The following is a 287,427-nucleotide window of genomic DNA, read 5'->3' as shown; positions in this document are numbered from 1 at the left end:
GACATGTGTTATTTGGTCCTACATTAGTACTAGCTGCCACAAGGCCTGGTCTTGTAGTAGTGACTATAGTCAGGCTGCACTAGGAATAATCAAGGTCCTCTTCAGATGAAGTCTGGAAGCTTCCAGATCTCTAACCAAAAAGAAATCTGCACATCCATTAAGAGAAAATAAAAGAACTGGATGGTAGTGTGAACAGCATGAAGTGATGGTTAAAACAAGTGTTCAGTGTTCAAATACATTGTCCATGAAGACCTGCCTCCCTCGCTGTGAGACACACACCGTGCTCACTCGTCTAAGCGTGAACAGAAAGGAGGGAAGATTATGTCCTAGATTCCCACATAAAAGCTCCTGGTGAAATGTAAATGAAATAGCCCAAGGACCAAGAATGTTAATTAGCCAAAGTTCTTTGGGAATAATTGCTCTACTACACATAATACCAGAAGGGCAGGTAGAGTGAAAGAAAGAAGAATATACTACTGAGTTTCTAGATATTCTACACCAGGTATACTTTGATTTTCCAAAACAGCTCTAAAGACTTCTACTCAAAAAAAAAAAAAAAAAAAAAAAAAAAAAAGTCAACACCCACTTGCAAAAAAGATTAGTATGCCATCCAAACTCTGGAAATAACTGTGCTCCATTCCTCTCCTTTGAGGTAGTATTTTGCTACCTAATACAGATTGGGAAATCTGGTCAGTCCCCAGGACTTTCCGGCCCCACCACTGAAAAGTGATTTCGCTTTCCTTGGGAAAATTCAGATGTTCTCATCTATCCTTCTCACAAAACAGCACGTAGTTGATGCCACAACACACTCTGGGAGCTCAAGTTCAGTAACTTGAGTCAGTATTCCTTCATTCGTATCACAAAAACACTGATCTAAAGTACCCTGAAAAACAGCAATAAAAGTTTTCTATTTAAAGGGAAAAACAGTAACTTTACGGTGGAGAAACCTGGCAGATTCCACCTTAAATGATCAAGGTTACCATCACTAATAATGTCGGTATCAGCTGCAATATGAAGAACATGCCACCTCTCTGGCAGTCTTTTTTTTTTTTTTTTAATTTTTATTTATTTATGATAGTCAAAGAGAGAGAGAGAGGCAGAGACACAGGCAGAGGGAGAAGCAGGCTCCATGCACCGGGAGCCCGATGTGGGATTCGATCCCGGGTCTCCAGGATCGCGCCCTGGGCCAAAGGCAGGCGCCAAACCGCTGCGCCACCCAGGGATCCTCTGGCAGTCTTTACAAACATCCAAAACCAGTTCTATCACGAGATATCATGAAGCAAACTCAAACGGAGGAACGTTTATGAAACACGTGACCAGTACTCATCAAAAGTAGCTAAGTCATGAAAAATCAAGACTGAGAAACTGTCACAAATTAGAGGAGACTGTGGAGACCTGACAACTAACTGCAAGGCAGATTCCTAGTTTAGATCCTGAACACAAAAAGGAAGTTAGTTAGAAGACTGGTGAAATGTAAATATAAAGTCTGCAGTTAGTTGCACTGTAACAATGTTAATTTCTTAGCTTTGATAAATGTACCAGGTTTATGAAAGATATTTTAACATGAAAGCAAGTTGGATGAAGGGCTTATGGGAACTCTCTGTACTATCTTAACAACTCTTCAGTAAATCCAAAATTATTTAAAAATAAATTTAAAAATATGAAGAAAAATAAATAAATTTTAAGCCCAAAGCCTACAATTTCCTGACTTCTGCATTGACAGTCATTGTCTTGTCCTGAATGGGAAAGAAATGATGATTTGACATAAAAAACTGAAAAACCCCAGTAAACTGCAAGTTGTTTTCTTCTTTTCAGTTTACCTTAAACCAAAATAAGATAGTAATTTATTGCAAGCTTTTTTTTTTGATAGAGACATATTTGCACATCATAAAAATGCACTCTATTTTAAACTGCCCATTTCAGTGGTTATTAGTATTGTCACAAATTTGTGTAACCATCACTACCATCTAATTCCAGAACGTTTCCATTGGCTTTCCTCTTGCCAAAAAACCCCCTGTATCCATTAGTAGCCAGCTGCCCCCATTCCTTACCTTCTCCAGCCCTGACAACTATTAATCTATTTTCTCCACATGGATTTGCTTATTCTGGATATTCCACATAAGTGGAATTTAAAATATATGGCCTTCTGGCTTCTTTCACTTAGTATAAGGTTTCCAAGGTTTACCAACGTTGTAGCATGAAATCAGTACCTCATTTTTTGTGGCTAATATTGCATCATATGGATTTTATACCACATTTTATTTATCCATTCACCAGAGGATAGACATTTGGATTAGTTCCACCCTTCAGCTATTGTGAATAACGCTACTATAAACACTGTGTGGACAAAAGATAGCCACTTATCCCAGAACTGTTTGTTGAAAAGACTACATTACACCATCTCCATTTAATTGTCTTGACATCATGGTCAAAGATTAACTGATCACAGGGGCACCTGGGTGGCTCAGTCGAGTGTCCGATTCTTGGTTTCGGCTCACGTTATGATCTCAGGTTTGTGAGATTGAGCCCCCTATCAGGCTTCATGCTCAGTGAGGAGTATGCTTGAGATTCTCTCTCCCTCTCCCTTTGTCCCACTCCCATTCATGTTCTCTCAAAAAATCATCATTAAAAAAAAAATTATGGGAGGATCCCTGGGTGGCTCAGTGGTTTAGTGCCTGCCTTTGGCCCAGGGTGCAATCCTGGAGTCCTGGGATCGAGTCCCACGTCAGGCTCCTGGCATGGAGCCTGCTTCTCCCTCCTCCTGTGTCTCTGCCTCTCTCTCTCTGTCTATGATAAATAAATAAATAAATAAATCTTTAAAAAAAATTATGGGGTGCCTAGATGGCTTAGAATGGTTGCCTTTGGCTCAGTTCATGATCTCTAGGTCCTGGGATTGAGCCCCATTCACATTGAGTTCCCAGCTCAGCGGGGAGTCTGCTTCTCCTTTTCCCTCTTTCACTGCTTGTACCCTATGTCTCTTTCTCTCTCTCAAATGAATAAATAAAATATTTTTTAAAAATTTAGAAAAAATTGGGCAGCCTGGGTGGCTCAGTGGTTTAGCACTGCCTTCAGCCCAGGGTATGATCCTGGAGACCCGGACCGAGTCTCACGTAGAGCTCCCTGCATGGAGCCTGCTTCTCCCTCTGCCTATGTCTCTGTCTCTCGCGTGCTCTTTGTCTTTCTCATGAATGAATAAAAATCTTAAAAAAAAGATCTTTAAAAAAAATTTAGAAAAAATTAACTGACCATAAATGTGAGTGTACAGTAATCCCGCCACCTTATCCATGGAGGATACCCAAAACCAAGAATAGTACAGAACGCTATATATATTATATTTTTGCCTATACATGTATACCTATAATAAAGTTTAATTTATAAAATTAGGCACAATAAGAGATAACAATAGCTAATAACAGTTATAGAGGAGTGTGGTGTCTCTCTCTCAAAATACTTTATTGTCTGGTATTTACTCTTCTTGTGATGATGTGAGATGACAAAATGCCTACATGGTCAGGGGAAGTGAGGTGAATGATTCAGGCACCATGACACAGCACTAGGCTACCACTGACCTTCTGACCATCCATCAGGATCAACTATCTACTTCTGGACCATGAGTGACCACAGGTAACCGAAACCCTGGAAAGCAAAACCACAAATAAGGGGGGAAACTACTGTATCTCTGAATTCTCAGTTCAACTCCACTGCTCTGTATATGTTTTCTTAAGCTGTACCACACTGTCTTCATTACTGTAGCTTTGTAGTAAATTCTGAAATCTGAAAATGTAAATCCTCCAACTTTGGTCTTCTTTTCCAAGACTGTTTTGGCTATTCTGGATCCCTTAAGTTTCCATATGATTTTATTTTTAAAATATGTATATATATATGTAACTCTATACCCAATGTGGGGCTAAAACTCCAACCCTGAGATTAAGAGTCACATGCTCTTCCAACTTAGCCAGCCAGGTGGCCCTCCATGATTTTAGAATCAGTTTACCAATTCCTACAAAGAAGCCAGCTGGGATTCTGATAGGTACTGCATTGACTCTTACATCAACTTTGGCCATTTAAACCATATTAAGTCTTCCAACTCATGAACATGGATGTCTTTCCATTTATCTAGATTTCTCATTTCTTCTCCAGTATTTTAGAGATTTCAATGTACAGTCTTAAAGATCTTCTGTTAAATTTATTCCCAAGTATATCATTCTTAACGCTTTTTATTTTTTTTATTTTTATTTTTTTAAATTTTTATTTATTTATGATAGTCACACACAGAGAGAGAGAGAGGTAGAGACATAGGCAGAGGGAGAAGCAGGCTCCATGCACCGGGAGCCTGACGTGGGATTCGATCCCGGGTCTCCAGGATCGCGCCCTGGGCTAAAGGCAGGTGCTAAACCACTGCGCCACCCAGGGATCCCCTCTTAACGCTTTTTAAAGTAGAAATGTCTTAATTTCATCTTTAGATTGTTCATTACCAGCTTATCAACAATAACTGATTTTTGTATCATGGATATGGAGAACAAAGGCAAAAGAAATGTAGAAAAAAATTAAATCTCCTTACAATTTGAAGCCCACTGACAAGTACTTGAGACAGGCAAGGTGCCTCTTCTCTAGGACCTTAATTGCCTCAATGTTAATACTTTGCTGGCATGAAAGGCAACCCTAGCTTGATGATGGTCCAACCTCCAGGATACTTGTAAGTCTCTAACATCTAAAAATCCTTTTGGAAACTTCTTTTACCTCAATCCTTCCAAGATACGTGTTAGCAAATTACCCTTTAAACATATGGCCCAGTGGTATCTGTTGGAAGGGTCTCATGAACCAATCTGAACAGCAGCTAGCTCCTCAACGTCCTTAATTCCTTAAAGTCCCAAATTCCTTAGACTTACACTCTCCCTAATTCCCTCATAACTTAAAAGTACATAATCAGTCACTCCTCACAATCCCAGTGCAGTTCTTCCTGCCCACAGGTCCTGTCCCCGTGCTATAATAAAACCTTTTCCGCACAAAAATATCTCAAGAATTCTTTCTTGACCATTCACTGCCAGACTCCAACATTTCACATCAAAATGATCTTGTATCCTCCCTTGCTGAACACATTTATTAATTCACATAGTTTTTTGGAGGATTACTTAGACATTTCTCTATGTAATGTAAGATCATGTCATCTGTGAATATAGTTTAACTTCACCCTCTCCAGTCTGAATGCCTCTTATTTCATTTTCTTGTGTAGTTGCTGTGCCTCTAACACAGTGCTGAAGAAAAAGGCATGAGGGGACGCCCTTGTCTTATTTCTATCTTGGGAAAGCATCCAGTGTTTTGTGATTAAGTCAGATGCTGGCTGTGAGTTGGTTTTTCACAAATTGACCTTTATCAGTTTGAGGAAGTTCTCTTCTATTCCTAGTGTGTTGAATGTACTTCATTCCCTTTTTTTTTTTCCTTAAACAACTGAGTAAATTCTACTTCTAGTATATGGATGTGGTATAATAAGAAATATATTTGGTCTTTGTCCTTAGTTCCTAGGACAGAGCTCTGGAAACCCTCAGACTTTTCTTTCTTTTTCTTTTTTTTTTTTTTTTTAAAGATTTATTTATTTATTCATGAGAGAGAGAGAGAGAGAGGGAGAGAGAGAGAGGCAGAGACACAGGAGGAGGGAGAAGCAGGCTCCATGCTGGAAGCCCAACGCGGGACTCAATCCCAGGACTCCAGGATGGTGCCCTGGGCCAAAGGCAGGCGCTAAATCGCTGAGCCACCCAGGGATCCCCACCCTCAGACTTTTCTGAGCATAGGAGTGTCTTTTGTTCTTCTAAGGGCCCTTTCTGATAACTCGGGGAGTTTATGCTAACGAGGCAACTTAAAGTAGAGCCCCTAGATAGAGCCTCAGGACGGAGCTGGTCACCATAAAAACCAAGTAATTACAGTGTTGAAACTTTTAGTATTACCCACTGACCTCAGGAAAGGGGAATGGTTGCTGAAGAGAGAGATGTGATGAACTTCTAGGTTAGTAAATACATCCAGGTACTGGGAGGGTGTGTACCTGGAGATTAGCCTGGAAGCTCTGTTTGCACCCTCCTGAATACCATGCCCTAAGCATATCTTCCATCTGGCTGTTTCTAAGCTGTATCCTTTATAATAAACTGGTAAATTTAAGTAAAGGCCTTCCTGAGTTCTGGGAGCCATTCTAGGTGATTATAAAATCTTAGGAGGGGCTGTGATTTTAATTTACAGGTAACTGGCCAAAAGTATGGATGGCCCAAAACTTGTGACTAGGGTCTTAAGTGGGGAACATCTTATGGGACTAAGTCCTTGGGGACTTGGTGGGTATATGTTAACTCCCAAGTAGTTAATATCAGAACTGAATTCTTGAACCCCAGTTGATGTCTGGAGAATCAAAGAAATGGCTGTCTGTATTGGAAAACCCTTCAGAATAAATGTACATTTTATCTATTCTTCAGCTGACAGACATTGAGTTGTTTCTAGTTTTTGACTACTATGAATAATGTTGTTATGAACATTTGTGTAAAAGTTTTTGTGTGGATATCTGTCTTTACTTTTCTTGGGTATGTACCTAGGAGTAGAATTTTTGAGTCATATGGTAAATCTGTGTTTAACTATTTGAGGAACTGCCAAATTCTTTTCTTTTCTTTTTTTTTTTTTTTTTTCAAATTCTTTTCTAAGAAGAATACAGGTACACTATTTTACACCCTACCAGCAATGTATGAGGGTTTCGATTTTTCTATGTCCTCATCAACACTTGCTATTTCCATCTTTTTGTTTTCTTATTTTTTATTTTTTTAGGTAGGCTCCACCCTCAGCACAGAGCCCAGTGTGGGGTCTGAACTCATGATACTGAGATTAAGACCTGAGTTGAGATCAAGAGTGGGGTGCTGGGTAGCCCCGGTGGTGCAGCGGTTTAGCTCTGCCTGCAGCCCGGGGTGTGATCCTGGGGACTTGGGGTCGATCCCGTGTCGGGCTTCCTGCATGGAGCCTGCTTCTCCCTCTGCCTGTGTCTCTGCCTCTCTCTTCACTCTCTCTGAATGAATAAATAAATAAATCTTAAAAAAAAAAAAAAAAAAGAGTTGGGTGTTTAACCCACTGAGCCACCTAGGCACCCCACTGTGGTTTGATTTGCATTTCCCTAATGAATAATTATTTATTACAATCTCTTTTTAATTACATGTTATTTAAAATTATTGCAGGCATTTAATTGGACATAACCTAAATAAGGATAGCTTTAAATCACATTGAAATTCTGGCCAGAAACCACAAAAACATATAGGCATAAAGATTACTCATTTCAGGACTCTTCATAATAAACAAAAGACCAGAAACAACTTAAATGTTTATCAAAGAAAACTAACTGAATAAACTCTGGTATACTTATCAATGAAATAGTTTGCATGTTAAAAGAAATGAATGAGGGCAGCCCGGGTGGCTCAGTGGTTTAGCACTGCCTTCGGCCCAGGGCCTGATCCAGGGATCCAGTCCCCTGTCAGGCTCCCTGCATGGAGTCTGCTTCTCCCTCTGCCCCCCCCACCCCATGTCTCTCATGAATAAATAAATAATCTTAAAAAAAAAGAATGAGGAAACTCTAAGTATTACTTTCAGGTGATCTCCAGAATATATTATTAAGTATAAAAAAGCAAGGCAGAGAAAACTGTATATATCATACTATTGTTAATCTAAGTCAGGGGAGATAATTGTAATTTTTTTTTTAATGAAACGATAAACCAGGGATCCCTGGGTGGCGCAGCGGTTTGGCGCCTGCCTTTGGCCCAGGGCGCGATCCTGGAGACCCGGGATCGAATCCCATGTCGGGCTCCCGGTGCATGGAGCCTGCCTCTCCCTCTGCCTGTGTCTGCCTCTCTATCTCTCTGTGACTATCGTAAATAAATAAAAAATTAAAAAAAAAAATTAAAAAAACAAAAAAAAAAAAAGGAAAAAAATTAAAAAAAAAAAAAAAAGAAACGATAAACCATTAAAAAAAGATTACTTATGGTATAAAAAGAGAATAGGGATCCCTGGGTGGCGCAGCGGTTTGGCGCCTGCCTTTGGCCCAGGGCGCGATCCTGGAGACCCAGGATCGAATCCCACATCGGGCTCCCGGTGCATGGAGCCTGCTTCTCCCTCTGCCTGTGTCTCTGCCTCTCTCTCTCTCTGTGACTATCATAAAAAAAAAAAAGAGAGAGAGAGAATAAAGGAAACACAGAAGCTAAATTTATTTGAAAATGTTTTTATAAATTTTATATAAATACAAAATAAAATTTAAGTAGAAACAAAAGAAATCCCCTAAAAATAAAAAATAAAACATGAGGGCGCCTGGGTGGCTCAGTTGGTTAAGTGTCCTACTCCTGGTTTTGGTTCAGGTCATGATCTCAGGGTTGTGAGACTGAGTACTGAGTAGGCTCTGTGCTCAGCGTAGAGTTCTGAGCATGTAGAGTTCACTTGGGATTCTTTCTCCCTCTGCTCTCCCTACTCTTAAAAAAGTAAAAAACAAATTAATCTAATATGTATCCAGCTATTCCAAGAGAAACTTGGAAGCAAACAAAAAACTATTCCAAGGGACTTTAGAATTTGATTCTGCATTTCTAGTGAAAAATACCCCAGGACAAAAAGAACTGCAAAAACAAAACCCAACTTAATCCATTTGTACTAATCACACTTCATGATGGTACTGTTGGTACTGTCACTGAAGTTTTTATTGTATATTGTGAAATGAAGTAAATGGGCATTTATGTGATATTCTATCATTCCTTGTGTTTGATCTCAGTTTAGGAATGTAGAAGCCTCAGACGTAAAATAACTCAAGAGGAACCATCATACTGTTTTCCAGAACTGTTGAATCACTATACCGTACGTTTGAAACTAATATAACACTATATGTTAATCATACTGGAACAAAAAGAGTCCTTTTTTAAATTTTTTAATTAATAAGAGACACAGAGAGAGACAGACAGACAGACACAGGCAGAAACAGGTTCCACGCACAGAGCCTGATGTGGGACTTGATCCCAGGTCTCCAGGATCACACCCTGGACTGAAGGTGGCAGTAAACCGCTAAGCCACCCAGGCTGCCCCAAAGAAGAGTCTTTTTTTTTTTTTTTAAAGATTTTATTTTTTTATTCATAGAGACGCAGAGAGAGAGAGAGAGAGAGAGAGAGAGAGAGAGAGAGGCAGAGACACAGGCAGAGGGAGAAGCAGGCACCATGCAGAGAGCCCGACGTGGGACTCGATCCAGGGTCTCCAAGATCACGCGCTGGGCTGCAGGTGGCGCTAAAAAGAAGAGTCTTTTTTTTTTTTTTTTTAATTTTATTTATTTATTTATTTATGATAGTCATACAGAGAGAGAGAGCGAGAGGCAGAGACACAGGCAGAGGGAGAAGCAGGCTCCATGCACCGGGAGCCCGACGTGGGATTCGATCCCGGGTCTCCAGGATCGCGCCCTGGGCCAAAGGCAGGCGCCAAACCGCTGCGCCACCCAGGGATCCCCAAAAAGAAGAGTCTTAAATATGATTTGAAGTAGCAGTATTGTGTTGAGAGTAAGGAAATAAAAACAAAACAAAGTTCTTTGCTCTGTGTACTGAAAAGTCCTTGTGAGAATGACCTACTCAGTAGCAACTCCTTATCCCTAGTTGTGTTGAAATAGTGTTTCCCACTAAAAGGCCCCAGGACTCCTATATTAGATAGTAGATATCAGGTCTGGGGTAAGAAATGTATAAAATAGTCCTGGGATATTTTGTCATACCAGATAATTTGGAAGTGAGGGTCACTATCAAAAGGACTTATAAACTTACTTGAACAAGTACTTATTGACCAAATGAAACAATTTGACAATCAATAATAAGGACAGCAAGGGACTGAGACAGCATCAAATGTTTAACTTCATGAGTTCATAATAAGAAATACTAATTGGCTACTACTGAAACATGTTAGTGAACCAACTCATTTTGAAAATAGGTAAATAAAAAGAAAGAATAAAGCACTTATTCTGTCCTTCCTATATAAATTGGGAACCAAACAGAGGTTCGTACTTAGGGAAGTATAACAGCTAATAAATGAAGAAGGAATGACAGATTTAGATTGTCAGGGCATCTGGATCAGGTGGTGATCCGGGATGCTGGGATCCTAGGACTGAGTCCTGCACTGGGCTCCCTGCAGGGAATTTGCTTCTCCCTCTGCCTATGTCTGCCTCTCTCTATGTGTCTCTCATGAATAAATAATAAAATTAAAAAAAAAAAAAAAAGAATTAGATTGTCAAAGCTACAGATCGAATGTTCAGTATCTCCCCAAAATTCACGCTGTAATCTAATCACAATGTGATCATATCTGGAAGTGGGGTCTTTGGGTGGTATCCTCATAAATGCAACTAATATGCTTAAAAAAGAAACCCTAGAAAACTCCCTCACCCCTTCTGCCACCTAAGGACAATCAAAGGCAAAGAACCAGGAAGCAGGCTCTCACCAGACACCCATCTTGATCATGGTTGGGCTTTCTAGCCTCCAGAACTGAGAAATAAATTTCTGTTGTTTATAAACTGCCTAGTCTCTAGTAATCTGTTACATCAACTTGAAGAAACTAAGATAGTCACCACTTTGCAACCACAAATGGATCTAGGATCAATAGCTACTAATATCATAAAAAAAAAAACCTAGATATTATGAGTCCTACATAGCACTCTGATAGATTTGAAAATAAAAATTATATATATAATCGGAACCTCATCATATCTTTAGATATACCTACCAACTTACAGGAAACAGGTCAAAGGAACACGTTAAATTCTACTATGGGGATATAACCAGCAAAATCTAGGATGTGGGAAAATCCCCAGGACAAACAACTTAGTTTCTTTATCAAATACGTTTCAAGTAAAAATAAGAGATGGAATGGAAAATTTAAGATTAAAAGGGAACTAAGATATATCAACCAACTGCTAAGCCTAAGCCTTGTTGAATCCTGATTCAAATACACTATAGAAAAATAACCAAACATGAGACAAATCAGATAATTAAAACAATGACTGGATATTTGGCAATATTAAGAAAACAATTATTTTTCAGGTGTGATATGGTAACTGTGGTTATGTTTAAAAAAAGAAAAAAGAAAATATTTATAGGTAAATATTTTTCTTTTAGAAATATATATTAAAATATTTATAAGTAAAATTATATTATGGGATTTGCCTCAATATGGTAGGGTTGAGTATTAATATAGATGAAAATAAAACTGGACACTAATGCTTAATTATTGAAGGTGGGTAAAAAAAGAAAAAATAAATGGACCATGATATTAGAGAAATAACACTAAAAAAATTATTTATCAATATTACTAAACCCCTTTTTTTCCAATTTTAAAGTTTTAAATCATTCTACTGAATCTCTGGTCTCTGTCTCTCTCTGGGAACAAAAGAGACTATTCATAATTAAAGTGGAATAATTAACACTTTCTGCTGTAATTACTTTTTTGTGTTTATTGTTTATTTTTTTACTTTTTATGTTTAAAAGAAGAATTTCCACAGAAACTACCATAAACATCCATTCTAAGAATCTTAAGTATACAATCATGTCTCCAACGAAATAGTTGTTCACCTGATACCAATATTATAAAATACTTTTTTAAAAATTTTTTTTATTTATGATAGTCACAGAGAGAGAGAGAGAAAGAGAGAGAGAGAGAGAGAGGCAGAGACACAGGCAGAGGGAGAAGCAGGCTCCATGCACCGGGAGCCCAACATGGGACTCGATCCCGGGTCTCCAGGATTGCGCCCTGGGCCAAAGGCAGGCGCCAAACCGCTGCGCCACCCAGGGATCCCTATAAAAGATTTTTTAAGGTAACACAAAATGAACAGAAAAATAAGCTTGTTTGCTTTAATGAACTAAGTGGTTTTCACTGGGAGATACTAAATATAAAAAAAGTTAAATGTGAATCACAACCTTTATGTAAGTCCTGTTTCTCAAGGAATATTTAAAGTCCAGACAACACGAAAGCCATTCTTTTAGAAAACTGACAGGGTAAACGTCCAAGGGAAAATTATCACTTATAACAGGAATGGCAAATATCTAGCAACCATGTATTTGCTTCCTGGCTTTCCTTTCCTTGGAAAAGCATCGTAAGGGGCACCTGGGTGGCTCAGTCAGTTAAGCATCTGATTCTTGATTTCAGCGCAGGATCCTGAGATCGAGTCCTGTGTCAGGCTGCGTGCTGGGCATGGAGCTTGCTTAGGATTCTCTCTCTCTGGCCCCCACCCTTGCTCGCTCTCCCTCCTTCCATCTCTCTCTTCCTATAAAGGAAGGAAGGAAGGAAGGAAGGAAGGAAGGAAGGAAGGAAGGAAGGAAGGAAGGAAGGAAGGGAGGGAGAAAAAGCAGCATAAGATAGTGGAAGGATTTTGAGCTTTGTCATCAGACAAACCTGCATGTGAATCTGGATTCTGTCTCTTACTACTTTGAGCAAATTAACAAGCCTATCTAAACCTGTTTATCTATAATATTAAATAACTATATTATAATGCTCTCCTGAGGCTTGTTGAAGGAACGAGTGCCAAGCCATTATTGCTACCACTACCTGAAGGGTAGCAGAATATCCAGCAGAGTTGGGAGAAAGAAGATTCTGGCCCATAAAGAAATACTGGACTATATGCCTTCCAGATCCACGTCTATGGGAGAAGTAGTATGTGTAAGCCACATACTACAGTGAACTGTGGTGATATGTAAGGAAAGAGCTTATAGGGATGTACACAAGCCAATGATTCTTCTTCTTTTTTTATGTGCTATTATTATTATTTTTTAATTAGCTTTATGTCCAAAATGGGGCTTGAACTCTTGAACCCTGAGATCAAGAGTTGCATGCCCTATTGACTGAGGCCATCCAGGCACCCCTAGCCAAAAGATTCTTAATTTATTTGAGAGGATGCGAGAGAGCACAAGCAGGGGGAGAGGCAAAAGGAGAGGGAGAAGCAGAGTCCCCTTGAGCAGTGAGCCCAATGGGGGCTCGATCCTATGACCCTGGGATCATGACTTGAACCAATGGCAAATGCTTAACCAACTGAGCCACCTAAGTGCCCCAGGATTCTTAAAAAACAAACAAACAAACAAAAAACAAAACTATTTGCAAGAAAGAGTATGCATGTACAAGCCCATTGCCGTTGTGGGGAGGGGCAAAGGGAGAGGGAAAGAGTCCTCAAGCAGACTCCCCACTAAGCACAGAGCCCAGTGGAGCCCAACATGGGGCTCAATCCCAGGACCCTGAGATCATGACCTCAGCCAAGATTAAGAGCTGCCTAACCGACTAAGCCACCCAGGTGCCTCCGAATGATTTTTTTTTTTTTTTAAGATTTTATTTATTTATTCATGAGAGACACAGAGAGAGGCAGAGACACAGATAGAGGGAATAGCAGATTCCCTGTGGGGAGCCATATATGGAATTCGATCCCAGGACCCCGGGATCACAACCTGAGCCAAAGGCAGATGCTCAACCACTGAGCCACCCAGGTGTCCCCCGAATGATTATGTGGGCTAGAGATGACTGCTTCAGATCAACAATTAAGAATAACTTGTTTCAAAGTTAGCTGTAGAGATACTTCCCTTTCCCATTAGGATTTGAGTCCTTTGAGGACAGAGACTTTTTTCTTTCTTCTCTGTATGCCTAGGACAACACTTTGCCAAAAGTATTCTTACTGCCACACAGTCAAAGGAAGAAGGGAGAGATGGGGGGGAAGGTGGGAAAGAAGATAGTTTCACTTAAGAAGAAAGTAGCAGTTTCTTCCTGCCACCAAAACTGCATTTGCCCATTTGTAGAGGAGGCAGCTGAGGCTCAGGGAGGTCCCACAGGAGGACATGGCCAGATGAGATGCAAAGTCCTGGTCTGCCTGCCTGCAAGGCTCACAGATACAGAGATGCTGAAAAATCTATGACATATCTCCAGGAGAGGTGTCCTCATGAGGATATAAAAGCATGGTAGCCTCAGAGGTCTATTAGTTCAGACAAATGCATTGTGGTTAGGCAAGACATTCACATCAAGGGAAGCTAGATGAAGGGTACAAGGCACTCTGTTTTATCTTTGCAACTCTTCTATAAATCTAAAATTTATTTATGTTCTTAAATATGGTAGGGCAAAAGGAGAAAGTGCAGCTTAAAAATTAGCTGCCTAAATGCGATGGGGTATTCTGGATTGGATCCTGGAACAGCAAAAAAAGGTCATTTGTGGGAAAACTGGAATAAAGTCTAGAGTTTGGTTAACAGTTCTGTCTCACTATTAATCTCTTAATTTTACTAAATGTTCCTTGGTTGTGTAAGATGTTAACATTAGGAGAAGATGAGTGAAAAGTACATTGGAACTCTACATCATTTTAGCAACTTTTCTGAAATAACAATCTACTCAGATTATTCAATTAAAAAATTATTTTAAATAACTTTTTTTCAAAGTTAGCTTTATGCCTGATGTGGGGCTTGAATTTCATGACCCTGAGATCAAGAGTCACATGTTCTACCAACTAGGCAAGCCAGGCACCCCTAAAATAACTTTATTTTCTTATTATTTTTAAGGTTTTATTTATTTATTCATGAGAGACAGAGAGAGAGAGAGAGAGAGAGAGAAGCAGGCTCCATGCAGGGAGCCCGATGTGGGACTTGATCCCAGGCCTCCAGGATCACACCCTGAGCTGAAGGCAGGCGCTAAGCTGCTGAGCCACTCGGGCTTCCCAGATTGGCAGAATATTAATGAATGTAGCTTGTTAATGAAATTAACCAACATTATATCTATATAACTCAGTAAACTAGTATTTTCTAAGTGACTAATGCATGGTGTTATAAATCATGCAGATTGATTTAAAAAGTTCATTCAAAGTACAAGAGAAACCAAAGATTTTGATATAATAGTACAAATAGTTTATTGATGTGGTCTCAGATCCTATTTTGCCATCAAGCTTTAAGAAACTACCACCATTAGGGACAACTAGGTGGCACAGTTGATTAAGCGTACAACTCTTGGTTTTGGCTCAGGTTGTGATCTTAAGGTTGTGAAATCAAACCCTGCTCTGGGCTCCATACTCATGCAGAGTAGGCCTGAGATTCTCTCTCCCTCTCCCTCTGCCCCTACCCCACCCCCACATGCATGCACTCTCTCTCAAATAAAGACATCTTTTTTTTTTTTTTAAGATTTTATTTTTTTATTCATGAAAGACACACAGAGAGAGGCAGAGACACAGACAGAGGGAGAAGCAGGCTCCCTGCAAGGAGCTGATGCGGGACTAGATCCTGACTTGGGGATCACGCCCCAAGCCAAATGTAGATGCGCTCAACCACTGAGCCACCCAGGCATCCCTCAAATAAATACATCTTAAAACTACCACCATTCATATTTTGGTGTAGTATCACAGAGTGATGTCCAAAATTATCTAAACAACTATCAGAATACTCCTTCTGCAACTACATACCTGGGTGAGGCTAGATTTTTTTTCACACAATTCAACCAAAATAACATATCAAAACAGATTGAATAGAGAAGCAGATCTGAGATCCAGCTGTTTTCTCTTAAGCTTGACCCTGAAAATATAAAAAACCACAATATGGCAGCCCCTTTCAACTAGTTTTGATTTCTGTGATTTCAGTTACCCACAGCCAATCAGAGTCTAGCAACAGATCACCCTCCTCCTGCCCCAAAGCGAGGTCAATAGCAACCTGACACATCACAACACCTACATCATTCTGCTCACTTCTTCTCATCACATAGGCATTTTATCATCTCATATCATCACAAGAAGAAGGGAGGAACAATATAATAAGATAGTCTGGCAGAGAAACCACATTCATATAACTTTTATTACAGTGTATTGTTGTAATTGTTCTATTACTAGTTATTGTTCTTAATCTCTTACTGTGCCTAATTTATAAACTCAATTTTATCGTAGCTATGTTATGTAAAGGAAAAAACATGGTAAGTAGAGGGTTTTGGGCTTTCAGGTATCTACTGGGTATCTTGGACCCCCACAGATATAGGAGACTGCTGTACTACTCTCCTCACTAACTTATATTAACATGTAATAGGTTTATTATGATTTCAAAATGAATCAATAAATATTCCAAACTGCTCTCAATTTTAGACCCTACCTCATCTGTTTTGACTCTTTTCTTATTGCAGGTAAGTTAAGATTTTGTTTATTTTCTAGATTCTACCCTGCAATAATCATATCTTTGTTACCTAAAAAAAAAAGTTCTTAGTTTTAATTTATTATACTACAAACGACAGTTATAACCCACTCAATAATTTTAAGAGTTGCAAAAAGTCTGAGAATTGTTGGGTCATGTGCACACAAGCTTCTTTTCTGCAACTGGGGAAGAAAGGTCAGATTCTTATTAAGAGAATAACTCATACCACTGGCCCCAAACTAGCAAAGCTCTGCAAAGCTGATATGCAGTGAAGTGGATCAAGTTCTGATTGTTAGCGTGTACACTTATTCTTATTCTTAAATAGAGAGAGAGAGAGAGAGAGAGAGAGAGAAGGAGACAAAATAACAACAAAACTACCAAAATCTCATGCCCTGGGTTTGGAAAAACATTAAGGCAATCTATCCTGAGACTTCATGCTTCTGTGGCCTGTATGCAGTTTCATGGACCATCACCACCTCTTCCTAGCACTAATGGAGGTGGTCACTTTCTGTCAGATTTTCCTATCTCCTTCTCCAGGGATAAGAGCCCAAAGCAAATCTGGAGACATAGTCAGGACCAGTAAAAATAATTGGTTTTGGGGCACCTGGCTGGCTTAGTCAGTGGAGCATGCCAACTCTTGATCTCAGGGTCCTGAGTTCAAGCATCACGTTGGGCATGGAGCCTACTTAAAAAACAGAAACAAAAATAATACAACTGGTTTAAATTCAGAACAGAGGGATAACAACCTCTGGCCCAAAAGGGATGTGCTTTGCTGTCTACTTGACCAAAGTCAGTTTCTCTGAGTGCCAGTGTTTCGTAAGTACCATATAAAGTTTTCAATGTTTTGTTTATTGTGCTATCAATATCAAACCAAACCTCACATTTGCATTGTTAATGGCTACTCTCCAAAGAAAACTGAAAACAATCTCCTGAGAGACGAGTAGTTTCTACTTGGCTAAGGCTTGTATACTTTCTATCTTTTCAAATGTTCATCTCACAACAGAGCTTGGAATACCTGTTTTGTGACTTACCCATACATACTTCTTACCACACATCAGATAAAAGATAGCTTCTAGAAGGACACTGTTTGAGAAACTAAACACACAGGTCCTTATTCTACAATACAACTTTATTTCTTGGGGACTTTGGAGAAGTTGGAAGGCAGAGAAGAACTAGAGGAGTCTCCAAAGAGAATAATGGATCTAAATCAGCCTCAACCCCTGACTGGATGTTGAGTCAGACAGCTGGGTGGGGAATAAAGTTCCTTGGAGCCAAAGTAGTGGGATAAATTCTAAATCCTGGCATTAGATAAATAAGAGAAGCCTGAGGGGAAACAGAGCTGAAAAAATTTCTATGGTAAAGAAAGCATAAACCATTTTTCTTTTAAGATCAATTTACACATGTAGAGTTAGTTATACCCACCTACTCATTCCACCAATAATGTGAACAAATATGGTTGTGTCTAAGTGGGGTCCATGTAATTCTTATCAGTTACCAAGGTGTCACCAAGGCAGGGCCTCAAGGCTACTGGATGATCTTGTCTATTACGATTTAAATGAAATTGGTTTGATTATCTTATACCTAGGGAAAACATGCATCCTCCCACTCTCTTCTGGATATTCTTAGGATCTTTCATTTATTAGTTGCTTCTCTCTTCAATTCTTTTGGTCCATGTGGAATTTATAATCTCTGTCACTCTTCTTTAGCACACACTGTTTATATACACAATGTTCTACGTGTTGGGGCCCTATAATGGATTCCAACTCAATTCTGCCACCAATGCAAAGCTGTAGGCCATTTTAAACCTTTGCAGAAGGTTTCAGGATGCTGGGGTCCAACAGGAGAGGTGGGCATGGAGGAGGAGAGAAATCTCAACCCAGCAAAGTAAATGACTTTTGTAAGAGAATTAACCATCTCTCTTTTTGAGAATCCCTGGGAACTTCTCACCAGCTATCTGTTTGCTGAAGGTCCTGAATGGTCAAGAACCATGATCTAAGAAAAGTTAAGACCTACTTTATATTTAGATGAACATCAAAGCACAATCTAACTGCAGATTAAATCACTATCTCTCCACAAGATAATCTAGTTAGGAATATGGAATCGGGATATGCAAATTAAAATTACAGGACATACTATTTCACACCCAAGAGACTGGCAACACTGAGTGTGCCAAGGACCAGAGCAACAGGAACTCTCACTTACTGCTAAACTGATTAACTACTTTGAAAAACAAATCGCCACAATCTTTTTCTTTTTTTAAAGATTTTATTTTTAAGCAATCTCTTCATCCATCATAGGGCTCAAATCTACAACTCAGAGATCAAGAGTCGCATGCTCTACCAGCTGAGCCAGCCAGGTGCCCCCAAATCACCATAATTTTCTTAGGATCACATTTAAACATATTTTGTTCCCAGCAAATTCATTCTCAGAGCAATTTTTCTTTCTTTCTTTCTTTCTTTTTTTTTAAGATTTTATTTATTTATTTATGAGAGGCACAAAGAGAGAGAGAGAGAGAGAGAGAGAGAGAGAGAGAGAGAGGCAGAGACACAAGCAGAGGGAGAAGCAGGCTCCATGCAGGGAGCCCAATATGGGACTCAATCTTGGGTCTCCAGGATCATGCCCTGGGCTGAAGGCAGCACAAAACCACTGGCCACCGGAGCTGCCCTTAGAGCAATTTTTCAAACTGATTTTTGTAACCCAGTGGATCACTAATCAATTTAGTATGTCACAACCAGTATTTTATTTTAATGAAAGAGAATAAAATAGAATGTTATATTTTCACCTCACTAGAGACAAGTATTACAGTTTATCTTACTATACTAGTAAAATTTTTGTTTCAGTAGTGTGTGTAAATTAGTGTGTGCATGTGCACTGAGGTCACAATGAAAATGATTTCTTAATATAGGCTCATGGTTAAAAACATTTCCCAGGACAGTGACCTGGGCAAGCCCTTATGCATGTACACAAGGAAACATGTATGAGAATGTTCACAAGAGTTTTTTTCCAAAAGCAAAAAACTGGAAACAATGTAAAAAAAAAAAGTAAGAATTGTGGCATATTCATACAATGGAAAATATAGCAGTGAAGATGAGTGATCCGTGCATCAACACGGATCTCAAAATAATGTTAAGTAAAAAAAAAAGGGAAAAATACATATTGTATGACAGCATTTACTTCAAGTTTAAAAAGAAAGGAAAACTAATAATGATTGTTTAGAGGCACTAACACAAGTGATTAAAAACTATAAAGAAAAATAAGAGAATAACAAAAACAAAAATTAAGATGATGGTTATTCACCTCTCCAGAATGGAAAGGGGATGCAATATAAAGGATTCACAGGGAACTTCTGAAGTTGAGTAACAAACTCTTTCTTAAACTGGGTTGTGAACGTAAGGGTATGTATTTTGTGTATATCTCTTATAGGCACGTTACACATTCTTTGTACATAGGCAAGTATCTTCTAATGAAGTATTCATTATGAGAATTATATCCAATACTTCATTAGAAGATACTTTATTAGAACAAACCTGTCACTAAAATTAGTTTAATGGCAACAGTTTTCAAGGACTTTTGCTGGTGAACAACACTCATGACCTCCCTTGAATCCAGATTTGACTTCTAATATTATTCCCTACAAAAAAGGAATCAGGATTCCTGGGATGAGAGGTGATTCCAGGTCTTCAGGAAAAAAAAAAAAAATCAAGATTGTTCTGGCACCTTCGAGCACTGCCAGAAAGCAAGAATACTTAAATCTGCCCAAATCATGCGGAAAGAACAAAGGGATTGGCTTAAAGACAAAAGCTTTTAGACCAAGAGACAGCTATAGCAAAAAAAGAAAACAGCCATGGTTAATTGAAACAAACTAATTTTGTAAAAGTAATTGAGCATCACAAATGGGATGTCCAGAGGGTCTAAAAAGGGTTTTTGTATATGGCAAGAAAATAGGAGCTCTCTTTCTCCATCTCAGTAATGCCAAAAGAGAACATAAAGTAAAGACAAAAACAGCAAATATGACAATAACTTTTCTATAGCAGATTAAAATTCCCTCCATCCGACTTTTCCATTAGCTGCAAAAAATCGAGATAATTGGAAATTAGCACCAGTTTACCCACAAACCAAACAGTAATAAGTTGTATATTTTATCTGCTAAAGTGTTTAAAAGAACAAGCCATATTAATGTTTAATATTTAAACATTAATTTTCAGTAAACAAATTAAATATTAAACAAACTACAGATGTGATATAGGTAAATGTTTAAAAGTTGTATATAAGGGGGGGCCTAGGTGGCTTAGTTGGTTGGGCACCTGACTCTTGATTTCAGCTCAGGTCATGATCTCAGGGTGGTGAGATCAAGCCCCTAATCAGGTTCTGTGACTCAGCAGGAAGTCTGCTTGGGATTCTCTCTCCCTCTCCCCCAGCTCATGTGGGCTCTTTCTCTCTAAAATAAATAAATCTTTTTTTTTTTTTTTTTTTTTTTTAGGGGCACCTGGGTGGCTCAGTGGTTGAGTGTCTGCCTTTGGTTCAGGTTGTGATCCAGGGATCCTGGGATTGAGTTCTGCATCAGGCTCCCCACAGGAAGCCAGCCTGTTTCTTCCACTGCCTATGTCTCTGCCTCTCTGTGTCTCTCATGAATAAATTTTTTAAAAAATCTTAAAAAAAAAAAAAAAACGCTTTACTTAAAAAAATTTTTTTTTATTTATTTGAGAAAGAGAGAGAAAGCACAAGAGATTATAAGCAGGGGAAAGGCAGAGGGAGAAGAAGCAGGCTCCCTGCTGAGTAGGGAGCCCAACATGGAGCTCAATCCCAGGACCTTGGAATCATGACCTGAGCTGAGGGCAGATGCTTAACCAACTGAGCCATCCAGGCATCACTAAAATAAATAAATCTTAAAAAAAAAAAAAAAAAAAGTTGTATATAAGACTTCTTTTTTAAAAAAAATCAGTAATAAGAAATAGCAGTTGATTGTCAACATGGTCTCTAGCATTAATCCAACTTCTTGAATGTTAAGATACATTTCTGGCTATCTTTCAAATATATCCCCCCCATCCCCCAATTTTCTTCCTATAACCAACCATTAGTTAATTCAACAAGTATTTACTGAGTGCCTATTTTTAACATAAACTGTTCTAAGTGCTGCTGATACAGAGGTAAGTAAACAAAGCAGACTGGATTCTACTGCCTCGGGGCTTATGACTTCATCATATAAATATGGCCCTGTACACATTAACACTACCCAACCACAGTAATGGGAACTTATGTAGGTGAAATTCTGGGATTTAAGTCACAGATTCAAGTCCCCATAAATGTCTCCTAGAATGAAAATGGCTATATCAGTATTACGGTTTGCTGCTTTGGGATAAGAGGTCCAGCATGAACAATGGTTCTCATCTCAAAACAGAATCTTAGGTCTGATATTACAAAAGACTCAGAAAGGGATAATGATATAAAAAGCTCATAGAATAAAAAAACGTTTACAATACACAGTAGAACTTTCAAGGCACCTGTATCCTCCATAAATATACTGTAAAAAATAACTGAACACATGGCAATGCTCTCTACTTGTCTGGTTTCTTTCTGAATTTCTCATGTTTGTTTCCTTTTTGGTTCCCTCGGTTTCCTTGTATTTGTTTTCAGAACTTTTGTTATTTTTTTTTTTGCTCTCTTCCTTCTCCTATTCTGCAGTGTGTAGCTACAGCATGGCCCTAAAAAAAACAAGCAAAAGAGCCTGTCTTGATCAATAATTCCCCTATCTTCAGGAGGTTATTTGCATAAGATGAAGAAAGCTCAGAAAAACCAAAGTATTCAATGAAATTCTTCTCTCTCAGAGGTACTTTTACTAGCATCAAAGACTTGCATGTTCCTACAGCATACGACCTATACAGATTAGGTGATGAGAGTCACACAGGACAGTTCTGGGTCACTACTGTCTTGTCCTGTTGCCCCACTTGTCTGTCCTAAAGGTTTCAAAGCAAAAATGTCCTCAGACCAGAAACTGTATCTCCACACAGACCAATGGTTTGATCCTGTAGTCTAAGACGGGGCCAGGGTGCAGCTTTAGGAGTGCTGAGGTCAACACTGTGTTGAAAGACCAGCAAAGTAGAAATTAAAATAGAGCACACTGCTCTGATAAACAGTCAAACTCAAACTCTTGTCATCCTTCCAGACAAGGCAACCCTACCTGCTGGATTCTCCTGGACCCTCTCAACTTTTTAACTTTATATTCCTTAATGTATTAACTTGTTTAACATTAACATTTATTAACATTTAACTTATTTTTTATACTATTGTAATACCGTTCTGGTATATAAATCTGCAAATAAAAAAACCATGTAGCACAATAATAAAGCTAATCTCAATATACAACACAAGTTGTGAGCTCAAGCACCTTCCACAAGAGTACTCTCTGCTCTTCACTGCTACTCAAGAAGGAAAAGAATTGCTTCACTATGAAACTGTAGTTCACTGTGGGCCCTACTAATGAACGCAAACCTTCTGCTCCATGGATTGTTTTATTTATTTTATTTTATTATTATTTTTTTATTTATTCATGAGAGATACAGAGAGAGGTAGAGATGTAGTCAGAGAGAGAAACAGGCTCCCCTCAGAGAGCCAGATGTAGGACTAGATCCCAGGACCCCAACATCACATCCTGAGCTGAAGGCAGACACTCAACAACTGAGCCTCACCCAGGTGCCCCTGTATGGATTATTATTTTTTTTTTAAGATTTTACTTATTTATTCATGAGAGACACAGAGAGGCAGAGACATAGGCAGAGGGAGAAGCAGGCTAGGCTCCCTGCGAGGAGTCCAATGTGGGACTCGATCCCAGGACCCCAGGATCATGCCCTGAGCCAAAGGCAGATAGATGCTCAACCACTGAGCCACCCATGCGTCCCTATCCATGGATTGTTTTAAAGAGAAAACACATGGTATTACATGGAGCCATAGGCAAGGGCAGGGGCCTCCGAGTGGATCTCAACAACTGTAAGTAAGAGCTATAGCGGAGGTCTGCTGCTGTGACAGGGGGAGATCTTGTGGCAATGGAGAGTCTTGGACCCCTACAAGCAAACCACTGGCTCCGAAATCCAGGTGTTTGCCTCTAACTGCCCTGGTGGTGGATGAGCTGAGAAACTGAGTGAACAAACCACCACAAGGAAACAGATGACACATTTGGCCAACTTCATCCAAGTCTAAAATGTTTTGGTTGTTGTTTTTTAAGTAGGCTCCACACCCAGCGTACAGCCTAATGTTGGGCATGAACTCACAACCCTGAGATCAAGACCTGAGCTGAGATCAAGAGCTGGTCACTTAATCAACTGAGCCACCCAAATGCCCCAGGCACAAAATGTTTTGGTATAATGCTCTTTACCCTGGCACTAGAGTCAGGTTTGGGACAAATCCAAATGGGGTCTTTTTTTCTTTTAAAATTTATTTTAGGGGATCCCTGGGTGGCGCAGCAGTTTGGCGCCTGCCTTTGGCCCAGGGCGTGATCCTGGAGACCCGGGATCGAATCCCACGTCGGGCTTCCGGTGCATGGAGCCTGCTTCTCCCTCTGCCTTGTGTCTCTGCCTCTCTCTCTCTCTCTCTGTGACTATCATAAATAAATTTTAAAAAATTAAAAAAAAATAAAATTTATTTTATTTAGAGAAAGATATAACAAAAGAATGAGAAGGAAATCTTTAAACAGCAAGATGATGTCATGTACAAAAGTCTGAACACCAAAGAACCATTCTGTGGCCCCCTCTTCTGACACATGCTTCACCTTTTAAACTGCTTATAAAGACTTATTGCTCATCTCGTGTGACTAGGGAACTGCAACAGACGCAGAAAGCTGTTCCCCCACGCAAAAATGGTATTTAGGCACGTTAGCTATCTTCTGGCTACTGCCTAGAACTGCTCAGTGCTGACAAATGGGAAACTGGCGTGAGCACCTAAAGATCCTCACTTGTTCATTTAGTAACTCGGTCCTGACATACTACTATGAATCAAGTACTAGACTGAGAATAGTGTACAAATGGCCTTGCTCCATGCCCTCAGGGAGCTAATAGTCCAGTGGGGGAGAGGAGAGGTAAAAAAATAAGATATAGGGCAGCCTGGGTGGCTCAGTGGTTTACTGCCGCCTTCAGCCTAGGGTGTGATCCTGGAGACCCAAGATTGAGTCCCATATTGGGCTCCCTGCATGGAGCCTGCTTCTCCCTCTGCTTGTGTCTCTGCCTCTCTCTCTCTCTCTCTCTCTCTCTCTCTTTGTGCCTCTCATAAATAAATAAATAAAATCTTAAAAAAAAAAAAAAGATATACATGACAATCCCTGGAATTAAATGTGGAGCTGAGTGCCACAGAAAAACAAAGAGGGGCTCTGAGAGAGGATGACAGCTGGAACCAAGCAGACAGGAGAGGTTATCTCCTGAGGCTCTTCTTCCCTCTGACTACATGTATGTAAAAGGTCATTTTAAAAATCTACTACTTCAAGCACCTTCCTACCAAAAGGAACATATAAGCATTATTTAATAATTTCACCTTTAAAAATGCAAAATAAGTACAAGACCAAACGCAAAAGATATTTGAAAATAACCTTCCCTTCTCTCCTCTGTCTTCGGCTACCAAATTCCTCTGCCCCTGAGACAAATACTACTTGAGTCTCTTTCTGGAGAACTTGCAGTTCCTAAAGTGTGCCCTGGGATGCCTGAGATTTTTCAGGCAATTGAAAAGGTTAAAAGTAATTTCATGGCACCACTAAGATATTATCTGGCTTTTTCTCTTTCATTCTCATATAGCATCCAGTAGAGTATTTCAGAGATTACATGATAGGCAATGCTACCAACAGGGACAGCTGACGGAACATGTGAAGCAAGTATGGAAATGTGGCTATCTTTTATTAAGACATATTAAAGAAATTTGTATAAATGTAAAACAATTCCACTCTTCTCACAGAATTCCTTTTTGTTTTGGAAAATACATTTACATTTCATAAAGATGCTATTTATACTAATAGGTACTGAGTTTATTACTATTTGAAACAAATACTTTAGATTTCTTAGTTTAAAAAAAAAAAAAAAAAGATTTCTTAGTTTTAATTTCTAATACAGTAAATTCCAATAGATATCAAAAGCTCTTTGAAGTCCTCAATTATTTGTATGAATGTAGACAAGTCCTAAACCAAAGAGCTTGAGAACCATTAATGCAACTAAGCATTTATAAATGCTTATCAGTTGTTCATTTTTAACTCTAGGAAATACTGGTCATCTACTGCATTCTGGTGAATGTTTTGAGTGTATTTTAAGTAGCTGGGTGATGAAAAGGCAACCAATAACTTCTTCGTGGCTATAATGTATTGTTGGTTATTTGCCCACCAACACAATACAAATTTTATCATGATGAAAGGCTAGTTGTTTTTCCACACCATTTCAAACATTTAGTGTATTAATTTGTAGTTACTGTAAGCCTAAAAAGAGCTTACAAATCAGAAAGTAATTATAAAGTACATGTGATATCTAAAGTTGAATGGCAAGGTTAAATTCATAACTGTGGTAGGAGAGTAGAGAAAGAAGCTATTTTTTTTTTTTTTTTATGACAGTCACACAGAGAGAGAGAGAGAGGCAGAGACACAGGCAGAGAGAGAAGCAGGCTCCATGCACCGGGAGCCCGATGTGGGATTCGATCCCGGGTCTCCAGGATCACGCCCTGGGCCAAAGGCAGGCGCCAAACCGCTGCGCCACCCAGGGATCCCAAAAGAAGCTATTTTTAAATGGAATAACACAATAATGACGGAGTGGCTTTTTTGAACTAACTGTTTCAGATACAGGTAACAATTATAAACTCTGGACAAAACATAAAAAACCAGTTACATGAAGGCACCAGAGAGCAACCAATATCAGACAAGAAGAAGGAAAATGACCCTGAGAGCCAAATGACAGCATGCTGCCTGCAGGCACCTGCCAGTCCCTGTGACATGGAGTGGCTAGAAATCAAGCAGAAAGCTGCATTTTCATGGCTTGAAGAGATAGTACTGAGTTTGGGTGTCAGAGCAGCTGGAAAATAAGGGGGGAACCCCAATTTAATGAAAAGATATATTATCCATACCCAGTTAAAAAATGGCAAAAAAAAGTTTAAGATATCTCATCAAAGGAGGTATGTAAGGATCCCTGGGTGGTGCAGCGGTTTAGCGCCTGCCTTTGGCCCAGGGCGCGATCCTGGAGACCCGGGATCGCATCCCACGTCGGGCTCCCGGTGCATGGAGCCTGCTTCTCTCTCTGCCTATGTCTCTGCCTCTCTCTCTTTCTCTCTGTGTGACTATCATAAAAAAAAAAAAAAAAAAAAAAAAAAAAGGAGGTATGTAACTGGCTAGCGAAACAAGAGAAGATGCTCAACGTCATTAGTCATTAGGAAGTGCAAATGAAATAGAATGAGGTACTGATACATACCCACTAGATCAAAGAGAGTTACAATAATAATACCAGGTGTTGGTAAAGAAGTGAAGAAATGGGAACCCCCTTCTACTGATGATATGGATGTAATATGATGCAGCCAATTTGGAAAACAACTTGGCAATTTCTTTAAACAAATTTACCATACCACCCAGCAATTACACTCCTAGGTATCAACCCAAGAGAAATGACAACACATGTCCATGCAAAGACTTGTAACATGAATGTTCATTGCAGCATGATTCATAATAGCCAAAAGGTAGAAATGATCTAAATGAAGAGGAACAAAATATTGTTTATCCTTATAAAAGAACATTAGTCAGCTATAAAAAGAAAGAACTACTGATAGATCCTTATACCATGGATAAACCTCAAAAACATGACACCAAATAATAGAAGGCAAACATTAAAACACTAAAGACATGAAAAGTGTGACTCTAGTACAGGAAATTTCTAGAAAAGGAAAAGCTACAGGGACAGGGAGCAAACCTGTGTTGCCAGGGACTAAAGCCGGAGCAGAAACTGACTATAAATGAGTAAGAGGGAGCTTTTTAGGAGTTGAACGTGTCCTAACACCGAATTATACATGATGAAGGTCTCAACTCTAAACAATTTACTAAAAATCATTAAGCTGTAGGGGTGCCTGGGTAGTGCAGTCGGTTAAGCATTCAACTCTTGGTTTCAGTTCAGGTTGTGATTTCAGGGTCGTGGGATGGAGCTCCATGTCGGGCTCTGTGCTCAGTGAGCGGATTCTGCCTGAGTTTCTCTCTCCCTCTGCTCCTCCCCACTCCCCCGTGCTGGCTTGTTCTCTCTCCCTAAAATAAGTAAAAGTTTATTTTTTAAAAAAAGATTTTATTTATTTATTCATGAGAGATACAGAGAGAGAAAGAGAGAGGCAGAGACAGAGGCAGAGGGAGAAGCAGACTCCACACAGGGAGCTGGATGTGGGACTTGATCCCGGGTCTCCAGGATCACGTCCTGAGCCAAAGGTAAGCGCTAAACTGCTGAGCCAGCCAGGCTGCCCTAAAAAATAAGTCTTAAAAAAAAATAATAAACTATATACTTACATTGGGTGAATTTTATGGTACAATTAAAAAAGCTGTTAAAAAAATTGCTAGGAGACAGGGGCAGGGGAGAGGAGGTCCAATGAGACTTCAAAGACTCGAGTCAAATTTAATTTGCAGACTTGTTTGTGTCCTTCTTTGAGCAAATCAACAGTTAAAAATAAAACCCTTATGATAGAATTAAGGAATTATGAACAGCAAATGAATACTTGAAGATCTCAAGAAACTGGTGCTATCTTTCAGATGTAATAATGGTAACTGTGTCTAAAAGAATACTTCCTTTTTAGAGATACAAATTAAAATATTTACAGATAAAAAGACATGGTGTTAAAAGTTTTGCTTCAAAATGCTTGGTGGGGATTTTGGTGGAGTGGATGGGGTGATCACAGGAGATACAGATGAGAACTGGGCTGGTAAGTGTGGAAGTTGGGTGATGTGTATATCAAGATTCATACTATTTTCTCCATGTCTGGACTTTTCCATAGTAAAAAAATAAAAAGGAGACAATACATCTACCTCACAGATTTATTCTGAATATTCAATTTGATAATATAGATGAAGGGTTTAACATAAAACACAATTGGCAAAATATTGGTAACTGCTGAAGTCTGATCATAGGTATAGGGATTATATTTTCCTCTTTTGTGTATGCTTGAAGTTTTCCATAATAAAAAATATATTTTTTTAAAAAAAAGGAGCCGGCAGGGGGCGCCTCGGTGGTTCCGATGGTGAAAGATCTGCCTTCAGCTTAGGTCATGATATGAGAGTCCTGGGATCAAGCCTCATGTCAGGCTCCTTGTTCAGTGGGGAGTCTGCTTCTCCCTCTGCTTCGCCTCTCTGCTCGTGCTCGCTCTTTCTCAAATGAAAAAATAAATCTTTAAAAAAGAAAAAAAAAGGAGTCTGAGATCTAGATGTTTCACTGCCATCAGCACTTTCATTTTTCAATAATTTAAACAAAGTAAGAAAAAATGGAGTAAAATATTCCAATACTTGCACTATCATGTCTTGCTTTACAAAGACCAAGACACTTATGTGGCTAATGTATCAAATTTAAGGTTTGGGCAAAATAGGTAGATCAGAAATATAAATTAAAAAAATATATATAGGGCAGCCCGGGTGGCTCAGGGGTTTAGCGCCGCCTTCAGCCCAGGGCATGACCCTGGAGACCCGGGATCGAGCCCCGCGTTGGGCTCCCTACGTGGAGCCTGCTTCTCCCTCTGCCTGTGTCTCTGCCTCTCTTTCTCTGTCTCTCATGAATAAATAAAATCTAATAAATAAATAAATAAATAAATAAATAAATAAATAAATAAAATATGTATGATGTAAATAAAAATGAGTTGCTCAAAAGTCAAAAGTAAATATAGTTCTCCTTCATAGTTTTTTTAAAAAAAGATTTTATTTATTTATTCATGAGAGAGACACAGAGAGAGAAAGGCAGAGACACAGGCAGAGGGAGAAGCAGGCTCCATGCAGGGAGCCTAACGCGGGACTCCTCTCAGGTCTCCAGGATCACGCCCTGGGCTGAAGGTGGCGCTAAACTGCTGAGCTACCCAGGCATCCCTCCTTCATAGTTTTTAAAGGTAAATGAGACTGATTTCATTAGGCACGGGGAATTTTTTTTTTTAACTGGGGGAATAATAATAACAATAATAAAAGAATTAAGACACATATTGCTATGTAGGTTAGCTAGATGTGGGCTTCTGCTTTACTCTATAAATTTTGACTCCTAGCTTTGCAGTGAGTAGCTGACTATTCTGCAATCACCTAAACACAGACTACTGCTAGAAACATTATGTCCCAACTTGTTTCCTCTGATGAAACTGGAAAAGCAATGATTGCAAAGTGTCCACCAGATATGAAGGGGATTAAGAGGGGGAAATAGAATCAGTCTGTTTTCTATGCTAAGGCAATCTATTCTCTATGTATTATTTAGAGTCTCAAGAACTGGTTAAGAAGCCAAATCAGAGTTTCCAAACTGGCCTGCTTTTCTTTGACCACACATTGTTTTTCTTAAAACAGGAAAAAAAAATTCACACACAAATTCACATAAAATCCAGATCCCCAACATCTCTTAAAAAACTGTAAGATCTCATAATGTTTCATGCTCTAAGAGCTGACTGGTTGATAATGGAGTTTGAGACTCCTGTCCTAGAATAATATAGACAGACATAGACAGGATACTCCCTGCTCTTGTTTCAATCAGGTAGAATTAATTCAACCGTAATGAATGTGACAGTGCTGTATGTGTGTCAGAGGTTCCTCTTAAATTTTTTAAATTAAATTTTAAGTACAATCTATTTCCCCAATGTGGGGCTCGAACTCACAACCCCAAGTTTAAGAGTAGCAGGTTTTAGTGACAGCCAAGTGTCTCCCTTTAAAAAAAATTTTAAAATCTCCATTTAATGCTATATATTCTGGCACTCAGACACAGTCCATCTTATATTTTGGGAGGCTTCATGTAATAAATGTATCTTTAATATGAGGATTATATCAAACACTTCATATGTTCCTTGGGAGCCTTTAATTGGCACTAGACTCAAAGAAACAGTCCATAAATCTTATTAGACAACAATGAAGATCAGTTCGTAGAAATCAACTCATTTGCTAAAGGACTTGCCCCCCCCCAAATAAATAAATTAATTAATTAAATAAAGGACTTGCCCAAAACAAAATTCAAGACAGGGCTTGCTTAGTTTGTTTATTCATTTATCAAATATGTCCTATATGAGCATATACTGTACCAAGTTAAAAAAAAAAAGGGGGGGGGGCACATTTTAGAACTGTAAAAAAAAAGAAGCTAAATAATCACATAGGCTTCACTGCAGTGTTAATCAAGGTTTTTCAACCTGGGCACTGATCTATCAAACTGGACAGTTCTTTCTTGTGGGAGGCTATCCTTTATAATATCGCAGGATGTTTAGCAGCATCATTGGCTTCTAACCCCTGGATGCCAGTAGTACCCTTGCCTCCCCTGTATCTAGCCCAGATTATGATAGCCACAAATATCTGCAGACACTGCCAAATGTTCTCTGAGACAGGCTACAAATTAAAACATCTTAAATAGTATCACTAGAAACATATACAACTTCATAATTAGTGATTTCTGTGTGTGTATATATGTATAAAATGATCAAATATCAGCTAATTAATGATATCCTAAGTAAATGAAACTGAGGACTTAAAAAAATTGTGATACCAGAACAAACTAATAAACTTAAAAGATTTCTACAAACACAAATGAATTTTTTTAAGGTTAATATCTTCATAAATCCTATGGTTAGAAAAAAAAAAATCCTATGGTTAGGCTTCCCCTGTAGCTAAGTTTTTATTCTCAAGCTCTTTTCCAAAAATGCGTTTATATAGTCCAACACATACAAACATTAATATAGCCTAACATTCACAGGAAGAACCGATTTCTGAGTCTCTCTCCTCAGATGTTATCTTTTGTTGTTGTTTTTAAGATTTTACTTATTTATTCATCAGAGAAACAGAGAGAGAGTTGGAGACACAGGCAGAGGGAGAAACCAGGAGCCTATATGGGACTCGATCCCAGGACTCCAGGACCACGACCCAAGCCAAAGGCAGATGCTCAACTACTGAGCCACCCAGGAACCCCAGGTGTTTCTTTATACATTAGGATCAACAGAGGAAAGAACAGTCAGTGAAATTTCTGCCAGAAAGCGTTCTCTTCTAATTCAAAGTTTTCACTTAGAAGGAAGAGGCTGTAAATATTGGTTAAACCTACACAGTTTTTTCAACTAATTTAGTTTTATATATTTGTTAACTCTACCTATTTTTCCTAATCATTTTTAATTTCCTCGTCCAAATAGTAACTAATAAGTGAAGATTAACGTTTTTATTTAAGAAGGGGTAAAAGGGGTCAAGAACTAATTTTTATTGAGACGTTCTGTGCCATCATCTGTATCATGATACTTTATCTCATTTCATTCTCAAAACAGCTCTATGAGGTAGGAATGATCCCTATTTTACAGCTTGAAGAATTACATGAAGCTAAGGTCTGAAAAAGGCAGGACTATCCAAGTAAAGAGCACGTATAATTATACTGTACCTACTTCCAAAGAAGGAGCCAAGAGTAACATTAGTAACAGCTTTCTCTTCTCTTTACTGGTAAAATATCAGAGGCTCAAAATAGTTACAAGAGGGGTCTTAATCTGAAGAGTCTGACAAAGAGCTCAGAATCTCTAAATAAATAAAAATTATATGATATTTCATATCTTTTCACAAATAACAACACTGGGCAGCAAGAATACACCCACGATTTCAAGACTCCAGTCAGGAGTGCTGAGTCAATAAGATGTCAACTTCTGCCAAAGGATCCAGATTAGTGACACTGTCAGGTTCTCAAAGGAAGCAATATATAGTTGCCTAGAAAAATGGTTCCAAAACTCAATCAGAACTAGAAATGTTTAAAAACTCAAGACTAGGCTCAGTGTATCAATATCTCGTTCATGAAAACCTATGAGAGGTACTCTAGTTAGGCCTTAACTCAGTTTAAGGTCTAGAAGTCAGTCTGCTGTTTACGAGAGACTGCTCACTTTTTCTCCTGGCACCCATTTCCCACGTATTTAAAAGAACACACACACACACACACACGCATATACTGGCTTCGAATGCCTGGATGAATCTTAAGTCAACCAGAACACGGGTCAGGGAGAAGAAAATAAAAGCCTCACCAAGGAAATATTTCACTTCCAAAATTCTAAATGCAAACTGCTAACTGGAAAGAGAAATTAATTTTATTAACTGTAAGATAAAGAAAAAAAGTTCATGACCTCATTGTTTTAAAAGAATTCCCAGGGACAGAATCAGATCATAGACTTAATTCCCAGTTTAGGAACTGAAACAACTCCGGCCTGAGGATGAAATGCTGACATTTGTGCTGGATACACCTCTGCTGGAGCGGCTGCTTCCATCTGTCTACTTTCCTCCCTGCCTCTAAAAACTACTTCAAGCTTCGGATTTATCAGTTCCATGTGCTAACTGAAAAGAAGGCGTATTTCCCAGGCCACCTAATTTATGGAAATTAGATGATGACCCATTTTGGCACTCAAACAGATGTTAAACTGACCAAAGGATATTTAACTAATCTAATCTCATTCATTCTTGCTAATACTCACAGATTTGTTATTTTCTGGGTCTTTCCTCCCACAAAATGCTCATACAATGTTTTATAAGTATTAGGAAGGTTGCTTTGCTCTCAAAAAAAAAAAAAAAGAGAGAGAGAGAAGGAAGTAGTTCTATAGAATTTTCATACAGCAGGCATTAAAAACTCTGCTAAGTGAGGCGCTTGGGTGGCTCAGTCGGTTGAGTGTCCAACTCCTGGTGTTGGCTTGGGTGGTGGTCTCATGGGTCATGGAATCGGCCCTGAAGTTGGGCTACTCACTCAGTGGCAAGTCAGCTTGAGAATCTCTCTCCCTCGCCCTCTCTGCCCTGCCACCCACTTGTGCTCTCTAAAACAAATAAATGTCTTTAAAAACCAAAAAAAGGGCAGCCCCAGTGGCGCAGCGGTTTAGTGCCGCCTGCAGTCCAGGGCGTGATCCTGGAGACCCGGGATCGAGTCCCACGTCAGGCTCTCTGTATGGTCCTGCTTCTCCCTCTGCCTATGTCTCTGCCTCTCTCTCTCTCTCTCTGTGTCTCTATGAATAAATAAAAATCTTAAAAGTAATAAAAATAAAAAAATAAAACAAACAAATCCCGTATGCTGAGACAAAAAATGTTAGTTCTTTTCCTTGGTGACCCTCTATGCTGGCTAAACTCACTGAACAAGAGAGGCACAGTCTAAATTTCAGCAGGAGAAATACACTATATTGTATTTGTTCCCCTTCAGATTGTTCTGATTATAGTTGGTAAGTTATTCTGTCCTTTAGGAGGGTAGCCTTATTTCCTCAATACAACTCACTCATCCCAGAAGGAATAACTATTTCTATTTGAGAAGGAAATTCTAATATGAGTTTTATTGCCTTTCTAAATATGAAGCTGTCTCTACAAACACATTATCAGAGAGCAACTGGTAAATAATCTAAATGTCTTTATAGGAAAATGGCTTTATAAGTTACAGAACATTCAAAATAGAACACTACGCAGCTGTCAATAAGAATATCAGATAAACTGGGACACCTGGGTGGCTCAGCAGTTGAGCACTTGCCTTTGGCTTAGGTCATGATGATCCTGAGGTCCTGGGATCAAGTCCCACATCAGGCTTGCAGTAAGGAGCTTGCTTCTCCCTCTGCCTATGTCTCTGATTCTTTCTGTCTCTCATGAATAAATAAAATCTTAAAAAAAAAAAAAAGAATATCTGATAAATCTACAATGTACTAACATGAAATGTATTAGTGTCTATATATATTTTGTATTTTTAAGCAAAAAGGACAAATTCCGGGAAAACTGGCTTAGATGATACCATTAATGCAAATAAAAGCAATTTTGTATGTGGAAAAAAATTCCATACACAGATACAAAATGCTCAGGGAAAAGTCTAGAACTGTCCAAATGAAATATAATAAGAACTATAAATTGGAGCCACATATAGAATTTAAAACTTTACAGAAAGCACGTTAAAGAATGTAAAGGCAAAATGAATTTTAATCATTGATTCTATTTAATGTTACTTCAATAGAGTAACTGACATAAAAATTCCTGAGACGGTTTGCTTAAGCTTTTCTTACTAAGTTTTTAAAACTTAGTGTATATTTTATACTTACAGTGCACCTGAATCTGGACTACCCACATCGCAGGCGCTCCATAGCTACATGTGGCTACTACTTACAGTACTGGACAAAGGAGGCTAAGAAAGAGAAATGTCAAACTATTAATTCATCTTCTTCATCCTTTTGCATTATTTGGCCTTCTTAAATAACCAGGTATTACCTTTATGACACTTTAAAAAAATCTAAAATTGGGGATCCGTGGGTGGCTCAGCGGTTTAGCGCCTGCCTTTGGCCCAGGGCGTGATCCTGGAGTCCCGGGATTGAGTCCCATGTCGGGCTCTCAGCATGGAGCCTGCCTCTCCCTCTGCCTATGTCTCTGCTTCTCTCTCTGTGTGTCTCTCATGAATAAATAAAATCTTTAAAAAAAAAAAAAAAAAAACCTAAAATGGGGACACCTGGCTGGGTGGCTCAGGGCACGATCCCGGGTCCAAGGATTGAATCCTGCATCAGGCTTCCTGTAAGAAGCCTGCTTCTCCTTCTGTCTATGTCTCTGCCTCTCTCTATATATCTCTCATGAATAAATAAATAGAATCTTTTAGAAAAATATCTAAAATGTGTCCATATATAAAAATTAATCCAATATAGCAAAAATCTAAACTTTAGCCATTAGCTATAAGGTTTATTAAAAAAAAGAGAGACAGAAATCTTCTCAGCCTTAAGATCAGTGGGTTTCTTAGGACACAAATAGCACTTAGCATAAAAGGAAAAAACAGACAAACTGAACTTCAAAATTTTAAATTTCTGCTCATCAAAACACAGCAGAAAAAGGTGAACAGGCAAGACACAGACTGGGGAAAATACTCAATAACATTTATATCTGACAGCACATCCATATCCAGAATATATAAAGAACTTCTACAAATCAACGACAGACTGGTGAACAACCCAATTCAAAATGAACCTGGAACAGACACTAACCAAAAGAAGACACAAATGGCCAATAAGCACACAAAAAGATGTCATCATTATTAGTCTTCAGAATGATGTAATTTAAAACCACAGGAAGTAACATTTCACATCCACTAAAATAAAAAAGACTGACAACACCAAATGTGGGCAAGAAAATGGACCAAGTGGAACCCTCATACACTGCTGGCAGGGACATAAAATAGTACAATCATTTGGAAGATCTGTCTGGCACTTCGTTATAACATTAAACACACATCTACCTTGTGCCCTAGAAATCCCATTCCTAGGTTTTTGCTTACCCAAGAGAAAAAAAAAACATGTCTTAAAAAAAAAATCGGAAACCCAAATGTCTGTCACTAGGATGGATGGATATGGTATACTCTTATACTACGGAAATAAAAATGAATGAACTACTACTGATAGACAAAGCAACATGGATGAATCTCATATTCACTATGCTGAGTGAAAGAGGGCAGGCACAAAAGAGTTACACAACATATGATTTGATTTATATGAAGTTCTGGTACAGGCAAAACTAATCTAATAAAAATGAACAGTTGCTCAAGGCAGAGGGTGTTGAGGGGATGGGAGAGGAGAACCAACTGGAGGGTACACGAGGGAACTTTCCGAGATGATGGAATCACACTAGAGCATATTTTGGGTGGTGGCTACATGGATGTATACAACTGTCAAAACTCATTAAGTGAACGCTCCTGTGAAAACTAACCTATATGGAGAATTGTCACTAAAATGCTGTCCATCATTCTTTTTACCTCTACATTGTGAGTCATCACAAATCTCTTCAATGTACTTTCCTGTAGTTTTATAATTTATAAATGAGATGAAGGAATACTAATCACAACTAAAATGATATCTTTATCTTTCTGAAATTTTGCTTTATATCTCACCCCTTTCTTGAGTATTTTCAATGAATGTCCTAAAGGCATCTAGCTGAAATTACAACAACAATAAAGAAAGAGAGGGTGGGGGAAGGAAGGAAAGAAGGAAGGAAGGAAAAGGATGGCAAAGAAGATAAGAAACGAAGTATGAGAGAAGATCTAGAAAGGGCTTCCTGTGTTCAAGTGCAATCTAGTTGATTTAGTTTCAAAGGAGGAAAAACATGAAGCCACTAACTATGTTTATAAATGAAAGTCAGGGAAGTCACTCAAAAAGTCCAACAATTTATTTCCCTGTTGCCCCTCCTCAGGTTCACTCAGTTCTATTTTTTCTTGCAGTAAAATCCGTAAGAAAATCCCCCAAAGCACCAAAAAAAGCAGTCTCTCCAAACTGCCTTAGCAATAAATAGGACACTGTGCCAAGTGTCAGAATATTTAGCTCATATCCCCACGTCGCCTACATCTATCCCATCTCCTCCATGCAGCAATCTTACCAGCAGTCACCCCAGTCACAGCCTGGACACTTTTTTTTTTTTTTACAGCCTGGACACTTTAGTAATGGGACACTTTGTAGTTCAAAATCCCTCTGACACATTTTAACCCGACCTATGCTAAATGGGAGAAAACAAGGGAAAAGGTTATCCATAAGGAAACCCAAAGTTAAGTGCAGGAAAGGCTGAGGGAATACCATGTGCTTCCTGTGTGGGAAACAAGGCTTCCAGGCACGCATCAAAGCTTTTGCTCACTCTGACAAGAATGTGCACTGTGAAATGCACTGCTGTGGAAACCATAGTTCTGCAAGAGGACAGACAAGTCAACCTGAAATAAAGGAAACAGTAGGAGTTGCAAAATAAGTCTCGTGGAATGAGTAAGGAACTTCCCACATGTCTGTGCTTGAACTATGGTCATGATTAAGCTGAAATAAAATGTCATTCCAATCATATAATAAATATTACAGTCTGTTTCCGGGGTCAGTTACTTGCTGAACACAGCTGGAGGACCAAAAGCTCTCTACTTTTAAGATGAAGACTGATAGAAAAGATATAGCCAAAAGGATAATAATGAAATCTCCATAGATCAAAGTCTACCCAAGACATTTTAAAAAATAGTGATCATTAATAGAACCTATTCATTTATTTATTCTTTCATTCAACAAATATCTATAAATTATTTACCATGTGTCTGACTGGACATAGAAAAAAAAAGATACAAAGTCTATGCCCTTAAGCTCACAGAGCAGTGGTAGAGACTAATATGTAAACTGAGTGAGTACAGTAAGTGCTAAAATAAAAGCTATTAACAAATGCAGCTGGAGAAAGGTATTTGTTGGGATTTTTAGATGAATACACAGACATTGACTCTGGCTAAGACAGAAAAGGAATTTATTTAAAAGATATTGAGAGGGGATCCCTGGGTGGCTCAGCAGTTTGGTGCCTGCCTTTGGCCCAGGGTGCGATCCTGGAGTCCTGGGATCGAGTCCCATGTTGGGCTCCCTGCATGGAGCCTGCTTCTTCCTCCTCCTGTGTCTCTGCCTCTCTATCTCTATGTCTATCATAAATAAATAAATAAATAAATCTTTAAAATAAATAAATAAATAAAAAATAAAAGATATTGAGAGAGAGGTGCCTCAGTGGCATAGTCAGTTGAGCATCTGACTCTTGGTTTCAGCTCAGGTCATGATCTTGTTGTGAGACTGAATCCTGCATTGGGCTTTGTGCTCAGTAGGGAGTGCTTGAGGTTCTTTATCGGTCTCCCTCTGCCCTTCTCCCCACAAGCACATTCTCTCTTTCTCTAAAATAAAGAAATCGTTGGGGATCCCTGGGTGGCTCAGCGATTTAGTGCCTGTTTTTGGCCCAGGGCATGATCCTGGAGCCCTGGGATCGAGTCCCACGTCGGGCTTCTGGCATGGAGCCTGCTTCTCCTTCTGCCTGTGTCTCTGCCCCTCTCTCTCTTTCTATGTCTATCATGAATAAATAAATAAAATCTTAAAAAAAAAAAAGTAGTGAAATACACTACTACATGGATATAACTTGAAACATTATACTAACTGAAGAAATGACACACAAAGCCACATATTATATAACCCATTAAAATGAAATGTCCAGAATAGAGAAGTACATAGAGAAAGACTAGTGGTTGCCCAGGCTGGGAGTGGCGGGAGTGGAAGGAAATGGAAGAGTGACAGCTTGGGTGGCTCAACGGTTTAGCGCCACCTTCAGCCCAGGGCGTGATCCTGGAGACCCGGGATCGAGTCCCAAGTCAGGCTCCCTCCATGGAGCTTGCTTCTCCCTCTGCCTTGTGTCTCTGCCTCTAAAAAGAAAAAAAAAAAAAAAAAAAAAGGAAGAGGGACAGCTAAAGGGCTGAGTGGCTGCTAATAGGTGCAGGATTTCTTTTTAGGGTGATGAAAATGGTCTGAAATAGACTATGGTGATGTTTGCAAAGCTCTGTGAATATAATAAAAACCAATGGCTTGTACCATGTTTTATTTCTTTTTAAGATTTTATTTATTCATTCATGAGAGAGAGAGAGAGATCGAGTCCCACATCGGGCTCCCTGCGTGGAGCCTGCTTCTCCCTCTGCCTATGTCTCTGCCTCTCTCTGTGTCTCTCATGAACAACAACAAAAATTAATAAAGAAAAAGTACTTGACAAAATGTAATACCCACTCATGATAAAAAATTCTGAAACAATAAGGAGTAGAAGAGAACTTACTCAACTTGATTAAAAAGCACCTATAAAAAAACCAAAGCTAATCAAAAGACTGAATGCTTCTCCCTAAGCTGGGAACAGAGCAAGGATGTCTGCTTTCACTGTTTTTACTCAACATAGTGGCAGAAGTTTGAGCCAGTATAATACGGAATGAAAAGGAAAAAGTAATAATGATTACCTATATAGAAAATCCCACAAAGTTCCTAGTACTAATAAGTAAGTTCAGCAGGTTTTCAGGATATAAGATAAACAATCAATTATAGTTCTATATACTAGCAGTGAACCAGCGGCCACTGAAATTTTAAATATAGTACTATTTATAATCACTGAAGAGAAAAATATTACATAGAAATCTAACAAAACATATATAGCACTTGTAGGATCAAAACTACAAAACGGTGATAAAAGAAATCAAGGAAGATCTACATGAATGGAAGGACACGGACATACAGTGTTTATGGACTGGAAGACCCAACCTAGTAAAGATATCAATTCCCCCTCAGATTGATATATAGGTCTGTATTAGTCTACGAGGGCTGCCATAACAGAAAGCCATACACTGGGTGGCTTAAACAAGAGAAATTTATTTTTTCACAGTTCTGAAGGCTAGAAGTCCAAGATCAAGGTGCCTGGTGAGACCTCTCTTTCTGGCTTTCAGATAGCTGTCTTCTTGCTGTGTCTTCATATAGCCTCTCCTCTATGCATGCTTGGAGAGAGTATTCTCTGATATCTTGTCCTTTTTTTTTCTTTTTTAAGATTGTATTATTTTTTTGAGAGAGAGAGAGAAAGAGAGAGAGAGTGCAAGCACGAGCAGGAGGAGCAGAGGGAAAGGGAGAGGGAATCTCAAGCAGAATCCACACCAAGCGCAGAGCCTGACTCAGGGCTGGATCTCATGACCCTGAGCCAAAACCAAGAGTCAGACACTCAACCAACTCTGCTACCAGGCGCCCCTCTTCCTCTTTTTTATTCAGACATCAGTCCTCATAAATTAACACCTTACCCTTACAACCTCATTTAATGTTAAATACCTCCTTAAGGCCCTATCTCAAAATACACTCACATTGTGGGGTTAAGGCTTCAACCTACGAATTTGGGGAAGGGAGACACAATTCAGTCTGTAACAAGATTTAACACAATTCCTGCCAAATTCCCAGGATTTTTCTAGAGACAAAATTATTCTAAAATATATATGAAAAGGTAGGGACATCTGGATGGCTCAGTTGGTTTAGTGTCTGACTCTTGGTTTTGGCTCTTGGTTTTAGCTCAGGTCATGATCTTGGGTTCATGGGATCAGGCCCTGCGGTCAGGGCAGAGTCTGCTTGTCCCTCTCCCTCCTCTCTGCCTCTTCCCCTACTTGTGCCTGCCTGAGTATGTATGAAAAGGCAAAGGAAATAAAATAGTTAATTTTGAAAAGAATAAAGAGGGAGGAATCAGCTTATCAGATTTTGAGATTTATTATACAGGTTAGCAATCAAGACTGTGTGGTACTGGCAGAAGGATAGACATATGTAAATGGAAGGAACAGAGTACAGTACTAGACTCACATAAATATGCTTGACTAAATTTTTTTTTTTTTTTACCAAAGTGCAAAAGCAATTCAATAACAAAGGTACAAAAACAATTAAAAATGGTCTTTTCAAGAAATAGTGCTGGAAAATGGACAGACAGTATAGGCAAAAAGATTAACCTTGACCTAAACCTCAGAATTTATATAAAAATTAAATCAAAAATATATCATGAGTTTAAAGGTAGAACATAAAATTATAAAAGTTTTACAACAAAGCAAAGGGGATAATCTGGGGGACACCTTCGTAGCATTGAGCATCTGCCTTCAGCTCAGGGCGTGATCCAGGAATCCTAGATGGAGTCCCACATCGGGCTCCCTGCAAGAAGCCTGCTTCTCCCTCTGCCTATGCCTATACCTCTGCCTCTCTCTGTCTTTCATGAATAAATAAATAGAATCTTTTTAAAAAAACAAGGGGGTTGGGAATCTGGGATCTAAGACTAGGCAAAGAATTCTTAGACTTGACACAAAAAGTGCAATCCATAAAAGGAAAAATTGATAAACTGGACTTCATCAAAATTAAAAACATTTGCTCTGTAAAAGATGCTCTTGAAAGGATGAGAAGAGGGCAGACTGGGTGGCTCAGTGGTTTAGCGCTGCCTTCGGCCCAGGATGTGATCCTGGAGACCGGGGATAGAGTCCGGCATCAGGCTCCTTGTGGGGAGCCTGCTTCTCCCTCTCCCTATGTCTCTGCCTCTCATTCATTCATTCATTCATTAATAAATATTTTAATTAAAAAAATGTGCAGGGTGCCTGGCTGCAGGCAGGTAGAGCATGCAACATTTGATCTTGTGGTTTGTGTTTGAGTTCCACATATGGTATGGAGTTTACTTAAGATAAAAAATTTTAAAAAGCACTCAAAAAACCCTAAACATGCACCCACCATATGACCCAGCAACTGCACCCCTCTCAGAACATTTATCTCTGAGAAATGAAATTATAAGGGATACAACAGATGTCCACACCCTTTCTCACCTGCTACCAAAATCTGTGAATTAATTATCATATACAGCAAAATGGATGTGATTAAGAGTATGGACCTTAGGATGGGGTGGATTTATCCTAGGTTGTCTGTGTGGGCCCAATCTAATCACAGAGTTCTTAAAAGCAGAGAACCTTTCTCAGCTGGGTCAGAGAGATGAGCTGGATGGAAGGAGGAGTCATGATTCACAGCTTGAGAGGGAAAACAAGTTGTTGCTGGCTTTGAAAACAGAAGAAGGGGGCCATAAACCAAGAATGAGGATGGTTTCCAGAAGGTGGGCTGGTCCACAGATGACAAGACCCCAAGAAAATGAGAACCTAAGTCCTACGTTCACAAGAAACACAAACCTGCTTTGATTTTAATATAATGAGACCCATCTTAGACTTCTGTCTACAAAATTAAAAGAGAATTTGTGCTGTGTAAGCAGTCAAATTTGTAGTAATTAGTCATAGTGGCAATAGAAAATCTATATTCACACAAAAACATGTGCTCGAAGATTTGCAGCACTTTGTAACAGCCCATAACTGGAAACCACCCAGATGTCCTTCAGTGGAAGAATGGTGATACAAGCTGTGGTGCATCCATAGCACAGAATCCTAGTCAGCAATAAAAACAAACTACTGATACACACCACAACCTGAATGAATCTGTAAAGTGAAAAGGGCCAATTTCAAAAGTTTTATACTGTGTGTTTTTCATTCTTGAAATGACAAAATTATAGAAATGGAGAACAAATTTGCAGTTGCCAGAGGGGGCAGCAGGAAAGTGGGTGTGGAGTTTTTTAGTGGGTGTGATTATAAAAGTAACATTAGGGATCTTAATGGACTTAGAAATGTTTTCTTTCTTTTAAATATTTATTTATTTGAGAGAGAGAGAAAGAGAAAATGCACTTATACACACAAGTGGTGGCGGGGAGAGGGAGAAAAAAAAATTTTTTAATGTTTTATTTATTTATTTGAGAGAGAGAGAGAGAGGTAGAGATACAGGCAGAGGGAGAGAAGCAGGCTCCATGCAGGGAGCCCGACATGGGACTCGATCCTGGCTCTCCAGGATCACACCCCAGGATGCAGGTGGTACTAAACCACTGCGCCATCAGGGCTGCCCGGGAGAAAATCTTTAAGCAGACTCCCTGCTGAAGCCCCACATGAAGCTCGATCTTAGAACTCATGAGATCATGACCTGAGCTAAAACCAAGAGTTGGACACTTCACCAACTGAGCCACCCAGACAACCCAGAAATGTTTTCTATTTTGACTGTATCAAGGTCATTATTCTGGTTGTGATATTATAAGATATTGCCATAAGGTGATACTGGGTCAAGGGTTTAAGAATCTCTGTATTATTTTAACAACTGCATATAAAGCTACAATCTCCCAAAATAAAAAGTTTAATACTAATACTAATAATAATAATGCACTGAGTTACTCACAAAATCCAAGAGGGCTCAAAAACCACATTCAGAGGCTAGAAAGAATACCCCCAAATCACACCACAGATTATCCTGGTGAAGACACAGCTGTCACAGCTGCTATGCATATGCTGCAGCTGGTACTCCCAAGAGAGCCCAAGAGTTGCAGTGCTCCTTGCCTCTGTCTCACAAGCCCTAGATTCAAACCTTGGGCAGATGTCTGATTTACGAAGCCAAAGTTCCTAACTAAAAACTAGAAGCAAATGAGGGTGGGGAATCAAGGGTTTTGAATTTTCAGCTTCTTGCCTCCCACAAAAGGTGGCATCTACAAGTTTGAGGGAGTCAGACACTAGACAGACAAAAAGAACGTCCAAAATAATCAAGGATAATGATTTTCAAAACAGTAAGGTACAGCTGAAACCCCTTCTTGGTTACAAAGAAACTGATATGGATATAAGAGAATTTTACACAGGAAAATTCATGTTTTAGAGACTATATCAGAATGTATTCCCAGATATTGTTTCTAAACAGAATAGGGAAACCCAACAGATAGAACAATTTAAATAGCTCAGAAGAGAAAAAAAAGCACTGAACATTTAAGAGATGGCAGTCTTTTAACTAAGAAAATCAACATCTTGAGTAGGAGAAGCAGTGGCTCATAAGTAATATGAAAGATAAGTCACTAGATGTATTTTATTTTATTTATTTATTTTTTTCACTAGATGTATTTTAAAAGGTACTGGCTATTTCTTCCTCTGCTCAGAGTAGTCAAAATGTTTCCTTTAGGTCATTTCAAATTCATAAAATGGAATGAACATTTTGTACTAGTTGTAGGGAAACATGAAAAAAAGCAATATAGGGTATTCGCCGTTAAAGAGCTGACAGTGAACTTCTAGTTCAGGCAAAACTAAAGCTTAATACAACCCAAACGTTTTCCAGATAAAGACCAAAAATGTCAGATAAAATATACTCCAAATTATTTTAAATGTATAAATAGGGGATCCCTGGGTGGCAGAGCGGTTTAGCGCCTGCCTTTGGCCCAGGGCATGATCCTGGAGACCCGGGATCAAATCCCACGTCGGGCTCCCGGTGCATGGAGCCTGCTTCTCTCTCTATGTCTCTGCCTCTCTCTCTCTCTCTCTCTCTCTCTGTGACTATCATAAATAAATAAAAAAAATAAAAAAATAAATAAATGTATAGATAAATTCAAAGACAGAAAGGGAAATCCCAGAGCGCCAGTTCAAAGAAGGAACTGCAAACCACAGTAGCAGCACATGAGCAGACACAGCAGCTTTAGGGCAGTGCATGGGGAGGTGAAAGAAGTTTCAATAACTTCCACCTGGGTTTTGTTATACCTATATAACGAGACTGGTCTTGGGCTTATGGAAGGTGGAGAATTAGAATTAAAATCCTAAATAAAGTAGAAACTCTATGCAGCAGAGGACATATCAGGAAAGCTCACCTAACAGCCTGGGAGCAGACAAAAAAAGCCTTTCTGCCTGGGCTGCAAGGGATAGCGGAAAAAGCACCTCTTGAGAACTGAAACCGTGGGCCTAGAGTCATATGGACTTGGGGATCCCAATTCTAATTTCAATTATAGTACCTGAATGTTCCAGGAGCTCCAAAGCAAGAAATTAACACAAAAATTAGCCCAAGCAAGGGCATATAGAAAAAAAACAAATTCACTCCTATTTCTCTAAGAAATATAACTTCATTAAAGGCCATATGACATCACCTCATAGACAAAACCTTGTTAAAGATGAATAAAAAATACTAAACACAAAAGAAAATAATGCACAGAAGAGCCAACAAAAAATAAGAATAACTCTAGAACCCCAAGAACTTCTCATAAAAGAACTATCAGACAGGAACTATAAGTATATACTTAAAATGGTTACAAATATAAAAGAAAGCCTCAAAATCAAGATCCTATAGAAAAAGAACAAGCAGGGGATCCCTGGGTGGATCAGCGGTTTGGCGCCTGCCTTGGGCCTGGGGCGCGATCCTGGGGTCCCGGGGTCGTGTCCCGCGTCAGGCTCCCGGCATGGAGCCTGCTTCTCCCTCCTCCTGTGTCTCTGCCTCTCTCTCTCTCTCTCTCTCTCTCTGCCTATCATAAATAAATAAATAAATAAATAAATAAATAAATAAACAAACAAACAAATAAATAAATCTTAAAAAAAAAAGAAAAAGAACAAGCAGATTTCAAAACAAACCAAACAATTTTTAAAAATAAAGTGCTCAAAAAAAAAAATAAAGTGCTCAGTCACTGAAATTAAACCAAGTGGACAAAATAAAAGAGATTAGACACAGCTTAAGAAAAAGTAAAGCAGTGGAAAACAGGAAATAACTGGAACCAAAGAGAAGTGAAATAACATGGAAGACAGACTGAAAATCTGACATACACCTAATAGGAGTTGTAGAAGGAGACACAGTAGAATGCAAAAGAGGCAATATTCAAAGAGACAATGCTTGAGAATTTTTCAGAACCTGTAAAAGCCATAAATCCACATTGTATTAAAACTGCAGAAATCCAAAGTTACAGAGAAGAGCTTAAAAGGTAGGGCACGAATAAGAAAGAATAAAATAACTATACTTCAAGGTCAAACATTTTAGGTACCATTAGTGGAACAGGAATACAAGGAAGGCACATATGAGGGAAGAGTGTGGCAGGGCTGAGATGAGGCTTGAAAAGCAGGCAGGATTCCAATAGATGAAGGGGACAGATGAAGGCACCTAGGGGACAGTAGAACAAAGCTGAGGGAGAAGATGGGTAGAGGGAAGGTTTCCTTTATGACTGTCAGAGTAATTCAGAATAAGGTATGGCTGGCTATACAGCTACAGTATGGCATTCACTAATATCAGGCTAAAGAACGTGAACTTAACTGTAGATGAGTATCAAATTTTCGAGCAAGTGTCATAACCTAAACTGAATCTCTGCCAAATTATCCCAGCAGTGGCATACAGGGTGGTTACAGGAAGAGGGACTGCAGGCTGTTAAGTAAACTTAGGAAATGATTACAATAGTACAAACCTTTAGAAAATTCTCCAATCACACAGAGACAGATGCTTAAGACTCAGAAAAAAAGGCAAATGGGAATGGGGATGAAATACATAGAGAAAGAGGGGAGAGGGGATCCCTGGGTGGCCCAGCGGTTTGGCGCCTGCCTTTGGCCCAGGGCCCGATCCTGGGTCTCCAGGATCGAATCCCACATCGGGCTCCCGGTGCATGGAGCCTGCTTCTCCCTCTGCCTGTGTCTCTGCCTCTCTCTCTCTCTCTCTCTCTCTCTGTGACTATCATAAGTTAATAAAATAAAAAATTTAAAAAAAAATAAAAAGAGAAAGAGGGGAGAGAAAGGAGGAGAAGAATAGGAATGAATGTTTATAGACATTATGAATGTATAATTAAAAGCACTGAATGGACTGGGCAGTAAGGAAAAGAAAGGGAAATAACTGAACATACCCTAAGTGGTTGAGGGGAACAGCGGTAGCACATTGTTTTCCTCCAGAGACAGACAGGCAGTTTGGCCCAACAGAAGACCACACTGGACTGGAAAGAAGCCTTCGATTCTAGTCCAGGCTCTCTCTCTCAGATAAGCTACTTAACTTCACAGACTCCGTTTCTTCAGCTCTGTAAAATGGGAGGACTCAGAGACAATGAGTTGAATGTTGGACTGGTGTGGTGTCAAGGAAATTCAGAATCAATTTCTAGCAAACAGGAAGAAATATGGGTCTGGAGCTAAAAGAAAAAGGCAGTACTGGAAGGGCAGAACAGAGAATCATCAAATTAAAGAGATGGGTAAAACTTTAGAGTAGATGAATGATATTACTAAATGCACAAAGAGAAGAAGTCTGTGAATCTTGAGAAAACCTTAAACAAATATGGCAAAGGTGGCAGTAGGAAGCTCAGAGGCGTACCAGTCTTATCAGCAAGGGGTGGCCCGAGACAGTGTATCATAGGGAGAAAGGAGTTGTGTTTCATTTTCCATTGCCAACTAATTTCGTCAGCAACTGATAAACTATAAGGAAAATAAATACCTTTATCACAGACTGTCCCTACCCTGCCTAAGAAACATCAATGCTTTGCTTTCATTATGGTATTAACCAAAGTCCTACTTCAAATGAATTTAAAAAATATATATAACTCCAATTTCATAAAGCCAGATACTTTAAGCCTTCATTTAGCTGGAATTTGGCCTCTCTGGTTCTTATACAATAATGTCAAACACACAGCTGACCTAAGTTAGCCCAATAGGAAAGCTGGCTTCACCACATCAAGACTGAGAAATTGAAGTCCAGACTCGTCCAACAAAAGCTAAACTGGAATGACTTTCTGAAATAGTATAAAAAACTTGGAATTACTTCACCCACAGCACAACACAGAAACATGGCTGGAAAGCAGACATGATGCTTGTGGTTACTGTTCTAAAGGAAACTTCTCCTCAAATCTTTTTTTGAAGCTCGTTACATGAGACAAGAGACCAAGATCAAGAGTGTTTTGCACATGGTTATCCTTGGATCTGATTCTCCTTTCTGGTCTAAACAAGTTATGTCCATCTGACTGTAGAGAAAACTCTCCTTCTCCTTTGGTTTCTCCCTTGTATAGCTCACCATCTATGTCACAAGCAATTGGGCTAAAAGATCTCAGTTTAAAGCAGAAGCCAAGGCAACACATGGGTTTTTCCTGTTCATTCTCAAATTAGCAGCTATTGAAATTGTACCACATTTCAAATTCAAGAAAAAGCCAATAATCGAAAGGCTGTGACATTTTTATGGTCTTATGCATCCAGAATTACTAGATCTAAAAATCCTTGTTCAGAGTCTTTCATTTTCTCAGTGATACAGAAATATTAGCCTAGTTTAGAAGTTTTAACTTATTTCAGCTTAAATTTATCATAAGTTCCCTTGGGTAATGGTTTTGGCAAGAATCCAGAGCTAAGCAACTGAATATAGTAAGTGCTGGCCTTCAGATCAGACTGATTTTCAATCCTGACCAAAATAATTAGAACACAGCTGCTCGGCCTCTCCCATAAGAAAAATTCCTGGACCCAAATTATAATATTTACTTAATATGAATCTTTCTATATAATCATAACCTTCCATGAAATGGCAGCAAGATGCCTGTATCAGAACACATGAATCACTGATTGCTATGCTTAGGATAAGTAACATTCTTCACTGACTTTACAACATTTGGGAATAGTAACCTCCAACATTAAGAACCTACGGAAGAAACAGTACAGGGAGTAGAAATAGTACCTAGATGGCTCAGTTGGTTAAGTATCTGCCTTTGGCTCAGGTCATGATCTTAGCTCCTGGGATCGAGCCATGCATTGGAGAGTTTATCCCTCTCCCTCTCCATGTTCTCTCTCAAATGAATAAGTAATCTACATACCTGAGCCACCCAGGGATCCCTGATGGACCTATAATATACAGTTCCTAAATTGGCTCACAATTTCTCTCAGTGTTCATAAAACTCAGATTTTTACCTGAACTCTTCGGTAACTAAGAATTAGCTAACTTTAATGACTTGATACAGAATGGAGACTACCTATAGTGATACTCAAATCTTAATTACATTTGGCAAATACACAGAAATACAATATTAGTTTATCTTGAAAACAATCTATATTTGGTAAAGGTTTTCAGAGAGGAAACACAAATGAAGTCAGTAGGTTATGAGAATCCAGTTAATGTCATGACTGTGGAGAAAACCCTGACAGACATAGGTAATGGTGTCTGGAAAAAGCCTCTAATGTAACACCAGGGACACTTCAGATTGGTATTGCCTATGTAGCAGCATCTGTTAGGATTTAGGGTTCATATATCTGATGACTCAACAATCCCATTTCTAAGAATCCATCCCCCAGAAATAACAGCATAAGAAACATAAAAATGCATGTATAAGGATCATTAAAGAATTATTCCTAACTGTAAAATTTGGAAAACTAAATGCTCATCAATAAGGGAATAGTTACTCAAACTACAGACTATTTATATAATGGAGTACAATGCAGTCATTAAAATACATAGATGCTTATATTGAACCTGAAAAGATGCCCAAAATAGACTGTTAAGTAAAAGTACAAGTTGCAGACTAATATAGAGTCTGTTTATGTTTTAATGGGTTTTAACTGCACAGGTTCATTTATATGCATTGTTTTGTTTTGTTTTTTAAGTAGGCCGATGCCCAGAGTAGAGCCCACAACCTGAACTCACAACCCTGAAATCAAGACCTGAGCTAAGATCAAGAGTTAGATGCTTAACCAACTGAGCCACCAGCTTCCTCTACTGGGGTTTTTTTTTTTACAGTATAGAACTAAAATGTATTTTCTTTCCCTTATGATTTTAAGATTTTCTTTCTCTAGCTTATTTTATTGTAAGAATGTAGTACATAATACATGTAACATTTAAAATATGTGTCAGACAACTGTTTATGTTATTAGTAAGGCTTCTTTCTGGTCAACAACACATTACTAGTGGTTAAGTTTCTGGGGAGTCAAAAGTTATTGCACAGATTTTCTTTTTTTTTTTTTTCTTTTTAAGATTTTATTTATTTATTCGTGAGACAGAGAGAAAGAGAGAGAGGTAGAGACACAGGCAGAGGGAGAAGCAGGCTCTATGCAGGGAGTCCGATGTGGGACTCAATCCCCGGTCTCTGGAATCATGCCCTGAGCCAAAGCCAGATGCTCAACCACTGAGCCACCCAGGCATCCCTATACACAGATTTTTTACTGCTTGGGGAAGGGGAATCGGCAACTATAAAGACCACACTGTTTAAAGGTCAACTGTATTAGCCTCTAGGGTTGGGAATGAAGAAACAGGCAGGTGACAAGTAAATTTCACGGTTTTTTTTTTTTTTTTTTTTCTGAAAAAAATTAAGTGGTAGAACTATGGGTCATTTTTATTTTCTCATTTGTGATAAAAAAGCAAACAAACATAAAAAAAAGATTTTGCATCTCAAGGAAAGAAATGAGAGAAGAAAAACCACCGTTCAATTTGTAAACACAATGGTAAGAGTTGAAAATAAAACAAATTTTAATTAAAGAAAAATATAGAAACCTTATAGCAATATAGAAATCTCATGCCAAGAGACACTAATATAATTAGGCAAAGAAAAATGTATAATAGCACTCATATATGCCAAATGTAGGAAAGCTTCAAGTTCCTTGTAGCATGCCAAAGAAATATCTTTTCAGGAGAATTCTGCCCTCTAGTGTACACTAAAAGAAGCTAAAACGCAGAACAATGGACAAATTAGTGTTTTAGTATTAGTTAAATTAACCAAAATGGTTTAACTTCATTCCTAGAGCATCATAATTCTCTCCTTAAAGGAAGGTTTTCACAACTTTGCTTCCATTTCCAATGATTATACTAAGTAAACTGTGAATGTCATAATTTCAACTATCCTTTCTATTCCTCCCTATACTCCCAGAGAAGCACCCCGCCTTTTTTTTTTTTTTTAAGATTTTACTTATTTATTTGAGAGAGAGAGAACACAAGCAGATAGAGCAGCAGGCAAAGGGAGAGGAAGATACAGACTCCTCACTGAGCAGGGAGCCCAACTTGGGTTTAATCCCAGGACCCTGTGATCATGACCTGAGCCAAAGACAGATGCTTAACGTACTGAGTCACCCAGGTGCCCCCAAAGCATTTTCCTGACTCATATTTCGCACCAAGAGAAATCTGGCACAACCAAGGTTATAAGACTATAGCAAAATTAAGTTTTAAAAATTTATAACACATATAACCACTGGCTCTTAAACTCACAGACTTTTGAAACTTCTTTAAATTTTTTTTTTTTAATTTTTTATTTATTTATGATAGTCACAGAGAGAGAGAGAGAGGCAGAAACACAGGCGGAGGGAGAAGCAGGCTCCATGCACCGGGAGCCTGATGTGGGATTCGATCCCGGGTCTCCAGGATCGCGCCCTGGGCCAAAGGCAGGCGCCAAACCGCTGCGCCACCCAGGGATCCCTGAAACTTCTTTAAACTACACCACAATGATAAGAACAAAAGGAAGAAGGCTGCTCTGTGTAATAAAGTTCAAATTCCCTAAGGATTTTCTAAGAACACCAGAATTTGTTCTACTCTGGGCAACCTTGAAAACCATTAGGGACACTTCCTAGGCTCATAGTATTTGCTGTAGGTATTAAATCCTGTCATAAACTGACAGAGGTTATCCTCTCCTGGTGACCACAAATGAAAAATTTTCTTGCTTTGAAAGCTTTTCTGTGTTTGAGCTCTCATTTAGACCCTCACATTGGCCAGCACTTCAGTGTCTGACTCAAATGGTCAAATTTTCTATCACTCTCCCCCAACCAAACCAAACAAAACAAAACCACAAAGAATATTACTAGTCTCTCCATTCATAATTATTCCAGTTCCTAGCTTAGCATGGAACAATCTCCTCAAATTAAGAACATGAATGAGATAACCTTTAATAAATTCAAAATATTCCAACTATTCATGTGAAAATCTTTAGAGAATTAATTTAATTTCAATTTCAAACTCATTTACTCTGTAACTGCATTACTCATAGAGGTATATTTAAAAAGCCAGTTAAGAATAAGTGAAAACTGAATGAAGTTGAATATTTAGCATCCACTGAAGAACATGAAGGTAAAGTCCAGTACAGAGTTTTCTTGCCATAATACAAAATACAATCATTCTGGAGTTGACAAGTAAGATAACAGCAGGACCACCAACCCTGACAGAATCAATCATTTCCACTGTCATAGTAGGTCCTTGAAATAACATCTTGGGGTGCCTCAGTGGTACTGGTGGTTAAGCATCTGATTCTTGGTTTCAGCTCAGGTTGTGATCTCAGGGTCGTGAGATCAAGCCCTGAGTTGGGCTCCACAATCAGTGGGAGTCTGCTTGAGATTCTCTTCTCTCTCCCCACTTTGTCCCTCCTGCTTATGCTCACTCACTCTCTCAAGAAGATCTTTGAAAAAAAAAAAATCATTTTAAAAGCTACTTCTAAAAAAATAAATAAATAAAAAAAATAAAAAAATAAAAGCTACTTCTAGCTAGTCCTGCCCTGGAACAAATGATTGCCAGAAGAAACCCACTGAACTGGGCAAGGATTATCTCCTACCTGACTCCCTTGGCAACACCCTCACATAAGCTATCTGCAATGTAGGATTCAGTCAGTAGGAGCCAATTACACACAGAAGCAGCAATAACCATTAGTACTATTATCCCCAGGTGACTGAGTAGATCTTCACTGTGGACCGCTGACACATGATCAATGTACAAACACACCTGAAACTCATTTTTTAAAATGTGCTACCCCTTCAGTTTCATGAGATAGTAATGGGACTGAAATTCAGTATAGGAAACCTGGATTAGCTGTGGTTAATGGGGAAAAAGTCTACAAAGGAAATGGGAGGAAAGGGTCATCTAATTTCCTTAAAAAAAAAAAAAAACAGGGGTCCCTGGGTGGCGCAGCGGTTTGGCGCCTGCCTTTGGCCCAGGGCGCGGTCCTGGAGACCCGGGATCGAATCCCACGTCAGGCTCCCGGTGCATGGAGCCTGCTTCTCCCTCTGCCTGTGTCTCTGCCTCTCTCTCTCTCTGTGACTATCATAAATAAATAAAAATTTTAAAAAAAAAATTAAAAAAAAAAACACAACAGAATTCAAAATAGCTTTCTTTCTTTTTTTTTTTTAAGATTTTATTTATTTATTCATGAGAGACACACAGAGAGAGGCAGAGACCAGGCAGAGGGAGAAGCAGACTCCATGCAGGGAGACCGATATGGGACTCGATCCCAGGACTCCAGGACCATGCCCTGGGCCAAAGGCAGGTGCTAAACCACTGAGTCACCCAGGGATCCCTTCAAAATAGCTTTTAAAGAGTCCCTCATCAGTTATAAAGCTGAAGAGATACCAAAAAAAAAAAAAAAAAGTCAATTAGGAGGGTAAGACTGGTTGTACGACACTGTGGTTGAGAGCTCAGCCTCTGGTCTCAAATGATTCTGGACTGGAACCCTGCCTCCAACAACAACTACAGAATCTCCACAAATTAATAGCGCCTCCCTGAGCCTCAGTTTCCTGGTCTGTGAAATGGGCACAAAGTTAGCATCTACCTCTTAAAGTATTTATGTATAGATTCAAGAAAATAATACATGTGAAACACTTAGCACTGTGCCTTAAATTCAATAATCTATCAATAGGAGCCGTTTATCCTTTTGTAAAAGGTAAAGAACACTTAACATGCAGCATGCTTGAGAAGACAGTATGTCTGATATTTAATCCGAAGGACAAACTGGTCCTAAAAGAAAACTGACCTGGTCATTAAAGGGAAACATGTCATCCCAGCATTAGAAACACCTGACTACAGGAACCCAGCAGGTAACATAAAAGGGAGCAGCTAAGTTGGGGCCAGGAAAGGGCAAACCCCATCCACTCTGTTCCAACTCAATGCTGCTGTAAGGAAAGATGGAGGGCAATGACAATTCTCATTCTAAAGAAAACCAGGAATCCAGATTTTTATGTCAACTCTCCTGATTTTTAAACACTGGCCAAATAAGAACATCTAATGGAAGGCTTGGTTCGGAACTGCCAGTTTGTGAATGCCTGCCCTGGAGTGGGGTCTCAAACCAGAAACTGAAGAAAATCCCAGTGGTTATATAACTGAGGGAACCCCCCCCAACCAACTCCCCTAAAACAGTGTGTCTCAAAGGGGATTTTGGAAAAAAAAATTCTTCTCAGTATAAGCTGTCCTAGGTAATGCAGATATTTAGTATTCCCGAACCCCACGCACTAAGTACCAGTGGTCTCCTCAAGTCTTGTAACAACCAAAATATTTCCCCCACACATTTCTGAACACCTCCTATTGATAGCACCACAACCACTAAGAATAACAAAGTTAAATTCAAGAGTTAGTGGGAAGGTCAAGAACGTCTCTTTTCAACCAGCAATAAAATAAGAACACGGCCAGCCCTGAGTCAACTGAACTAAAATCCCAAATGATCATCAAACAGGAAATCTCACTCAGTAGAAAGATTAAAGCTGGTTGTGGGAAAAAAATCAAAAGGCTAACATCCCTCTATTTCTAGAATTAATTAAGACAGTAGAAAACTGCCTTCTCTTTTTTTCTAGCCATTGCTATAATAGTGTTACTGAACGTCATAGTTGTTGTTTGTTTGTTTTTTAAGATTTTATTATTCATGAGAGAGACAGAGAGAGAGAGGCAGAGATATAGGCAGAGGGAGAAACAGGCTCCATACAGGGAGCCCGATGCGGGATTTGATCCTGGGATCATGACCTGAGCCAAAGGCAGATGCTCAACTGCTGAGCCACCCAGGCGTCCCACATCATAGTTTTTCATAGTTTTTCATAGTTTTTCCTATAGCCAGAGCTTACAAACAGAACTGCACATGCTTCAGAGAAATCACAGTGGAAGAAATCTAGGCAACCAAAGCACCCACCCTTTGGTAACATTCCTGGATTTTTCTCTTACGGCTCATTCTCCTATTCAAGAGCATGACCAAATTGCCATATGACAGAGCAATTCCACAGCCATGTACATACCCAAGTGAAAACACATGTCCACATGAAAACCTGTACATCAATGTTCATAGACACCTTATTTATAATAGCCAAGAAATGAGAACAATTTCATGTCTATCGAAATGAATGGATCAACAAAACATGGTATATTCATATAGGGGATTACTATTTGGCCATAAAAAGGAATGCAGTACAGAAGCATGAATGAATCTTGAAAACATTATGCTAAGTCAAAGCCAGACAAAAAGGACAAATATCGTATGATGCAATTACATAAAATGTCCAAACAGGCAAACCCAGTAGACACAGAAGATCAATTAGCAGTTGCCTGCGAGTGTGGGAGATAGGTAGGGATGCAGAGCAACTGCATTTCTTTTCTGGAGTGATGGAAATCATCGTGTTTGCAGAGTTTTATGAACTCACAACTCTGTAAATATGCTAAAAACCAATGAATTGTGTATTTCAAATAAAAACAGCTCAATAAAACTGTTTCTAAAAAGAAAAAAAGCACATTCAATTTTAAATCATTAAACTAATACCATTTGTTCCCTTAAAGACTATATATTATTACAGGTCATTTCTGCTGGAAACCCACTTTCTCTCAATCATCTTAATTATTACCCATAAGCCCTTACTCATAATATTTACTTTTTTGAAACAAGCTGATTTTCCTCTTCCTTGGAGTGGCCATTCTCTAGGCATTAAAAGTAACCTCACCAGGTACATCTCTTCACCAGAACAGGGGCACATACCAACTATTCAGGCATCTCACCAGGGCCTCAGACCAAGAGATAAAGTCAGACTTCTGAGGGAGCTTGTCTTTGTTGTTGTTGATACGAATACATTTACTGTGAATAACTCGGGCGGTCCTTTCTTCTGTTAGTAAAGATACTCAAAATATTATTACAGCTTTTAAATGCTCTTCTCCACATGAGAGCAGCTCCTTTAAAAGTAAAAGGGCTTAAAAGCTGATCAAGATAGATCAGAACTCTGATCATTGTAACAAGAGATTCTGATAAAAAATTAGAAACCTTTCCACCTAACATTGTGGCTCTGCCTAATTTTTGTTACTTAAAGTGAAATGCTCAATGCTATCAGAAGGCTGTACACCGAAAAATGTAAAAATCTTAAAAGCCAACAAGGTCTTGTCAACTCCTGTCCAATGAGACTGGGAGGGATGAAATCACCTGCTCAGCCAGAAAGAATGCTGCACAGATGAATGGCTCCTGGAGACCATCTGGTCAAGCACACTGAGCACAGACAAACCACAGAGACAGTCGGGGGCTACTGTCCTCCCAGACCTTTCGTCTGGGTCTCCTACCTTCAGCAGTACACTATGCAGAATTCTAACTTTTCTTTTTTTTTTAAGAATTTATTTATTTATTAATGAGAGACACACAGAGAGGCAGAGACATAGAGGCAGAGAGAGAAGCAGGCCCCATGCAGGAAGCCTGATGCAGGACTCAATTGCGGGTCTTCAGGATCACGCCCTGGGCTGAAGGCAGACACCTAACCGCTGAGCCACCCAGGTGTCCCGAATTCTGACTTTTCTATATGGGAGGCAAATGTTGCTAACCTCTACTCACGATGTGTGAGACTCAACAGTAAGGTCTTTTCTCTCTCTCTCTTCTCTCAAGAGACCAAGAAGACAAGACAAAACTACATGGAAAAATGATGTTTTTCACTCTTATGTTTCATTGCTTCAGGTCATTTCCAATCTATAAGGAAGCGACTAAACAGCAAGCCCTTAAGTAAGTTGATGCCTGCGGCTAGGATTATAAACTTTAACAAGTCTCACCTGGAATCTCTGTGAAGCATAAAATCAAGCTTTTTAACCCTGAGTTACGGCTGGGCCCAGAGTAGTAGGACAGCTTTTGTGAAAGGAGCAGTCCTACAGGGTTAATGGGTTCTGTGTCCTAGGGGTTTACACTGTCACCACCTCGGTGGAAAACAAGAAGGCTCAGCTGGTAGTGATAGCCCATGATGTGGATCCCATTGAGATGGTTGTCTTCCTGCCTGCCCTGTGTTGTAAGATGGGGGTTCCCTACTGCATTATCAAGGAGAAAGCCAGGCTGGGGCATCTGGTCCACAGGAAGACCTGCGCCACTGTCGCCTTCACACAGGTTAACTCGGGAGACAAGGGAGTTCTGGCTAAGCTGGTAGAAGCCATCAGAACCAATTACAATGACAGATATGATGAGATCCACCATCACTGGGGAGGCAACGTCCTGGGTTTGAAGTCAGTGGCTCACATCGCCAAGCTGGAAAAAGCAAAAGCTAAAGAACTGGCCACCAAGCTGGGCTGAGTAGACGCTGTTGAATTTTCTGTACATAAAAATAGTAAAAGGTTCTCTTTCAAAAAAATAAAATAAATAAATAAACTTTAACAATAGCCTACTGCTGGAATAGGTGAGTAGTAAGTGTGAGGATAAAGGATGACCTACCCAAATACCCACGAAAGCTGGATTCAAATGGCTGTCGATGCTGGAGTGGGGACTGGCGGGGCTGTGGGCAGCCCTGGGGAGCATTCAGGGCAAGAAATGGATCAAGAGGGATCCCTGGGTGGCGCAGCGGTTTGGCGCCTGCCTTTGGCCCAGGGCGCGATCCTGGAGACCCGGGATGGAATTCCACATCGGGCTCCTGGTGCATGGAGCCTGCTTCTCCCTCTGCCTGTGTCTCTGCCTCTCTCTCTCTCTCTCTCTCTCTGTGTGTGACTATAATACATAAATAAAAATTAAGAAAAAAAAATGGATCAAGAGTTTAGAACAACAGGACTACAGGAATTCAGACACACTGAGCTATTGTGCTTTCTACAACTAAATGTAGAGAACGCTTCTTATTGTCTCTGATTTCTGCCTCTAATTAAAATCGGGTGTTTGGTTTACTTCATTCCCAAAGCATAAACTTTGGCTTTTTATAGCCCAAGCAGTGTGCTATTTTAAACATGTAAAGGAAATGCATTTTCAGTTACAAACATTTGCTCCTGTGAATCTGTTCTTATTTGCTAGCAAAGGATGTGGGACAGGATGTTTTACCCTCCTGCTCTGGTTTTCCTGTATTGCTTAAATCTGTTTAGAGAAAGAAAAATAAACAAATAGGAGTGTTTCTGCTGGACAATTTCTATAAACTGAAGCAACTCCAAAAATGAAAATGAAAAACATCTGTGGAAAAATATTACAATAATTTTATATTAATAAATTGTATTCTTACAGATTCTTCCCTTGAAAAGACATCCCATGCCAGGCATGTGCTTCCTGCAGCAGATACTAATGTTTGCACTGATAAAATGTGACCACTTGGACACCTCAGATCAGATGGATTCCTCTTGACCCCATCTTTTCCCACGCACAATTACAACTGGACAAGCTTTCTGAGATGCATTTCAGAAAAATGATCATGCCAACAACCTTGAAGGTCACCTTCTGGACTTATTAAAAAATTTATTCAGAAATTTTCAATGTACAACTCTGAGCACTTTTTTAACTCAACAGACATATCTTGTAATCTGTTATATTCCGTTACTGCATTTTATAAGACATTGGAGTGTCTGGGTGGCTCAGCTGATTAAGCATCCAACTCTCGGGGAATCCCTAAGTGGCTCAGTGGTTTAACGCCTGCCTTTGGCCCAGGGCATGATCTTGGAGTCCTGGGATCGAGTCCCACATCAGGCTCCCTGCATGGAGCCTGCTTCTCCCTCTGCCTGTGTCTCTGCCTCTCTCTCTCTTCTGTGTCTTTCATGAATGAATGAGCGAACGAACGAACGAACGAATGAATGAATAAATAAATAAATAAATAAATCTTTAAAAAAAAAAAGCATCCAACTCTTAGTTTTGGCTCACTCAGATCATGAGCTGAGGGTCATGAAATCAAGTCCCATGTTGGGCTCCATGCTTAAGATCCTCTCTCTCCCTCTCCCTCTGCACTCCTCCGGTGCACTCTAAATAAATAAATAAAATCTTTAGAAGAAACTGATTTTAATCAAATTTCACTTGACCCCCTTTTATAAGGGACTTGGCAGCCCATTCATCTATTGAAAAGGTATTTTACCAACCAGCCCCTCCAGATTCCACCTGTCTTTCAGCTCTCTGTCCTAGATGCTGTCCTGTATAAACACCTCAAGAAAGACACTCTTCTTTATCAAACCTTAATCAGGCTCCTTTGGGTCCTCTTCTCAATTCGGCCTCCATCTTGGCCTCCATGCTTGCTAGGCTTGCATTTTAGCAATTGAGCCCAATTTTAGCAAGAATCCTGCCAGATTAGTTTTAAGAAATTCCTCCAATCTTGATATATGATCACCCTTGATATGTAAGTTTCTCATTTCCCAGCCTTGATGTCTAAGTACTCAGCCTGCCTTCAGCAAGAATCCTGTTAAGTCTGTTTAACAAGAATCTCCCTATCCCTGGTGTCTCTTAGTAATGTTCATCCTCAGACACCCTCCTGGCTACCTTCATTCTGCTCCTTGACCATAAATCCCCAGCTGTTTTTGCTGTACTGAGAGCTGAGCCTGATCTCTCCCCCTTATTGTGATAGTCTTGCCACCTACTGTAATAATCTTGAGTCTTCCTTACCATTTTACTGTCAGAATGTAGTGTCACAGCAAGCAGTGGGAAAGAAGGAGGAATGGGAGATCTGGATATTAATCTGGTTTTTCATCACTTAGTGAGTTATTAAACTCTCCCGAAAGAATGCTAATTTGAGGATGCCATCTGTTTCCTGCTGGGTCTCCCTAATACAGATATCATCTCAGCAATTTATCCTTGAGAGCTATTCACTCTTTCCAAGAAAGGAAGACATGAATACAGAACAGTGACGCTTCCACAAGTGACACAATGACTGAAGCAAGCTGACCTTGGTAAGCTGCCTCTTCTCTAGTTATCTTCATCATTAGAGCAACAGAGTGTTTTCTGAAATAAACATGGTTTTCAACTAGAATCTCTAAGCATCAATAGGGGATTATTTAAAGAAATATTTATTTCTGGGACTCCTGGGTGGCTCAGCGGTTGAGCGTCTGCCTTTGGCTCAGGGCATGATCCTGGGGTCCTGGGACCGAGTCCCACATTGGGCTCTCCGCAGGGAGCCTGCTTCTCCCTCTGCCTCTCTCTTTGGGTCTCTCATGAATAAATAAATAAAATCTTTTTTTTTTTAAATTTTTTATTTATTTATGATAGTCACAGAGAGAGAGAGAGAGAGAGAGAGAGACGCAGAGACACAGGCAGAGGGAGAAGCAGGCTCCATGCACCGGGAGCCCGATGTGGGATTCGATCCCGGGCCTCCAGGATCGCGCCCTGGGCCAAAGGCAGGCGCCAAACCGCTGTACCACCCAGGGATCCCAATAAATAAAATCTTAAAAAAAAAAAAGAAATATTTATTTCTGTCTGGTACTTAATCCAGAGTTAATTTTTACAGTAGGATTTTTATTTTTAAAAAAATTTTTTAAATTTTTTTAAAATTTTTATTTATTTATGATAGTCACAGTGAGAGAGAGAGAGAAAGAGGCAGAGACACAGGCAGAGGGAGAAGCAGGCTCCATGCACCGGGAGCCCGACGTGGGATTCGATCCCAGGTCTCCAGGATCGCGCCCTGGGCCAAAGGCAGGCGCCAAACCGCTGCGCCACCCAGGGATCCCCTACAGTAGGATTTTTAATAAATGTAAGAGACACTGTTTAATAATACCACATACATGCCTGGTAACCCAAGTAAAACCTGCAGAATACTATTTATCAAATTCAGATTGTAGTAGATTGTGAAATCAATTCAGTGGACCAAAACATTCTTTTTTAATGACATATACTACACACAGTCATTAAAACAGCAAATGAGAATTCATCATGCGTAGTAAAGGTAAATATTACACCAAATTTTCTTTTACTTTTTTACATACCTATTATTTATAAATATACTAGGACATACTATAAAACATATTCCTTACTGTGAGTCAACCAAATCTGAAAGCTACTGGTTTGAAGAGAAAACCTTTCAAACAATATAATTATAAGGCTAAAAACATGCTGCTTCATCCTACAGATACATTTTTTTTTAATCCCAATCCTCACTAAAAATAGTTTATTTTGTCACTTGGTATAAAAATTTTATGAAATAATACCACATAGTATAGTGCACTATTTCTTCATTCCATTTTCTTTCTTTTCTTTTTTGTTTTTTTTTTTTTGTTTTTTTGTTTATTCATGAGAGACACACAGAGAGAGGCAGACATAGGTAGAGGGAGCCTGATGTAGGACTTGATCCAGGGATCACGATCTGCCAAAGGTAGACACTTGCCACTGAGTCACCCACGTGTCCCTATTTTCTTTTTTTTATTTATTTGAGGGAGAAAAGGCATGCACAACCAGGGGGGAGAGGCAGAGAAGCAGATTCCTCACAGAGCAGGGAGCCTGATGCAGGCTCGATTTCAGGACCCTGGGATCATGACCTGCGCTGAAGGCAGATGCTTAATCAACTAAGCCACCCAGGCACCCCCATTTTAAATGATGATCGCAAACCACAGCTTGAAAACTACTGTCTTAAAATATGATCAGGGCCAGTGTGGAAAGCCCTGTTCACATTATTCTGTTACTCCCATGGCTGCCCTCCTTGGTGTTTATGTCATTTCCACTGTGGTAGCAAGCTCTCAAATCCTTTTCCTTCTTAAGTTTCTATGTAACTGCTATGTGACTTCTGCCACCTACTAGCTCCAGTGGGATAGAAAGCCTTGGGGTAAAGAGCAGATGAAGAGCATGCGGCAGAAGCGGACATGGCCCAGCCACATTCCTGCACTTGCCACCACCACACATGCTGAGAGCAGCATCACACATGCTGAGAGCAGCATCTTACCACAAGTCCCTGCTGCTCACAGCTGGGGACTGAGGGCATGTAGAAGCAGTCCTGAGCCAGTGACAGGCGGGAGCTGGAAGAAAACAATCCCAGTCTCCTTGCCCTGGCCATGTTCTTCACCACCTCCCTGAGATACCAAGCAGAACCAAGGGAGCACCAGCCAATAATGGCAATAACCTGCTAGAATCTATACATCTTACCCAGGCTTCCTTCCTCACCTCTTCCACCTCCCTACTGGAGCTTCCTGAAGTCACCTCCCATGATAATGACTTGTACTCAAACCTTTGTCTTGGGGTCTGCTTTGGGTAAACACAAACTAGCTGAGCACACAAGCTTATATAGCACTGTTTGGAGCCAGGGCTACAAAGATGAGAAAGGCCTGTCCTAGAAAAGCTCATAATGTGATAGGAAAACCAAAGATTTTTTTTTAAAAAAATTTTGTTATGTAATGTAAAAAACAAAACTTCAGGGATCCCTGGGTGGCGCAGCGGTTTGGCGCCTGCCTTTGGCCCAGGGCGCGATCCTGGAGACCCGGAATCGAATCCCACGTTGGGCTCCCGGTGCATGGAGCCTGCTTCTCCCTCTGCCTGTGTCTCTGCTTCTCTCTCTATCTCTCTGTGACTATCATAAATAAATAAAAATTAAAAAAAAAAAAAAAAAAACTTCACTATCCATAGCAACGAGGTAGGTAGGTATGCTCAGGAAGAGAAGGAAGAAGTGACAAACTGTGTGACTGACAGGTCAGAGAAGCCCCCAGAGGTGATCTGCTCCACCCCCAACCCTCTAGGACACAGCCCTCCCCACAGGAGTCAGTGGCTGATGGGCGCTGCCGATGGGCCAGTCCATGTCACCATCACTGTAGGCTAGCGCGCCTTGGCTTCTCATATTTACTCTGATGCTTTACACCATACACACAGGTTATGAAGAAGGAAATTTGTATTTCCCCCAAAGGAAAAAAAGTCTAGTCTTCAGCTAAAAATAACTCAAGGAATATGGAAAACACAAAGAGAGGAAAACTATTAAGTTCCCTATAACGTGTTAATAGAATTATTTGTAAATCAGCTTTGACCTTCCTATGTTCCTTTGAGGTCCTTGTGGTCCCTGAGCGCTCAACCCTGTTATTTACTAGAAGTGCTAATAAACTGCTGATATTTTTATTCAAAAATTATTTTTAAGTGTAAAGTCTACTACATATTCGGCTCTGTGGTCAACACTGGAAATCAGGGGACGCCTGGGTGGCTCAGCGGTTGAGCATCTGCCTTTGGCTCAGGACATGATCCTGGGGTCCTGGGATCGAGACCCGCATCAGGCTCCCCATAGGGAGCCTGCTTCTCCCTCTGCCTGTGTCTCTGCCTCTCTCTCTCTCTGTGTATCTCACGAATAAATAAATAAAATCTTTAAAAACAACAACAACAACAACATTGTAAATCAGCACTTTTTTAAGGCTGGAATCAAATAAGAAATTTTTCTTTGCATCTCCATTTTGGTAACTATTTCAGCAAAGGCAAAGCAGCAGCATAATGCCTGCTCTCAGAAAACAAGTCAGGCCAGCTACAGTTAAAGTGAGCGCTTGTACTGAAAACAGCTTCTCAACATGCCAGGCATACCTGAGCCTGAGACCAGAACACTCACCCAGACCCAGCAGGGAGTGACGGCAGAGGTGCAGGGACAGTAGCCTGTGGCTTTTCTTTCTCATTTTGCTTGAAGAAAGATTTGGCTTCTTTAGATGTAGCATCCACTTCCTTAGTCACCCTGTGTCAAGGAAGGAGACATCAAGTTTACAAGAATAAAAAGAGAGAAACAAAATCTAAGCAAAGGGGGCGGCCTAGGTGGCTCAGCAGTTTAGCACTGCCTTTAGCCCAGGGCCTGATCCTGGAAGACCCGGGATAGAGTCCCACGTCGGGCTCCCTGCCCAGAGCCTGCTTCTTCCTCTGCCTGTGTCTCTGCCCCTCTCTCTCTGTGTCTCTCATTAATAAATAAATAAAATCTTAAAAAAAAAAAAGTATTTTCAAAATCTAAGGAAAGGGAATAAGTGACAATAAGGAAAACACACAATTGGCTCCCAATGAGTTCTGGCGGCTAAGGTTTCTGATTCAAGTCTACTACAACAGTTCTAAACAAAGGCATTTTCCTTTACTAAAAGAATTAACAACGTATGTACCTATCTCCCTAAAATCTCCCCATTACTTCTGTCAGCTTCTACATACTCCAGTGGTCACTGCTGAGTCATAGTCCCTGGGGGCTGTGGACAGGACGGCTGAGAGAGCTCTCCCACTCCACCTCACATGTAGATTAGGACTCACATTTAAAGGTCTGGGGAGGAATGGGGAGATGGAATATTTGGGAGAAAAATACTAACATTTCAAGAAGAGCAACAATATAAACTGGAAATATTCTGCAGAATACTCCTGTTTCACAGCTAAAATAACCCAAAGATGAAACAAAATGCCTTAAAACTGGCTAAACAACACTCATTTGGGAGTGAAAAAAGCTATAAAGAATCCTGTCTGATTTCAAATCTGGAAAAATGGTCCTCAATAAAACTGATTCCTAAAGGATCAAATAAGGTTACAGTGTCTGAGATTCCTGCTAACGAGAGGACAAGTGTCCAATGCCTGCTTAGTCTTGCCAAGTCAAAAAACATCTGAGGAATTCTGTAGAAATTCCAATCTATCTGTAGGAGTGTTCAAGATTAAGGTCATTGCACCATGAGCATTCAACCAGGTCCTCCAGATTAAACGGGCCAAGAATACTGACAGGTGAATTGGATAAATTCCATCTTTGCAGGAATGTAAGTCTCTGCCTCTTCTCTCCTTCCGACTAGGCCTCTTGGGAGCAGCAGTAAGTTTTCTTATTGAGAGCCATTTCACTCCTGCACTCAGTACGGTGTCACCGACTCCAGGAGCACAGAGTGAGTTTGAGAGTCCTGTATTGAGAACCTTCCCTGGGAAACACTGGCAAGTTAATCTTGAGGAGTGATTAAACACAACACCAGCTTCTGTTACTCCCCTGCCCATGTTCTTGCAATGGCTCGGTCTTACTCAGGATGAGACAGCAATTGCTGAACCTCCTGTTCGAGGCCCTCTAAAATCTGGTCCTACTCTTTACTAGGCTTATTTTGTGCATCTCTCACTCTCCCCAATGAACTTCTCAGTAACAAGAGCCAAGAGCCAAAAATAAGAGAGAGAATTTATACCAGAGATCAGACCATCATTCAGCAAATATACATTCCTTCCTGACTGACCAAGAAGAAACTTGTCTAATCCACTGATTCCTTGAACCTGGGTGCACGCTTTGATAGTCAATAAGATGTCAGCTGATCTGACAGGAAAAGCAGCTTTAATATTGTGCTATTTCATTAGTCCCTTGAGTTCCTCCTCTTAGCCCTGTATTCTTACACCTCAGGTACCAGCTAGTCCAAGATGGCTGAAGGACACACACTGAAGATATGAATCCACCCAGCAGCTTGGAGCTAAACCCAGATTGGCTGAACCCCAGACACCTAGAAACACACAGGCAATAAACAAATGCTTATTATTGTATACCACTGAGGTTTGGGATGGCTTGTCATACAGCATTTCTATAACAACAGCTGACACATTTATATTCATGAACAAGAAATCAGAAATCTAAGGAACTAAGTTACCTTCCCAGAACTATGGAGAGATTAAGTAGCAATACTAGAAAGAATCCTGTAGTAGATTCTATAACCCAAAGATGGTTGCCACAAGCCATTCTACATGCTCTTCCAAAACCGGATATCATCCCAGTGAGAAAGAATTATATATGTCACCCCTTCCACCTCCCCGCTTAAAACTAGGTGGGTCTTTGTGGCTGCCGATTCACAGAGTTCAGTGGGAGTGTCAGTACATGACTTTGAGGCTGGCTGGTAAGACGACACAGCTCTTACCTGGTGCTCTCTTGAGAATGCAACCTTGAAACCTCAAGTTAGCCTGGCTACTCTGGATCTCCCATGCTACACACAATACCTGGGAAGTCTACAGAGGAAGAAATGCCTGAGGAGACTGTCCCAGTCCAGGCCCAAGACATGGGAGCAAGGAAGTCTTCGAGATGGCTCCACATCCAGCCACTAACTCCAACTGCATGACAGATCCTGAGCAAGAGCTGCCAGAGCCCAGCTACCCTCCGCAACTATGGAAAATGACAAGAACACAATTGTTTTAAGCCACTAAACTTTGGAGTAACTTACAGTGTTACACAGACGATCAAAATAAACCCACATCCAGACCTAAAGCTTAATGCAGAATCCCAGCGTACTGAACTAGAAAAAAGGTGCTTTAAATCTCCTTGCCCTGGGTAGAATATGAGACAGCCATGAAAATAAGTGGACACTTGCACTTAGAAATCACGGTCTAAACACATGCTTTATTCTCTGCTCCCTACCAAAACCCTACTAAACAGTGGTAAATAAATTTACAAAGGCAAAATTATATAAGGATATGGAGAAAAGATGTAACAGAAAAAAGATGCTGATCAAATTTTCTGAAGGTAGGAAGTAAACAGACACGTAGAAATTGGGTTTGGTTTTTGTTTTCTCTGATCTAAGCCTGGAGCAATATGGAATGGCCAATAATAAGCCAATCTGTACTACAGTATCCTACAAAGGCTCAGTAAATTGAGATCCCAGGAACCTTTGAAGGGAAAGAAGGGCTAAAATCAGTTGAAAGTTTATCTCAGGAGCAACTAGGTCCACATCCCCTTCTCTAACTTCATATCATAAGCCACTGTCCCCTACTCAACCAGCAAAACCCATTACTCTTTAGAGAAATGAAAACTGTAGAAGGTCCGAGCTCACATGGCAGGACTGAAGTCTCATTCTGAAAACAAAATAAATGAAAATCTATTTATTCTTTCTTCCTCTTCCATAACAATCTCAAAAGCTGTATGTTCCAGATGGCTGAGTTGGTTACAAGATGGAATGCTGCCCAATCTGTATAGAACTTTGCATCAGTAATATGTAGAGCTGACCCTTGAAAAATGTGGGGGTGAAGGGTACCGACTCCCCACACAGTTGAAAATCCACATGTAAGCTTTGACTTCCTAAAAATTTTACTAATAGCCTACTGCTGACAAGAAGCCTTACCGAACATGAACAAATGATTTAACACATATTTTGCATATGTGTGACCACTGTATTCCTACAATAAAGACTAAGAAAAAAATATTAAGAAAATCATACAAGAGAAAATACATTTACAGCTCTGCAAAAAGAAATCCACATATAAGCAGACCCATGCAGGTGAAACCTGTGTTTCTCAGGGTCAACTGTACCATGCTATGCTACTGAATTTCTGGGTTTGTTATCACAGCATGGCCTAGCATAGCGTATTATATCTGTTAAGTAGGAATTTCAGAAAGACATATGAAAGAGGCTGTTAACAAAAAATTTCCTAGAAGGATGACTTTTCACAAAAAACAACCACAGAATACCTAATGTGGGAAATTTTAAGATCCATATCAAGGAACATCACTGTAAAATGTTAGAATGTTCATGATAAAATATGAAGACCAAGTGGTTCAAGGTATAAGAAAGGTAAAAGAAGCCTTTATGCAAAGCATGTTTTGTCTTGTTTTTATTTTTTTAAAGATTTATTTATTTATTTATTCATGAGAGAGAGAGAGAGGCAGAGGCATAGGCAGAGAGAGAAGCAGGCTCCTCACAGGGAGCCTGATGTGGGATTTGATCCCCGGACAGAGGATCATGACCTGAGCCAAAGGTAGACACTCAGCCGCTGAGCCACCCAGGTGTCCCATGTTTTGTTTTATTTACCTGTTTTACCACAGGACTCACAAAGCTCCTGCAGCAGCTACCTAAAGCAAATCGGTGAACATTTTCTGAAAAGCACCCCAGACCCCATTGTGTTAGATGTGGAACTTATATAGTCAACGGAAGTATCTCTTGTTAACTTCTTAATGCCAAAGTCCTATCCACAGTCACAAAAAATGACATCTATAAACTGCTATGTTTCTCTCAAGGACTTTGGGAATCAATACAAAGTAAAAAAGCAAAAAAAAAAAAAAAAAAAGTAAAAAAGCAGAATTTTACTCTTCATGAATAGTATGTCTGGAAGAACTCCATTTTTAACAAGTAATATGAAGGGATTAAGCTCTCAAAATATCTTCAAGGACAACAGTTCAATCATAGACCACTTCTAATATATAAGAGGGAAAGGCCTACAGGAAAGGCCCATTATTAGCTATAAAGTGCTATCAGCAGAAATGTCATTTTAACTTCATTTCACTTACTCAGAACTTCGTGAAAAGCCTTTATTTAGGCAAAAACTTTCCATGACTGGCCTTTTCCAAAAGGTGAATCACTTAGGAAAGTCTGAGCTAACTGGCTCAGCTGATTATGTGATACCAAAGGGTAAAAAATACTATTTTTCCTCATTCTCAAAAGTTAATAAGCTACACATTTTTCAAGGGGGAAGAAAACAAAACAAAAAGATAAAAGTCCAAAGCTTAACAATTAAAACAGAATTAGAAAAAACTAAAAGACTAACTTTGTGCTAACACTACTTTATGCTTATACTTATAAATTCTTCCCAGTCATCACTAGCCTTCTCACATTTCTTAAAGATGTAATAATGTGGGCAGCCCCGGTGGCGTAGCGGTTTAGCGCTGCCTGCAGCCCGGGGCGTGATCCTGGAGAACCGGGATCGAGTCCCGCATCAGGCTCCCTGCATGGTGCCTGCTTCTCCCTCTGCCTGTGTCTCTGCCTCTCTCTCTCTCTAGCTGTGTCTCTGTGAATAAATAAATAAAAATCTTTTAAAAAGATGTAATAATGCCCTTAACTTGATACAAAAGGAAAAATAAAAAGCAGAATAATGACATCAAGAGATTAAAAGATATGCTCAACAAAAAATAAACAAATAAATACATAAAAGATATGCTCAAATCCATATTATCAAGTTTGCATCTGGTTGTCAATTAAAATTCAGGCCTCTCAAGTTCCTATGTGAGGGTTCCTTTATCTAATTTTTTAAAGATTTTATTTATTAATGAGAGACAGAGAGAGAGAGAGAGAGAGAGAAAGAGGCAGAGACACAGGCAGAGGGAGAAGTAGGCTCCAGGCAGGGAGCCTGATGTGGGACTCCATCCTGGGGCTCCAGGATCACACTCTGGGCCGAAAGCAGGCGCTAAACCACTGAGCCAACTAGAGATCCCATATAATATCTAAATTTTAAGTAAAAGCAATTTAAGTGGAAAAAAAAATCTTGCCAACATGCCAATTAGCAGGGTTTTATTTTCTTTAGGAAGAAGGAATTAAAAAAAAAAAAGGAAGAAGGAATTACAGAGAACATTTGCTTATCATGTTATATAGCTCTGTAATGTATGGTTTTTAAAGTAATAAGCTTGTGTTTCTTTTGAATATAAAATATATGGGTGAGAATGTGTATATTTGTAGGGTGCTTCCCTGGATATATTTTTTTGTTTTTTTTTTAAAGACATGGGACCACCCCCTCTGACAAATGACAGAAATATCAGGCTCCCAAATACCCATGTAATACTTAAAATTATCATCCATTTGCTTTGTTTAAAATAAAATAGGAAATTTGTGTCATTGTTATAGATATTAATACATCCACAAAATGTATTCGATCAGGAAATTTAATGGTTTTTCATAACAGTTATTCTTTTTCTTACTATGTAGGGCCAATGGTAAAATTATAATAAATCTTTTTTGGGTATCTTTTATGACACATGGGAAGTAACACAAGTCAAGGAAGATTTCTAAACATTTTTACTAAACATTTTTAAATATATATTCCTAATGGTATATCAAACAACTTCTGCATTATTTTGTAGGATTTCCAAACTATTAAAGGCTTACTGTAGGTGTTCTGCTACCCTCTACTGGACAACTCAATAGTTTCCAGTGTGATTCTGGCAGTAAAATAACATCACTAATTTATATCATCAAGAATTACTTAATGAATCCCCAAAATGATTGACTATCAAGGAAATGGGTGTTTTTACAATGGAAAATTTTGACAGATATTGCCTAAACAATCTAATTTATCACCACCAATACTGTTACTGATGTGATGCACTTAAGGAAGACAAAACATCGCCAATATAGCATTTTTGTCTAAGTCACTAATTTGAAGCTAATCATGAGGAAACTGCAAAATTCCAAACTGAGCATCATCCTGCAAAACAAATCGATTTTTTTTTTAAGATTTTATTTATTCATGAATGACACAGAGAGAAAGGCAGAGACATGGGCAGAGGGAGAAGCAGGCTCCAGGCAGGGAACCCGATGCGGGACTAGATCCTGAGACTGAGGATCATGCCCTGAGCCAAGGGCAGGTGCCCAACCGCTGAGCCACCAAGGCATCCCCAATCAACTCTTAAAAACATACAGTTGACCCTTAAAAAAGCAACAGGGACGCTGCCACTTGCCCCTCCCCAAAGCCGGTTGAAAGTCCACGTGTAACTTTGACTCCCTCAAAACTTAACTGTTGACAAGATGCCTTACCAGTAACATAAGTAGTCAATTAACACATTTTGTATGTTATATATATATTACATGTTGTATTCCTGTAATAAAATAAGCTACATAAAAGAAAATGTAATTAAGATAAAGTTATAAGGAAAATACATTTACGATACTGTATTTATCAAAACAAAATCTACATATAAGTGGACCTGTGCAGTTGAAACCTGTATTGTTCAAGGTTTAACTATACATGTCAGTGTCATGAAATACTTTAAATGAAAGGCTTTTTATTTTTTTTTAATTTTTATTTATTTATGATAGTCACACAGAGAGAGAGAGGCAGAGACACAGGCAGAGAGAGAAGCAGGCTCCATGCACTGGGAGCCCGACGTGGGATTCGATCGCGGGTCTCCAGGATCGCGCCCCGGGCCAAAGGCAGGCGCCAAACCGCTGCGCCACCCAGGGATCCCAAATGAAAGGCTTTTAAAAAGTAGAGTGTCGGGCAACCCTGGTGGCTCAGCGGGTTTAGCGCTGTCTTCGGCCCAGGGTGTGATCCGAGGACCTGGAATCGAGTCCCACATTGGGCTCCCTGCATGGAGCCTGCTTCTCCCTCTGCCTGTGTCTCTATGAATAAATAAATAAAATGTTTAAAAAAAATAAAAAATAAAAACAAAAATAAAAAGAAAAAGTAGAGTGTCACCTTGCACTGGATGTTGGACTGAATAAGAAATACAGCTACATAAAGAATACTACTTAAAAAAAAAGAATATTACTGGAATAATTGGTAAAAAATTTGAGTAGAATCATATCTAGAGCTATTTAGAATTTGGGCTACAAAACTACCTGTTAGTGGTTCAAAACAAGATGGGTACAGACAATGTAAATACTTAGAAATCTGTTTAGCAATTTGACAATGTCACAATAGCCAAGACATGATAGGTAGACTCACTGTATTAACCAGAATGGAGACCAATTCTGGTACTGTCAAACTTGTAAGCTGGTCACATGTAACAGTAGCAGATTAGTCATCCACAGTGAGACATAATGCTTATGCATATGATAGTTTAGGGTTATTGTATCAAAACTCAAAACTGTGATAAAATCTAAGCATTTATCTTTATAAATTATTTTTACAATCGTTTTCACTGATAACCTAGTGTGACTTTTTAAATTTATAGCTTAAACTTAAGAAAGTATGGGCAGCCCGGGTGGCTCAGCGGTTTAGCACTGCCTTCAGCCCAGGGCCTGATCCTGGACACCCAGGATCGAGTCCCAGGTCGGGCTCCCTGCCTGAAGCCTGCTTTTCCCTCTGCCTGTGTCTGTGCCTCTCTCTCTCTCTCTCTCTCTCTGTGTCTCTCATGAATAAATAAAATCTTTAAAAAGAAAAATAGAAAGTAAAATTGGAGTGGTTGAGTCTCTTCCTTTGGTTCAGGTCGTGATCCTGGGGTCCTGGGATCAAGTTCTGCATCAGGATCCAGGGAGGGAGCCTGCTCCTCCCTCTGCCTATATCTCTGTCTCTCTCTCTGTCTCTCATGAATGAATAAATAAAATCTTAAAAGGAAAAAAAAAGAAGAGTAAAATTGGTATATTTTTCTTAATCCTAATTTACTGATGGCCAAACAAACCTCACTATATTTCTGTAAAGAAAACATACCTTTTTCTGAATGTGACAGTAGTAGTAAACCACACGATGATAATGGAAGTGATTCCAAAGAAACAAAGGCCAACTGAGGTCAAACTGCTTTGACTACATGAGCCCTCACACAGAATCTGGTTGTTGATCATGCAGTGCTAAAATCCTAGTGAGTTCTTTTTTTTTTTTTTTTTCCTAGTGAGTTCTTTACAAATGTTTTGGCTAATGAAGCAATGAATTCATCAAAACCTCAGTGGCATTTACATACAAAACATAAAGAAATGCAAAATCAAAAGAATTGATAGAAAGCATACTGAGGGGATCCCTGGGTGGCGCAGCGGTTTGGCGCCTGCCTTTGGCCCAGGGCGCAATCCTGGAGACCCGGGATCGAATCCCACATCGGGCTCCCAGTGCATGGAGCCTGCTTCTCCCTCTGCCTGTGTCTCTGACCCTCTCTCTCTCTCTCTCTCTCTGTGACTATCATAAATAAATAAAAATTTAAAAAAAAAAGCATACTGATCTAAAAAGTCAAATAGAAAGAGATGCAAAATTCCATACGTTAATGTTAATGCACTGCAGTCTTCCGAGAAAGAAGTGCTTTAGGTTGCTAACTAATTAAAAAGAATAAACCACTGCCAAGACATTAGAAAAAGACTGTATGGGGTAGCCCAGGTGGCTCAGCAGGTTAGCGCCGCCTTCAGCCCAGGGCCTGATCCTGGGGTCCCGGGATCGAGTCCCACGTCAGGCTCCCTGCATGGAGCCTGCTTCTCCCTCTGCCTGTGTCTCTGCCTCTCTTTCTCTCTGTGTCTCTCATGAATAAATAAATAAAATCTTAAAAAAAAGAAAAGAAAAAAAAGAAAGAAAAGAAAGAAAAGAAAAGAAAAGAAAAGAAAAGAAAAGAAAAGAAAAGAAAAGAAAAGAAAAAGAAAAAGAAAAAGACCGTATCAAAGATGTCTGCTTGGAAAGCTTGGTGAATCCCTGACGAAGGTGATTCAAGTGTAATGTTCCAGTGATGCCACAGCTTGAAGTCCTCAGAATCTGGCTTCTCATAGGGAGAACGATAATCAAGTTAGCAAAATGTTTTATCAATGCAATTTGAAGAATGCTAGGTTACTACTAACATTAAAATTATCATGCTATGTATGTGATTTAAACATGACCGTGATATAAAGGAGTCTGTGATCAGTTTCTGGCTGACAACATAACTGGCACTAATCGTAAAATAAAACTAGAATCACATTGTCAACAAATGTGATTTGAGGTTTAAGTGTATGGAAGAGTATGCTCTAATGGCACAGCTGCAAGACAGGAAAACATTAGATTAAGGAGCTTGTGCTAGAACATAAAATTAACATACTGCTTCCTTCATTGAGAATATTCTTGCTACCAAAACAAACTAACAACCCCACTGTTCTTAGTACAGTAGTAAAAATTTGAAATTATGTAAGACTGATGCATTACATTTTTCAATGATTGTCTTTATATGTGATAAGCTGAAAACTGACCATAAATGTGCACATATGCAAGGGAAAAATGCTGTTGAGAACAATGAGCTTTAGAATAAACTAAGTGCCTTTAAAAGAAAAAAAAAAAACAGTTGATCTCCAATTCTAAAGGTCTTAAATTTTTTTTTTTTTTTTTTTTATTTATGATAGTCACAGAGAGAGAGAGAGAGAGGCAGAGACACAGGCAGAGGGAGAAACAGGCTCCATGCACCGGGAGCCTGACGTGGGATTCGATCCTGGGTCTCCAGGATCGCGCCCTGGGTCAAAGGCAGGCGCCAAACCGCTGCGCCACCCAGGGATCCCCTAAAGGTCTTAATTAGACAGTAAAACTTGGCTTATTTGGGGATCCCTGTGTGTCTCAGCTGTTTAGCGCCTGCCTTCGGCCCAGGACGTGATCCTGGAGTCCCGGGATCGAGTCCCACATCAGGCTCCCTGCACAAAACCTGCTTCTCCCTCTGCCTGTGTCTCTGCTTCTCTCTCTCTCTGTTTCTCAGAATAAATAAATAAATAAAATCTTCAAAAAAAAAAAAAAACAAAACCTGGCTTATTTGTTTGATCTTAGGTATTTTTAATAATCTTCTATGCCCTAAAAAAAAAAAAAAGGGGGATCCCTGGGTGGCTCAGCAGTTTAGCGTCTGCCTTTGGCCCAGGGCGCGATCCTGGATCCCGGGATCAAGTCCCGCGTCAGGCTTCCGGCATGGAGCCTGCTTCTCCCTCCTCCTGTGTCTCTGCCTCTCTCTCTCTCTCATAAATAAATAAATAAATCTAAAAAAAATAATAATAATCTTCTATGCCAGAAAATGATTCAACATGATTTTCAGTAGCAAATAAGTTATAAGAGTAAAAATGAAAGCTAGAATCCTAGAGGAAAAGTTTCTACAAATTAACATGTTTCACTGAATGTTTTAAATTTCATTTTCTATCCTTTTTTTTTTTTCCCAGAGTCATAAGCAGACTCCCTGCAGGGAGCCCGATGTGGAACTTGATCCCTTCTTCTTCAGGACCAAGACCTGAGCCAAAGGCAGATGCTCAACCACTAAGCTACGCAGGTGCCTCTTCCATCCATTTTCTATTCTATCAGAAGAATATTCACACACAGGACACTCATGCATGCAGAATTCCTTGTTTCCACTGAAATATAACTTAATTATAATTTGATAGGATAAATTGCTGGAAATGGCTACTGATGAAACATTGAAGATGAACTTTGAAAATACGGTATCACTGGCTTCACTTTATATAAAAGTAAAAATAAAAATCTTGAACTTACTGAATAGCTTTAAAATCTATACTTCCATCCTCAGGAAAATACCTCTGTGAGATGACTTTCTTTATGATGAATGTTATAAAAGAAAGAAAAGAGAAAAGAAAGAAAAGAAAGAAAAGAAAGAAAGAAAGAAAGAAAGAAAGAAAGAAAGAAAGAAAGAAAAAGGAAGGAAGGAAGGAAGGAAGGAAGGAGAAAGGGAGAAAGGGAGAAAGGGAGAAAGAAAGAAAGAAAGAAAGAAAGAAAGAAAGAAAGAAAGAAAGAGAAAGAAAGAGAAAGGAAGAAAGAAAGAAAGAAAGAAAACCAACATAGAAATAATTTACATAGACCTCATCCTCCAGTAGGGCTGTCATGTATCCCAGAGACCCAATAAATTAATAAGAAGTGAGCTATTTTGTCACATTAAAAACTAAAAATACACACAGCATTTATTCAAAGTGTGCACCTAGATGTAAGTACTTAGAATTAATATTTTACTCTTATTTTTTGTTTCAATTATAGAATAAAGGTATAATTTTAAGTGATTTCCTGTACTAATTATTTATATTCACACTTTATTAAACAGCATGTACAGCTATATAAATCTTCCTATTTCTATGTGATATTCATTTTGACTATATTTGTTGAAATATCAGTTTATGTCTGCTGAATCTCACTGTTAAAAATTTAGGCTTGTATTTTCTACATCTTTTACATTTATTTTCCTAGCAATTCCTTTTCATTGTGTTTTACAAAAGTAGGGGCCTGCAATAAGGTTGAAAATTTGTAATCAACATCCTTCACCACAGAGGTAGGTAATAATCTGCATTAATATGAAATTTACTAGATGTAACCATTACATTGTATCATGATAAGAATGCCCTTGTTCTTAGGAAAACACTGAAATATTTAATAGTGAAGTATCATGATGTCTACAAGCAATTCTCATATGGTTCAGGCAAGAGAAAAAGAAATACAGATCTAGATGGTGGAAAGAGAGGCAAAAAACATTAATCACCAGTGAATGTGTATAACAGGTATATGTAATAGTTCGTTGTAATATCAACTATGGCAACATTTCTGGGTGAAATCTTTCAGAAGAAAAGGTTGAGGAGAAGAAAAAAAAAAGTTTTGTTCCATACCCTTTATAAAACTAATACCAAATTCTTTTTACTCCAACATCTATTTTTATTCGATGAAATAAATGAAATTGGAAACCAGATATTATTTCTAAAAATATAAATTTGAGGGCAAAATACATTTTCAGAGCATACAGGTCCACTTAATTACTGCCAAGTAAAATAAATGTGGCCACCTATAAAATTATCGACTGGTACTTTATCTGTTCCCTTTTAGCTCTAAACTATAGGTCTGCTGTTTTCACATAATAAAATCTAAATAAGGGGGAGAGGAAATTCTAGGCATGTGGCTCTTACCTAGAAGAGCCAGGAGGTTATTAAGTCTCTACTGTTGTTGTTGTTGTTTTAATAACAAACCTATGAATCAATTTTAAAAATTATACTAAGATCATAAAATAATATTGGAACCAAATTTCTCTCATAGTACTTTAAATTTTTACCTGATTTCAGGGGCCTCAGTGGGGCTTAGACTTCAGTTAAGGAAAGTGACAGAGGGAGAAATGACTCAAAGTCACAAAGCATGACAAGTGGAACCGAATACTTCACTCTTACATTTTCTTGTTTGTATTCAGCCAAATAGTTCCTAATACCCACAACTACATCACTGTATATGTATACTGCACTGCTGAAGCAAGCACTACATCACTGTATATGAAAGGACCTTTCCTCCCATGTTCCCTGATAATTCATGGAGCCATCGTTTCCCTGGAGTAATAGAGAACTGTTCCAAAATATTATATGATGATAGGGTGTAATGAGGAGAGATGTCCAACACCATTCAGAATGATGCTCATTTTTAAAAGAACTAGTTTTCAAATCTGTGAAGGCCACCTTACCTGACTTCTTCACCAGCAAAATCAAACACCTTGGTGATTTTAACTTTTTCAGTCTCTTTCGGTTTCTCAAGCTCTTCTGCTCTGACCAACAATTTACTCGAACTCGTCTCTTCAGGCTTCTCTCCTCTCTATGAAATGGTAAGAAATGCAATCAGTTTCACATTAGGATGAAACTAAAAGAACCATCCTAACATGCTGTTTAGGGCTGTTCTTAAATGTTTCATCTCTACACAATTAAAGAAAGACCCATCAGAAATTTATTCCCTACCATAGGGAATGCTTTGCTTTTCACTTGATAGAATTATTGTTAAAAGGCATCTAGTCTGATTTCTGCTGTAAGCATCAAATCTCATTATGGAAATAAAAAAATCTACCTGGGGAACTTGGGGTATTTCTGGGAAAGCCTATATTTCATTTGGCTATCGACTTACTTTAACCTGTGTATTTGGGGGCACTTTTGGTTTTGGTCCAACATCATTGAGGAAGCTGGCCCACAGTTCATCCTCCTTCTTCTTCCTTGCATCCTCTGACCCAATGCCTTTTTCCTGCTCTGCAGCTGCATCTTCCTCCTCACTGCTATTGCCCTCTGATTCTTCATTGGCATCCTCCTCTTCCTCTTCTTCTAATGAGAAGCCACCTTGTTTTCTCTTCCTAATCACCAACAGTCACAAGAAAAAGAAGAGACAAGACAGATAGTGCAAAATGATTTCTGCTATCCCTTCCTCAATTCCAAACATAATGTTGCAAACCTGAGAAAATCTTAAAATCTGGAACTACTGATTAACACCCACACTAGGGGGGGAAGGAGGGAGGTTAAGCTGAGATTTTGTGAAAGAAAAGAAGAACTGAGCTCTTACAGTTAGCAATTTCCCCAAAAACTTAGAATCAAAATATAGTGTTCTACTCCTAAATCAGGACCAGCTATTTTCACCAAGAAAACACCCAAAATCACCTCACTGAATCAATCTGAATACAATCCAGAAAGTGTATTCCAAGAATATACACTCCAATTGGAAAACATGTTCTATTGAGGAGCGCCTCAAATTCATTTGCACTGTTTTTTCCTAGCGTTCTTGGGGGTGGGGGGATGGACATCGGTTTCTCCCCACTTTCTTAAAATATGAAAGCTGGAATACAGAAAAATTCAAGCACAAAAGAACTGGGCCCAAGACCTAAAAGAGTAAATTGTTTCTTAGTCTATTCTGACTTCAAGTGAATCATCTAATACCTAAAATTCTTTTTTTTTTCTCATTTTTATAAACTATAATCTGCTTTTTTGCTTCAATGCCCAAAAAGACAGAAACACCAATGAAAGAGAGGTAAAAGATATCAATGGAAGCATTTCTTATTTGAGCTAAATAACCTGTTAGAATTTTCATAATTGGGGCAGAGGGAGTGTTATTCAATACCAGGCCCATGGAAGGTAATTCACTAGTATTTATGAAAAAAAATTTTTTTTACTGCATATAACTCTGGATCAAAAAATTCTACTTCTATAAATCTGATTTACAGAAATACCTGTACTTGTATACAAAGACATAACAAAGAATACTCACTGAAATCTTGTTGGTTATAGTAAAGGCAGGTATAATCTAAATGTCCCTTAATAAGGGAATACTTGAATAATGCAAGGTGTAGCCATATAATGTAACATTATGCAGTCACTGAAAAGAATAAAGTATAGCTAAATGTACTCCCATGGTACACATCTCTAAGATGAGAAACAGTGAACATGAGAAACTATAAGCAGAGTATGTCACTCTTTGTTTTGGGGGTGGGGGGGTGTCTTTTGTTTTTTTTAAAGAGTAGGAAATATACACCTACATACACAAACTATCTCTGACAACATAGTTCTTCTCAGAGCAACAAGTGATACTGAGGGTACACATTTTTGTAGTAACTGAGTTTTTAATTCTTAACGAGTGTACATGGTGTCTATTAAAAATAACTTTTTTAATTAAAGCTCAAAAACTTTTAAAGCTCACCTAAGACCTAGAATTTAATCCTAAAGTCACAAATGTTTCCCTTGAAAAGACAAAGGTAAGAAACCCTGGAAGGGAGAACTCCTGAAACCAATCCCAGCCATCTGGATACTGTGACAGTAGCCCGACTTCTAAGGACCTTGAGGGCAGCATCACCTGGCCGGAATGCTCTGAGCCTTTCTTTTTTTCCCTTTGGCTTTCTGTGTCTGCTCTTCACCATCCACTTCATCTTCCTTCACTAATTCATTTACATCATCTTCACTATACTCTCCACCTGAAATCACATAATAGAGTGGTCAGACATACAGGAATAAAGATTTTCACATCAAGACAAGACATTTTCATTAAAAATAAAGTCCAGTACTCTCCTCTATTCTTTATCTAACTAAAATATCATTTCCTTAGGAAAGACTTCCTGTTCCTGAAGACTAAGCTAAATTACCCTATTCCAGGCTTCCATGACAGTCCATATTTCCCTCGATAAGTGTATCCACTTATATTTAATGTTTGCAATTTCTTCTACGCTCTGCATATCTTGAGGACATGGATCTTGTTTGTTAAGTATGTGCTGAATGAATAAATGAGTAGAAATTCCAATTCTACTACTAAACTGTTCCAAGAAGAAATTGATGTTCCTACCGTATCTTGGATATCTTTCGAAAGTAATCAAAAGAAACCCTGACAAAAAAGAGGTCTAAGGACTTCCAGTTAGACACAGCAGAAAGATCAAACATGTCTAGTTCCCATCTTCAGACACTAACATTCAGGGGTCCCCAATAAGAGGGTGTTACTTGGATGCCCAGGATAACCATAGTCTGTAGGTATCAGTCAATAAATGCTGTCCACATGGAGATTCAGCCAGCTTTTTTTTTGTTTTTTGTTTTTAACTTCATGTAAACTTTTACTTGGAAGTAGGGACACCTGGGTGGCTCAGTGGTTGAGCATCTGCCTTCAGTCCAGGGCTTGATCCTGGGGACCCCGGATCAAGTCCTAAATCAGGCTCCCTGCATGGAGCCTGCTTCTCTGTGTGTGTCTCTGCCTCTCTCTGTGTGTGTCTCTCACGCATAAATAAATAAAATCTTAAAAAAAAAAAAAAAACCTTTTACTTGAAGTATAACACACACACTGAAGAACACACAAGTCTACTCTATAGCTTGATGAAATTACAAAGTGAACACACTTGTATAACCAGGCCCAGCTCAAGAACCAGAACACAAACCAGCATCCCAGAAGGTTCCTCATGCCTGTTCCAGGCATTAGCCACCACCCCATTCCAAGAGCCATCCTGACTCCTAATACCAAAGATTAAGTTTGCCTTTTTTTTTTTTTTTAAGGTTTTATTTATTTTTTCATGAGAAGCAGAGACATAGGCAAAGGGAGACTCAGGCTCCTCACAGGGAGCCTGATGCAGGACTCCATCCTGGAACCCCAGGATCACGCCCTGAGCGAAAGACAGACGCTTAACCACTGAGCCACCAAGGCATCCCATGTTTGCCTTCTTTTTTTTTTTTTTTTATTATTTATTTATGATAGTCACAGAGAGAGAGAGAGAGAGGCAGAGACACAGGCAGAGGGAGAAGCAGGCTCCATGCACCGGGAGCCCAATGTGGGATTCGATCCCGGGTCTCCAGGATCGCGCCCTGGGCCAAAGGCACGCGCCGAACCGCTGCGCCGAACCGCTGCGCCACTCAGGGATCCCCTGTTTGCTTTCTTTTTACCCTTAAACAGACGCCTACAATATGCACTCTCAAGCATCTGGCTTTTACTCAATATACTATGTGTTGGTCACCCATACTGTTCACTGTAGCTCTAATTTATTCACTCTCATTCCAAAATAGTATTTCACTGCACAACTGTACCACAATGTACTTATCCATTCTTGGGCTGACATTTAGGTTGTTTCCAATTTGGGGCTGTTACAAACAGTAATGTTTTGAATATTCTGGTACATCCAACAGCTTCTACGTATTTCACTCATAATGAACCAAGGACCACCAAACACTTGAGGAAAGCCTCCAATATGAAAGGTAAGACTGATGGGACGCCTGGGTGGCTCAGCGGTTAAGTGTCTCCCTTTGGCTCAGGGTGTGATCCTGGCGTCCCAGGATCAAGTCCCACATCGGGCTCCCTACATGGAGCCTGCTTTTCCCTCTACCTATGTCTCTGCTTCTCTCTCTGTGTGTGTCTCTCATGAATAAATAAAATCTTAAAAAAAAAAAAAAAAAGGTAAGACTAAAACAAGAAAGGAATTCAGAGGAAATTAAAACACACACTTCTTTATAGTTAATAGCCTCAAAGAGGTATGAGAAAGTATGGCATTCATGAAATAGTGACTTAAACATTTTTCAAAAAACTTTTAAAAAATGTTTTAAACTCTTGAAAACTACAAATATAATGGCAGAGATTTTAAAAAGAACAAAGCTGATGAGGAGCCATTCATGTGAAAATCTGCAGAATACACATTTGAGACTGAATACCACAGACCAATCGATAAGTAAAAATGTTTCCTGAACACAGGACTGAGTTCCAGACTAAGATGGCAGTCTAAATGCACAAATGTCATTTTGCTTCCTCTGAAACTCCAGTAAAATCACTTCAGCAAAAAGAGTTTTAAAAAACACAAACTACAAGCTAAGTATGTATGTAGCTGCAATGTTATTTTTTGTATTTGTAAAGGATAAACAAAATACTAATGAGAATACGTAGGGCAGCCCCAGTGGCTCAGCGGTTTAGCGCCTGCCTTCAGCCCAGGGAGTGATCCTGGAGACCCGGGATGGAGTCCCACGTCAGGCTCCCTGCAAAGAGCCTGCTTGTATATCTGCCTCTCTCTCTCTCTCTCTCTCTCTCTCTCTCTGTCTCTCATGAATAAATAAATAAAATCTTAAAAAAAAAAAAAAGTACCTATAAGGGTAAGGGTAGAACAGAGTGGGAGAATTCTCTGTGATTAACTTTCTGAAGAATTTTGAAAATCTCTTAAATTAAGAACAATTTGAACTAACAAATACTTGTTTGAATAAATAACTGTACCCAAGCATTAACATAACCGACAGGATTTATTCCAAGGACTTCAGAAACACAGTATTTTGACTGTTGCACCTTTAGCAAGACCCATTGTAAAAAAAAAAAAAAAGAAAAGAAAGAAAGAAAGAAAAAAGCCCTTATTCCATGTGGTAACATCAACATTGGTATTTTGAAACTACTTCCTTCATAATAGGCTAAAGCAAGTAATTATGTTAAACATTAGGGATCCAGATCTTCAGAGGAATGACACAGGATTATAAAGTCAAAGAAATCAAATGAAAATTCAAATGTTAAAACTGAATCAAAAATATCAATATGAGGGGCACCTGGCTGGCTCAGTAGGTAGATGATGCAACTCTTGTTCTAGGGGTTATAAGCCGAAATCCTACAATGGGTGTAAAGATTACTAAAAAATAAAATCTTTTTTAAAAAACCATGAATATGTACTCTCTAAAATAAATATTTTCTAGTTCTGTTCACTGAAATGGCACAGAAACAATGTCACTCTGGTAGCAATGAGCATCTCTTCAGAGTCCAGATTATATTACTTTATACGATTCATCATAAAAAGGGATCCTTGAAAAAAAAAAACATCTAATTTCAGGTCTGAGGGAGGGAAAGAACAAAGTAAAACTGGGACATCTTGCTGTGCAGAAAGCAAGGAAATTATTTAAGAATAATGGGTCGCATTAAAAGGATTTAAGATCCAGCTTGAAAGAACTGCTAGTGGCCAAATATGATGACTTGAGCACTAAAAGGAATACCTGCTAGTGGACTAAAACATATTGAATCAATAAATCCATAAGCCCTTTAAAAAAAGACAAAAGATAATTTATACTACTTAAAGCTACTATTAAAATTATTCTCTATTTTGAAAGTTAATAATTAAAGAAAATGAATCAAACATTTATCCTGTCCCAACTGATGAGGGAAAGCAATACTTTAGGGAATAATATCAACTAATAATTGTAGAAGAACCACAAAATTAGAAAAATATCACTTCTCACACTGTAATGATACTAATTTAAGCAGGGATTATCAAGTAATGTTTTCAAAAAATGAAGTGTTATATTATTACACAGAATACTTCAGTTCCAAGGGAAGAAACAATTACACAACACAGGGCTCAGATTCTCATCCCCTGAATCCAATAGTTGCAACTATGGGAACCAACCAAGGATTGTAGGTCTTTTTACGTTATGCATTATGAAACACACAGTCATCTATAATGCATTCTAACCAAAAATATTTCATTTGAACCCATCAAGTATTTTTTTTTAAGATTTTATTTATTAGAGAGGGAGAGCACAAGAGGGAGAAAAGAAGAAGCCTATTCCCCACTGAGCAGAGAGCCCAACATGGGGCTCAATCTGGGATGGTGACCTGAGCTGAAGGCAGATGCTGAACAGACTGAAAGCCACCCAGGCGCCCCCCCCCCCCCCCCATCAAGCATCTAGATAGAACTTCCAGGAATTTCAGAACTTCAGAATTCCAGAGAATTCAAAGAACAAAGGAACAACCTAAAATACCAGGAGGGGGTGACCAGACAAATCCAGAAGGTAAGACATTCTGCAGGACATAATGCCTGATCTCTTAGGCAAATCAATGTCATTACAGAACATGCCAGATTAAAATAAATTTAAAGGATGGGACAACCACACAATATGAGTAGTCCTGAACCTAACTGTGATTTGGATAAACAAGCTACAGTCTATTCTGAGTCCAGTGGGAATATCTTAATAAGGTCTGTATATAAGATGAATCAAAAGTTTACTGAAATGAACAGGGAGAGACTGTTCACTGAAAAGAGGTTACAAGATAACATGAAAAAGTATGATTTCATGTTGGGGTTAAAACACAAGTGTTGGGGCAGCCCCGGTGGTGCAGCAGTTTAGTGCCGCCTGCAGCCTGGGGTGTGATCCTGGAGACCCGGGATCGAGTCCCACGTCAGGCTTCCTGCATGGGGCCTGCTTCTCCCTCTGCCTGTGTCTCTGCCTCTCTCTCTATGATAAATAAATAAATAAATCTTTAAAAAAAATTTCTCAACAAATAGTAGCAAACAAAATTCAACAACATATAAAAAGACTGATTGATTGATTTAGGAGAGAGAGTAGAGAGAGCTCATGGGAGAGCAGTAGAAAGAGCAGAGGAGGGAGAGGGAGGGGGAAAGAATCTCAAGCAGATTCCATGCTGAGTGTGGAGCCCAATGCGGGGCTGGATCTTAGATCATGCATGACCTGAGCCAAAATCAAGAGTCAGACACTTAACAGACTGAACAACCCAAGAGCCCCAGCAATGTATAAAAAGAATAATACACTATGACCAAGAGAGTTTTATCCCAGAAATAAAAGGCTATTCAAAATTTAAAAATCACCTGCCAGAACACTGTGGGTGATTAATTGCCTTGAGTTGGAAAATGGTTTGCACTTAAAACTGTAAATTTATTCATCCTTTTATGTAAGGTTTTTGCACACAATTCTCAATTCTTTAAGAGATGACAACAAATTCTACTGTCATGTAAGAACATTAGGCCCCAGCAATGTGTCGTGTGAAGAAAATAAAGTGCTGCAGTGTAAAAAAAAAAAAATTTTTTTTAAATCAGTAACTGTAATTCACCATATTAACAGGAAGAAAATCAACCACACAGAATCCTATGGAGGAAAAGCATCTGACAAAATTGTCCTCTCAGCAAATCATGAGTAGAGGGAAGTTCTTTAACCTGATAAAATGCATCGGTGAAGAGCAGTATATGCAGACTGTCAGGGTTCAAATCCCAGTTCAGCTACTCTGTAGCTGAATGACTTTGATCAATTTGCTTAAATTCTCTGTGCCTCATTTTCTTCATCTGTAAAATGAGGAGAATAGCACATACTCTGTAGCAGAGTATTGCTAATAATGTATTATTCAATGTAAAGGACTTAAAACGTGCAGACTTAAAAGGCATCTGTATAGCTAACATACTAACTCGTGAAACACTGATAATTCCCTCTTAAAATTGAGAACAAGGCAAGTCCATTCACTCTCACTATTCCTATTTGACATCATGCTGGAAGTCTTTTTTTTTTTTTAATTTTTTAAAATTTATTTATGATAGTCACACACACACAGAGAGAGGCAGAGACATAGGCAGAGGGAGAAGCAGGCTCCATGCACCGGGAGCCCCAAGTGGGACTCGATCTCGGGTCTCGAGGATCGTGCCCTGGGCCAAAGGCAGGCGCTAAACCGCTGCGCCACCCAGGGATCCCATCTTTTTTTTTTTTTTTTTTTTTTTTTTATTTATTCATGAGAGACACAGAGAGAGCCAGAGAGAGAGGCAGAGACACAGGCAGAGGGAGAAGCAGGCTCCACGCAGGGAGCCCGATGTTGGACTCGATCCATGGACTGCAGGATCACGCCCTGGGCCAAAGGCGCGCTAAACCGCTGAGCCATCCAGGAATCCCCATGGAAGTCTTATTAAAAGCTGTAAAGCAAGGCAGCCCGGGTGGCTCAGCGGTTTAGCGCCGCCTGCAGCCCAGGCCGTGATCCTGGAGATCCGGGATTGAGTCCCGCACTGGGCTCCCAGCATGGAGTCTGCTTCTCTCTCTGCCTGTCTGTCGTGAATAAATAAATAAAATTAAAAAAAAAAAAAAAAAAAAGCAGTAAAGCAAGCAAAAGAAACAAGAAGCATACCTATTGGAAAAGAAGAAATAAAACTGTTTCTATTCAAACATCATGGTCTATGTTTTATTTGGGGGAGGGTGGCCTTGCAACCGTTAATTTTGGGGACTGTCATGCAACTCTTAAGCATCTATCAAAACACAGACCAGTACACTGAGATGGGGGAGGGGCAGAGAGACTCTTAAGCAGGTTCCACCCCTAGCACTGGAGCCCAACCCTGGCTCAATTTCACGACCCTGGGACCAGGACCCGAGCCAAAACCAAGAGTCCCACGTTAAAGGAACTGAGCCCCCAGGCACCCCTATTTTTAAGTATGAGTACTCACAACTTTTATTAAAATGAAAACTAGTTTTCATAGAACCACTCTGGCCATTACCGTAAGACCAACGTTGGTGGACGAGGACGGAAACGGAGTCAGGCAAACCAGTTGGGAAGCTACGGCTAATCCTAGGAAAGAATGGCGGTCCAGGGACAGGAAGATGGGCGGGGAGGCGGTCAGAAACCAGCTTCCCACATAGACACCACAGAACTTACTGCCTGAACCAGAAGACAGAAGCAAGCAAGGATGAGTGACTCCTGGGGTTTCTGTTTTTCACCAGCACGTGTGTGTGGATGGCTACTTTAGATGAGACGGGAAGTCTGGGGAAAGCAATAGAGCAGAAGGGGTAGGTCTGAGTGACAAGATTTATTTTGACAAGATTTAGTCTGAGAAGCCTATACCACCAAAAAGCGAGAGGAAGAGGGGCCTGGGAAAAAAAAAAAAAAAAAAGAGGAATAGGTATGCACCGCAGAGACAAAATGCCTCCTCGGGTGAACTTTCTAATAACCAGACCCCACGCGACGGCATAAAGCAGACAGGCTGATGCTGGACGTGGTGCTAGCAAGTCCCTCGGGACGCAAGGAGGGTCTGACGACAACCTACACGGCTCACGCCGCGTCCCATTAGACGTGAACACTGGTGCGGCCGCCCCGGCGCCTGCGCCGACCGACCCAGCCAGCGCCCCCGGGGCAGGCCAGCGTCCACGTGCGGGTTCCCGCGCTCCGAGGGGGGCGGCGGCTGCGCGAGCCTCCCCCGCGCGCGCGTCTCGGCCCGGGGCGGTCGCGCGGACGGGAAGGCGGCGGAGGAAGTGGGGCTCGCGCGGCGGGGCCGCGGAGCCACGCACGCCGGGCCCAGAGCGCCTCACGTGAAGCGGGGGGCGGGGCAAGCCTTCCCTCGCCTCCGGCCGAATCGCTCACCCGACGGCACGTAGTCTTCGTCCTCCTCCGAGGTGGAGAAGTCTTCAGAGTCGAATTCCTCCATGTCGCTGCCGCGCGGGGCGGGCGGAACCACACGACCTCAGCAGCTGCCCCAAACGGCAAAGCTCTAGGGAGAGAGCATAAGCTGCAGCGGGGGTGGCGGCGGCGGCGGCGGCTGGGGCGGGCCCCCCCACCCCGCTACGTGTGCGCACGCGCAGAGAGTGTTACGTAGTCCAAACGCGACACTTCCAGGCCAACGCCTCGTGCCCCTGACGGGACTGTAGTGCTTGACTAGAGTCCAGGCTCCGCGCTGAAGCGGTGCATGCCGGAACTTGTAGTCTTTGGCACTGTCGGGTCTCTTTGCTTTAATAAATGTGCTTAAACAGAATTACGTGTCCGTGGGGATATTGCTGACCTTCGTTACTCATGGGTTGGTATTTTCTAGTTCGCTTACTTGCTTACACTGACTGTAACCCCGAAAATCAATATTCGCGGTGCTTTCTGAGGTCATTCGCGGACATGCGCAGAGGGTGAAACTCGAGTCCAGCAGCGGTGCGGTAAACCAGCTGAGATTGAACGAGGCAGGCGCAGTGGGCTCTCTTGCTTCCGCTCTCTGGGTGTAAAGGATTGTCTTTTTCTCTGTATACTTAGGGCCGTGTGCGGTTATTTGCATTTTTGTGCTTTTTGGTGGTGATTTCGCGGTTTAAAATGACCGCCCAACGTAGTGGCGGTGCTGCCAGTGCTCCCTAAGCGCAAGAAGGCTGTGAGGTGCCTTATGGAGAAAATACGGTTGCTAGGTAAGCTTCGTGCAGGCGCGAGTTGTAGCGCTGCTGGCCGCGAGTTCGATGTTAATGAATCCACAATCCGGTACATCCAAAAAAAGAAAAAAAAAAAGGGAAAAGGAAATTCGCCGATCTGTCCGGGAGGCCGCCCCGCAAAGTGCGCAAGTGTCTATGGTACGTGAGGAAGCTATGGAAAAGATGGAAAAACGACTAAGTTTGTGGATTCACGAGATGACAACCGACAGAAAAGGCGTGGTGGACGGCATTGTCTTGAGGCTGAAAGCCAAAGAAATTTACGGTCATGAAACCCAGGGCCAGAAAAACGTGAAACCTTTCTCCGCCAGCGCTGGCTGCGTGGCGTGAACAATGTTAAACTAGCAGGTGAGGCAAGTTCTGCAGATCAGGAGGCTGCGGGAGAATTTAAAAAGCACTTGCTGAGTGTTATACAGGAGAAAGGATATGTGGAAGAGCAGGTTTTCAACGCTGATGAGACTGGCTTATTTTACAAGGACGTTGGCAGAAGAACCTATATGACACAAGTGGCCTGCAAAGCCCCTGGCTTTAAATCATTACAAGACTATGCAACCTTGCTCTTGTGCACCAATGCCAAGGGCGACTTCAAGTGCAAACCCCTAATGGTATACAGAGCCCAGAATCCACAAGCACTTACAGGGAAAAGCGTCAACCATATGCTGGTCCATTGGAGGAACAAAAAAGCCTGGATGACATCCGATTGTTTCACAACTGCTTCATACCAGAAGTTGAATGCTATCTCCAGGGCAGAAACCTTGCCTTCAAGGTTTTATTAATTTTGTTTTTGTTGTTTTTGTTTTTAATTTTTATTTATTTATGATAGTCACACACACACAGAGAGAGAGGCAGAGACACAGGCAGAGGGAGAAGCAGGCTCCATGCACCGGGAGCCCGATGCGGGATTCGATCCGGGGTCTCCAGGATCATGCCCTGGGCCAAAGGCAGGCGCCAAACTGCTGCGCCACCCAGGGATCCCGGTTTTATTAATTTTGGATAATGCCCCAGTCCGTTGCTTGAGGAACTCAGAAATGCCCATCCCAACGTAGAAGTTCTTTTCATGCCCCCAAACACTACATCTCTCATCCAACCCCTGGATCGGGTATAATAAAAGCTTTCAAGGCACACTATACCAGGGAGCTTTATAGCAAGGCTTTCGAGGCTCTCAAGTCCAACACAGAGACTACCATGTTGGACTACTGGAAGTCAGTTACTCTACACAGTGTTATTGATTATGTTGAGACAGCCTGGGACAGCATCAAACAAGCTACTCTCAACAGCTGTTGGGAAAATGGCCAGAGTGTGTGCAAAATTTTGAAGGCTTTGAAGGTGTTACAGAAAGTATAAAGAACAGTGTCAAAAAGATAACGCATATCACACAGCAAATAAGTGGAGGAGGCCTTGATGACATGAAGGAGGAAGATGTGGAGGAAATTTTGGCAGAGAAGGCAATAGAACCCACCAATGATGGGATCCCTGGGTGGCGCAGTGGTTTAGCACCTGCCTTTGGCCCAGGGCGCGATCGTGGGGACCCGGGACCGAATCCCACGTCGGGCTCCCGGTGCATGGAGCCTGCTTCTCCCTCTGCCTGTGTCTCTGCCTCTCTCTCTCTCTCTATCATAAATAAATTTAAAAAAATAAAAAAAAAGAACCCACCAATGAAGACCTGGACAAGGTGGCAAAACAAGGCATTGGAGTTGGCAATGACGAGGATGGTGATGAAAGTCAGTCAACCTAAGACTTCAAGACTTGACCCTCTTGGGCAGCCCGGGTGGCTCAGTGGTTTAGCACCGCCTTCGGCCCAGGGTGTGATCCTGGAGACCTGGGATCGAGTCCCACGTCGGGCTCCCTGCGTGGAGCCTGCTTCTCCCTCTCCCTGTGTCTCTGCCTCAGACATGTACCTGTGGAGTAGCTCTCTGTCTCTGTGTCTCTCATGAATAAATAAAATATTTTTTTAAAAAAAGAATTGACCCTCTTACAATGACTAATATATCAGAATGGAATTCTGCCTTGGAAAGAATTTACAATGACATGGAAGATAAATAAAAATTTAAAAAAAGGGGGGGGGGATCCCTGGGTGGCGCAGCGGTTTGGCGCCTGCCTTTGGCCCAGGGCACGATCCTGGAGACCCGGGATCGAATCCCACATCAGGCTTCCAGTGCATGAAGCCTGCTTCTCCCTCTGCCTATGTCTCTGCCTCTCTCTCTTTCTCTCTCTGTGACTATCATAAATAAATTAAAAAAATTTTAAAAATGACACGGAAGAGTGTGACCCTATGCTTGATCGCAGCCTTAAATTTAAATGCCTGACCTCACTGGCATTTGCCCCTTATGCCAAGATGCTTAAAGATTTGAGGCAAAAAGCCAAGCAGACAAGGCTGACCCAACTTTTTGAGCCAGTTTGGGAGGAAAAGTTGCCAGCTCTGTCAGCAAGTCATGAGAGGCAAACTTCTGAGGTTGAATTGCCAAACACTGACATGCTGCCCTGTTCCCCTTCTGCAGAATAAATTCCACCAACCTCTTCCTTGGTTTTTGGGGGCAAGCCAAGGTCAAGAGGTTTAACCACACTGTGTGCTGCAACACACATCCTGCTGTTCCATCAACAGTAAGATTTTAATTACCATTTTAATGAAATCTCTAATTTCTTTCAGGACCCTATTTGTATTACTGTGCAGTATATAGTATGTGTTCACAATACTCTGAATATCGTTACGTGTTTACTACATGTACTATATACGTGTACTGCATGTGTGCATAGACTGATGGAAAGAGTTAAGTAATACAGTGTCAGTGTTGTAGAGGACATCACACAAAAATGCTATAATTAAAATAGTTTTATTATAAAGAAATACTGCACGTAACTACTGTAAGAAAGATACGTTAAATAAGGTGTCTTTGAACAGAAACCTACATAAAACAAGATTACATATTGATCAGTTGACAAAAATATTGTGACCAGAGACTCGCAGGAACCCAACCCTGTATTTCCCCCAATAGTGGTTCAGTACTAATTGAGTGTGCGCAGTGACTTTGTAGACATAACTACTGTGGACAGGAATCAGCTGCATTTTAGAATTCAGACAACATCTCCATGAGTCCTTCAAGTATATCCATATAGAAGTATAGCCATATACAATCTTTATAACTTTACCAGACTAAAACTTTTAAAATTACAATCCAACTATGGGAGGCAGTAATCAGAAACAAATGCAGAGGAGACATCAACAATTAAAATCCTCTTTGTTCAGGTTTAGTTTTCCAAGGTTTAATTTTCAGCTGAAAATTGCTGCTTGTTGATACTCTGGATGACTGGGTCTGAGGCACCTAGTCCTACAGTTATCTCAATTAAAAAATAGCTGAACATCTGTGATTAAAAGGACATTACAATGGCAGTATGCCAGCAAACTTTAAAAAACAGCCTAATTGAAACATAATTCCCAGACCATAAAACGTACCCATTTATAGTACACGATTCAGTAGTTCTGGTAAGTTCACACACTTGTGCAACCATCACACCAAAAACGAGCCTCTTTCCCATTTCTTCCCAATCCCCAGCCTCAAGCTTAATCTTATTGTCTCTATAGATTTGCCTATTCTGGACTTTTCAGATAAATGGTATTATACAGTGTGTCTTGTCTTCTTTCACTTAGCACATCTTCAGAGCTAATTTCTCTTAGACGTGTACCTGTGGAGTTGCTTGATCACATAGTAATTCTGTGCTTTACCTTTTAAGGATCTGCCACATTGCTTCCCAAAGCAGCTGAGCCATTTTATATCCTCAGCAGCAATGTATGAAGAGTCCAGTTTCTGCACACCTTGCCAATACTCGTCTTTTTTATTAAAGTCATCTTAGTGGATGTGAAGTGGCATTTCATCGTAGTTTTGATTTGCATTTGCACACTTCCCTGATGACTAATGATGTTAAGCATCTTTTCACATCTTTTCATGTCTTTATTGGCCATGTTACATGTTCTTCTGAGGATGTCTATTCAGATCCTTTGCCCATTTTAAAATCAGGTTGTCTTTTTATTGTTGAGTTTCAAGATTTCTTTATGTATTTTAAATATCAATCTCATAAAACATAGGCCTTAAAAATATTTTCTATTGTGTGCCATCACTTCCTTAATGGCATTCATTGAAGCATAAAATTTTTTTTGGGCAGCCCAGGTGGCTCAGTGGTTTAGCACCGCGTTCAGCCCAGGGCCTGATCTTGGAGACCCAGGATCGAGTCCCATGTCGGACTCCCTGCATGGAGCCTGCTTCTCCCTCTGCCTGTCTCTCTGCCCCTCTCTGTCTCTCATGAATAAAATCTTTAAAGGAAATTTTTTTCTCATTTTGATGAAGTCCAATTTACCTATTTTTCTCTTGTCCTTGGTGCGTTTGGGGTTCTACCAAAGAAGCTTTTGCCTAGCTCAAGATCATGAAACTTAACTCTTGTTTTCAGTTTTATAGTTTTAGTTTGTGCATTTAGGTCTATGATCTTCCTTATGGGAGGAGAAAAGAATGGATGTGAAATTAGGACCTGGTGTTTGGGAGTTTAACATGCTCAGCCTTTTCCCTTGGATAGCATTAGTGAACCTGCAGTGACACACCAGGACATAGCCCTTTGCCCCATCAATGAGGTCCAAGTCTGGGGAAAAGGATGTGTTGGGGTTCTCTAGCGGACTCTCCTCCAGCATCATCTCATTTCTCCGTCTTTTTTTTTTCTCCCAGTCTCTTTACAGCTCACTAGCACCCCATACATTTGTTCAAGTTAACAAAATTTCTTTTAAGATTTTATTTATTCATCAGAAAGAGAGAGAGAAAAGCGCAGAGGCAGAAGCAGACTCCCTGAGGAGCAGGGAGCCTGATGCGGAACTCGATCCCAGGACCCCAGGATCACAACCTGAGCCAAAGGCAGACTTAATGGACTGAGACACTCAGGCACCCAAATTCACAGTTTCTAACCACTTTAATGGTAATCAGGGTAGGAGCTACTTTCCATTGTTTCAAATAAAGAGGCCAACTCCAGGCCAAAGGCATGTGTTGTTTGACCTGGAAAGCATTTTATGTGAAGTCAGATTAGTTGCAAGTGCTTAAAAATGGAAATTTCAAATAATCTTGATTTCCAACTTCTCTTGAAAAACTGGAAAATCTGGCTATTCTGGGCTCAAAATCTCACACAGTAAAAATAGGCTGGAAATAAGCAATGGTTGGCCCCTTTACACAGGGCTCTCCAGTTGGCCAGAGTACAAATTCCCTCAACTCCCTAGAAAATTCCTGGTTCATTATTACTGCGTTTTCTTAGCAATGATTTATGGGGTCCTCTCTACCATACTGCGCACGTTTAGCCCCTCATCTCACACAGTCTATTTCCATTGTCCAATCTTGGGTTATCACCTTTTGAAAATTGAAGAAAATTTCCTCCCACCTTGAGTCCTGGATACATATAATCCTGGGGGTTTCTGGTTGAACTCTGCATGTAGAGTTCTCCTGGGGTGCTAGAAATTGTTCTGTACCTTGTTGTGAATGGTAGTCACATAAATATGTGAATACATAAAAATTCATCAAGCTATACATTTAAGATTTGGGCACTTTTCTGTGTATTATACCTCAATAAAAAATAGAATGGGTGGACAGTCTCCTGCCAGACATTATATGTCTATCTACACCGCCTGTGACTGCAGTGGTCATCTATCTTGTGACCGTGACACCCAAATCGAACAATTTGCTGAAAACGGCAGAGCAGAGGAAGACTTCTATGATGTCACCAAGAGTGCCAAACTAACGTTGGAGCTGCTCTTCATGTGAGCCTACTGTTGGAATAATTTTTGTCATACACTATGTGAGCTTTCAGCCATCCCAGTGTGCAATCAGACAAAAAGCTTCTTGATGGTAGAGACAGCCCACAAAGTGCATTTAACAGGACTGAAGTACACATGGACATAGTTTAATCACTTCCTTGAACAAGAATTTTACCAAAATTAGTAAGAAGTTGGACATAAAAGAAATAGAGTTAAACATATGTAAAGCATTCAGTTACTGAAAAACTCAAAAATTTAAGTCGGACAACTTTACTGCAAAGGATTAAATTCATTGGCCACTGAAAAAAGAAAGAACTATTCCAGGTAACAGAATTGAAATTCTTTATTGATAAACATTTTACCAGAATTAGAAATGTCAGTAGAAAAATAAAATTTAAATAATTTCCATCGTACAAAGATTTGATCATTTTGACTGTGGCAGTTAGTGAAATAATCTCATACAAAAGTTAAGCTGATTTTCATCACAACCAGCCTAACAGTGCACAAAACAGAAACACACGGTCACAAAACTTTCTGCGTCTGTGTGGATAGCTGATGGCACCAAGGCTTCACATTCCAGGAAATGGTGTCTTAGGCAAGCTTGGTATGCACTGCAGTTGTATTAAGAATTTAATTCAAACCAGAGCAGTCAGAAAGGACACTGAAATCAGAAGCTAACATATAATTTAAGATTTAAAAAAACATAAGGAATGGTTTAGTTATTTGCATCAACTTCTCCCTGGTTTAAACATTTCCTAAGAAGCAATGTTTTGCTGCAAAATTAAAAAATGAGTTAAGAGCACAAATAGACATTCTTTTCTTGGAATATTTATTACACATTTGTATATGGACTTGTCTTCATGAAATGCCTTCATCCCAAACCCCCATATTAAAGACTGCAGCTTTAATGGTTGAGAGCTGCCTCCTTCTCTCCTGCATAAAAAACATTAAAAAAAATAATAAATAAAGGAAAAGTAGATGTCCAGCTGGGAACGGGTGGTTGCACAGGCCCTAAGAAAGCCAGCTGTTGGCAAAAATTCTTAAAAATTATATATGGTAAAGTAAAATGTTCAACACAAATGCAAATATTTTTCCACTTAAGTGACCACCCACAAATAATTGTGTATTTGAGAAATTAAAAAAAAAAAAAGCCCAAAGAAAACTAGACATTCTTTATATCATTCAAATAGTTTCTCCTTAAAAACATTTCAAGCTACAAAGCTCAATGCATATGAAGGTCTATATAAATTTATTCACAGGAGCATGTTAATATATTGGAGTGGATGAAATCCTCAATAATTTGAAGATACATCTTATATTTGAAGTTTTTAAAAAGTGGATAACCATAGTACAGCAAAGAAACAGATGGAAACAAAAACATCTTTCAAAATGCATTAATTTTTGTGTCTTAGCTCTAATAACCAAATATTTAAATCATCAATCAATACGTTCAAAAATTAGTATTCAGGGAGAGAGGCCTAACAACCACAGGTCTATATGTTCAATTCGAAAAATTCTATCCAAAAGAATATTTTAGGTGAGAATTCTAATAAGAGGCATACTTCAAGGGAGATGATTATAATCATTTGCTATAACAAAAGATAAGAATGTCTCAAATGTCTTAAAATGAAGAGCTACTTTGCAAAATCACAGCTCCTTGAACTGAAAAATGTTGAGTCTTATTTAGAGACTTAGGGGCGCCTAGCTGGCTCAGCCAGTGGAGTATCTGACACTTGATCTTAGAATCGTGAGTTCAAGCCCCACACTGGGCACAGAGAGAACTTAAAACTAAAATCTTGGGGCATCTGGGTGGCTCAGTTGGTTAAGTGTCTGCCTTTGGCTCAGGTTCCCGATCTCAGGGTCCTGGGATCCAGCCCCATGTCTCTGCCGCTCCTCCCTCTGCCCCTCCCCTTATGTATGTGCGTGTGCTCTCTTTCAAATAAATAAAGAAGATCTTATAAAATAAAATCTTTAAGAAAAGGACAAAGTTTGCTTGAAAGATTTTGAGCACTGAAGAGCATTCCTTGTTGGGGAATTTATAAAAACATTTGCTGGCATTCCAAGCCTACTTATAACTTTCCACCTGGTCTGAGCATATGTCACTATAATTTTGCTAAGTAGTCTAATGGCTTCTTAGTTAAAGAGAAAGTGTCCAATTAATTTTCTGTGATCTCTTTCCCCTTTGACTTTCCCTGGTTAGTTGGTCCTTCTGGCTATTTTTAATCAGAAGCCGGAGCACATGTTGCTTTAAATGGAATGGATGTGTTTGTGTGTTTGTGTGTACATGACCTCGTGGGCTGTTAGCCTCACTGTTACAATGAAAACTTTCCTTTAAAAACATCAGATTTGATGATCAGAAACTATTCTGAACCAGAGAACAAGGACTGTATTCCATTTAACACAGTTGAGGTGGTAAGGATCAAGGTAGACAATTTTTGCAATCATTTCTCTTTTGAAGGTCACAGTTTTCAGGCCTTTTAATGAAAAAGAAAGTTAGGCAGTAGAAGAAAAATTAAGATAGCTAAAATTGGGTTTAAGAAACTTGATGTTTAATTCTCTGTAAGGATATACATTCTCTTAAAGGGAAATATAAATGTGGAAGCATATCTGAAAATTAAACTTTAGGCACTTTCTGGGACTGACACCAATACTGTAAAAGTGGTAATCACAGTAAGACCAGGAAATTAATAACCACTAAGTCTAGTTTAAGCTGCATTTCTACAATTTCAACCAAAGTCACTAAGAAAAACTATAGCAGAATGTTTAAAAAAATTTTTTTTGGTACCTCAATGTCCAAAGAGCATTCTAGCCAACCTGGCTTAAAATTCTGAACTCAAGTTATTTAATAGGGTCTGTTCCCAATTTAACTAAACAAAGTCAATAGAATGAAAGTGATGAGAAAAGGGATACAGGAATTCTGGGGGGGAAAGTCTCAATTAGCTAGCTTATTCTGATAAAATATACAAAACAACAACATCTCTTAAAATATATTAAGTAATCAGAGGTCAAGATAGTTATCCATAAAATGTCACATCATCTTTTTCTTTCAACAGTGGATATGAAGCCACTACTTGTGTTGTAGGATTTTTTTTCCTATTACATTTTACCAAATTTGTTCTCAAAGCTCTACTCAACCAAAACCTACTTGGCACTTAATGTCATTCATATGTAATGAAAAAAGAGCCTGCCAAAGATTAATCAAGGTTAGATTTTAGTACAAGGTTAGATTTTGGATTTTACTATACTGTACAGTATAGTACAGTATACTCTGCTCAGAAAGAAACCAGTATTTTTCATAGCTTCTCTGAAATATGCAACACTACATTTTCTCACAGAATATTGTAAATTGCAGTGTGAAGGATGTCAACCCAGAAACACTGTTGACCTAGCATGGGTAAAGATGCACCTGTAAAACTGCTTAAATTAAACTTTAAAAAAGGACAAAAAAAGTGCTAAGAAACTCAATTTGTTTTGGTTGAGAACAATTGGAGTCCAGAAAGATCTTCAATTCCTGGAGCTTCAAACTGAAGAAAGGGCTGAGATGTCATTTTTCACATACTTCTTCATCCAAGTTTCTTCCATTTGAAGAATTAAGAAAACACTACATTCCATAATGTATTCTTTTTGAGGATTCCGTAAAACTTAGGTTCAGTATCATGACATAAGGCTATCCGCTATAGAGTAGCTAAAACCCGTAAAAAGGAGACCACCACTACACAAAACGTCTGTCCAGTGCCCAAGGTGAGGGCTTCAAATGGTATCATTTCCTTTCCTGCTGCTCGGTACACTCCAGCAATTGCAGCACCTGTTCAAAAATTCAAGAGGTGTTAAAAAAAAAAAATCAAGGTTAATATAGTCAGGAAAATATAGCATTTAAAATCCTATTGTACGTAGAATGTTCTAGATTGTTTTACATTAAAATTTAAATATTGTAGAAATGTTTTCTTTTCCTTATACTTTTTTTGCTGCCTACTCTAGGGTTTTAAGTATTCCCCATACAATTTGCAAATCTCTTAGTGCTTTTAGATGTTGAAAAGTGAGTTCTTAAAACTGAGACTCCTAGATTCACAGAATAAAATAATCTGGAAGTCATAACCAAAAGCACAAAGATATAGCAATTTCCACATGACCCAATTACAAATTCAGAAATATCTCTTCTTTGCCATGCTTAGCATTTAACAGGTACCTTAAAAAAATCCCGGTAATGAATGCCAACAAAGCTTCTATGTGAGACTAAGCAAGAAATATTTCAGAAGCCACAGGGAATCCTCAATCCACCCTCTACTGTACTCAGAATTTCCCTCTCAAAGTGGATAGAGGAGGGAGCAGAGGATGAGAAAAGGAGGGGATGGCTCTACACTTGTGAAGTTGTTATTAATGGCATGAGGGGAGAGTTCCTAAGGGGATCCTTTCTGTTCCAGATATCATTGTTTTTATTATGTTAGTCACCACAACTTCCAAGAAACTGAATAAACCAAACACAAACATCTTAATCTCCCTAGAAACCCATCTGAATTGCTATAGGGACTCAGCATTGTACCAAGAAAGCCAAGAATTCATTAGCTGGACAAAAAATAGACCCAAAGTTCCCAAAGGATCCTCCTCTTAAAAAACTGTTCCAAACAGATGCTCTTTGGTCAGTGTGTTCATTCACGTTAATATTTATTTACCTCTACGTCTGATAAGGGATGATCCCTATTCTCATCAATGTTCAGAACCAAGCCGAGACTCAGAAAGCATTAGCATGAACCAAACTTTGAATAATACAATATATAGCATCTCAAATCAAACGTCTGGGATATGAAAGTATAATAACACATTTGAAGAAAGAGAGCAAATTAACCATTATCTGTATCGTTGCCTGGAACACCTGTGACTTTGAACAGTCAGTCTCCAGTGGCTAGGCATATACATACTGTTATTAACATCTGCAACAAACCCATTTCATCAGACCCTTCTTAGTTCAGCTCCAAAGAGAGTGGGCTAGGTAGAAAGAAGTGTGAGAAATTTGAAGTAGGCCCTAAAGTGGGGTCTGGATGATGAGGCAGGGAAGAAAGGGAAAAGCTGGCCATGGGGAGCAGCAAAACGGGAAAAGAGACTCTATTCAAACTGGAGTCTTAAAAATAGAACGGACAGGCTTAGTGCAGTTTCTAAGTGTTCGGTATTATATTAAGTTCTTTAAACATTTCCTTTTATCATCACACAGCATCCAAAGTGGATGGTATTATTCTTATTTTACTGATGAGAAATCTGAGACAGGCCCTAGGAGCCAGGAGTCCAACAAGGAAACTGGAGCAGGTCTCTCAAGAGCAGCAGCAGGTGATATAGTTAAAAATACTATATAAAGCCAGTTATGGAAACCTTAATGCAGACCGGAGAAAACTGGCCTCTTCCTCTTTTTACCACAAACTTTTCATCACCTACAGAACACACAGAAATGAGGCCACTTTATCCCCCCCCAAAAACTCAAGTCAAAGAAAAGACAGAGGGACAGTTCTGTAGAACTCAAGACTTAAATTCATACATTACAAATTAGAAGGAACATTATGTTTCTATTTTTTAAGCACATATTTGTTTACATACATACTAAGAAAAACGTCTGAAAGCATATACCAAAATGCAAATTGTGGCTTTCACTAAGGGATGTGATAATGGAGTGTTTTTAGTTTTGCTTCCTTAAAATTTTTAAATTATATAAAACATAAATGATATTTATACTTAATTGAGCTTAAAAATGATTTAAACTTATTCTCATCTTTGTGACATGACTAAAAGTCAAATGATTTTTTAAAAAAGAAGTAAAAATAATGTATTTGTTATATCAATTTTTATTCAGAAAGTTCTGAGAGGGGTTTTGGAAAAATACTAGAAGACAAATCAGGTACTTGTCTAAACAAGAATTCTTGCCATTGCAATTAGTCTTCCATCCCTCAAGTGACCACTTGAATGAGAAGAAACTCATCAACAATCTTGGGATGCCATCAGTTAATTGATAGATAGCGGACAAGAAAGAAGCAGTAGCTTCCAAAAACATAAACAGCTTCTCTTACTAGTAACCTATCTCACAAAACCTCATCTGGCTTACATGAAAGATATGAGACAATATAACTTAGGAAATTAAAGATGTGAGCCAAATAATGGGCAGAGGTGGGATTAAAGGTAGGAAAAAAAACAAAGACACTAAAAAAAGGGCCCGTGGTTAAAAGCCACTTTTTTTTTTCATTTTACTCCGACATGTTTCTAAAATGGATCCAGAAATTAAGTGACTAGTCATATGAAACGTTTTGACTGGTATTTTAATGTCTAACATACTTGTCAAGATTCCAGCAGTAATTGGTCCCACGATGCCCATCAACAGGATGCTTACAGACATGAACCTACCATATTTGTGATGTCTGAGGGTGAAGAGGGCCAGTAATCCAGCAGGGACATGGAAGAAGAGAGAGGACACCAGTGCCCACAGGAACACACCATACCACATCTCTACAAGGGAAAGCAAAGAAAGGTTGTAAGCCACCGACCTTCCTAGCACACTGATTACCAGGGGCTAGTCATACCCGCTTATTTCATTTTCAAAGCCATCCAGGTGCAGTGTAGGTTCATCAGTCAAACATTCAAATATTGATGGTTCCAGAGGGATCAGCAAACTATGGCTCACATGCCACCAGCTTGTTTTGTGCATAAATTCTTACTGTAACACAGTTGTGCCCATTCATTTAAGTCTTGCCTATGGCCACTTTCAAGCTACAAGAGCAGAGCTGAAACAGAGCCCGAAATATTTACTATATGGCCGTTTCCAGAGTAAGTGGCTCAACCTCTAAAGTGGCTAATCATTTTAGTCTTTTAAAATGAAAAATGTATACAATTTTATTCATTCAACAATCATTTTCAAGACAAAGCAGTACGTATCAGTCCACTGCCTCTTAGAATAGCAAAGTTCCTTAAGATATGAAATAAACACCAGAAAATAGGAGTGTCTGGCTTAGAGACAAATGGCACATAGTGATGGAGGAGCCAGTTCCTATGGGGAATGTCTAATTAACTTTTAAGATGACTGCAATTCAGGCAATGTTAAAATATTTGATAACCAATGTGTGAGTCCCCTCGGAAAATAGAAAAAAGGAGGAGGTAACAACCATCCTGCCGTCATGACTTTGCAATCTGGAAAACAGCACACATAGCAATTTCCCCCACTGAGCCCAGGCAAAGCTTTAGAATTCTCAAAATAGCCCTTTGGTGCCCACATGGATACAATGAAGGTGCCACGTCAGATAAAATCTGTTATCCATCCTTGCTTTGGAAGCAGGTAAGTAACAGGCAATTTCAGAGATCAATAAACAGCCTAACTCAGCACTACGGTCATCTAGACCAGTTAACCCTTTATGGGGGGGGGGGGTGCAGTCCTGCGCATTGCAGGATATGGAGCAGCACCCCTGGCCTCTACCCTCTACTATATGTCAGTAGCACCGTCTCCCCAGTTGCAACAATCAAATATATTTCCAGACTTTGCCAAATGTCCTGGGGTGGGGATGGGGGTCAAAAATCACCCCGATTAAAAACCACTAGTCTGACTGAACTAGAGGGTCTATAAAATTAAAAGCAGTTAAAACATAGATGGGGGTGCCTGACTGGTTCAGTCAGTAGAGCATATGACTTTTGATCTCAGGATTGTGAGTTCAAGACCCACATTAAGGCATGGAGGCTACTTTATTTTTTTTTTTTACGATTTTATTTATTTATTCATGAAAGACATGGAGGAGAGAGGGAGGCAGAGACACAGGCAGAAGGAGAAGCAGGCTCCATGAAGGGAGCCCAATGCGGGACTCGATCCCAGGACTCTGGGATCACGCCCTGGGCTGAAGGCAGGCTAAACCACTGAGCCACCCAGGGATTCCCATGGAGCCTACTTTAAAAAAAAAAAAGCTAGAGACAGATGAGGTCATGTTATAGTGGGTTTTGAAGGCCAGACTAAAGACTTCAATGTGAGAGCCCTAGAAGCACCATTAAAGGTTCTTTTTATTTTTTTTTATTTTTTATGATAGTCACAGGGAGAGAGAGAGAGAGGCAGAGACACAGACAGAGGGAGAAGCAGGCTCCATGCGCCGGGAGCCTGACGTGGGATTCGATCCCGGGTCTCCAGGATCGCGCCCTGGGCCAAAGGCAGGCGCCAAACCGCTGCGCCACCCAGGGATCCCCACCATTAAAGGTTCTAAGCAGTAAAGAGTCATCAGGACATTATGTCACAGGTCCCACCTTACAGAATACAGACCAGAAAACCTTTCTGGAGGGTAATTTAGAAGTGTACATCCAAAAAATTCCAGTGTGCATGCCCTTTGCCACAGTGACTTTACTTCCAGGAATACCACCTGTAGGGATACACCTGCAGGTGAGGGCAGAGGTACGAGGTGTTCCAAGCAGCACGATCTCTCATGGCAAAGGCTAGACATCAACTGCTTGCACGTCAATGTAGGACTTGTCAAATACATTTTGGTGCACCCACATAATGTAACACTACACAATCACATGAAAATATGGGATAGATATTTATATACTGAAGGGATAAGATGCCCAAGACACAGTGGGAAGTAAAAAAAAAAAAAAAAGCAAGCTGCAGAATAGTATATAGAAAAAGATCCTGTTTTTGCAAAAACAAAACAAAAGAAACAAACAAACGTGTCTGTAAATAATTCTATGTACTCCAGAGAAGAGTCTGGACATAGGTGCATTTAATAAATATTTACACATGAGCTGGCCCTCTTCTAAGTGCTTTACAAATCTTAACACAAGCAATCCTGTCACAAATTTATGAGGCACAGATCCTGAATATCCCTGGCCCTAGACGAGGAAACAGAGGCAGAGGGGGGAAAGGAACTTCCTGGAGTCTATATACTGCTGGTGAGCCCACACTGCCAGCAGGAGGCAGAGCCCTGTTGTAGTCTAGTTGGAGCCCGGTTGGAGCCTGACACCCGAGGCCAGGCTCTCATTCTCTATGCTGTCTCGTGCTGTACAGCAAGCAACAGAAAAGTGTTATTTCTGGGGAGTGGGATAGGTTGGGGGAGTACTGATAACCGTTCTTTTACTTTGACCGTTTTTTCTCTTTTTTAATTGTGAGAAGTCCAATGCAGGGCTTGAACTCATGGCCCTGCAATCAAGACCTGAGCCAAGATCAAGTGCGGGCTGCTTAACTGACTGAGCCACCCAGGAGCCCCTACTTTCATTTTTTAAAAAAAGCTTTTCTAGCTGCTTATTGGCTTTTACAAAATTACTATAAAAAACACTAGAGAAAGAAAAAAAAGAGCCTTTGTTTCTAAAAGAGCTGTTCAGGAAGGCTGATCTGATCAGAATGAACAATTACAGAGACAATGAGGAGCACCACTGGACCTGGGGATGGTGGAGAGCAGGAAGGGGAGGATCACAGATTTTTCTCAAAGTTGTATCTGAAGCTGTACTTGAAGCAGTTGTAAGGATTACTGCTGTGCATGCTTTCTTTCCAGATTATTTCTGAATTGTTGGAGGTGAGAGATTAAGAGTGGAGGCCAAATCCCTTCAAGCCACCACTGACAGCGTTGTCACTGATGACTGTTTGATTCTCAGTGTTCATTCTGACTCACAAAGTTTCAACTAATACCATATTCTGTGGCACCTGGGGGGCTCAGTGGTTGTTGAACCCTTCAGCTCAGGGCATGATCCCAGGGTCCTGGGATAGAGCCCCGCATCAGGCTCGTTGCAGGGAGCCTGCTTCTCCCTCTGCCTATGTCTCTGCCCCTCTCTCTGTGTTTCTTATGAATAAATAAATAAACCTTAAAAAAAAAAACATATTCTACACATACCTAAATTAGGACACCTAGTCCAAGTTTGGATGAAAGGCTCCAAGTGAAAGTATCAGGCATGCCCCATCTAGGGCTCAAGGCTTATTAAAAATAACAGACGAGGGATCCCTGGGTGGCGCAACGGTTTGGCGCCTGCCTTTGGCCCAGGGCGCGATCCTGGAGACCCGGGATCGAGTCCCATGTTGGGCTCCCGGTGCATGGAGCCTGCTTCTCCCTCTGCCTGTGTCTCTGCCTCCCCCCCCACCCTGTGTGACTATCATAAATAACTAAAAATAAAAAAAATAAAAAAAAATAAAAAATAACAAACGGGGCAGCTCAAGTGGCTCAGTGGTTTAGTGCCACCTTCAGCCCAGGGTGTGATCCTGGAGACCCAGGATCGAGTTCCACGCCAGGCTCCCTGCGTGGAGCCTGCTTCTTTCTCCCTCTGCCTGTGTCTGTTCCTCTCTCTCTTGCTCTGTGTGTCTCTCATGAATAAATAAATAAAATCTTTTAAAAAATTTTTAAATAAAAAATAAAAATAAATAAAAATAACAAATGACTATGGGTACTTGGGTGGCTCAGTCGGTTAAGCATCTGCCTTCAGCTCAGGTCACGATCTCAGGGTCCTGGGATCGAGCCCCATGTAGGGCTCTCTGCTCAGCAGCAGGGAGCCTGTTTGTCCCTCTCCTGCCCCTTTCACCCTGCTCTCTCAAATAAATACATAAAATCTTAAAAAAAAAATGACTGAGGGTGTTTTGGCACTCTGGTAAAAAGCTATTAGCTAACTATAAAAAGTTTCAAACCATTTGTGAAACTTTTTTTTTTTTTTTTTGCTGAAGATAGATTTTCAGAATAATTTAATAATACTGTTGAAACTGGTTCTGTTTGATGGTTTGGGAAATTCTGCTAAACCAAGTTAGATGATGCAATATGGAGCATAAAGTGATTCAAATAGGTAAGGTCCCAAGCTTAAAAATTAAATATGCATAATGTAAGAAACTAATATGTTTAAAAATATATTATACACATACTAATTAACTACTGTCCCTCTGCCAAAGAAAAAAAAGACACCTTTCCAGTCAATAGTGTTGATCAGAAATTGTAGGCAGGGTTCTCAATTCTCAGGGTTTGAGCCCCGTTCTCCTTGGAAACAAACCTATACTACCGCAGCTTCCGTTCCAGCCTCAAGCCAGAGCTCCTCTCACTTCCACAACTTAGGAGACTCACCCTCTCTTCTTGGCAGCAGCTTGCAGAGGTTGCACTGCCTAGCATCCAGATACTGTCCCTCCAATAAATGTGTACCTGCCAGAGCTTTTGTACTCACAGATCCCTCCTGCCCGGGCAGCCAATGTGCACGCTGGCTCAGTGAGCTGTCTGGTCTTCCCAGCCTAACCGTCCCCCCCACTGCCCCACACTCCCCTCCCCCATCACCACCTACTGCCACCTTGACCCCAGGCCATGAACAGCACCATGCCGTACCCTTCCAGAGCAGTAACCCCATCTTCAATCCCACAGCCCTTACTAGCTACTCAGATCACTCACAGACTCACCTCCATTCCACCACCTAGTCTGCTAAACCTTATGGTGGCACCAGGAATATGACTGTTCCAGGGTGGACAGAGGGATGCAAATCTGCCTCTGAGCACTCAGAGCAGTTGCCATACTGGTTGCTGGCTGCCACAACTGACTTGAGACCCCACCAGTGACCTGACTCCGTTCTCAGGTCCTGCTGGAGGTCCCCAAGTTTTAGAGGTAAGAACTGCTTTCCATAGCAACTCAAGGCACTGCTAGAGACTGGCTTCACACTGGATGCCATCGAGCCATTAGGACAGTGAACTGGGAGGGTAGGCCTAGACCCACCAAGACACACCAACTCACAACTTCCATAAAAGTGGGTCTGATATGGGCAGCCTGGGTGGCTCAATGGTTGCTGCCTTCAGCCCAGGGTGTGATCTTGGAGACCCGGGATAGAGTCCCAGATGGGGCTCCCTGCATGGAGCCTGCTTCTCCTTCTGCCTGTCTCTGCCTCTCTCTCTCTCTCTGTCTGTCGTCTCTTATGAATAAATAAATAAAATCTTAAAAAAAAAAAAAGGTGGGTCCAATAGGATAAGGCCTTATAAGAAGAGAAAGATCTCTCTCTCTCTCTCTCTCTTCCCTGTCATCTCCCTCTCTCTCTCCCTGCCATGCGAGGACATCGAGGGCACTCAATACAACATGGCCATGCTGGCACCCTGATCTTGGACTTCCAGGATCCAGAACTGTGAGATAATAAGTTTCTGTTATTTAAACCACTCAACATAGGGCATTTTGTTACAGCAGCCTAAGCAGACTAAGAACCAACACTCACTTATTTCCAATCTCCCTGGAGAACAGCATCTGCCCAAGGAGGATTGCTAGGCCACCATCTACATCTCCAGTTTCCTATAAGCTGAAAGGCCTATTTGTAAACAAGGATGAGCATGGCAGGGCAGCACTTCCCTGAGTTTCTGAGAAGGGGACACACACTGCACCCTCCTACAACCTTGAGCTGCATCCATTAGCTACCTCAGTGCCTACATATTTTATATAGCGTCACTTAAGTCACATTAAATAGAAAAAAAAGGCTTTATTATGTTAGATGAGTAGTATAGTTTATAAAACACTTTTCAGATAGATGAGATTATTACGGGACTCTTAATAGCAAAGGCAAACCTCGATCAATAAAACACTTAAAAGAAAACTAAGTGATTTTCCTTTAACCTACTGTACCTTAATTTGCTATTTAATAGCTATTTATTGATCAACATATAGCACTTTTCATTTCTCTGGTTCAACACGCTGTCAAAAATCTGTGTCTACATATCTTACAGCGCTTCTTTGTTCACTATTTCAAATCAAGTGCATTATCTTCAGCTTTGCTTACTCTGACAGTTAAAGTCACATCACTTCCCCCTTTATGTTGAAGTATAAAGCAGATAAGTTATCTGTAACAAAAAAATTTTAAGGGGACACCTGGGTGGCTCAGTGGTTGAGCAGCTCAAGTCATGAACCTGGGGTCCTGGGATTGAGTCCTGCATCAGGCTCCCCATAGGGAGCCTGCTTCTCCCTCTGCCTATGTCTCTGCCTCTGTGTGTCTCCCATGAGTAAAGAAATAAAATCTTTAAAAAAAATTTATAAGGGGAAATCAGATTGAGCACTAGTGACAGAATGGGCTCCAAAGATGTCCACACTCATCCCCAGAGCCTGTGCATAGGTGGCAAAGGCAGTTTGCGAGTGTGATTAGATTAGGGGTCCTGGAACAAGTGAGTGGCCTTGCTTCTCTGGGTAGGGCTAACGTAATGACAAGGATGCTTGCAGGAGGGAGGCAGAAGGGTCAGAGAGATTTGAAGATGCTCTGCTGCTGGCTTTAAAGACAAGGGGAGGGGCCGTGAGCCAAAGAGTACAGGCAACTTCCCACAGCTAGACAAGGGATGGAAACCAATTCTTCCAAGAGCCTTCAGAAGGAAAGCAGAACTGCTGACCCATTTGGGATTTCTGACCTCCAGGACTCTAAGATGATAAATCTGTGTTGTTTTCAGCCACTGAATTGTGGTAAGATGTTACAGGAGCAACAGCAAACTAATACAAGCACTAAGAGTCAATTCATTTGACAATCAAGTATGTACTGAGCCCACCACATAGGATTCAGGCCCATCAATGAAATAAGACAAGACACAAGATGTGCCCACAAGGGGCTTATTATCTTTAAGAATCTGTTTTTCAGGAAGACATTTCAGTTAGATAAGCTACATAGGTTGCAGATTCTTCTAGGTGAGTTCTGTATTCTCAAAGGGGGTTAGCAATGGCTGGCTCCCCTGACCCTCTTACTTCCACAGCAGAGTCATCCAATTTCCAAGCAAGGCCTCAAGACCAACCTGGCCCCGATTAATAGCAGTGGAAGAAGCCTAAGCCAAGTGGGCAGGGTGAGGCTCAGCACTCAGCTATCCTTTTAGCTGGTCCCACTCTATTTTATGCTCCAGGTCAAACAACCATACGAACACAGTCAGCTCCTCTGAAGCCACGGTTCTAAGTAGACCACATCAGTCCTCCCAGGAACTGTAGTCCTACCTGGTCCTCAACTCAATGCTGAACTGCCTTGATACTAACTGCCCACTAGCCTACATCTCTCCATGCCACTCACTGTGAGACCCCTCCCTTACTGAACCCCCTACCTACCAGGGGGTCCATCTGTTCTCTTGCAAAATAATAAGAAATATATATATAGTTTTCTGCCCTAGTTCCTGACACAGGAACCTAAAACCCTTAAAATAGTGGTGCTGGGGGGGCACCTGGGCAGTTCAGCCAGTTAAACATTAGGTCATGATCTCAGGGTCGTGAGACTGAGCCCCATGTTAGGCCCCACGCTCAGCAGGATTCTGCTTAAGTCCCATTCTTCCTCTGCCCTTCCCCCCACATGCACACATGCTCTTTCTCTCTAAAATAAATCTTTAAAAAAAAATGTAGCACTAGAAAAATCTTTTGTTCTAATGTTTAGTCTTTGACCATGGTTTCTGTTACAGAACTCCTAAAATCCCTTGGAATTTCCAGGCACTTCTTTTGTTCTCAGGACGGAACTCTTTGTGGGCTGCAAGGTGGTCACCAGAAAAAAATAGGTATTATAAGCATGGAAATTTCAGGCCCACCCTCCATTCTCTAAAAAGGGGAGAAGGGCTGGAAGTAGATTTAATAATCAATCCTGGGTACACGATGAAGCCTCCATAAAATCCCAAAAGCAAGGGATTCAGAGAACTTCCAGGTTCAGAGAATACACCTATGTGCAGGAGGGTGGCAGTCTCCCAAATGCACAGGGACAGAAGGTCCTTTGTTCAGAATCCCCTATGAACCTCACCCTACATATCTCTTTATCTGATGTTCATTTATATCCTTTAATATCCTGTGTCCTAAACTGGTGATCTAGCAGCTTTCCTGAGTTGTGTGAGCTGCTCTAGAACTTAACCACGGAAGGGGGTCATAGCAATCTCCGGCTGAGAGCCAGCTGGTCAGAAGCACACAGGACAATCTGGACTTTTGGCTGGCATGTGAAGTGGGGAAATTGAGCCCTTAACCTGTGGGATCTGGTGCTAACTCCAGGGAGACAGCATACAAAATAAACTGAGCTGCAGGACACCCAACTAGTGTCACAGAACTGCTTGATGTGCAGAAAACCCATATAATTGCTGTCAGAATACTGCGAATGCGAGAATAGTGTAAGAATAAAAGAAAGCAGTGAGTTTTTCCTAGAGACCCTTCCACTCCTAACAGTGATGACCTGCCCACTGGGACTACCCACTGTGGGTTGCCACTTCTTTCCTGACACTACTGAGGGACTGCTTGCTCATCCCTGGTCGTGCCCATCTGGCCTGCCTCACCCCAGGGGTCTCTTGGTCCTAGCCTGGCTAGATATTGTCTGTCCTGATCTGGCCTTCCAACTATTCTCCACACAAAGCCAGAAAGTCAGTGCTAATGAGGATGAAGTTGATAAAGTATTCTAAAGTTGCTTGTGGTGATGGTTGCAAACTCTGTTGATGCTAAAAAATTGCTGAATTGTACACTTAAAAGAAAAAGTCCATCAGAGCATCCCTCCTCTGCTCAAAGCCCCCCAGCACGACTACCCTTCGGAATCTGACCTCACCTCCGCCTTCCCACTTTGCCCACACTGTTCCATTCTCAACGGCCTTCTTTATGTTTCCTAAACAAGCTCCTATTCCAGGGCTCTGAACCTACTGCGCCTTTGCTCAGAATGCTCTTTTCCCAATAGCTGTGTGTCTTGTCCCCCTTGTACTTCAGATTTCAGCTCCAATGGCATCATCATAGTGTCCCTGTGACCTTAAGACAGCATTCCACCCCTGACACACAAGACCCACCACTCATTGGCCCAACCGTCTTACACTCACCACTGACTGTTCCTTTCTGTTCTTTTAATTTTATTTTCTTTCTATCCCCGTCAGAATGAAAGCTCCTTTGTTTTGTTCCCTACATTTTTACTTGGTACCTAGAGAAGGCAGGCAACAGACCTGAATAAATATTTGTTGAGTGAATGAGTAAATAATTGGTCCAATTGTGACCCATTCTTTTTTGTTTTTTAAACTGTTGACCCATTCTTGACTCTAGCAATGGCACAACCAAAACACAAGTAGGTTTAACCATCACATACTTAATGTTCATATTAACAAAATTCATACCTTCAGAGAGTTAATACCATTCCTGTTAAAAGAAAAGGTCTGCCTTTCTTGGCATTCAGATTTGCCAAAAACTGATGACAACAACAAAAGAAATCTGAACAACTTGGAATAAGGAGGGTTAGGCAGAAATCTAAATGGCTAAATTGCAAGTGCAGGTAAAAAAAAAAAAAAAAAATCAATTCAAAGCTTCCTGATAGTGACAAACCAGAGCATTCTAGAGCGGTGATTTTACCATAGTGACTTAGCATAAAGTGCAAATAACCTTTTCTGTGAGGCCAAAATAGGAACTATTCCAGATTCAGGTCAATGAATGGAACTCACTGTAAGCAGGCTTTGATGCCTCTAAAAGGATCACACTCCATGTGCCCAGAACATCTATTAGTCCAGTTAAAGATGAGACATAGCAGGGAGGCTATGTGTTTACCCATCACATTCAGATCAACTTGAGGTCAAGGGTTCTGTCTCATGCATGTTTATACCCCCAGCCCAGAGTGTGCACTGGGCCAAATACATACTTCCTGAATGAATAATTCCTAGTGATCGACACCTCCAAATTATACATCCACTGAAGCACCCATAAAATCATGTACATATGGCAGTTTCTTATTTTCAGAATAATTTCTGAAAGCAAAACAATTCTCATTGTCATAGCTAATATAATGTTAAAACTACTGTCCCAAATCCACTTATCTCAATCTTAAAAAGGCAACAAAAGCCAGACAGACTAAAGAGAATATTCAGTTTCAAAGAAACCTTGCATATGACTTATCACAAAAGGCTTAAGGTACCCTTTCTGTGGAGATCTGATAAACACCACCTTAACCAAACGATTATTAATAGCATTACTGATACTCACTGATGTCCAATGTTTCCTGATGTAATGCAGTGGGAAATGGGCATCACCTATATAGATAGTATTCTTTTCAGATTTACTTATTTTACAAGCAAGGAAAGGGAAAGAGAGAATCTCAAGGAGACTCCTGAGCACGGAGCCAGCAGGAGGCTCCATCTCACAATCCCAGGACCATGACCTGAGTCAAAATCAACAGTCACCGGCTTAAACGAATGAGCCACCCAAGTGCCCCTTGTATTCTTTTTTTTTATTTATTTATGATAGTCACAGAGAGAGAGAGAGAGAGAGAGAGGCAGAGACATAGGCAGAGGGAGAAGCAGGCTCCATGCACTGGGAGCCCGACGTGGGATTCGATCTCGCGTCTCCAGGATCGCGCCCTGGGCCAAAGGCAGGCGCCAAACTGCTGCGCCACCCAGGGATCCCGCCCCTTGTATTCTAAACAAAAATGTTTATTTGAATGTAACCATGAAAAAGTAATCAGATAAACTTAGATTATGGGACTGTCTAGGAAATTAACAAAATTTCAAAAATATCAATCTCAAGAAACAAAGATGGAGCAACTGGTCTAGATTCAAGGAGACTAAAAAAGACAATAATTAAATGCAATGTGTAATAGTTGATTAGATCGGTTTTTTTTTAAAATAAAAAAGCTATAAAAGACAGTATTCAGACAATTGGAAAATTTAAATAAGGCCTATACATTAGACAGCATTATTATTATTTTTTTTAATTTTAAGTAGGCTCCACAACCAACACGGGGCTTGAACTCACAACCCTAAGAGTCGCATGCTCTATGGATTGAGTCAGCCAGGTGCCCTTAGACACCATTATTTTATTAATGTTAAATTTCTTGGGTGTGATATGGATTTTTTCGCTAAGACAGGAAGTGGACTTGTTGTAAAACATGCTTAAGTATTAGGTGTCAGGCACCATCACTTAATAACTTCTTTTCAAATGGTCTGTAGAAAGCAAAAATGTTTCTTCCTTTGAAATGGCTCTGTAGAAGGTAAAAGTATACACATATACATACACATACGTAATACATGCATATATGCATAGAGATGAAAAAACACTAAAAATATCAATAATGAGTCTAAGTGAAGAATATAGGTTCTTCATTACACTAGGACTTCACTTTTCCAGTATGTTTGGAAATTTCAAAGTAAGAGTTGGGTGGGAAAATAAGAAAACAAAAACAGGCTACTCTGGTCCAGCACTACCTCCGGACTGCATGAACATTTCATTTTTTAGACAGTGTCTCCAGAATGCCCTACATTTCTGTTGTCACTGTCAAATGTGATTTTAGGTTTTGAAACAAAGTTGCCAGATTATCATTTTAGGTATCGTTCCGAACTAACATCTGCATCTGCCCCAACACGGTTATCAACAGTTGTCCGGGAAAACACTAGGCAGGTAATACACAGTAAGTCCCCGGTGTCCACTGAATGGCGCCTGGCAGTCGCTTCCCAGCGGTGAGAAATCACAGGTGCCTTGTTTATGACCGCAGTCAGTAATCCGATCGTCCCTCCTTTGCGGGTCTCAGGCCCAGTTCTCGAATTGTTTACTAAGTCACGATACCAGTCAGCTTTGCTGGACAACTCACCCTCGCCCTTCCATCACCACGTCGTGTCTTCTTGCCTTTAAAGTCCAACATCGAACTGTGCCCTCCCCTCGAAGCTTTTATCATTTATCAGCCTTCCCCCAAGTAATTTCTCCTCCTCCTAGCTTTCTGAGCACGCTAGCTTTCCACCTCGTACTATAATCTTGAAAAACCCTTACACCAGGCCCAGCAGAAGCTCCAGTGGGCGTAAGAAGAAGGAAAAGGGATCTGTGTCAAAGATCTCAAACGCACGAGTGGGGGACTCGGCAACAGGTCTCGGAAAGTGATTCCTAGAAAGAGAAGCCGGCGGAGTGGGCGCCTCGGGACGCAGGTGCGAGCGGTCTGCAGACCGCCGGCGGGCGAGAGGCGAGACCGCACGCCGAGGGACGCTGCGCTCGGGCCCTCGGCCCGCCAGACGGTTCGGCGTCCGAGCAGACGGAGCAGCGCGGCCGGCACGCACCACAAGGGCCCAAACAGGAGGGGCGACCGCCTCCGGGGCTCCTTCGGGTCCCAGTGTGACCCGGGGGCGTCTGGAACCTCCAAAAGCAACATCAGTCCGGGCGGTGTCCGAGCTCCCTCCGCTGACCGGCCCCTCGCGGCCGCTCGCTCCGCTCAGGCTCCAGCGCCGCGTCGCAGTGACCCGCCCGCGGTGCCGGCGAGGAAGCGACCGCCGAAGGGCTGTCTCCGCCGGCTCTCCACGGAGCGAGCGGGAACCCCCTTCCCCGAGGGTGGGACCGCCCGGCGCAGGGCGCCCCCTCACCCGCCCGCCCCCTGAGGAAGGGGCGCCTCGCGGGCCGGCGGCGGCGCCGAGGCGCGCACTGCGCAAGCGCGGCACGGGGCGGGGCCGGTACCTGGGAAGGAGCAGAGAGAAGTGGAGTTGGGGCACAGGGTCCCGTTGCCCACCCGCGGCACGAGCTTCAGGCTGAGGATCTGCTGCAGGAGCCCGGCCGACCCGCCGCTGCCGCCGCTCGCCTCGTGCTCCATCCCGCCGCCATTCACCGCAGAGAGCCGAGGAGAGCGTCCGAGGTGCTGTCGAGGCTCGCTAGCACTCACGGACTAGAGCGCTCCGCGCCTCCGCCGCCTCAGCGTCACCCTCGAAGGGGGCCCTCTTCCTCCTAGCCCAACGGCGCGACCTAGTGAGGGGCCCTCCCTCCAATCACAGGGCGCCGCAGAGGGCCGGGGGCGGGGCGAGGGTTGTTCCCGCCCCTGACGTTGCGTGCGGCTCTCCGAGACCCGGCACCCGCGGGCTACGCCCCCTACCGGGCAAGTCTCTCCAGTCCATTAGGATGCGCTCTACTCTGCCCTTCTCTGCAGCGCCACCTAGAAGAAAGTGGAGGAATTGCATACCGACCCCAGACCTGACACGTAGATTTGAAATGGATCTGGCGATGAGAACCTGGAGGAGGCTGGAAGACAATACAGCAATACCTTCAGTATTTGGAGGGAAAGTGATTTTTTTGAAAGCTTAGCTTACTTTAAATTAAAAAGCATTGCGTGCAAAATTCATAGTATTTTACATAATATTAATTCAAGAATATTAGCAAGTTATTTATTAGAGTCCCCCGCTTGAAGACTTTGAGAACTAACGCCGGTGCCTCAACACCGCAACTGCAATTTTGCATTAACGAAGAAACATATCTAAAACAGCAACAGTAGGGGGATCCCTGGGTGGCTCAGTGGTTTGGCGCCTGTCTTCGGCCCAGGGCGTGATCCTGGAGACCCCGGATCAAGTCCCACATCGGGCTCCATGCATGGAGCCTACTTCTCCCTCTGCCTGTGTCTCTGCCTCTGTGTCTCTCATGAATAAATAAATAAAATCTTTAAAAATAAATAAATAAACAAAACAGCAACAATAGGCATATAAAAGCCATGAAATATTTAATAATGCTATCTTTGGTACATTTCCCAGACCACCAGAGTGTGTGAGAAATGGAAGAAACCAATTATTTTAGGGTTATACAACAATCAATTGTGTATCACATTAGGAAACATTATTTTGAATTTACAATTCTTTTTTTAAAGATTTTTATTTATTTATTCATGAGAGACCCACACACAGAGAGAGAGAGAGAGAGAGGGGCAGAGACACAGGCAGAGGGAGAAGCAGGCCCCATGCAGGGAGCCCAACGGGCCGGCCTCGATCCCGGGACCCCAGGATCACGCCCTGGGCTGAAGGCAAGTGCTGAACCGCTGAGCCACCCAGGGATCCCTGAATTTACAATTCTATCCCCAGTCAAATTCTGAATCAAGAGGTTTAAAAAAAGACATTTAAGTGCCTGGGTGGCTGAGTTGGTTAAGCATCTGCTTTGGCTCAGGTCATGGTCCCATTGTCCTGGGATCAAACCCAGCTTCAGCTCCCTGCTCAGTGGGGAGCCTCCTTTTCCCTCTACTGCTTCCCCTGCTTTGTGTTCTCTTTCTGTCAAATAAATAAAATCCTTTAAAAAAAAAAAGACTTTTTATACTAGCAGGACTCAGAATATATGTATTTTATATACGCTTTCTAAGAAAGCTGAGTAAGTCCTCCAATTAAGTTAGAAAGTGATAATCAAGAAAGAGATAGATGTGCAATACAAGAAATGATGGATTTACTTAGTCTAACTTCTGTGCACAAATTCTAGCAGCCATCTAAGCAGATTAGAACAGAAAGAAGAGTATCCTCAGAAAAAATAGTGGAATTGATTTCAAGCTATGGAAAAAATGGTTAAGCTCAAATTTTTAATGGCAGGGTGAAAAAGGTATCTATTTTTTCTCTTAATGGGAAAAAAACTGAAAGGCAATACGAAGTCCAGGAAAAACACAAGACTGCAAGAAAATTATGAAGCAACTAAGTTTTTTGTTTGCTTGCTTTTTACAACTCCACAACCTCACTTATTTCACTTATAGTGAGACGCAGAATTATAAAACTTTTAGAAGACAGGGTGCCTGGGTGGCTCAGTCTACATTCCCCTCAGGTCATGATCCCAGAATCCCAGGACTGAGTCCTGTATTAGGCTCCCTGCTCAGCGGGAAGTCTACTTCTCCCTCTACCCCACACCCCCCTTAAGTAAAAATTTTTAGAAGACAATGTTGAATATCATTATGACCTCACAATACTGAAGGTGCTCTTAAGATAGAAAAAGCAAAGATTATAAAGGAAAGACTTTATAAATCTAACTACTTTTAGACTTGCGTTATTCAAGTGTTACTATAAAAACAGCAAAAAGACAAGCCACAAACTGGGTAAAGATATTTGCAATACATGTAACTGGAATAGGAGTAGTATCCATAAAGCACTATAATCTATAAATCTATAAAGCACTCCTAAAACTCAATAAGAAAAATGATAAAATACCTGAATAGGTACTTCATCAAAGAAAGAATACAATTTGCCAACAAAAATAGGAAAAGATATGTAACATTATTATTAATCAGCGAAACACAAAATGAAATCACAATGAAATCATTTGTCAACCACTCGATAGCCAAGAATTTTAAAGTCTGAAAATGTCCGTTGTTGGTGAGATTGTAGAGCAACTGGAACTCTAGAGGAGTAAATTGACAACAACCATTTTGGAACAATGTTAAATGAAGATTCTCATGATCCAGCAAATCACTTCCAGGTAAATATCCTATAGCATTTGTAGCAGGAGATTCATACAAGATGGTTCCTAGTAGCATGTAACAGCAAGCAATTAAAAACAAGCCATGTCCATCAAGATGAGAATGGGTAAATGAAACTGTGATATGATTTTCAACAAAATACTATTCAGTAATAGAAATAAATGACTTAAACCTGGGGCTCCTGGGTGGCTCAGTCAGTTAAGTGTTTGTCTTCCACTCAGGCCATGATCCCAGGATCCCAGCTCTGTGTCCAGCTCCCTACTCTACAGGGAGTCTGCTTCTCCCTCTCTCATTGCCTGCCACTCCTTCTGCTTGTGCTTGCTCTCTGTCTCTCTCTCTGTTACATAAATAAATAATCTTTTTAAGAAATGACTTACACTTGCAACCAACATGATGAATCTCATGAATATAAAGGTGTGGGGAAAATCTAAATTGCAGAAGGCCACAGGGAGATTAACTTTTTAAGTTTTATTTTTTAGTTAAGTAATCTCTACACCCAATATGGGGTTTGAACTCACAACCCCCAGATCAAGAGTCCCATGATATTTTGACCAGCTAGGTGGCCCCACAGTGTGATTAATTTAAATCCAGTTAAAAAAACTTGCAGAACTAACAATACACTAATTCATATTAACATAAGCAGTGAAATGATAATGGAATTTTTATTTATTTTTTATTTATTCATGAGAAACACACAGAGAGTGGCAGAGACACAGGCAGAGGGAGAAGCAGGTTCCATGCAGGAAGCCCGATGTGGGACTCGATTCCAGGACTGTGGGATCATGCCCTGAGCCAAAGGCAGATACTCAACTCCTGAGCCACCCAGGCGTCCCAGATAATGAAATATTTATTTAACCGAGTACTTATTCTATTATTTTAAAAAATATCTGACATATTGCACACATTTTTTAATATTATGTGCGTATTTGTTTGACAAAGGAGTACCACAGAGCAAGAGTGGCCTTGGATGCCCTCTAATTCCAAGTAAAAGCCAAAGTCCTCTCCTCACGAAGGCCTAACAAGTCCTACATGATCTGACTTCCTCTCTCTCTCACTCTCTCGATTTTATTTATTTATTTGAGAGAGAGCACAAGTGGAGGGCAGAGGCAGAGAGGTAGAATCAGACCACCTGCTGAGCAGGGAACCCAGCCCAGGGCTCATCCCAGGACCCCAAGATCGTGACCTGAGCAGAAGGCAGACCCTTAACCCACTGAGACACCCAGGCACCCCTGACCTCCTCTCTCTTATTACTTTCTCATGTAGCACTCTCCTTTTGGCCCACCACACCAGACCCACCAGCCTCTTGCTGTTCTTCCAATATACCAAATTGTTTCCCTCCTTAGGATTTTTGTATTGCCTTTTTCCTCCTCTGGGACACTCTACCTGTAGCTACCCCTTAATTGACTCACTTCCTTTAATACTTTGCTCAAATATCACTTTTTTTTTTAATAAGACCTACCCTGATCACCTGATTAAAAATTGCAACTCATACCCCTATGTACATACATCCCTAATCCCAGTGATTCTTCCCTCCTTTTGCACTGATTTGTGCTTAATTCATAATGTGTGTTGAACAAATGAATGGAGATGTGGAAGATTTGAAGACTGGAATCAGAAGGGCACCAGAACTGTAGGCCAGGACTCCTGGGTGGCTCAGTGGTTGAGCATCTCCCTTCAGCTCAGGGCATGACCCCCGAGTTCCAGGATCAAGTCCTGCATCGAGCTCCCTGTGGAGAGTCTGCCTCTCCCTCTATCTATGCCTATGCCTCTCTCTCTCTGTCTCTCATGAATAAATAAATAAAATCTTAAAAAAAAAAAAAAAAACAAGAACTATAGGGAGTCTTAACCCCAAGTGAGAAAATACTTGATTGGCTGAAGAACCGCCCAACCCAGGAAAATTGAAAGTCCAGTCTGAGGTGGTTGCTTCAGTCTCTATGTAACTGGCCAAATCCTCTCATTTCAGCAGACTCTCACATCCTCCTGAGGCTACCAATACTTTTGCTCCAGTTTTTAAAAAAGATTTAAGTTTTTTAGAACAGTTTTAGGTTTATAACATAATTGAGAGAAAGGTACAGTGATGTCCCATACACCTCCTGCCCTCACACATTCATGGCCTCTCCCATTACCAATATCACTCACTAGAGGGGTACATTTGTTACCAAGGATAAGCCTACATGCACACATCATAATCACCCAAGGTCCATAGTGTACCTTGGAATTTGCTTTTGGTGTTGTACATTCTGTGGGTTTGAACAAATATCTAATAACATATTCCCATCATTTCCATCATTATAGTATCATAGAGAGTATTTTCATTACCCCCAAACCCTGGCTACATCTATTAATCCTTCCCCTCCCCATCTCCATTCCCTAGCAACCACTAATCCTTTTTACTGTCCTCCTAGTTTTGCCTTTTCTTTTCTTTCTTTTCTTTTTTTTAAAGATTTTATTTGTTTATTCATGAGAAACACACACAGAGAGAGAGGCAGAGACATAGGCAGAGGGAGAAGCAGGCTCCACGCAGGGAGCCCAACACAGGACTCGATCCCGGGTGTCCAGGATCAGTCCCGGGGCAGAAGGCGGTGCTAAACCGCCCAGCCACCTGGGCTGCCCTAATTTTGCCTTTTCAAGAATGTCATATAGTTGGAATTGTACAGCATGTAACCACTGACTTTTCTTTCACTTAATAATGGGCATTTCAATTTCCTCCATGTCTTTTCATGGCTTGTTAAGCTCATTTATTTTTAGCACATAATAATAGTAGTAAGGATGAAATGACTGGCTTACCTGTACAGGTGATAGTTGTGAGGTAGGGGTGGTTAGAAGAAGAGGGATGGGAAGATCTTTCTTCACCTCATTCTGGAGGGTATGAGTTGTTACTCCATTTTTAGAGTAGTTTGGCAGTTTCACATTTAAATACATTAATGGTCTTTGATCCAGTTGTTCTACTTCTAGGAATTTTTACTAGAGACAGACAAACTTGATCACGTCTTAGGGGCTTCTCTTACCTCATGAGCCTAGATTCAGTAGGTCATCCTCTCCCCATTCTTACTGTTTCTTCTTAGAGCACGATTGACATTTACATTTGCGTGTTTGTCTGTGGGACTGTTTATTTGGGGTCTGCATTCCCCACAAGAGCAAGGTCTGTTACTGGTCTCCCCCTACTTTGTCCCCAAGTTCTGAACTGCCCTGACTCATTGAAGCACTCAATTGGGCACTGCCTGTTCTTGTCCTGAAACCTGATCTGGGTTCACCCCCAGGCTTGCTTAGAATCCGATATGCCAGGGAACTTACCCAGAGGCCCAGGGTACATTAGATGCACGGAGCCAAGTCTGGGAGCCAGGCATCCCATTTGGGGGACCTTGGGTGTCCAGCCAGGATGAATGAATCACACAGTAAGAACCACTAATTGTGACCATCAATACAATCTGTGCCAGAGCAGGGGCAAATGAAATTTGTGTGATGCCACTATCAGGTTGGGCTTCAAGCTATCCCAAAAGCCTTCCTGGACTCCATAAGAGATCAGAGTCTCCCCGTTCATGGCTTCTGGCACCACAAACCTCTTGCTTATCCCTCTTTGCCTGAACATACCACATTGTCCAGGAACATTCCTAGGCTGACTCTTCCAGTTGACATTGCATTCCTTCCAGGCAGGCCGATTGGCTTTTATCCCCAGGGAGGGAGAAAAGAGGCCAACAACAGGGGCCCCAGTGCCGCAGCCCACTGCACACCATACGTTCCAACGTTCTGGTCCTTAAGATATCTGCAGCCCAATGCCAGGAGGACTCCCTCACCCCTAGAGAGCCATGTCAGTACTGGATGAAATGATGTGGCTTTCCAAACCTGTAGTGGGACCTTTTACTGCATCCAGTTCACTTTGTTAGAACTATAAGCACCGAAGTCAGAGATGTGAGTTTGAGGTCTGTCCTGTATTTTAAGCTCTGTGGCCTGAACCTTCCCAAGTTGCAGAGTCCCCATTAATAAATTCAGGGTTTTAAAAAAATGTTTATTTTTTAAAGATTTATTTATTTGAGAGAGAGCACCGGCAGGAGCAGGGGGCAGGGCAAGGAGAGAGGGAGAAGCAGACTCCTGCTGAGTGGGAAGCTCCATGTGGGGCTCCATCCCAGGACCCTGGGTTCACGACCTGAGCCAAATTAGGCATTTGACCAACTGAGCCACCCAGGTGCCCCAGTAAATTCAGAGTTCTAATTACCTTCCGATGTTATTGTGAAGGGGCAGATGGAGGTTTTATGGGGCCTGAAGCTTCTACAGCTTTACAGATCCTTAAGTGAGATGTCCTCAAGCTTCAGCTTCAAGGTCAGTATCTCTCTACTCCTTGCAAGAAAAGAAGTGCCAGATTCCCTGTTGCCCGCCTGCTTTGCAGCAAGGATGGGGGTGCACAACCGAGGTCCCACCAATCCAAGGCCACACTTGGGCTGAGAAAAAGAAACTGGCAACCTCCAGAACCCCTTCTGGCAACTGATGGCAAGTGAGGCAGCCCATTCATTTTCAGAGGTAACAGGCATGCAAGTTCTGGCAAATGTCAGTCCTAGCACTAACACCATGCCCCAAGTCTGTGCGCACTCAGATCTGCGTCCCTGTTCTTCTCAGGGGTTCTTTGAGCTTTTATTCCCCCTCCTCTTTTTCCCTTTTAAACACCTACTAGGCACTTGCTAACTCTCATTCTCATTTCCTGAACTCAGGACCAAGACCTCTACACATCCAACATCCCTTTATTAAGTCTCTGCTGCTGGAGCCAGGGCTTACAGGTAGGAAAGGGATTCTGCTCTCCTCTAGGGCCTGACCTGGGAGGACCAAGCGAAAACCACCACAGCAGAGCCATTTTTCTTTTGCCCTCCTGGCGAGATTTATCTAGTTACAATCATCCTGCCACCTGCCCTCCAGGCACTGATCCTGATGCCAACCTCTTGCTCTGTCACACGCTCTGTCTGGCTTGCTGTCCAGGCCTCTCTATCCTTTTCATCCTCTACCTTTCCCCTTCACTGCCTCCCTCCAGGCTTATCCAGGAGGCTCCCTAGGCTCTGCACTCTGGGCCCAGATACCTCATCACTTCCTGCATCCTGCACCTGCGGCCCCAGCTACGGCTGCTTACTCTTCCTAGTGCAGATAGATGGGAAAATCTGACCCTCCTTCACGAAGGAGACAGGTCTGTGCAAGCCTGATTCACCCTCTCCTTCCTACTATAGCATCAGAGCAAAACTCCCCTCCTCCCTTCATCCTCCTCATTGTGTGACCTTGGACAGGTCCCTTCAGTTTTGCATTTCACTTGTTCAACTTTACAGACTGTGAAGTCCAGTAAACAAAAATTACTGTTTATTTCTGTGGGTAGGATCCTTTGAGTCAAGACAAATCAAAGATTTACCCCAGGTAACTGGGCAGGTAACGGGGCAGAGAGAAGCCACAGGGAGATCACAAGATAAGAGGCATCTTGTCTGATTTCTTGCTGAAAGAAAGAAGTGAATATAAAGGCCAGTTGCTTTGCTAGAGTGTGGCGGTGGGACATGGGAGACCGAAGTCCAGAGTGTGTGTGTGTGTGCTGGGTGGGGGTGCTGTACAGATTTCAGAGCCGGCCTCACCACGATGCCCCTCTACTCTGAAACAGGGCTGGGGCCCCCTTCTCAGCTGCTGGACGATGCATCCAAAAGGAAAACAGACTTTGGAAGAAAGCACTTGAGTACAGCCAAGTCACTTGAACTCATTCCCTGTGCCCAGAAGTGTGGACACAGTTTTGCTTTCCATGAAGTGTGCGCCTGATGGGAATCCAGCTGCTAAGGAGCACTCAAAAGAAAATTCAGAAGCAAGAAGGAAGAAACTTGGAGCTCTGGGGACTCAGTCTGTTCCTATTACAGGGGAGGGCTCCCAAACTCCCGGCCCCTCCAATAGCAGCCCTGGACCTGTGCGCCCGGCTCCCTCCCCACCGCCACAACGCAGGGGTGTCCGCTAAGGTCCAGGGTGCGTGTCTGTGGATGAGGCCCAGCTGAAGCTGCTAGGGCCGCGCGGCAGCACCAGGTCCAGGGTGAGGTCGCGCTGCTCCCTCTCCGAGAACACGGGCCGGTAGCCCAGCAGCTGCAGCGCCCCGGCACACAGATCCTGCACCCGGCGGATCTTGGCGAAGGGCAGTGTGTGGCGCCAGGCCTGCGAGACGTTGACCGCGTCCCTCGACGAGGTCTTGAAGGCCTCGCGGCGCGCGCCAGGCCCAGACCCGTGCGTGATGTTGTGCATCCAGGCCTCGAGCTGCGGCGTGAGGCTCAGGCCCGCGAAGGCGTAGAGCGCGCGGATCTCAGGCAGCGGCGCCCGCGCCAGATCCTCGAAACGCACCAGGCGGTAGCGGCCCTGCAGGAAGGGCGGCGGCTTCTGCGTGGCGGCCTCGGCGATGCGCACGTGGCTGCGGCACACCTCGCGCACCACGCGCAGGCCGGGGTCGGCCTCCACCCACGTGCCGTTGGTGCCCAGCACGATGCCGTTGTCGCGCGCCAGCGCCTTGGCGGACTGCTCGCGCGAGCGCAGCACGGCCCGCGGGTCGCGCACCAGGTGCACGATGCGCAGGTTGAGCGCGGGGTCCCGCAGCAGCGAGTAGAGCACCTGCAGGTTGAAGAAGCGCACCTCCTTGAGCACCACGTGGCTGTAGGCGCGGCAGGCCTCCTGCGCCAGGCCGAAGGGCTGCCGCGCGCACAGCGGCTTGCACACCGCCTCGCTGCTGATGGCGCCGCGCGGGAAGGCGCTGCAGGCGGGCGGCGAGCACAGCGCGCGGCTCACGGCGTACTGGAAGAGGTCCGACAGGTTGCGGCGCCACGGCAGGTAGGCGTCGAACACGTCCATGTCGCACAGGAAGACGGAGCGCACCACGTCGCGCACGGCCATGTGCAGCGCCGGCGCGCTCGCCTGGGACAGCGTGGTCCACACGTGCCACCCCGGCTCCATCAGGTAGAAGACGTCGGGGTGCTGGCTGAAGAGCTGGCCCACGAAGGACGAGCCCGAGCGCCACGAGGACAGCACCAGCACGTGCACCCGCTCTTTGCCGCTCGCGGGCGACGGCGGCCTGGGCCAGGAGACCAGGAAGAGCAGGATGCCGGTCTGCGCCAGCAGGAGCACGGTCACCGCCCTGCTGGAGATGCGCGGCAGCCACATGTCGCCGGCCGGGCCTGCGCGGGAGAGAGCAGCCGGGCGGCGTTAGGGACCGCGCCGGGGCCCGCCGCACCCCAGCGCCAGCCTGCTGCTTGCCGGGAGCACCCCCGCCCCGACCGACCACCCGACCCGGGGGGGGGGGCTCCCCAGACCGCAGCTGTCTCAGGTGGCCCCGCGGGGCAGCATTAGGGACCGCGGCCCGGGGCCCGCCGCACCCCAGCGCCAGCCTGCTGCTTGCAGGGAGCACCCCCGCCCCGACCGACCACCCGACCCGGGGGGGGGGGGCTCCCCAGACCGCAGCTGTCTCAGGTGGCCCCGCGGGGCAGCATTAGGGACCGTGGCCCAGTGCCAGCCTGCTGCTTGCAGGGAGCACCCCTGCCCCAACCGACCACCCGACCTGGGGGGGGTGCTCCCCAGACCGCAGCCGTCTCAGGTGGACCCTCTCCCAGGAACAGGACTTTAAGAGGTCAGCCAAGATCTTGTCTATGCAGAGCAAGAGGCCAGTTGCAGATGCTATGGGAGATACATGCTCACCCCTAGTGCCTTCCTTCCTGTCTTTCCCATCTTTCCTTCTCTCACTGTCTCTGCCTTACTCTTTCTTCCTTTCTTTTTCTGGAGAGGGAAATACGATTTTTAAAACGGATTCCTTCCTTTTGCTTGAGAATTTCCTTTGTAGGGAGACCATTTTAGGTTGTTTAGCTAAACAGCTTTTATTTTTTTTTTTTTTTAAGATTTTTAATTTATTTATCCACGAGGGACACAGAGAGAGATAGAGAGGCAGAGACACAGGCAAAGAGAGAGGCAGGCTCCATGCAGGGAGCCCAATGCAGGACTCGATCCCAGGACTCCAGGACCACATCCTGGACCGAAGGCAGGCACTAAACTGCTGAGCCACCCAGGGATGCCCAGCAAAACAGCTTGATGGGTGATTTGACTCCTTCACTGGGCTCAGCCACTTCCTAGTCTGTGATCCTGGACCAAACGCTTAATAAATCTGTAACTCAGTTTATTCATCAGTAAAAAGAGGATTGATACTGGACTGGAGTCATGACAGGAGTCTGGGGGGCAGGGCATGTAGTAACTCCTGTAACTTGCCCTTTCTACACAGTGTGCTTCTGGGGTGGCCGGACTTCTTTTCACCAAGCAAATAATAGCTTTTATCATTAAAAGTAAATGATGACCTAGACAAAAAAACACCAACTGTTGCCATCTACAGGGAGGAAAGGGCTAGAGGATGCACGGACTCCAGGGGGAGGAGGGTACCCTTCTGGAGCCGTGTGAAGGTGCAGAAGAGAGCAATAAAGGGAGAGGTGACGGCAGGCAGGCTCCTGGCCTTTCTGCCCTTTCCATGCTGGGGTTACTCACTCTAGTCCAGGGCTGCCCGGAGAGCTGCACACTTCAGTCACAGATCCATGGAAGGTGCCCGCAGGTTTTTCAGAGCCTGAGAAAGCAGGAGGGAGGCTGGGTCAGTCTCACAGGAGGAAGGAGCCCTGCACCGTGGGAGGGCTTTGCATTCCCAGGCGGACAGAAAGTTCTCTGCAGGTGGGAACAGAGCGACCCAGCCCCTGACTGGAGCTGGGCACAGACCAGGGGCTGGGTACATTTTTCCAAGTGAGTGTGAATTGATGGTGTCTCCTGCTGGGTGGAGGAGAGAGGGCTGGCAGTGGGCCCTCTCATAGCCACTTACGAGCTATGAAACCTGGAGCAAATGACTTGACTTCTCCAAGGCTCAGTCTTGTCCTCTGTAAAATGAGGATGATAACATTTAGCCTCTCGGGCTTGTCGTGGGGAAGCTGCTACCAACACAGATGAGGAAGGGCTTGCCGATGCCGTACCTCCACCTCGTGCTACTGTTGATGATGCTGTGTTGGGAGAGAAGGAACCTTGGGAGGTCTCTACCCAGATGAGACACGCTGAGGTCACCTACATCTGGAATCCCAGAATCTCCTGTGACCACCTCTGGTCCCAACCATCCCTGTGGCCTTCAATGGATCTTAAGAATGTCACACGTGACCCACAGAGTGAAAGGAACACTGAGCCAGGTTCGCACACCCCAAGGTCCCAGGGCTTTTTCTTTGCACCTGTTGCTCTTGCCACGATCTCAGGGAAGAGCAGCTTTGGAAGGAAGGGGCCTTCTGTGCTTTCACAGCATTTACTCCCCACTAAGGCCCCTCCTTTGTCCACATCACCACCAGAAGCCAGATCTAAATCGTGAGCAGATTTCACTTATATGGAGGCTTCCGGAGTAGGTGGAGGACGGCCGGCAGCTTTGTGGTCTGCTACTGACTCCAGCACTGCGTCCTGAACCCCACACAAGTGTAGATGCTGTGATTTAACTCAATTGCTCCTTTGGTGGACATTATGATTTCCATTATTTCTGTGAAGGACCCAAAGTTTGGAAAGGCAGCAGGGCAAGTGGGACCCCCAACCCAGGACTTCCATCTCAAAGTTCCTAGCGCTTTCCCATTACAGTCATTTGGCCCACTCCTACGAAATCCCTGCAGAGCACTGGATCCTGAGTTTGGCCCAAACACAGCTGCCCTGGCCAGCCCAGCCCTTTCCTGGCTAGGGAGGATCTTGAATGCAGGCCAACGTGCTTGTTACCTGCCCTCCAGAGAAACCAGAGGTTTTCTTAGGTGACTCACACAATACAGAACTGATATCTGATCCTATTAATTGGAACTCAACAACTAGGAAGGGAATTAACACATCCTACCCCATGCAGAGTATCCAGAGACAGCAGGGTCCTGCGGATCCTACAGGAGAGTTTTCTGATAAGAAGCCTTAGGTGTAGCAAATTCAATTTGCCTCAGGGTTCAAAGTTAGGAAGAACAGGTCAGGAAGGCACTGGGATAAGTCCTTTCTCTTCATGATTGAACTGCATCCTCTCAACATTCCTGGGAAGTAGAAATTACCTCTAGCTGCTTTATTTATCTTTAAGATTTTGTCTATTTGAGGAATCCCTGGGTGGCTCAGTGGTTGAGCGTCTGCCTTTGGCTCAGGGCATGATCCTGGAGTCCTAGGATCGAGTCCCACATTGGGCTCCCTGCATGGAGCCTGCTTCTCCCTCTACCTGTGTCTCCGCCCCCCTCTCTCTCTCTCTCCCTCTCTGTGTCTCTCATGAATAAATAAATTAAACTCTTAAAAAAAAAGATTTTGTTTATTTGAGAGAGCAAGAGTGTGAGAGAGAGCAAGAGCATGATCAATCCAGGAGGTCCAATGTGTAACATCCTTATCACAGCAGACAATGTAGCTAGGCATCAGGGACACACCGATGAAGTGGCCAAAGGACCAGATGGTAGTCCGAGTGAGTGGCCCAACTATCCAGTGCCAGGGGAGGGTTGTGGTAGTCCTGGCTTGCGTACTTCTCTCTTGGTTTCTGGAAAAATCCCCCACTGTGTCTCTCGGCATTTCACATTGCACAGACCCACCAGAGCCGCCTATGCTGTATTTGATGCTGTCGTTCTCCTACTCAGCAACCTTCAGTTTTCCCACCTCACTTCCCAAAAGTCCCCACTCAGCATCCTGTGTGTCAGATCACCTGGAATCATTACACCCATGTTCTCCTCTACTCTGCTTTAAGTGCCCAGCCCTGAATCCCACCAAGAGTCATCTCAGCTTCCTTCCAAGACACCTCACCTGTGCCTTTCCTTCTTTCTTTCTTTCTTTCTTTCTTTCACATTTTATTTATTTATTCATGAGAGAGAGAGGCAGAGACACAGACAGAGGGAGAAGCAGGCTCCACGCAGGGAGCCCGACGTGGGACTCGATCCCGGGTCTCTGGGATCACACCCCGGGCTGAAGGCGGCGCTAAACCACTGAGCCACCCGGGCTGCCCACCTGTGCCTTTCTTAAGGCATGCATCACTCTGCCCTTCTTGCCTGTGAGCAACTTGAGAGTCAAGATTGTGGGCTTTTTTTGGTAAGAGAGTGTGTCTGTTCCCAGGCACCCAGTGTGGGGCTCACGCTACACAGGTGCACTAGACAGGCTTTGCTTGGGTCCACTCGGTACCTGTTCCTCCTTATTCTGCTAACAGCCTCAAGATTTTTCTTCGAGGAACCACCCTCACTCACACAAAGTGCATGTGGTTTGCATGGGGCTGACCGCCCACTTCCTGGTTCTTAAGGAATCATGTGTCTCAAGCCTGGTTCATCTATATATTCCACACACTATCCCCCGACCAAGTGATAGGCTTAGGAATGGACATCTGGGGCACGTGGGTGGCTCAGTGGTTCAGCATCTGCCTTCAGCACAGGTCATGATTCTGGGGTCCTGGGATCGAGTCCTGCATCAGGCTCCCTGCATGGAATCTGCCTCTCCCTCTGCCTATGTCTTGGTCTCTCTCTCTGTGTCCCTCATGAATAAATAAATGAAATCTTAAAAAAAAAAAAAAAAAGACATCTGCCCCAAGTCCAATCTCAGTATTTTTGTAGATTTGCAGAAAAGAGGGAAACTCCCTAGTTACAAAGCCAGCAGAGAAGAGAACTGAGCTAAAGAAAGAAAATCTGAGAGCGCATGGGCAGCTGGCAGCATCTGGATTCGGTTGGACTTCTCATGCTGGGGAAAAGGCTCCATTTTTAGTAAAGCCAGCATAAGTTCAATATCTGCCATTTACAACCAAGTGTTTTATTTAGAGAGTGGGTCCCCTTGGCGGGGTGGGGTGGGGAGAGGGCAGGACTGTAGTGAGCATGGATAGAACTTCTGAGGGCAGGTCACACTGTGTTTCTTGATGAGGTGCTAACTACCTGAGTGTGTTATCAAGCTATATTTTTATGACTTGTGTTCTTTTCTGCATGTTATGTTATATTTCAATAAAAAGTCAAGAATCCTGGCTGGATAAGACAGTATCATGTCTAAGAATGTCCCCGAAGACTGAATGAGTCGATGATATTAATGAATATTTGCCTGGGGCACGTGGGTGGTCCAGCTGTTGGGAGCCGCGTGCCAGGAAGGGGTTAATGGATCGAGCAAGGGCTCTCTGTTGACTCTTCCAACCTGTCTGGCCCACCTGTCTCACCCTTGTTGTTAAAGGCTTGTGGCTCAAGGACGCATACTATTGCTATCTAAGGGCGCATACCATTGCTATCTATTGTGAAAAGACATGTTTGGAGAACTAAGCTTAAGACATCCTGCTTGATATACAACCCTGCTCTATAAAAGAGTGAATAACACAAATAAAGTTGGCATTGTGGTTGAATCCAGCCTATGTCCCTCCTGCTCCCACTCTGTTTATGTCTCTTTTCTTTTCCTCATTTCCTTACCCTCATCCCTGGACGGTTGTCACCCCCAGCGCATGCGACAAGTGGCGCCTGAACAGGGACCTGAGCATAGAGCACATGAGAAGGATCCGGAATTGAATTATTCAGGTAAGGGAACCAGGCGGGGTCCTGGAACAGCGGGAGTAAAATCATGGGACAAGAGCAATCAGTGAATCAGGTTTTGTTTATAGCTGGATTACAAACCCTTCTCAAACAAGGAGGGCTCAAGGTACCTAATAAGGCCTTGAGAAGCTTTTTCGAAACTGTCAGGGATTTATGCCCGTGGTTTCCGACTGAAGGGTCCTTAGATTTAGAACATTGGAGAAGAATTGGACAGGAACTGAAAAATCAAATTTCCCTTAGAGGCGAGACAGCAGTCCCAGCCGGGACTATGAGATTGTTTGAGCAGTTGCGACAAGTCATTGACCCTTTGCATAAGATTGAGATTATTTCTTTGAAATCCGAAACCGAGAACAAAAATGATCAATTTGAAAGTGAGTTTGAGGGTGACTCTGAGGGAATTCAGCCTCCCTCGGCAGCTATAATGCAAATGGCCTTATCATCCTCTTTTTCTCCTGGTTCTCCCCGCTGCTCCAGCTGGGGATCACTCCTGTGAAGTTATTCCTGAGCCTCCTGGGGTCATCCCCCCTGCCCCACCACCCTATATCCGATCCAACAAAAACTTATGGGTCTCATAAGGCAGGCCTTAGGGGACCCCCTTTGTTGAGATTGGGAGGAGATGAATTCAGGGACGACAATGTATTTTTGGACAGTGATAATGAAAGTCCTCTGAAAGGATACATGCAAATGACAAAATTTTCTGGTAAAGGACAGAAAAAGGGGCCAGTCACCGGGTATAGGGATCAAGCTACTAGTCCCTTGCCTTTATATCTTACAAGCTCCAACCGCAGAGATATGGGAAGGAGCACCTGCTGTCCCCTGGCGGACTTTCCCCATAATGACTAACCAACAATCAGCCGGAGGGTTTGATATTAAAGGTGTGACCCCCTTACAAAGGGCACTGTATGAGGCCGGAAGGCGCGGAGAGGACACCACTGGATTTACTGCTTTCCCTGTCTCTTTAGATAATGCCAGTCGGCGCATGTATTCAGCCCTAAACTTCAAAGTGTTGAAAGAATTAAAAACTGCATGTGCCCAGTATGGGCCCACTACCCCTTTCACTTTGTCCATGCTGGACAATTTGAGTCGAGAGGCCCTGTGCCCTGGAGATTGGCATGTTGTAGCCAAAGCATGCCTTTCTGGGCGGGATTATTTGATTTGGAAATCTGATTATCATGACAGATGTAATGATCTTGCTAATTACAATAGGAGGACTGAAATTCCTGTCTCATATAAAATGCTTGCAGAAACAGGTGCAGTTGGGACATCTTGTTCCTTCCAACAGTCCTTGAAATACTCCTATCTTTGTCATTAAAAAGAAATCAGGAAAATGGAGATTACTGCAAGATCTCCGAGTGGTTAATGCCGTGATGAAGCCCATGGGAGCTCTGCAACCCGGGCTGCCGGCTCCTTCAGCCATTCCTTTGAATTATCAATTACTTATCTTAGATATAAAAGACTGTTTTTTTACCATCCCTCTATCTCCTGATGATTGTGAAAAATTTGCCTTTTCAATTCCTACTACTAATCTACAAGCCCCTTATGCCAGGTATCATTGGAAGGTTTTGCCTCAGGGCATGGCCAATAGTCCTACACTATGCCAGGAATTTGTAGGCAGAGCTTTGACCCCCTTTATTTTTTTTAATTTTTTTAAATTTTATTTATTTATTTATTTATTTATTTATTTATTTATTTATTTATTTATGATAGTCACAGAGAGAGAGAGAGAGGCAGAGACACAGGCAGAGGGAGAAGCAGGCTCCATGCCCGGAGCCCGACGTGGGATTCGATCCCAGGTCTCCAGGATCGCGCCCTGGGCCAAAGGCAGGCGCCAAACCGCTGCGCCACCCAGGGATCCCTTTGACCCCCTTTAGACTTGCTTTCCCATCTGTATATTGTATTCATTATATGGATGACATTTTACTAGCCGCTGATGAGGAAGGGACTCTCTTAAGAGCATTCGAAAGATTGCAGTCTTGCCTTCAAAAATTTAATTTGATAGTGGCCCCTGAAAAGGTTCAGAGAGCTGAACCTTATGAATATCTTGGATATATTATTGAACAAAAAACTATTAAGCCACAAAAAATTCAAATACGCACTGCCCCTCTTAAAACATTAAATGATTATCAAAAGTTGTTAGGAGATATCAACTGGATACGTTCAATGTTAACTTTAACTGCGGAACAGTTACGCCCCCTCTTTGATATACTAAAAGGAGACTCTAATCCGGCCTCTCCTAGAATGTTGACGGAGGGCGCCAAACAAACATTAGAATTGGTCAATAATAAACTCTTGGAAGCTCAGGTTACAAGAGTTTCTTTGGTGGATTCACTATACTTAATTTTATTAAACCCTGCCATCATGCCCTTGGCTGTCCTTTGGCAACCTCATGGCCCTTTAGAATGGATACATCTCCCCTTACATTCTCTGCATGTTATTAATTCTCTTCCTAGCATGCTGGCTCAACTTCTCACTCGGGGGAGGACGCGTTCCCTACAACTCCTAGGCAAGGAGCCTGACTTTTTAATCTGTGCTATGTTAACTAAAGAGAAGTTTGAAAATTTACAACAGTTTGACCTTAATTGGCAAATTGCCCTCGCCTCATACCCGGGCCAGGTCAAATTCCATTTGCCAGCAGATAAACTTCTGCAGTTTCTAAATAAGGTTTCAACAATCCCACAAGGTTCCCTATCTCACTCCCCAATTAAGGAAGCTGCAAACATTTTTGTGGACGCCAACAAGTATGGCAATATCGCAATTTATTACATCTCAAAAAGGGAGGAACATATAGAGAAATACCATTACTCAACTAAATCAGTGCAAAGAGCAGAATTAAAAGCTGTTGCTATTGCTTTACAAAAATATCCTGAGCCATTAAATCTTTTCACAGACAGTCTATATGTTGCTCAAGCTGTGCCCTTACTTCCCTCCGCCTTTTTATGTTGTAATGATGAAGAGTTATATATCCTCTTCTCGTCTATTCAACACAGTCTTCTTAAAAGACATAATCTGATTTACATTTTTCATATTCGAGCTCATTCAGGTCTGCCTGGCCCATTATCCTATGGAAATGCAATTGCTGATGAAATCACGCATATTAATTTTCTTTCTTCTTTTGATGCTGCTAAGGAAAGCCATAGCAAATTTCACCAAAATTCAGCAGCTCTTCGAAGACAATTTAAGATTTCACGCGAATCGGCCAAATAGTAAAAGAATGTCGGACTTGCCCCGAAACCCTCAACCTCCCTTCATTTACTGTTAATCCCTGAGGCCTCTTACGTAATCATCTATGGCAAATGGACGTTACATTATATCCTCCATTTGGTAAATTGAAATATATCCATGTTTCTGTTGATACCTTTTCAGGATATATTTTTGCCTCTGCCCACAGTGGAGAAGCCTTTACTGATGTACAAAATCATCTATTTGCTGCATTCTCCCAACTAGGCCTCCCCAAGGCTATTAAAACAGACAATGGGGATCCCTGGGTGGCGCAGCGGTTTGGCGCCTGCCTTTGGCCCAGGGTGCGATCCTGGAGACCTGGGATCGAGTCCCACATCGGGCTCCTGGTGCATGGAGCCTGCTTCTCCCTCTGCCTGTGTCTCTGCCTCTCTCTCTCTCTCACTGTGTGCCTATCATAAATAAATAAAAAATTAAAAAAAAAAGACAATGGATCTGCTTATACCTCGTCTTCTTTTCAGCAATTTTGCCTAACTTTCGGCATTTCACATTCCACTGGTATTCCATATAATTCACGGGGTCAGGCCATTGTTGAAAGAAGTCATTCCACCCTAAAAACTTATTTACATAAATTAAAAGAGGGGGAGATACTTAAGGGAAAGACTAAGTATTCACCACATATGCATTTGGCATTAACTTTATATGTTTTAAATTTTTTGAATGTTGATGCAGTAGGTAAGACTGCAGCTGAGAGGTTTTGGGCTCCAGAACCGGAGCCCTTCCTTTATGCACGATGGAAGGATCCGCTGACGGGACAGTGGTCTGGCCCAGATCCAGTCCTCTGGCGAGGACGAGGGTTTGCTTGTCTTTTCCCACAGAAGGAGGAAACGCCGCGGTGGCTGCCGTTCCGGTGCATCCGATTTACCAAAGAAAATGGCCCGTCTCTCCCTTCAACCACAAGTTCCTCAACGGGACCAGACGGTGAAACCCCGGAGGAGAAGGGAAAGGAGAGCCCCATTGCCTACTTGGGGACAAATAAAAAAGGTGGTTGGCGAGGCCAAACAAACCGTACGTAAAGCCCAGGCCCCCCTTACTCCTACTAACCTGTTTTTGGCTCTTTTAGCAGTCATCTTCGCCTCTGCTGAAACAGCCGAGGCGTCCTCTTATTGGGCTTTTATGGTGGACCCTCCTTTTGTACGGCCGTTACTTGGGATAATCCCACGCCTCATGTACGTACTAATCTAACAGATGTGCTGGGAGGGCTAGAGGCATATTCCATTGAGGCTGTCACAAGACCCATCAGCTGGACTGGGTTGGCAGATCAGGTTCCAATTTGTTTCCAGGCCGCTGAAAACGGTCAGTCCCCCTCCTATGGGTGTCTTTTTACTAAGCAGGTGACTCGCACCATCAAGCGTTGGTATTGGGATGACGAAAGACATAATGGAGATGGAAGGGAGGAGGAAATGGTTGATTATTGGGCGCTTAATGAACCATTCTTCGCACCGGGGGCTACTTCTAACCTTCGAGATTCTCCTCCTGGAATGAGCCCTTGGGACTATCCTGACTGCCCTACAGTGCCCAATTGAAAATCATCTCTCCCAGTTTGGAGAGAATGCAGAGTGCGAGACCCTGAGACTTTGCACCCAGTAATGACACCCTCTTTGCGTATAACGGAGTGGTCAAAATCAAAATCTGCAGCCTGGCAAGAAGTGCGAGTCAGAGTGGGATCTCCAGGACTCTGTGCTGCCTATGAACATTATGGATACGTGCCTCCCGGCACGCTTTCAACACCACGCATGATACATTCGGACCTTTGGAAGCTGGCTGCAGCTCTCCGTCCCCTTAAAACAAACTCTACTACGGGACCTATCTACCCCCATCATGTTGATCTGTATATTCAGGCTTGCGAACCACGTCCCTTCCTGTTGGTGGTGGGGAGAGGCAAAATTGATAAGCTTCAAGCCTCTCAGGACAAATACCAGGCTAGTTGCCAAAATTGTGTATTGACTAATTGTTTGCCTGTTCATCTGCCCCCTGAAGATGCTCGCCCTGTTACAGTTATGTTAGTACAGCAACCCCCGTATGTCATGCTCCCTGTTAATATTACAGGGCTGTGGTATACTAGTTACGGGTATTCCTTTGCTAAACAACTCACTGATATGGTGGTAAAAACAAAAAGGTTTTTGGGTCTATTGGTGGCAGGAATAGCTGCTTTTGTGTCTTTGGTAGCCTCTGCCACTGTTTCTTCTGTGGCACTCAGCCAAACCATCCACACCGCTCAACATGTTAATTCCTTGGCCCATAATGTATCTGTGGCTCTTGCCACACAAGGGACTATTGATCAAAAAAATGTTGCTCGTCTACAGGGGTTGGAAGAAGCTGTGGAGTACCTGGGAGGGCAATATGCTCGGCTCCAAGCTCAGATATCATTGCAATGTCATGCGGGCTTTCAGCATATCTGTGTCACCGCATTACCTTATAACGAGACAGAACATACATGGGAGCAAGTGCAGCAACATTTAAAGGGGATTTGGAACAATACAGATTTAAGCTTAGATTTGCTAAGCATGGAACAGCAAGTGGCTGCACTTAACAATGCTCATCTCTCTATTGAGAACCCTGCTGAATTGGCAGAAATTTTTTTTAAAAGGTATCCGAGGTATTAACCCCTTGCAATGGTTTGAATTTAATTCCCCTGGCATTTGGATTATAAATGCTGTCGCTACAACCTTGGTAATTGCTTTAACTATTGGAATATGCTTATATGCGTCCTTTAAAAGTTTCCAGCACAAAGCCCTTAAAAATCTCTATTTTCAGGATCTCAAATTAAAAACAATAGGGGGAGATGTTGGGAGCCGCGTGCCAGGAAGGGGTTAATGGATCGAGCAAGGGCTCTCTGTTGACTCTTCCAACCATGGCCCACCTGTCTCACCCTTGTTGTTAAAGGCTTGTGGCTCAAGGATGCATACTATTGCTATCTAAGAGCGCATACCATTGCTATCTATTGTGAAAAGACATGTTTGGAGAACTAAGCTTAAGACATCCTGCTTGATATACAATCCTGCTCTATAAAAGAGTGAATAACACAAATAAAGTTGGCATTGTGGTTGAATCCAGCCTATGTCCCTCCTGCTCCCACTCTGTTTATGTCTCTTTTCTTTTCCTCATTTCCTTACCCTCATCCCTGGACGGTTGTCGCCCCCAGCGCGCGCGACATCCAGCCAGTTAAGTGTCTGCCTTTGGCTCAGGTCATGATCCCAGAGGCCTGAGTTGAGCCCCACATTGTGCCCCTGCTCAGCAGAGAACACGCTTCTCCCTTTCCCCCGATCATGCTCTTGCTCTCTTGCTTTCACTCTCTCTCTCAAGTAAATAAAATTTATGAAGAATAAATATTTGCTCAATGGAAGTCAGATACTCTGTGATCCAAATCCAAAGGGGGGGGAATTCCCCATGTGCCCCATGTTTCTTCCTGCTAAGCATTTTACCTTTTTTTTTTTTTTAAGTAGGCTCCATGTGGAGCACAATGCAGGGCTCAAACCCACAACCCCAAGATCAAGACCTGAGCTGTGATCAAGAGATCACACATGCTGATGTGTGATCACAGATGCTCCACAGACTGATGCACTCAGGACTGCATCAGATTGATGCAAGCCCAGGCACCCAGCTCTCTGGGAAATCCTCACCTGCATCCCAGCTCTGCGTACCCCTCACTCAGCAGCATCTCCTGTGTGTAGCCTCTCCCGGCCCTGGCAGGGTATCTAAGGGAGTGAAATATAATACTAGGTACAAATTCATGGCTCAGATTTCTCTGTTTGGCATCAGCTGGAGGCCATCCCTGTTCAGGAATCCTAAGGACTAGAAAAAACAGATTCCAGATGAAGGATCAGTGGACTCTTGGCATCAAGGGCCACCCCTGGGGGCAAATCAGTTCTAATGGAGTCTAGGGCATCTGTTAGGGAAAAGGTTGAAAAGGAGGGAAACAGAAAAAATAAAAATGAGAGAGAGAGAGAGAGAGAGAGAGAGAGAGAAAAGCAAGGGAGGAGAGAAGGGTGCATGTTTATGGTGGACTGGAAACATGGAATTTAAGTCAGAATTTAAGTCCTAGCCGTCTAACTTTAGAGCTCTTAACTACATAGTGTTGAGTGGAAAACGCACAAGTACTAGAACATACAGTGTGTTAAAATGCCAAATATAAAAATATATACAAATATCAAAGGACATCATCAAAAAGGTGAAAGGACACCCCCAGGTGGGAGAGAATACTTGCAAATCATATGTGTAGCAAGGGATCCAGAATATATAAAGAGCTCTTACAATTCAACATAGAAACAAACACAACCCAATTGAAAAATGGGCAAGAGGTCTGAATAGACATTTCTCCAAAGATATACAAATTGTCTACAAGCTTATGAAACGATGCTTGACATTTTTAGTCATTAGGGAAATGCCAATCAAAACTATAATGGGGGGGATGCCTGTGGCTCAGTGGTTGAGGGTCTGCCTTTGGCTCAGGTCATGATCCCAAGGTCTTGGGATTAAGTCCCTCATCAGGTTCCCCACAGAGAGCCTGCTTCTCCCTCTGCCTATGTCTCTGCCTCTCTCTCTCTGTGTCTCTCATGAATAAATAAATAAAATCTTTTTTAAAAATTATAATGGAAAAAAATTATAATGGGAGGTGTCTGGGTAGTAGCTCAGTTGGTTAAGCGTTTGCCTTTGGCTCAGATCATGATCCCAAGGTCCTGATATGGAGCCCCACATCAAGCTCCCTGCTCAGCTGAGAGCCTGCTTCTCCCTCTTGCTCTCCCTACTCCTCCCTCTGCTTGTACTCTCTCTCTCTCAAATAAATAGAATCTTTAAAAAGAAAAAAAAAAACAAAACTATAATGACAGACCACTTGCCATCAACTAGGATGGTTATAATAAAAAAGGTAGATAATAACCAGTATTAGTGAGAAGGTGGGGAATCTTCATGCACTGCTGGGGGGGATGGAAATGGTGCAGTTCCTGCAGAAAACAGGTAGTTCCTCAAAAGTTTAAACATAGGGTTACTATGTGATGCAGCAATGCCACTCTAAAATATATATCCAAGGGACACCTGGGTGGTTCAGTTGGTTGAGCATCTGCCTTTGGCTCAGGTCATGATCCTGGGGTCCCATGTTGGAGCCCCACATGGGGCTCCCTGCTAAGTGAGGAGTCTGCTTCTCATTCCTTCTGTTCCTTGCCCCATTCATGCTCTCTCTCTCTCTCTCCCTCTTTCTCTCTCAATTAAATAAATACAATAGTAAAAAAAAAAAAAAACCCACAGGGACACCTGGGTGGCTCAGTGGTTGAGGGTCTTGCCTTTGGCTCAGGTCGTGATCCCAGGGTCCTGGGATCAAGTCCCACATCAGGCTCCCCACAAGGAGCCTGCTTCTCCCTCTGCCTATGTCTCTGCCTCTCTCTGTGTGTTTCTCATGAATAAATAAATAAAATCTTAAAAAAAAAAACCCCACAAAAATGTATAGAAGAAATCTGGAAGGATGCGTACTAAATATTGGTAGTTATCTTTCTATGGCCAGGTTACAGGTAATTTTTTTCTTCTTAGTGCTTTGCTGCCTTTTCCAGGTTCCAGTCTACGATAGACTTGTATTACCTTGGCAATTATAGAATCATAACATTGGTTACAGGAGGCATGGATAGAATTTGCCTGCTCCAGCTTTCATTGCAGAAGGAAAAGTGCCTGCAAATCCATCTCCCAGCTCACCTGGGTACCAGTGGGCCAGAGTAGGACAGAAGCATGGGCTGGAGAATTACTTCCTATGCACTGAAGGGTATCAAGATCCCCAAGCCCACTGTCACCTGGGAATCCGGCCTAAGCCCAGCCCGGGCCACATCTGCTATCTCTCTGCCAGTGCTAATGAGTGGCTCCGTGGCATTAGCCCGAGGCAGGGAAGCTGGAGTCACACAGGCCAGATGCTGCTGGAGGAAACAGATTTGCTTGCAGGAATCTATTGGGAAATGAAATCAAATTGTCCAGGAAAGGACTCTTAAGTCTCCTTGGCTCCGAGCCACCCTGGGGGCATTTGAGAGCAAGTGAGCAGATAACACAGAACACCTTTCCCTGGCTCTGAATTTTGGGGATCCTCAAAATGCCCTTTGCACAGGACCTAATCATAGAGCCTTACAGCTAGGGAGACTTGAAGCGCAGGGGCTTCCGCCCCCTTTCTGAAGTAACATATGCAGGGGATGGGGGTACGGAGTGCACATTTAGCACATCCTCCTGTGTTTCTCCAGGTGTTGACTGAGTCATCTAATGGGATAATCTGGAACTTCTCTGGTTTATTTTTTAACCTTTTGATTAATTTATTATTTTTTGAGAATTAAATAATTCTTAGAATTCGATTACATTAAAAAAAAAAAAAAAAAAGGAAGGGGCTGTCTTAGAAGATGACTCAAAACACATAACAGCCAGAAGCAGTGTGTGGACGTTGTTTGGATTCTGATTCAAACAAACCAAGGGCAAGAAGATATCTTTGAGGCAGTTGGAAATTTCAACATGGCACGAGTACTAGGTGATATTGAGAAATACCTGTCAGTGCTACTATCGCCATGTGGAATACTCTTATTCATGTATTTCTGTACTTATCTCCCCTTACTAGATTAGAAGCAGGATGCTGTCCCGTGACAGGGAGTAGGAATAGCCCAGTGGCTCATGAACTCCATTTGATCATTGACTGTGTGATCTTGGGCAAGGTACTTAATCTCTTGGCACCTGTTGTTTTATAAAAGGGGGAAATTTTGCCTGGCTGGCTGTCCATAGAGCTTTGTGACTCTTGATCTTGGAGTCATGAGTTCAAGCCTCACATTGGGCTTAGAGCTTACTTTAAAAAAAATAAAATAAAATAAAATAAGAGGAAGTAATATAACCCAAGTCAGGACCTGCTTTGAAGATTCAACGAGTTAATACTATTGCTCAAGCTTTTAGAACAATATCTTGCCACATACTATGCTTGTGTTTGTTCAATCTTTCAAATCCGGGGCTACAGCTATATTCTAGGGATCCCATCGAAAGCTTCTTCATAAGGAAAGCTCAAGAACAACAGCGTGGCCTGGCTGAAGTGACCCAGCATCCTAGCAACAGAATGTGGCAAGCCCGGGCAGGGACAGAACATGCACATGCAAAGTAGCAGCAAATAATGGCTGGAAGACTGGCTTCTGGAGCCAGACGGGTGCAATTTCTGCCTCTGCCCCACTGAGGTGTGACTTTGAGCAAGGCACCCGTCAGGTCTTGGCGCTTCAGCTGGCTCCTTTGTAAAGGCCGCGGTAAGGGCGCCTGCCCCGCGGGTGGGAGAGGGGTAGAAGGGCCGCAGAAGCCTCGGCTCGGCCAACGCTCTGGCGGCCGCACAGCCCCCCCAGCTCCGGTGCCCCGCACACTCCCTCTCGGCCCCCGGCCAAGCCCTTCCGCTCCGCAGGCCTCGGGCATCCCACCCGCAAGGCTCCCGCGCCAGACCGAGAGAGAAGGGAAAGTCACCGTGTGCTGAGGCCGAGAGAGCTCTTCCCTGCTGCCCAAGACCCAGCAGCCGAGACGGGCCCCCAGACTCCGGGCCAGCCGCCTGGCGTCCAAGTTCACTCACCGCGCTGCTCTCCGGATTTCCAGACTGATTCCCCGCCCTTGGAAGCTCGCGGCTCGGGAGTCTGGGATCCCCAGCGGCGACCTCAGGTGAGCAGAAGCCGCAGGAGCGCACCGTGCCCGGCGCCCGGAGCTGCAGGCTCCTTCCCTCGTCCGATCGAATCACCACCCTCCGCTCGCCGCCCAGCCCCGACGGCCCCGCTCCAGGTCGGTGCCCGGCTGGGGGCGCCCGGCGCCGGCAGAGCACCAGGGAACCTACCCCGCAGCGGCCCGGCCCGAGCTGGCGCGGCGCGGGGGCGGCACCTCTCTCCGAGCGCGGCAGGAGCCCCCGACCTCGCCGCCTCCCGGTTCCAGGCTTCGCCGGAGGGTCCGCGGGGGCCGACGTGCTCCGCGGGCTCCCGGGGCGGGTGAGGGGCTCCCGGTGACACCCGCGAGAAGGCTCCGGAGGACGCGCGCCGGGCGGCGGATACCGAGGTCGGAGGCGCCGGGAGCTCTCGGGCTCAGGGGCGGGCACCGGGGCGGGGGGGGGCTCGGCAAACGGGAGGCGTCGTGGGGAGGGCACGGGTGTGCGGCGGCTGGGGGTGCAGTCGCCGGGCAGCGGCCAGACGCACACTCGGGCGCCCCTGCCCGGGCCCCGGACCTCCAGCCCCGCGCGCCCCCGAGCCCCGCGCGCCCCCGGAGCCCCCGAGCCCCGCGCGCCCCCCGCGCCCCCGCGCCCCCCGCGCCCCGCGTGCTGGGTGCTGGGTGCTGGGCGCTGGGTGCCGCCGCCCCGCGCCGCCGCCGGAGGAGAGCGCGCACAATGAGGCGCTTTCAGACGTGGCTGCGGTCCCGGAGCCGGCGGGCGGGAGCCGGGGCGGGAGGGACGGAAGGAAGGAAGGAGCTGGCTGGCCCCCGGCTCCCGCCACCGTCCCCAGCTCGGGGGAGGGGCGCGCCGGGGGCGGGCGCCGGGGGGCCCGGGGAGGGCGGGCGCAGGTGGGCCCGGGCCGGGGAGGACGTCGAAGGGCTCGCGCTCCCTCCCAGCCTCCCGACCCGCCACGAAAGCGGCCTCCCGCGCGCCCCGGGGAAGGAGACCCCCTCCTTGGGCCGGCGTCCCCCGCGCCCTCGGTGCATCCTCGCAGCGAGGCGACTCGGGAGCCAGGCCGCGCCCCAGCCCCGGCCTCGGCGAACCTGCGCCCCGGTCCGAGGCCCTGGGTGCCAGGCGGACGCGCGCGGCCCCCCGCGCAGCAGCCGAGCTGGGACCTGGCGCCAGGCCCGTAGGAGCCGGGCCGGGGTGGCTGCCCCCCTCCGTCCTAGCCTGATGAGCAGGTCCGGATAAATACAGGGTGAGTTTCAGTAAGTAAAGCAGGCCCTCCCCCACCCAGATAGCAAGAGTCCAGGCATCTGAAGAAAGAGAATTCTGACCTCTTGCAGTTCGTGGTGGGATCTAAAAGAAGCCTCTGCTGCTGGGACTATAAATTAGTGCATTCTTTCCAGGATGCGGTTTGGCAACATGAACTTAAATGCTTAAGAACAGCCATAAGCTTTTTGAATTAGCAATTCCTTTCTAGGATTTATCTCTCTCTCTCTCTCTCTTTTTTTTTTTTAAATAGTAGGCTCCACACCCAGCAGGAGCCCATCATGGGGCTTGAACTTAGGACCCTGAGATTAAGACCTGGATGCTTAAACTACTGAGCCGCCCAGGCACCCCTCCAGAATCTATTTTAAGGAAAGAAACGGCAACAAGGATTTATACACAAAGTTCATAGAAGTGTTGTTATTACAGTGAGAAAATTAGAAACAGTACAATAGAAAGACATGTATCAGCATACCAATGGGACGTCTAAGGACAACTTATTTTCTTCAGGTTTCTGTAACTACATTTGCTGCCAATAGGCATTTAGAATTTATCTGGTCAGAAAGAAACAAGACATCTTTAAAAAAGCATGAACATGCTCAGGGGGCACCTGGGTGATTCTGCTTCCACTCAAGTGGTGATCCCTGCAGGGCTCCCTGCTCTAGGGGGCATCTGCTTCTCCCTTTCCCTCTAGCCCTCTCCTTCCTTTCCCTCCCCTCATACTCTCTTAAAAGAATAAATGAAACATTAAAAAAAAAGAAGAAGAAGAAGAAGAAGCATGAATAGGAGGAGAAAGAAAAAAAGAAGACCAAATTTTTAGATGATGGGACCGAAGCAGGGGCTCCGGAGCCTCACTTGAGTCACACAGAAACTGGATAATCATTGTGCAAAATCAGAGATCTCCCCCCATCCCAATCAACAAGTATTCAGTAATTGTTTCAAACCCTGACTTAGCTCTGAGTTACAGCTCTGTTGGTAAAATCCTGTGGATTTCTCACCTTTCTCCCTCTCGCAGGTACATTGTTTCATTCGGGTTCAGAAGCCACCAACATCTGATCTGTAAATAATTCGATATTCACCAGACACAGCTGTAATTTTCCAGCCTGTGTTTTCCACATGCTATGTGGATTCCACCAAAAACTCACATGTACTTGGGGCCAGACCAGGGGACGTTGCCAAAGAGCTAACAAAAGTTCCAAGGTCTTTGGGCAGAGACCTGGCAACACATGGCTGCCGGTGAGTAACGCGGAGAAGTGTGCGCAACCTCTGCCCTCCCCACCCCCTTTCCAAACTCTTCTTGAAAAAGCCACAAGAAACCTTCCGTTTTGAGTATTTTAATTAGAAAGGTAGAAAAAATATCATGGTTCTTTATACAAATTTTGCATTAAAATAATTTAACAAAATGCAAAGCAGTGTTCATCATGTCTTTAGCTCTTTTCCATATCTCATTACCTTTTTGTGATTCAATCCAGAAACCCTTTTTTTCATTTCTATCTTAAGAAAAAAAAAATGCTTAGGTATATAAACAGCCCTAGATATTACAAGAAAAGGCAGAGGGGCCAGTGTTAAGCTATTTTTTTGTGCTTGAATACTTCAAAACAGCTGTTTCCAAAACTTTTATTTTGGTCAGCCTGAAAGAAAAGGTGCTTTGGAAATGACAACTGAATCTCCAAGGTAAACTGCATCATTCACCGAGGAGTATGTTAGCATGGATCAGAGCAGGCATGTCTCGGTGTCAATGATATCTCAGGATCATAAAGTACATCCATTTATCCTTTGAGGACGGTTTGTTTCCTCAAGGCAAGAATGGAGAACTAGTCTTCATGCGCAACAGAGCCGCATTCAGTCGTCCCATCCTACAGACGCTCACTTAGGCAAGAGGGTGAACCTGCTGGACTACTTGACATTCTGCTAATGGCCAGGCCAGATTAAGTTGCCTGGGTGAGCATCCTCTTTATCCCCTTGCTGCACCTTGTGTGTCCGCCCCAAAGCTGCTCATTCTGATGGGCACCCTGTTCCTTCATCAAGGGAAATACAAGTGCTGGGTTTCCCGCTAGCCCTCCAAATAAACTCTGTGGTTGTTGGCAGTGGGAGCCAATACCAACAACAGCTCCTCTGTCACCCACGTCCTTTTCAAGAAAGGGGAGGGCTGTCAAGGAGGAGGAGTGGCAACTGTCCAGGCTGTTGGATGAGGGCCAGAGAAAGAAACTGCGGTTGCAATCCTTACTTCCCCCACTGTTGCCGAGGGGATTGTGAACGAAACAGCACTCTGGCTGAAGCCTGCTGTTCCAGGGGCACAGAAAGGGCGAAAGGCAGGGCAACAAGCCAGTCATGGCAGGGCAGGGATAAAGGGCCCCTCAGCTGAGCTAATAATGATAGACGACTGTCTGTTAGCCGGAGGGCAGGTGGATGGTCCTAGTGTCCTGGAGTCACCCACCCATACACGTGTTCGTGTATGTGCTCTCGGGCGCTTCCAATCTCCCCTTCATGGCCTCTCGGTGCTGGAAACCAAAGTTTTGAGTGGGAAATTCTGATGCTCAGTAGTGGAAAGTGCTACTTACTGATTTGCACATCTCTCACAAGAGAGACCTGAAAAGAGTAAAAAGGGGTTTACAATAGTGGGAAGAAATGCATAGCATGTTTCTCAGTTCAAGAGAGGAAAAGTCTTTGCTCGACTAGAGATGGGATTCTTTCCAAGAGTTCTAAAATGACTGTAGTTGTCTCCTGAAATTGAAGCCTAAGGCAAGGAAAAAAAAAAAAAAGCAAATTATAGCTTTCAGGAACCCTTAGATGTTTCTACAAACTAGTCCTGGGTGAGGTGCTTAGAAAATATGGAATTTGTATAGAGAAAAATGAGAAAGGATTGTGCTTTGTCTCTGATAGGAAAAGCATACACACTGGCACGTGTCCATGGGCTCTCTGCAAAAATTTCTTAAGATGGCAGTTCTCAGACAATAAGGAGGTAGCCAGGGTCCTGCTTAGTTCTCACAAGTGGTCTTCTTATGATAAGTGCTCCTTATATGTTTCTCCCTGGGGCATTACTGCGACAGGGATTGTGGTCACCACCTGATTTTGAAACACAAATCTTTTGATTCTTTCAAACACCCAGAGGAAGATAAGCAGGATACTGACATACTGGATCCAGGCAAACTTGATCATTTCCCAGAATCCTGGTAGATATGTACAGAGAGTTAAGGAGTCCCAGGTGATATTTTCTAAGTGGAAGTTAAACCAAAGGTTTAGTTTAGACGGGAAATGGCAAAAATGTTTCAAATACCCTTAAGATAAAAGGGATGATAAAAGAGGATTAAGATATAAATATGGATGATTTTGACCTGAAGAATTGCCCAGAGAGAAATATGAAGAGGAGGAAATGAGTATTATTCCCCCTGTATGAACGGCAGATGGAGTCATTTGAGCGGGGCCACAATACCATAGCAGTTTCCAATCAAAGGCTTCCCACATCTGTTGCTTTTGGGGATGACGGAGGAACCCTCCTTTTTGGAAACTGAGCTACTGTGGCTCTTTAACTGAAAGGATATGAAATTACTTCTACTGGGTATCGGATGACAGCATTAATGACAAATGGAGCTTCAGCAGCTCTTCCCACCAGCCAGATGGGGTGGGGGTCCATCAGGATGGTGGTTACTGTAATATAAGCAGAAGTTAATCCATGAATGCTCTCTCAATAAAATAATCAGGGCTATAAAAGTACTTTTTGACCTCTCAGGCAAATTCCACACGTTAGAACTTATTCCAAAGAAATGATTCAAAAGGAAAGAGAACTGAATATGCAAAGTTGCTCACAAATTTGTTAAAATACTTGTCAAAATATTTATATTAAAAGGCCCCTGGGTGGCTCAGTCAGTTGAACATCTGACCCTTAATCTCAGCTCAGGTCTTGATCTCAGTGTCATGAGTTCAGGCCCTGTGTACTGGGCTCCATGCTGGGTGTAGAACCTACTTAAAATTTTTTTTGTTAAAAACAGAATGGTGAGGGTGCCTGGGTGGCTCAGTCAATTAAGCATCAAGCATCAACTCTTGGTTTCGGCTCAGGTCATGATCTTAGGGTCGTGGGATCAAACCCTGCATGGACTCTGTGCTCAGCCGGGAGTCCGCTTGAGGATTTCTGTTCCTCTCCCTCTGCCCCTCCACCCACACTCTCTCTCTCTCTCAAATAGATAAATCTTAAAACAAACAAACAAACTTGGAACCGTCTATATATTCTTCTACAATTGCTGAATGGCTAAGTAAAGGAATCCTATACTACCACTAAAAATAATACCAATTAAAACTTTGTAGCAGCATGGGGAAATATTTATATTATGAAGTTCAAAAAAAATTGGATCCTAAAATGTTTCTAAATTACGATAAGAGCTGTATAAAAAAATCTGCTATGGACAAAGACTGGAAGAAATAAACAAAGAAAAGTTGTAGATGAGTGGTTTTGTTTTAAAATTCCTTTAGTCAAAAAAAATAAAAATAAAAAAAAAATAAAATTCCTTTAGTCTTGGAATAATGCCATCAATGCATTACGAAAAAATCAGGAAGAAATACTGGAACTGCAGTCTCCAAACTTGATAAGTATGTGTGTACACATACTTATTCATGATATCATGAATCAAGTATTCATGATATCTTGTTGCCAAGTAATGCTTCAGATGCCTTCAGAGAAAAACCTCAGACCACCAACCAGCCAAACATGCTGAGTCAAACACCTGGGCTGGCCTGAGAGCCTTTCCTCTGTAAGGGATGGACACACTCTGCCTTCCAGCCTAGGCCTTCTGCTCTACCTCCACTGCTTACATGGGGTAAATCACTCACATTCCTTCATTCTATCTGAAAACTAGGGATAACAATTTGTCTTTGGCTTCTTTTGTAGGTATGGTGGGGAGCAACTCAATTATATAAAAAAGGAAACACATCAAGCCAGTGGTGAGATAAATGTGGCACTTAATAAATAAATACGGCACATAAATCAGCACTTACCTGCTAGACTCTTAAGAGTAGTGTGGTGGGGGTAGGGTTGTGGGTCTTTAGATCAGGAGGCAAAGGATAAATCTGGGTAGCTTGTTCCCCTCCCATCACTGAGTATTCACCAGTATTGACACTTTCATCATGACAAGGGCTCCAATGTTCTCACTAATCTGGAAGGTCCTTGAGCAGCGGCTGAATGAACTGTACCTATGACTCACCATTCCTTTCCTGGTAAGCAGCAACAATGTGGGTGAGGTCGTAGTCATAGGCAAAAGGACTGGTCCCGTTGATTACAGATACCTGGGAAACAGCAGGAGGATGTGGGATAAGCCCCTAGCCACTTCTCCACTCCTCTTTCCACCCTTCCACCCACCCAGGCTGATCTCAGGGACCACCCTCTTGTACCTGGTGACCTACTCCTACATAGGTAATCCTTTTTTTACAAATGGAGAGATGGTGACCACCAACCCTTTACCCCCTGCCCACCTTGCAACAATTTAAATTATCTACATTCAGTCTTCTGGTTTTTTTTTTTTTTTTTAAAGATTTATTTACTTTAGAGTGTGAGAGAGAGAGAGCACAAGTGGGAGAGGCAAAGGGTGAGGAGAGAGAAACTCAAGCAGACACTGAGCTGAGCACAGAGTCCAACACAGGACTTGGTATCATGACCCTGAGATCATGACCTGAGCCAAAACCAAGAGTTGGATGCTCAACCGACTGTGCCACCCAGGCACTCCTCAGTCTTCCATTTTACAGAGATAGAAAAAGGGGTCAATATCCACCTTTAACAAGTCTTACAGTTTCTTATAAAATACCCTTTTCTATTCCAAGAGGAGCAATAATTCCTTTGTTTTTTTTTTAAGAGACCATATTTTCAACTCCTTTGTCTTTTTTTTTCTTTTTTCTTTTCTTTTCCTTGGATGCTCTGTAATTTACCACTTTTAAATGTAGAGATGTAAACGTGATCAAGTGCAAATAATAAGCATATTGGATGCTCTGTAATTTACATCTTTTAAATGCAGAGATGGAACTAGGAACTAGGATAAAGCATATTGGATGCTCTGTAATTTACGTCTTTTAAATGCAGAGATGGAACTAGCAAACGATCTTTGGAAGAAGGAAACAATCTCCTGCCTTCTAATATCACGTTCCAATTGATATAATCTAATATATAAACCTTCAAATAACAAGTTTATATGTTATAGCCTCCCCTCCTTTTTATTTAAATTTATATTGACTACAGGTAGAGGGACTATAAATCCATGTATCTGGAATAGATAGAAGTGTCAGGGAAGGGTGGTGCTCAGGGACATTTGAACAGGGACCTGAATGGAGCAAGCTATGCAGTTACCTAGAGCAAGCTATGCAGTTACGTGGCAGAGGGAAAGGTCAATGGGGAAAGCTGGGGGGGAAGGGCAGGAGCTGCTCTGTGGGTTTGAGCAACAGCAAAAGGGCCGGTTTGGCTAGAAAGGAGCAAGGGGGACCATGACAGGACAAGTGGCTGGACAGCTGGGAAACAACAGGAGCAGGCATCTCGTGGGGCAGCTGTGATGGCTGAATGAGATGATAATTTGTGACCTCCTTACTCAGGGCTGGCATACATTATACGCTCCCTAACAGTGGTTAGTATGACTTCCCCAATTAAAAAGACCACTTGGAATATGGCACGTGTGTGCACATACACACCCACAAACAATGAATATTTTAGTTCTTACGGACAGATTTTTGTTCTCTCTCTCTCTTTTAAATACATTTTAATTTTATTTATTTATTCATGAGAGACACAGGCAGAGGAAGAAGCAGGTTCCTCACAGGGAGCCTGATGTGGGACTCAATCCAAGGACCCTGGCATCAGGACCTGAGCCAAAGGCAGCCACTCAACCACTGAGCCACCCAGGCGTCCCTCTTTTTAGATGTAAATATAGGTGTATCTATCTCTAGATTTTGAAAGAATTCATGGCAAGAATTCCTCAGAAATCCTTTTCTGTACCACCCACAGAGAAATGCTATTTCTAACATTCATGTCTCCCTCTTCAAAGAACTTGATAAAACAGTAACATAGAGAAACAAAAAGAGATGGACAATATGAAGCCTCCTTACATTGTATCGGACATCAAGGCCTCCACTGCTCAGAGGCTGCTTCTGCTGCAGCCTCAGCTCTCCATTCACATATAACTGGGACCCTGGCACAGCGAAGGACGATTGGAGAAACGCCATGCTCTGCATCACGAACGTGGACATCCTCTGAAATCATTAGGAGAGACAAGTTCAGGTAGATCTGAAGCCTGTGGGCTCTTGGCATCCCTGTCTGTGGCGGCAGCCTGCCAGCCCCTCAAACACCTGCCTAGCCATACAGGAAGCCCTCTGCCCAGAACCCTCTGAGCTGTCGAAGGCTCACACACATTGATACGACTCCAATGAGAAATCCATGATTTGCCTCAATTAAATTCCAAACTACATCTCAGAAAAGAGTCTTCTGCAGCATGGATTTTCCTAGAAATCAGAAAGAGGGCTCAGTTCTATTAACAGACACGGGGCACCTGGGTGGCTCCATGAGTTAAGCATCTGTCTTTGGCTTAGGTCATGATTCCAGGGTCCTAGGATCGAGCCCTGTTTCGGGCTCCCTGTTCTATGAGGAGTCTGCTTCTCCCTCTCCCTCTGCTCCCCCCCCCCTTTCAAATAAATAAATAAAATCTTTAAAAAAAGACAAAAAGGCAGGGACGGGCTTCCCTAAGGAATAGACTCACGTGCAATTGATAGGAGAAAGTCAGGATGAGCTGTACACCAAGAACATGCTCCGTGGACTGCAGAGGAAGCTCCAGTTTAAAATGCAGCATGTCCATTTTCCCATCCTGGTTCCTGTCTTCTTCTCTAGTCTAGGAAACCCAAAGAGAGCCAGTGACCCTGGTCCTTCAGAGACCTGGCTAAAATCCACAGTACCCGCTGTACACAGTAACCCACTGTTCTGCTACACAGAGTATTTATCTCCCTCACCGAAAGAAAAAAAAGAAATAATACATGGGTATAAGTGGATCAATATCGGGGAAAGATACTGCTGGATATATGCTGGATATATGCTGGAACCTGAACTTCATAATCATGCTTCTCAAATATTCAAGGGTCATACTGAACAGGAGGAGCTCGGAGGCAGCAAGAAAAACACCTGATGGCATATATATATGTGTGCTTGTTTGTTTATTTTAGTTGTTTCCTTCAATCTTTTGCGTTTTGTTGCTGGTGTTTTCTTTTTAATTTAGAAACATGTCTGAGGGCAGCCCCCGTGGCTCAGCGGTTTAGCGCTGCCTTCGGCCCAGGGCCTGATCCTGGAGTCCCAGGATCGAGTCCTATGTCAGGCTCCCTGCATGGAGCCTGCTTCTCCCTCTGCCTGTGTCTCTGCCTCTCTCTCTCTGTGTCTCTCATGAATAAATAAAATCTTAAAAAAAAGAAAAATAAATAAAAAAAATAAAATCTTAAAAAAAAGACAGAAACATGTTTGAGTTTGTAGAGAATATTTAAATAAATCTATTGCTCTAGAAGTCATTTTTTTTTTAATAAAAAAGAAATGTATCCTAATCATTATACATTCATCTCCCAAGCAGACTCAGGAGAAAACCACCAAACTCTATTTTAATTTTTTCCACCACAAGTGTCTTTGCCCTCAGACTATTGATACTGGAACTCATTCTCACTGACATCAGGGCTTGAAAGCCTCGTGCATCTTTTAGTACCAATCAATACAATTAAAGAGAAACCTAAATAAAATCAGCAAGTCATGAAAACCACACAGATGGTTTATAAACTATGTACACGAAGGTAGGGAAAATAGAGATCTAAGCACAAAAACTACAAATGACAGCTCACAAAAATCACCAGAATCCAGTTTTACTACCCATAGTTGGACCTCATATTGATCCTAAAATGACTAATAGGAGTCATGTCACTGAAGTATGATCACTGGGGACATGATTCCTCGGGACAGCTCTGGATCCTGTTGCTACAACTGATCCTACTCCTCTGCAGGGTCCCAGAAGTGTTCTACTATGGCAAATCAACATTCCCATTGGCATACTCTGTGAATGGATTCACAGTTGCTTTCCACTGTTGTTATTATTATGCAAGGAAGCCATTCTTTGTTCTTTTTCGGGCTCCTAAGGTTGTTTGAGATGGAGCTATCTCAGTTTTCAGGACCTTTTAATCATGTCTTTCCTTCCAGACAATAATGTCCTTATCCTAGGCCTTGTTTTAGAGAAACCTACCCTTTCTCTTCTGTTGGATTCTGTTTTCTCTGTCCTGTTCCATCAGCTTCACAGGTGTAGGGGAGGGAGATTTGTTACCAGGGCTGATGATCAAGTTACGGAGGCAATTATGTATGAGCAACTATGAGTAGGATGGAAAAGAGGCTGCCTTGTCTTCCTGTGAATTTTCTTCAGTTGGGAAGACTTGCAAGACAAAGTCAGGTTCACTCTCTGTAGTGGATCCATGGCTTCTGGATCTTTAGGGTTGGACAGGAAGACAAAGATCAAATGTCTTACCTTGCAAGACAGGATAGTGGCCGGGGTGGGGGGGGTGGCGGGGGTTGTCAGAAGAATCCAGACCCCAACACAGCGTGAGAGAAATGCATTTTTTTCATTTGACATTTACAATAAGCCTGAGGTAAGCAGAGCAAGTATTATCCCCATTGTATGGATGAGAAAATTGAGGTACAGGGAGATTGAAGGATTTATTGGGCATGGCTAGTAATGGTAAAGATTTGAAACCATGTCTTTGACTTCAAATCTGGTCCTCTTTCCAGGACTAAAATGTCTAGACTTAAAAACAACAACAAACCCTCAAGGAGAAGATGTTGGTAGGACAAATCTTTTTGCAAAAAGCCAGCATCAAAAGTTTGAGAGCAAGTCAGTAAGTATATTATTTGTGCACATATTTTCACTCCACGTTCACACAGGATAGATATCTGGCACAGCACCATAAGTAGGGTATGCTTGTTAAATTTACTCATTACTCTGTCAAGTATTTGTTTAAGGGCTTACTACATGCCAGGCACTGTCAGGTGCTGGAAATACAATGGCAAACAAAATAGACAAATTCCTTACCCTAATGGGGCTTACATTCCCAGCCAGGGAGGCGGAAAACAGATCAATAAACAAATAAATGTGATAAGTACCACAAAGAGAAAGGAAGCAGGCTTCAATTAAAGAATGACGCGGTATAATTTCACAGCCATTCGTACAGAAAATATTCAGGAGGATCTGACTGTGGGAGGCTGGAATGAAGTGAGATGAAGAGGCACAGATACATCTAGGGGAAGGGTGATCCCTGCGGACAGAGCGCACCTGCTCTGTGCTCTACGCAAAGTGGGCAAAGTGGGTCAGTGCTTATGGGAACGACAAGGCCAGTGCAGCCGAGTGAGTGAGGAGGAGGTGGAAGCAGAGGCCAAGGTAGTCATGTGGTGAAGGATGATGCAAACACTGCATTTCCCACAAGTGCCCATTGCCAGGTCCAGCTCTCACCCCACAGGGCTGGCAGGGTGGGCTATGTTTCTATGCCAGCACTCGGACCACTGATGAAATCCACTCCTTTGTTCCATGTAGTTCAAATCAAGCTTAACACATGTACAAGTTACAAAGACAGGCATTCGGAGAACTAATCATTCTTTAACACAATTCAAGGTTAGTATCTAAAACCCAATTGGGGTGTTTGGCTAAGAGAATTCGTAAGTTATATTGGCCCCTTATTTTTATAAGGCAGATATACAACTGGAGCAATTTTTATATCCACTGATTGTCCCATCTGATTCCTCTGCATATCCCAGTTCTAGTAATAATTAGCAATATTTAGAGATATTTATTATTTATTTATTTATTTATTTATTAAAGATTCTATTTATCCATTCATGAGAGACACAGAGAGAGTGAGAGGCAGAGACACAGGCAGAAGAAGAAGCAGGCTCCACACAGGTAGCTTGATGCGGGACCCCAACTCAGGACTCCGGGATCACACTCTGGGCCAAAGGCAGAGGCTCAACCACTGAGCCACCCAGGTGTCCCTATTTAGAGATCTTTATATAGTTATGCTGAGGCTAAGAGATGGTTTGGGGCCCAGTGCCAAAACTGGGGCTAGGACTGAGATTTCAGGCTCTATTATGTGTTCCTTCTATAATAACCCACAAGAACCCGACTTCAAAGATTTCTGGGAGTTAAAGCAGGTAATCCTTTAGGATATATGTGAAACCAATACTAATATACTAGATGAGATCAATGTAGGCATTGGCAGGTTTGGTCAATTCTCATCAGTCAGCCTGGATCCATCTGGGTGCAAGGTGGAAGACAGAAACTAAAATAAGCAATAACTTTAGGGGATCCCTGGGTGGCTCAGCAGTTGAGTGCCTGCCTTCAGCCCAGGGCATGATTCTGGAGTCCCGGGATCGAGACCCACATCAGGCTCCCTGCACGGAGCCTGCTTCTTCCTCTGCCTGTGTCTCTGCCTTTCTTTGTCTCATGAATAAATAAAATCTTTTTTTAAAAAAATAAACAATAACTTTAATGGAGGGAGTTTAATATAGGGGATAATTAGTAACTAGGGTATTAGAGGACCAGAAAGGCAGGAAGGGAATTATGTGGTAACATGCAGAGGGTGATGGCAGGATGGAGGTCTGTGCCTAGAGCTGGAGAAGGAAGGGAAGGGACCAGTGTTACCTCATGGAGCTGAGCCAGACCACAGAAACCTAGACAAAGAACCCACTAGAGGGAGTAAGGCTGAAGGAGACTTTCTCCTTCCTGTTTGCATCAGTTCCTCATCCCACACCACCCTCTCCCTCCCCTCCACCCCTATGAATGGTTCTTCACTCTGGTTGCAGTTTTTTCCAACTTCCAGAAGCAGGCTCATCATACCTCCTACAGGTAGGACCTCAAGAGCCAGTGGGTGAAGGGGAATGTGGTTTTCAGCAACTCAGCGTGAGGTAACAAAGGAGCATATAGGAGAGTGGGTTTGGAGCTGGAACAAGATTCACTAACCTGCATACCATGTGACTGTAAGAGTTACTGTAAACTTAATCACTGCCATTGTTTCCAGAGTGCTCTGACTTGCAAAGTATTTGATGGTTTGTTGGAATTTTGTTAGGATCTTGTTTGTTTTCATAACTTTTATGCTTTCGAGTCACATTCTTTTATTAAAAGTTAATGTCTTCATTTTTTATAAGATTTTTCTTTTAAGTAATCTCAACATGCCACATGGGGCTCGTACTCACAACCCCTAGATTAAGAGTCGCAAACTATACTGACTGAGCCAGCCAGGTGCCTCAAGGTTAATTAATTAATTTAAAATATTTAATTTATTTATTTATGAGAGATACACAGAGAGAGAGAGGCAGAGACACAGGCAGGGGAGAAGCAGGCTCCATGCAGGGAACCCGACGTGGGATTCGATTCCGGGACTCCAGGATCACACCCTCGGCTGAAGGTAGGCGCTAAACCGCTGAGCCACCTGGGCTGCCCTATTTATTTATTTATAAAGATTTTATTTATTGATTGATGAGAGATGCAGAGAGAGAGGCAGAGACATAGGTAGAGGGAGAAGCAGGCTCCCTGTGGGGAGCCAGATGCAGGACTTGATCTTAGGACTATGGAATCACGACCTGAGCCAAAGGCAGATGCTCAACCACTGAGCCACCCAGGCACCCCTAATTTCTTATTTTATACCAGTGTCTATTTTACTATATACTTGTCATCATTGGTGTTTCATTTTTTTCTTTTAATGTTGAAAATACTCTTTGGCATCAGTCTTTGAGTCTCCAACAGAGTAAGGACCAATACTTCATGGCTCCTAGACTCATCAAATCCTTGCTACCTGTATTTCAATGAATCTAAGATACTATCAATTATAAAATGCATCATTACTTTATATGCCAACAGAAAAGCAAAATACTTCTTTAAATTATGACACAATGCTTTCTAATTACTGAGAGCATTTCCTTTATACTTATTAAAAGCTTTTAGATTCTAGGTATATTTATATTAGATCATATTTATTGCACATAAAAATATAAGCAAAATAAATTGATCTAGGGATTCCTAAAACTTCTTTCCATTGTGATTCTTTTGCATCACTTTATGACCCAATGATATCCATACTTTTAAGACTTTATTTATTTATTCATGAGAGACACAGAAAGAGAGAGAAGCAGAGACACAGGCAGAGGGAGAAACAGGTTCCATGCAGGGAGCCTGACGTGGGACTCGAGCCTGAGACTCTAGGATCATGCCCTGGGCTGAAGGTGGTGCTAAACTGCTGAGCCACCTGGGCTGCCCGATATTCATACTTGTCTACGTAATTTTGTCCTTGAGGCCATCAAGCATATTGGAGATACAACATTTTTTAAAAAATCCATAAACGGAACTAAATCCATTGGTCTGGGCTCTTAAGAAGGCTTTTGGAGTGCCTGGATGGCTCAGTTGATTAAGCACCCAACTCTTGATTTCAGCTCAGGTCATGATCTTGGGATCCTGAGATGGAGCCCCATGATGGGCTCCATGCTCTGCATGGAGTCTGCTTGAGGTATCCTTTTTCTCTCTCCCTCTGCCCCTCCTCTGACTGAGTCATTTGGTTTTGCTCAACATTTGGTTTTCATGGTTAAAATAATGTGAAAATTGTATCTTAGACACGACGCTCTCCACTCTTCTTGCATCCTCCTATAGCCTTCAGCCCCCATAGTTTCTAGGTCCACACATGCCTTAAAGAGCTAAATCAGGCTTGTTGAAGGGGCTGGTCACCTTGTGCTTTTTTTCTTCTGTCCTTAACAACAGCAACAATATGAAACTCGGATTTATAAAGCATTAAAAGCACAGGGACTTTAGAGATGCTGTCCAAGGTGAGCTGATTAAAGCAGAAGGAAGGCTATTTTTGGCTTCTGAGGCATTTTCCCAAATTAGCAACCACAAAGCCACTCCCAAGTATTTGGTCAAACCTTGACCTAAAAGCACTGCTTCCCTGGTCTCCTGTGGAGTTTCTTAGACAGGCTGTAGTTAGTCTAGCCTGTTGGGATTTGGCGGGGGGGGGGGGGGGCATTTGTTGCAATAAGAGTTAAGAGTATATGATATAGAATGACAAACCCTTGTGTTATAGTCTTGACTGTTCAATTAAGAACTAGGCAAATGGGGGATCCCTGGGTGGCTCAGCGGTTTGGCGCCTGCCCTTGGCCTATGGTGCAGCCCTGGAGTCCCAAGATCAAGTCCCACGTCGGGCTCCCAGCATGGAGCCTGCTTCTCCCTCTGCCTGAGTCTCTGCCTTTCTCTCTCTTACTCTCTCTAAGTCTATCATGAATAAATAACTAAATAAATCTTAAAAAAAAAAAAAAAAGAACTAGGCAAATGGGCAGCCTGGGTGGCTCAGTGGTTTAGCGCTGCCTTCTGCCCAGGGTGTGATCCTGGAGACCCAGGATTGAGTCCCACATTGGGCTCCCTGCATGGAGCCTGCTTCTCCCTCTGCCTGTGTCTCTGCCTCTCTCTCTCTCTGTCTCTCTGTCTCTCATGAATAAATAAATAAAATCTTAAAAAAAAAAAAAGAACTAGGCAAATGATGTCACTTCTCTGAGGGGTATAACCTCTACATCACATGGTTACTATGCAGATTAAAGACATAATATATGTAAAAAAAAATTAAGGGCTAACACTTAGTGATTATCACAGGCCAAGTTCTCTGTAAAGGACTTTAAATGTATTATCTAATGATAAAATGCCTAGCATATGCCTGAAACAGTAATTTTTTTTTTAATTTTTTTTTCTGAAACAGTAAATTAACAATAATTTTTATTACTATGGCTTGTAAGTTTATCACCAGGGGATCACCTACCTGTTTAAAACAAAATTGAAACATAATCCACATACCATAAAATTACAGAAAATATAGTTTGTTAGATTTTAGGATTTCATGAAATTGTACAACTATCACACCTATCTAATTCAAATTTCAAAACATTTTCATCATCCAAAAAAGAAACCCTATGCTCATTAGCAGTCACTACCCATTTCTCACCACCCCCAATTCACCAACCCCCTGGAACCCCTGTCTCTACAGATTTGACTCTTCTGAACATTTCACATAAATGGAATCATAAACTGTGCTACCTTGTGGCTTCACTTAGCATGTTTTAAAGGTTCATCCATGCCATAGCATATGATTCCATTTCTTTTGGTGGCTGAATAACATTCCATTATATGGCTATAACCCATTTTGTTTAACCATTCATTGATGGACATTTGGGTTGTTTCTACTTTTCTGCTATTAGGTATAAAGCTGTTATGAACATTTGCGCACGAGTTTTTGTCAGGTCTTCAATTCTCTTGGGTACACATATACCTAGGAGTGAAAGTGTTAGAAAATACCTTAATTCCATGTTTCACTTTTTGAGGAACTGCAAACTATTTTCCAAAGCAGTTATGTCATTTTATATACTTACCTCTTTTTAAAATTATTTATTAATTTATTCATCACACACACACACACACACACACACACACACACACACACACGGGTGGGGGCAGAGACACAGGCGGAGGGAGAAGCAGGCTCCATGCAGGAAGCCTGATGTGGGACTTGATTCTGGGACTCCAGGATCACACCCTGGGCTGAAGGCAGGCGCTCAACCCCTGAGCCACCCAGGTGTCCCCTTACCTGCTTTTAAATTTTCATTGTTTTTTTGTTTGTTTTTGCCTTACTTGTAAATTTTTCCTTTAAAAATTATTGCCATTATGGGGCTCCTGGCGGGATCAGTTGACTGAGCATCCAACTCTTGGTTTCAGCTCAGTTATTGATCTCAGGTGAGATCAAGCCTGGCATAGAGCTCCATGCTCAGCATGGAGTCTGCTTGAGATTCTCTCCCTTTCCTGTTGCCTTTCCCCCTGTTCATGTGCTTTTTTTTTCTCTCTCTCTCTCTCAAATAAATGAATCTTTAAAAAATTATTGTCATTGGGCAGCCCGGGTGGCTCAGCGGTTGAGCGGTTGAGCGGTTGAGAATGTACTACATTCTCATGGTACAAAATTTAAAAAGTACAAAAGGATATATAGTAAAAATGTTTCTCCCCCACCCTAACCTCAGCCACTTAGTTCCTTCCACAGAGCAATAAGTGTTGTCAGAAAGAGTAAGAGCATGCATGTACATATATGTATACATATCCATACACATATTTTATTTTTTCTATTATTTTTATACGAATGGAAACATACTATATACAATTTTTGTTTTTTATACTTATCAGTTTCTTTTGGAAGTAATTCCACATCAATATATAGAGATCTACCTCATAAAAAAAAAAAAAAGGCTATGCAACATTCATTCCACTGGGTAGAAGTACCACAATTTCTCTGATGAATCTTCTATTACTATATTAGTTACTTATGTTATAACAATGCTGCAAATGCAACTTTTTATGCATGTCATTTCACGTGTGTGCACAAATCTTTGGATACCTTACTATAAGTGGAAGCAAGCACATGCATTTGTAATTCTGATAAATATGGACAAATATTCTTTCAAAGAGGTACATCAATCTACAGTACCACCAGTGATATACACAAATGGTCACCAGTTTTCCTATGTCTTGACCATGGTGCTGTCAGACTTCAAGCTTTGCCTATTTGATATATTTTAAAAATGGCACCGATACATTCTTTGCATTTCTCTAATAATGAGTGTGACTTCATATGTTTAAGAGTCATATGTGGTTTTTTTTTCTTTGAACTGTTTACATTCTTTGCCCATTTTTCTATTGGTAGTTGGCCTTTTATTTATAGACCTATAGGCACTTTATGTTAGGAAAATGAGCTTTTCACAAGTGATACAAATGATAAAGCTTTTTTCCTAGTTGTCATTTGTGTTTTGATTGTGCTTATGGTTTTACCATGCCAATAATTTTTTTAAAAGATTTTATTTGAGAGAGAGAGAGAGAGAGTGCACAAGTCGGGGTTGGGGGGAGGCAGGAGGGAGACTCCCCAGTGAGCAGGAAGCCCTATCCAAGACTCAATCCCAGTACCCTAAGATCATGACCTAAGTCAAAATCAGTTGCTTAACCTATTGAGCCACCCAGGCATCCCTATTCCATATTTTAAATTGAATAGGTCAAGACCTATCTGGACATTAATTCTAATGTATAGTCTAAGCATTGGCTCCATCTTAACTTCCCATTTTATCGTACAAGTCATCTTTCACTACTGATTTTAAAATGCCACCTTCATCATATTTGAGTCCTTTTCTATATTTTTTATACAAGTTCCCCAAACCACACTGCTTTACTTATTATGGCTTTAAGGTACAGTTTAATATCTGGGAGAGCTATTCTGCTTGTATTACCCTTCTCTTTCTCCTAGAATTTTTCCTTCTTTGTCGATATGGCTGTCTGTACCCCCAAATTGTCATGTTTTCATTGAGGATGCATTAAAATTATAGATTAAGCAAAGGAGGATATATTCATGCTGTCAAAATATGACAGAGATTACCATTTATCTTCTTTGTGCCATTCATCAGTCTTTTTAAATTTTACTCATAAAGATCCTGCACATTTATTTTCTAAAAATGTTTGTTTGTTTATTTATTTAAGTAGGCTTTATGCCCAGCCTGGAACCCAATGCTGGGCTTGAACTCATGGCTCTGAGATCAAGACCTGAGCTGAGATTAAGAGCTGGATGCTTAATTGACTGAGCCACCCAGGGACCCTCCTTTAGAAACATTTTTTTTTTTTTTTTTAAAGCACACATTTCAGGATGCCTGGGTGGCTCAGCAGTTGAGGGCCTGCCTTCAGCTCAGAGCTTAATCCTGGAGTCCTGGGATCGAGTCCTACATCGGACTCCCTGCATCAAGCCTGCTTCTCTCTCTGCCTATGTCTCTGCCTCTCTCTCTCTCTCTGTGTCTCTCATGAATAAATAAATAAAATCTTTTTTTTTTTTTTTTAAAGCAGGGCAGCCCCGGTGGCCCAGTGGTTTACTTTTTTTTTTTTTTAAAGATTTTATTTATTTATTCATAGAAATGCAGAGAGAGAGAGAGAGAGAGAGAGAGAGAGGCAGAGACACAGGCAGAGGGAGAAGCAGGCTCCATGCAGAGAGCCCGACATGGGACTCCATCCAGGGTCTCCAGGACCACGCCCTGGGCTGCAGGTGGCGCTAAACCGCTGCGCCACGGGGGCTGCCCCCCAGTGGTTTAGCACCACCAGGGTGTGATCCTGGAGATGGAGTCGCAAGTCCAGCACCCTGCATGGAGCCTGCTTCTCCCTCTGCCTCTCTCTCTCTCTGTCATAATAATAATAATAATAATAATAATAATAATAATAATAATAAATAAAGAAATAAAAAAATTAAAAAAGCATACATTTCTTGTTAAACTTATTCCTAATGAGTTTATCCTTTGGGGTTGCTGTTGTACTTCCACTATAACTTCTAGCTCATTTGTTTGTATCTCAAGATTTCAAAATATTCTCAAACCAAGAGCTCACTAGGAAGAAAGCAAATCATATACTGAAAAAGAACACAGACGAAATAGTTCATGGATTACTTATAGATACTGGCCTAGAACAGAGGAAAAAGACTAAGAAAAAGGAGCTTTGGTTTTGTGTTTTATAGTGTAAAATCTGCCCTATTAAAAATGATTAATAATTTTGGGCACCATATAAATACAGGTATGGTTGGTTGGTTTCGTGGATCAAAAATTGACACACAGACACTAGAACATGGGCAGTGGTCTCAAGGGAGTAGTTCCTGGTTATGGAGATCAGAGCCTAACTAACTAGCAGTCCAACTGGAGAACCAAACAGTTGTAGTGGATGAACAAATGAATGAACCCTAATGCTCTCTCCTTGCTTTCACGATTACTTTAAGTTTTCATTTTATTTATTTATTTGAGAGAGAGAGAGGGCACACTTAGACTCAAGTAACCTGAGAGTATGATAGAGAGGAATACTCAAATGTAATGGAAAAAAAAAAAAACCCAAAAACTTCTAACAAAAACTTAAAAGACAGGTAATGCTAACCTAAGGAAAACTAAGAAGGGGCGCTTGGATGGCTCAGTTGGTTGAGCATCAGACTCTTGATTTCAGCTCAGGTCATGATCTCAGGGTTGTGGAAGCGAGCACTGCCTCCTCCCAGTGTGGAGCCTGCTTAAGATTATCTTTCTTCCACCTCCCTCCCTCTGCACCACCCCGCTCTGCTCGCACTCTCTCTCTCTAAAAAATAATAAATTAAATAAATTTTAAAAATTTAAAATAATAATAATAAAGTACCTCTTTTGTTTGGAATAAAGAAAACCTTTGCTTCCACTTTTGGAAAGGAAACCCATGCATGCAGAACACCAGAAATACTGTGAGTATACCGTGAAAAGCATACCTTGACACAGCCCCTTTCCATAGTCACACTTCCCCACAGGCATTATCATCTCAAGAATGAAAATGGGCAACAGGTCATGATTAGAGAGGAGTTATTGAGGGAAATTTGTCTCCTACTCCAGTTTTACTTTTTAAAATCATTTGAAAAGATCTGATCCAGAGCAGCCCGGGTGGCTCAGTGGTTTAGCACCACCTTCAGCCCAGGGTGTGATCCTGGAGACCCGGGGTTGAGTCTCACGTCGGGTTCTCTGCATGAAGCCTGCTTCTCCCTCTGCCTGTGTCTCTAAGTAAAATAAAGTAGAATCTTGTTCACTGCAGTATGCTCTTTAATAGTGAAAAAAGTAAAATCCTGGGATGCCTGGGTGGCTCAGAGGTTGAGCGTGTGCCTTTGTCTGAGGGCATGATCCTGGAGTTTTGGGATGGAGTACCCACATCAGTCTGTCTGCATGGAGCCTGCTTCTCCCTCTTCCTGTATGTCTCTACCTCTCTCTCTGTGTGTCTTTCATGAATAAATAAATAAAATCTTAACAAAAAAAAAGAAAGAAAATAGTAAAAGCCCATCATGAACCCACCAACAGGGAACTAGTTAAATCCATTAATTTTTCCCTATAATGAAAATTTTATGCAGATCTTTAAAAGAATAAGATTAATAAGTGTACATATATCAAACTCAAACTTTAATTTTATGTCATTATATATACCTGTAAGTCTTTAATATTTTACACTTAGGTATTATATATTTTATATGCATTTTTATAATCAGAAAAATCAGGAAAAAAGTAATCTGAACTGTATTTTGTTTGTAGTTATTCATATGACCAATCAGATGTAAAAAAATTTTTTTTCGGAGCACCTGGGTGGCTCGTTGACTGCGTGTCTGCCTTTGGCTCAGGTCATGATCCCGGGGTCCTGGGATCGAGTGGGCACTGGGCTCCCTGCAGGCAGCCTGCTTCTTCCTCTGCCTGTGTCTCTGCCTCTCTCTCTGTGTCTCTCATGAATAAATAAAATCTTAAAAAAAATTTTTTTTTCACTTAATTGCTAAAAAAAGTCTGAATTTTTTTTCAGCTACACAAGTTGCCTTGTAGATCAATCATTTCTGAGATATGCAAAGAGATTCAGCTTTGGAAGAAGAAAAAGTAGAATTTTCATACTTCTAGAGGAAAATGTTTTCAGAAATGAGCAGAAAGGTAACGATTGCAAAGGAAGTACTCACTCATCCTGAACCAAATTCTAAATTAAAGACAGTAAAACGCCTCCTTTTCATCGCGGACAACTGCAAGATGAGCAGCATCTAATTCTACAAGCTCAGAGAGGCGGGACTGGGATCCAAGCACATTCTGGGTAGATCGCTGAACCAATCAGCGCCTCGGTTTCCACGTGTTAGGTCTGCATAAAAATGCATGTCCAACCAGTCGGTGCTCTGATGCACAACTGCACCGAAAAATTGGGGTAATTAATAAGAACAGCACTCGGCCCTCGTGACTCCTGAAGAAAGTTTCGCGACCACGCACTCAGCAGGCCAGGCCCACGGAAATGAGGAGGGCCAGAGACAGGCCATCCCCAGGCTCCTGTAGGACACATGGTGACAGCAGGGGCTAACATTCTTGGGGGCTGTGGACGGCTTGGAGAGGAGTGAAACAAGAGTCACTTCCCGGGGAATTAAATCTATGCCCAAGCCCACGCGTCTCTGTACACAACCTCCGTGGGTTCAGGGACCCCCACACCCAAGCTGGGCTTCCCACGGCCGGGGCTGGTCGCCCTCTCCCCGCTCCCCCGTCCCCCCCGCCCAGTCCCGGGAGCCCTCTAGGCCCCGGGCGGGAACCACGCACCGAAACCAGCGGGACGCGCAGGTGATCCCCCTGCAGCCGGTTGAAGGCGGGGAAGGTGCTCCAGGCGAGGAACCCGCCTCGCTCGGGTCCCAGTAAGGCCACGAACAGCACCTGGTGCTGGAAGCGCACGGTCGGCTGCTCCTCGTAACTGCTCCGCTTCAGCCAAAACCCTGCGGGGGAGAGGGCGGCGGACAGCAGGTCAGGAGGGCGGGCGCGGGCGCAGCCGGCCGCGGGGAGCTGTGCGCGCAGCGGCCGCGAGCAGCTCACCGTGGCTCCGGAAGGCCACCAGCAGGGGCGGGATGTAGGTGAGCGCGGCGGCCAGCAGCAGGAACAGCGCGGCCTTGGAGCAGAGCCCCGCGCGGTAGCCGCGCTCCACCGGGTGGGAGAAGAGCTCGTAGAGCGCCATGACCGCCTCGCGGATTCCGGCCGCTCGCCGGGGGGCCCTACGCGGTTCGCGAGGGAGGACCAAGTTTGGCTTCTCCTGGTTGCCATAGCTCGGTCTCCACGGCAACCGACGGCGCAGGGACAGGAACCAATAGCAAGGACGCGGGGCCCCGGCGGGGGTGGGGCTAAGCGGGGACGGCGCCGGCCGGCGGGCGTTCGTGCTCGCTCCACGCGTTCCGCGCAGTTTTCCAAAGGCCAAGTGGGCGCGCGGCGTGTCCAGGGCCCAGAATCGTAGCCGTTTCCGGTGGTAACGATTGTGGGAAATAAGGTTTTTCAGAAAAGTGGGCTTAAAGTCGGTACCGGCTCGCGTGTCATCCGTTCCTCCGCATTGTGGTTCGCACCTGAATCCGGCCAGTCACAGCCACCTTCCGTCGCAGGAAAACGCAAAAGAGGAACGTGGCTGTGCTCCGGGACGTGGCGCAGGAAGGCCAGGCCGGCTCCCTGCGTCTCCGGACTTTGTTGCTTTCTCTCTACGCCACAGCAGGGTGGCCGCAGACGCGGGACACAACTCTCCCAGCTCTTCGAGGGGTAAAGGGTAATTACGCCGTGGCGCTCTCTGCTGAATTTCCTTAGCTTATCCTGGGGACTAGCTTGGCCAGCGGTTTTAGGGGAAGCTGTGCCACCCCCCCCCCCTACAGATGATAGTGGCTTATCACTTAATTGAATGCTTTCACCATTACCTCTAACCAGTATTTTGAACATGGCAGAAGGAATTTTTTTTCTTTTCTTTTTTTTTTTTTTTACCCTGGTCAACAGCCAAGTTCTTCAGGAGGCCCTGAAAGGATCACAGTGCAGCGCCAAAAGGTAGTGTGAGGTTTGTGGTCAGAGCGGAATCCAGCAGGCGACGCCTCTATTTTGAAGGCAGCCTAGAAATAGCTTTTAGATGATGCAGCTGAGACCTAACTACATAGATGCTTGAGGGGGCCAAGAGCTGATCCTTTGGGAAAACTGTCCTCACCGCGGTTCAATCGACAATATGAGCCATAAGATTTTTTTTTTTATTATTAAAGATTTTATTTATTTATTTGAGAAACAGAAGCAGAGACACAGGCAGAGGGAGAAGCAGGCTCCATGCCGGAAGCCCGACGTGGGACTCGATCCCGGGTCTCCAGGATCATGCCCTGGGCTGAAGGCAGCGCTAAACCACTGGGCCACCAGGGCTGCCCAAGCCATAAGATTTTGACAGATCTGGTTCAGTATTACTCATCTTTGCTTTAAAGCTTCCCTAGGGGGATCCCTGGGTGGCGCAGCGGTTTGGCGCCTGCCTTTGGCCCAGGGCGCGATCCTGGAGACCCGGGATCGAATCCCACGTCGGGCTCCCGGTGCATGGAGCCTGCTTCTCTCTCTGCCTATGTCTCTGCCTCTCTATCTTTCTCTCTCTCTGTGTGACTATCATAAATAAATAAAAATTTAAAAAAATATTTTAAAGCTTCCCTAGGGTGGCAACACAGCTCTTAAATATAGCAATTGTTAGGCTTAAATCTATATTATGATTCTGACGTTATACTGTATCAATGATTTAAGTGAATGACTTTCATTTATTCAAGTAACAAAACCATATGATTTCATTCATATGTGGGACTTCAGAAAACAAATGAACAAAGGGAAAAAAAGAGACAAACCAGAAAACAGACTATATTATTATATAGAACAAACCGATGGTTACCAGAAGGCAGGTAGATGGGAGGATCGGTGAAATAGGTGAAGGGCATTAAGAGAGCGCTTATCTTGATGAGCCCTGAGTAATATATGGAATTGTTGGATCACTATGTTGTATGCCTGAAACTAATACACCACTGTATGTTAACTACACTGAACTAAAAATTTAAGAATAACCATTAAAATAAGATTCTGGAATCGATGGTTCTAGTGTTACCTCCTGAGTGCAGCTGTACACCAAGGAAAGAGGCATTTGCCTTCAAAGTTCCTTCTTTCAGTAGAAGGAAACACATTGGAAGGAAACACATACTGTGGCTAGTGTCAGCTTAGTCACTGCTGAGAACAAGGTGGTGATTCCTAAGAATTTAGTTGTGTTTAGTGCCTCCCCTGAGATGCCATGAGCTTTGCAAAAGTATTTAATAATAATGGATACTAATACTTACTCTTTGCTTCCATGATTTGAAGAAGCTAATCTTTGTGGTCTTATTTTGATTCTTTAAGAGGGAATTTTATTTTTTATTTTTATTTTTAATTTTTTTTTGAATTTTAGTTTTTAAAAATGCTAAAGGTCTGTGTATATTGTGTCATTGTCATATATTCATAACTGAGAACTGACTTCTCTGTTTCCATTTGCATAATTTTTTCATGTTTCATAAAATTTACTTTTTAAAAAAGATTTATTTATTTTAGAGAGAAGGAGAGCACGTGAGTGGCGGGGAGAGGCAGAGAGGGGGAAATAAGCAGACTCCCCTGCTAAGTGCGGAGCCTGACCCCAGGATGCTGAGCTCATGACCTGAGCCGGAACTGAGAGTCAGACACTACACTTACTGAGCCTCTCAGGTGCACCTTCATAGAATTTACTTTTAAGGACAAAGAGAGTTGTTCTCTTAAAACTACACATTTTGATCACGTTCTACTCCTTTCTAAAAGCTCCCATTCAGGGTATCTCGAATCAGTTTAGGACGCCTGAATGTTCACATCAGGCTTTCCAGCATTTGTCTATATTGCTTCCCAGTTCCCTCTTCTAACCCCAGTCTTTGTGTCTATTAAGCGAAGTTTGTCCTTTGAAAAATGTACACTTCTCTCTGACACATAAGATTCACATTCTCTGTTTAGTCTTTTATGATAAGCCTCGCTTGGTTTGGTGTCAGCCCCCATTGCCCTAACCATCCTTCAGCATTCAAATGCAGGACCTCTCCAACATCTGAAATTTATTCTGCATATTTTATAAGTCTGTTAATATATAATTGCATACTTTCATTATCCTATTTTTTCTTCTGAGTTATCTTTTCAACTAGCCACCCCCTCAAGGAAGGCATTCGGTATCTTTAGAACATTCAATAAGCTAGTATAATGACCCCATAGGTAAAGAAGGTGATGCATATCATCAGGGCAGGTCAGAGAATCCAATTAGAATGGTGAACTGGAAAAAGACATCAAAGAAATAGGTAAAGATAGAAGACAGAAAAACACTGCACCTTACGAAGACCATCAGGTTACACTCCTGTAAGGGGGTGACTTATGGGACCTTTCCACTTTGATTCCTCAGTGTTTAATTCTATTTGCAAAATAGGTATTTTCAGTTTTTTCATTCACTCTCTAGCTGATCTCATCAGTTCAATAGCTTTAAATACTTCTCTCTTGAATTTGAGACTCATAGATCTATTCATTTACTCCATATATCTTCATTTGGATGTGCCCCTTGGGCATCTCAGACTCAATAGAGCCAAAACCAAACCTTGATCCCCACCTCCCCAGCTGGCTTCACTCTATTTCAGTAAATGGCAATTCCATCCTTCTAAAAACTTTGACTTTGACTTGTCCCTCACACTTCATATTCAATCTATCATCAAATTTTGTTGGTTGGCTCTACCTTCAAAATATATCTAGAATATAATTGCTTCCCACCATCCCCACAGACATTATCTTGGTCTAGGCCAACATCGTCTTCCACTTGGATTATCACAATAGCTTCCTAATTGTTCTTCTTACTTCCATTCTGTCTACAAAAAAGCTAGCCTGCTCAGTTCAAAAGGAAAGCCATACCATGTCACACCTCTGCTTAAAATCCTCTACTTCTCATTTCATTCTAAATAACATCCAAAGTTCTTCACATGAAATTCAAAACTCAACAGCTGGGCAGCCCGGGTGGCTCAGTGGTTTAGTGCTGCCTTCAGCCCAGGGCCTGATCCTAGAGACCCGGGATCGAGTCCCATGTTGGGCTCCCTGTGTGGAGCCTGCTCCTCCCTCTGCCTGTGTTTCTGCCTCTCTCTCTCTCTCTGTCCCTCATGAATAAATAAATAATCTTAAAAAAAAAAAAACAGCTTTGTTACACGTATCTTTGATCTCATCTTCTAACATACCCCCCTTGCTAATTCAGCTCCAGCCGCAAGGGGTTCCTTCCTGTCCCTGATTATGCCAACCACTTTACCTGATTAACATTACCCCACTGTCTCTCGTCACCAACCCTGCTTTATTTTCTAAACAGCGCCTACCATTACCTGACATTTGTTGTCTTATCCCACTAGAAACTCCTTGACAGCTGAATGTTCTTTTTTTTTTTTTTCTGAATGTTCTGTTCACTGCTTTTCCTCAACACCTAGAACAGTGCTCCTGTATGCAGCAGTAATAATTTCTAGGTATGAAATTCAAAGGGCTTTTCACTTCATTAAAAACAAGCAAGCAAACAAAAGCCTATTTTGGTTGCTCAGACAATCTTAAAATAACCAAAATGCTTCTAGAATGAAGCTAGATTCCACAGCATCCATCAGGAATTACAACTATAGGAAATGGTGAATGACAATATTCACACATGCAATCCTTTCAGATGCATCAGAATCATAAGCACATGGCAAGGATCATGTGCCCAATTAAATGAATATTCTTGTTACATATTCACCAGCTAGTAAACAGATGTTGACCCAGAGCAGACTGTCCTGATGACTCTGCTAGGAAGAAAGAGGTGACATCACTGGAGAACTCAAGGCATATGCTCAGGCAGGTGACACACATACGCACAGCCTAGACTGTGATTGCTGAACTCCGTGCTGACTGCCAAAGAAATTTGTCTCATGACCAACTCTCAGGGGAATTCTCTCAGCCTGACAGTCACCTCTAAGTCCTCTGTAGTTAAGGTTAAGGGGTCTCTGTGATCAGTGAGATGTTATGCTCCTCAAATGCCTATTTGTGATACATTTGCTTACATGTTTAGTCAAACGTTTATTTATTCATGAAAAAAAGGAAGGAAATAGGGTTTTGTTTCCATTTCTAGGTCCAAGGCCACCTATTTTGGCTGTCTCCAATACTGAATCCCCGGCTTGTCATCAGAACCTCTCCCCACACAGGCCCCTCAAATTAGCCACACCCTCCAGCCTGTTACCACTCCAAACAATACTCCCCAAACTGTCAATGCGCTAAACAGATCTCCCCCACCCCGCCATTATCGACCATCAGAGACCCCTCGTCTGTCACTCATGCTCCAAAATTCCCGACACCGAGACTTCCCTCATGAAAAGCCCTCTGAGAGCCCTATCCTATCAGCCAGACCCCCAAACTCCTCTTCCCGTTACCAACGTCCGCCGAGGCCCCGTTCCTGTTAGCAGTTCCCGACAGCATCCCCTTCCCCGTCACCGAAACCCCTCCAGGACTGCCGGGTGGCCAACGTCATCAGCCCCATTTCCCCGTAGCCCCGCCCCGCCCCGCCGGCCCCGCCCCTTTGAATGTGGCCACGCCCCCTGGCGCGGCGTCCCGGCGAACTGCGCCGGAAGCCCCGCCCCCGGCCGGTTGCTAGGCTCCGGCAGCCGGAAGTCCCGCCTGCCGTGTAGTCGCCGCCGCCGCTGCTGCCGTCGTTGTTGTTGTGGTTGGTTCGCCGAGCTCCGCGGCTCCGAGAGCCGGCTGCATCCCTTCCCCGCCGTCGCCATGAAGTGGATGTTCAAAGAGGACCACTCGCTGGGTAAGGGCTCCGTCAGAGGCCGGGTGGTGGGGGTCGCGGCGGCGGGTGGGCCCCTCCCCCCCTCCCCCACTCGGGCCGCCCTGGGCTGGGCCGGGCGGGGCGGATGCCGAGCTGTGGCCTCGGGTCGCGGAGGCCCCGGCGCCCCCGCCGGCTGCCCACGGACGCTGTGCCGCCTTCTACCCTCCTGCCGGGAGGCGGGGGCCGAGGACCGAGGCCGCCGAGCCGCCGTAACACGGACCCGGGGCGTGCGCAGGTCGCTGGGGGAGGTGGGTCGGGGGCGCGGGAAGCGGCGGACGAGCAGGCGCGACCGTCAGCCCCGTCTGTTTCCCACAGAACACAGATGCGTGGAATCCGCGAAGATCCGAGCGAAATACCCCGACCGCGTTCCGGTGAGTGCACTCCCCGCCCCCTCACCTCGTCGTCACCCCGTCGTCTAGGACTCGCGATGGGGCCCCGGGCCACTCAACAGTTGATAAGTTGAGGTTCCAGTCCCAGTTATAGGAGCAGACAGGCCAGACGGGGCTCGGGGCCTTCGGGGCCGTGGCGTGAGGGGCTCGAGCAGGTGCTGTTCAGGGTGCCTCAGTGCTGAATCTCCCGATCTAGGCCAGCGAGCTGTCTTGCAGCCTCTGGGCTCCCTCGCCAATTATGTAAGGAACGATGTTCTAGGACAGGGCAACAGGTCAATGCCACTTTTGGGAACACTGGTGGAGGGAGACTGTCACTTTGGTCTTAGAAGTGGTACTTTAGTCTCAGGACACTCATCTTTAACTTTGAGCCTCTGTCTTTACTTGATTTCTAGCTCCCTTTCCTCACTCTGACCCTGTCATCCTTTGCTGACCAAAAAAAATCTGAGAAGCCTCTGAGAACTCCCTTCTTTCGTGGTTCCTCCTTAATCAGTAATAAAGATCCTGTTTCTTCCGTGGTAGGGGTAAAGTTTCTATAATTCTTACTGGTTTTTAAAGGACATCCGTGTCTGTTATTGTAGCTCTTTGTTTGAACAAGCAAAACTCTGAGGAGGGGTTAGGAGGGACACATTTGAAACCTAGTTCAGGGAGAAGCAACAGGCCAAATGAGGAGCTTGGTTTACTCATTCCCATTAGTCCATCCATTCCTCTCCCCTTTGTTCCTTGGGATCTTACTTCCTCTGTAGTGTGAAGGCAGATTCATTCTGGAGTCTTGGAGTAACTGGCTGTAGATGAAACCAGGTATCTCAGGTCTGCCCAGACAAAATGTCGAAGAGCTCTGTAGTAAGGGCGTGTGTTTCTCTTCTGCTTGCTGAGATGCAGGACGATAAACATAATTGACCACAGAAAAGCACTTTCTGTTTTCGTATCATACATTTATGTCAGTTCTTAACCTCCAGAGTTAAGAGTTTGTGGTTTATTAAATCAGGGGCATATTTTCCAGTGTTGTGCCGTTTCCCACCCACCTCCTTGCCCACATAGTATTCATCAGCTCCCTGGCAATGCAAGGCCAGAGCCTCACTTTAGAAACCCAGTCCTGATCTCTCTTTGCTTTCCCAGGTGATTGTGGAAAAAGTCTCAGGCTCTCAGATTGTCGACATTGACAAACGGAAGTATTTGGTTCCATCTGACATCACTGTGGCTCAGTTCATGTGGATCATCAGGAAAAGGATCCAGCTTCCTTCTGAAAAGGCAATCTTCCTGTTTGTGGATAAGACAGTCCCACAGTCCAGGTGAGAAGTGTTTACTGGCATTGGCCACCTGCTTGGCTGCTTACAGAACTCTAAACTTTGGAGGTGAGAAAACTCTTAGAGGTCCTGACTGGAAATCTGGACGTTGTGCTCCCTGACATGAGGAGCTCAAGGAAAATAAGAAAGGGCTACAGTATCTGGGAATATACTTTGGGTTAAGAAAATAGAACAAGGTTGGACTTAAAAAAAATCTAGCCTCAGACCCTGATGAATACTTTAAAACAGTTCAGGATTTACTTAAGCTTAAGCCATCACTAGAACCTAAATGAGCCTAAAATTAGGTTTTCTTTAAATGACCCATGAAATAAGTCCTGTCGTTCTCCACTAGCGGCTTGTGGGCCCTGCTGAGGCTCAGCTTCAGTTAATCACCCTCCTGCTTGCTCTCCAAACTTAGTTCTGTGCCACTGCGAGTGTGTAGCTGTCTGATCCTCAGGTATGCTGGAATGGCTGCTGTCCAGCAAAAGGCTCTGAGGTCTCTTTACAGACTTCCACCCCCCCTCGTAGCACCTGCTCCGACTGTCAGAGTAACCGCCCCCCTTGCTCTAGCTGTTGTGCTGCCTAGAAGCATTCTTTGGCATAACTTGGGGCCCGAGTCTTATGGGGCATTATAATTCTCTTCTTCTGTGTAGTTGACAGCCCAGCTTTAGTCCCTGGTGGAAAAAAGAAAATGGACTGGCTCCTTCAAAATTCCTGGTCAGTCTTTTGCCATTACTGGTTGAGTACTAGCCCTTGAGCCAGATGCTAGTCCCTCTCCCCTGAGTGTGAGTTCCTGGCTACATCTCATCTTGGAGACTCCAAGTAAGTCTCATTGGTTACTCCCCTAAAGGTAGTACTTCTACAAGCTTAGGCTTTCAGAATTCCTGGAACTATCCCAGTTTGGCCAAAATATGTTCCCTTTGAAAATCCTTGAAAGCTCCAGAAAAGGCCTAAGCCAAAATCTAGTCCTTTCCTATGACAGATAGCTCTGGCTATTTTTTTTTTTTATCTGATTTTGCTTTCCTAATCTCCACCACCTCCATTTCCTGTGTTTGGCAGAGAGGTTGGGGAAAAATGAAAGGTTCTTCAGTAAGGTCAGTGTCCAGCCTGAGGAGATCCGCCTGGCCTGCCTGCTAGGTGCTGTTGGTCTCCTATAGCTGTTGTTCAGGAAGCTGTGGTGTTGGCAGAGGCGGTCTTGACACCTGGTGGGGCTCTTCCAGCCTTCCTTCCCCGGCCTCCAGGCAGCATGGTGCTGGGTGCACTTTTCATCAGGTTAGGAAGCCCTGGGCATCTGTAGTCGTAACTCAGCTTCTCTTAAGGTGGTGGAGAGGTGAATCTTCAGTCATCACACCTGCAGCTTCTGCAGAGTCTGGGTAACTCTGTGTTTCCTCCTTCTTGGCAGTGGCTTCTTAGGGAAGGAAGCAGGTGACTAAGACCTGTGGCTTTGAATTTATTTGATCAATTCTTCTGATATTTTTCTTTTTTTTTTTTTTTTTAAGATTTTATTGATTTATTTATGAGAGACACAGAGAAGGCGGAGACATAGGCAGAGGGAGAAGCAGGCTCCTCGCAGGGAGCCTGATGTGGGACTCCATCCGGGAACTCTGGGATCATGGCCTCAGCCGAAGGCAGACGCTCAACCACTGAGCCACCTAGGCGTCCCACTTTTGGTGTTTCTTAAAGGAAATGTGCAGGCTTCTGGAGACACTGTTACTCTGATGGCCTCATGTTAATCTAGCAATTAAAATGGCTACAGATTAGCAACTGCCCCCTCCCTCCATTATCCCTAAGATATAAATAGAATTGGAAATCAAAAGTAATTCTCAGGGCAGCAGAGGCTGCTTCCTTTTCTCTCCCAGTCCCATTTGCCTTTCCAGCCTGGTAAGAATCTGCCCTAAAACAGATGACACCAGTGACCCCCGTCAGGATTTTAGAGAATCGCTAACCAGGCTTCCTCTGCCCGGGCCTTCGGCCCCAGTTAATGACTCTGTCCCCACACTTAATGCAGCAGTTTGTTTTTTTTAAGAAAATTTGTTTCTAGGGGATCCCTGGGTGGCGCAGCGGTTTGGCGCCTGCCTTTGGCCCAGGGTGCGATCCTGGAGACCCGGGATCGAGTCCCACGTCGGGCTCCCGGTGCATGGAGCCTGCTTCTCCCTCTGCCTGTGTCTCTGCCTCTCTCTCTCTGTGTGACTATCATAAATAAATTAAAGAAAAAAATTTGTTTCTAAACAAAAGTGGTATATGACATCACTGGGCCTTATGCAAATACTGATCACTTGACAGCAGCACACACAGAACTGCCACAGGGTCTCCTGCTAAAGCTAATGTGTGACTCAGTCCTGCCATCTCCTCCCCAAGGCACGTTAACAGCAGCCTCTTCCTCAGCTCCTTCCAGCCTCCTTAGGAAGTGCGGGGCCTCAACCTTCCACCAGTGCTTTGCTTGCAGCCTTCAGAAAGTGGCTGGGGAAATCAGAGTTGGAACGGATGAGTCCAGGCCTAAGGAGCCTTCTCCCATCCTATGACAGATTTGCGTGAGGATCACTTGAGAGGTGGGAGGTGGAGCTGAGGTAACTTCAGTTATTCTTGCCTTGCAGCGGGACTTTCGGAGTATTCTGGAACACAAGCGATCATGTAAAATGTGGTTATTGTTTAGACTAGTGAGTATTAAATACTGATTCTAGAAATAGAGACCAAGGCAAGTCCCGGAGTTTTACTTCCTAAATTCTGAGTTCTGTTTTTGTTTTTAAAGCAGGGCAGAGGGGGTAGGATCTCAACTCCCCTTTCCCATTTAGCATTGGAAAGTTGAATTCTCAGCCTAGGATCCTGCATCCAGAATCAGGCCAAAAACAAAAGAATTGTCCCTTGGTGCAGACAGAACTCAAGAAAAAAATACCAGTGTACAGACTTCCAGTCATGGCATTAGCAGGGAACCCAGACCTGGCCGTGGTATCTACCTTTTGATCTTTGTTTAGAACACAGAAGAATCTTGTTAATCCCTGCTTAAAATAGAAACAGTAATATATTTTTAAAGTACCTCTAAGGTGTGATAATTTGGGAATGTTACACTTGGAAACGTTTTTTAAGATTGTGGTGTTTAGTTGCTCCTTTGATCTTGAAGAGAAACTAAGTAAAAGGAAGTTGTGAGATCTTACAGTCCCTTTATCCTTTATTTAGAAATGTGCTTAAACACTTTTGATCATTTCTAGGTAAATACCTTTCCAAGGGTTTATTCCAGCAGTAATGCAATAGGGTTTTATTTATATCAGAGAAAAAAATCCGACAAAAGGGATAGCCAGTAGTTAATTTTTATTTTTTAGAACATTGAGAGCCTTCATGGTTAAGTTGACTTTCACTCTGAGGTGGTTGCCTTTCCAGGGTCCACGCAGTGGCCGCCGCCCACAGCCCTGCTGGGCAAGAGAGAAATCCAGGTCCAGGGAAAGCATGTGGGCTCTGAAGCAGATGGGTGACCAGGTGTGCCTGTCGGTCCAGCCAATTCATGAGTCAGGCTGGAGCCCACAGCCTTCAGGACCTGACCTTGGTCGAGGGCCATGGGAAGGTTCTGCAGGGATTAGGTGCCTGCTCAGTGCTCAGTTCTAGGCCGGCCTCCCCCAGCACATGTGCTCTCAAGGAGCTTCAAGCTCATGTCACCCTTGGCAGCACTGCTGTTCCCAAATCTGGGCCCTTTTGAAAGGTGCTGTTATTATTGGCTAGTTTGTCTGGATCTGTGTGACCCTGAATGGAGGGGTGAGTAACAGAGTTTTAGGGGTCACTTTAGGTTCATGAGAGTCAGTACATCGGGGTCCCACCAACGCCTTAGATGGGCTCTGTGGCTTGAATCTGCCTGCCCTTGGCTTTTCCCATTTCTTTCCTTGTCAGGCTCAAGCATTTGGAAGGCGGCAGGGCTCCTGGTGCTTAGCAGCACCCTTCTGGGGTGAGTGCATGTAATAGTTGATGCCACAGCCATGTGTCTTAGTTCTAGGGGCCAGAGGTCGTCTCTGAGTGTCTTCCTTAGCAGTACCTGCAGCAGGAAGGCTTAGAGTTACAGCGCTGCTCGCAGGTTGTCTGGCCATCCAGCGAGCCTGTGCAGCTCAGCCTGACGGGCACCTCCGAGCCACCTGTGTGTATGAGGATCCTTGGGCATTTTGGCTGTGGCCTGCCCAGCGCTGTGTGGCTCAGGTGACCTCTTGAGAGGGAAACTTACCTTCTCAGAGGCTTGTGGAACATGTCCTAACTGACACGCCAGCCTCCTCCTGGAGACTGCCCACTGACTAGGGTCGCCTTTTAACTCATTTCTTTTTTTTAATGGGAGTTAATAAATTTAAGCTGCGATTGGGGCCCAGCTCTTTTTGGCTCCAGACCAAATAATTCTGGCTCTGTATGTATGTGGCCTGATCCTGTAAGTCCTATTTTGAAATCATACTGTACAGATGTTTCAGTCTTGTTTTGTGGCACTCAGTGTCACATCAGAATTGGGCATTCGGTCACAGGCTGCTGCATGGAGTGTTCTGTTGAATATCATCAGTTTCCAAGTTCGCCCAAGGGGTGTCCTGAGTTTAAGGACCCAGTGTGGCTGCCAACTGAGTAAAGTTTCCACACGAGGCTGTGTGACGGACAAGAACAGCAAGAGGACTCTTAGAGTCACAGGCACAACCATCCAGTTGTTACATTACAGGATCTGAAGAGAGAGCTCCGTGTGACACAGAGGCTGGCAGTGGTGGCCTTACTTAGGCACCTGTTACAAATGTAGAATCTCAGGCCCCACTCTGACCTACTGAATCCAGAGAGACTCAAACTAGGCATGTGTGTGATTTCGGACGCACATGTGTATGTGTGACAAGCGCTAGTCTTGGGAGATGTGTGCAGAAGGCACAAGATGCTGACATTAGGGCAGTAGAACAGATCTGTGTATTCACTTGGAGGGAGCACAGCTTAGTGCTAAGGATGTGTCTTAGCTTTGTGATATGTCTCACTTTATTATTGTCTTACTTTTATTATCTATAAACTGGATTGTGATCCTTTTGAGGATTATGCTGCCTCCGAAGATTGCTCTGAGGATAAAAAGAATATGAGCACACTTAGAATAGTGCTTGGCACATAAGTGCTTTTGTAATTAGGATTTTTATGATCACGCTCTATAGCTGCTGGGGGCATGGATTAAACAGATTTATAAACCCAAGTTTTACTTAAAAGATAATACAATCAGAAGGAACGAGAGCCACATGATTATGGGTCTCTGCTTACAGTCTCAGAGCCTGCCTCAGGCAGCAGGGGCTCCAGTGGTCATTGTTTACTATAGGCAGAGTCTGGAGTGGGCCACCAGTATTTATGTAGCTCCTCAAGTATTTTTTTTTTCAAAGATACTATTTATTTATTAGAGAGAGAGATAGTGACTGGCGAGAGAGAAGGAGAGAGACTTTAAAGCAGACTCCCCACTGAGTCAGAGCCTGATGCAGGGCTCAATTCCATGACTGTGAGATCACACCTGAGCCAAAACCAAGGGTTGGGTGCCCAACCCAGGTCCCCCTCCCTCAAGTATTTCTAATTCAGCAGTGGGATTTGGAGTCATTGCACTAGGGCTTCATATTTGCTAGGAACAGAGTGCACTTAGCCTGTCAGATGGAACCAGACTTGACAGTGGCTGCCTTTGAAATAGACAGTGTTTTTTACTTCTGCCTCTAAATCCCTCTAGTAATGGTCATGGGGAGATGGTAGGCCAGGTGCTCACCAAGGTGCTCACCTGGATTTTTGGAAGAAGTGGGGCTAAGAGAGTTGTGACAATAGCTGTAGCTATTTTCCCTGTCGCTCCTTTGGAGGTGTGTCAGAGAAAAGCAAGGTTCCTTGGGGCATTCCCGTCCACCAGGGTAAAAGTCTTCTTGAGAGAGACAGTTACGTGTCAAGCTTTTGGCTGGTTGCTGGCTCCTCACTCCACTTCCTAATCATATGGTTCTTAAAGATAAGCATCTCAAACAAACAAAGAAGACAGATGGGATGCTGGCTCAGTTGGTAGAGCATGCAACTTTTGATCTCAGGGTCCTGAATTGAGGACAACCACCTCCCGTTGCCTTCTTAAAATAAGAAAAGACAGTAAAAAAACCCACAAGTACCTCTCTCCCTCTGGCAGAGAGACTGTTTCTCCACTCAGCTGCACCTGGAATCATCTTGGGCATTTGAAACATACTGATGCCTGGATCCTACCTCCTGAGATTCTGATTTAATTGGTCTGGGGTGGGGCTTGGGCATGGAGATGTTTTAAAGCTTACCTGTGATTCTGTTGTATAGTGGAGGTTGAGGCTTACTGCTCTAGGGGGCTTTACAACGGGGTTTCTCCCTCTGCCCATGTCCCTCAAGTCCCTCCATGTTCCAGGGCAGTACAGTTGAGAAATGGCATGTGAGCCACATTTGTAATTTAAAATGTTCTAGTACATTAGAAAAGAAACAAGTGAAATTAATTTTAATACATTTTAAGTATCCAAAATGTCTTTTCAACATGTAATAAAAATTGAGATTTTTACATCCTTTTTTTCATACCAGGTCTTGAAATCTTGTATGTGTTTGACACAGCATGTCTCGATTCAGATGAGCCGCATTTCGAGTGCTGCAGTACGTAGGCAGTGGCTACTGTATTGGACAGCAGGAATACAGGACATTTCTATCATAGCAGAAATAGCATAGTAGTGGACAGTGCTCTTCCAGGGAGTCCTTATTTTACAGATTTCAGGTTAAGAGATCGGGAGCGCTATGTTATTTACCAGATGGTGATGACCGGTCATTTGTATTCCTACTCATCCACCCCCATGTTGTTACTTAAGAATTCTCATCTGCCCACACAGCCAACTGGGCTAAGCTGGCAGTTGGGCAGGAAGAATAGGAAAGGAAAAACTCCCCTTGTAGATGCGGCCTGTACCCCTGTTTATGTGGAGGTCCCACGCAGCCCTCCAGGAGCACACTAGCAGAGGGGCGCAGGCCCTGTTTCAGCAGCCTGCAGCCCCGGACTCCCCTAGAAACCCCGGCCCTTGTTTTACTGAGTCCTGCATGTAGGCATCTAAGTGGCCTGTCCGCTGTAGTCTGAGCTGGCTCTCGGACTACTGTCTGACGGCTGGTTCTGGTTGACCCCACATGTGTGGTCACCCTGATGTTTAGCACGTGTCTGTGCCTGCTGCGTCTCTCTCATAGTACGGTCACGTGGCCAGAGCTCGCCCAGGGTTCCCTGTGTTACTAGTCTTACTCTGGAGCCGCTACAGCTCAGTTCCATGGCAGGGAGCTAGATTAGGTCTCCTGTACTGCAGTCTGTTTTATGGCTTAGGGAAAACCAGCTTTCCCGCCCACACATGTTTAGTTTGAGCAACATCTATTTCTGGAGGGTTCTTAGGAGGGTTGGGCAGGGTTTCTTTGGATCCCAGATACAATCTAATTTTGCCTTACATGTGAGGAAAATAACTTCTCTTTGATGGCACTGATGCCAGTCGCTGGAGCATGGGTTTTTTTGGTGGGGGAGTTTCCACAAGAATGAACCCACTTATACTTATCATGTTAGGTACAAATTATAAACCTTCAAAAAGCCTGAAGGAGAAGCAAGTCCCATGTAGTCATCTTTACCTTGGTTCTCCACCCACATGGGGATGGGCCTCTTAGGCTCTTAATTTTTTGGAATTACTTTTATTGTCTACCAAAGTATGGTAGAGTAGCTGGTTTACATAGTCAAGTCCCTTTTCCTCAAACCAACTTTCTTCAAACAACTAGACTCAGGGCACCTGGGTGGCTCAGTTGGTTAAGTGTCTGCCTTCGGCTCAGGTCATGATCCCGGGATGCTGGGATCAAGCCCTCTGTTGGGCTCCCTGTTCAGTGGAGGAGACTGCTCTCACATAAATAAGTAAAATCTTTATAAAAACAAAAACAAACAAGCAAAAAGAACCTAGACTCAGTGACCAAAATCAGTTTCTCACTGTTCTTTCTTTTCTCTTTCAAGCCTAACTATGGGACAGCTTTATGAGAAGGAAAAAGATGAAGATGGATTCTTGTATGTGGCCTACAGTGGAGAGAACACTTTTGGCTTCTGAGGGCCAGCGCTGGGCTAGGTGCACCGTTCCTGCTTGTGTATCTTGTAAATAGCCGGCCATTTTCAGTTTCCAGACCTCTTCACATAGACCTATTAGTGCATTTGTAACTGGATTTATTTCTTAATATATTGGAAGGTTTTGTTTCCTTAGATTAGTAAATTATCATACAGAGTTTTATTTTCAGTTTTCCTTTTGTGCACTGTCCTCATGGCTGTACTCTCCAGGGGACATGTTCCTCTGGGGATCATATTTAATGAAGATATTTCCATATTAAAGTGAGGTAGGTGGGGTATTAAAGTGAAAGGGAGGGAGATGATGCATTTCTTCTGGATTATGTTTGAAGTGTTAAAGATGGCTAAGTATTAAAAGCACCAAAATTAAATCCTTAGCAATCAGAACACTTGCTTCACTAGATTTTGCCAACTGCCAATCATGTTGGACTGAGCTAATCTGTTCCTCTTTCTGAAACTATTAAGGTAAATAATTAACAATAAAACTTCCTCTTATAAAGGCATTGCAGTGTGACCATGTCCTTTATTTACTTTCTTCCAGACGGGCCTGACAGGTAGCTCTGCATCTGCTAAGTCAAGCAAGACGGTTTGTGGGGCCCATGGCAGTGTGGCCTGGGATAGGAAGCAGTGGTCTGTGTCATAAGAGGGGTGCTTTATTAATTTTTTTAAATGGTTAATATATCCACATGGTTCAGATATAAAGACTATAAAAAAGTAGACATTGAGAAGTCAGGCTCCCACTACTGGTTCCTGATTCCCTGACCTCCCACCTTATAGGAAACTACTTCAATTTTGTTTCTTTCCAGTAAGTATATGTCCTTATTTTCTTTTTTCTCTTCCACAAAAGAAAACATTATATATATTTATGTACACATTGCTCTTTTCCATTTAATAGTATATCCTGGTGATCTTTCCATATCAGTTCATAGGGAGCCTTTTTTTAAAAATTTTTTTTTTAAAGATTTATTTATTCATTCAGAGAGAGCGAGAGAGAGGCAGAGACACAGGCAGAGGGAGAAGCAGGCCCCATGCAGGAAGCCCGATGTGGGACTCGATCCTGGGTCTCCAGGATCACACCCCAGGCCACAGGCAGCGCAAAACCACAGCACCACTGGGGCTGCCCCATAGGGAGCCTTTTCATTCATTTTTACAGTCATATTCATCACACTGTGAATATGTCATTATTATGTATCTGATACCTAGGCCCCTGTTAATGGCATTTGGGTTGTTTGCAAGTCTTTCACTATTACACCGTTGTGGGATAATAACTGAATACACAATGGCCTCTTAAAAGTATCTGTATGCTTCCTGGTGCTACTTTTTAAGCCCCCTTCCTAAAAATCACAGATTTTCCCATGCACACGAGTTTCATTATTTCTCACAAATTAGTATAAATGTGTAGGCTTGCCAAAACACAAATGCATCTAAGAGGAAAGCTTACTTTCCCAGATCCTCCTCAGACAGTCTGTGTTGGAGGCTAGAGCCCTACAGAGATAATGAGGGTAAAGGAACCTAGGAACATGCAGTTAAAATGACTGCCTTGCACTTTCTACTGGGGAAGAAACACAGATCCTTATCTTTATCTTTACCAGGTTGTATAAGCAGCTCCTCACAGCTGTCTACTGAGGTCAGCCTCCCAGCTGGGATTAGAGGAAATGCTTATCATTAAGCATCATGGTGGTCTTTCCTCAACCTGACCCCATAAAATCTGCAGTCTCTGCTGGTTGTTTCAAACTGGAAATAGGTACAAACTGACCTCTGAGTGAGCAAGGGAGAGGGAAGGAACAATTTCTGTGTTGAAGGAAATCTTGTTTGCAGTGACAGCCACCTAATTCAAACTGGCTTAAACTCTAAAAAAAGGATGCTTGAACTAGAGATGGAATGATACCATCAAAGCCCTTTGCTCCTGGTTTTGTTTCCCTCTGTCTTGACTTCATTCTCAGGCAGATTCCTTTCCTGCGAAGGCAACATGGCCCCATCAGCTTGGCAAGTCCAGTGGAAGAGCATTTCTTCTGAGGGCAATGTTAAAAGTCTCCAGGAAGACTGTGGCCTCACTTGAGACAGGGACTGGTGGGAAGGAATGATAAAACCCTCCTTAACCTTATGAACAGAACAGGATTATAGAGAAATGGGAGAGGGATCGCTTTCAAAAGGAATTTTGATCTGTTTCTTTTTTACAACCACAAATCCACAAATGTAACTGAACAAAAATAGAGGGAAGAAGAAAACCAAAAAGCAAGGGCCACCAAAACAAGCTGTGTTTTTCTTTCTCTTAAAAATAATTTATAGAGGTTCCTGAGGGGCTTAGTTGGTTAAGTGTCTGCCTTCAGCTCAGGTCATGAAATCAGGGTTCTGGGATTGAGCCCCGAGATGAGCTCCTTGCTTCTCCCTCTGCTCGTGTGCTCTTGCTCACTCTCTCAAATAAATAGAATTAAAAAAAAAAAAATTTAGAAGGGTGCCTGGCTGGTTCAGTTGGTAGAACATGTGACTTTTTTTTTTTTTTTTTTTAAGATTTTATTTAATTATCATGACAGATAAAGAGAGAGGCAGACACACAGCTGCCTGTGGGAGAAGCAGGCTCCTTGCAGGGAACCCAATGTAGGACTCGATCCCAGGACCCCAGGATCACAACCTGAATCAAAGGCAGATACTCAACCACTGAGCCACTCAGGTGTCCTGAACACGTGGCTCTTGATCTTGGAGTTGTGAGTTTGAGCCCCATGTTGGGCGGAGAGATTAAAACATTTTTTTTAAGTAAAAAATTAAAAAAAAGTAACGCTGGCCGGATGCCAGATGATTTATATATATTATCACGACTCATCTTCAAAAGGAACTCATGAGATAGGTAGTATAATTCTTACAGCTATACTGCTACCAAGTGACCACTGAGAGACACCGCGCTTGAGATTTAAGAGGAAAGACAAGAGTTTCAGTGTGAAATCATGTCATGATGTTTGTTTTTTTCTACTTACAATGTGCTTCACATTGCTGGACGCTGAGGCACAGACAGGAATACAACATTACCCCATCCTCCAGGCACTTAGGGGTGAACTACACAGAAACACATAATTACAAAGCAATATTTTAGAAAGTATTCTTGGAACAGAGGAGGGAGTAGTTGTTCTATAAAAACAAATGACTGAGGAAAGCAACCTAATTTGTAATACCAATAAAAATGGATTTCTCAATTTTGCCTTTAAAATGTAGCATCTGGGGATCCCTGGGTGGCGCAGCAGTTTGGCGCCTGCCTTTGGCCCAGGGCGCGATCCTGGAGACCTGGGATCGAATCCCACATCGGGCTCCCGGTGCATGGAGCCTGCTTCTCCCTCTGCCTGTGTCTCTGCCTCTCTCTCTCTCTCTCTCTCTCTCTCTGTGACTATCATAAATAAATAAAAGTTAAAAAAAAAAAAGTAGCATCTGAATGAAAGTTTGAAAAGTTAAAAAAAGAGAAAGTAGTATCTAGTTTCCCCCAACTCTGGTCCTTAAAAGATACTAGCGTGTCATCCTTGTGCAGGAGCCATGCTAATCTTCTCTGTATCGTTCCAATTTTAGTATATGTGCTTCTGAAGTGAGCAATAAAAAGATACTAGCAAGATGAATTTTACCACATTATATAAGGAATCCTTAACCCTGTCTTAAACTTTCAGAGATTAGAAAAAAGGTTAATTACAAATTCATTTTGAAACCTAAAATGTCAATGCCAAAACTTTATGAGAGAAAAATTTCAGATTACTTATTATTATTATTATTATTATTATTATTATTATTATTAATCGACAGAAAAATCCTGAATAAAATACTAGTAAATAAAATTTAGTAGTAAACTAAAACAATCATGACCAGGTAGAGCTTAACTCAGCAACAGGTCATTTAGTCCATCGTTATGTTTATTAGTAAAATATACCAAGCTAATAAGGGAAAAAACTATATAATTACCTCACAGATGAAGAAAAAACACCTAAAATAATTCAAGATCCATTCATAATTTTTAAAAACCCTCTTAGCAAATTAAGAGTAGAAGGGCACTCCTTTAACTTGATAAAGGGAATTCATAAAAAAATCTAGAGTAAATATTTAAAGCTGTGGTAAATAAAGCACAGTGATGCTGATATTGGGAATAGACAAATACAAATAATGGAACAGAACCCAGAATGAGATGTGTATAAAAAACATATGTCTGAGGTAGCATGACAAATCAGTAGGAAAATGAAAAGCCAAGCAACAAATATAAATGGTACTGTAAGGTCTGAAGGGTGAGCTTTGTGATTTGTGAACTATATCTCAATATTCTCAAAGCTGTTAAAAAAAATGTCTATCCTTGCTTCTACTCAACGGGGTCCTGGCATAAAACTGGTACAGTAAGAGAGGAAAAGTAAATGAGAGGCATAAAAATGAGACAGGAGGATTAAACTGTTCTTTTATGTAGATAGTGACAGTCTACACAGAAAAACCCAAGAGGATCTGTAAAATTTGGAATAAGAAAGTTCAGCACGGTTGTGGATACAAGGGGAGTTACAAATATGGGTGTTGTTTCTACATACCAGCTGTATGCAATTAGAGGATGAAAAAAGATCTCATTCTCAAAAGGAGCAAAAATCTGTAAGTGCATAGGAATAAATTTAATATGATATGCAAGATCTTCATGGAGAAAAGGACAAAACATTCAAAGAAATGGAAGAAGACCTAAATAAAAGGAGAGATACACTAATATACCATATTCCAGGATGAGAACATTCAATATTGTAAAGCTGTATATTGCCCCAGATTAATTTATAGTGCAATTCCAATAAAAATCCAAACCAGTTTTTTGTTTTCTGTCTTGTGGAATCTGACAACTGATGCTAAATCCATCTAGAAGAGCAAAAGGCCAAGAATAACCAGGAAGTGTTAAGAAAAACAAGCTGGGAGACTTATCTTAGCAGTAGTTAAGTAATTAAGACTGCACCATATGGTGTACAGACAGACAAACCAGGAAACACAACAGAAACCCAGAAACAGACCAATGTTTAAAATACAACAGTGATGGCGTGAAAATCAAAAGAAAAATGATGGGCTAGTTAACGAATCATTCTATAATTGGATATATATATAGAAAAACCAGATCACAGAGCACCTGGCTGCTTCAGTCAGAAGAGCGTGTGACTCTTGATCTCAGGGTTGTGGGTTCAAGCCCTGCACTGGGCTCCACACTGGGAAGAGAGGCTACTTAAAAAGGGGGGGGAGGTAGGGAAGATGTGAAATATGTGGAATTCTCATAAACTGCTTCTGTGAGTATAAACTGCTACTATCACATTGGAAAGTAATTTCAACAATAGCCAGTAAATTAAAAATGCAGATAACCCATGACCTAGCAAATTCTGCATCTAGGTATATCTAGGAATATCCCCATTCGTGTACAAGAGACATGTCCAAAGATGATCACTGCAGCCTTGTTTGCCTGAACAAAAAAATGGTAACCAGCTAAATGTTCACCAGCGGGAGAATGGAAGGGTAAGATTTGGTATATTTGTACAAAGGAATACTATACAGCAGTTAGAATGAAAGCACTAGAGCTACATGGGTCAACATAAATCTCAAAATGGTGCTGAGGAAGAAAAAAACCAAGATGCAGAAATACATTCAGCAGAAATATATCATCTCTGTAAAGTTTAAAAACATGTGGGGCACCTGGCTGGCTCAATTGGTGGAGAGTGGGATTCTTGATCTGGTGATCGTGAGTTTGAGCCCCATGTTGGGTGTAATTTACTTAAAAAACTAAAATCTTATAAAAATGTAAAAACATGCAGAATAATTGTATGTATTCCTTAAGGATACAAACTTATGTAATAAAAGTATAAACCATGCAATTGAGGATGGTGGTTACCTAGCAGAGGGAAGGGACTGTATCAGGGAGGTGAGCTGTGTGTGCAGGTAAATGTGGGATTTCAAAAACAGCAAGTCCTGTTTTATTTTTCCAAAAAATAAAGACATGAAGGAATTACAGCAAGACGTTTACTGCCAATTGTGTGCTGGGTGTTAATTCTTTTTATTGTCATGTTTGAAATGTTTCATAACTTTTTGTTTCTAAGTTACATCAGCGAGAACAGAGACTGGGTCTCCCCCAAGGAAAAGCACACACAGGCACTCCCATCTCTCACTTCCTCTTCCCTCCTCAGCCCAGGAGAAGCTGGCTACTTCCCTGACCCTGTGCTTGCTGAGGTGGCTAAAAATAACCTGTCCCTCAGTGGGGGACGAGGAGGGGACAAAGTTTAGTTCCTACCTTCCTTGTCTCTTTAATATATTCTACTCTAGATTACCTGCCCCTGCCTCGAAGCTCCTGTCCATTCCCTCTGGCCTTCTTGGTCACACTCCTTCCTGTGCTTTCACTTGTTCCTGAGCTCTCTGTGGCCTCCAGGGCTCAGTCCACTGTCCCCTTTCTCATTCTACCCACATTCTCTCTAGATGGCACCAGTCCCAAAGGTGGCTCGAGGATCTCCCAGGAGATTTGGAGGAGGCTGTATTAATTTTCTTTTTTGGGAGTGAGAGAGAGAATCTCAAGCAGGCTCCACACCCAGCGTGGAGCCTGATGCAGGATCTGATCTCATGATCCTGAGATTATGACCTGAGCTGAAATCAAGAGTCAGATGCTTAACTGACTGAGCCACTTAGGTGCCCTGGCAGTATCACTTTTCTTCATCTCAAAAGACTTGCTCTTCATTAGACTGAAAAAGTGCAATTGGTCCCCCTTTTCATCTTTATTTCCTTAGGGAGGAAAAAACCAATCCTGGTGGTTGACATAAGGGAGGCAAAGCCACAAGAATTAGGTGGGAGTGTCCATATACTCCTCTGTGATCAGCGGCTTTGCTTCCTCGCCCCCTTTGCAGCTAGAGAGGCTGTGTGCCAAGAATGCGGCAGGAGGCTCTGCAAACCCTTGCCCAGTAGGCTTCTGCTAAGGCCAGTCTCTCCTGTTGATTAGCAGAAGCTCTGGGAATCAGGATCAGCAAACTGAAGAGTCACTTAGAAGCTGAAATACCAAGGCTGGTGTTTCCTGTGTGGCCACATAGCTAGCCCCCCTCACATCCGTGTTATCCATTATCTCCTCTCATCCCTGTGACCCTGCTGCTGGGGGCGGCGGGGGGGGGAGGCTCATTTCAGAGGCAAGGACACTGACACTCTGCGAACGTACTGACCTACCCATGATCACACAACCAGTACATCCTGGAGCCATAGTTCTGACTCAGCCCTGTGGCCAGAATCGATCCTTGTTCTGCTAGACCAGATGATTCAAACCGAAGACCCATGTCTCTATGCGGCCCTGATACACAGATGTAAAAATCTACCTTTCTGGCTTCTGAAAAAATTATTAAGACCTGACAACAATCAGTTGGAACAAAATAATGGTTCTTCACTGGACAAGGAATACACTTCTCAGTTCACTCTGCCTACTTTCTTTAAATTTCCTACTCCTGGAAATACTCGGGTTTGCAACCACCACACCATAGTTTATGCACCACCCTTTTATTTTAGAACAGAATTCCTCTAAAGTGTAAGCAAGCAAAATACTCACCCATGTTGGCCTTCATCTTTCACGAAGGAGGCAAAGAGGTGGGCTGGATGTGCCCATGTCAGCACAGGCAAGTGGATGCTGGCGTCCAGGGCTGGCGGAGACTGCTGCCACTATACGGCCCTGGAACCTTGTTTCTCCCACTGCCAGCTGCCGTCTCGCCCTGGCAGCTATGGATGAGCTAGGACAGAGGGTGTTTTATAATGGCACTGGATAAACGAAGAACAAAAAGTAAGGCATGAAAATACCAGCTAAGGGGCACCTGGCTGGCTCTGTCGGTGGAACATGGGTCTCTTGAAATTGGGGTTGCGAGTTCAAGCCCCATGTTGATCTTAGATATTACTCTAAAAATATATATATATATATATGAAGAAAAGAACCAGCTGGGGATGCCTGAGTGGCTCAGCAGTTGAGGGCCTGCCTCTGGCCCAGGGCCTGATCCTGGAGACCCGGGATCGAGTCCCCACGTCGGGCTCCCTGCACAGAGCCTGCTTCTCCCTCTGCCTGTGTCTCTGCCCCTCTCTCTCGTTCTCTGTCTCTCATGAATAAATAAATAAAATTAAAAAAAAAAAAAAAACAGCTGAAAAGGTATACTCACTGGAAGTCAAAATAGGCCATAAGTAGTAGCAATAAGAAAAGGAATTGGGTGAAATCTTGACGGGGATGAGGGAATATACTGCAAGAAGAGCTCTTTTCTCTCAACAGAATCTAATTCAACCAATTGGGGGTGAACTGGATTGAGAGTACACCTATTGTTGAGCAAAGCTTGCAGTGGCCAAAGCACAACTTCTCTGAGATTTCTTGGGGCTGCACAGAAAGGTCTTGTTGAACTGAAGATGCTGGGAATGGGCTCTGTAATCCTACTCTGTTGACAGGTTGGTTTCACCACTAAGGGGCCCACCGTACCTCTCCCCGTGGAGACACTGCTGGGTTTCAATGCACTTTTCATTCTCCTGGCTGCCTGAGCAAACAGCCATCACTGTTTCCATTGTGAGCTCTTCTCCTCTTGGAGCCAAGCCCAAGTTCAGGGAACATGTGCTTGAGACCAACATTTGGCAGCCTGGGTCCCCACGTGGAGTGACGCTCTGTCTTTGCCTTTTTCCTATTAAGACACTTTGCTGAATTTGGAAATTGAAACGCGGTGCTGAACACGCTTAGTGCTAAAAGCTGGTTCCTACCCCTGCTGGCTCATTAGTATAAGGGACAAAAAAATCCACACCCAAATTCAGAACCCAAGTTACCAGGCGAAGACAAGAATTATTTCCAGCCCTTTCTTGCCACCAACATGACTGAAGCCATCTGTATTTCAAAGTGTCAATGGACTCAGTGTCTTAGAGAAAATTTCTCTTTGCATCATTTACCCAATTAAGAACTTTTATGAGAGAGACGCCTGGGTGGCTCAGTGGTTGAGCATCTGCCTTCGGCTCAGGTCTGATCCTGGGGTCCTGGGATTGAGTCCCACATTGGGCTCTGTGCAGGGAGCCTGCTTCTCCCTCTGCGTGTGTGTCTCTCATGAATAAAATCTTAAAAAAAAAAAAAAAAAAAGAACTTTTATGAAAAATCCTACCTTATAGTTAAAAACCCGAGCATCCTAATTGGTGGGATCTGATTTGGTAAAACAGATTGAAGTCAGAAAAACTTCCCCCACATTCACATAGGAAGCAGTTGCAGAGTTGGTACTAAAATATAATTACTTGAATATCCTGATTGAAGTTTATTCTACTAAACCAAATAATAGGACTAGGGGTTTGTTTTTTGCATTTTTAAGTTGAGGTATAATTACAATAAAAAGCACAGGTCTTGGGATCCCTGGGTGGCGCAGCGGTTTAGCGCCTGCCTTTGGCCCAGGGCGCGATCCTGGAGACCCGGGATCGAATCCCACATCAGGCTCCCGGTGCATGGAGCCTGCTTCTCCCTCTGCCTGTGTCTCTGCCTCTCTCTCTCTCTCTCACTGTGTGCCTATCATAAATAAAAAAAAAAAAAAAAAAAAAAAAAAAAATTTAAAAAGCACAGGTCTTCAGTGTAGAGCTTAACAAATTTTGACGAGTGCTCACACCCATGTAATCAACACTTCAATCAAAACAAGAGTATTTCCATAATTCTAAAAAGTCCCTTTAGGCTTTTTTCCACTAAACCCCGATCCCCATCCCCCACTGTCCTCTACCAGGCAACAACCACTCTGATTTCTATCCCCCTGGATTAGTTTTGGGGCCTTTTTTGTTGTTTTTTAAAGATTTTATTTTATTCATGACAGAGAGAGAGAGAGACAGGCAGAGGGAGAAGCAGGCTCCATGCAGGTTGCCCAACACAGGACTCGATCCCGGGTCTCCAGGATCACGCCCTGGCGCCCCGGCCGAAGGCGGTGCTAAACTGCTGGGCCACCAGGGCTGCCCTTGGGGCCTCAGTTTTAAGAATAAAAAATTGAATGCATGTAACTTTGCCTGCAGCCCTGAAGTGTGTCTCTGCAAATTTTCCTCCCCTTTTTGGACTGCAAGCACTACTTAAATTTGTTCTGGATGCATCTGGATAGCCTTCCAAGAAGTCAGTCTTAACCCCAGTACAGACACATTTGGCTTTAAAGGGATTCACGTTTATGAGATATGATGGCCAACTATGATTCCCCAGCACATGGTACAAAAAGAATGCTTCTTTCTGGGAAATAAAGTTTTCTTCAAAAGCATCTTTCTTGGCTCTGTATCTCACCCCTCCTTCAGGATAGCTGCCTTTGTATCTATGGGAAGAACTGCCTGAGCCCTTGCAAGCAAGCACATATGCTCGATCTTTCTACTAAGAAGCCGTTGCCTAGTTCCATAACCTTCCTGCTGTGCTGGGCCTCCTCTCCCCAGCTCATCTGGCCTCCCCACACAGCGTCACAAGAGGACAGTGGTAGTTGAAAACAGAACGTTGTCCTAAGCCACTTAACTAGCTTGCAAATAAGCCACTTAACTAGCTTGCAAAGGAACCGGGTTTTAGAAACTGGAAAATTCTGGCTAAAGCTTGCTCAGAACCCGGTCTCAAAGCCAACACATTCTGCCAAGGTCCAGGTGGAGGCAGCTTTCCACCAGCCACAGACACGACCAAGTGAGACAAGGCCTGCTTCTCTTCCAAGCAGAGTGCTGGCAGCCAGGGCGGGTCATTTTCTCCATACTAGCTTCGTTTCCCTAGACAGTGAGCTAATGTTTGGCACTGGCAAACTCCATGAAACACGGCATCTAGCCCATGCTCTCAGGCAGGAATGACTGCATGGAATATATATACACACAATGATTTAAATCAAGCCACATTTAAAAATTCAAGATTTTTGAAAAAATTCAAAATTCATTTAAAAAGACAAAAATTATGCACGCATAGATGTAATGTTAGAATTCACTTGTGAATGAACAAAGAAACAAGGCTGGAAGTGTAGACGTCCATCAAGAGCCAAATTTCAGAAGATGTTTTGTTAGACGATTCTGTGGAATTATAAGCAGAGCTGCCTAAAATATGTCAGGGAGTCCCTCTTCCCTATACAATGTCACTTCTGAGTATTTTCTGGGGTTTTGACAGTTTTGAAATACAGATATGTTTTTCCATTTTTGAAAATTAAAAAAAAATATTTTATTTATTCACGAGAGACACAGAGAAAGGCAGAGACATAGGCAGAGGGAAAAGCAGGCTCCCCGCAGGGAGCCCAATGTGGGGCTCAACCCTGGGACCCTGGGATCATGCTCTCAGCAGAAAGCAGATGCTCAATCACTGAGCCACCCAGGTGTCCCCCATTTTTGAAATTTCTAAAATAGGCACAATGTTAGCACGGTTCAAAATTTTAAAATAACAAAATATACCGGGGATTCAATGCAAAGTCTCCCTCTCACTCGTGGCCCCAGGCATTCCCCTGCCCACCCCGTGGGCCCTGCATCAGTGGTTGCTTGCATCTAGTCAGAGATGGTTTGGCATATACAAGTAAAACACAGAAAGTTCTCACTCTTCTTTTTTATAGAAATGGAATGTACTAATGCTGTCCTGCTTTTTATTTTTTGTGCTCACTGTATTTAGAAACAGAAACTTGAAAATGGATTTCAATAAAGAAAAACTGTATGTTCATTTACCCATTGACCCAGCAAATCCCACTTCTAAGAATCTATCCAAAAGATATCCTGGCAAAAATACAAAGCATTTCAAAAAGAAAATGAAATGTCCACTAACAACTAATAAAAATGGTTAGTCAGTGCTGGGCCAAGGGACAAACACAGGGGAGGAGGAGGATGGGAGACCTCTGTGAATGTACCTTGTTTTGCTCCCCTTATTTTTTTACTGGTTTTAATTTTGGAATCATATAAATATTTTACATAATTTTTTGAAAAACCACACTCTCCCTTCTCCCCCCACCCCCCAAATAAAAGCAAAATGAAACAAAGTTAACTGTGTATAGATTTGGAGCGATAACTCAGAGGAATGATTTCAAGTGATTTATTTATTTTTAAAGATTTTATTTACTTATTTGGAGAGAGCGTGTGTGCTTGCAGAGAGGGAGAGGTAGAAGGAGGCACCCGCTGAGCAGGGAGCCTGACATAAGGCTCCATCCCAGGACCCCAAGATCATGGCCTGAGCAAAAGGCACATGCTTAACCAACTGAGCCACCCAGGTGTCCCTCAAGTGACTTGAAAACACTAGATTAGGGTTTCTCAACCTCAGCACCACTGACATTTTGGGCCAGACAATACTTTGTTATGGGGGGCATGTCCTGTGCATGCAGCATGTCAGCAGCACCCACGGCTCAAGCAGGCAACACTCTGCCTGGACTGTCACGCGTCACTGCTGGGAGAACCAAGTGTGTGCAAGTCCACTGGCAGGGAGTTTTATGTAGGAGAGGACTTGTGAGGCCAGAAGGAGCCCTTCCTTCTTACGGAGAAGCAAGCACCAAGGTTGGTCAGGAGGCGTTACTGTAAAGGAGAAGGAGGGATGTGACAGAAGGGTCGGCAGACTTGGGATGGGCTAGTTTGACTCATTTCTGTGGTCTCTGAGGCACAAGGGCTGTCCCTGGTTTCCAGTACCTGGTCTCGGGGGTGATGAGGACAGGTGGAGAGTAGCCCAGAGCACGAGAGCCCCATACAGTAGGTGGCTGGGGCATGAGCTCTGGAGTGCGTGGTTTGAACTATCCCTAGGAGTTCGCTAGCCTCCTACGGGCAGTCTCTCCAGGGTAAGCAAGGCCCCAGATGTCAAAGCATCTGGAGCACATGGTTAATGCAAGGAGGACAAGTGGACTCTTGAACCTGTTTTCTCCTGGACTTAGCTGGTATGCCTTTTCTCTTTGCCAACTTTAGTCTGTACCCTTTCACTGAAATAAACCGTAATTACAACAGCTTTGCTGCATTCTGGGAGTATATTCTGTGAACCATCAAACCTGAGGGTGGTCTTGGGGATCCCTGACACAGCTGCTAAAACCATTAGGTGAAAGGACAATAGGGAACTTCATGATGGAATAGAAAGGCTGATGCCACTAAATCACTGCTCACTGAGTGGGACAACCAGATGTTCCTCTTCATATTACGCAAAAGAAGTATGCAGAATCAACTAAGAAGTGTTCATGTCAAATCAGCTGAACCTGAATCTGATGAAGCCTCTATGTGGAACTGCAAATCTGGAGGAAATGTGGGGACAGAGGAACCTGTTAAACAGCACTGGGAGGGAACAGGTAGCCAGACGCAGCATGTGAGCTTTTCCACAGGACAAATGACCCATCTGTCAAACTTAAGAAGGAAGTGAACTGTTACAGATTTAGTGAGACCAAAGACATATCAATTACGTGCATTGTGTGGAATTTTTTGGGTGGGTTCTAATTTGAACCAATCAGTAGCCAAAAGACATTTCTGAAACAACAGGGGAAAAGCAAACACAGAATACATATTAGATATTAAGGAACTCCTGTTCATTTTATTGGATGAAATACAATGGTTAGTACTGGCTTTAGAAAGCTCCAAGAAGGGGGGCTCCTGGGTGGCTCAGTTGATTGAGCATCTGCCTTTGGCTTAGGTCATGATTCCAGGGTCCTGGGATGGAGCCTCGTGTTGGGCTTCCTGTTCAGTGGGGACTCTGCTTCTCTCCCTCTGCCCCTCTGCCCTGCTTATTCACATACACTATCTCACATAAATAAATACAATCTTTAAAGAAAAGAAAAGAAAGCTCCAAGAAAGCCCCAGGAGAGGGGCAGGGGAGAATAGATTAGGTAACAGCAGCATAAGGCCGGTGGCTGTTAAGTCCTGGGGATGTGTACGTGGGGGTCCGCTGCATTGTTCTATTTTTTCTGTCCATTGAAAGTTTTCTACATGTTTTAAAAGGGTTAGAAAGGGTTAGAAAAAAAAAAAGAACTTAAAAATCAGAAACAGTTATCAGTCAAATGTGGGTTAAATATGGGTTAAGAAACACAAGTAAAAACACATGATCTAATAAAATGTGTGAAATCTGAGAACCTGCCAGTATTTCAAAATGTAATTTTAAGGCACAGGTGAGATTATAAGGGTTTTATAAGAGATTTAAGGGTTTTATGAAAGACTGAAGTAAAATGTAGGAAGTTGGATGTCTAAGCACCACTTTTAGGTCTTAAGAAAACAGAGCCTGAAATTGCCTTTTGTCTGAAGCCTTCAGGGTTTTCCCAGTTTTTGCTTTGAAGTCTAAATGTAGGGGTGGTTTTTACATTTAGGTGTTTTTTTTTGTTGTTGTTGTTTTGTTTATTTTTTTGTTTGTTTTTTGGTATTGATTTGATGAATTTACCATAAAATTTGGAATAAAAAGATATTACCTCCTTACATTCTCATACAAATCTTTATCCTTTAAATAGTATCTCTTGAGAGAGAGATGCATAATCTTCTGTGGACTAAAAAGCTCCTGCTAGTTGTTACCCTAACTGCTAGAATTTGGGGTCAAAGAATCTCCCTGATTAAAGCACCATATGGGAAGGCCTGATCTCCAGAGAGTGATACTTTTGCCTTTTTTCCTGCTAACTAAAAAGACTTTTTATTTTTTTTATTTTTATTTTTTTTAAAAAGACTTTTTTAAAAAAAGATTTTATTTATTTATTCATGAGAGAGACACAGAGAAAGAGAGAGGCAGAGACACAGGCAGAGGAAGAAGCAGTCTCCATGCAGGGAGCCTAATGTGGGACTCAATCCCAGGACTCCAGGATCACGCCCTGGGCTGAAGGCAGACACTCAACTGCTGAGCCATCTGGGCATCCCCACCTAAAAAGACTTCTTATGTAAAAAAAAATCAAGGATAATTTGTTAGGACAAACGTGTATCACTTCTGTCATTAAAAAAAAAAAAAAAAATTTAAGAACATATGTTCGCACACAAACTGGTACAGGAATGTTCATAACGGCACTATTCACAAGAGCCAAACAGTGGAAACCACCCAAGTGCCCATCAACTGATGACTAGATAAATAAGATGTGGTACATCCATACAACTGAATGTTATTTTTATTTCATAGAAAGGAATATAGTACTGATTTGTGCTACTGATTCACGCTATAACATCATGAATCTTGAAAACATTATATTCAGTGAAAGAAGCCAGTCACAAAGGACCACATATTATATGATTTCGTTTATGTGAAATGTTCAGAATAGACAAATCTCTAGAGAGAGAAAGTAGACTACCCGCTGCCCTAGGGCTGGGGTTAACGGACAATAGGGAGTGGCTACAAATGGGTACCATGCTGGGTTGATGTGTCCCCTCCCCACCAAATTTAGAACAAAAAAAATGTTCTAAAATTGATTGTGGTGAAGTTGTACAACTCTGTGGATATACTAAAAGCCACTAAGTTGTATACTTTAAGTGGGTAAATTTTGTGGAATGTAAATTATATTCCAATAAAGCTGTTATTTAAAAAAAAACATTTAAAGCTACACAAAAATGATGAAGTGCCTGGCTGGCTTAGTTAGTGGAGCGTGCGACTCTTGATCTCGGGTCATTAAGTTCGAGCTGCATGCTGGGTGCAGAGAGTACTTAAAATTTTAGGAATCCCTGGGTGGCGCAGCAGTTTGGCGCCTGCCTTTGGCCCAGGGCGCGATCCTGGAGACCCAGGATCGAATCCCACGTTGGGCTCCTTGTGCATGGAGCCTGCTTCTCCCTCTGCCTGTGTCTCTGTCTCTCTCTCTCTCTCTGTGTGACTATCATTAAATAAATAAATAAATAAATAAATAAGTAAATAAAAAAAATAAAATAAAATAAAATAAAATTTTAAGGGCGCCTGAGTGGTTCAGGTGGTTAAGCGTCTGCCTCTGGCTCAGGTCATGGTCTCAGGGTACTGGGATTAAGCCTGGAATCAAGCTCTCTGCTCAGCAGGGACTCTGCTTCTCCTTCTCCCTCTGCCCCTGCTCTCTCTCTTGCTCTAATAAATAAATGAAACCGTTAAAAAAAAAATCTTAAGGAGGGGCATTGGGGGATGGGCATTAAGGAGAGCATGTGATGTAATGAGCATTGGGTGTTATATGCAACTGCTGAATCGCTAAATTCTACCTCTGAAACGAATAATACAGTATATGCTAACTACATTGAATTTAAATAAAAAATTAAAAAAAATAAAATCTTTAAAAAAAGCTATACAAAAATGCTGAAGAACTTTGAGAAGAACCTGGAATAATCCCAACATGGAGAACTTCTCTTTCCGTCAATAATTTAAGGTGTGGAGAGGCTGAGAGTTAGACATTCGATGTTGATTAAAACAGGACTGGTTGCTAGGTCTGCTGATTTGCTGTACAGACTTCTGGCCTTTTACACAGAACTCTTTCAGTTGAAAGCCACAGAAAATCTACTCAAACAGGCTTGACCAAAACAACAATACAAATTTATCTCACATACATGCAGTCCAGGGTGGGCACTGGCATCCAAACAAGGTCACGCGAGTGGATTTCAGTTTCCTTCTTTATTGCCTTCATTCTCAATGTGTGGCAGCAAAGGCAGCCACAGGTCCTATGGTTAAGTGGCCCTTACAGTTCCTGGTGCGAGAGGAGAGAGAATCTTCCTTGCTGGCTCTCACAGTAGTTCCGGGACTCTACAGGGCTGGCTCACAGACCCACAGCCACAGAGCAAGGTTTGCTTCAACCAAGTCCCATGGATAGAGCCAGAAAGGGTGGCTCTCCCGAGGAAGAACGGATGGATATATAAACCTGTCCACAATGCGAAAGGAAGCTCTAAAACTTGCAGAGATTTGATCATCTCAGCCCAATAAATACTTGCCAAATCAATGTAGGAACATGCAAAATGGAGCCACTGCAGAGTACTTTTAAAGCATCATATTCCAAATTCTTATTCCATATTTTAGAGAAGCAGTAACATACAACTTAGGACAAGGTCATCAGCGAGCTGCCATTTTAGCAGAGAGGGATTTCAGTCAAGTATGGATCGTTCCGTGCTCCAGAATCCTGTCGACGTTACAAAGAAGAGATATGCTGCTCTGGTAGATGGCAGACTTTGATTTTCCTGACCCAGCCACAAGAAAGACTAAGGCTTGTCTGGCACAAAGGAATAAACAGTCTAGTCTGGATGCTAGAAACTACTCTGCTACCAGTAAGCTTTCTGTAGTCTGCCCTTCTTATTTAAACTGGTGATAATCTGAAGGGTTTCTGATCCAGGATCCAAAGGCCTGCTTCCGGAGCACACTCCAGGCTTCCTGATAAGCAGATGCGGCCTCCTTGTACTCGTGGTATGTCGCAAGCTTCTGTACCCTAATGCACACACATCAGCAAGCACACAGATACTCAATGATTGGCTCGACATGGTGGCCAATTGAGCAGTCAGCTGGACAGCTTTCTAACCAGAGACCTACGGACAGGAGGATTTGGGTACGTTTTCCTATAGCAGCTCTTTCTCTGTCGTAGGAAATTCACTAGAAAGCAGCATGGATGAAAGCAGGTGAGAATGAACAATGCTAGTCTTGTCTGGTCCTAGTGAAATCAGATAAAACAAGAATAACTATCTACTTTTGGTTTAAAGTGTTCTGGGAAATGGTTTCCTGCAAAGCAGTCCCTCTTGCTGTAAGACTCAGATAAGACTCATGGATGTGCCCTAGGTCTACCCATGATGGACCCTCCAAACTCCCATTCTCTTCTTTCTCAATGATGAGCTGAACTGTTTGTACCCACATGCCAATCTCAACAAAATTCTTCCTTGACCAGCATTAGTTATGCTTCTGTCCTTCTCCTAGGCCCTGACCTTTGACCCACTGCACCCTGAGCCAGCATCAAAATGTGGGGTGACGCCTTAACAGCCCTCATCCCCAACCCCCGAGAATCCACTGATCTCCAGAAAAGATATTTCCTATCTGGCTGTCCCATCACGCTAACAGCAGATCCCATGCCCTCCTCCTCCTGGTTCTTTCTAGCCTTGCTCACTGCTCCTTCCCGTGGGCCCTAGAGGCTGACAAACTGTTAGGGCTGCGGTGTCCTTGCTTTGGCGCCAATCCTGCTGCTGTGATTCCTTTATTCTCTTACTCTTACTGCCATGATTCCTTTAAATAAAGTCTCCCCTGACCTTGGTTTAGATTTGTTTTCACTGACATACAAAATCTATGGACCCACCCCCACCCCCCGCTGTCAGTTTGATTCATTCGTCTGACAAAAAATGAGCAAAGTGACTGCAGGACATCATTACTGACTGCAGTGCGCATGGTGGTGCTAACAAGCAGCTGCCTCTTCACATAGACGGTTCTAGTAATGCCTTCACTTCCCCACTGCTGTATGATAAAGACTTTGGCTGGTCTTGTTGCCAGTTCCTGGAAGGGAACCTCCAAACCCTCGTATTTTCCCTGGGGGCAGGAATGTCCTTGTTCTGCACGGTGGACCCCTCTGATCATACCTGAGCTTCCACGCAACGAGGTGGCTTCTGGTGGGCCCTGGATAGATCAGGACAGGGCTGGCCATGCCAGGGAGATTAACCATAGAGCAGAGTGTGGTCTGTGCTATCACTCTGGCCTCCAGAGACGGACAACGGGTTCAGTCATGCCACATGGCCAACGGTTCAAGCAGGCTGACATAATAAAACCACAAAGAAAACTCTGGACACTGAAGCTTGGGTCCCCCTCTGGCTGGGGACACACAGTGGTGTACTGGGAGGGTGACACATCTGAGGACACAGACGCATTGTGTTTGGGACCCTCTCAGACCTTGCTCTATGTGTCTCTTCTTTTAGCTGGTCCTGATTTACATTCTTTACGATATAAAGTCATTACTTTCTATTTTCTACTTTACTATACTTTTTTAAGTATAGTGCTTTCCTGAACTTGTGAGTTATCCCCGTGAATTTCTGAACCTAAGGGGGCAGCGGGGACCCCTGAATTTGTAGTCAGTGGTCAGAAGTGTGGGTAGCTTGCGTCTGGTGCGTATGAAGTGACGGCACTAACCACGGGTAGTTAATGTCTGAACTGCCCTCGCCCACCTGCCCCTGGAGCAGTTTTATAGCTCTCTGCATTCCTATTTGGGAGCAATTTCAATCCTTAGGCTGCAGCTCACAACCACTGATGTGAACAAAAGAGAGAAGAGAGTGGCATTCCTAACAGACTCTACTGCTCCCCAAACACATGTCTGCCTTGCTCTCCATTCAGAGGGTGGTGAAAGAAGAGCCTGGAATAGGCCAAGCCCTGATTCCCCTCCAGTCTTCTGTAACTTTGCACCACTAACCTACCCATCCTGCACACTTCGGATCTGAGTTTGCAATCAGGACCCTGGGGAGACAGGAGCGCACGAGCGGTAATGAAGTGCTCACAGACTCCTGCCAAAGCTTCCTGACATTTGTAAGCCAGAATTAAACCACAAATCTTCCTAATTATGAAAAAAAACATGGGTCAACAGCATCACCTGAGGGAGTCTGGCCACTTGTCCTCTGAAATACTGCTTAGCAGTTTCTGAAATGATCTAAAGAGTTCCACTTTGCTGATTCGGGATCTGTTTGGAAAAAGAAGACAAAGAAGATTTATTTTGTGTTTAACACGTGGCAGGCCCCTATGAGAGACACTGGCTTTGCACAGTAGCTTTCTTAGGTTTGAAAGCACAGAGCTCCCCTATTTTCACCTGTTCTTCACGTGAAGAACACTAAGGCCTGAATTGGGGTGAGGAAAAAAATGAACCTCATCTTAAGAAGTGTCATCAGCAGTTAAATCATCAAGGTGACAGGCTCAAATGGGGTCAAGATAGAGGTGGGAATACTGAACTCCCGGACTACCTCTTCTCAAGGCAGCTAGCCCTGTAGGTAGTACTGCTTACAAAACACTAGAACAGTTTCAGACTTGAGTGTCACTCCCTGTGTGAACTACGCTCATAAAGTCCACTTGGACAAGCATGGGACAGTCCCATGGGCACTTCAGGCCCCTGAGGCCAATCCTTTGCTTCTAACATGAAGCTTTGTACACGCCATCGTTTGGAACAGTGAAGGACATGAGTGTCTTGCAAGCCCATGTGGGCCTCTCCAGTTTTGCCCATCCATGCTGCTAGGATGTGAACTGCATGTGCCTCCTTCCTTCCCCCCCCATACACCGTGCATGAGCCAATTCAGAAAAGGGAAGCGTGTGCGCCAACAAAGTACAGTCTTATCTTTACACACCACAGGCTTCCCCATCCTCACAGACTGTACCATCAGCTTGGACATCCTGGCCAAACTGAGATATGTGAAATAGGGAAGTGTACAGTCTGTCAAGAAGTTCCCTCCCCCGGCTGGCACCCAGGCTACTTCATGAGGGGTCCTGAGCCCTCACACGGCACTCTCCCTGGGCCTTAAATGAGCTTGAGTGGTGGCTAGCACTTGGAAATATAAAGTTCCTTTAAATTAAAAATAAATAAATAAAACAGATGCCTGGGTGGCTCAGCGGTTGAGCATCTGCCTTTGGCTCAGGGCATGATCCTGGAGTCCTGGGATCGAGTCCCACATCAGGCTCCTTGCACGGAGCCTGCTTCTCCCTCTGCCTATGTCTCTGCCTCCCTCTGAGTCTCTCACGAATAAATAAATAAATCTTCATAACAAAACAAAACACAAAGCCAAAAAACTAATGAAACTTTTCTTGTTAATGGACTGAAGGAGAAATGTAATACAATGATGAGAAAAAATATGCAGAGAAGCATTTCTTATTTCTTAGAATTCAACATCCACAGAATGATTTAAAACCTTTTAGCAAACGAGGACTAGGAAAGATAGTATTTATATCCATAAAAGGGGATCTATAAAAACCTGCAGCAAATTCACATCCTTAAAATCAAGAGTAAGACAAAGGCACTGCTTTTATCCAATGTTACACAGAAGGCTCTGGCCAGTAAGACAAGAAATAAAAGGAGTAAGGATTAAAACCCAAAAACCAAAATAATTATTTGTTGATGATTGTGACATTGTCAGTTCTAGCTAGGACAGGAAGTAAAGAAAAACAAACAAATAAATAAAAGGAATGAAGGATTAAAAAGGAAATACTATTTGCAAAAGACTGTTTACATTAGAATTCCCAGATAAACTAGGAGAATATTAAGAGTTAACAAGGCTGTTGGATACAAACATTAACTGCAACAAGGAAAAACAAAAAAACTGATTGTAACAGCAGTGACCAGAAAATGAAATAAAATAAATTACTTAATACAGCATTGTGGCAGCCAACCTCCGATAAGGTGATTTTTAAAAACAGGGTTTATTTAATTATTTGAGAGAGAAAGAGAGAGGGAGAGAGTACACACATGTGTGCAGGTCCACATGGCCAAACGGCTCAATCCCAGGAACCTGAGATCATGACCTGAGCCGAAATCAAGAGTTGGCTGCTCAACCGAGCCACCCAGCTGTGATTTTTATTTTAACTGATGTATAGTTGATTTACAATATTTTATTAGTTTCAGGTGTATAACAGTGATTTGATAATTATATACATCACAAAATGCTCATCACAGTAAGTGCAGTTACTGTTTGTCACCACGCGAAGCTATTACAATATTACTGACGGTATCCCCCATGTGTACCCTTCATGTCCCTGACTTATTTATTTTATAACTGGAAGTATTTCTTAATCTCCTTCACCTATTCTCGCCCATCCCTATCCTTTCCTCCCCTCTTCCAACCACTAGTTTATTCTCTGTATTTTTTTTTAAATATTTTATTTATTCATGAGAGACACAGAGAGAGAGAGAGGCAGAGACACAGGCAGAGAGAGAAGCAGGCTCCATGCAGGGAGCCCGATGTGGGACTCGATCCTGGGTCTCCAGGATCAGGCCCTGGGCTGCAGGCAGATGCTCAACCGCTGAGCCACCCAGGCGTCCCTTTCTCTGTATTTCTGAGTCTGTTTGATCATTTTGGGGAACGGGGCCATGCACGTTTTTGTTCAGAAGTCTAGAGTCTTACAGAGTCAACATTTCCACTGCCTGCATCACCCAGAATCAGCAAAGGGAAAACATCAAAAATAAACTAAGTATCTTGCCCAGATAGTCATGCTTTGTTTTGAAATACTGACAGGTGAGCCCATGAAACTTTTGCTATAGCCCAGTGGCCACTGATGTGCAACTATGAGAGAACATCTGGCTTTATTATTACATTATTATGATTATCATCACATTATTGCATTAATGAAGCATATCAAGGCATTTCATTCACCAAAACATGAAGCCCTAGGGCAACCCTCTCAGGTTCCCCTCTCTCTTTGGGAGCTTTGTACTATTACTTTGCTATTGCTCAATAAACTTTGCTTTGCTGCAAAACGAAAAATAAAAACAAAACAAGAAGACTTAGCAATCAACCATGCCTATCTGGACCTGGAGAAGGGCCCACATAAAGGTTTGTTAAAGAAACACATCACTTAAGGAGCCCTAATGGATTCTATCTACCACCAACACTGTGGTGAAATGTCAAGGCCTCAAGCGTCACTCTAAGAAGACATCCGTGTTAGTGAGCTAACTTGACACCTGCTCTGTAACTGGTCCTAGCATTCTTCCCTCTGGAGGAACAACAGCATTTTCTCTTGTGAATGTTTTCAGCTGAATGAGTAATGTTAAGGTATTATAACTATTAAGCTAGAAGGGGGATACTGGGAACCTCTCCTCTGCTATACAAGGGCTCCCTCCAGAGAAGCAAGACCTTTCTCAAGACCTATTAAACAGAAGAATAGAGTGACCACACTAGTAATTTCTCTGTCTACAAGACCTACTCAATAGTAACCGCTCATGTTATCTGTGAAGCACAGAATTCTCCTGGTGGCTGCTGGCCACCACTCTCCCAAGGAGCCTTGGTTCCTTTTAGCAGCAAGAATTGCTCTCTCTCTTTTTAAGACTTTATTTACATCACAGGGAGAGCAAGAGGGCACAAGCAGGGGGAGCTGCAGAAGTAGAGGGAGAAGTAGGCTCCCTGCTGAGCAGGGATCCTGATGTGGGGCTCCATCCTAGGACCCTGGGATCATGATCTGAGCCAAAAGGCAGACACCCAACCGACTGAGCTGTCCAGGTGCCCTGGATTACACTCTTGGATGTTAGGTTCTTCCTGGTGAGTTGGTTAACAACACTGGTTGGTGGATCAAAGAGCCAGGAAAGCTATACACGTGTAATTTTTCTTTCTTTTTTAAAAGATTTTATTTGAGAGAGAGGGAGAGGGAGAGATAGGGAGGGAGGGGCGGGGGAGGCAGGGGGCAAAGGAGAGAATCCCAAGCAGACTGTACAGTGAGTGCAGAGCCCAACTTAGGGCTGGGTCTCACAACCTCAAGATCATGACCAGAGCTGAAATCAAGAGGATTTCACTTGGGGATCCCTGGGTGGCTCAGCGGTTTGGCACCTGCCTTTGGTCCAGGGTGCGATCCTGGAGTCCTGGGATCGAGTCCCACGTCGGGCTCCCTGCATGGAGCCTGCTTCTCCCTCTGCCTGTGTCTCTGCCTCTCTCTCTCTCTATGTCTATCATGAATAAATAAAATCTTTAAAAAAAAAAAAAGAGTGGACACTTAACTGACTGAGCCACCCAGGTGCCTCAATAAGTATAATTTCTTAAAGATTACATATTTACATTGGTATTCTTAATCTCACCCTATCTTTTTTTTTTTTTTAATCTCACCCTATCTTTAACAAACTTAGACACACTTAGGTTTTCTGTTTGTTTGTTTTGTTTTTTAATCCCTCACTCTTCTTTTACAATCCAATGAAGTATGTCATGATCTCTCCAGGATGCTCTGGGATGGGAAAAGGATTTGCCACTTAAGGGAAAAAAGTAAAAACGAAGCTTCTTGAAAAGGAGGTCCTTTACTTGGTGTTTGTTATTAATGCGTTGTGTAGAAAAGAACACAAAGACTTAAGTATTTTCTTCTCGTATTGCATTAGAATATAAATGTTTCTAACATCCCACTCTGCATTCATATTCCCCATAATTCTAAAGAAGGTGGTTCCAGGATGCCAGCACTTGGGAATGAACAGTGAGAAAAACCTGTTTTCTCTCCAGCAGAAGAAACTCTGACTCTTTCACACATACTATGAAGCTTCACTGAACAAGTGAAGGGAAAATCAATCTGAACAAGGTGGTTGTGGCAAGTACCCGGCACCACATTTGCCAGCACTTCTCATCACATTTCTGGGGGAAACACACTTAGTTACCCTTGCCCTACAGTTGGGGAAATGGAGGCTCAGAGAGGTAAAGGAATTTTCCCAAGGTCACACGCTAGGGAGAAAGGGAACCAGGGATGAAACATCAGTCTCCTGAACTGTAAAGCTGCTGCTCTCTTCCCCCATATGCTTCCTCCCTGTACGAGTCTGCCTCTCATCAGAGAGACTTCAAATCATCTATTTCAATATCCTCATTTTACAGATACGAAGGCACAAAGGCCTGGAGAGCAACTGGACTTGTCCCAAGTCATGTGGATAACTGGAGACAGAGCGAGCATGGGTACAGGAGGCGCTCCCAAGCAACAGAAAGCACCAGCATACTGGGACCAGCAGGAGAACAGTACTACCGGAATTGGAAAAGAGGATGGTGATTGTGAGCCAGAAAGCAGAGGCAGCTGACCTTTTAAGGTAAAAGAGGGTGTAGATTCCCAGAGAAGAAGAGCATTTAGATCTGAGCAAAGCACTAACTGCAGCTTCAATCAGGTGGGAGGAGCCAGAAGGGCAGCTGCTGGCCTGTCACTGCAGGTGGAGTGGGAACTCTGCAGGAAATCTGGTCCTGGTGAAGGCACAACCTGCTCTGTTAACACATTCTGGTCTGTGGCTGAGCTGGTCCCTGAGAGATGCAAACAGTGGTCTGAAGCTAGAAGGCCCTTGGGGAAAAACTGATCCAAAAACCTCCACCCCTAATTTTGTAAATATCACTCAATTCAACAGCCTAGGGCACCATAAGAAATTGTCTGAGTCCACAGACTAGGCTATTGGAACCCAGGTTAGTGGTTGCAAAGAATAAAATTTTAAAGTCTAAGAACATGTAAGCTGTTATTGTTGTCTGTGCTGAGGCTGGCAAATAAGCATCAAAAAGAAAGAAATCCACCTGTAAACTTTAATTACAACTTTTTGTGAGGAAATAGTAATGAAATGGAAAAACAACTCAGAGTGAAAAGAACTATAGTTGACCCTTGAATGACATGGGTTTGAATTGCACAGGGTCCACTTACACAAGGGTTTTTTTCCAATAAATACAGCATTGTCATTGTTATTTTCCTTATAGTTTTCTTAACACTTTCTTTTCTCTAGTTTACTTTATGGTAAGAATATAGCACATAAGCAGGCAACTGGGTAGCTCAGTTGGTTAAGTATCCGACTCTTGATTTACTCTCAGGTCACGATCCAGGGTTGTGAGATGGGAGTCCCGGTGATGGGCTCTGCACTGGGTGTGGAGCCTGCTTAAGATGCTCCTTCCCTCTCCCTTTCTCCCTCCCTCCACTCATGCACATGCATGCCCTCTCTCTTAAAAAAAAAAAAAAAGAAGACAGTATGAAATACATGTTTTTGAACCGTTTATGTTACCAGTAAGGCCTCTAGTCAGCAACAGGCTATTAGTGGTTAAGTTTTTGAGAAATCAAAAGTCATACATGGATTTTCAAATGCAAGGGGTGTCAGTGCCCCTAAACTCCCCCATTGTTCAAGGGTTAACTGTACCTGTAAATGATGGGATCCTACAACAGTCACTCAGTGGCAGCTCAATCCACCTGAGATGTAAATACCTTTGGTGGAGAGGTCATTCCCCTGCAGCCCCTCCCACCCTCAGGCTATTGAAGACTACTAAGAGAAAAAAAGCAGAGTGGCATCTCTGAACATTCAGAAAAAAAAAGATCAGTAAGGCAGATGCATGAACCTTCAAACACACAGGGAGTCTCATGTCCAGCAGACTATATGCTCTACATTTCAGTAAAAGCCAATTTGAAGATGACCAGTCTTGCTTTCATGGTTCCCCTTTTGCCAGTCCAATCACTGTCAAGCTTCATAAATGATTCTTGGATTCCAACCTTGACCCATGAAACCAGAATTCCTAATGGTAAAGCCCAAGAAAGTGTTCTTTTCAAAATCTTCCAGGGGAAAGAACAGTCTTTCCAAAAAAATGGTGGCAGGGCAGCTGCCATGCAAAAGAATGAAATTGGACCCTTACCTCACACCTTATAGAAAAATTAATTCAATTGGGTCAAAATCATATACCTGAGAGCTAAAACTATAAAACTGGAGGCACCTGGGTGGCTCAGTCAGTTAAGCGTCTGCCTTTGGCTCAGGTCATGATCCTGAGATCCTGCAACAGAATGCAGTATCAGGTTCCCTATCAGCAGTTAAGTCTGCTTCTCCCACTCCCTCTGCTCATGCTCTCTGTCTTGAATAAATAAGATCTTAAGAAAAAAAAAAACCTATAAAACTATGAGAAGAAAACAAAGCAAATCTATGTGATGTTGAATCAGGCAATGGTTTTTTTTACCTGTGACACTAAAAGCACAAACCACCAAAGAAAAATATAGATAAAACAGACTTCAACAAAATTTAAAACTTTTGTGCCATAAAGGATACTTTCAAAAAGTGAAAAGACAACCCACAGAACTGCAGGAAATATGTTTACATACATATGTGATAAAAGACTATCCATTTTATATAAAGAAATCCTTCAATTCAACAATAAAGATAAATACACCAAGTTTAAAAATGGGCAAAGGATAAGAATAGATACTTCTCCGAAGAAGATAGACAAATGGCTAATAAGTATATGAAAAAATGTCCAACATCAAAAGAAGCTTGAACAGTTATTAGGGAAAAGCACATCAAAACTACAATGAGGGACGCCTGGGTGGCTCAGCAGTTGAGTGTTTGCCTTTAGCTCAGGGTGTGATCCGGGGGTCCTGGGATTGAGTCCTGCATCAGGCTCCCTGAGGGGAGCCTGTTTCTCCCTCTGTCTATGCTTCTGCCTGCCTCTCATGAATAAATAAAATCTTAACAAAAAACCAAACAAACAGGGCAGCCCTGGTGGCGCAGTGGTTTGGTGCCGCCTGCAGCCCAGGATGTGATCCTGGAGACCGAGGATTGAGTTCCACATTGGGCTCCCTGCATGGAGCCCGCTTCTCCCTCTGCCTGTGTCTCTGCCTCTCTCTCTCTCTGTTGTCTCTAGGAATAAATAAATTAAAAAAATAATTCTTAAAAAAAAAAAAAAACCCACAATGAGATAGCACTTCATACCCACTAGAATGGCTACAATAAGAAAGACAGACAATAACGAGTGTGGTAAAAAATGTAGGGTAACTAGTTGAGTCTCATAAATCCCTAGTAGGAGTTTAAAATGGTGCAGCTGCTATAGAAAACTGTTTGGCAGCTCCTCAAAAAAGCAAAAAACCCCCAAGGTCATTATATGACTCAACAATTCCACACTAAGGTATACCCAAGAGAATTTAAAACATGTCCACCTGATATCTCATGATAAAATGTTTGCAGCAGCAGCATTCCTAATAGCACAAAAGTGAAATAACCCAAATGCCCATTGATGGAAGAATGGATAAACAGAAAGTGGTTAGATCGATACAACGGTATACAGGTTACCATTACGTGTTACAACATGGATAAGCCTTGAAAACCTTATGCTAAGTAAGCATACTTTATGCTAAGTAAATTAAGCCACATATTGTATGATTTCATGCAGTGAAATGTCTAGAATGGATAAATACAATGACAGAAAGTAAATTCGTGGACGTCAGGGGCTGAAGTCAGGCATGGAACTGACTGCTCACAGGTGCAGGGTTTCTTTCTGGGGTGATGAAGATGTTCCGGAATTACATAGTGGTAAAAGGTGCCTGCACAACCACTATCTCCCTTCTGCCCCAATATGCTGTACCTGGCCTGAAGGCACCGGATTCCTTTCTTTGTTGTTCCCTGCGGAAAACCATTGGCAGTGACATCCAGTGGCTGCTCAGGAACTGCACTCCAACTGATGGCTATGAAAAAACAAGATTCTGAGGTTAAAACTGTTCAGTTTCTTGTGAAATGTCAGAAGTGTTTCCCCAAAAATATTTCCCTCTTTGCAGATCCATGGGAGCTAGATAGGACATCGGAGTCAATGGCTGCCACTCTGATGCTTGGCCTCCATAGTAGAGTAATATAAAGAAGAGGTTCATTATTCATCATTATTCATTCTTAACAACTCATAAATTCTTAACAACTCATAAATTCTTAACAACTAAGAATTTATTATATGGTGGACATGCAGTCAATGCATGAAATAGGATTTCTCATTTAATCCTCATAAGAAAATATTTTTTTCATCATAAGCCTACTCTTATAAACCCCATCTATTTCATCCCTCCCCCCTGGTAGCCATCAGTTTGTTCTCTAGAGTTGAGTCTGTTTTTTTGGTTTGTGTCTATTTTTTTCCCCTTTGTTCATTTGTTTTGTTTCTAAATTCCATATGAGTGAGATCATATGTTGTTTCTTTGACTTATTTTACTTAGCATAATACACTCTAGCTGCATCCATGTTACTCCAAATGGCAAGATTTCATTTTCTTTTATGGCTGAGTAATATTTCATTTTATCTGTTGATCAATCTGTATATCTATCTCACATCTTCTTTATCCATTCATCACTTGATGGACACTTGGGCTGCTTCCATAGCTCGGCTATTGTAATTAATACTGCAAAAAACAGTAGTGCATGTAACTCTGAATTAATGATTTTGTACTTTTAGTGTAAATACCTCATAGTGTGAATACTGGAGCATAGTTTTAATTTTTTGAGGAACTTCTATACTGTTTTCCACAGTGGCTGCACCATTTGCATTCCCACCAACAACAGTATAAGGAGGTTCCTTTTTTTCCATCTCCTTGCCAACAGTTGTTTCTTGTGTTAACTGTAGCCATTCTGATAGGTGAGAAGATATGTCATTATGGTTTCGATTTGCAATTGCCCTGATGATGAGTGATGTTGAGAATCTTTTCATGTGTCTGTTGGCCATCTGGATGTCTTCTTTGAAGAAACATTTATTCATGTCTTCTGTCCATTTTATTAATTGGATTTTTTAAAAATAGCCTATAATTTACCAAGAAAGCTTGAGTAGATTTTTTTTTTTAAAGATTTTGTTTATTCATTTATTTATGAGAGACAGAGGCAGAGACATAGGCAGAAGGAGAAGCAGGCTTCCTGCAGGGAGCCTGATGCGGGACTCAATCCCAGGACCCCGGATCATGATCTGAGCCAAAGGCAGATGTTCAACCACTGAGCCACCCAGGTGCCCCTATTAATCAGATTAGTTGTTAAGAAATGATATTTCTTCTGTATCTTCTCTGAACCCGAGGCTAAGACAGGATAAGTAGGTTGCCCAGGGTCAGGCACAGTATGAACTGGACCCAGTATAGGTGTGTCCCAAGCTGGCACTACTGACCACTCGGGTAATAGGTGGCCTTCCCAAGCTGCATGGATGTAGCCCCTCCCAGGCCACCCCACAGCCTGGGGCAAAGTTATTCTGGGGCAAGTGGAACGCGGATATCTTACCTGCGCCACAAGGAACAAGTCTGCCTGGGCCGTCAGCTCTTTTTGCCTGCACGGCGCAGCGGCTATGTTCAAATAGTAAGCCTGACTGCTGTATTTTCACTTCTTGAACTCCAAATCCTTTGGGGAGAGCTGAGACGTTCTGACACCTAAATGTGAAGGAAAATGCACTCAGTTTCACTCAGGGATGCTCCTGGAGAAAGACAGTGTCTAGGCCCATGGGCCACTTCAGCACCCCTGTGTCTTGGTCAAAGTATGTGACCAAACAGTATTTAGAGCACATGAACCTTCTGGCTGGAGGGAGATCCTTTCCTATCGCTCTGAAGTGAAAACAAGCTGAGTCCCCACCCTCAGTGACAGCAGGGACACTAAACTCCAGCCCTGGCACTGGCTTTCAAAGATTTCAAACCCTTAAACAGAAATATTAATTTGTTGGCATCTGCTCCCTAGGGCATCCTCCAAACACACTAGAAACCAAAACTGTCCTATAATATAAAAGCTTTGTTTTCCCCTCTTGAGTCTTTCACACAATCTAGATGCCAACATGAGGCTGCTCTGGAACTAAGCAGACAGCAGCTTTAAAGTCTCAGAATAGAGAAAGTATGGAAAACACAGAGACTGTCTCAGGCATAGTGCCTAGGATGCTTTTGTTTAAAACATCTTATAAGACATAGTTTGTATACTATAAAACTCATCCATTTTAAACATAGAATTCATGGGTTTTTTTGTTTTTAGTATATTCATGGAATTGTGCCACTGTCGCCACAACCTAAGTTTCTAACACTTCATTCCCAACAGGCAACCCCACACCCATCAGCGGTCACTCCCCATGCCCTTCTCCAGCACTTACTAATTAATCTACTTCCGGATTTGCCCATTTTGGACGTTTCACTTCATGAAATCATACACTCTGTGACCCCTCTCACTTAGCATAAAGCTTTCAGGGCTCATCCATGTCATAGCGTGTAACTGGCCTTCACTCTGTTTCGTGGCTGACGATCCACTGTAACAGTCTACTACCTCTTGTTTATCCGTGCACATCTGGCTCTTTCAGTTTGTGGCTATTATGACTGGTACTGCTATGAACATTCATGTCCAAGTTTTTTTTTTTTTAATAAAGATTTTATTTATTTATTCATGAGAGACACAGAGAGAGAGAGAGAGAAAGAGAGAGAGAGAGAGAGAGGGGCAGAGACACAGGCAGAGTGAGAAGCAGGCTCCATGCAGGGAGCCTGACATGGGACTCAATCCTAGGTCTCCAGGATCAGGCCCTGGGCTGAAGGCAGCACTAAACCGCTGAGCCACCTGGGCTGCCTTCATGTCCAAGTTTTGATGTGGATGTGTGCTTTTATTTCTCCTGGGTATGTACCCACCTAGGAGTGGAACGAGTGCGTCTGTTCCTAGGACTCGGCCTCGGGAGCAGCACATCTGACATGACAGGCCTCTCCTGGCCATGGCCTCACCCTGCCCTCAGTTACCTAGCCTTAACTTGGCCTGGCTGCCCTTCTTGAGGGAGACCACACTTGAATGATCATCTTTTTTGTCTTTTATCTTTTAAAAGATTAACATTTCTGTTCATGTTTTTTAAAAATTATGGTAGCAATATATATGTGCACAGCAGAAAAACGAGAAAGGAGAATAATTACAGGGCAGCCCCAGTGGCTTAGCAGTTTAGCACTGCCTTCAGCCGGGGGTGTGATCCTGGAGATCCAGGATTGAGTCCCACGTCAGGCTCCCTGCATGGAGCCTGCTTCTCCCGCTGCCTGTGTCTCTGCCTCTCTCTCTCTTTTTCTCTCTCTCTCTCTCTCATGAATAAATAAAATCTTTAAAAAAAAAAGAGTAATTACAAACAGAAAAAAACACTCAGAGAAGTGATTATATTAATACTGTGGTGTATATCCTCCCACAACTTTTTTTTTTCATCTGCATATGTGATTTTCAATTAGCAGTAACCGTGCCTTGGATAACCCTCACTAGCTACGATACTGCCACTGCGCAGAGCTTCATCTGCATATGTACTTTAAGACCAAAATGAACTCATTGTATCTTTTAACTTGCTCTTTAAAATTATGAGCCTCGGGCAGCCCGGTGGCTCAGTGGTTTGGCGCCGCCTTCAGCCCAGGGCCTGATCCTAGAGATCCAGGATCGAGTCCCATGTCAGGCTTCCTGCATGGAACCTACTTCTCCCTGTGCCAATGTCTCTGCCTTTCTCTGAGTCTCTCATGAATAAATAAATAAAATCTTTAAAAATAAATAAATAAAATTATGAGCCTCTTTCCCGATCAAATATCCATCAGTAGTAGTTTTAACAAAAATCACTTAATCTATGGCTGGCCATTTCACTGGTTTCCTTTTCTTTCTTAAAAATGACTACACGCAAAGCTAAATGTTTGAGGACTTTCTTAATCATTTCCTTAGGACGAATTCCTAGCAATGGAACTGCTGGATCAAGACGTATGGACATTTTAAAGGCTCTTTGGACATATTCTCACACTGCTTCTTGGAAAGACCGTTCCAGCTGACACCTCCCTCCCTGCTCACCTCCCAGTCAGAGCTCTCTGCATGGCTTCCTGGCTATATGGGCATCTCCCAATCACTACGGCTGACAGGTAGACGGGCTTTTCCAGAAGATGCATCAACAGTGCCCCTTGGCATCCGAGGACATTCCACCGTGCCAGCTTGTCACTGCAGGACATGGAGCAAGTCCTGTCTCCCCGGCCTGGCTTCACCCGGAGCAGTCCCACCTGGTGATACGCAGCACCAGGCTTCCCCGAGTCTCCTGCTTCTCCAGGCACGCACTTAGCTCCAGTTCTATAAACATCTACCACTTTGGCACCACGGGGGGCCATTCCGGTGACAGTGGCCAGTTCCTGTGTGGTGAGATTAGAGCCACTGATACATGGTGGGATTGGGCCACTCTCCTGATTGCCAAAACTCTGATGGTGACTCACACCATCAGGAATTCCAGGCTCAAGCCTCATCTTTTTGGTCACAGGACTACCCAGATCTTCACATTTCTTTTTATTTTCAGGAGCTTCCAGGTTACCATCGGCTTCTACTGATGGGTTATTGGCCCAATCTCTACTGACAGGACAACAGGGCTGATCTTCAAACTCAAGCATTGGAATGATGGAGGCATCCCCACCTGCAGGAGAAGGAAGCCCTTAAAAACCAGTGGTTCTCAAAACCTCTCTCTCCACAACACCAGTGGACCAGCCACATCAATGTCCCTTGGGAACTTGTTAGAAATGCAAATTCTTAGAACCCACAGTGAAATCTGCTGAATCAGAAACTCTAGAGGTGGTAACAAGCAGTGTGTTTTAACAAGCTCTCCAGGTCATTCTGATGAGAGGAGAACCACTGTCTTAACCAGAATTTAATTATATTTTCCCAGATGACCTGAGATGAATTAGGAAGACTTGCCCAAATTTCCCAAGTAAGAATCCTTTACAGCTCTGTCCTACCTAGACCCAATGAGTTAGAAATTCTGGGGTGGAGAGATCTGGAAAACAGAGTACTTTAATAAGATCCCAGGTAATTCTCATCACAGGAAGTTTTGGAAATACTAATTTAGACCAGGATTTGTCAACTTTCATAGTACTGACATTTTGGGGCAGATAATTCTTTGCTGTTGGGGCTATCCTATACGTTACAGGATGGCTAGCAGCTTCTCCATTTCTACCTACTAGATACCAATAGCAACCCTCAGTCTGACCATCAGAGTGTCCCCAGAGGTTGCTAAATTTCCCCCGAGAAGCAAAACTCTCCTGATTTGAGAACCCTTGGTTTATAAAGAGCATGGTTTCCCAAGAACATTTTGTGGAATGTTACCCCATAAAATGCTTTGGAAACAAAAGTGGGAGGTTGATTTCATGGTTAAATATGTTTGGTGGGACGCCCGGAAGGCTCAGTGGTTGGGCATCTGCCTTTGGCCTGGGGCGTGATCCTGGAGTCCCGGGATCGAGTCCTGCGTCGGGCTCCCTGTATGGAGCCTGTTCTCCCTCTGCCTGTGTCTCTGCCTCTCTTTCTCTCATGAATAAATTAAAAAAAAAAAAAAAAGTTAAAAAAATATGTTTGGCAAGAACGTTCATATTTCCCCCTTTTGGAGATTTATGTGCATATTCTCACAGTACGGACTCTGCAGTGAATTACACAAATGGTATTTCCCTGTGCTGGGTTAGAGATTTCTGACCTTTGTCCTTAAACAGAATCAAAGAAAACCAGAGATTGGTAAAAAGCACAGCCTCTCCTTGAGAAGAGCTACTTCTTCAAACACTAACCTAATCTGTGTTTTTTCTAAAGTGTGTAAATAATACATCTGTAGCCTTTATAACCTAAGAGTGGGAAAGGCAGGAGATGCAGAAGTGGACGTGTTGCCAGAGAGGCTAGCTGGCGGGCTTCCAGAGACCTCACAAGGAGACTTTCGAGAATTGACTGGGGCCCCCTCCCATTCTGAAAGGCTTGGAGATTTGATCTAGACAGTGTGATGCCTAAACTCGAGAGGCTGACTCATGCTAATAAAACTCACAAGTAAGGGTCTAAAATAGCTAACTCAGGCACCAAGTTATCAATTAGCAATGACAAATAAATGCAAAGGGAGCCAGACAGTCACATTTTCCAGGTAGTGTTCTTTCATCCTGAGACAAACCATGGGTGGACATGTTTTAAAAGATTATCCATTAGCCCAGGGCAGTTAGATCAGTGGTTCTAGATGTTGATTTCACAGATCACTAAAATTCCCAGAAGATTTTAAGATCAACAGAGGGTGGTCAATTTTGTATTCTATCAAGGAAGATCGTTAAAAATCCTAATTACCACCATTTCTTTTTTCCTAGTTACCACTACCTAAAATAAAAAGATAAAAATTTCATATTCTTTACATGGAAAGAAATTAGCTTTCTGAAAAACTCACTACAGTCCTGATTTTCCCCATCTGGCTATGGACCAGCCTGTAGACCACTGATTTATGTGGTCTCATTAGGCCATCGGGCTAGCTGTGATCTGCAGATGCCTCTCTCTCCACAATCAGGCTACACCTGCCACCTGATCAGCCAAGCCCTGGTTACTCAAAGTGTGGTCCACAGGCCAACACCACTGGCATCAGGGGGACTTGGTTAGAAACGCAGAATGTTAGCCTTCATCCCAGACCCAATGAATTTTAATCTACATTTTATTAAGATCTGTGGGTGATTCATATGCAAATTATAGTTTGAGAAGTACCAAAATAGGAAACATCCTTTAGTTCTTGGACCAGGGCATCCACTATTAGCACGGATGAGCCCTATCTACCTCTGTATAACCTTTATATATATTTTTCTAGCCTTTAACTCAACCAGTTCTTTTCTGATGGACTCATTTTTCCTTAAGCTGTATTATATTTCTTATTTGAATTATGACCAAGTCTTGACAGCTATTGTCTCTTTAGAGTGAGTATGTATACCTGCTCTTTTTTTTTTTTTTTTTTTAATTTTTTATTTATTTATGATAGTCACAGAGAGAGAGAGAGAGAGGCAGAGACACAGGCAGAGGGAGAAGCAGGCTCCATGCACCGGGAGCCTGACGTGGGATTCGATCCCGGGTCTCCAGGATCGTGCCCTGGGCCAAAGGCAGGCGCTAAACCGCTGCGCCACCCAGGGATCCCTGTATACCTGCTCTTGTGATAGTTGCATGTGTTTTAGAGTTTGATGTTTAGAGGTCAGTATTATATTCTTACTTCAAAGGTTTTAGGGTGATGAAAATTTACTGCCATCCTTGAGTTGCTGTCTATGAAGAGTAGAAATTATTCTCAATTTTCAAGACAAAAACCAGTGATCACCCTTAGGCTATCTCTGGTCTTCCTGCGTAACACAACCACAGCACCTGAACATCCCCACATAATTCACTGAAATTTAACTTAACTAATCATAACTGTCTACATTCCCTAAGGGCTCTACGAGGCTAAACAAGGAACTGGTCTTACTCACTGTTACATATCCAGTATGTCATACTGTGTCTGACACGTAGTGGAAAACAACTGTTGAATGAAGCATGAATAGAATGACTTTCAGGATAAATCACTACAGAACTTGGGGCTTTGGACTTCTCAGCCCTATGGCTGGTTTCAGACCTTCTGGGGTTTCAGCTTGAAGCTTCCCAATCCTGATTGGGAACTGAGAACCACAGTCTTTCCTTGGTAGAGAAGTGATCAGGAACAGTGGCCTGTTCAGTCCCCTGCTTATAGCTACACTGTAGCCAGAAGAGCTTTTCTAGAAATGTATCTACAGATAAGAGGACACAAGGAAGTAGGCAATGCAACATTAATTCTAAGACTGAAATATACTTACAGGGTGTATGGCTGGAGAAAAACACAAACAAGAGGTCTGGTCTGAGTTTCCACAGCCCTCTCTGAGTGCCAGGGACAAAGATGCTATCCTCCTTCAGGGCGGCTGCCAAGTGGAGCTGGTAGTGAAGGTATCTATTGAGGAACAAGATGTTATCAGAGTGAACAACCAGTCTCTGTGGTGAGGGGAAAGACTCTGGCTGGTTGATTACTAACAAAGAAAGAGTTGCCGTGGATAGATGGGACTAGCAGTGATTTGGAATTATGACAATGATCTAGACTAGTGATTCTCAAAGTGTGGCCCCTGAACCAGCAGCACCAGCATCATCTGGAATTCATCAGAAATGTAACTTCTTAGGTCCCACCCCAGACCTGCTGAGGCGGAAACTCTAGGGGTGGGCCCAGAAATCTGGATTTTCACAAACGTAGGTAATTCTGCCACACACCAGGCATGAGAACCACTGTCTAGACAAGTGCTGTTCAAAGTGTAGCTCACAGACTGACATTATCAGTATTACTTGAGATTTTATTAGGAATGCAAGTTCTGGGGCCCCCACGACTAGCTAAGTCAGATTCTCGGGGATGTGCCTTTACCTTTGGAAACTCCTTCTGGCTATGACCTCGGCATGGCTATCATTGAGGATGTCTCCTGCGGCAAAGACAGGACACTAGTGAAGACATACAAAACCTGGAGAGGCCCTGTTTCCTAGAAGCAGAACATGGTGGACTCCCCCAGCAGCCAGGATGGGCATGTAACTCCCAGAGGACTGTTAGGAAGTACTACAATCAATGATGACAATGCAGGGTTTCTTCAAATCAGCACTACTAACATTCTGGCTTTAAAAAGTTCTTTGTTGTGAGGCTCTGTCCTGTGGAAGGTAGAATGTTTAGTAGCATTCCTGGCCTCTACCACCAGAGGCAGGTAGCATAGTGTCCCCTTCCCCTGAGCTATGACAACTTAAAATGTCTCCCACCACTGCTGAATGTTTCCTGGGGGACGAAATCTCCCCATAGCTGAGAACTACTCATTTATAGGAACATATCTGGAGAACAGGGGTCCAAGTCTTTTGTACCCTGATATCACCTTGAGCTTGTGGTGATATGATTCCATCAAATTCAACCCATTGAGGTCCTGGAATGCAGGAGGCAAAGCTAAGAAAACGGGGAAAGCAAATCTGAGAAAGAATCTAACTAGAAGCAGAAGGTGAAGATACCAGATCTCTAGGGGATTTCCGTATTCTTTTCGGTGCCCAAATCTCCATCTAATTAAAGATTGCTTTCTGGGGCATGTCAGACATAATGAGGAACAGCCACGTCCAGGGAACTTTTGGTTTGAGCATGAAAATACTGGCCAACTTTCAAACTATGCAGAAGGCATGTTCCTGGCAGCCTCTGCTTCCACAGTTTATTCTGATTCTTAAAATGAGTTCTGTCCTTCCAACTAGACTGTGACAGTCAGTGGGAATGGAAATGTCAGCCACTTCAGTGATGTGGCCCCTTTACTGGGGACAGGAAAGGTCAAAATGCAGGGTGGTTTCCAAAGCTCCCTCAACAGGTATTGTTTAGACCCCACCCGGGCTTACCGCTCTTCCTCATTTTGGACTGGCCTATGCATTTCGTTCCTGTTCCCATTGAGACAACTTCCTTTGTCACTGAGAGGAAAAGAAATGAATCATTAAGCGAGCTCTCCTAACGTGAATGGTCCCCCGCCCTCAGGTTTCATGTGTGCACACCCCTCCAGAGCATTTCTATAGGATGACCCATCCAGGCCTGTGGTTCCCCCAGTGCCACCTCCCACCAGTACTGCACCACCTGGTGGAGAGCAGGGGAACATGCCACTGCTGCAATGGACACCAGCCAGGACTGTTGCCTGCACAGCCACGGATAATCCTATCATCTCTGATGTGGACAGGGAGTGTTCAGAGGTGAAGAGGCCTCACCTTGTGTTGGTCTGTTACTGCCACCACAGGCCTGGTCAGCTACGAGTTGTACCTTCACCACTGCGGCCAGTAACGTCCACTCACGGTTGGGCTCGGGCTTCCCCTTCTTGGGCAGCCTGGTCCCATAGTGTTCGTAACACAGCCGTGCAATCTCATCTGCGGTCCACATGGTCTGAGTCAGTGCTGGGCCTAATCAAAACCCACAACTATCAGAAGTACAGAAAGGAGAACCAGAGCAAGATGCTACAACTTGCCTAGGTGCTTTGATAGACTTTCAGGGTAACCCAACCGCATATACTGAAGTTTCTCCATCTCGAACTCTATGGGTCATTTTCTTCTATTACTTCCCTGTTCACTCCCGCACCTTTTTAAGTAGGCTCCACACTGCATGTGGAGGCCCTGAACTCCCGGCCCTGAGATCAAGACCTGAACCGAGTCCAAGAGTCAGATTCTTAACCCACTGAGCCACCCAGGTGCCCCTTCCCTTTTCATTTTTGATTTTTTTAAAAGATTTTATTTATTTATTCATGAAAGACAGACACAGGTGAGGGAGAAGCAGGCTGCCTGCAGGGAGCTTGATGTGGAACTCGATCCCAGGACTTGGAATCACGACCTGAAGCGAAGGTGGACTCAACCACTGAGCCACCTAGGCGTCCCATACCTCATCAAACACTATAGGAGAAATTAAAGAGTTGTTTTCTTGACAGGGGCCTCTGAAGATTTCTTAGAGGGAGACAGAGTCAATCTGGGAGGTGAGGAGGAAGTCAGAAAAGAGAAAAACAACTCTTTAATTATGGGATTAATAATTAATATTGGGATTAATATTCCAAAAAGGAACATTTTATGTTCCTGATTGTCTTGAGGTCCTTGGCGAGTGGGGGGAGGGGGGTTGTAAGGGCAATGTAAAGCCATGAATTAAAAAACCATTAAGCAGGTCAGACCTGAGAGGATGCTTGCTAGAAACTCTTCTACTCTTGACTCTATGCTCCCTCAATGATTTCATCTGGACTCAAATGTATGAGAAGCTTCTTAACAGAAAATGAGATCCTATGGTGACAGATACAGCTAAGAATTGAAACAAAACAAAAAGGCATTACTGAGTCCCAACGCATGTAGCTTCTGAAAACTATTTTTACAATGAGCCTTCAGCACCGGGTTAAATGAATTAAACCAGGAGGCCATTAGACTGATGTGGCTCTAATGCTGTGGTGGCCTCTGTAAGCAAACCATGATCTAGGTCTGTACGGGTCTCTACGTTAGAAAGGACAACACTAAGCATAACCAAGCACAAAGCACCACCTAGGCTTTAAACTATTGCCAATCAAGTAGTTCCCTTTCTTGTGGCACTTTATATAAAGTCTCTCCCCTAGCTCTGATCTGCAGAGTGTTCCTATTCACTTTTGGTTTGGTGCTGCCTAACTGGAATTGATTTTTGCCCTTCAAAAGGGCAAACCTTCAAAATTTTAATGTGCCTCAGTTTATCTTTTAAGAATTCCAATGTGGAAGCCTGTTGCTGCAATACACGGTGATGGTAAAATGAGACCATAGTGACTGAAAACCAGAATCTGGCAGCACCTGACATAAATTGTGACTTTAAAGTCAGAGAGCCAGCGGGTCACCTTATCTTTTGGGCCAAAGAAAGGTATATGGGAGATCCCGGAGTCCAGTCTCTGGAAGGGATTTTCCCCCCTCACTCTGGGGTTGGGGGGACACGGGCATCACAAGGCACCCACGTGAAATTAAACCAGAGGCACATACCGCGAACCATAGCAGCCAGGCCGGAAGTCACACAGACTCCCTAAGACGATGCGGCCTGAACGGTTCCATCACCTCATTCACGTAGGTGTCTGGGGGAGCGTGCACAGCAGCTGAAATGAATCAATGTTTTGCAAATCCAAATCCAACTCTCTCTGAGATCTTGAGTAACTTCCTATGAAACAGCTTAAACGGGTATTTGCCCACAAGACCGCCTGTTTCAACGCTCGCCTGAAGCATGAAAACGCACTTTCTTTTCAAGGGAAAGTTACGGCAGGTCGGCTGCCAGGGGAGACCAGGCCTTCGCCTTATCCCCCGCTCCCTCATATCCTGGGTCGCAGCCCCTTCTCGCCCCCACCGGAGCCGGGGTGGGGCCCACTCGGCCAGTCCCCGACAGGCTCCGGGTCCATGACGCGACGGCCACTGGCACTTCCGGGAAACGCGCGCGCGCCGCGGGAGGCACGGTCCTCACCACCGCTTCACACACAAAATGGGCTCAGGAAGTCAGGAACGAGGGCAACTCACCCGCACCCAAGGGCACCCCCTGCACAACTGGGCGCCTCCGACCCCACCACACCACCGCGCCCCTCCCGCCTCCGAGGTGCGCGCCCCTCGTGGGAGCGCAGGAACGTAGCGGACGTTGCGTCACGAAGAGGCTGCTCTCTCAGGCCCCGCCCCCAAGGGCGCGCAGTGCACCCTGGCCCTTGTAGTCCTTCTGGGTGGGAGCCGGGGGCGTGGAGCAGTTCTGGAGTCCCGCGTGTTGGAGCGCAGGGACCGGCGAAATGGCCCAAAGGAAGCCGGTAAAATGGTTCAAATAGTAGAACGATGTATCTTGGAACGCTAGGCTGAATTTCTGTCTAAAACATTGCTGTCCCACACATATAATTTGAGCCAGATAATGTAAAATTTTCTAGTAGCTACATTTTAAAAAGAGATATTAATTCATAATTAACTGTATTCATGTATTTAGCCCAGTATGTCCAAAGTAGTATCATTTCAGCGTGTAATCAATATCTTAAAAAATAGATATTTACATTGTTTTTTCATACTTGAGTTTTTCACACATACTTTTTCATACTTACGTTTAAGAAATCGAGTATTTTACACTTACATTTCATTTTTTTTTTTTTTTAGGATTTTATTTATTTATTCATGAGAGACACAGAAAGAGGGAGGCAGAGACACAGGCAGAGGGAGCAGCAGGCTCCACGCAGGGAGCCCGATGTGGGACTCGATCCCAGATCCTGGGATCACACCCTGATGCCTTCCTTACATTTCAATACAGACCAGCCACATTTCAAATGCTCAATAGCCACACGTGGCTAGTGGCAGCTGTATTGGATGGCACCAGTCTAAAACCTTCAGGTTGCCAGGAATAGGTAGTATAGCTTGTCTGGATAATTCAGGAGCCTGTACCATCTAGCAATTATACCTCAGTTCTGAAAGATGGGAGAATTCACTTTTCTTCCTGGTACTCCTTAGGGGAGACAAGAGTGCAACTTACTTGACCCCATCCTTCTCTCTGGTTCAGAGTAAAAGGGCCACAGGCCTCCTCCAAGGCTAAGCACCCTAGCTCCTCATGCCTCTCTCTCCAACATTTTAAATCTGCACCTGCCTCCCTCTTCTGCCTTTTTTTTTTTTTTAAGATTTTATTTATTTATTCATGAGAGACAGAGAGAGAGAGAGAGAGAGGCAGAGACACAGGCAGAGGGAGAAGCAGGCTCCATGCAGGGAGCCCCATGTGGGACTCAATCCCAGAACTCCGGGATCACTCCCTGAGCCAAAGCCAGTCACTCAACTACTAAGCCATCTGGATGTCCTCCTCTTCTGCCTTTAAAAAAGCCCTGATCATCACTCTCAGGGATCAGTACCAGCATCAGTCTAGTTGTATAAACTGAAAAGTAAGTCACTGTTCTTGTCATTTTCTTTCCAGTAACCCTGACAATATTTTATACTGCTGAGTCCTGTTGATCTTACTTCCTGTGTCTTGAATCCATCCACTTCTGTCCATTTCCATGACAATAGCCCATTCTGTCTCCCTCTTGGATTGTTATGCTAATCTCTAGATTTGTACCTTTCCTTGCCCAACTCCAATTCTTTTTCACAGAGCAGCCGGATTGAGGTTTTCAAAACACAAATGTGATGTCACTGCCCTACTTAAAGACTAGTGTTTCAGCACTATCAAAATACAAAATCCCATAGTAGGGCTCAGAGAATACACAAAATCCCATAATAGGGTTCCTACCCCTGTATGGCCAGCCTCCTTCTGCTTCATCTGGTAGCATGTATTTTCATGGGCTTTTGTACTCCATCTAGTGTCATTTGCCTTTCCTGTGCTTTCCCTATCTCTGGGCCTTTGCGCTTGCTACTACACCATGGAAAACCCTCTCCTTCTTTGACTACTTAATGCTCTACCTTCCTTCAAATCTCAGATTCTAATGTCCTTTGGTAAACCTTAACTAGGTCTGTTAGTTTCTCAATACCCCATGGAACTCTCCTTCAAAGCATTTATTAGAACTTCCATTTTACAGTTAAAAAAAATGACTTATTGTATGTCTGTTTTCCTTAGAAGTCTGGAAGCTTGAGGATGCTTGGGACTGTGCCTGTTTACCCCTGTATAGCAGTTAGCAAATTGTGAGCCTTCAACTGTTTCAAGAGGCAGTGAAGACTTACAAGCCTGTTCCTTCTAAGCATTCTTCCTGCCAAATCCCACAAGTTGTCTATTGCTTCAGTTAATCTGTCTCCAGACTCGAGGCCAGACAGCTAGCTTCTGCCCCCAGATTACTACTAAACAGTTTTTTTTTTTTTTTTTTTTTAAGATGTACTTATTTGAGGGAGAGAGCGAGTGAGTGAGCAAGCTCAAGTGGGAGGAGCAGAAGGAGGGAGAATCTCCAGCAGACTCCCAGGTAAGTGCGGAGCCCAACTTGGGGCTTCATCCCACAACCCTGAGCCAAAACCAAGAGTCAAGACGCTCAACTGACTGCACCACCCAGGTACCCCTAAACAGCTCCTTAAAGGTACTTGTGACCTTATTGATTCTTGTTGCCTTTTACAGTGGTGGTGCTGCCTGAAGTCCAGTACCGTATCTCGAACCTGTACCCTTTCCTTTGGGGAAGTGGTTTTCATTTTAACACCATCTTGCCAAAGGATGTAGCATCTGGAAGGGTTTCTTCTGAAATACTTCCTGGTTATCTCCCACCGCTGCCAAGTGCTCTTGGAACCTGTGCTGAAACACCAGCGAGGGGTGGAGATGCTCAACACTCTCTGAAGTTAATTCCCAGTGAGGAGATTCTGCGCGCCCACATCATTGTAACGGCTACAGAAATGACAACTTGCTGGGACACTTGCAGGTTTTGCTGAGATGCAAAAGACAAGTCCTTCCTGGTAGGACTCCTCCCTGGTTTCCCCCAGCTGCTTCATGTGTTCACTGCTGTCCCCAATCCATTAGCACAATGCCTGGTACAGGGCAGACATTAATATGAATTTGTTGAATGAATAAAGTGGTATAATCCTAAACATTCACTAGACCAGCTGTCTGAGTAAAAGCTGACATTCCACAGTAAACACAGTCATAAGACGAGAGTAGAGACAAATGGTTTATTTGGGAACAAGAAGTAAAAAGGAATTTTTAATTCCTCTTCTCTATTCTCGTAGCTGAACTGAACTGTGATCGTCAAATGGACAGCAACACACGAGAACTCCCCTGCAGTCCTTGAACTTGTGCAAGATGCAGAGAGGCCTGAGTTACAGGACTTGCAGTGATCCTTTTCTAGACAGAAGTGCCAGCTGTTGTGCTCTGTAATGTTTCAGGGGTAGCTCCACTGTCTTTCTTGTCTTCGGGTTTCATGGCAGGAAATAGAAGTACTTCCTGCAGGAGAGAAAACACACTTTGAGGTGAGAAGCACGCTCTTTTTCATAGCTATTCACTCATTCTTTTTGCTTTTGGTTATTGTTGCCACTCAAATCCAGAGATCTAGGTTTCTATTTCAACTCAGTCCCTTCCAATTATAGAGGATGGAAAAGATGAGTGAGAACAGAGATTCTCTTAGTGTAGGATTTCCCTATGTATAACAATGGGAGTAACAACAGTTTCTACATCTCATAGGACTGACCTAAGTAAGGAAATAACACAGAAATAACACATGGAGAGGACGTAGCATGTTCCTCGGATCATCAAGAAATGCAAAAAATGAGTATTCTTTCTGCCTCAGGTAGAAAACCCCCAAATCCCATCAGATCAGATGCCCTGACTGTCCTGTGGAGTTGTGTGTTGCTCTCTGCCTGGTCCTCCTTTCATCCCAAAGCCCCTTCTTCCTTCTCCCGGCCTGCCATCTCCTTCCTCCAAGAATGGAGCTCTCCAGGGCAGTGTGTGCCAGAGGGCCACCACGTACCTTGATGTTATTGGAGTCTGTGAGAAACATGGTGACACGGTCAATGCCCATGCCCCAGCCAGCGGTGGGGGGTAGCCCGTATTCCAGAGCAGTGCAGAAGTTCTCATCTATGAACATGGCTTCATCGTCGCCAGCAGCTTTGGCCTAAAGAGAACCAAACGGTGACACTAGTCCAGGCTGTGCTGTCTCTCAGTGTCTGAGTGAGCATGTCAGCACGTTCATAGGGATGACCATTCTGGGGATGCTATGGACACCCAGTACTTCTTGGGAACTGGTTTCCCAGTAACTTCAGGATGGAGCTATTTCTTTCAAATTCAAGGTCAGGGCTGGTGAGCCCCACTTGGGAACACATGCGAATTTCTGTGAAATGAAAATACCTCCAGTGCCCCAGGCTCTATAAGTCCAGTGAGACAGATTTTTTGGAGACTGAGGATTCCCAAGAGTCTTTTCCTCATTTCCTGAAACTACACATCCGTGGCAGTGCTGGTGCGGGCAGCTTTGTCTTCACTAATCTCCCTGCCTCTCATCCCCAAGCCACCTTAATAAATGTACCATTTAAGAAAAATGATGTTCTCGTTATGCAGATGTACTTTTAATGCAAGCATCACACTCCCCACACAGAAAAAAATCATGCCTAACTCCTCCATGTGGAAATTCTAGGGCCCAAACCAGCCAAGTTCTCCATCTGGAAAGGTGACTTCCTCCAGTGAAGCTCATGGCTTTAACCTTCATCTCTGCTGAAGTCACCAAGAGATGCAGACAATGACAGAGACCTGGGTTCAGGCTACACTGTCTAAGGAGTAGGTACATGAGGCAACACAATGCCTTTGCTTCCCACCCTACACTTCCTTACCTTAGCCTGTTCTTCAAATAGCTGCCGCTGCCGCACAGGGTCGTTGAGCTCGGTATAGGCGTTGCAGATTTCCTTCTTCATGACAAACAGCTCAAAGCGCTCAGTCAGACCCTCTTTAGAGCGGTGCCTGGGGACAGGAGCCCAAAGGGGAGGGCTGAATATACAGGTTCACCATAACATCTGTTACAAATGCAAGAGTTCCTGAATTCTAGCTGACTCATATGTGTTGTACATTGAGACCTGAGGCCCGTGATGCATTCTGGCACCAAATCATTTGGTACGGTAGTGAGGAGGGTGAGAGCCACAAAAGCTTTGATCATCTTCACAGCACACCTGTGTGGGAAACGGTTGTACTGAACCATACCTCCTATACTCATGCTCTTCTGTGCCCCGTCACACTGACTCCGGGCTGCCCATATGACTTGCTTTGGCCAACTGGACCTCAGCAGAGGCTTGATATATGTTTGCACATTGGGGTTTGTTCTTTTGGACTCCTTCCTCTTGGAACCTAGCTACTATGTAAGGAAGCCCAGGCTACACTGCCAGAGAGAGGCTACATGAGGAAGCTGTGGAGCACGAGAACCCCTGTGGAGAAGAAACAAGGTGCCTGAGTTCCTAGTTACAGCCACTTGAATTACCTTAGCTACCTAGCTACCACTCTGTAGAGCAGAAAGACTACCCGATGAACCCACAAATTTGAGAATTGTTTCATACCACTAAATTATAAAGTTCTTACACAGCAATAGGTAACTGAAATACCATGTTTTATCTTACCATTTAGCCAAAGGGCTCATTATCTGCGGGTGATCACAGATGAATGTAGGATTGATGCATGTCGTTTCCAGGAACTCCCCGACAAGCTTAAGGAGAAAGCAGAGCTGGAGATCCTTTCTGAATGGCATTTTGATTGTCCCAGTCTTGGAGGAGGACTCCACTCCTACCTACTACCTGATGCTATAGGGGTTTATTCTAAGCTTCTCCATGGCTGGTAAGCTTTAACTGAGATTACTTAACTACTTGGCACAGAGCTTAGTAGAATAGGAATTTAAAACTTGTTAATTCTCTTATTTCTCTCATTAGGGCTTTCCCGAGAGGCTGCAGAAGTTGGTGCTCCACAGTGGAGTTCACCTTCATAGGGAACAGGGGTCTGATTACCACCAGAGAGGGCATGTACTTAAAGAGCATGGTCTGGGGACACCTGGGTGGCTTAGCGGTTGAGCGTCTGCCTTTGGCTCAGGGCGTGATCCTGGGATCTAGGATGGAGTCCCGCATCGGGCTCCCTGTGAGGAGCGTGCTTCTCCCTCTGTGTCTCTCATGAATAAATAAATCAATCTTTAAGAAAAAAAAAAAAAAAGGCACAGTCTGTCACCTTATCAAGAAGCCTGGCTGTGGTCCGAGGTGGAGGGCATTCAACAGCTCTTGCTAGACAGATGTCATCAAGAATTTTGCGAGTTTCTGTAATACAAATGTACAAGTTAGAACAGAAGACATCATACTATCGCAGCAAGAAAGTATAATTCAAAAAGAATACTGTGGGAAATTCTAGCCCTGACCTCAGCCAATTCAGGGTTGAAAAGGATGAAGGGCTGTTCCATGGAGGAATGCATCACTTTACCTTCAGTTTCAAAGAGCTTAGTTTCTGGCAGCTTCACCCCCAAGGCCTTCTCAAGCTCTTCTACCATGCTGATTCTCCGGAAGGGTGGGGTGAAGTCAATCTCATAGGCTTCACCCTCTGGGCCATCTGGATGGTATATGACCTTGTAACTGCCCATAATGTGCTTCACCATCCCTGGGGAAGAAATCTGTCATTTAAAGAGGACCCAAAAGCAGCACACCAGTCCTTCAGGCATATGTGAAAGACAAAGGAAAACAGAAGATATTACCTGAAATCATCTTCTCTGTGATTTCCATGAGATCATGATAGTCTGCGTAGGCCATGTAGAACTCACAGGTGGTGAACTCAGGATTGTGAGTCAAATCAATTCCTTCATTCCGGAACTGGCGTCCAATTTCATAAACCCGGTCAATGCCACCAACCACCAGTATCTAATAACACACAGCCAAGGTCATGACAGCTAATTTTAATGGCTTTGGAAAGTTTGTCTACAAAAGCTAATTTAGTTTTCATAGCTCAGGCATGTTTTCAGATCTCCAACCAACTGCTGAATACCCTACTCCCTTTAGACCTTTGTAGTGGATAGTCCTCATTCATTCTGGTTGCCCAGGACCTCTGAATACTCGTTTATTGGGATAGCACTTCATCTTGTGAGTATGAGCCCCCCCAAGAAAAAAGCCTCTTTTGCGATTAGGATACAGGCATGTAACCCAAGCTCCCCACTAGTCAGACATGCCCACGCAACTTTTGAAAGCCATGATAGAAGGCGTAACTATTGCAGAATTCCTTCTGGTGAAGGGAGCCAGAGACATCTAGCTTTTAAGAAGTTAACTGCAAGGATCCTAATGGCAATGACCTGTGCCTAGAGCCAGGGTTACGAGGCTGTTTTAGCTGTCCCTAGTGGAAAAGATCCGAGCCATGGGAACAGCCCAGATAGGCATGAAAATCATTCCTAATTTCATGGTCTCCAACCATGATTCTCTGATCCTCCTGGGAATTGTTAAGCTTCCTTATATATTTGAATACATCATTCTTGTGCTTAAACTAATTATAACAGGTTCTGTTGTCTGCAATTAAGAACCATGAATGACATTCTTCAGTATTTACTCTGGTCACTTACAGATGTTTATTGCTAACTTCTAGACAGAGATCAACCTTTTCTATAAAAGACTAAAATCAGATCTAATCCAAGGAGGACTTTAAACATACAATGTAAGAGCCACAGGAGGACTCACGGGCCTGACAGATTAGAATACTCTCCTGGCTATTCTTCCCTTTCTGTTCCTCTTATTTCTAACTGCAGCTCTTTAGGCAGTGCATTTTCAGACTTCTGCTTCTGTAAGGAACAGGGTATCCACTTACTGATTACCTTATGGTAGAGTTCTGGAGCAATCCTCATGTATAAATTCATGTCCAGCTCATTGTGGTAGGTGATGAAAGGCTTGGCCACAGCTCCCCCAGGGATGATGTTCATCATGGGAGTTTCAATCTAAATGACAGGGAGAAACATTTAGTCTTTAGATAAGAGGTTGTAAAACCAGAGGCCTTGGGGCTGGCTCAGGTTTTGTATGGATAAATGGTCTAAGCCTGTTATAGCACCAAATGAAAGTTAAGTCTAACTGACATGTTCAGGTGCTTGACAGAAAAGTATAGACGGCCTGATTTTCCAGAAGCATCTCAATTTCTATTAATACCAAACACTATTAACATAGTACCAATAAACTTTCACATTATAAATTAAAATTTCAATAAATATTTTAAATTGAACTTATATTTTTTGACTTAGTTATTATAGACATGCAAAAGGCTTCAGAATACAGTAAGAGGAAAGAAAAAAAAGGCCCATCAGAATACACATAATGGGAATTTATGTTGAAAGCAAAAAACCCTTCCAAAACATTTACACATGTACCTCATCTGCAACATGCTTAGGTATGTATATACGTTTTCATACAAAATAGTGTGAAAGAAATACATATCAAACTTAAGTTCGGGGAATGAAGTTGGAAAATATGAAAGGAGACTTTCAGTTTCTTTGAATTTGTTTTACAATAGCATGCATTTACCTTTCTTATACAATTATTTTTTTTTTAGTGCTACAAAAAAGCAAAATGAAAAAAAAAAAAAAAAGGCAAAATGAGTTGCTCACACACACCGAATGGAGCACCATTAGTGTGCAGACAGCCCTACATTTTGTCCATTATCTCAGAATTCAGGTCTTGCCTTCTTAATCAGGGCACTGAAAAAATAAGATGGAACAAAAACACTGTCCAGAAAGGGACTTTTTGTTGGGCATGAATGATAAGGACACAGGGCATGGGAAAGGGAAAAGAAGTAGTGAGAGGTAGGCATAACAGGGCTACTAGCTCATCATGTTAGGTAGGGACTCTCCCTCACCTCTAGGAATCCCAACTCATCCAAGAAACTCCTTATGTATGTGATGATCTTAGAGCGGATAATAAATTTCTGCCTCACAAAGTCATTCAGGATCAAGTCCAAGTATCTCTGACGATACCGTGTTTCCTAAACCAAAAGCAATAGACAGAAATTACTGGTAAGTCTGATTCAATACCATGATAACAGCAAGGATGCCACAGGAACTTACCTTGTCTTTGAGGCCAAAGTGGAGATGAGGTAACATATGCAAGCAAGGAGACAGCAGTGTGATCTCGTAGGGAATGATGCTCAGCTCACCCTTCTTGGTTTTCCCAGGATTTCCCTTAACTCCAATTATGTCTCCCCGACGTAGTTTGTTATTGATGTGAATAAATTCTTCTTCTGATTTATAATTCCTTAGTGAAAATAAAATGTATTTCAGTATACAATATTCCAAATTAAAACTGACCAGTTTTTTTTTTAAATCTGATCGATTGATTCATTTATTTATAGAGAGGGAAGGGAAGGGGGAGAGAGAGTTTTAAGTAGGCTCATGCTGAGCCCCACATGGGGTTCAATCTCATAACCCTGAGATAGGACCTGAGCTGAAATCAAGAGATGGATGCTTAACTGACTGAAACCCAGGCACCTCCCACTGGTTTAGTTTTTAAAACTGACCTCTGGAATCCTTACCAAACTGCTGATGCCTATTTAGTGTGTGCCTGGGAAGAGTCTCAGATTCTTCTGTCAACTTCTGAAGGGTTATATTCACCTGTAATGGCTGCACAACCTGAGAGCTGTTATTTTCTAGGTGACCAGATGGCTGTTTTATTCTTTTCAGCTATACTCAACATAGCCTACATTTAACTTTAAATACCAACAGGAAAGGGAGACCACATGGGCCTTTGTCCCCAGTCATGTTGCTCTGGGCCAATCTGGAAAGGCCTGCAACAAGGCACTTCTACATACCTGGAATTGGCCATGACTTGCAACTTGACCCCTTCTCCTCGAAGGTCATAGAAGATGAGCTTTCCCCCAGAAGCTCTTTTGGCATGTATCCTACCTAGAAAAAGAACAAAAATACTGACCAATAGAACCAGAAGCCATTTCATGGTATCAGTGTTAGAATAAGTTCCTTCTGCATTGTTTATGTCTGGGTAGAATTTCCTATGAACACAGGCCAGAACAATTTGATTTCACCCTGAGAGTTAAGCCCAATCTCTTTCTTCATGATCCTCATTAAATCTCTTAAAGATGTGCAGGAAGACCCGGCTTTAAATACCCTAGAAGATGGCTGTGTTGGTGGCAGCATAGTTTTTGGATCTACCTCCATCCTCACGTAAAAACAGAAAACAGAACTAGACGGACAAGGCCAAAAAGCTACGGACGAAATATGCAAAAAATTACATGGGAAGATATTCCTAGGAATCCCAATACAAGCAATGGGGGCAAACCAGGAAGAACCCTCAATCCATCTCTTGATTTCAACCTCCATATGGGAAAAAGCTTTAGGGAGCAATGGGGTGTCTGAGGGGTCTGAGAACTGAAAATTTCCAGAAAAGCCATAGGTAGTCACTGGAAAATATGGCAGCTAATTGGAGGATGGCAGCTGAACCCAGAAAGGGATCTGTCCACTGCCAGTATAGGGAGCTGCGGCTGCACGAGGTCTAATGGGCTGAAGCCCTTCAAGGCAGCCCCAGAAACATGCTAAATGTAACAGCCAGGGCTTCCTTGTAGGACAAGGCCCACAAAACTGAAAAAAAAATCAGGAAAACATAGATGAAGGGAAGAGAAGGTCCAATGAAAGTGAGGAAGAGAAAGAGAACCTGGAAATCTCAGAAAGCAAGGTGCTGTAATTCTGAACACTGCAGAAAACTAAAGAAGAGGAAGCTCAGCAAAGCTGGAAAAGCTAAGCTAAGCTTCCATTTAACATTCAGGAAAACTAATTTCACATAAAAATAAACAAAAGTATTGAGGCCAAATACTAGTTATTAAATAAAAAAGCACTTGGGACAGACAAGCTCAGAATAAACAAACAATTCTATTTCACAATGAGCTGAAAGATATTAAGAAAATGACAGAAAACAAAAACCCCCGCAAATAAGAACCACTGAAAAACTAAGAAATGATAGGACACACATAAAAAAAAAAAAAAAAAATCAGGGGATCCCTGGGTGGCGCAGCGGTTCGGCGCCTGCCTTTGGCCCAGGGCGCGATCCTGGAGACCCGGGATCGAATCCCACATCGGGCTCCCGGTGCATGGAGCCTGCTTCTCCCTCTGCCTGTGTCTCTGCCTCTCTCTCTCTCTCTCTGTGACTATCATAAATAAAAAAAAAATAAATAAATAAAAAATAAAAAAAAAATCAGAAATAAAGTAAGTCACTTCAGAAAGACTTAAACTAGAAGAAAATAAGAGTAAATACAATAATGCCTTAAGAAAAACCAAGCTGGGAAGAATAAAATTTAAATATTAAAGTACAAAGAGAGAAAAAAGGGTTTGAGAAAAAGTGAAAAATACTGAAAAGAAGGAAAGATCCAACATACAGATATAAGAAGTCCCAAAAGAAAACCAAAGCAAAAATAGAATTCTAAAAAATTTTATTTAAGAAAAACTTCCTGAAAGACTTGAAAATACCTATTAGAAGGACACACTGTGTACTGAGAATACGGAGTCAGAATGACTAACACCAAGACATATTTTGGTAAAAGTACTAGGCTTGAACCTTTGGGCATTTAGATATTGGCAGAGATATTTGGGTAGTTGGAGTTATGGGTAATTAAACTTTTCTCTCTCTCGTTTTTTTTTTTTTTTAAGATTTTATTATGTATTCATGAGGGAGAGACAGACAGACAGACAGACACACACACACAGGCGGAGGGAGAAGCAGGCTCCATGTAGGTAGCCTGACATGGGACTCGATCCCGGGTCTCCAGGATCACACCCTGGGCTGAAGGCAGAACTAAATCACTGAGCCACTTGGGCTGCCCTCTCTCTGTTTTTTTGAATGTTCTAAATTTTATATAATTAATAGTTCCATTATTTTTGGGGGAAGAGGCAAATAAAGGATTTTTTTTTTTTTTGAAGATTTTATTTAGAGAGAGAGAACGCCCCTGAGTAAGGGAAGGAGTAGAGGGAGAGAGACTCTCCAGCAGATTAAGTGCTGAGTGCAGAGTCTGACACAGGGCTTGATCCCAGGACCCTGAGATCATGACCTGAACCAAAAGTAAGAGTTGGATGCTTATCTGAGTCACCCAGGTGCCACAAGACATCCCAAAGACGTTTTTAGAGTATCCTCTATGCCCAAAGTGGGGCCTGAACCCACAACCCTGAGATCAAGAGTTGCATGCTCTATGGACTGAGCCAGGCACCCCAGACTTTTTTTTTTTAATCAAGGAAAAGATCCCATGCAACTCCAAATAACTACAACTCCAAAATAACCACGCTCTAGAAATATAGTCTCAAGGCAAAACATTCCTAGGCCACAGGTGGAAATTTTTAGGAGCATGGGGCCATGGCTCCCACTGGTAAGGGAAGTCTTCAAAAAGGACTATGAACTAGCAGCATCAGGTCAGGAGCTCCCCCTCAGAGAAGGCCCCTTCCTCTGCCGCATCATCTTATCTAGAATGCAATCTCCTATCTTAGGGCTGCTCAACTTTCTGTGAATGGGTGTACTTGCACTGTCCCTCGTGAAGTAGCCTCAGACACAGACTACTTGGAAAGCAAGACCACCACAGACCTTCCTTTGTGCTACTGGAGAGGCCTGTCTGCTGTGGGAGCTCAGCAAACTGCCAGGGAGTCCTCCTACCTGCCACTTTTAAGGTGATGTCAGTCAGGTGGTCCCCAGGCTGCAGGTGACCATACTCTTCGATGAAATGAGTGAGCGAGATGTCAACATGGAACTTGTGCGGGTATGGGTCTTCCCCATTGATTTTCAGTTGGTGGATTGCTTGGCTGCGTATCTTGAAGTATTGCTATTTAAAAAAAAAAAAAAGAAAAAAAAAAAGGCCTTTCAGAAGTTGACCCTGGTCAGACCAGCAGCCCATCTAGCCGAGTACTGTATTTTGCCCTAGAATGGCCCCAAAACGTTGAGGTTTCCTTAACTGGGCCCTCCACAACTTTGAAATCTCAGGATTTGGTATCGAGTGAGATTTGCGTGTAAACTATGCAGTGGCCAAATCCATAGGTGGAAATGAAGGCCGAATTCTGAAATGCAAGATTCAATGAAAAGGCAGAATTAGGAATTCTGCCTAAAACGTTAAGTTTAATTTATACAGGTGGCCTTGGTTACCATTTTTGAGGATGCATCTACATGGTGAGTTATCTTTTTTCCTACTTTCCTACCCCTGGCTACACATAAGACCTTTCCCCAAGACAGGCCTCTGGGGCTTGTAGGATATAAAAAAGGAATAGTCTAAGCACACTTTTTCTGATGCAACCACTCAACTCTGCTGTTGTAGCATGAAAGCATCCTTAAACATATGTAAGCAAATGGACGTGGCTGTGCTCCAACACAATTTTATTTTCAAAATCAGGGAGGACGGATAAGATGAAAGGCAAGGAAAGATGAATCTGGCCTATGGAATGCAGTTTGCCAATCTCTGGTCCAAAGTAAACCCTAGCTAGCCAATCTTTAGGGAGACAACTTCTCTGGATTTGCTAAGGGCCAGCTAGTTTCAAGGAAGATTTATCAGTCACTTAGAAGTCCAGGATTCTCCCAAATGCCTGTTAAGAAAATGTTAATGCCCTGTGTCTTTAACAAGATGGAGTAGCAGCACCCCCCTCAGCTCCCCCTCACCCATTTGCAGTGACCCAGGGCTCACTGCTTATTCCAGCTCCTCTGTATCTTCTTAGTCACTGGCCCCAAGGAATTGGCCTGTCTCATCAGACACTTTCCCATGCCCAGCCAGAGAGGTGGTCCAGGGGACTTACATTTGGGTCTAGACTCTCCTCCTCAGCACCCACATCATTATCAGTGGTGTGGTTGGTGGCAGCAGTAGTGGCCTGGCTTAGCTGTTTTTCACTGAGCTCCTTCTGCTTGGCTTCCTTCTCTGCAATTTTCTTCTCAGCTTTTAGGCGCCTCTTTAGCTCACTGTTGGGAAGATACAAACGTTCAATGTGAGAGTCCTATGTTCTGCCCCATAACCACTTATCAAAAATATGAACAGCCTCGGGGTGGGGGGGTGGGGATGCTCTTGCCTGGTTCCACCCCTGCTAGTCTCTTAGTCAACTTAGTATAGGTGACTGAGACAAAGGAAAAGTAAGCTTCAATTAAAGATGTGAAAGATCTTTCTCAGCCTCTGCTTTCCAGAGTGAGATCCCAAATAAAATCAAGATACCTTAGGGCAAAGAAAAACCAAATCAGGCAACATCTCCAGCTGTGTCTGCCACCCTTCTCTACATCTCTCCAAGGAATAGGTTAGTTTGGGTAGGGCAGGTAGGGGAGAGGTGGCTTTCCAGAGTTCAAGGAGACACATCACTGACAACCTCTCGCTCAGCACTGGTCAATGCATTGACAATGGCTCTCCGTATTGGTCTCTCTCTATGGGAGCTTGACTTTGACAACAAATTGGGTAGAATAGTGTATAAACCAGCACAGCACAGCATAACATCTCTGGAGTCAGACTGCCTAGGACTAACTGACATATCTGCCTAGTAATTATATGACCTTGGACAAGTGACTTCTCATCTGTAAAATGGAAAGAACAGAAAACACTCTCCTCTCCGAATGTTGTGAGGACTGAGAAAATGTATGTAGAGATGACCCTCCCCTTAGCATTTAATAAACACACAAATATGAGTTATTCTAAGTATCCTTCACTATTTTAAACACTTGATTCTCTATACCCAGGACAGAAATCTTTGATACATTTCTGGCCAAATCCTTCACTATCCACACACTGATCTGAAATCTTGCTATCTGAACCCAGAAACCAAACAGATTTGCATAGAGTACCTCAGTATTCAAATAGAATTGATCATTCTTTCAAACTACCAATGCTAATTTAATCAAATATTATATCATAATGAACCATGGCAAATGATACCAAGTCATCCTCACACATTATCTGCCTTTAGGGCACATTCTTAATTCTCAGTATGAATTTAGAGTAACTCAATTAAAAAAGTAAATTGGTGATTTGAAATAATCATTTTTAAGTAAGAAGACTGATCGCGAGGGCTTCAAAGTAGGTGTCTCTGTATGTAATCTGTCTTGTAACAGTTGTGAAAACAATCATTCCAGAACACGTTACGCCTACTGTGCTGTGATTCAGTCTGTAAGCATCAGAGCCTACTTGGTTCTTCCTAGTATTAACATAAAAAAACAACTAGGTGTTGCTCTTTAAATCGGCTTAATCCTAAGGAAAATCCAAAAAGGTCCTAGAGATAGAACAAAGACTAGAAACCAAATTAACCTCAGGAGAAACCAAGTCCAGAAAGACAGGAAAGGGAAGATAATGTTTGTTCTCAGCACTGGTCTAATGAAGGATCCACAAGTCATCTTAAGGATCTAGAGTGAGAAACTGAATTTATTAAAGAGAAAATGAGAAACAACTGGTTTTGGTAGTAGGGCTCTGTTTCCTTAGCAACAAGTTCAAAGACTTAGCCAGAGGCTTAACAGGTAAGGACATAGTAAGGGAAGGATTCTTGCTCCCAGAGCAACAATGAACGTAAGGGCACCAACCTTCTTTTATCAGAAAGTGGCTTGTCCTTGTGAAGCGCTGTGAAAGGAGCAAGTTGACACAGTCGCAGCTCCCTCTGCCCCCACTGTGCCCAGGAGGTTTGGCGCAGGGCCCCCCTAACAAGCCTTATGGCAGCTTGCGTCAACATGGCAGAACACCTCGGAACTAATGATCACCACCACCTAACAGGAAACAGAGATGTGGTGTCAGATGGGACGAGACAGTATATATACACCAACCAGCACTCCGACTCTTATCGGTGAGGGGCGGGGGCAGGCTGCACAATCTTTCAGGGTTCCTTCAAGAACCTCTTAACTGACAACAACCCTGTAACACTCACTGTGCTGCAACTCTGACAACGTTCTGTCCTCACTATAATAAGAGAGTGGACATCTGGGTCAAAACTCAAAAGCAAGATGATCAATGATTTATAGGTAGAGATGATCACAACAATCTAGAAAATAGGGAGATGGGCCCCGAGGCAGTGTTTCTGAAGCCCCTGACATATGGCTTCTATCTTGGAGATGAAATACCTGGCCACCAAGATGGCAATGGGAAGCATATGAAATGTCACTGTCAATTGCAAACTCTAGATGAAGGGAAAAGCCAGCCACACAAGAGCACACCTGAGACAAAGATAAGCCTTGTTTGAGCTCTAGGAACAAGGAGGAAAGAACTTCAGGAATGGTCCTGGACTACATTAATTTGACCTTTCATTTGGGAATGAGTCATCTGGCAGGAAGCCCATCTGTTTTTAAACTTGGGAGAAAATAACTGGCATCCTATGGTGCCATCATTACAGATGCAGGAAGTCCCAAGAACAATTAAGATACAGAAGGAAACATTAATCATTCAAAAATTATTTTACTTCCTGGTCACTAGAGGAATATAGATTAAGAGCAGATTCTTTTAGACAATGTGAGGAAGTAAGGTGCAGGCTGTGCAAAGAGCATGAGCTGTTGAGTTCTGGACTTGGTTTTAGATCTCTGCTCCAGAGCTAAATCAGCAACAGATTCACTTTCACTATGCATGCTTCAGCAATGCATTTAGTCACCTAGAGCCTAAATGGACATTAATACTTTCCTTGCAAGGAAAGGATACCTATGTCTATGTCAATAAATAAAATCTTAAAAAAATAATATAAAATTCGATTACAGTTGACACCTGCACCTTACTTTGCAAGGTCCATTTAAATGCAGATTTTTTTTTGGGGGGGGGGGGATAAATACAGTATAGAAGCGTAAATCCATTTTCTCTTGATTTTCTTAAACATTCTTTTCTTTAGCTTAATTGTAAGAATACAGTATGTCTGTAACATACAAACCACATGTTAATTGACTATTTATGCTATTGATAAGGCTTCCAGTGAACGGTTGGCTATTAGAAAAAACAATGACTGGTTAAGTGTGTATTCCATCAGGGTTCAGCAAAAGAGCTGAGCCCCAATGTGCTAAGGCAGCCATTATTTGTAAAGAACGAACTTTTCTCCTATGTCTCTGGAATGGTACTAGTTATTAACCATCATTGGGAATGCTAAGAAAACAAAACATTGCCTGGATTCTGTGCTTCAATTGAAGAACCCTGATTGAGAGGGAATGTGTGTATATAGGTACACATGTACACACACACACAGACACACACACAGACACACTCAGGAATACAGGACATAGCCGTTTAAAGGGAAGCTAGGGATCCCTGGGTGGCTCAGCGGTTTAGCGCCTGCCTTTGGCCCAGAGCGCGATCCTGGAGTCCCGGGATGGAGTCCCATGTCAGGCTCCCGGCATGGAGCCTGCTTCTCACTCCTCCTGTGTCTCTGCCTCTCTCTCTCTTTCTCTCTGTCTGTGTCTATCATAAATAAATAAGTAAATAAATAAACAAATAAGTCTTAAAAAAAGATAAAGCGAAGCTTTTTTTTTTTTTTTTTTTTTTTATTAAGATTATATTTGGGACGCCTGGGTGGCTCAGCGGTTAGGCGCCTGCCTTTGGCTCAGGGCGTGATTCTGAGATCGGGGATCGAGTCCCTCATTCGGCTCCAGGAGGGGAGCCTGCTTCTCCCTCTGCCTGTTCAACCGCTGAGCCACCCAGGCGTTCCGGGAGGCTAATCTTGATATATTTCCCTTCACACTCCAAGGACCCTACCGCCAGACATCGGTCACTTACTTAATACTCAGAGATCCTTGCAATAACCCATAATGACAGGTGCACAACACAGTTTTAGAAAGGATCTATTTAATACATAAGATTCAGAATAGCCAAAGGTGAGGGTAAGGAAAATCTGAAGGTCTTTAGGAAAAGCGCAGGTATTTCGCATCTAACATTTCTCCAAATGGTAGCGAGGCGTGGCTCGATAATGAAAGAACTTTTTTTTTTTTTTCCCTCAGAGAGAGAAGAAAAGGAGTAAATTTCGCTTTTCTCTAGTCCATTTTCATTCCTCCTAACTCCAGGAATAGACGACAGGACCCCGCCAGAGCCGGACCCCAGGGCAACCTGGGGGATGTAGTTTCGGGGTGTAGCGGCTACGTCCCGGCGTGGCCGTACCCACGAGAGCCGGTAGGAAGGCCTCAGGCATGGCCACCTCAGTAGGAGCCTCCAGGCGCTTCCTAGTCCGGACTGTCCGGCCGCAAAGACCTTCATGACTCGCGGCGACACTTACTTTTTGCTCAGTTTTGGCTCGCCGGCGTCCACTTTCACCTCAGCGCCCTGCACCGCAGCCATCTTTCCCGAGGGCCCGACCTGAAAGGGATGAGGGTCGCGCAGTAATTTCCAGGTCACGGCCGGAAGCCCCGCCTCTTCCGAGAGGAGGGGGCGGGCACTCCTCGCGCGCTGCGGCTGCGCAGGCGCAGGGCGGGGCTCCGCGGCCGCGGCGTCGGGAGCCGAACTTGGTTGTGTTTTGCTCTGTGCGTCAGAACCGCGTTTGGGTGCCGCTCTCCTGGTGCCTGGCGTTAGCTATGGCGGAGGCGATGGATTTGGGCAAAGACCCCAACGGGCCCACCCATTCCTCGACTCTGTTCGTGAGGGAAGATGGCAGTTCCATGTCCTTCTACGTGCGGCCCAGCCCGGCCAAGCGCCGGCTCTCGACGCTCATCCTGCACGGCGGCGGCACCCTGTGCCGGGTGCAGGAGCCCGGGGCCGTGCTGCTGGCCCAGCCCGGGGAGGCGGCGGCCGAGGCCTCGGGCGACTTCATCTCCACGCAGTACATCCTGGACTGTGTGGAGCGCAACGAGAGGCTCGACCTGGAGGCCTATCGGCTGGGCTCGGCGGCCGGCCAGGCCCCGGAGACGAAGCCCGGGGCCCAGGCCGAGGGGAGCGCCGCCACCGCCGCCGCCGCCGCCGCCGCGCAGCCCGAGCCGCAGCCGCTCGCGGGTCGCATCGCCTTCACGGACGCAGACGACGTGGCCATCTTGACGTACGTGAAGGAAAATGCCCGCTCGCCCAGCTCCGTCACCGGCACCGCCTTGTGGAAGGCGATGGAGAAAAGCTCTCTGACCGAGCACTCCTGGCAGTCTCTGAAGGACCGCTACCTCAAGCACTTGCGGGGCCAGGAGCATAAGTACCTGCTGGGGGACGCCCCCGTGAGCCCCTCCTCCCAGAAACTCAAGCGGAAAGCTGAGCAGGATCCCGAGGCCGCCGATAGCGGGGGTGAGGCGTCGGCCGCGGACGCGGGACTTCCGCTGCACCTGTGCGGGTGGGGGCGGGGCGCCTTCCCCTCTCTCGGGCGTCCATGTTGGCGCGTCTGGGAGCGTCGCCCGGACCTCCCCTCCCCTTTAGACATCCGGGTAAAATTGCACCATTTTCTACTCGCACTTTGGTTGTATTTTTCCAGTAACTAGGGGATTGACATGGCTTGATGCTCGAAAGATACAAAAGGCTATATAGAGATCCCCACCCCGCCCCCAGTCCTACCTACCAGCTACCCAGTTTTCTTCCCCAGGGACACTGTGTCGTTCACCAGCTTCTAGGGTGTCTTTTCCAGAGACTCGTTTTAAAAAAAAAAAAAATTTCTGTGCAGATAGATTGAGTATAAGCCTTGTGAAAGGCATGCCAGACCAGCTCATATTTTCACGTTTCGGCGTCTATGCGTATTCACAGAAGGTTTCGTCAGTTGGAATGGTTTTCCAGGTCTTGCTCAGGTGAAGTGAGTTTTTAATGCAGTTGACTTGAACGTGGGGGTTCAGGTGTGGTTAGGACTTAGCAGATGCTTCACTTTTGATGTAACCGCTATTGAGAGCTTAAGCTGGTAGACCCTTTTGTTTAAAGAAGCCTATCACCCTCCCTCATCCCCTTCCCCTTTCCCTGTGTGGCTGGCTATTCCATATAAGAGTTCAAGTCTGGGGCGTTCAGTCTGTTTTTCCTGTTCAGCATGCTTAGTAGGAATTTTGTTTTTGGTAAAAGTGACATTTCAGATTCATTCATTCAACAGATATTTGAGTGCCAGACACTGTTATCCTGCTGGGATATAACAATAAATAAAAGTCCCTGCGGTCATGGAGCTTAACATGCTAGCTGGGCAGTGGTAAGTGCTATAGGGAAAAATACAATCAAGGTAAGGGCTGGGGTGGAGGTTGTTTTTTTACAGCGTGACAAAGGAACATCACTACCTAAGCTGATATTTGAGCAGAGACCACAGGAAAGAGCAAGCCAGGTGGTTACCTGAGGAAGTGTTTCAGGCAGAGGGAATATTAAATGCAAAGACCTGGAGGTGGGAATATAGCTGGTGTGTTCTTGGAGCAGCAAAGACCAGTGTGGCTAGAATGGAGTAATAAGCAAGAGGGAGAATTTTGGGAGAGAAGACAAGGCTATGTGTAGGGTAAAGTAGATCATGTAGAGCTTTGCTTTTAAATTGCTAGTGTTGGGACTACAGGCAGGCCAGTTGGAACTTTGGAGAAAATTAAGCTGGATTCACCCTACTCTTAATATTTTGATAATCAGATATTTAATTGTAAAAATTAAAATCCTAAAATGACTAAGAAAATATGGATAAGGGGTGCCTGGCTGGCTCAGCCATAGAGCATTTGAGTCTTGATCTCAGGGTTGTAGATTTGAGCTCTATCTTGGGCATAGATATTACTTAAAAAAAAATTAAAGGAAATATGGATGAGTATGTTTTTTAATTGTTATTGTTTATTGATCTTTTTAAAAAATTGAATTACAATTGGCATACAATTTTAGTTTCAAGTATGCAACCTAGGGATTCTACATTTGCATACATTGCAAACTGATTACCACAGAAAGTCAGGTTACTCTCACCAAACAAGTTAATACGATATCATTGATTGTATTCCTTGTACTGTGTACATTATAACTCCGTGATGTATTTATATTATGCCTGGAAGTTTGTACCTCTTTACCCCTTTCACCCATTTAGCTGCCCTGCATCCCCCATGCCAACTGTCTTCATCCCTGTTCTCTGTATCTGTGAGGTCAGGTTTTGTTTTGTTTGGTTGGTTTTTTAAATCCACTTATGAGTGAAATCACATGGTATTTGCCTTTCTCTGACATACTTCACTAGTATGATATCCTCTGGGTTCATCTGTGTTGTTGTAAGTGGCAAAATTTCGTTTTGGGTTTTTTTTTTGTTTCATGGCTGAGTAGTATTCCAGGGTGTGTGTGTGTACGTGTGTACACAACACATTTGAATCCATTCATCCATCGACGGACACTTGGGTTGTTGCCATATCTTGGTTTTTATGAATAATGGTGCTTTGAACATAAGGTTGCATGTATCTTTTCACATTAGTGTTTTTTTTTTTTTTTTTTTAAGATTTTATTTATTCATGAGAGACAGAGAAAGAGAGGCAGAGACATAGGCAGAGAGAGAAGCAGGCTCCATGCGGGGAGCCCAATGTGGGACTTGATCCCGGGCCTCCAGGACTATGCACGAGGCCAGGCCGAAGGCAGGCACTAAACCGCTGAGCCATCCAGGGATCCCCTGTTTTTCATTTTCTTCGGACACCTTAAAGTGATATTACTAGGTCATATGGTGGTTCTATTTTTAATTTTTTATAAGAGCCTCAGTACTGTTTTCTATAGTGGCTGCACCAGTTTACACTCTCACCAACAGTGCACAAGGGTTCGTTTTCTTCACATCTTGTCCAATACTTGTCATTTCTTGTCTCTTTGATAATAGCCATTCTGACAGGTGTGAGGTGATACTTCATTGTGGTTTACATTTGCATTTCACTGATGATTAGTGATGTTGAGCATCTTCTGTGTGCTTCTTGGCCATTTGTGTGCTCTCTCTGGAAAAATCTTTATTCAGATCTTCTGCTTATTCTTTAATTGGAACTTTTTAATTGAGTTGGATCCATTCTTTATTGTGGATATTAACCTCTTATTGGATGTATGATTTGGAGATGTTTTCTCCCATTCAATAGGTTGCCTTGAATATACTATTTAATATTTGCATGGTCCCAAAAGCAAAAAGATTAACAAAGAATTTTACATATTTGATTACTTGAAATTAAAAACTTCTCATGATAAAGTCAGCAAACTGGAAAAATATTTTCAATATACTGCAACACAGTTTCCTTAATGTTCAGAGACCTTGGAGAAGTCCTTGAGAATAAAAACTAGTAGAACAGTGAACAAAAGAGATGGAACAAGAAGTTTTCAGAAAAGGAAATAAATGGCCAATAAGCAAATGCAGAATATTGTTATTAAGTAAAAGTAATTTGGACCCTGATTAGAGGATGCTATAAACCATGCTTGGACTTCTGACATGTGGAAACTTAAGTAACAAATGTGTGTAGTAGTATTTTTCAGGAAAGTAAATCAGAATAAGGGAATGTATTTTGTTAATCAGATTGACAAAAATTGAAATGGGTAATATCTAGAGATACTGGGTAAAATACACGTTACATAAAATTTGCCATTTTAACTTTAAATTTTCAGCTTGGTGACATTAAGTACATTGACATTGTCATGTAGCCATCACCACCATCAATCTCCAGAACTTTTTCTTTTTCTAAAACTAAAACTCTGTACCCATTAAGCACTGACTCCCTTTGTTCTTCCTTAGCCTCTGACAACCACCATTCTACTTTTTGTCTTTATGAATTTGGTCTGTCTACCTCATGTAAGTGGAATCATGTATTTGTCTTTTTATGATTGGCTTATTTCATTTAGTAGAGTGTCTTCAGGGTTCATCCATGTTGTAGCATGTGTCTGAATTTCCTTCCTTTTTAAAGCTGAATAGTATTCCAGTGCATGTATAGACCATGTTTTGTTTATCTGGTTTTCCATTAATAGACATTTAGGTTGTTTCCATATCTTGGCTGTTGTGAAGAATGCTACTATGAATATGGGTGTGGTAATACCTTTTTGAGACCCTAGTTTCATTTTTTTGTGAGTATATATTCAGAAGTGGAATTGCTGGATTATATGGTAATTTTATGTTTAGTATTTTGAGGGACCACCGTACTATTTTCCAGTTATGTATTTTAGTACATACGCAAGTAGTGTAACCACCACCTAAATCAGGATACAGAACAGTTCCATCACAAACATCTTTCTCCTGCCCCTTAGTAGTTTTTTTTTTTTTTTTTTTTAAGTGGAAAAGAACAGAATTAAATCTTCCCAGAACAAAGAGTAAAAGAGAAACAAGAGGAGTTTCAGGAGGTCCCCCTTTCTGTAGATGGTAGTGGATTGTGGTGTGCCCTCTACATCTGTTTTCAGCAGCTGGGAGAGCTGTCCCAAAGTCTTGTCATCTTAGGACAGCTAGCATTTAGGGGCTAATCTATGGGGAGTTCTGTCTTGGCTCCCTCACCCCAACTTGGTCAGTTCGGAAGGGCTCCTAGATCCACACTTCCCCATGGTTTCAGCTGAGGCTTTGATGGAGCTTTTTCACAGCTCAGCTTCTCTCTCTGCCCACTCCCACTTTGTTCTCAACAGGAATTTTCCCAGGAGTGCACCCTACCAAGCACCTTAATCTCCATTTCACAGTCTGCTTCCCAGAGAACCCAATTTATGGCACAATTTTGTTAATTTGAATAATTTATAAATACAAAGCAAAATTGAATGACACTTGAGTTTATTTTACATATTAGAACCTAGAAAAAAATAGCACTATTTGGATAGTACAACCTTTTAGAAGCAAGAGTAGAAATTTTTGAGTATGCATGTCATGTTTTTCATATCCTTCTGATCAAAAACCAATGTCTTATAACAGGAAAAAAAAAAAAAAAAAGCCCAGACTCACTTCTGGCTCAGAGCTCACACTGAGCATGTACTTTATTTTCAGTTTCTGCCGAAGAGGCTAATTCTAAACTGACGTTGTTCTTCTCTTTAATAGAACCACAGAATAAGAGAACTCCAGAATTACCTGAAGAAGAATATGTAAAGGAAGAGATCAAGGAGAATGATGAAGCAGTCAAAAAGATGCTTGTAGAAGCTACTCGGGAGTTTGAGGAGATTGTGGTATGTTGACTAGATTTAACTTATTTTCCCTACTTCCATTCTTCTTTAAAATTGGTTATCACATTTATTCTTTTATTCATCTAAGACCTAGCAAGGTAAGAGGTGGGGGAGAAGGAGAATAGAAAGTGGACTGATTTTGGTTTCAGGCGTAGGTTTTAGGTTTTGGTAGGAAAACTTAAGGGGAGAGGGAGAAAAATTGGGGAGAATTGTTTTTAACAGTATAAGCATCCCATTTCAAGTACTCTGTTCTCAGTTTAAGGTTTTCAAAGTAAGACTGTGAATTTATCTTTTAAAAATATTTTAAGCTTCTCAGGAAAAACGCATTTTTTTTTTTTAAGATTTATTTATTTATTTACTTATGAGAGAGAGAGAGAGAGAGAGAGGCAGAGACACAGGAGTAGGGAGAAGCCGGCTCCATTCCGGGAGCCCGACGTGGGACTCAATCCCGGGACTCCAGTATTGCACCCTGGGCCAAAGGCAGGCACCAAACCGCCGAGCCACCCAGGGACCCCCCCCCCCCCCCGAAAAACGCAATTTTTAAAAGAGATTGATTTTTTTTGTAACAAGCAAGTTTAGCCTTTTGTGTACTTAGGTTGGTTTTGGGATTTTTTTTTTATAATGCCTCCATATTTGACCTTCTGACACTGTTGGGATCTCATATTTAGTCATAGTTACAGAGAAAGGTAGGAGCTGTAAGATAGGCTTAATTTAAAAGAAAGTCGAAAGTATATGTATATATCTTCTCCAAGGAAAAGGATCTTGTAAATTAATTTTTCTTATTAACATAAAGGAAAATGGTTAGGCCTCACGATAAAACAGTAACATAATTTAAAATGCTGTAATTGGTGAGTGAAGGAATGCATAAGTATTAGCAGAATTTCATGATTGTTGCTTTTGTAATCCTTTATATTTTATATTTGGTCTATTACCTATAAACTTTCAAATGCAAACATGTTCCACATAGGTTTCTTCTCACATAACATGTTTTGTAATGTGCTTAAATGTAGTACAGCATGGAGGCTCTGGCATACTTGTACAATTAAGTGTTTTGAGTACTTCTGGAAGGCATTGGTGTAGGCACAGGGGATGTAAGTGATGAGCAAAAGAGATAAAATTCCTGCCCCAATGAGAGTAGACGTCTCAGGAGTAAGTGTTTGGGAACTGATCATTAGGAACTGATCATATTCATCACTGTCTCTAGGTTGATGAGAGCCCTGATTTTGAAATACACATAACAATGTGTGATGATGATCCACCCACACCTGAGGAAGACTCTGAGACACAGCCTGATGAGGACGAGGAAGAAGAAGAAGAAGAAAAAGTTTCTCCACCAGAGGTTGGAGCTGCTATTAAGATCATCCGGCAGTTAATGGAAAAGTTTAACTTGGATCTGTCAACAGTAACACAGGCTTTCCTAAAAAATAGTGGTGAGCTGGAGGCTACTTCCTCCTTTTTAGAGTCTGGTCAGAGGGCTGATGGGTATCCCATTTGGTCACGACAGGATGACTTAGATTTGCAAAAAGATGATGAGGATGCTCGAGATGCATTGGTCAAAAAATTTGGTGCCCAGAATGTAGCTCGGAGGATTGAATTCCGAAAGAAATAATTGGCAAAATAATGAGAAAAGAAAAACGGTGTAGAGATTTGTACGTTGGAACTGACACTTGTCTTCTGACCAATGCTGCCATTGCTTTGTGAGTCTTAGGTTTTGTAGCCAAGCAGAGTTGCATAGGAGGCTAAAAATAAAAGATATTGGATATATTTAGAGCTATCCCTGGCAGTTATCAGTGTTTATGAAAGGAAAATCTAAACCAGAAGGAGGTTGGTTTATGTAGTGGTAATCCTTTTCTGAATGGAACTGTTGCTATATCGTTTCAGGAGCTAGTGACAAAGTCAAAGGAGGAAGATTAAGAGATCAGTCTTTTCAGGCAGTATAAGTAAAGAGCTTCCTGTTCTTTGGTAGAAGCTCTTCTAGATTGGGTAGATTCCAAATAAAGAATTTAGAAATGTGGAAAGTTTTAATTACAAGGCCTTGAACACAGACTTCCCTAAACCCTTGCAACCCCTAGTGAATTCTGATTTCTAGACTGCTTGGAAAATCCCGTATTCCCTTCGCTAACTTAATATTTGGGGACCCTGCTCCTTGGCTGTTCTTTTCTTCCAGTCTTTGTCAGTCGTACGTGTGGCACGTGTTTCTTTACCTATGACCCAGTTTTGTTTAAAACACAAAATCGTAGAGAAACTTAAGTCTTACTCAGTTACTAGTAATGTGTTTTTATTTATTGAAAATTGTTTGTGCTAAGGATTGTGTTAGATTTACAAATTAGTGGATTGATTCCTCTTTGTTGTGTTGCTTTCATTGTTGAAAATAAATAGAACTTTGAGTCTCTAAGTGTTTTTCTTTGTATTCCAAAACCTTGATTAAAGGAAAAAAAAAAAAAAAAACCATGGAGGAGGAACTGATATCTTTGGGCTCTCATTTGGGTCAATAATGAACAAAGTGGTTTCATTTTAGAAATAGTAGCTACTAGAAAGATGCTAGTTCTTCTGGATGGAGCAGAGAGATCTGCATCAAAGATCTTTTACCATGAGAGATGGTAAAACACTAAACTGCTGAGTGCCAAAGAGAGAAACCAATCAGGAACCATCAGGTGTATAACAGAAGGTGTTGGTGCTCCACCTGTATTCTCTGGACACTCAATGTCCAGCAAGTGCCAACAGGAGTCCTACTGCAAGTGCCTGCTTGAAGCTTTCCATCTGCTTGGAATACTGTGGAGTCAATGCCTCTGGCAATGGTTTTCGGCTCATGGCAGATGAGAATTAGAGGGTGCAGACCCACTTTCCTTGCTGTCCAGAAAAATGACACAACTGTAGCCTCCCAAGTGGGATAATGGCATCCATGCCATCTTTTTGCGGTCCCCAGTAGAAACAAGCATAATGGCCCATAGTGGTAATCTGTGTGCACATGTGCCCTACGTAGGCTTCCTTTCCTTGTTTCACATCTGTACTTCCCTAATAAGTACATCCTGAAATTGTCAGTTACACACAAATTCTTAGAGTCTGATTCTGGGGGAACCCAGCCTAAATCATTTTGCCCTTTTCTTTAGTATGTTGAAAGCACACAACTGCTCCCAGTACCTAGCTCACTCCAGGAGTAATTGTTAAATAGGTTTTGGGAAGGATTGGGTAGTGGGCTTTTGTTTAAAATGTGTTCTCCATGGGATCCCTGGGTGGCGCAGCGGTTTGGCGCCTGCCTTTGGCCCAGGGCGCAATCCTGGAGACCCGGGACCAAATCCCACGTCGGGCTCCCGGTGCATGGAGCCTGCTTCTCCCTCCGCCTGTGTCTCTGCCTCTCTCTCTCTCTCTCTGTGACTATCCTAAATAAATAAAAATAAAAAAATAAAAATAAAAAAAAAATAAAATGTGTTCTCCAGGGATGCCTGGGTGGCTCAGTTAAGTGTCTGACTCTTGATTTCTGCCCAGGTCATGATCTCAGGGTTGTGAGGTCGTATACCATGTTGGACCCTGTGCTCAGCACAGAGTCTGCTTAAAATTTTCCTCTCCCTCTGGCCTTCTCTCCCTCCTGACTTGTGCTTTCATGTGCACACACTTGCTGTCTCTCAAAAATAAATGTGTTCTCCAGTCAGATCTGACTCTAGGATAGTTGAAAATCAGTACTTTAGGTCTGAAATGGAGGTATCATTTAGGATATTTATACCTTAGCAAAGTTAATACCCCCTTTATAGGGCTAGAAATTTCAGTTTTGTCAAAGCATGTGCAAAAGGGTCTGATTCATTCTACCTAGACTCCCAAAAGATGTGTAAACCAAAGCACTCCTTATAAACCAGTAACTTTTCAAATACCTGTTTTAGGCTGGGAGGTATATGTTGGGAAACTATCAGAAGTATTTTGGGGAGCACAAATCTAAGCAAGGAAGATGGGTTGAGTTTTGATAGTTAATGGCATTGAGCTTATGGCTGCATCTGCTCCAAATCAAGTCCTAAAGTCAGGATACCTCTCCCTTGAGCTGCCAAATTCTTTATGAGATGGGTGCTCTGGGAAACCTTATTTCATAATCTAAATTTTAGCTCGTGAATTCTGGGCCTTCCTTACTATTCCCTCTATATCCCTGCAGTTCAGCTTTTGAAATTTTCTAAGCCTTAAATAACTTGTATACCTTCATTAGTGTCAGAAACATTTCTCTTTGTAAACTGCAACAGTGGGCTATGCTCTTGGTATTCAGTTTTCCTTTGTTCCCTGTCCCTTTTAAGCAGAAACGGTTGCATCTTAAAAGTTTTAGCTGCTGCTTGAATCGTTGAGATCTCTTGTTTTGGTCTAATGCTGTTTGCTGGATCATGTGTTCCCTCTGCCTATATCCATAAGTTGTATTTAATTGCTTGTAACAGAAAACCTAAAGGACTTCAAACAATAAGGAAATTGGGATTATATATTCTATGTATAACCAGAAGTCCTAAGGTAGGTAGCCTCAGGGTTCTTTTTATTTTTTCTGCTCTGCTATCCCTAGCTTGTCTTGTAGGCTGCTTCCTTCACGGTCAGAAGTTGGCTGCTACAATAACAGCAGGAGTGGGACAGTTTCCTTCTCTGTGTCTCCTTTATTGCCAGGCAACCGTTCTCAGAAGCCCCTAGGCTTCTCATTGGCCAGAATTTTTTTTTTTTTTTAAGATTGTATTTATTCATGAGAGACAGAGAGGCAGAGACACAGGCAGAGGGAGAAGCAGGCTCCGTGGAAGGAACCCGATGCGGGACTTGATCCCGGGACTCTAGGAACATGCCTTGAGCTGAAGGCAGCTGCTCACCTGCCAAGTCCCCCAGGTGTCCCTCATTGGCCACAATTTTGACACCTGCCCTTCCTAACTTCCTAAATGACTAGATTGACTTAAATTAATCAAAGTCTTTCTTTCTTGGGCTGCAGCTTGTGTAACCTTCTCTGGGAATGTGGTGTGAGGGAAGGTGAAAACCCAAATAAAAGTTTGCTAAAATTGGGCAGCCTGGATGGCTCAGCGGTTTAGCGCCATCTTCAGCCCAGGGCCTGATCCTGGAGTCCTAGGATGGAGTCCCACCCTACGTGGAGCCTGCTTCTCCCTCTGCCCATGTCTCTGCCTCTCTCTCTCTGTATCTCTCATTAATAAATTTTTAAAAATTAAAAAAAAAAGAGTTTGCTAAAATCTTTGTACAGATAAATCCTAGTGACTTTCTCTAGGAACAAGAATATCTACCCAGGAGTGGATTATTATCACCATTATTGTCAACCTGGACTTAACCTTTTGAGTTCTTATTTTTCCTATAACTTAACCTTAGGGTTTTTTAATGTTTCTTCAGCATATTTTCTTAAAGCAAGTGCTATTTATGCTTCTCTGTCAATAATAAACATTACCCTGAGAATCATCCTGCATATCTTTTTGCTCTTTAGCTCTTGGATTCTGTAGCTTTCAGTATAGTTGGGCCTGTCAACGAGAAGGGCTTCCCCAATTGTTCATTTTTAAAAATTTTATCCCTGCAGCTTTCAGCTTTGATAGTTTATTGGCTTTGGGGTATTTCTGGGGAAAGTATCAGGTCATTTTATGAGTTTGGCTCCTTGGCATCATGGGCTGCCTCAGGTCATAAATTTGTGTCCAAAGACTTGGAAGAGCTCAACTGGGCTCTTCAAAGAAGCTTGCTGATGACTGTTCTGCTTGATGTTTTATGTATTTAGTTGGTAGCTGTTGGCTACACTACAGATTGAAGTAAATCATATTATTTTTTTTCTAACATTTTTAAAGCAGGCAGTGAAAACATTGTACAAATAGATTCTTGTATGTGTTAAAATCGTTAAACATGGAAGTTAATTAGCTCTAGTGCCTTTGGCAAGCAAATCAAAACCTAAGCCAGAGACCATACACTGAAATCTTAAGAAAACCAAACTAAAGAAGAGGGAATTTGGATACATGGAGATGCACACTGGGAATACGCACACAGAGGGAAGACCATTTAAGTACACAGGGGGAAGCTGGCCATTAGCATAGCAAAGAAACAGGCCTCGGAAGAAACCATACTGGCAAATACTTTTAGAACTGTGAGAAAATGAATTTCTATTGTTCAAGCCACCTCATCTGTTCATGGCATAAACACTATCAAATATATTAGATTCTTCTTGGTTTTTTTGTGGGTTTTTTTTTGGTAGATGCCACAGTAATTAAGGTGTCCTCTGTGTGTGTACATATGTGAGTTAATTCATTAGGTGATAAAGTATAACTAAGGAAAAATAATTTCTACTTAGTGTAATTTGATTATAAATACTGATGTTGGAATATTCTGGTACTTGAGCATTAGTATAGTGTATGAACATCTAGAGAAACTCTTGCACATACTGCACCTAGATACCAGTTATGATGTATACTTCATACCTGTTTGTGTTAGTGTAAAACTGGTATCTTTGTAGTACTAGCTGTATGTGTATGGACCTTATTCTGACACCTTCCATATGGAAATGAAGCAAAGCAATATGACAAAATGCAAACTGATAAAGTGAACAAAAAGTATTTTTCAAAAATACTTTTATTATACCAAGGTAAACCCATGTACACCTTTATACACCAAAATCTACTTTGAAAAGTTACCATTTCAGAAGAAGAGAGACTGGAAATGAGAATGGTTATCTTAGATTTTAGATTAATACAGAATTTATTTACAATAAGGAATTTTCTGGATATGTGTGTGTGTATATATATGTGAAATATACATATATATATAAATATATGTGAAAAACCTAAAAATGTAGAAATACTAATATTAGACTAAGTGGTTGTATGGTGTCGTGACTATTTTCATTGTAATTTTTTTTGTATGTTTTAAATAGGAAAAAAATACAAGTGAAGAATGCTCAGTATCGTGGATTTATCCTAATTCATTTAATCATTCCTGTATTGGTAGATACTGAGATAATTTCTAGTTCCAATTAAAATCCTCAGAGCTTTAGGGAAAAGCTCATTTTTATGAACTCACATCATCAGGAAATACACTATCCTTTCATTTTCTACATGATAAACTAATTTTAAGTTTGCTTTCCCATCTTGCTAGGGGAGAAAGGAGTGCTGATATGTCCCTTGTAGACCTATTCTCGCTTGGGTTTGGTTGCAGTTCATAGATGTTTCAGGTTGGTGGACATCATGATTAGAGAGGAGGTCACGTGTGTCAGAAAAATGCTTTTGTTTGGAAGGATTCAGCGGATCTGTCTGCTGGTTAATGCCCATGGTGCTTCCAAAGGCTATATGCAGCTTAGAAACAATCCTTTACTCAGTGAAGTGAGTACAGAAGACGATAACCACTGCCCACGAAAAAGTTAAAACCTCCATTTGAGTTTCCAGTTGTTTTCTCCTTCCTCTTGTATTAATTTTGTCCCAAACAGGATGACTTCATTATTCACTGTCCTTTAAGTTGCACTGATTCTGCATCAAAAGAAGAGAGGCCTGGACCAGGTTCTGAGAATGACTTCTTCCTTCTCCTGAACTGAGGTCCTGGTGAGCTTTGTAACATACAGAATACAGGGCAGCCCGGGTGGCTCAGTGGTTTAGCGCCCCCGGGGCGTGAACCTGGAGACTCGGGATCGAGTCCCACATTGGGCTCCCTGCATGGAGCCTGCTTCTCCCTCTGCCTGTGTCTGTGCCCCTCTCTCTGTGTCTCTCATGAGTAAATAAATAAAATCTTAAAAAAAAAACCAACATACAGAATACAGCCTGAAATTATCTTCACTGAAATGCAGTTGGGGTCCTAGAGGGCCCTCTTTCTGTGGATTAGGACTCAGAAAAGGTACTGTTTCCTGAAAACCTGTGGATAATAGGAACTAACATAAAGTCTTGAGGTTTCTACACATCACTGGTATAGTTGGCCAAGGGAACAGGATGATTCTCCAGTTGGCCGAGTACTGCAGCCATGTGTGTCTCAGTGTGTCCCTTCTCCAGGATCCCATTTTGCAATCAGAGCCTGGCGCACATTATCCCACCGTTCCAGAATGTAAGATATGTCCACCTGCTCCAGGTCCTGCAGCTGGTGTTTTTGGTCCTCAGGATGAGGCTGAGAATAGTGCTTCAACTGCAGGATTCCTATGCCACTCTGTTCTTTGTGATTCTGGCATTTTTCTTGGTTTGGGGACCAGAAAAGAGTCTGAGTATCTGAGAGGTCTCCTCCCAAAGTCGAGGGCATTGGCAGGTAATTCGTAAGGCTCAGAGTAGAGACAGAATTTTCTCTCTGTGTAGCCTGTGTGGGCTGCACTATCATGACACTTGGTCTTTGGCTCAGACAAGGGACAGAGGATTCATGGAATGGGAGAGAAGCAGGTAGAAATGTTTGGTTCCTGCTGAAAGAATTGGAGGAAGAAAAATGATGAGACCTGCCCAGGAGAGTGGATTGATTAATTTGGTGCTGCTGAGCTGTCAGACCTGGTCTTCCATTTGGGCCATCTGCCAAGGAATTCATGGACTCACTTCTGCTCTGCCCTGGGTGTAGGGATCTTTGGTTCTGAAACCACGTCTATGTAAAGAAAAGAAGAGGAATCGTAAGTGATTGTACCTCTGTTTCTCATACTGCATAAAGTTAAGTGGCTATTAATACAGGCTCCGATATCAGAATGGTTGTGTGTATGTGCATGTGCATATAAATTTCAAATGAAATAGAAATATTCCATGTATGTGAAATCAATTACTCTGGTTCATGTGTTTAGTATGTGTATGTATTTAATAATGTCTATGTACTAATGTGTGTGAATATACATCTAAACAAATTGAGGTCATAACATACTCAGCAATCAACTACTGATGAATTGAGACTGGCTGAAAAGGCATGTGCTCTAGATTTCTCTCTTTGATTTCAACCTTGGATCAGCAAACAAGTTTTCTTGACTAGGTTGATATTTTCTTTTTGCCAACATGTGCCTAAGAACCCCTATCTTATATACGTTGTGTGTATAAATCTGATGAAGGATTAATAAGTCTTTTGAGGGTTTCTGTGCTGATGAACCTATGAATGTGCTTAGTCATGAGCATTTGACATATACTAAACCACTGTCCCAATAACTTTAGAAGGTACCCATCGGGAATGACTTTGTTCTCCCAACTGGAGGGCATTTGATTAAGTATATAGATTTCTGAGGGTGTCACAAATTGGGGGGAGATGAGGGGGGGAGTATCTAGTTGGTAGAGACCAGGAGTGCTGAGAAATACCTACTAGGCACAGGACTGCCTCACAAGAAGGAATTACCTGGACGAAAATGACAGCAGTGCCAGGCTGTAGAAAACCTGTCAGAGCGTTCTCAGAACAGGCATTAACTCTCACATTTCCCCACAGTTTCGCTGCTGCTGATTCTAAATGTGTATACCACTGACAGCATTCTTCATTTTACACTAGCAATGCTAGATGTTTACCATCCCATACCTTTACCCTTGATGATTGTGATAATCCAAGATAGGTCAAAGTTTTTCAGCAACTCTGGGAGAAATATCACTTATGGGTAAAATATACTTGGTGTCACAGAACTTACTTGAATTCTTGGTTCCTGAATGCCCATTTTGTTAGCCAGTTTTTTCCTGGTTGTAATATCAGGGAATTGGTTCCTCTCGAAGGCCTGAACTAGGGTGTGCGATTGAGACCTTGTGATGGGTGTCCAGTCTTGTCTGGCTGCTTTTGGTAAGTATTCTAAAGGAGAACACAGGAACAGAAGGGGTCTTTTAGAACAGTTTTCATCTTTGAACTGGGAACTTGAACTTGGGGAGATTACACTCAGTCCACCTGAGTCCCTCAGGGTGACAGAAGAGGATGCCACCCTGCCCAGAGCCACAAGACCAAAAGGTCCAAAGGCTTGCTTGCTAAGAACCTGCCTATGCTAGCCAGCTGTGGGACGTGCTTCTATTTCTGACACTAGGGTGCTCAGAACAAGCTGTAAGTGCCTCCCAAAGGCGATGGTTTTTTTGTCAAGAATATGGGTGCTACATGCCGAGTCATTTCCACTTTCACAGGGACCCACTAAAGAAATGCGTTTGGACCAGTAGTTTCTTTTTTATTTTCTTTTTAATTTTTAAAAAAGATTTTATTTATTTAAATGATTTAGGGCATCCCTGGACCAGTGGTTTTTTACCTTGAGTCCAAGGCTGATACTGGTGTTGTCCTTGGGTTTTGTTTTTTCCAAAGGAGCATCCAAATTGCAATCGTCTCTGTTTCGCTCTATGGTTTTTAAACCAAATCTAAGCAGGAGAAGATGTGAAAGCCCTGTAACTCAATCGCTGTTGTTCCAAATATCAATGCAATAGATTTTGATCAACTGCCATTGGGATAATACCCATAAGGAAAAGGTGATGTATTATCCTAGGAGTTATATTACTATTAGCATACAGTTCAGGACAGCATATCTTTTATGGTCGTCATCATGGTATCCCAAGAAAAATTGAAGAGACACTGTCAGTTCTATCAAAGGAGATCAATATTTTTCTTTCTTTTCCCACTTCTCTCTCATAACAGGATTTCAATGTGTGAATGCCTTTTCTTGTCCCCCCCCCCCCCCCCGCCCCTTATCTCTTTATAAGAAATACCAAGGGACACCTGGGTGGCTCTGGTTGAGCATCTGCCTTTCGCTTAGGTCGTGATCCTGGGGTCCTGGGATCAAGTCCCACATTGGGCTCCCCGTAGGGACCCTGTTTCTCCCTCTGCCTATGTCTCTTTTTCTCATGAATAAGGGAAATAAACTCTTAATACCATCTTATTTTAACATGTGGTTTAGCATTTACTTCAAATTTGAGTTACTTTTACAAGTTGTAAACAATCACATACGCCAGCTCTCTAATGTTTTGAAATAGAAGCATTTTTAGTTTCTCCATTTACTAATTTTAAAATAGAGTGAACATGTTGAATTTAAAAAATGAGTAATTAGGGCAGCCTGGGTGGCTCAGCAGTTTAGTTCTGCCTTTGGCCCAGAGCGTGATCCTGGGGTTCTGGGATCGAGTCCCGTGTCAGGCTCCCTGTGTGGAGCCTGCTTCTCCCTCTGCCTGTGTCTCTGCCTCTCTGTCTCTCATGAATAAATAAGTAAAATCTTTAAAAAAATATGAGTAATTACAACTGTTTTCAGTTTGTGTTTTGCTTTGGTCAGACTTGGTGTGTGTTCATCACCCATCAGTTATTTGTGAGGGTGTTTCTTCTGTATGAATATCATTTCATGTTTGTATGAGAAAATTGTAGCTAAACATTTTATTGTCTCCAGTCTGCAAAAGAAGCACAATTCTATTGCTTGGTCTTACAGTCATTAAATAATTACTTTTACATTAAAAACATACCATTTTATAATGTATAATACACATAGAATTGATTGTGGAAAATAATTTCCTTTTTTTCTGCCCCCCCTTTTTTAGAGTGCATGAGCAGGATGGGAGGGGCAGAAGGAGAGAGAATCTTTTTTTAAAGATTTATTTCAGAGAATGTGAATCTTTTTTTAAAGATTTATTTAGGGGCACCTGGATGGCTTAGTGGTTGGGCACCTGCCTTTGGCTCAGGTCATGATCCTGGGGTCCTGGGATTGAGTCCTGCATCTGGCTCCCCTCAGGGAGCCTGCTTCTCTCTCTGCCTGTGTCTCTGCTTCTCTATGTGTGTCTCTCATGGATACATAAAATCTTTTTTTAAAAAGATTTTTTTATTTTAGAGAGTGTACAAGAGGGGGTAGGGAGAGAATGAGAAGCAGACTTCCAGCTCAGTGTGGAGCATGGGTTTCAGTCTCACAACCCTGAGATCATGACCTGAGCCGAAATCAAGAGTTGGATGCTTGACCAACTGAGCCATCCCGGAACCCCAAGAATTTCTTTAAATGGGGAGTAAATTAGCCACAATCAACAGCGGTACTCATCAATATTACCTCATCCTATAATCAACAATAGGTAAGGCAACTCCTGGGACCCTGTATACCTTGCTGTGAAACTCTTGTCACAAATAGAACCCATTGAAGTCTGTTCCTCATTACTGGAGTCAGATTTGCAATGTACTTTCTAATTATTTGAATGTTTTATTTTGATAATTTGTGATAAGATTTAGGGTGTTAATGACAACCAATATTTAATGAACCACTCTTTTATCCAGGCATTGTGCTAAAAAGTTATCTGTGCTCTAAATTAATTAATCAAAATATTTTCAGGTAAGTCTTAAGCATCAGATATTCCCACAGGATGGGCTTTTATTACTAGGATTTGAGTAAACTCTTTACACCCAGATCAAATGCATGAAGAGTAAAGAAAAATTTCTCTCCAGCATTCTTCAGGCTAAGGGTCTTAGAGCCAGTGGCTTACTGGAGACTCTATATAGACACAAAAATCTGAACTCATTATTTTCTTCTAAAAGCACATTTTTACTGATATTTGTTGTTTTAGATGCTGTTTCACCTGGTATAATTGTATTGTTTACAACTCTCACCCTGTTAACTGAAGAAATCCAACATGGTTTCATTTTCACACCAGTAGCTCTATTCAAATAATACAATATGGGATATTACTTTATATACTTCTGTGTGTAAATCACATTTCAGGTATTTAAAAAAAATTAGCCTGAAAATTGGGAACTTACATGAGTTCTTGCCTCACAGTTTCCTCATAATTACATATTAATCCTCATTCTGCTGCATATATCAACATATTTTTAAAAATATTTTTATTTTTATTTTTATTTAACCTTTACACCCAACTTGGGACTTGATCTCATGACCCTGTAATCAAGCATTTCACACTCTACTGACTGAGCCAGCCAGGAGCTCTAGTATATAGCAATATATTTTTTAAAAATTTTATTCATTTATTCATGAGAGAGAGAGGCAGAGGCAGAGGGAGAAGCAGGGTATTTGAGGAGAGCCTGATGCAGGGCTCAGTCCCAGGACCCTGGGTTCACCATCTGAGCTAAAGGCAGGTGCTCAACGACTGAGCCACCCAGGTGCCCTAAATCAACACTTAATGATACCATATCATTAACATAGTGTTATAATTTCCTAAGTTACCTAAATCTCAAAAATTGATTTATCTCCTATTGGGAGATAGAGGAGTATATGCTCCACCCATCAGTGAATATACCCAGCCAATATTTCCACAATTGATAAAAGATACAAACACAGTTCTTGTTTTTAATGTACAACAATAAAATCCTTTTGAGCAACATACCTAAGAATTGCTTGAAAGTCCTAAGCCCAGCGTTTCTCTTTACCTTGAATCTGACAGATAATGAAATAGAAACCTAATGCTTACCTGAATTTTAGACTCTGGAATGCCAATTTCCTTGGCCCGTTGTTTTCTGGTAGCTTTATCAGGGTATGGGTTTTGTTTAAACCATTCTTGGAGGATATCCTTTTGACTCTGGTTGTAAACAATCCTGCCTTGCCAGGTTTCTTTTTGTAGTATGCCCGATGAAGAGAAAATGGGAAAAGGAGTATGAAGGTTATGTTTATGGATTAAAAATTCTCTGTAAACATGTCTTTTTTTTTTTTTCAGGCTGAAAGCCTGTAAGTTCAACAATGGTTCTATATTTTTACTTTAGGGGTACATCTAAAGTCATGCTAAATTGGAGACATGTAAGTAAAATATGAATGTATAATAGAAAAAATGACAATGTGATCTGAGTTAATGAAGGAAAAAGTTACTGAAAAATCCAGAAAATTACATACAGAGAAAATAGGAAGCAATAGGAGCTAGGAAAATTAATGGAAATAAACAAGTAAAACCTTAAAGAATTAAGATAAAATACACTGGTACTTTGAGATAAAATACATTATAATAAAACTAAATATATTAGGTATTCCATAATATATTTTTCTCCATTTACAGTGTCAGCTTTAGATCTTTTGCCAACCCACTTGTGGGACTTATGGCTATTATCTTAAGTTTGAAATTCCAGTCTCCAACTTTAAAGCACCCATCAGTGCAAAAATCTCCTGCTCCAATAATTTGGCTCTCTAATCATGATTGTGAATTTTAACTTTTATAAACTCTGGAAAATAAAGTAGGTGGCATTATCAAAGAGAACAAAATGCAGATGAAAACTTACCACTTGCAGCGCTATTCAAATCCATCTTGGGAAGAGGTACTCACAAAGGTGAGTGGGCAACTCAGCAGCACTCTAAGACACCAGTCTTATCAACACCCAGGGTGATGCACTCATTTCTTAAATAGACTTCTATTTAATTACTTCATTAAATGCTTAACACTTTTAGAAAGAAACTTGAAGTAATCAGATGAAGAAGTACAGACTCTACTAGGCTATTTTGCATCTATCCTAATACCTTTAGACTTAGAATCTGTGCTCTCTAATTTACATACACACGCACACACACATACATTATAGATGTTTTGTTCTCCATGTTTTTGTAGTTTTGCTTTTTAATTATTTTGGTTTGATGATATTCTAATATTGTCTGGATATAGATCACTTTATATTTTTCCTGTTTTCTTCAATTTTTACTGAAACACATTTTTCAAAATAAATATTTTATTTATTTGAGAGAACATAAGCATGAGGGAGAGGGAGAGGCATGCTCCCTGCTGAGCAAGGAGCCTGACAGAGGGACACCCAGGACACCAGGTCTCGTGACCTGAGCCAAAGACAAATGCTGAACCAACTGAGCCACCCAGGCACCCCTGAAACACATTTCTTTCCATCATTGGTACTAAGGTTTACATGTTATCTTGACTAATCTATACTAGACTATACTAGTCTATACTCCATAGTTATTAAAAAAAATTCAAATTAAAAAAAATATGAATCTAGGTTTTTGGGTGGTTGTTGCCCTGAAGGTATTTTGTAGATTGATTGAATTATATAATTAGTTGGATTTAAGTAAAGGAGATTATTTTTGATAATCTCGGTGGGGCTGATATAATCATGGAAGTCTTAAGAGCAAAGCTGGGCATTCATGGAGGAAAAGAAATCCACAGCTGTGGACAGTAGCTTCATTGCCTGTGAGAGTTTCAGCCTGACCTTCTACAGGGTCTGCCCCAGAAATCTCATTCTTGACTATCCAGGTGCTACAACTGTATAAGCCAATTATTTATGACAAATGTCTTTATGTGCGTATATATGTGTATATACATGTGCACACGTGTATGTATAAGTTCACTGGTTTCCTATGAGGTCGGAATGCTACTGAACCTATTTCTCTAGTTGAGATTAAACGATATAGATGTTAGCACTGGAGATATTTCTATAAGAACAGACTTATATATACATATTTGTATATATTACACATAATTTAAATATATCTATAAATATAAATAAGTGTTTGGGTCACCTGACCAGAATCAAAACCATGTGAGGTGGTTGCTGAGGTCAAAGGAAATATGAAGTTGTCGTGGAAGAAAACTGTTAATAATACCAGCTACTGCTTTATGACCATTTTCAGAAACAAGGACATGCTAGTTATGAAAATTTTGCTATGAATCTGTATACACATTAAAATATTTTTTGTTTTCTTCCCACAGCTATCCCCTAATGACCCAATATAAGGTGCATTAATTATAGTTAGCTTTATTACTATCTTAAGTAGGCTCCATGCCCAGCATGGGAGCCTGAAATCATGACCCTGAGATCAAGAGTCACATGCTCTACTGGCTGAGCCAGGAGGCATCCCAATAGTAGCTCACCTTATATATTTTTTATTTTTTTTTAATTTTTGTTTAATTTTTTAATTTTTTTTTTATTTTTGAGAGAAATAGAGAGCATGAGCAGGGGGAAGGGCAAAGGGAGAGGGAGAATCTGAAGCAGACTCCACACTGAGCTCAGAGCCCCATATGGCCCTCTACCCAGGATCCTGAAATCATGACCTGAGCCGAGATCAACAGCCAGATGCCTAAACAACTGAGCCACCCTGGCACCCCGATAGTTCACTTTAGATCACTGTATTTAAGGAGTATCAAAGGAGAAGTATGCACATCATCCAAGGATGTTGCATCTTCTTTTGGAGAAAGGAGTTGTGTGTTTCTATTATAGGCAGGATACTCGGACCATATTAGGCAGAAATATCACGTTGTTATTTTCTTAATTTGGAAGTCATTTATGGTTTCAGGAGAGGTGTATGGCTTACAGCTCAACAAGGTGTAGACAGAAATGGTTAGTCTCAGTATGGCTAAGCTACAGAACTTATTCACTTATCACAGGTGTTTCTGTGAAGATATTTTGTAGACGTGATTAAAGTCCACGATCACTTGACTTTATTATCTATCTATCTATCTATCTATCTATCTATCTATTTAAAGATTTTATTTATTCATTCATGAGAGATAAAGAGAGAGAGAGAGAAGCAGAGACACAGGCAGAGGGAGAAGCAGGCGGGGAGCCCAACGCAGGACTCGATCCCAGGACTCTGGGATCATGCCCTGGACTGAAGGTGGCGCTAAACCATTGAGCCACCAAGGGATCCCCTCACTTGACTTTAAAGGAGATTATCCTACATAATCTGATTGGACCTAAGTCAATCAACTGAAAGGCCAGAAGGAAAGAGTGGAGTCTTCCTTGCAAAGACATTCTTCCTGTTAATTGATGCTTCGGCTCATGCTCAAGGGTTCAGCCCATACTATGAGTTTTGGAATTGCCTAGTGAGTCTCTACAGTTACATAAGCCAATTCTCTGCAATTAATCACTAGGTATACAGATTCTATTTCTCTGGTCGAATCGTTGAACTCTGCCTGACACAATCATCAAACTGCTTATTTGGAAATGATGACATTTAACAGGAAGGATGTGTACATGCGGATTTGTCATGAAGATAACCATGGATGGTGGAAAACTTTATTGAATCCTAGAAAGATGGCTACTCATGTTATGCCTCCATAAATTATTTTGGTAAAGCTATGTTAGCTGTGAAAACCTGGAAGGCAGAAAATGGGTGAAACACATAGATCAATGGAACAGAATAGAGAATCCAGAAGTGGACCCTCAACTTTATGGTCAACTAATATTCGATAAAGGAGGAAAGACTATCCACTGGAAGAAAGACAGTCTCTTCAATAAATGGTGCTGGGAAAATTGGACATCCACATGCAGAAGAATGAAACTAGACCACTCCCTTGCACCATACACAAAGATAAACTCAATGGATGGATGAAAGATCTAAATGTGAGACAAGATTCCATCAAAATCCTAGAGGGGAACACAGGCAACACCCTTTTTGAACTCGGCCACAGTAACTTCTTGCAAGATACATCCACGAAGGCAAAAGAAACAAAAGCAAAAATGAACTATTGGGACTTCATCAAGATAAGAAGCTTTTGCACAGCAAAGGATACAGTCAACAAAACTAAAAGACAACCTACAGAATGGGAGAAGATATTTGCAAATGATGTATCAGATAAAGGGCTAGTTTCCAAGATCTATAAAGAACTTATTAAACTCAACACCAAAGAAACAAACAATCCAATCATGAAATGGGCAAAAGACATGAAGAGAAATCTCACAGAGGAAGACATGGACATGGCCAACACGCACATGAGAAAATGCTCCGCATCACTTGCCATCAGGGAAATACAAATCAAAACCACAATGAGATACCACCTCACACCAGTGAGAACGGGGAAAATTAACAAGGCAGGAAACCACAAATGTTGGAGAGGATGCGGAGAAAAGGGAACCCTCTTACACTGTTGGTGGGAATGTGACTGGTGCAGCCACTCTGGAAAACTGTGTGGAGGTTCCTCAAAGAGTTAAAAAGAGACCTGCCCTACGACCCAGCAATTGCACTGCTGGGGATTTACCCCAAAGATGCAGATGCAATGAAACGCCGGGACACCTGCACCCCGATGTTTCTAGCAGCAATGTCTACAATAGCCAAACTGTGGAAGGAGCCTCGGTGTCCATCGAAAGATGAATGGATAAAGAAGATGTGGTTTATGTATACAATGGAATATTACTCAGCAATTAGAAACGACAAATACCCACCATTTGCTTCAACGTGGATGGAATTGGAGGGTATTATGCTGAGTGAAATAAGTCAATTGGAGAAGGACAGACATTATATGTTCTCATTCATTTGGGGAATATAAATAATAGTGAAAGGGAATAGAAGGGAAGGGAGAAGAAATGGGTAGGAAATATCAGGAAGGGAGACAGAACATAAAGACTCCTAACTCTGGGAAACGAACTAGGGGTGGTGGAAGGGGAGGAGGGCGGGGGTGGGGGTGAATGGGTGACGGGCACTGAGGGGGGCACTTGACGGGATGAGCACTGGGTGTTATTCTGTATGTTGGCAAATTGAACACCATTAAAAAATAAATTTGTTATTAAAAAAAAAAAAAAAAAAGAAACCCTCTTGTGCCCTGAATAATGGATCACAGAATATCTCTGTCATGATTCACATGCTCTTGGCCACTATTGCCTGGGAACATCTAGAAAGAAATGAGCTCAGGAATGTGTTAATAAAGGGATATTCTATTACTATTGAAAAAAAAAGGAAAGTGTTGTTTAACAGGAAGAAAGGTGAGGAAATAGAACTTCAGGGTAAGGGGTACACGTAGACTTTATGCTCATTAAATGAAGAAATAACTTGGAGACACTTTCTGAGAAAAAAATTTATACATAGTTAAGAAATGCAAAACTCAAACCTGGGTTGGTTGTGATTTAAAACCTTTGGTCTACAGCAATGATTACATTAAAACTTCTACCAGTATTTACATTGTCTATTATTTAGGCATTCCTGTAAACTGCCACAGAAAAAAAATGAAGTGTGTTTTTGCCATAGACAACTGATAAGCTCAAGATACTTAAGGTCAGATGAGAGAAAAATTAGGAGTAATGACTTGGAGGATGGGCTAATTGGTTCGTATTTGTGTTTTCCTTTTTTTTTTCCTCCTCTGCAGTCTCTAGGGTCCCTACTAATGAGGCCAAGCAAGATAAGGGACATCCAAGAATCTGGTCTGGGGACTTCATCCAGGAAGCAGAAATTGATAGGTGGGAAAGAGGGGGGAAAGCTTGTCCAGTTAAAGGTCTATCCCAAAACATCTCCCGAGCTGAATCTTGCTACTGCTTTGTTCCAATGGATGCAGTCTCTCTCCTCTTCTTTATAGATGAGAGGATGTTTACTACATAGGTTCAGTCCTTATTCCAACTGGCTCATAGCATTGGCTTTTGTTCTTTGATATCTTGATGGAGGAGTGATAACTGGGATCTTCTAGTTACTTTCAGCGTGAATGGAGGTTTTAGGCTGGGAAAATCATATTGTGTCTGGTGGAAAAGTGTAAGATTACTTTGTGTACTTTAGGGATGGAAGCTAATAATTTTGACCAAATAGATGAACAGTGTATTTTGTAGGGGCCACTTATTTCATGCCCACTCTCATGGCACTAGCCCAGTTAGGCCATGTCTTCCAAGAGGATTGTATTTCACAAATTATTGATTTCAGGTTTTCCCTGTGATTTCTTTCAGCCAGTGAGATATGAGTGGGATTGATGAAGCAGTCTGTACCATCCTTTTTTTGGAGGGGGGGCTATTGCTCTTTTCTCACTACCATCACCCTTCTCTGTCCTAGATAAGGATGATCCCATTAACCTGAATCCCAGACAGATGAGAAATAGACTTTTGTTGAGGTAAGCCACTAGTGTTTTGAAGTCATTTATTGCCAGGACATAATTGAGAATAAGGTGGGTATACAAATTTGGTTTTTGCATCTTAAGCAATATGGTCAGAGCTATCTTTATTGTTATTATTTTTTTTAAGATTTTATTTATTTATTCATGAGACACAGAGAGAGAGAGGCAGAGACACAGGCAGAGGGAGAAGCAGGCTCGACATGGGACTTGATCCCAGGACTCCAGGATTACGCCCTGGGCTGAAGGCAGCGCTAAACCGCTGAGCTGCCCTATTATTTTAAAGCCCTAGGCTGCCCTATTATTTTAAAGATTTGAGAGAGAGCGTGAGAGAGAGCAAGAGAGAAAGCACAGCAGGAGGAGGGACAAGAGGAAGAGACAGAAGATTCCCCACTGAGAGGGAGGCCCCACTGGGTACTCGATCCCAGGACCCCAGGATCATGACCTGAGCCAAAGACAGATGCTTAACTGACTGAGCCACCCAGGTGCCTAAGTCTTTATTTTTAAGCAATGATCTGAATATTCCAAGAAACTCATTTGTTGTGATTTTTATAGCCCAGTTTCTTTTAATTGCAGTAAATTTTTGTGAAATTTAGAAGGGCATGAGACTTATTTTTTAAACGGAAAGTTCCAAGCGACTTACTCTTGGGTTTTACCTAAGAGGGTACTGGTAAGACAGGATCCATTCCGTTGAAGATCATGTGATGTTATTTACTCAGGTGGTCATGTGACATGCAGAAAATGAGGGAATCTCCTTGGACCTAAGACTCAAAATGTTGCCTACATGTGGAAGAAAGGAGGAAATCCAAGTGTTTCCTTTATCCCGGAAAAGAGGTTTACTTGTACTTTAGGAAGAAAGGACACAAAGAAGTCAAATGAAGACATCCTTGAATTTAGTTATCCAAGTATCCTGATCAGTTTATTAAAATGTGGAGACAAATCTGCAGTCTCAGGGCCAATGTAATGGGGGAATTTGATTCACAGAGTAACTGAGATAGCATAGATTTGGGCCTTGTCTGAGAGGAGTGAGGTCCTCCCACTCTGGTAGCAGATGGGTCAAAGGGATGTCAACACAAACTTTCTTGGTTTTGGGTTCAGTGGGTAGAGCGTATGACATACAAAGGCCATCTTTCCCAAGGCTGCACATGTGAACACAGAGGTGGTGCTTTACACTTTTCTAGAACTACAACCTCTTCCGGTGGAGGCAGTGGCCCTATGTTTTATGTGTTAATCAAGGCCCTTCAGAATCTGACCCATCTGCAGTCTCCTCACCCATGTTCACTAAGACACCCTTTCAGTACGATGAGAGACTCCCAGGCGTCCCACCAACACAGTGCATTTTTCCTACGACTGTTACTTTACTCAAGCAGCCTGATTGGGGTGAATTAATGACACACTTTCTGACACCCCAAAATTCTATTTCTTCTGTGCACACAATCCTCATGTCATTGATATCCACAGGCATAGCATGCAGGTGTTGTTGCTTGGCCAGATTTGTTGTAGGAGCCTATTTCATTTGACTTCCCTAATGCTCATTTTACTACCTCATCTGCTCTCATTTCACGGCGGCGGTAGCCTGGAGGGTCTCAACCTTGAGTGGGGCTCCAGGTAAGAAGGAAGATCCACTTGTATGGATACTGTGGTCATACAAATCTTGGGTGGATGGGGGAATGGAATCTAACCCTGCTCCCCCAATAGGGCGACAACAAGCCCACATGGCCCAGCCCCTAGAGAAGAGGAGGCCGGGGGAAGGCACCTTTCTTTTCTTTTTTTTTTTTTTTTTTTAAGATTTTATTTATTTATTCATGAGAGATACAGAGAGAGAGGCAGAGACACAGGCAGAGGGAGAAGCGGCTCCATGCAGGGAACCTGACATGGGACTCAATCCCGGGTCTCCAGGATCACACCCCAGGCTGAAGGCGGCGCTAAACTGCTGAGCCACCAGGGCTGCCTGGAGGGCATCTTTCCAGCCAGCATTTTCCTGATGGCCCCAACCCAGTCTTCAGTGGCTGAAGGGATTGTTCTGATCCTTTTGAGGGGCCACCATCACTGTTCCCCATCCTGCTGCTAGTTCCTGGTTGATCCTCCTAATCCTCCATGGTCTGGGAGTAGTTGCTCTTGCAGAAGGGCCTTATACAGGATTTCCACTGATGCTGGGTGATTTTGGGGTGAGTTCACGGAAACAGGCATTTTTCTCTGGATTGCGTGTTGCCATGTACAGAGATGATTCTGTGATTGGTATTTTAATAAATCTTATCTTTAGAAAGGGAAACTTGAGGAAGGCTGGTGCCATAATTGTGAAGGAGCGACAGTCATTTGCGTTGGTCAGGAGAGAGAACAGTTGGTATTTTGTGGGTTAGACAATGTTCCCATTTGTCTGTGTTCAGACAGGATAACAAAGTGATCTTGTTTGTGTCTTGATCCATCACGGTCGCAGAGTAGACATCTTTGATGTCCATAGTGTATAAAAACATTTATATTCTGCAGAAGAACATCAAGACATAACTGAAGGTACTGGGCCTGGTCCTGACCATCAGGAACAGCTTTACTCTTTCTCATACATTTCATTGAGAAGTGGGAGCAAGAGGTGAGCTGGATCCATGTCTGGTGTCTGCTCTCAAGTACGGGTCTGGGGTAAAGACAGAAGGAAAAGAAAAGTGTTGTCAGAAAATAAGGGAGTGACAAAGAGTCTGACTTGGGGAGGAGGGAAACCTGGGCTGGCAGCATCCAGGACCTGTTGCAGAAGGAAGATCCAGGGTGCCCTAGGGCATTCCCCTGAGAACCACTTCCTTTCCATCCTCTCCTGATGTCTGACACCCCTCTACCTTCCCCTCTCTTCAACTCTCTTCCATCTATTGCTTCCTCCTCCCAGTCCCGGAAAATGCTTAAAGGACAGTTTAGGTCTGGGAAGTGCTGAGCTTCGTCACTGCCACATGCCATCCTGGAGAGGGTGAGGCGGTAGAGGAGGCTGAGCAGTGACCCCCATTTGAACACCACGGCGTCTGTCCTGTAGTTCATCCAGCAATATTCCAAAGAGATAGTGGAACTGATACGAGACAGAAATTTCTATTATGGAAAGCGTTTGTATAAAATATTCACGGCACTGAAAAAGTACTTAAATTCAGGGAAAAAAAATTGGCTTTTACCTTGAAAATAAATGTTTAAGCCATTCATGACTTAACAAAATAAAATGGCACTCTGTATACTGGACCCAATAGGAGTGTGTGTTCGTGTGTATGTGTGCACACGTATTCCTTGTATAAATGTTGGATGCCAAGTTGGCTGAGTCATTCTTGCCTGTTCACAGTGAGCCGACTCTCTTAGAGACAGATTTCCTCAGGAGTTTATATTGCATCTTCATAAAACAAGTCTTAGCCATTTTTGGGGGGGTGGGGGTGGGGGTGCATCTGAGGGTTTTTTTTCTCCTCCAGGAGGTCACACCTATTCCCCAAGTTTTATTCTCAAGCTCTTAAGAAGAATGACAAGGAGGGGCACCTGGGTGGCTCAGTGGTTGAGCATCTGCCTTTGGCTCAGGGCATAATCCTGGGATCTGGGTTCGAGTCCCTCATTGGGATCCCTGCATGGAGCCTGCTTGTGTCTCTGCCTCTCTCTCTCTCTGTGTCTTTCATAAATAAATAAATAAAATCTTAAAAAAATTATTCTATCATTTAAATTGTAGTTATTATTACATCATTTAAAGTTACCCTTTCATTTTAGATGCTTTCACATCATTCTGGTTTCCTAAGATATTCATGACACTTTTGACTCCCAGACTTCATAAAAATCAATGTATCACTGAATCCTGCTATTCTAAGATCTGAGGCCTCTTGCTGTCTGAGTGCTACAGGAAGTAATGTAAGTAAGTTTTAGTGTCAATCATATTTTATTTCTAGTATTCAAGCTAAGAAGTTCAAAATAAAAAGTGAAATTCCCAAGAATGTAAATTTTATTAAATGCAATGGAAATGGATATGTATGAAATGTATTTCTTCTCATTCAGTCTTGGGATCCTTTTCAGAACTCTTTCACGTGTGTATGATCATGAGGAGCCCGGGGCGTTTCTCCATGAATAAATTGGTGAAGCTATCTATCATTGCTGGGATGCTAATGACATGCATGGGAGACAGTGTGAGACTCTGGGAACTTGACATAAGTAGCCAGAAATTTCATAATGTATTCACATCTTAAGATTTCCGTTACACTAACTTTACGTCCTATCACACCGTCTTACCTCTTGTTTTGCATTCATCATAGCACATACCTCATTGTTTATTTCTAATAACCTAGGGGAGCACTATCTTCATATTCCTTAGAACAGCAATGCATGCTATGTATAAATACATATATGTGCATATTTATTTATAGAGCACTTATGCATTATAATATCCTTCTGTTATTATTTTTTAATTCTTCTGTTACTTTATCTAAGAAAAAGACCAGTTACCATTCTGAAATCCAAAGTGTCCCATATATTCTAACAACTCTATAACTTAGATATTCTAATTGATAATATTGTATCAGTTAGAAGAAATATAACATGAATAGTCTAACCAGATAATCAGGCCTCAATTCTAAAATCTCTCCTCCTTTTTGTTTTTCTTAATTATTTATATATCTCTCAGTCCACCGAGGAAGTACAAAGTATTGTTAAAGAAAATGCTTCTATCTGCTGAAACTCAGATTCCATCTTTTGTTTCAAGGCACCTTGGTTAATGCAATTATTTAACAGAAAAAAGGTTTTTTGATTTTTAGGACAAACCATGAAATCATGTTGAATAGCTTTCAATTTACTATAGAATGTATATTCATTTGCTATGTGCCTTTCCCTCCAAATTCCAATTCTAAGACATCCTTAAGTTGTATCCAACATCATAATCAAAATTCATAAACTTATGCCTACATCAAAAGGAATAAAAACTAAAGTTATGAAGAAAGACATAATTAGAAATAAGATAACAAAGAGATTGGTGGACACAGGGCCTAGCACAGTGCGCTAACACACAGATCTTTGCTGGGAGGTGATTTTTCTGGACCTGTGTTGGGCTTGTCCTGGACACCATTAGGTCACTTGAGCACAGTTGATACCGAGGAACACAAGTGAATCCGTGCTCAGTGATGCATCCGGGAGTCAGGTCTCATCTTGGGTCATGTCAGGACTTCAGAGCATCAAGCCCAGCCTACACAGGCAAACTGTTTAGGTGCAGGCTATCTCAGGAAGCCCCCAGGCAAAGACAGTTCTAGTTCTAGAGCATCACTTAGGATGAAAATACATCAATGATGGAGACGCCATACACTTGCTTTAATTGGGGACAAATCTGCAAATCTCCAAAGTTTTGATAATTCAGTATGATCAAAGAAAAACCAGATTTATGTGGTCAAGCAAAATGTCATGCTACAGTGAAAAACTCACAATTCTTCTTTGGCTGTGGAAGGAGGGTGCTTTCTCTGGACTCCTGTTTCCATCCAAATAACAACTGGGTAATTTGTTTTTAGAAACTAGCCGAGTAAGAGACATTTGGGGAATATTTTACATAGTGTCTATAATAGTCTCATTCATCTGTGGCCAGGGGTAGAAATGCGCACTACTGTAGGCTTTATGCCTACCTCCATAAGCCTGGGAAGCGGTCTGCATTTTGTTAACTTGAGCAGCAGATTACATTTACTCCTGAACCCCACCTCATTAAGATCACCATTTTCAAAGACCTAAGGGTCATTGGGTAAATGACCTGCTGTGGCCCAGTTTGTTTGTAGATGGTCGTTTCTGCCTGTGACTTGCTACACCCTGTGTGCTGACAATACTGTGAGGGTTGGAGGGCAGCCACCTGCCCACAGCCTTATTTATGTGTCCTGGCAGTCCTGCAGTAGTGAGGGGAAAATGATCCCAGGAGAAGCAGGGCTTCTTTCGGTCCTGGTCCAACAAGGGCCAGTGCCTCTTGGGCCAGGTGTCCTTGCTCTGTCTTGGTGGAAGACAGAGTTCTAAACTGTCTGTGGACATCGGCTCCAGCTGTCACCATGTTGGCCAGGCCATGGCTGAGGATGGAGGTGGCAATCTGGGAGTCAGGGGAGGGTTGACACTCCACTGAGGTCCTTTCCATTCCCAAGATAAGCCTTGTGATGGGGATGGAGAAGTGAAGGATAGTAGAACAGGGAAGACAATTAAGATTCCAAAAAAGTGTTTTCACCATCATTATTTGGTGTTGGGCTGGCCCTGGTAAAAGATCACTAGGCTGGAGTATCAGCCCAGGGAGGTTGCAGCGCCTTGTGGCCTCGGATTAAATCCGAGTTCAGATCCCCTTTCAAGCATCCCAGTGACTCCACTTTACCCACATTCTCATTCATTGAAGTGTGAGCCCTGAAAGGCTGGTTTGGAGGGATGTTAGTCAAGATCAGCAGGGTCAGCGGGGAGCAAGAGGCCTGGGGAAGGGTGCCATACAAAGAAAACTGTGAGATTGGGGTGCCTCTGAAGGGAAATCTCCCTCTCTGTGTTGGTCATCTTTGTGCAGAGCTGCATTTTGAGGCTGGAGGCAGAAGGTGTCTGAATCCCCCAGCAGGTCTCCACGGAGCTGTTAATATACTTAAATACTAGGGGAATGTTGAAGGAAGTGAAGCTTGGCCTATACAAATGTCATGGGCTACTTTCTTCTGAAAATAACTTCGTTAGCTATGTCCATCTCTATAGGTAGAGTCAATTTGGCTCTTAGTACATAGAAGTGGAGCTTGTGTTTCAAATCTCTCTAGGTGTGAGATCCCTCATGATAAACTCTCATCATGGGACCTTAAGAAACAACCATCTCGGGATTCCTGGGTGGTGCAGTGGTTTGGCGCCTGCCTTTGGCCCAGGGCGCAATCCTGGAGGCCCGGGATCGAATCCCACATCGGGCTCCCGGTGCATGGAGCCTGCTTCTCCCTCTGCCTATGTCTCTGCCTCTTTCTCTTTCTCTCTCTGTGACTATCATAAATAAAAAAAAAAAACTTAAAAAAAAAAAAAGAAACAATCATCTCTGAAAGACTCTCCTCACACCGTCTAGGACAAAGAAACAAGGCAGTCACCAAATTTACTTCCAAACGAGACCCATGCATGAAGCACTATCTTAGAAATAATAATCCTATTGAACTTCAATTTGAGCGAAATTTGAGCAAATGTACAATTTTTTTAGCAGCAGTAGTGAAAACGATTGCAAGAAAGTCCAAAATTGCATCAGAAGAGAGAAAAAATATTCCTGTTTCTGGATTGAATATGAATGACAAAAAGTATAATTCATGTTTTGTGTAATGAACATTTATAAAAAAAAAACTATCCTAAACAGCATAATCCTATTAATGCACCATATTGTGCAATCACTCATATAAAAGCAGGAAAACAATGAGAAAGAAATCAAAATTATTCCAGAAGAAAGAATGTGTTTCTGATTATTTTGGCGGACTTGTTAACAAGAATGAAGATACTGTCATTACACTACCTACAAACAGAATAACATGGAAATGCCGAATTTCGAGAGTCACTTTGAAAACACCTACAGTTCCAAAGCGTTACCTAAGAGTTACGGTCCTATCAAGTTCCCACACGGAGCTGTGAGTGGTCTGTGTAAAAGCTCGTCACCAATGGCCACAAGGGAGGCAGACACCTTGCCACACTCTGAACTTGGTAAGAGGCTCAGACTCTAATGCCGGTGATATCAGACGGTGACACGTATTAGTGACTGTGCCCTGCTTAGACCAGGGCAGCTGGGGAGGAATCACTCACTGGGATGTATGTTCTTGTTTCAGAGAAGCCCCCAAGTGTTTCTTATTCTAATCCTGCCTAAGGTACGCACTCACAAGTTTGTTTCAATGGGAGGCTCTAAAATCCTGTGTCCACAAAGTATCCCTTTGGGGCCTAACTGGGATCCCACCTGGAAGTGACTTTGGCATTTCCATCCCTCTCCCAGGGAGCCTGCGAGGCTCTCCCTGTGGCAGTTCTTGCTGTCGAGGACTCAGAAGTTTTCTCCTGAGCCCCTCTCTCCTACCACGTCCCCACTGATGGCCCAATCTGTCCTCAGGAGGTGCGTCATGTGCTTGCAGCCTGCACACCCCGACCCCCGCCGATGCTCGTCCCGATCACAGTGTCCACACTTCTGAGTGCACCATGCTGAACATTGTCCTCCAGGAAAGGTCCTCGTACTGCCAACCGCTTGGAGCCGCCCGCAAGGCAAACACAGTTTACACACGGCCAGTTTTTCAGGATGGGAAATGAATGGGAATAGGCGGGATAGAGGTCCCAGATTCAACGCCAAGGGCGTCATTAGCTTCGTTCCCCTACGTGCCAAGAGATTGGCAGAAATTCCTCTCAGGGACTAGTGATGGGGACAGGAAGTGAAGGGCACAGAACAGAGCAGAGGGTCAGGGTCCCCAAAACGTGTCTGTTAGAGTCATATTCCTGCTGGGGGCTGGCCTGGCTGGAGAGTGCTGGGTTTGTCCCGGGAGCTCGGTGGGGGCCCACCTGGGGCAACTTTCAGAGTTAAGATTGTCTTAAGGATCATCCCAGTTAGTTTAGCTTGCAGATGGTAAGAAGCTCGTGGCCTTAGGGTTAAATATGAATTCAGTGTTTCTCTTACACACTCTGATGATTCCATTTCTTCTATGCCAAACCTAACTGAAGTGTGTTCACTTTGAAAGCCTAGTTCTGGCAGGTGTCAGTCAGGTTTGTGGTGGCAGAGAACACTGACTCTTAAGAGTGCAAAATGGGTTGCCTCTGGAGGAAAGCTCCCTCTCTGAGCTGCTAATCCAGGGCACCTGGGTGGCTCAGGGGTTGAGCGTCTGCCTTTGGCTCAGGTCGTGATCTCAGGGTCCTGGGTTGGAGCCTCACATTAGGCTCCCTGCAGGGAGTCTGCTTCCCCCTCTGCCTGTGTGTCTCTCATGGATAAATAAATCTTAAAAAAAAAAAAAAACCCCACAAAACTCTGAGCTGCTAATGCGTGCCAAAGCTCCACTCTGAGGGTGGATAAAGGTGGCAGGATTCACAGGGGCAGGTCTCTTTGGAGCCATTTTTACAGCTACACATGATGAACAGGGAAGAAAGGGATGCTTGGCCAGACAAAATGTTTTGCAACCTTACCTTTTCTTAAAAATTGATTTTGTGGAACATACCAGTGTTATAACTAGAGTAACTCAGCTCTTGTTACAACAGAAATAAACTTTGCATTCCCAATCTTTTGAGCCCACTCATGTAAAATTCCCTCTTAGTGTTCATGTCATGGGTCCTTGTTAATTAGAGCCAACCAAAGACTGTCCTTTCTTACATACCAGCAATGAAAGCAGAAGAGGAAAAAAAAGTATCATTTTAAGAAAAAAATAAAAGCCTGTGCTTCTGATTACTTTAGTGGACTCCTAATAGCCACAAAATATCACCTACAAATAGAACAACATGGAAACACTGAAAACACCTACGGTTCTAGAGTGTTACCGTTACGGTCCCATCAGGTTCCCACACGGAGCCTGTGAGTGGTCTGTGTAAAAGGTCACCAATGCAGGTCACCAATGGCCACAAGGGAGGCAGACACCTTGCCACACTCTGAACTTGGTAAGAGGCTCAGACTCAAATGCCAGTGATATCAGACAGTGACATGAATTATTATTATTATTATTTTTATTCATTTATTCCTGTCAGAGAGAGAGAGAGAGACAGAGAGAGGCAGAGACACAGAGGGAGAAGCAGGCTCCATGCTCCCCGGTCTCCAGGATCAGGCCCTGGGCTGAAGGCGGCGCTAAACCGCTGAGCCACCCGGGCTGCCCCGATGACACAAATTAGATGTGAGTGCTCAGGGCATGGGTGCATTCTCTGGGTTTCAGCTGTTACAGCAACAGAGAAGCACAATTTATTTCCAGTGTTACTTAATAGACCCTCTCCCATTTGTTCCCATAGCTATCTCCAAAGTGTTTTTGCTGCTTCCAGAAAGAGCCCCTGGTTCTAATAAGGACTACATTTGCTAGTTACGCTCCCATTGTTTCTTACCCACTCACAGTGAGCCTGGATTGACCAACCCCCTCTTCCCTTGGTCTTTCTCAGCTCCAGGGGACTATTCCTGTGATCTGCATTCAAGGCTGATTGCCTTCCCCTCCTGCACCTGCTGCTGCTGGGCTCTGCCCCTGGGAGAGCGTGCTCCTATGCTTCCAGCCTGTGCACACCTGGCCCAAGCACATGTGCATTCGCAAGGTCTGGGGAAGCTCCTCCTCGGTAAATAACCTCTGCCCGAGGGTCCTCGTACTGCATTTTGGTGCAGTCTGCCAGCCAAAAAAAGCTGAAACAGAGGCCAAACAGCTTTTCAGAGAATGGAAAATGAATGGGATTTCGGGATGGATGTCCCAGATCCAATGCCAATAACTTAGAGGGTGATCATAAACACGGCAAATTATCTGACCGTGTGCTGAGAGCTTTCTGCAAATTCATCTCAATTAACCCGTGCACCTCTGTCAGAGGTGAGGAATTCGAGGGAGCAGGTTTAGGAGACATGCCCAAAGAAACCGGCTGGGAAGGTGCAGAGGTAAGCCTCATCCCTGTCCTTCAGAGCACAAACTGACAACCACCTCTGAACGTTTCATAACTTGGAGCTTGTTTGAACCTCTGTTTCCTTATCTCCGCATGTGACCCCTGCACTGGGGGGAGTCATGGGTGGGTTTTGGGAGGATGAAGTCAAGAACTATGAGTTCCTATGAAGGTCTACGCTTTGTTGAATTCTGTGCCTCACAAATACTAGGCATGGCTCCTAGGGAAGAGCTGAGTATTGAGAGCTGCCAAGTCCCTCCTTGCGAGGGACCATCCAAACCAGGGAAAAACCTGAGTCTTGAGGTCCACTGGCTTTTCTTCTCAGGAACCACCTGAGTTCCTTCCTGCTCAATGCTCAGCATGGGAGGCAGGGGCCACCCTGCCATGTTTCGCCTCTTTCCCCACAACCTGAACTTTCCTGACCTCTCCATGAACTGCATTCACGTGGGGTCTTTGGCCTGCAACCCACACCTGAGAGAGGAGCTGTTTCAAGGGCAAAGCCTGTATTCTTCAGGAGACATTCAGCCACTGGGAGCAGTGGGGTCCAGGGAAGGCTCCAAGGAGGCATTGCAGGTATGTGGATCCAGCACTAGATCCAGCACTAGGAGGCCCAGAATGGCTGTTTGTCAGACAGAAGGACGACGGTCAGTGGCTGTGTAGGAGGGGCTCGGGCCTGTGCATGTCTGGACCAGGACATAGACAACCTCATGGGTCACTGGAGCATGGATTTGAATTTCAGTGTGATTAGAGGGATTGGTGGGCTTAAGGTTTAAAGTATTTCCATTGACTGTGCAGTTGTAAAGGCGAGACAGTTTAGGAAAGGAGAGATGAAGGTTGAGTGCCGCCCTCTGAGGTCCTGTCCAGCCCCAAATTCAGGCTTCTGATGGGGCAGCATGGTACAGGACACAGAACAGGGAAGGGAGTTGGGGTCCTAGAAAGCCTTTGTCACTTTCATAATTTTGTCTGGGACAGGCCCTGGGTGAAGAGTGGCTGGGTTTGACCTATGAACCTGGGTCACCTTTCAGAGTCAAGGTTAAATCTGCCTCCCAGTCAACGCCCCAAGGAGTTCAGGCTGAGCAGAGCAGAGGCAGGTGGCCTCAGAGTTAATCTGATTCACATTCACATCAGGCACAAAATAATCCACAATCCTCAATGTTGTAATTGTATCAGGTCTCCCACTGAGATGTTGCGTAATCACTTTATATCATGGCAATAAAACCAGAAGAGCAACATCAAAATTATTTTAAAAGAAAGGCAAAATGAAATAATGGCTTCCTGGATTATTTTAGAAGACTTGCTAAAAACAACAAAAAGCTGTAATTATGCTGCTTGCAAATAGGATAAAATGAAGCAATTAACTTAGTGTCACATTGAAATAATCCACAACTATAGAACATTGTCAATGAAGTATAATCCCAAGTGGTTTTCATTGTAGACACTGCAAAATCACTTAATAGCAATAACACTAAAATAGTATTAGAAAATTATTTTAGTGGGGATCCCTGGGTGGCTCAGCGGTTTGGCGCCTGCCTTTGGCCCAGGGCGCGATCATCCTGGGGTCCCGGGATTGGGTCCCGCGTCGGGCTCCTGGTGCATGGAGCCTGCTTCTCCCTCTGCCTGTGTCTCTGCCTCTCTCTCTCTCTCTCTCTCATGAATGAATAAATAAAATCCTTTTTTTAAAAAAAGAAAGAAAATTATTTTAGTGAAGAGAAAACATCTTGCTGTGGTTCTGGTTCTATAGGATCAATGGAAGGTAGGGGTCAGCTCAGTGGTGACTCACTTGTGTTGTCAGAGGTGTGGACAGACTTTGATACAGAGACATTTCCTGCGGGTGATGGAGGTTGGGGAGGAAGTGTGGGGCCAGTGAAGCACCTTGGTGGAGAAGATTCTTAGGCAATTTCTTCTGAATTTCTGGAATGGGGGAAGACCAGAGAGTCCTTTGTCCCCTGAGCAATCCCCCTGAGTTTTTCTAAAACATCTGAAGGCTGGAAACGGGCAAGGGGAAGGACCAGAGTCTAGGTCAATGGAATTCTGATCCTATGATTTGTTGAATCAAAGAGAGTTCCAAGCTGCTATGTGTGTCAGGAGCACCAGGATACCCTCGCTGTCTTGAGATTTTTTTTTTTCCTGTCTTGAGATCTTAAGAAAGATCTGTTATGTCAGGATGGAGCTTACCTTCCAGAGGGATCTTTCCCCTGGGCTCCTGATCCTTGGAGAGACCCTGGATCCTCAACCAACCACAGCCTAGTACTGTTCCTTCCTTGGGGATCTGGAAACATCCGGAGGATGGCCTAGTGGTCTCTGCCCTCTCCAAAACATCCTGTTTGCAACATCAGGAACATAAAGGTATTTTTTCAAAACCTTACATTCTTCCTTAGTTTTTGTCTCAGATATGCACTTTCTTTCTTAAGCTATGGAGGTGTCTCTCAGCCAACAGAGCTCCTAACTCATTGTCATGAGCTCTTCTTTCACTAGGACTCAATAATAACACACGATTCTTTAGAATTTTTCTGAAGGAGTTTTGGCTTGTATTTTGTAGGTGTTCAGCTCTTTGCATTAATGGCTCGTCTTGTCATCTGCTTTTGAAGGATTCTCTTACATCTCTGTAGGGTACATTCTCTCTAAATCAGGTATTTGGTGAAAATGATTTTTATGCTGATACACTTAAGGAGGATGAGAAGTTTCCATTGGAGCTGTGATGTCTCCCTTTCTACCTTGCTTTTTATTTTCCTGATTGCAGTGACACTTTCCTAGTTTAGAGACATTTCAGAAGATCTTTCAAGGTGCTGATTATTTCACATTCTTCAGTAAGTATGCAGCTGGTTTCTTTCTTCTTCAGGAGTTTTTAAATGAGTGTTTAAACTCACTTAAATCATTGTCTTACCTTCCATCCACCTTCCACGTGGTCTCACCTTCTGATGAACCTGTTTCACCAGAAGGTTCCAGGCTCCTGACATCCATGTCTTCTCCAGGAGCAGCAGCCCCGTCCTTCATCTTCTGTAATGTTTGCATAGAAGCTTGATCTGATTTTTTATTTAATTTTTATTTTTTTAAGATTTTATTTATTTATCCACGAGAGACACACACATAGGCAGAGGGAGAAGCAGGTTCCATGCAGGGAGCCTGACATGGGATTCAATCCTGGATCTCCAGGATCATGCCCTGGGCCAAAGGTGGCACCGCTAAACTGCCGAGCCACCCGGGCTGCCCATGATCTGATTTTTTAAAAAAGAATTTTGTAATATTCTCTTATTTTGTGTAACAAATGTCTCCACTCTCTTGTTTATTCACTTAACTTCTGTTGAAAACAGTGTCAGGCTTCCTTGAAGATGAGATTTTTTTCTCCAGAGCACTCTGAGAGCTCCCTGAATTTTTCCTTCATTTTCCTGATGGATTTTGCAGACGTTAACAGAGGCAGTGACTTGATTTTGCTACTCTGCTGTAGCTTGTAGAGACTGAGTTTTCCTGGTATGTTGGCCATTAGCTTGACTTGTTTTATATCTTGACATTTGTACTCTTTTGGAATGTGTACTTCACACCCAAGTAAAAAGTCAGATGTTTCTAGGTCTTTTTTTTTTTTTTTTTAAGATTTTATTTATGTATTTGACAGTGAGCAAGTGTGCCCACAAAGAAGGGGAGCTGCAGAGGCAGGCTCTCCACTGAGCAAGGAGCCCAACACAGGGCTTGATCCCAGGACCTTAGGATTATGACCTGAGCCAAAGGCAGATGCTTAAGCAGCTGAGCCACCCAGGCACCCATGTTTCTAGGTCTTTATTCATGGTGTCCAACTTTCTTGTTGCTGATAGTGTGTCTTTGAGGTGGGTGCCCCTAATCTTGACTCAGGCCCTTCAAATTCATTTTCAATTAGTCATAGCTTCTCAAAAATGTGGTGTCTTTCCTCCAGAGGGACAGAATCTCCAGTGTCCACTTTGTCTCTATATGAGGTCAGATCTTTTTTTTTTTTTTTCTAAGTCAGATCTTGATAATGAAAAATCTGATCTTGACTATCACAGCTGCCACTGCACCCAGCAGTGAGTGGGGTGCTGGATCTAGTCCAAGGTACCCTGGAAGTGCTGTTGCTACCGAATGGCCCCAGGACTAGCAGGACACCCCCTGAGGCCTAGAGGCCACTGCAGAGTCACCTCACATTCAGAACATCATTACCTTCAGAGAACATTGAGAGCATTATGTCTGGAACCAAACCAGTGCAGGGCAGCCAGGCAGACTTCAGCTGAGGTGAGAGAGAGGGACAAATACAGTAACCCTGACCAATGCTCTTTTCTCTTTTATTTTATTTTTTATTTTTAATTAAAATTTTTTTTTTGTATATTTTTTTATTGGAGTTCGATTTGCCAACATACAGTATGACACCCAGTGCTCATCCCATCACTAATGCTCTTTTCTCAAACAACTTTATTTAGGTGCCCAGGGACACCCCTAGAGCTCCAAACACCTTGCCCCCACACACTATACAATTTTAGGTTTACAGAAAAAATGAACATAAAGTACAAAGAATTCTTATAAACACAGTTTCTCCTGTAATTAACATCTTGCATTTGTGTGACACAATTACAACTGATAAGCAAATCTTGACACATTATCACTAATGAGCCTATCTCCCCACCCCCACCACCCTCCTTGCCTGTGGCCTAGGATCTCTTTCAAGGTGGCAATCTGGGGACAACTGTAGGGCTGACCTTGTTTGTTTCCTGTTTCTTTGAACTACTGTCTTTTATAGCCCATTGTCCAGTGTCTTTCAAATAGTTGTGTGGTATATTTTATCCGTCCCTGACCCCCAGAAGGGCAAATTCATTTCATGTTATTCCACCATGGCCAGAAGCTAAGGTCTTAGAGTGTGTCTTTGATACCAAAACAGAATTGACTTACTGTGTTTTGAAGTCTACCACTAGGTGACAATGTTGTACAGCTGAGACGGTTTTCAGAAAAGGCCCGGTGCAAAGAATTTCTAAGTTCTTTTAAGAGATCTTTGAAATTATATATTTGGTATTAGTTTGGGTACATAAGTCTGTTTGGTTGAGCTCTACTTTATTCCTATATCTGTTATCACAGAATTTTTACTTCAGTGTAAAATTTATCAAGATATTTTGCCTACAATTATACATGTCATAGATTGATTTATGACATTCTCCTCACTAGGATGCAGTAGTAGAAATCTTACAATTGTTAAGGGCAAATTTTCCACCTCTAAATGGATTTAGATATATTGACGAAGGCATTGATTAACATTCATTCCTGCCTGGTGTGTAAGGCATGCAGAGAGAAGAGTAAGATGTGTTTCCTGCCTCAGAGGACTCCTGTCCTCATGGGGGAAACACAGACACGGACCTCCAGTGACCAAGGTGGCATGCTTCACAGAGCAGGTGACCATCCATCCGGGTGCAAAAGATGTGTTGAAATTTTCTACTTGAGAAGGGTGCAAATAACAGTCTGCCCCCAATAGTGGAAATATCACATGGAGGGAGATAGATACTCAAAAGATCTTAACCAGATCAGAGAATATGGAGTGGGTCCATGCAGTTAGCAGGAATAAAAGAGTGGTAGGAAATAAGGATAAGAAAGGGGACGAGGACCACATCGTGAAGCGTCAGATTTGCTACTATAAGGCTTTGGGCTATATCCTGTAGCTAGTGGAGAATAAATAATAGTTTTCAATTAAGTAGTTGATATGATTAAAATGGTGTTTTATTTTTTTTAATTTAAATTCAATTTGTCAAGATATGGTATAACATTCAGTGGTCATCTCATCACGTGCCCTCCTTAATGCCTGTCACCCAGTTACCCCACCCCACCCATCTCCTCTTCTGTAACTCTTTGTTTCCTAGAGTCAAGAGTCTCTTATGATTTGTCTTCCTCTCTAATTTTTCCCCACTCAGTTTCCCCTCCTTCCCTTATGGTCCCTTTCACTATTTCTTATATTCCACATATGAGTGAAACCATATAATGATTGTCTTTCTCTGATTGACTTATTTCACTCAGCATAATACCCTCCTGTTCTATCCTCATCAATGTATATGCTACATATTCATCCTTTCTGATGGCTGAGTAATATTCCATTATATATATATTAAAATAGTATTTCTGACTAGAGTCTCTAAACTATTTTGGGTGAACAGCCTTTATGTTGTTTTAATAAACATCCAACATATTTATACATATATATAAACTATACACATGTAGCACTATGAAGACATTGATGCAGATTACAAAATATGCACAAAACTATGAAGCTTGTGGTAATAATGACATAGCCTTTGACAGTTTTGAATTTTTTGCAGATTATAAATCAGGTCCGATTAGATCCCTGTTTTATGTCATAATGGAGCTGGAGCTAATTTAAGTGGAGCAGAAGACATTTGAGTCCTGATGTTCTCTTGATCAGTTCAGGAAATTCGAACATTGCAGTGAACTTCCACTGTTTCTTCAAGCCTGGCATATTGCATATTTCACACAGAAACAGTAGGATTGTTCTCCCAAGTCAGTATTAGAGGTCTAATTTCTTTCTTATTTATTAATATAAGACAAGTGCAAATTGGAGACTTACTGTTTTATTTGTCTCCCCATGGAACATTCTTTGCAGCCTGGGATACATGTGTCCACACACACCCAGGTTGGGTGGCGATGGCTGAAGCATGGAGAGATTGCAGAATGTGGGCAGGAGATCAACATGGACACCAACCAGGAACTGCTTGTCTCTTGATAATTAGAGCAGAGATCAGCTAAAACTGAGATAAACCATTACAATCTAATTCAGATAATATGTTTCACCTCAGCCTCTTGTAAATTAACAAAGAAAAATATGAAAAGTAATCATTATATTCCCCAAAGTTCCAGTATTACAAGCGAACATGGGTTAGGATTATCTTGGAAAGAAAACTTTGGGACTGATCCTCTGGCCAATATCTTAGAAAGGACAAAACCCCTTAACTGGTGAGGAGACAGTGAGAATTCAACAGTCGATGACCTAAAAGAGGGGCTTTGCCAGAACCTGGCCATGCTGGCACCCTGGCTTCAGACTTCCAGCATCTAGAAAACTGTGAGAAGTAAATGTCTGTTAGTTACAAGTGGTGTTTTGTTACAGGAGCTCAAATAGATTAGGACCAAGAACAAAGATCAACTGGAATATTTGACCTATGTTATCTGTCGTAGTATTTCAGAAGATGCCCAAGGAGGGACGCCAGGGTGGCTCAGTGGTTGAGCATCTGCCAACGGCTCAGGGGTGTGATTCCGGAGTCCCACATCAGGCTCCCTGCATGGAGCCTGCTTCTCCTCCCTCTGCCCATGTCTCTGCCTCTCTCTATGTGTCTGTCATGAATAAATAAAATCTTAAAAAAAAAGAAGATGCCCAAGGAGATTGAGTTGGCATCCATCTCTCCGTCTCTCTACCTAACCCTTAGTCCTTCAAAGGAATATGGCTACTTCACTGAACATGCTGAGCTTCTCACATAGCAGGGAGTATCATACCCCTGCTTCACTTCTGCAGTTACCTTTATTGTACAAATCTATAAATTGGTGTTTATGAATTGCATCAAGTACATGAAATATATTAATTAAGAGAAGGTTTGTTTCTTAATATCATGTGAAGTATTAAAAGAGCTGTCTTGGAAGAAATGTTTATAAATAATCTATACCTAGACAATTTGCAACGAATTTTGTGCTCTCCAATTGCATTTTGACCTCGTTAATTTGTTGATTGGAAAATCACATCCCTTTTCTTCTGAGTGTGATGGTGGTAGCAGTTCAGTGAGACATTTCAGGATTTATAGTTTTTGAATTCTGTCTTCCAGGCAATATTGAAAGTAGGCTTTTTCTCATTGCTAAGTATCAGAATTGTGGCCAGTGTTTAGGCAAATACCTTTTTTTAAAAAAAATATTTTATTTATTTATCCACAAGAGACACAGAGAGAGAGAGAGAGGCAGAGACACAGGCAGAGGGAGAAGCAGGCTCCATGGAGGGAGCCCAACGTGGGACTCAATTCTGGGTCTCTAGGATCACGCCCAGGGCTGAAGGTGGCGCTAAACCACTGAGCCACCCGGGCTGCCCTAGGCAAATACCTTTTGAAAGCTGAAACAGGATGAGGCACCTGGGTGGCTCAGTCAGTTAAACGATTGGCTTTCGATTTGGGCTCAGGTCATGATCTTGGGGTCTTGAGATTGAGCCTTTGTCAGTCTCTGCTCTCAGCATGAAGTCTGCTTGTCCCTCTCCTTCTGCTCCTCCCCTCACTTGCACTCTCTCTCTCTAAATTAAATAAATAAATAAAATCTTGAAGGCTGAAGCAAGATGGAGCTACATGTGTATAAAGGTATACTCACCAAATCTTAGGGGAGGCTTTTTAAAGCAGACCTCAGGCATAAACCTGATGTGAGTTGGATGTTTTTATTACATCGATTCTTTACTTGGCCTTCAAACATCTGTTATTGGAATATGTCATGTTTCCACAATATTCTCTATATAGGAGCTCCCTTGGTCTCTGGAGGTGGGATGAGCTGACCACTTTCTCTGTGCACTTTAGTGAACCTTTGTAAATTGTTTTGCTTGGTCATTTCCTATCTTACTATTCAACTGTATTTTCTTCATGGCACTTAGCCGTTATTTGAGATGATTTGTTCATGTACGCTGTGTTTGCTTTCTCCCTCCCTTCACTTAAATGTAAAACTGCATGAGGTCAGGGACCTTGTTTTCCTGTTCATCATCCTGTCACCAGTGCCAAGACAGGACCTGGTACAAATTGAATGATCAATACAAAGTCATTGATTATGTAAATAAATGAACTTCTATAATAGTACCTGATGTCATGTGCATTGTCATGAAGCATTTATTCAATGCAGTGCCCATAGTTAACAATATGGCATCGTGAAGGTTAAAATATGTTAAGAATATATATCTAATATTAAGTGTTCCAACCCTGCAAACCAGTAAGAAACAGACAAAAAACCCACAAAAGAACACAAGGAAATTTTGGGAGGTGATGGTTATGTTTAATCTCTTATTGTAGTGATGGTATGACGGGAACATGCAAATGCACAAACTCATCTAGATGTATGCATCAAATATGTGCAATTAAAAAAATTCTTTTTAAATTTATTTATTTGAGAGAGAGGGAGAAGGAGGAGAGAGCAAAAAAGAAGCAGACTCCTCATTGAGCAAGGACCCTGATGCGGGGATCATGACCTGAGCCAAAGGCAGATGCCCAACTGACCGAGCCACCCAGCCACCCCATGTGTGCAATTTTTATATGTCAGTTATATCCCAATAATAAAGTTCTTTTTTTAAAAGAAGCATTTGTTAAGCAGGACTGTGGTGTGTTGCACAATCCCAGTGGTGTGTGTGTGTGTGTGTGTGTGTGAATTCCATACCCTGCACAAAACAGACTGATACCAAGAAGACCTGACCAAATAGAAACTTGTGATCCAAGTTGCTCCTGAATAATGTGTCGGTCGATTCCTTTATATTTGGAATCATCTTGTAATAAGGATGTCTGGGTATTTCAGTAGATAAACCCTTTTGGGTGAAGATCCCCACAGAGCCCTCTGGGACTGAGTATCAACACTGCTCTGTGGTAAACTGCATTAGAGGCAGACAAACCACTCGTCATTCCCACATTTCATTCATAATCACAGCAAGACATTTAAAAAAATAGGCACAAGTATACAAAGTATTTAATTTTTTAAAAAGATTTTATTTATTTATTCATGAGAGACACAGAGAGAGGCAGAGACATAGGCAGAGGGAGGAGCAGGGTCCCTGTGGGGGGCCCTATGCGGAACTCGATCCCAGGAACCCTAAGGATCATGACCTGAACCAAAGGCAGATGCTCAGCTAAGTCACTCAGGTGCACTATATATATATATATATATATATATATATATATATATATATATATATATATACTTAAATCAAATTGGGATTCAGTGCTGTCTAATACTAATTTAGAGAGCTAAATTTAATTGATTTGGGTAGAGTAAAATGGTAATAATTGTTGGACACGGTATTTAAATTTTATTTCTTGAATTTCTTACTGCTTTTTTCATGTGAGAATTACCTTTGCAAATACGACATCATAGAAAACTTTTCAAAGAGCCCTTCCTTGCATTTTTCTCTCTGAGGGTACTAGTGTCTCGTGTTCAGGGATTGGTGACTGAGAAAGGCATAACGAGGAGATGAATGTGCTTCAACCTTAGAAGTGTCTCCAGCTACTAACTTTGTTCTTTCCCTCAGGCTGAACGAGGTGCATATAGAATATCTTGCAGTTGAATAATTTGGATTGCTTTTAGGCAAGAATTTTTGTGATGTTATAAAAATTGAGATCTAAAAGGAAACTTAACCTTCAGTTCATTCTTTTGATGTATTTTGCCCGAAGCATGGTGCTAGGACCTGTTATCTTAAATAGGCAATATAAAAATATCTTTCTAATTCACTCCTACAGTTGAAAGTTCCTCATGGATTGAAATTACTGTGATCTATCAAAATTTACTATGTTGTGGAAATAAAATAAAATCACATGTCAGGCAAGGAATGATGACAACAATGGACCAGCTTATTATGAAGCTTAAAATGAAAATGCTTTACTGGCAACACTATTGGACTTTTGAAAGATTGAGAATATGTGTCAAAATAGGAGAAGCCATAGTGCTGGTGTTTTATTTATTCCTATTGATGTGGCTGGTTTGCTCTATGGTTAAGATCAATTTTTTGGAACCCATAACAATTTTTGGTTTAATTGTATGTTGTTTTTATTGAGATGAAATAAGATACCATAAGAGTCATCATTTTTTAAAAGATTTTATTTATTTATTCATGAGAGACGCACACAGAGAGAAGCCGAGACATAGGCAGAGGGAGAAGCAGGCTCCCCACAAGTAGCCTGATGTGGAACTCGATCCTAGACCTGGGATCACGTCCTGAGCCAAAGGCAGACGTTCAACTGCTAAGCCACCCAGGCATCCCAAGAGTCATCATTTTAAAGTGTACATTTCAGGAGTGGCTGGGTGGCTTAGTTGGTTGAGTGTCTGACTCTTGACTTTGGCTCCAGTTATGATCTCTGGGTCATGAGATTAAACCCCTCGTGGGGATCCCCACAGGGCATGGAGTCTGCTTAGGATTCTCTTTCTTCCTCTTCTTCTGCCCCCATCCCCCCATGTGTGCTCTTGCGCTCTCTCTCTCTCAAAAAAAGTGCATTTCAGCAATTTTGAGTGTGTGCACAAGGTTGCGCAACTTACAGAATATTTCATTAATCCAAAAAGATGAAACCACTAATATACTTTCTGTAGCTATAGATTTTCCTGTACTGGATATTCCATGTAAACTGAGTCATATAAGGTGCCTGATTACTTCCGCTTAGCAAAAACGTCAAGATTTATCCATGTGGCAGCAAGTGTCAATACTTCATTTCTTTTTGTGGATGGATCATATTCCATTGCACAGCTGGCTATACCACATTTTATTATCCACTTATAAATTGATGAACACTTGCTTTGTTTCCATTTTTTGGCTATTATGAGTAATGCTGCTATGAACATTTGTGTACAAATTTTAGTGTCACATATGTTTACATTTCTCTTGAGTTTATACCTAGGAGTGGAGTTGCTGAGTCACATGGTAACTCTGTTTTACCTTTAAAAAAAAAGATTTTATTTATTTGTTAGAGAGAGAGAGAGAGAGAGAGAGAGAGAGAGAGAGCATCAGCTGGAGGAGGGGCTGAGAGAGGGGGAGAAGGAGGCTCCCTGCTGAGCAGCGCACCCCCCCCCTTGGTGCTAGATTCCAGGACTCTGGGATCATGACCTGAGCCAAAGGTGGATGCTTAACCCCCTGGGCCACTTGGGCGCCGTTATGTTTCACTTTTTGAGGGATCACCAAACTGTCTCCCACAGTGGTTGTGTAGTTTTTCATCCCCATCAGCAATGTATGAGGATTCTAATTTCTCCAAATCCTCGTCAACACTTGTTATATTCCATTAAAAGAAAATTATAGCCAATCCTCATCCTCTGGGGTATGTCTCCTGATAGTGCCCTTTGCTCTCTCTGGCACCAGGAATGCAGACTGTTGGTTTCCAAGGCTACTGGTGAGATGGGCAGGGGAGGATGGTACTAGAGGGTAGGCTAAACTACCACAAAGCCAGGCACCTGGGTGACTCTGTTGGTTGAGCATTGGACTCTTGGTTTTGGCATAGGTCATAATCTCAGGGTCATGAGACTGAGCCCTGTGCCAGGCTCTGTGTTCACTGGGCAGTCTGCTTGAAGATTCTCTCTCTTCCTCTGTCCCTCCCCATCTCCTCTCTCTCTAAAATAAATACATCTTTAAAAAAAAAACACCAGAAAACTTGCTGCTCTTATGACTATTTAGCTATTTTTTTCTTGAACAAATACTCCTTGGGTTACTTCAAGTCTTCGTTTAATATCCAGAGCTCTGAAAAAGTTGGTTCTGACAATCTTTGCCATTATTTTTTCATTGCTTTTATGAGGGGATAAGTTTTCAGAGGTTTTATTCAGACATTTTCACTGATACCACTTCAATTGTATGACTTACACTGCAGTGAGATCACTGCTTTGCCTTTGGTTATTTTCATATAGACTTGTCCAAGTCATGTGGATGCCATAGAGAAATTGACTCAAGCTTCTTTTAAATCTGTCATCACAGATTTTTCTTACTGGATATTATCCTCTTCTACTTTTATTATTTATAAAGTTTGGGAGCTGTTAAAAGCCTCAGAGGTCGGCTAATGGATTGATACTTCTGTTTCACACATGAGGCAACTGGCACCTCTTGTAGAGTGAAGTGGATTGTCTGGCTTCTTCCTCTAGTTAGTAGTTGATCTTGTAGAAATACTCAGTACAACTCCTTCTTTGCAACTTTTCTGACTCTTATCATCCAGTCTTCTATATGTGATTTCCCTTTTCACGTGGGCCTGTTGGCCAGTCCCTGTGAGACTGAAAATGATGAGATACCATAAGGCTATGCATAGTCCCACAACTATTCTCAGGGACTTGGCTTTGACCTTGGTTGGTATTATTTGGGGATTATAAAAATCCCCAGTGTCCAAGAAGCAGCCTGCAGTTTGAGCCATGTGAAATCTGTATGGTGGCAGATAAATTTCTGTCTAACTTTCTTTGCTTATAATTACTTCCCCTGTTTATTTCTACATAGCCAAAGAGAAAGAAAATGGTTTCAAAATAAAAATTTGGTGCTGTACTGTAGTTATATGAATGTACATTGGAAAGACTTGTTTTTAGGGTCCTTGGGCATATCTTCTGATTGGTGTTTGTATTAGTTTGCTGGGGCTGCCATAAAAGTACTACAGACTGGGTGACTTACACAACGGAAATTTATTTTCTCACAATTTTGGGGGCTGAAAATCTGAGATCAATGTGTCTGCATGGTTGGTTTCTTCTAAGGCTTCTCTCCGTGGCTTGTACATGAATGCCTTCCCCCTTTGTCTTCACATTGCTTTCCCTCTATGTCCTAATTTCTTCTTCTTGTGAGGAACCAAACATACTGGATTAGGACCCACTATACTGACCTCATCTTAACTTAATTATCTCCTTAAAGATCCTGTTTCCAGGCACCTGGATGACTCAGTTGGTTGAGTGTCTGCCTTCAGCTCAGGTCATGATCCCAGGGCTCTGGGATCGAGTCTGACATCAGGCTCCTGCTCAGTGGGAAGTCTCCTTCTCCCTCCAGCCTTCCTCCTGCTGTAGTCTCTCACTCACTCACTCACTCACTCACTCCTTCTCTCAAATAAATAAATAAAATCTTAAAAAAAAAAAGATTCTGTCTCCAAATAGAGTTACATTATGAGATACTGGGGGTTAGGACTATGAGTTTGAAATCTATGAATCAAATTTTCTTCATAAAAATGAATAGGATACTATCAAAGCAAACACCATACTCTCTCTTCCCAAACTGAAAAAAGAATGAAAAAATGGAGCAGAATATCCAAGGGATGTGGGACAGTTACAAAAGGTGTAACATACACAGAATGGGAAAAACAAATGGAAAAACTGAAAAAGAAGCAGAAGAGATACTTGAAGCTTGAAGTGATAATGCTGAGAATTTTCTAAATGAATGTCAGTCACCAAGTAACAGAACTAAGAAGCTCAGATAATACCAAGAAGGATAAACACCAAAAACCACATCTGTGCATATTATACTCAAACTACAAAAAAAACAAAGACAGAAAGAATTCAGGAGGTTGGGGGGGATTTCTCTCTAGAGGGACCCCTGTAAGAATTATATTGGACTCCTTGTCAGAAACCATGCAAACAAGGGACTATAGTGAAATGTTTAAAGTATTTTTCTAAAGGATTTTATTTATTTGTTTATTCATTCCTTTATTTACTTTTTTGAGAGAGAGAGAGAGAGAGTGGGTCAGAGGAGGGGCAGAGGGGGAGGGAGAGGGACAAGCAGACTCCTTGCTGAGTGTAGAGCCTGCCTGGGGGCTCCATCTCATGACCCTGAGATCATGACATGAGCTGAAACCAAGAGTTGGTTGCTTAACCAACTGAGCCACCCAGATGCCCCTAAGTTTTTTTTTTTTTTGTAAAGACCCACCAGTCTGGAATTCTGTATCCAGAGAAATCATCCTTCAAAAATAAAAGAGAGGGCAGCCCAGGTGGCTCAGTGGTTTAGAGCTGTGGTCAGCCCAGGGCCTGATCCTGGGGTCCCAGGATTGAGTCCGACATCAGGTTTCCTGCATGGAGCCTGCTTCTCCTTCTGCCTGTGTCTCTGTCTCTCTCTCTCTGTGTGTCTCTCATAAATAAATAAATAAAATCTTAAAAAAAAAAGAAAACTACTTTATCAGACAAATAAAACTGAAGAAAATTGCTGATAGTAGACATGCCTTACAAGAAATGTCAAAAAATTCTTCACAGAAGGAAAATGATACGTAAAAAACTCAGATATACATATATGAAGTGAAATAAGATATTTTATCGTTACTATTAATTGATATCATAGATAATTGTTCAAGAATAGCAACAACATATTGGGTGATTTTTAGATAGAGTTTTTTTTTTTTTTTAAGCAGGCTCCATGCAGGGAGCCCGACGTGGGACTCGATCCTGGGTCTCCAGGGTCACACCCTGAGCCGAAGGCGGCGCTAAACCACTGAGCCACCGGACTGCCCTAGATAGAGATTTTTTAAAAATTTAATTTATTTATCTGAGAAAGAATATGCAGGAACAAGTAGAGGCAGAGGGAGAAGTAGATACCCCACTGAGCAGGGAGCCTGACATGAGGTTTGATTCCAGGACCCTGAGATCATGACCTGAGCCAAAGACAGCTGCCCAATGGACGGAGCCATTTAGGCACTCCTAGGAAGAGATTTTAAGTGAAATCAGTGACATCAATTTTATCAAAGATGCGAGGAAGGAATTGAGGAATATTCTGTTATAAAATACCTGCAATACCTATGAAGAGAGTATGGTATTATTTGAAAGTGAATTTTGATTAATTGTAAATAAATACTGCAAGTCTATAGCAGCCAGGAAAATAATTTAAAAAAGAAATGTAATTGATATGTTAGAGGGCAAAGAAAGTGGAATCATATAAAGTGCTCAGTTAAAACTAGAGAGGCAGAAAAAGAGGGGAAGGTTAAAGCAAAAGAATGAAAGAAAGGCAACAAATAGAAAGCAGTTATAAATATGTAGATTTTAATCCAAAGTATCAATCATTACTTTAAATGTGAATGGTCTAAATACACCAATTAAAAGACAAGGACTGTCAAAGTGGATAAGGAAACAAGGCCCAACTATATTTTATCTGTAAAGAAGCTGTTTATTTTATTTTTTTTAGATTTTTATTTATTTATGATAGTCACAGAGAGAGAGAGAGAGAGGCAGAGACATAGGCAGAGGGAGAAGCAGGCTCCATGCACTGGGGGCCCGATGTGGGATTCGATCCCGGGTCTCCAGGATCACGGCCCTGGGCCAAAGGCAGGTGCTAAACCGCTGCACCACCCAGGGATCCCAATAAGCTGTTTAAAGTATAAGGACACAGATAGATAAAGAGGGAGGGGCTGTAGAAAGTTCTACCATGCTAACATCAATATAAACAAAACTGGAGTAACTATGTTTCAGGCAAAGCAGACTTCAGAACAACGAAAATTATTAGGGTTAAAGAGAGGTATTACATAACAAAAACAGGGTCAATTCTCTAAGAAGTCAGAACAGTCCTTAAAATGCATGTCCCTAACAACACAGCATCAAAATGCATGAAGTAAAATATTGATAGGACTGATTATGACTCTGGGAAGCTTGGGTGGCTCAGTTGGTTAACTGTCTGACTCTTGATTTCTGCTCAGGTTGTGATCTCAGAGCAGCAGGATAGAGCCCTGCATCAGACTCCATGCTCAGGGGGGAGTCTGCTGGGGATTCTCTCTCTCCCTCTCCCCTTCCCACCACTTATGCTCATGCACTCTCTCAAATGAAAAAATAAATCATACGAAAAAAAATAACTGATCATTACTCATCCCATGGACAATAACAGAATAATAAAGGAGTTTTGTATGCAACTCTATGACAGAAGTTTGGTAACTTAGATAAAACGGACCGATTGGACAGAACCACCAAAACTCAAGAAGAAATAAATAATCTGAACAGGGTGATATCTATTACTGATTTGGAATCACTATTTAATAAAATTCCCAAACTGAGAGCAACAGTTCTAGATGGTTTCATTGGTGAGTTTTACTAAACACTTAAGAAGAAATGACACCAATTCTCTACGACCTCTTACAGAAACTAGAAGCAGAGAACACTTTCTAACACATCCTATGAAGGAACACATCCATTATACTAACCTCTCCCCACTCCAAACCAGTTAAAGACATTATTAAAGAAAAGGAAACAGGGCAGCCCCGGTGGCTCAGTGGTTTGGCACCGCTGTCAGCCCAGGGCGCAATCCTAGAGACCAGGGATCGACTCCCATGTTGGGCTCCTTGCATGGAGCCTGCTTCTTTCTCTGCCTGTGTCTCTGCCTCTCTCGCTCTGTCTCTCATAAATAAATAATAAAAAAAAAAAACTTAAAAAAAAAAGGAAACAACAGGCTCACATCTCTTCTGAACATACATGTGAAAGTCCTCAACAGAATATTAGTAAATTGAATTTAACAGTGAATAGGAAATTACATATCATGACTAAGTAGGATACATCCCAAATATGCATGGCTAAAATCCAATAATATCAGAAGCTGGTGAAGATATGGAACGATAGGAACTCTTATTCATTGCTGGTGGGAATACAAAATGGTGCAGTCACTTTGGAATATAGTTGGGGAGTTTCTAAGCATGGTTGTCTCAGGAAACTCCTTAGTATTTACCCAGATGAGTTGAAATCATACCTGTTAATGCACACAAAA

General features: G+C 42.5%; 9 protein-coding genes, 1 non-coding gene and 1 pseudogene across 35 annotated transcripts in view; 2 read left to right on the top strand and 9 right to left on the bottom strand.

The window, feature by feature from the left end:
* CFDP1 (craniofacial development protein 1) overlaps positions 1-86,173 on the bottom strand; it is a 137,477-nt gene extending 51,304 nt beyond the window's left edge. For 3 of the 7 annotated variants that reach the window (XM_072731511.1, XM_025993060.2, XM_072731512.1), the window contains exons 1-5: positions 85,885-86,102; positions 78,127-78,244; positions 76,420-76,639; positions 75,989-76,116; positions 62,801-62,920 (exon numbers count right to left, since the gene is read on the bottom strand). In XM_072731511.1, the coding sequence (XP_072587612.1) occupies positions 62,801-62,920; positions 75,989-76,116; positions 76,420-76,639; positions 78,127-78,244; positions 85,885-85,948 (650 nt within the window). In that variant the 5' untranslated portion in view covers positions 85,949-86,102. Of the gene's footprint in view, positions 1-28,141; positions 28,506-61,126; positions 61,242-62,800; positions 62,921-75,988; positions 76,117-76,419; positions 76,640-78,126; positions 78,245-85,884 lie in introns of those variants that run through there. The other 4 variants (XM_072731516.1, XM_072731515.1, XM_025993061.2 and 1 more) reach the window with 4 other exon arrangements.
* A 6,623-nt stretch (positions 86,174-92,796) lies between these two features.
* Positions 92,797-112,346, bottom strand: TMEM170A (transmembrane protein 170A). Of its 4 annotated transcripts, none has more exons than XM_025993062.2 (3): positions 111,792-112,346; positions 98,791-98,961; positions 92,797-96,283 (listed from the first exon to the last, which is right to left on the bottom strand). In XM_025993062.2, the coding sequence occupies exons 1-3, from the start codon at positions 111,922-111,924 to the stop codon at positions 96,153-96,155; spliced, it is 435 nt and encodes a 144-aa protein (XP_025848847.1). In that variant the 5' UTR covers positions 111,925-112,346; the 3' UTR covers positions 92,797-96,152. The 4 variants fall into 4 exon arrangements, with proteins under 4 accessions (XP_025848847.1, XP_025848848.1, XP_025848849.1 ...); XM_025993063.2 differs by having other exon boundaries at positions 98,860-98,961; positions 111,792-112,195; XM_025993064.2 differs by lacking the exon at positions 111,792-112,346 and adding an exon at positions 110,944-111,077.
* Positions 112,347-118,545: 6,199 nt separating this feature from the next.
* On the bottom strand, positions 118,546-160,801 carry CHST6 (carbohydrate sulfotransferase 6). Of its 8 annotated transcripts, XM_072731501.1 has the most exons (7): positions 160,622-160,801; positions 160,355-160,524; positions 146,910-147,038; positions 146,263-146,406; positions 144,381-144,462; positions 123,052-123,127; positions 118,546-121,703 (listed from the first exon to the last, which is right to left on the bottom strand). In XM_072731501.1, the coding sequence occupies exon 7, from the start codon at positions 121,687-121,689 to the stop codon at positions 120,502-120,504; it is 1,188 nt and encodes a 395-aa protein (XP_072587602.1). In that variant the 5' UTR covers positions 121,690-121,703; positions 123,052-123,127; positions 144,381-144,462; positions 146,263-146,406; positions 146,910-147,038; positions 160,355-160,524; positions 160,622-160,801; the 3' UTR covers positions 118,546-120,501. The 8 variants fall into 8 exon arrangements, with proteins under 8 accessions (XP_072587602.1, XP_025848853.1, XP_072587604.1 ...); XM_025993068.2 differs by lacking the exons at positions 146,263-146,406; positions 160,355-160,524; positions 160,622-160,801; XM_072731503.1 differs by lacking the exons at positions 144,381-144,462; positions 146,263-146,406; positions 146,910-147,038; positions 160,355-160,524; positions 160,622-160,801 and adding exons at positions 126,948-127,007; positions 137,857-137,964.
* Positions 140,504-160,831, bottom strand: TMEM231 (transmembrane protein 231). Its single transcript, XM_025993072.2, has 7 exons — positions 160,622-160,831; positions 160,355-160,524; positions 146,910-147,038; positions 146,263-146,406; positions 144,381-144,462; positions 142,728-142,833; positions 140,504-142,366 (listed from the first exon to the last, which is right to left on the bottom strand). Exons 1-7 carry the CDS (start codon positions 160,758-160,760, stop codon positions 142,186-142,188), a joined length of 951 nt encoding a protein of 316 aa, XP_025848857.1. The 5' UTR covers positions 160,761-160,831; the 3' UTR covers positions 140,504-142,185.
* Positions 160,832-160,902: 71 nt separating this feature from the next.
* GABARAPL2 (GABA type A receptor associated protein like 2) lies at positions 160,903-176,670 on the top strand. Of its 2 annotated transcripts, XM_072731505.1 has the most exons (6): positions 160,914-161,333; positions 161,555-161,602; positions 165,729-166,409; positions 166,743-166,798; positions 167,933-168,105; positions 176,066-176,670. In XM_072731505.1, the coding sequence occupies exons 3-6, from the start codon at positions 165,965-165,967 to the stop codon at positions 176,154-176,156; spliced, it is 765 nt and encodes a 254-aa protein (XP_072587606.1). In that variant the 5' UTR covers positions 160,914-161,333; positions 161,555-161,602; positions 165,729-165,964; the 3' UTR covers positions 176,157-176,670. The 2 variants fall into 2 exon arrangements, with proteins under 2 accessions (XP_025848858.2, XP_072587606.1); XM_025993073.2 differs by lacking the exon at positions 161,555-161,602 and having other exon boundaries at positions 160,903-161,333.
* On the bottom strand, positions 171,389-216,306 carry ADAT1 (adenosine deaminase tRNA specific 1). Of its 8 annotated transcripts, XR_003234142.2 has the most exons (16): positions 216,153-216,272; positions 215,631-215,740; positions 213,873-214,061; positions 213,516-213,584; positions 212,527-212,581; positions 211,937-212,067; positions 208,155-208,758; positions 205,617-205,762; positions 203,966-204,065; positions 195,544-195,630; positions 192,551-193,416; positions 183,714-183,919; positions 179,140-179,218; positions 174,628-174,717; positions 173,837-174,515; positions 171,389-173,147 (listed from the first exon to the last, which is right to left on the bottom strand). XR_003234142.2 is itself a non-coding variant. In XM_072731500.1 (11 exons), the coding sequence occupies exons 7-11, from the start codon at positions 208,733-208,735 to the stop codon at positions 193,284-193,286; spliced, it is 1,047 nt and encodes a 348-aa protein (XP_072587601.1). In that variant the 5' UTR covers positions 208,736-208,758; positions 211,937-212,067; positions 212,527-212,801; positions 213,516-213,584; positions 213,873-214,061; positions 215,631-215,740; positions 216,153-216,272; the 3' UTR covers positions 192,515-193,283. The 8 variants fall into 8 exon arrangements, 6 of the variants coding, with proteins under 6 accessions (XP_072587598.1, XP_072587601.1, XP_025848851.2 ...); XR_011996119.1 differs by lacking the exons at positions 174,628-174,717; positions 212,527-212,581; positions 216,153-216,272 and having other exon boundaries at positions 173,837-173,971; positions 174,360-174,515; positions 215,631-216,049; XM_072731500.1 differs by lacking the exons at positions 171,389-173,147; positions 173,837-174,515; positions 174,628-174,717; positions 179,140-179,218; positions 183,714-183,919 and having other exon boundaries at positions 192,515-193,416; positions 212,527-212,801.
* On the bottom strand, positions 179,637-179,743 carry LOC112915896 (U6 spliceosomal RNA). Its single transcript, XR_003234184.1, has one exon. It is a non-coding gene; the product is annotated as a U6 spliceosomal RNA (small nuclear RNA).
* LOC112915923 (U4 spliceosomal RNA) lies at positions 207,436-207,616 on the bottom strand (annotated as a pseudogene).
* Positions 216,307-219,210: 2,904 nt separating the features above from the next.
* On the bottom strand, positions 219,211-234,328 carry KARS1 (lysyl-tRNA synthetase 1). Of its 2 annotated transcripts, XM_025993074.2 has the most exons (15): positions 234,197-234,328; positions 231,546-231,725; positions 229,793-229,952; positions 228,669-228,834; positions 225,832-225,925; positions 225,092-225,278; positions 224,884-225,009; positions 223,856-223,975; positions 222,755-222,917; positions 222,487-222,660; positions 222,241-222,326; positions 221,646-221,731; positions 220,872-220,998; positions 220,019-220,162; positions 219,211-219,495 (listed from the first exon to the last, which is right to left on the bottom strand). In XM_025993074.2, exons 2-15 carry the CDS (start codon positions 231,689-231,691, stop codon positions 219,397-219,399), a joined length of 1,878 nt encoding a protein of 625 aa, XP_025848859.2. In that variant the 5' UTR covers positions 231,692-231,725; positions 234,197-234,328; the 3' UTR covers positions 219,211-219,396. The 2 variants fall into 2 exon arrangements, with proteins under 2 accessions (XP_025848859.2, XP_025848860.2); XM_025993075.2 differs by lacking the exon at positions 231,546-231,725 and having other exon boundaries at positions 234,197-234,324.
* A 163-nt stretch (positions 234,329-234,491) lies between these two features.
* On the top strand, positions 234,492-242,350 carry TERF2IP (TERF2 interacting protein). Its single transcript, XM_025993076.2, has 3 exons — positions 234,492-235,182; positions 239,834-239,958; positions 241,160-242,350. Exons 1-3 carry the CDS (start codon positions 234,492-234,494, stop codon positions 241,562-241,564), a joined length of 1,221 nt encoding a protein of 406 aa, XP_025848861.1. The 3' UTR covers positions 241,565-242,350.
* A 5,546-nt stretch (positions 242,351-247,896) lies between these two features.
* On the bottom strand, positions 247,897-273,050 carry DUXB (double homeobox B). Its single transcript, XM_072731968.1, has 5 exons — positions 272,941-273,050; positions 253,215-253,428; positions 250,085-250,190; positions 249,491-249,645; positions 247,897-248,484 (listed from the first exon to the last, which is right to left on the bottom strand). The coding sequence occupies exons 1-5, from the start codon at positions 273,048-273,050 to the stop codon at positions 247,897-247,899; spliced, it is 1,173 nt and encodes a 390-aa protein (XP_072588069.1).
* Between the last annotated feature and the right edge of the window lie 14,377 nt (positions 273,051-287,427).

The sequence above is a fragment of the Vulpes vulpes genome, chromosome 12 (assembly GCF_048418805.1).
Source record: "Vulpes vulpes isolate BD-2025 chromosome 12, VulVul3, whole genome shotgun sequence".
NCBI classification, from domain to species: Eukaryota; Metazoa; Chordata; class Mammalia; order Carnivora; family Canidae; genus Vulpes; species Vulpes vulpes.
Note: the sequence above shows the minus strand (reverse complement) of the source record. Positions and strands in the feature narration are given on the sequence as shown.

Bases quoted from the DNA above. Each gene is read 5' to 3' on its own strand.
- TMEM170A (XM_025993062.2), bottom strand. From the start codon at position 111,924: ATGGAGCACGAGGCGAGCGGCGGCAGCGGCGGGTCGGCCGGGCTCCTG. The intron at 98,962-111,791 runs GTACCGGCCCCG...TTTCCCTTGTAG, and splicing joins TTCTCTCTGCTCCTTCCCAG to AGATGTGGTATGGTGTGTTC. The intron at 96,284-98,790 runs GTATGTTAGACA...ATTTTTGAACAG, and splicing joins TACTGCTGGAATCTTGACAA to GTGCTGCAATTGCTGGAGTG.
- CHST6 (XM_072731501.1), bottom strand. From the start codon at position 121,689: ATGTGGCTGCCGCGCATCTCCAGCAGGGCGGTGACCGTGCTCCTGCTG.
- TMEM231 (XM_025993072.2), bottom strand. From the start codon at position 160,760: ATGGCGCTCTACGAGCTCTTCTCCCACCCGGTGGAGCGCGGCTACCGC. The intron at 147,039-160,354 runs GTGCGTGGTTCC...TGGGTTTCCTAG, and splicing joins TGCGCGTCCCGCTGGTTTCG to ACTAGAGAAGAAGACAGGAA. The intron at 142,834-144,380 runs GTGAGTCATAGG...CTTATATTACAG, and splicing joins TGCTTACCAGGAAAGGAATG to TAACCACCATCCTGATGGAC.
- GABARAPL2 (XM_025993073.2), top strand. From the start codon at position 165,965: ATGAAAAGCCCTCTGAGAGCCCTATCCTATCAGCCAGACCCCCAAACT. The intron at 166,799-167,932 runs GTGAGTGCACTC...TTGCTTTCCCAG, and splicing joins AATACCCCGACCGCGTTCCG to GTGATTGTGGAAAAAGTCTC. The intron at 168,106-176,065 runs GTGAGAAGTGTT...TTCTCTTTCAAG, and splicing joins AAGACAGTCCCACAGTCCAG to CCTAACTATGGGACAGCTTT.
- ADAT1 (XM_025993066.2), bottom strand. The intron at 213,585-213,872 runs GTGAGGCCTCTT...TTTTCCTCTCAG, and splicing joins CAGTAACAGACCAACACAAG to TGACAAAGGAAGTTGTCTCA. The intron at 212,068-212,526 runs GTAAAGGCACAT...GTTCCTCAATAG, and splicing joins GCCAGAAGGAGTTTCCAAAG to ATACCTTCACTACCAGCTCC.
- KARS1 (XM_025993074.2), bottom strand. From the start codon at position 231,691: ATGTTGACGCAAGCTGCCATAAGGCTTGTTAGGGGGGCCCTGCGCCAA. The intron at 225,279-225,831 runs GTATGTAGAAGT...ATTTTCACTAAG, and splicing joins CAAGTCATGGCCAATTCCAG to GAATTATAAATCAGAAGAAG. The intron at 223,976-224,883 runs GTGAGGGAGAGT...CCTGTCATTTAG, and splicing joins ATGAGTTGGGATTCCTAGAG to ATTGAAACTCCCATGATGAA.
- TERF2IP (XM_025993076.2), top strand. From the start codon at position 234,492: ATGGCGGAGGCGATGGATTTGGGCAAAGACCCCAACGGGCCCACCCAT. The intron at 235,183-239,833 runs GTGAGGCGTCGG...TCTCTTTAATAG, and splicing joins CGAGGCCGCCGATAGCGGGG to AACCACAGAATAAGAGAACT. The intron at 239,959-241,159 runs GTATGTTGACTA...CACTGTCTCTAG, and splicing joins GGGAGTTTGAGGAGATTGTG to GTTGATGAGAGCCCTGATTT.
- DUXB (XM_072731968.1), bottom strand. From the start codon at position 273,050: ATGAAGGACGGGGCTGCTGCTCCTGGAGAAGACATGGATGTCAGGAGC. The intron at 253,429-272,940 runs GTAAGACAATGA...ACATGTTTACAG, and splicing joins ACGTGGAAGGTGGATGGAAG to AGAATTTTTAATCCATAAAC. The intron at 249,646-250,084 runs GTAAAAAACCAC...GTTCTCCTTTAG, and splicing joins GTATCAGCCTTGGACTCAAG to AATACTTACCAAAAGCAGCC.